This window comes from Phyllostomus discolor, chromosome 6 (genome assembly GCF_004126475.2).
Source record: "Phyllostomus discolor isolate MPI-MPIP mPhyDis1 chromosome 6, mPhyDis1.pri.v3, whole genome shotgun sequence".
In the NCBI taxonomy this organism is placed as follows: domain Eukaryota; kingdom Metazoa; phylum Chordata; class Mammalia; order Chiroptera; family Phyllostomidae; genus Phyllostomus; species Phyllostomus discolor.
Window position 1 is genome coordinate 109965126 of NC_040908.2, and position 282439 is coordinate 110247564.

Here is a 282439-nt window from a genome sequence, read left to right on the forward strand (position 1 = left end):
AATGACAGAAGGGAGGAAGGGAGAAAAGGAGGGAGAAAAGGAGAGACATAGGACCTTTTCTTACCCCAGAGCCAAGTTCCAACCCATTTGAAATAACCGGATCTGGTTTCAGGTAATACTGGATATTTCTAAAGTAGACCTTTGGGATATTTTTGACAAATGTTGTGGTTAAATTATTCATATGGGGTAAAAGTATTATTTAACAAGAATGTGCAAAAATTAATGCTTCTTTAGTGTCTTCATTTCATGATTTACCTCAAAAATTTTTGAAGTACCATTGAATTTCAGAAAATGTAATGAACATTGCTTGGAGGTCTAGGAACTAGGTAAAAGGGAAAGAAATCTGATGATGGTATCCTGACATCTTTAAAACTGAGTAAAACTAATATGTGACAACAGCTATTCCCTTATTCTTCCATTTTAAAGAATTGCTGTTATTCATTCTCCTTGCCTAGCTCCTTATTAATTATAATTTTAAGGCTATGTGCATGACTCAAATTCTATTACATATCAAATGACTTCCCACACATCTAAGTTTGGAATCTGTCTCTTTTAATAGACAGAAATTACTCTCCCACAGAAAAGTGATACAGTAACAATGTTCAGACAGTCAAAATGAATGTCACTGTCCTTCTTCCTTATTGAAGAATAACTTTTGATACTTCCAGTTCCAGGTACAGCTAGGAATGAAAATGATAATGCATAACTGGCAATAGGTTTCCTGGGGCAGGGGATGAGAGGATGGATTGAGTATCCATCTACCTTAGGGATCTGTTAGTATATGTACAAGACAAGTACTTGATGTGATTTCTAAGGAAAAGTCTGATAGATCTTTCCTGACTTAGGATGCTCCATATATAGACTATTTAGAGACTATATTAATGTCTCTAAATATTCTGTAAGAGTCTGATATCCACTGTACTCTGAAGTCATTTTTGTAAAGAAGGCCTAAATGAAATAAATGGCTGTGGCAATGACTTTGGGAGGGTCTGAACCAGCTCTGATGTAATGTATCTTCCAGGAAAATCCAAGGACTTTTAGGGGTGCTTGCTTCTGGTTCCAATGCAAATCTTGACAGTTTTGGGTAGACTTAATACAAGTGGGCATGATTATGCAGTGCTATTCCACATCATTAGTGGGAGTAAATGCCTCTGCCTGAATTCTGCCAACACTGTTTCTAGCCAGACATCCATTAGTAAACATCGCAGTCTTAAAACATTGGTTGGCTTCTGTGGCTGGCTTGTCTGCATAATGGAAACGAGGTCCAGATTTTTAGAAGTATCGACATGGGCAAGCATTGAAATGCTGTTCTCTAAGAGATGAAGTTAGAAATTTGGGGTATCCAGAATAGAATTTTGGATAAAAGTCTGTTTAATTTCTTTTTAAAATTTTAAAATGTTCTTAACTGAAAATGTAAAAATACTTTTTGCTTTTGTGATAATTTCAATTAAGGAGGTAACACCCCAGTTTTAACTTTGCCTTGCTCAGTTGTCACTTGACTTCTTCATAGAGATCGGCATAAACTGAAACATCTTTCTTCAACCTGAGCAGTTGATTATTCCAAGTGGGTATTTTTAACAAGTTGAGAAGGTTTAGTTAAAATGCACATTACAAATAATTGTAATATCTTATATATTTAGCATATGCTTTGCAGTTTAAAAACATGCTCCCCCCGCCACCCCCGTGCTCTCTTTTTTGATCCTTGACAGCCCTGTAAGGTACAAGGGAAAGCCAAATATCTACCTTTTACAAATGAGAAAATAGCTCAGAGAGATTAAAAACTTGGCCAAAGCCACAAGTAAATTAGTCTGCTTTCAAGATCAACCTGAAGGTCAAGAAAGTTATTTCTTAGTATCCCTTGCTGAGGAAGAGAAACTGCTAGTTAGGTGGAAGGGTTCCAACTCTGTAACCTGCACTCAAGTCCTTTGACCTTATCTGGCTCTGGCTCTGGCTCTGGCTCCCCAGGCTTGCTAGAACCTTGTGATAATTTATCTAGACTGAAGAGTGTTTAGTTAGCCTTAAAAGATTTACTTTCCACAAACGGGTCATAAGAAATCACAAAATTTTATCAGAAAACCAATGTGATAAGAAGTTTTTGAGGCTATTTCATAAACAGGTAGTACCTGATATGGTTACAAAAATAAAGTACATTGCCCCCTTAAATGAGGCACAACAAATAAACAAGGTGGATTAATTGCAGAGATCAGCTTGGAAGCATTGGCACACATGGTAGGCATTCGTAAATAATCAGATGCTGAACTTGCTGAGTCTCCTTCCCTGGAAGAACCCTGTGAACCTCCACATGTCATCACAATAGCACTCCTGCTCCACCCAGAGCTGTCTGCACAGGAATTATCATATCATGTTACCTGTGGAAAAGAGGGTTTAGAGACCAACGGACTGACCCAAGGTCACTTAGTGAGTCATCAGGAGAGACTATCCCCAGGGATAATTTCCCCTCAATGATTTGATTGTCACAAGTAAATGACTTGCCTGAGGCGATCAAAGGAAAATATTTGGAAAATGAGAAAATATTTGGAAACATTGATGGCATGCTTATCAAATATGCAGGTAACTAGGTCCACATGCTCATCCTCGCTCTGTCTCTAACTAATTAGGAGATTTTGACAAGTTTCTTAACTGGACTGGGCCTCAATATCCTTGGAGAAATGAAAGTTGAACTAGATCAGATGTTTTCAAATGTTCCTCTTCTTTTCTAAGAAAGGTCTTAATATTTTAAACATTTATTCAAAGTACATTGTAATGCTACAAATTTAATTGATAAAAGGTGAGCTGCCTAAAATCCCAACCTTCTTCTTGGCTCTTCCCACCTCCTACTGGATTGGGAAGAGTCAAAACCCATAGTATTGGGTAATACAAAAGCTGAATCATGTTCTAAAATTCAATGTTTTTATGATTGGAAGCAACTTGATTTTTAATCTGCTACCTGTTTACATCCCCTACAACACTTAATAAAAGAGTCTGGGGAACTGGGTGTGGACCTGGCTCCACTAACCAATTATCTGTCACTTTAATCAAGTTGCATTACCTCTCTAAGTCTCTGTTTCCTCATCCGTAAAATGAAGACAGTAGCCCTTCCCAAGTACCAGTACTTTGTAAACTGTGAAAGACTGAATAATGTACAGTGTTATTAGTATTACTTCTGTGCAAAACAACCTTCCATGGGGAGGTGGCTTTGTCCTCACAATGACATCGAGTACCAACACGGGTTAAGCTGCTCTTTGGCAAGCCTGCCTAAGAGTAGAGGTGGTACCTATCATATTTGGGCTCATCTTTCCTGTGAGCTGAAAGCCCAAATCAGTAGCAAAGGGGTGTGCTATCAATACAGCAAATAATTAAATCAAGGAGGCACCATTGTTAAGCTTAATGGGAAAAATTATCCCCATAATCTGACCTAGACAGTAATGACCCCACTATATTCCCTCTCCACACAAAGCTATGCCCCAATAGTTGCTACCATTAACTGAATGTTCACTATAGGGTAGACACTGTTTTTACATGAGTTACCTCATTCAGTCTTCACAAGAATCCTTTGCAATGGTGTTATCCCTATTCTATAGTGAAAAAAAAAAAAAAAAACCCTGTCAAATAGAGAATCATTCCTATTTTGTAGCTTAGAAAGGCTAAGTAATGTGCCCAGGTTCGCACTGTAGGCAAGTGACAGAACCTGAACTCAGAACTGGAAACTCTGAACTGCTCCATTCTGCATCTCCCAGTTGGAAGAAAAGTTTTGCCTCACTCAGCACGAGGACCACGGACCTCCATTCCTCTTTATCTTTGCAGTGTCTTAGTCAGCTCCATCTCTCCATTTTTATTTCTTCCTCCATTCAAAGGTGCTTCATTTATCTTCATAAAACTCAGAGGTGGAAAGCTTGTCCTCTATAGCATGTTTTCTGTGTGGGCGTTAGGGAATGGAGTCACATCTCTTCCCTCGGGGAGTTAGTCCTGTAACTAATTCATCTCTGTCAGGAAGATTTTCCTCTTACACTTATCCTCCTCTTCAGTTTTGCATTTTACCCACTTTTCTCCGTGGGCTGCACACTTCAGCTTTTCAGAATACATTGCCTAACCCTGCCCAAGCTCTCAGCAGTGGTGCTGCTGAGCTGCCTCTTCCCCTCATGCAATGGCCAGAGTAGCTTTCTTATTAGCACCTGGCAGATGCTTTCCCCCAAGGTCAGAGGCAGAGGTGAGCTGCAGGGGAATGCTTGAAAAGAAAGTGAGGAGGAGGTTCAATGAACACCAGATTTGAAACCTGCTTAGTCAGAAACCTTGGACCCAGCTGGACTTGGACACCACATAGGCAGCCCCTCCACTGGAAACTGAAGCATTTATTGTCCATCTAGGCATAATTCCATTAGGAAGCTACGCTGGGCCCTAAACTTGGTGCCAAGAATCACAGAAATAAATGGAGTGTACCATCACAAGGAAGACCATGTGGTGCAATGGACAGCATGTCAGCTTTGGGATTTGAAAAATCTAGTTTAAGTCAGTGCTCTACTTTTTACATAGTTATGTGGCATTGGAAAATCATTTAGCCCCCTGATCTTCAGCTTACTCCTTTGTTAAATGTGAAACAATACCTGTGTAAGTTCCTTCTATGAGGATTATAGACAGTGGCCTGGAACATGGTAAGCACTTAATCAATGAGAGCTCTTATTTTTCAAAGCCCCAATTCTAGACCACTTGCCCTAACCACTTCCTTATAAATTTGTATCTTACTTGGAGTCTCTAGGCAACTGTTCTTTCCTCTTATTCTTCCATTTTCACTGTGCTGCAACCCAGCCTAGAGCATTCTGATATTCTGGATTCACCTCCAACATCAGCAGTTCCACACAATTTACCACTGCTTACACAGCAGAACTCAGATATTAGCTGCCAGAACCAAATCAACATTGTTTGCTTTTCAATTTTCACTTTGATCTGAACCTCACCATTGGCATGCTGAAATGAATATACATACTATTTGCCAAATTTGTCATCAGTTCTGTATGTTGACAATTCCTCAGTTGTACTGTGTGCACAAGTATTAGCAACAGTATCTTAATATGCAAACAGGACCCAACTTGAAAAAAAATATTTCATTAAAATACTCTTTCCAAATGAATGCATGCAACCATTCTCAGCTAAAAGGAGACTACTCTCTTAGGCAAGTGAAATCTACTCATTAGCAAATATTTATTGAGAGTCACATGTACATAATACCTTGCATGTGCTGGGATATACTGGTTGCCATGGCAGACCTGAGGTCAGTGAAACAAATTCCCCCTCTCATGGATCTTATGTTGTAGTGGGAAACACGCAATAAACAAATAAATGTATAAATAAAAATTAATTTGAGAAAATGACACTTGCAATGAATAAAACAGTGATATAATAGTAACTAGGCTATTCTATTTATTCATGTACACTTATTTTACCTTAATTTAAAAAATCAAAGTAATAGATGCACATAATTTTAAAAAATCAAATTCCAAAATAAATTTAATGAATAGAAAAAGGAGTGGTGGGAAGGCTTCTCTGAGGAGCTAATAACTGACCTAATTACTGAGGAGGTAGCAATAAGAAGGCTTGGGTAAAATCATATCAGACAGAGGGAACAGTAACCCAAAAACATTGAGTACAAAGGAGCTTGGTGTACAGGTTCATAGAACAGACTATGTTTGGGGTGAATTGAACAAAAGGCTGAGAAGTAAAGGTTGAGACTGTAGAGGCAGGCAGAGGCCAGATCATGTAGGATTTTATAAGGTGTGTTAAGACTATTGAATGTGCTCTAATTATAGGGGAAGGCCATAGATGGGGTTGAAACAAGAAGGAAGAGATATGGACCGATTTGTGTTTTTAAAGGATGATCCCATCTTTTGGGTAGAGGATGGAGTATAGAAGAGCAAGAGTGAAAGCAGTTAGGAGGCTTTTATAGCAGTCCAGATGAGTGACGATGGTGGCTTTGGAGTACGATGGTGAGAGTAATGATGGTGAAATTCAGGATTTATTTCAGAAGAATTTTTTCAGAATTTCCAAAATTTGTTGATAAATTGGATTTTGAGAGTGAGGTAAAGTGGAACCTTGAATGAGTCCTATGTTTGGACTTGAACTCCTGTGCATATGGTGGCACCATTTACTGAGATAGGCAAGACTGAAGGTATAGTATGTTTTGGGGAATTGGTTTTCATTTGGTTATTTTCTGTATGATAGACCTATGAGGTAGTCAGATGGAGATGTCTAAAAGGCCAACTTGTTTGGCTATTAGAAGATGCTTCCATTCTTCCTCTCATATTACACAACCAACTGGTTGGCTAGGTTACAGATCTACAAGAAAAAGGGGCACACACCCGTGCCAGTCCCAGATGCGTTTGTAATCATTTGCAATTTTTCCTAAGAGTCGATTCAGGACCTCAGGGGAGATTGGTGGGGATTCCTTGGGCACCTATACTACATTCTAAGACACATCTGAATAGCTGTGGTTGGTGGAGGAAGTAGTTTTCCAGAACAGAGTTCTATTTGGCCAAAAGAAACTTTTTCCAACTATATTTTCCACTTAGCATGTAGATAGACTATGGCATGGCATGAAGACAGAGTACAATCCAGTTGGAATATGTTTCTTAGGTAGGGACATGTCAAAGAGAAAATGTTTTATTTTCCTTCCCCTTCAGATGTCTGGTTAACGGATTCATAGCTTTTAGAATTGGGGGGACCCCAGAGAACAAATGAGTTTATCCTCTGATCTTGGGCATCAAGGCAGTGAACACCTGGAGGAATCACATCACTTTCCCTAACAGAGTTCTCAGTCTTCGAGAACCGGGCCTTTTCTTCAACATTCTTAACTTTAAAAATTCAGGTCTTCACACCTGTTTTCAGTTAAAATATTAGGTGTAAATGAAAAAGTTCAATATACAAAAAACAATCTCTAATCAATAGGATGCTTCCTTATATGCAAATTGTGTTTTGACAGTGAAAACTACCCTATTTCCTCCCATGTTTAAATACCCCCCTGTAATATTATTTTGCCTTTCTAACACAAAGTTCTTAGATTAATTTCTAGCTTATTATATCTACATAAGAAGGATTGGAATTAACATTTTTTTTTGGCTGCTTTATAGCCTGGTCCTTTCAGCCTATCAGACTCCTTTACAATGACCTTCTCATTATACAGACTCATTCCCTTGACTGTCCTCCTACTGGTTCTATTGCCTCTGTGGAAGCTCCTCAGAGCTAAATTTATTACCAAACTGTGGTCTCTCCTAAGGTGTAAATTCCACCCCTACCTCCATTCCCACACTAGTCTATTTCCAAGACCACCTCTCCTAACTGCAAAGCAAAAATATTATGACACATTGATACAAATAAACCAAGGAAGTAGGATATTTTGAAAGCCAAGGAAGCAGCCACATCCCATAACAAACTGAAAAATAATCACCATTGTCTACATTCAGACCAAACACAAATTAAAAGTGAAGGGGCATAACTTTCAACAGCAACTTGCTGAACCATGAGGTCTGTTCAGAAGCTATCCAGTCATGTAAAATGAAAAATAGAGACATTTATTGAAGAAGATATAAGATACATTGCATGCAGGACAATGATGCCTCAGTCCCCTTCAAAGTAGGCACCTTGGGACCTCACACAGTTCTTCCAATTGCCATCAGCTGCCCCATCTTATTTTCCTGAATCTCATCAACTGTGAAATCTCTTCCCTTTCAAAGGTGATTTTTGTTTTGGGAAAAGCCAGAAGTTCCAGGGTGACAAATCTGGGCTTTAGGGGGACTAAGTCACCTGGGTGATTTGATGTTTTGGAAAAAAATTCTGCATGAGATGAAATGCACAAGCAGGTGCGCTGTCATGATGAAGCTGCCAATCACCAGTTGCCCATAGCTGTGGCCTTCTGAATCATCCTAATAGTTTCCATGGCGGAATGTTCAAGCTTAATGTAAAATTTGATGCAGATTTGTTGCTCTACTTGCTCAGTCATTTTGAATGTGATGGCCACACAGTACACATGCTCACTCAACAGTGTCTACCGCTTCCACTGACTAGTACAGTGAAATCATCATTGTTCACACATGCACATTCCAATCCACTTTCCTTGGTTGCCAGGTTACATAGAAGTCACACAAACTGTTCTCCTTATATTAACAATGGCTGGACTTTTTCTGGACAGACCTCGTATTCCACCCTTTCCTGTCATAGTCTATCTTTTCCATTTCTGCATCAAAGGACTGAGGGTTCTGTTTGCTGGATCTTTCAAAGTAACAGTAGAGCTTGTGTTCTGCATAGAAACTAGTTCAATTCAGCTTGCATTCTCCGAAAAAGTTCAGCCGAGGTCAATTATTTCTTGCATTTGTACAAGACAAATTGATTCTTACAACTAGGCTTGCTTATCAAGAGACTTTGAAGAATCTCCCTTCTCCAAATCATTAAGGCAGAAGAAGTGTTGGCGGTACAGACTGTGCATTTCTTTTGTCTTAGTTCTTTCAGTCAAAATTGAGAGCTGCACCCACCAGAACAGAATGCTCCCCTTATAGTTTAAATTGTCAACTTCAGAGCAATAATACACTAGATCTCTTCAAGCATCATGGTTTATTTACTCTTTCTCCTACCTCCTCAACCAAAAGGGTCTCTACATTTCCTAACAAAGTAACATCTACCACAACACTAATACAGAAATCCACTATGATCTTCAATCTATCTTATGACTATCTGTTCCCTTTGGTCTCCCCCTGGAACTTCTACTTGATCCTTTTCTTATTAAAAATTTTACATTTCTAAACTTTTATTTATTTATTTTTGAGAGAGACATCAATTTGTTGTTCCACTTGCACTTTTATTGGTTGGTTCTTGTATATGCCCTGACCAGGTATCAAACCCACAACCTGAACATATTGGGATGTCACTCTAACCAACTGAGCTATCTGACCAGGGCAACAATTTTACATTTTCACTGAAAAATTTAAAGATAGATTTCACTTTTTAACTTACTATGTATAAATATCAATAATTGCTTAAAAAGCTGAAGTGCACTTACTAAAATTCTTTTTCCTTCCTTTCCTCCTCTCTCTCTTTCTGTTCTTTTCTGACATGCAAGATTTGGCAATGTGTAGAAAAAAATTGAGACTGATTGGCATGGCCTTTGGAGACAGGTAGACCTGCTTTTGTGGGATTGGGCTTGTTATTCAGCCTTTCAGAGTTTGATTCCTTGAATGGTAACACACTCTCTCTCTGTCTTTTGGAATGTTGTAAAGACCAAAAGAGGCATGGGAAGCCTTGAGCCCAGTGCCTGACAGATTGATTATACAGGTAAAGTTTGTATGTTCCAAGTTCCCATGGGGTATAGGAGTTAGATACTATTCACAGAAACTACTATTTTCTGGATTTCCCGATAGTAAGAATTTTTCATGGCATTGGCTGAAATTATAATATTCCTGGTCTCATCGCAGGCCTGATGAATCAAAAATTCCAAGGCTTGGGAACAAAGAAACTGTATTTTTAATAAACATTCCTTATAATTTGTATCATCAGAAAACTTAGAGGAACACTGGTATACACTATCAATATCTATTATATTCTGTAATTATAAGCAAGATTGAAAATAAAAGGACATTGTTTTAATAATTCATTTTTTAATGTGTGGAGCTTTATTAGGCTCTAGTTAATTTATACAGTTGAGTATTTTAACTAAAATTTACATTAAATATTTCAACTTTTAGTTTATATTTTTTCTGTACATTCCACAAAACAGCCGATCTTTGTTCTCATTACTGAATAAAAATGATATCATTTTTGGCTTTAACTGATCTAGTATCAGCACAATAAGAGCCAAGAACACTGTAAAGCACTTTGGTAATGTACAGCATCACAAAAATGTTTATTATAATAATTATTAACTATTACTGTTATAATAATGGTCTACACCTACAAGACTTGACTTGTGAGTTAACCAGCTAGCTTCATTTTAATATGCTCTTAGCAAATTTCTCTATGCATCATATAGACAAAGCTTGAAATATTATTATACATAAAACAATACAAACATTCCTTTTTGCTTAAACCCAAATTACTTTTTCCTCCCTTCCTCCCTTCCTTCCTTCCTTCCTCCCTTCCTTCCTTCCTTCCTTCCTTCCTTCCTTCCTTCCTTCCTTCCTTCCTTTCTTTCTCTCTCTCTCTCTCTCTCTCTCTCTCTCTCCTTCTTTCTTTCCTTCTTTCTTTCTTTCTTTCTTTCTTTCTTTCTTTCTTTCTTTCTTTCTTTCTTTCTTTCTTTCTTTCTTTCTTTCTTTCTTTCTTTCTTTCTTTCTTTCTTTCTTTCTTATTTCTGTCAGCCTCTCTAGCAAAATTCACACTTTAGGTTATGTTTTGCAGTGTGTTTTGATACCTTTGTATTTTTAAGTATTTGCCATCCAGATATATCTTTAACTTTTCATTCTAACATGACACCATGGATGGTGATTATTCTCTCCTTGTGTTGTATGTGGCAGAGACCCAGAGGAGTGTGAAAATGAGGAAAGGAAAGGATGGGAGAATTGTTGGATAGATCAGTGTAACAACAGCAGCAATTCCTTCTGTATGAATGACTATCCAACAAGGAACATTTACTGAGCTCCTACTAGAAGCCAGCTACCATTCTAACTCCTGAACATAGCTAATAACTGCTCTGTTGGCTCACTGGTCTCAGTCTTGTCTGAGTCTTGTGATCAGCTAGAGACATGGCAATTGGTGGTGACTGGTAGATATTTCTCTGTTAAAAAGAACAAGGCTGTTCTTGGTTGCCCAGGGCCACAGTTACCACATAGTGATGCTCTATTATCGGAACTGCCTATGAGTCTTCCATTTTATGTCTATGTATATCTTGTATCAAGGCAACAATAATAACAACAAAAAATGCTGATGGTTTATTTTGCTCTCATCATTTATGCTTATAGTTAGTGTGAGATGAACATGCTTTAAGACTATTAAGCTACAGGCATTGGACACTATCTAGATTCTAGATTATATTATCATGTGCTTCTTTATAAGTTGCTTTCATATGATTCTTTAGTTGTTTCCTATTAAAATTATCTTTTTAAAAATTTAGCCAGTACCCTTCTACAGTTTTTTCTTAACATAGTGCCTAAAATAAAACTGCACATATGGAAAGTACTCACATGTTGGTTGGAATGAATAACTGTAAAAAAACACATTACTTCATTAACTGCAATATAGGATCTTGCTGGTGACCATTTCTCTTCATTTGAACTCAGTGATATTAATAGAACATTTCCAAAAGTTTTCAGAAAGTTGGAAACTACCAAATATAGGAAAGTCTAAACATGATCACTAGTAATGGTTAATTATACTATCAATGAATTGGATTGGGTATTTTTTTCTCATTCTAGAAATTAGAAAAACAGAAAGTGAGAGTTTGCAATAAAGAATTTTGCTTTTATGTTACTTTTACTTTATAGTATAATTATTCTATATAACTGTAATGCATGTGTTTATATGTTTCTTGAAATTATTTTTTTGTTTTTCATTATTTTAAAAAAGATTTAATTTATTTTTTAGAGAGAGGGGAAGGAAGGGAGAAAAAAGAGGGAGAGAAACATCGATCGGTTGCCTCTCATACACACCCCAACTAGGGACTGAACCCAAAACTGAGGCATGTGTCCTGACCAGGAACCAAACCAGGGAACTTTTGCTTCACATTACAATGCCCAACCAACTGAGACACACCTGTCAAGGCTCTTTTTCATTATCTACATCTTGGTATGTAGTCTTCTCAGCTTGCTTCTATGCATCTGTACATCTCTTCCATAAAAAGGACTGTAAATTTATATTGTGTTGTGATTGACTAAAAGCATAATATCTCTTTTTATAAAGATACTCATTTTTCAATGAATGATTGGATTGTTAGGGCAAGAGGTGGAAATGGGGGGCATTATCTGCAGAGAGATAACATATGATCAGGGACTGGGGATCATTCTTCAGTTTCATAAGTAATAGGTCTATTTTTCATTTTGATTTAAATTTATTCCAGGGTATAAATCATATCCTTTACATCAGTACTTCTCAGAATTTAGAATACTTCATAATTTATCTGAGAAGTTTGTTTAAAAAATGTAGAAAATCTTCAGCCCAACCCTCAGAGATTCTGATTTGATAGGTAACTAGGCATTTGTCAGTTTGTACTAACCAGCACTTCCCTTTTCTTCCCATTTTCATCCTAATTTCTCTTTAGAAGAATCTACCTTTGTGTCCAGTGTTAGAAAGAGTCACCTTGACCAGGGCCTTAGGCCCCATCATTTGGAGGCTATTTTTCAGAAGTTTCCATCTAGAGCAAAGATGCAAAGACCAGGTTAGAATTGGGGATAGTTATAATATCATTCCTGTACCATGATTGCTTTTGTGGTTCCTCTAAAGCTTTCTTGGTTCTAATCTCTGGTCAATTCTGTGACTCCTTGATATCCTTTCAGTTGGTTCCTTCTTTGTCTAAGGTAGCCCAAGTTGGTTTCTGTTGCTTGTAACAGGGAATTAAAACCAATGTAGAAAATCTATACTAGTGAGATAGAGGAACATATATTTTTCGCAAGTTCTCCAGATGGTTCTGATGCAGGTGGGCCCTCAAACTACACTTTGAGAAATATTTGATTTAGCACACGGTGTCATAGTATTCATTTAGAAGACACTCAATAAATGCTTACTAGATAAATGGATGGATAGATGATGGATTCCTTATAAAGTAGCCTGGCCTCAGATCTACTAATTTTAGACTTTGTCAAATAAATGTAGGGATACTAATGTTGTTCCCTAAAGTTTTCTTGTTAGGTATATGTGCTGTTTTTACTTCACTGTAATTTAAAACCATACATTTTAAATCACTTTAGAAAAGTCACAAATAGGCAGGGATGATAAGAAAGAATTCATGTTAGAATCTAAAAAAATATTTTACTGATTATGCTATTACAGTTGTTCTACTTTCCCCCCATTACCTTTCACTTGGTACCCCCCATTTCCTCTAGAAATCCCCCCTTAGTTCATGTCCATGGGTCATGCATATAAATTCTTTGGCTACTCCATTTCCTATACTGTTCTTAACTCTATTCTTTGTCCTTGTCTATTCTATGCCTACCAATTTGTGCTTTTAAATCCCTGTACCTTTCTCCCCATTCTCCCTTTTGTCTCTTCCAAGTGATAACTCTCCAAATGATCTCCATAGCTATGATTCTGTTTCTGCTCTGTTTCCTTAGTTTGTTTTTTAGATTCAATTGTTGATAGTTGTGAATTTATTGTCATTTTAATGTTCATGGTTTTGGTCTTCTTTTTCTTAAATAAGTCCTTTTAACATTTCATATAATAATGGCTTGTGATGATGAATGCACTTGTCTTTACTTCTCTGGGAAGCACTTTATCTGCCCTTCAATTCTAAGTGATAACTGCTGGATAGAGTAATCTCAGATGTAAGGTCTTGCTTTTTATCACTTGGAATACTTCTTGCTGGTCACATCTAGCCTGCAAATTTCTTTTGAGAAATCAGCTGACAGTTTTATGGGAACTCCTTTGCAGGTAACTATCTGCTTTTCTCTTGCTGCTTTTAAGATTCTCTCGTCATCTTTAACCTTTGGCATTTTAATTATGATGTGTCTTGCTGTGATCCTCCTTGGGTCCATCTTCTTTGGGACTCCCTGTGCTTCCTGGGCTTGTATGTCTATTTCCTTCACCAAATTAGGGAAGTTTTCTTTCATTAATTTTTCAAATGAATTTTCAATTTCTCATTCCTTCTCTTCTCTTTCCAGCACCTCTGTGATTTAAATGTTGGTATGTTTAATGTTGTCCCAGAGACTCCTTAGCCTATCCTTGTTTTTGGGGGGGGAGGAGATTCTTTTTTCTTCTTGTTGTTCTGCTTGAATGTTTTTTCTTCCTTATGTTTCAAATCATTGATTTGATTCTTGGCTTCGTCACTCCACTGTTGATTTTCTGTAAACTTTTCTTTATTTCACTTAGTGTAATCTTCATTTCTGTCTGGGTCTTTATGCTGTTGAAATACTCACTGAGTTCCTTAAGCATCTTAATAACCAGTGTTTTGAACTCAGGGCCTGATAGATTGCTTATCTCCATTTTATTTAGCTCTTTTTCTGGAGTTTTGTTTTGTTCTTTCACTTGGGCCATATTTCTTTGTCTCCTTATTTTGGCAGCCCTGTGTTTGTTTCTGTGTATTAGGTAGAGCTGCTTTGATTCCCTGTCTTAGTAGTGTGTCCTATTGTAGAAAAGTGTCCTAGTGAGTTGGATAGGACAGAGCCTTACGTAATCACCAGGGTGGGGCAACCCATGTGGACCAGGTTGATAGAGTCTCTGAGATGGTGTCATTTCTTTGTTGCAATGCAATGCTGCTGCCTGGATTCTGGAGTTTTTTCTGGGAAGAAGCTCTCCTCTGGCACTTGCCCTGATGCCAGGTAATTCAATTTCTCCCCATATGCCACTGGTGCCCTTCCAGCTTCTGTCTCAGTGCTAAAGCCAAGGGGGAGTGAGTCTGTAAGTCCTAAGAGGAGACTCCTAAGAATCCCACAGTTTCTTCCACCACCCCAACCTCCACTGGCTTCTACAGCTAGAAGTTATGGGAACTTCTCCTCCTGGCAGTGGAACCCTGGGCTGGGTGGTCTGGTATGGGGCTTGTATCCCTCACTCCTGAAGTATCTCTCACAATTTTTATCTACCACACATGGGTGTGGGACTGCCCGTTCCACATCTCTGGCTCTCTGTGCTTCTTTATGCATGTTCACATCTCTGGTCCTCCTACCCATATGGATGAATATGACTTCTTTAATTCCTTGGTTGTCAGAGTTCCATACAGCTCAATTTTCTGAAGATTCTGGGTGATATTTGTTTTATAGTCTAGTTGTAATTTTTTGTTGTGGTTGTGCAAGGAGGCGAGCTGTGTTTACCTACACCTCCATCTTGACTAGAAGTGTTTCATTTTTGAATCTTACCAATAATGATGAAATGGAATTTTACAGGTATGGCCATACATTTTAGCTTGGCTTTGGTTTTTGTTTTTCTTTCAGGATGATGGTGTGGATCTTTGAAATCTTGCATATTTTTTCAGTATTTTATATACCAAAGAAAAATAATAAACCCATAAAGATAGCTAATTAAAATCACCTTTTCTTGGTTAAGTAGGTTGAAGTGTGCTAGTAGCTAATGGAATTTTTCCTGACTTTGATCTTGATAGTGACTTCAAAAGTTGGAGCAAAGGCCGTTCTTTGATTAGTTTTCATGATTTCATCAGTCTTCTAAGATGTACTTATAAGTATTAGTAGATATTTATAAGGATATTCTTTCATGTGAGGATACAGACCTCTTTATTACTCATATATTCTCAAGAAATGTGGATAAGTACCTCTGTACCTCAAGGACCTTGGCTTAGTTGACATTAGTATATCTTTAGAGCAGCTTGGCTCCGTACTAGCACTTTCTCAAGCTTTTCAATTTGAGAGGCAGTATGACACTGGTCAAGAACTTGGACACAGAATTTGAGTCCTGGTTCTGCAACAAGCAATCTACAATTGTGAATTTGTCTGTTTTCTCCCACTACTTGGATAGGGATCATGTTTATTTGCCTCTTTATCCTTACCACCTGGCACATACTTAGTACTCAGCTAATGTTTACTTAATGAAGTTTGAATGAATTCCTAACCTTGAGCAATTCACAGTCTTTCTGGATTTCGGATTTGTCACTTGTAAAATAGACTGGTTATTTTCTAACACTATTTCCAGATCTGACAAGTCTGTGATTATATGATCTGTGTACCCCGAAACCAACTTCCCTAAAAATCTCTCTTGTTTGGGGCATTGAGAAATAACATTGCATTACTTGCTTTGTTGTAAGTGGCTTCCTCATTTCTGAGTCATTCTTACCGAAAACAGTTTCAAAGAGCTTGCAGTATTGCTGTACATTTCATGGAGAACAACTTGGAGAATTGCCCATTCAATATTTACTTTCATAGTTTGGGGCAGAGTTCTCTGCTCCATGAAAACTGCTGAGATATTTCCCATAGTTTCTTAAAGACATATTTCATCTCAAGAAGTTTGGTACTTATCTTGTTAGATCAACTTGACTACCTTTCAGCAGATTTGTTGGTCAGCTAACAAGAATTCAGATGCCAGAGTATCTATCCATCTAACATGCTACAGTTTTTCTTTACCTCTTTATAGTAGAGACAGTTTTACTTGAAGAATCATAGAAACATAAGGGTTGGAATCAAAACACCAACATTATAGAAGGTTAGAGTGGGAAGGATCTGATGTTTGTTGTGACTGCCTAAGTGGGGTTTGGGGGGTCTAATTAGGCAAGTCTCTGAGTTGTGCTCATTCATTCCAGCTTCAACCATCTCAAGAGCAAACCTGCTTTTGTCAATTTTACATGATGATCTTCATCTTCCAATTAAGTTTATTTAAATTTTTTTTCTGCTGTTACATAAAATTTTGACTTATCAATTTAGTCCAACTTGTCTTTACAGATAAAGACGCTCAGAGGATAATGGATTTGCTCTTAAGGGGTCACTGAAAGATCTAGACTGGCTCCTAATTTTCAAAAACATTGTCACAAGTAGATCGGAAGGTATAGGTGGAAAACCCAGCAGTTAGGAGAAAGCTTAACTTTGTAATTTGCAAAGCACTAATACATGTGTATCATTTGATCTTCACAACAGACTCATAAAGCAAGCAGAACATGTATTATCAATCTCAATTTCCAGATGAGGTAACTGACGCTGGGCAAGGTCAAATGGCATGCACAAGGCCAAAAATGTTAGAACCTAGTCTAGGGCTCAAGTCTTCAGACTTTGAACACAGTGCTTTTTTGCATTACACCACATTGCAGACTAGAGAAAAACACACAACAAATAAATGTGTCAACATATCTTAGAGACAGGAGTCGGTAGTGGGTAGAGGACTAGCACACGGTCTGGTGCCTGAGGATATGATTTGGCAGCTGTGTGCATTTCCCCAATGTCATCCTATGCTGCTATTGCTCACAGTCTGAATCATCCACATTGTTTCCATTTGGAGAACATTTGAGCATACTTTTCCGTGTGCTATCTTAGCAATATCAATTTGCTAATTATGAAGATAAAATTACCTTATTAGATCATAAGGAAACCTTCCTCTTGGTATTGTCAGGTTTTTGTTGCTTCTGGCTAAAAAAATCTTTTGGTATTCCTTAGAAGAAGAATTTACTCAGTCAAAATACTTAACGTAAACTTAGGTATGCTTTCCTATACATTAAAGTCTATCTTTTTCTTTCATTTTTTTTCTCCTCCTATTCTCTACTCTCATCTACCTCACTAATAAGTACTCACTATTGAAAATGTGAAATGTCTTTCCAAGGGCAAAAAGAAAATTTGAAAAAAATGAATTTATAATCTTGTAACATAGGACTCAATACATAATAGATTGAAACATTTTAGAGATTAAATAGTGAAAATGAGGGAGTATTTGAAAAGAAAAACTAGGCTTTCTGGGAAAACAACTGTGTAGCACTTTTAAATGTAATGTATAAACCAGTTTGAAGTTTGAGGATAAGTCACATTTGATGAGTTTATCTTTCTCAGTACTTTAGGAAAGGTTTCTAGGGCCCTCAAAGTCATAAAAATTAATGAGCTGTGTGAAATGCAGGGAAATAATTTAAACCAATTTCATTGTACAGAAAACCCAGAATATTTAGTCCATCTTGGAGGAACATAGTATATTTTTGAAAAATTGCTGCTGTATTCATAAGCTAGGGTTAATTGACAAGTTTCTTCTTCTTGAAGAAGTTGTTTAGGTATCCTTGGTTGTGATGGGTAGGATAAAAATAGGATCATATTTGGGGGAAGAGGAATAGAAAAAGACAATGATCATGGAGCTAAGACTAACTCCTTCTCTTTACTTTGCCCAAGAGAGAACAATATATGAATACTATATTATTTTTAAAGATATTTTACTTATTTATTTTTAGAGATAAGGGAAGGAAGGGAGAAAGAGAAAGAAAGAGATTGATGTTCAAGAGATACATCAATTGATTGCCTCTCGCATGCCCCAAACTGGGGACCTGGCCCGCAACCCAAGTATGTGCACTAGAGGAATCAAACCAGCAATCTTTTGGTTTGCAGGTGGCACTCAATCCACTGAGCCATACCAGCCAGGGCTGAGAACTTTCAATAGGTCCTTATGTGTCTTTGGCATTTGGTACAGATGAGAAAGATGGAAAGGTGCCAAAAACAGTGGCTAAAATATAACAAATTAATTTCTGTTTTATGTAAATGGAGTCTGAAAGTAAATAGTCCAAGGTTGGTAAGGCAGATCTATAATCATCAAGGACACAGACTCTTCTTTACTATGTTGCTCCACCACCCTGTGCATGTGTCTTCTACTCAGTAGCCCAGGATTGTGGCTGGAGCTTCAGCCACTAAGTTTTATTTTCAGCCCAAATGAAGGAGATAGAGATAAAGAAGTTTGCATGATCCCTAATGAATCTTACAGGAAATTCCAAAGGACAATTCTGCTAACATTTCATTGATTAGAATTAGTCACATAGATTTATCTAATTGCAAAGGAAGCATTTTCCCCCCTCTCTTTTGTAGTGGCTATAACCCCAACTAAAATCAAGGCTCCATCACCAAGCAAGGATGGGGAAGTGGATATTTGGGATTGTGATTGACATCTCTTTTTCCACCACCATTGTGGTTGGCAGTTGCCAACCACTTGGGCTTATGCTGCAAGAGTTTGCTTAAATTCTCTTTATTTCCCCAATCTGGACTAAAGTGAAAGTAAACAGCTGCTGCTTCTGGTCCAGTAGAAGAGAGGTAAACCTGAAGGGGTTAATTTTTTTTCCCCTACAACTTGCTAGGTAATATATCTTAAGATGTTCAGTATTAGATGAGGTTGCTCCTTGTGGAACTCCAAAAAAAGTGAAACTGAATAAAATTCTATGGTATCATTACTGTATCCCTAAATAAACAAATCTAAATTTGTTTAGAATGGCATATGGGTCAAATAACCATATTCCAAGCTGGCATAGACCTGTGTACCATGAGATTTTTCCTGAGGAAAAGAAAAAAGTTCCATGCAGTTCAAAACTGAACAAGGCAAAAGTCTTCAAACATCCTGTAATTTGTTTTTTTAGCAAGGATCTTGGGAATAGTAGTGAAAGCCAGAAATAATTTGAATAAACTTATTTTTAATACTTATTTAAACTTATTTTTAAACTTAATATTTTGACTAAACTTAAATTTCAATCTTCATTTCAAAAAGATTCATGGGAGTATCAAGGTCCATATGCCATCGTTAAAAATGCCAAAGCAAGAGCTAAAGGTATAGAGATGACTAAACTTAAAATATTGGTAATCATATAAAATTGGTTACATGAAGTAGAGAGAGGGAGAGCTGTAATTGTCTTAATAAATCTATTTGATACTGTCAATTCACAAAATATTATGTTCTTAATTTTCCTAACCTGTTGATGGCTTCAGATCATTCATCACATTTACTGCATGTTTATTGTGTTCCAGACATTGCGCTAAGAGCCGGATAAAACAATGTCTACCCTCAAGGAGCTTGAAGCTTGGTGATGACAGTTACTTATACATTTCATTCTCATAAATAACAGTACCACTATAATTTGTGATCTCAGAACTAAGAATTTAGGGTTGAGAAACATGGACTGGTTAACCAAAAAGAGAGTAAAAGGAATATAGGCATAGAACTCAGAAAACCTTCAGAGGACGTTCAGCCCTGTCAATTACTACCTGCGCCCTTAAGCAGATTACTGAATCGTTCTCAACTTCAGTTTCTTTCAGGGAGATCACATGAGCTGTATACTATATTTTAAGACAAACAAAATGCCATCCCTCTGTCCCCTTCCTCTCCCATAATAGTGCTATAAAGCTTCCTACAGTTATCCAGCCCTTTTTCTCTTTTAATCAACAAGGGAACTGTTACTTATGTGTCTATGGGTGTGTGTGTGTATGTGTGTGAATGTCATTAAATAGCACTTTTTTCTTCTACCTGACTTTGGAATCAGCTGAGAGACAGATACGGGTGTTAGATAATTGGAGATTAGAGTAGCAGCTTTATTACTTGTAAAAAGCGAAATTGAAAGAGATGGCTTTGATATGTGGTCAAATATCACCCTCAAATTTGATCGACTTACTCATCTAGCCACAGGTCCATTGGGCACTCTCAGTCCTCCCTAAACAGATGCAGGCCTCATACTATTTAGTAGAGAGCAGACCAAATATGGGTCTCTGCAGATCCAACAAGGAGAAGATCATGTACAGGACTAGAGCTAGGGTGCAGTGAATGAGGCACCTAGGGTGCAAAATTCAAGGAGACCCTCACTCTCAGGCTCATGATCACGTCTGCCTCTTGACCTTGAGAGTGAGGGGATGCTTAAGTTTTGTGTGCCAGATGCCTCACTAGTCCTGGCCCTGGTGGACCATGTCCATTTCTTTTTCCTGAACTCATCAATCAGGTAAATCCCTCTTCCTCCTCTAGGGAGGATGAGTATGGAGGCAAAGAAAGGCCAGGTGCATTACTCTAGTGAATATCTTTGCACATGGAAAGAGGCTGGGGAAAGGACCTTCCCCCTAAAAGGGGTCATGGAAGTGAAGTTTTTAGCCAAGGCTATGTAACCAGTGGAGGCTAGACCCTAGGACTCCTGATTCCTGCTCATAAAAAAGACGATATCATGCACCTTTGAGTAATTAAACCCATTCACTTGAGCACTCAATTACCAGGCCTTTTTTTATTACTATAATCATATTATTATTATTTGCCTTCATGATTCTTCTAGATGACTTAAGCAGATTACATACTAAATTATTTATAAGCTCATATAGCATGTAGTAAGATTCAAATGATATGTCCATATTCTGGAACCTGGGAATGCAACCTTATTTGGAAAACAGGTCTTTGCAGGTGTAATTAAGGATCTGAAAAAAATAATTAAGGATCTGGACATGAGCTCATCCTTGATTGTCTGGGTAGCCTCTGAGTCCAAGATAAGTTTCTTTATAATAGACACACAAAAAACTAATAAATGGAAAAGAGAAGATCATGTGAAAATAGAGGCAGAGAAATAGGTTATGCAACCAAGGAACACCTGGAGCTACCAGAAGCTAAAAGAGGCAAGGAAGGATTCTTCCCAGAGCCTTCAGAGCGAGTACAGACCTGCCAACACCTTGATTTTAGTTTTTCTTTGTTTTTTCCAGCACCTTGATTTTGGTTTTTGTTTGTTTGTTTGTTTATTTTCTGACACCCTGATTTTGGACTTCTGGCTTCCAGAACTGTGAGAGATTAAATTTCTGTTTCTTAAGCCACAAAAGTTGTGGTAATTTGTTACAGCAGCCCTAGGAAATGAATACATTATAAATATATATTGGCCTGTATTGTTATCTATTATTATAAAACTAAGTGGCTTGAAACAACATCTCACACAGTTTCTGTGGATCAGGAATTTGGGAACAGTTTAGTTAGATCGTTCTGGCTTTGGCCTTTCCTGAAGTTGCAATCAAGCTATTGGTCAGGACTTCTGATGACTTGGCTGTGGTGCCTGAGGACCTGCTTCCAAGATGGCCCACTTACAAGGCTGGCAAGTTAATGCAGGCAGATGGCAGGAGGCCTGAGTTCTTTGCCACGTGGACCTCTTCATGTTCTCAGAACATAGTGACTGACTTCTGCCAGAGTGAGTGAGCCAAGAGAGAACAAAGCGAAAGCTGCAATATTTTTTTGACAGGATGAAGAACCATACACCATCATTTCCTCAACATTTTGTTGGCCAAATTCATACAGGGGCATGAATACTGGTAGGTGAGGATCACTGATGTCCACCCTGGAGGCTGGCTAGCATAGGTCTCACAGTTTTCAAGGTAGGTATGGAGCCAGAATATTTTCCAGCCAGTCACCTGCACCGTTATATTTGGAGCCACAGTGCTAAACTATATAAAATATTCTTTGGGTTTGTGAACTTGAGTTATTACAAGTTATTCAAATATTCAGTTTACTTTCATATTTTAGGCTGAACCACATGAAATTTGCTATTTTTTGTGGGTAAATAATTATCCAAATACCAGCAATTTCATGTTTTCAACCTGCTACTTAGCTTACAGTCTAAGCCACCTCAGGCTGATTTTTGATGTTATACATATAAAACCACTTTTCTTCAAACCATTAGTTAATCATACTTTTAAATGAAGAATAAGCTATTTTTCAAGCACTCTAGTTATTTGAAATATTACTATGACTTCGAGGTTCCAAGGTATCAGGTGACTTTATGGAAGTAAATGAACACCCCGGGACCAATTTTCCTCATCCATAAATAGGGAATTGGACTAGATGACATCTAAGCAGACTTTCCGTGCAAAAATTTTTTAACATGTATGAGCCACTACCAGTTCCTTTCTTAAACTTATGGTAAGAAGTATGCATATTTGAGTTGTAATGAAATGTCTTCAACTAAACATGATTATTCATTAACATGTAGTATTAATAGTTAAACTCAAGGTTCCTAATGTTTTTCAGAGAGTCCAGAGAGTCTTCCTTCCTCCTTTGTTCTCTAGAAAGCATAGACTGTCCTTCAGTAAATCAATTTTCTTAATTTGACTTTCCGTATTTGACAACATATTTTGGGTTCACATATTTTATCATGTGCCAAGTACTGCATTTTTCACTTCCCACAGAATCAGGACAAAGTGTACATCCCCTGCTGTGTCCAGGGCAGATCTGGCTTAATGTCAACTATGTTAATTGGTATATAGAAAACAGCAGCCCTATTTTTATCTAATTGAAAATTCCCACAAACATTCTCCTCTAAAGTAAAGCTATTCAGTACAAAGTGATTTTATTATAATAAAAAGTTTGGCAGAGGTGTTTCCACTGCCTCCATCTCACGGTGGCATGCAGAAACGCTGCTGCTTCCTGGCATCTTGCAGTATCAAAAATCTTAATCTCACTTTTGGAGGTTTAGAATTTGCTACTCAAAACTTTCTGTGGCCTGCCAATTGGAATAAAATATCTTCACTTTAAAGTGATATTTTTGAACAAAAGATTTACAGAACTATCTATAGGGCCTTATTTAAAAGGTAGTTTGAAATATTTTATTCTACTTTTAAAAAAGTCTCCATGTTAAAAATTGCCCCAGGATGAGTGGATTATGTAACATAATTGCTTTAGTTAATTGGGATGTGGGAGGTGCGGGTGTAAAGGAATAAAAGGTAATGAACTTTGATAAATTTATATGCACAATAACAAGGTACCAGGGAAAACTTAATTTTATCAGAGAGTGAATATATCTTTAGTGCTCCTTCAAAATTATATGCTGCCTCTTTAAGGTTAGAATTCCCCAGGACTCTGTCTCACTCCTGGGAGCTCACTCCCAGGTTAACTTCATATACTCCAAGATTTTACCAACTACTTGAACACTAATATTGTTTGGCCCTATAGCTCCAGCTTACTGAGAGCCACATGAATGTCCTATGGTATACCTGGCAGCTCCATCTGGGTGTCTTTCGAACACCTCAAAATCAGTATGTCCAGTCTTCCCATTTTTGATCTACATATAAGGAACTTAGAAGTTCTATATATGTAGAACTACTATATATGTTACTACTCTGTTGTTACAACAAGTAAAAAAGCTGAATAAACTGAAAAACCAACTCTTCTTAGATCTGTCAGAGAAGTAAGGTCACAGGGTTTGCAAACAACTGCTCCCAGAATTGAAGACATACAGGTGAACACAGAGAATCACAACTTATTGGAGCAGAAACCCCCTAGCAGAAACCTCCACAGGAACCAGTGTGAGGATAGAAAAACCTAAAATGTAATTAATAAACTGCTGGAAACACAAGCCTGAGAGTTAAAAATTCTAGAGAAACTCAGGCATAGCTTCCCCCACCTCCACTTTTGTGAGCTTTACCTCCAGGAGCTCTACCAGGCCCTCACAATGAATACCACAGAAAATTCTCCTGGTGCTTCCATCAGAAGAGGAAAAAGGGACCATTTTCAAATATGCCTGAGTATTCTCTTTTTAAAAAGATCTACCTACAGGAGAAATTACTTGTATTTTACCAGAGTCTAATCTGCTGTGGTTTTACTAGAGCCTAACCTACATGGGGGAAAGGAAATACACAAGTCCAGCCCCCTCTGGTCATCCGGTCCCAGCTAAGGGGTGGGGTGGAAAACTGAGTAGCATGGGTAGAATTCACAATGCTTGTGCACAGGCTCATCAAAAGCCTGAGACACAACCATACGACTATACAACACTTCTTCTCTGATACCTTACCACCACACCATGAAAGGCCTATTTACTGGAGTTCCTTTTACCCAGTGCATTGTCGCTGGGTTTCAACAAAAATGTATAAGAAATATTAAAAAGCAAAAACACAGTTTGAAGAGAATGAGCAAGCATCAGATCAGAATCAGATAAGGCAGGGATGCTGAAATTATCAGACTGGGAATTTAAGACAACTATAATTGGTATGATAAGGGTTCTAATGAAAAAGTAGAAAACATACAGAAACAGATGGATAATATAAGCAGAGAGATGTAAATTCTGAGAAAAAATAAATACCAGAGATCAAAAACACTGTAACAGAAATGAATAATGCCTTTCATGGGCTTATCAATATACTGGACATGGCTGAGGAAAATCCATGACTAGACTCTGAGCTTGAGAATATGACAACAGGAACATCCCAGACTGCAAAGCAAAGAGGAAAAAGACTAAAGGAACAAAACAGAATATCTAAAAACTATGGAACAACTTCAAAAGGTGTATGTGTATGTGTAATGAGAACACCAGAAGGAAAAAGAAGGAAGAGAGAGAGAGAAAGAGAGAGAGAGAGGGAGAGAGAGAGAAAGAGAGAGAGAAAGAGAAAAAGAGGGAGGGAAGGGGGGGGGGGGGGAGGGAGGGAGGGGGGGAGGGAGGGAGGGAGGAAGGAAGGAAGGAAGGAAGGAAGGAAGGAAGGGGAAGACAGGAAAGAGGAAGAAAGAAAGAAAGATCAAAAGAAAGGAACAGAAGCAATGTTTGAAGTAATAATAACTGAGAATTTTCCCAAATTAATGTCAGACACCAAACTACAGATGCGGGAAGCTCAGGACACCAAGCAGGATATATGCCATAAAAAATTACACCAAGGCATATCATATTCAAATTTTGGAAAATCAAATGTAAATAAAAAGTCTTGAAACAAACCAGTGGGTGGAGAAATACCTCACCTATCAAGAACTAAAGATAAGAATTACATCTGACTTCTTAGAAACTATGCAAGCAAGAAGAGAGTGAAGTAAAAACCACTAACCTAGATAGTGAAATAAGGCAAGAAATGCTATTTTTCTTCATAGACACTGTGTCATCTACAGAGACAGTGTTATTTTTTTTCCTGGGAAGCAATAAACAGTGGAATTTGAAATAAAAAATGTATCATTTACATTAGTATACAAAAAGTAAACTACTCAGGTAGTTAATAAATCCAATAAAATATGTATAAGATCTATATGAGGAACACTATAACATTCTGGTGAAGGATATTGAAAAAACCTAAATAAATGGAAAGATAGTCCATGTTCATGGATAGGAAGACCCAATATTGTCAACATTTCAGTTCTTCCTAACTGACCTATAGATTGAACACGGTTGCAGCCCAAATCCCAGCAAGTTATACTATGGCTACCAACAAACTGATTCTAAAGTTTATGTAGAGAGGCAAATGCTCAGAAGAGCCAACTCAATATTGAAGGAGGAGAACAAAGTTAAAAGACTGCCATTGCCCAACTCCAAGACTTGCTATATAGCTATAGTAATCAAATTGGTGTGCTATTGGCAAAAAAACAGGCATATCAATGGAACAGAATTGAGACAAAAGACAGAGCCACATAAAAACAAATCGTCTGATTTTTGACAGAGAAGCAAAGGACAAAGACAGTCTTCTATACAAATGGTGCAGAAAAAGTGGACACCCACATGCAAAAATAAACAAACAAAAAAAACATAGACTCAGACCTTATACCCTTCACAAAGATTAACTGAAAATGGATCTTAGACCTAAATGTAAAAGGCAAAACTACAAAATTCATAGTGGATAAGATAAAAAAAAAACCTAGGAGAAAACCTAGATAGATAGCTTTTAGGTATGGAAATGATTTTTTAAGTACAACACCAAAGATATGCACTAAGAAAAAAATTGATAAGCTGGGCTTAGTGAAAATAATAATAATAATAGTAGTAGTAGTAGTAGTAGTAATAGTAATAAAAACTTCTCTGGGAAAGACAATGTCAAGAGAAAGAAAAGAGAAACTACAGACTGGGAGAAAATATTTGCACAAGATCCATCTGATAAAGGACTTACCCACAATACACAAAGAACTCTTAAAATTTAACAATAAGAAAACAAACAAACTAATTTTAAAAATGGGAAAAAGACCTGAATAGACACTTCATCAGACAAGATATATAGATGGTAAGTAGGCATATGAAACTATGTTCATATGTTCATATCATATGTTATTAGGGAATCCAGAACGCTGAAAACACCAAAAGGTGGTGAGGATGCGGGATAACAGGCATTCTCATTCCCTGCTGGTAGGAATGTAAAATGGTACATCTGCTTTGGAAGATAGTTTGCCAGTGTCTTACAAAACTAAACATACTCTTACTGTACAATCTAGCAATCTTGCTCCTTGGTATTACCCAAATAAATTGAAAAGTTAGGTCTACATTAAAACCTGCACATAAATGTTTACAGCAGCTTTACTCATAATTGCCACAACTTGGAAGCAACGAAAATGTCCTTCAGTAGGTGAATGGATAAATACATGATGGCACATCCAGAAAATGGGATATTATTCAGTCCTAAAATGGAATGAGCTATCAAGCCACAAAAGACATGGAGGAAACTTCAACACATACTACTAAATGAAAAAAGCCGATCTGAAAAGGCTGTATAATTACAACTATATGACATTCTGGAAAAGATGAAGTATGGAGATGATAAAATATCAAAGGACATGAAGGTTGAGGGGGAAGGATGAACAAATAGGCAAAGCACAGAGGATCGTTAGGGCAGTGAAACTATTTTGTATTATACTCCAATGGTGGATGTACATTATTATACCTTTGTCAAAACGCACAGAATGTGCAACACCTAGAGTGAACCCTTATGTAAACTATGCACTTTGGGTGACAATAGTATGTCAACATAGGCTCATTGATTGGGACAAATATACCATTGTGGTTGTTAATAGCGAGGAAGGTTGTACATGTGTGGGGACAGGGAATAGGGAACTTTCTGTACTTTTCAGTTAATTTTTCAGTGAACTTAAAACTGCTATTAAAATATAAATTTTATTAGTTTAAAGAAATCAGTGCGTCTAAACTGCAGACATCATTCTTTCCCTGACACCCTCCCAATTTCTTCTGCCCCCAGTATCCTCCTTTCCAGGGAATAGAATCATGATATATTCAGATAACCCCAGTCAAAAACCTAGGAATCAACCTAGATATTGTATTCTCTCTTATCTGTTTCATGCAACCTCTTTATCAAGTCCTAAGCATTTTACTTTCTATCTCTAGAATCTAGACCCTTCTTTGCCTTTCTGATGCCACTGACACAGTGCCCTCAATCCACCAGCCAGTTTTCCCTTGATCTGTCCTTGGGCTAAGTGTTAGGAACAAGAGCAACTTTTCATGAACTTTTCGTTTTCTAATATTCTATCAGACAACTGTAAACCAGGCCTAATGCAGACCATAAAATGTAAAACTTAGCTATTCAGAACTTGATAACTTATAACAAGGCTTAATTAAATTAAAAACAAAGCACTATACAGGTAGAGGAATGAGGAAAGAAAATAATGGTTTAGGGCTCTGGGACATCTTTTAATACATATATTACTTTAATTTAGAAAATGAAAGGGACCACTAAGATCAGTTAGTCCTTTATGACATTCCTGTACTTAGAGCCTTTTCAATGCACTCCCATTGTCTTTAGGACAATATCCAGACTTGGTAACATGGCAGACTAGGTTCTTTACAACCTAGCCACTTTCTCCCAACTTCAGCTGCCCCTATTCTGCATTCACCCAGTTGTTCAGGCCAAAATCCTAGGAGTCTTCCCTGTATAATCTCTTTCCCATGAGCCACTGTCCCAAAATTCTACTCCCTACTATTCAATCCACCAGCACATTCTATCGATACCACATTAAAATATACATCTATATCTATCTGCTGTTTTTCATTGTCATGCCTTCAACTCTAATCCAAGTCAGTATCACTGTCTGCTCTTCTGGTCTAAAGCAATTCTTCATACAACAATGTACATAAAAATATATATTTTCTGATATCATGCCATTCCTCTGTTTAAAACATCTGATGACTCTTCATTTCACTCAGAATAAAATCCAAATGCCTGTCAAAGCTCACTGCATTAGTTTCTATTGCTGCTGTAACAAAATTGTCACAAAGTGATTTACTCAACAGAAATTTGTTCTCTTACCTTATTTTAGTCTTGAAAGCTCCAAAAGGGAAGGGGCCTTTACAGTGAATGTTAGTAGTCTGGACATGGATTGATTAGAATTTGTATACTAAGAGAATTACTAGAACACTTGAGTCTGCAGAATTACAGTTAAGTTAGTTAATTTGTGGTCTTATCTTGTACCATATGGGTCTAAATAAACTGTGTTATGACAATAAGAGCTTAAATAGTTTGTGGCCCTTATCATGGGATGGTGCAGTTGATCATTTTAGTTTTTGCTTCATTTAATTTTGCAAATCATTACAGTTTTTGCTTCATTTCTCAGTTCCCCCTTCTTTTGGTCAATATTTAGCCTAAGCTGGAAGAAAGACCATTATTTTTCTGGGGAAATGATCAATACAGATCTGCATTGCTATTTGATAAATTGGAATCATGTATTTTGTTTTTCATGGTAGACATACTGATCTCTGTAAGTCTTAGGCCTTCTTGTTCTTTTTGGTGGGTGATCATTTATAAGTCATAGAGTAGTGGCTGTGCAGCATCATCTAAGACTCTGAAGATCATATATCTGGTAACTGCAATGCAGACACTAAGAAAACACTTATTAGAGTTTGAAAGGCATTTCAAAGCTGTTTCCCTAAATTTAAAAAACTGGGTAAAGAAAGCATGTGACATAATCTATTTGGATCTCCCTTATTTAACCAAAAATTTTCCCCTTTAATTTGAGTAGGGTTTGTTTAGTCTTACCAGTATATGAAGAATTTGTCCTATATCTGGTCATTGTCAAGGATATATATCTTGGGAATACTGTGAGTAAAAGACAAGGATGTCCATTAACAACCTAGAATCTTAATCCAGACGAGGGGGAAGAAAATAGCCGAGAGGATAAAGAAGCAAATCCAGGGAAATACCCATACAAAAAAGAATATGGCACTCTGTGGAGTCTTGGTGGGAGATAGCCTACTTCATGCAGTCATCAGCTTGTTCCAAGGATCTAGAGCTAGTGGTCTATTTACATGGGGCACCCAACTATGGATATTATCTAGACTCCTCAACGTACCTTAAAGCCATATCTCTGAGATCATCTCCAAAGTCTCTTTGTCTTCTTTATTCATTTTTTTTTTTGCCACACTGGCCTTGGTGTTTTGCAAATAGACTAACCTTGTTCCTTCCTGAGAGACATTCTACTTATCATTTCCTTTATGCAAAATGATTTTCTTCTCATATTTGCATTGCCGATTCCTACAATCCACTCAAGACACATGACCTCTTTAGAATGGCTTTCCTTTGTCATCCATTTTAAAGTTCTCTTCCCCTGTCATTCTTGATTTCTTTCACCATGTTTAATTTTTCTTCATAGCACTCATCACTTCCTGCATTTGTTTCATATTTATTTATTTTTTTGTCTGATATGCCCTGCTTGAATAGAGGCCCCATTCAAGAAGGCAGAATACTTATCCATTTTGTTCACTGATAGTTTTTGGGACCTAGAATACCATCTAGCATACATAAGTGCTCATTAACTACTTGCTGATTGAAAGAATAAATGAAAACCTCGCACAGACTGTGTGAGCCATGTAAAACTATCTGCAGTTCTCAAATGACTTCTTTTGCATGTGTGGTTTTCCTCTGCCTGGAATAACTTCTCCCTAATTTCCCCACAATTCCTAATCATCCTTCAAGATTCAGTTTATGTGTCACTACCTCTGAGAAACTTTTATTAATTCCTCTAAGAAGAAGGAGGTGTCTTTTTTTCTCTATTCTTATAGCACTCTATGCATACCTTAATCACATTACTTAATACATTGTGTTAATATTTTGTCTAACTAATCTCTGTATCCTGAGAATCTAACAGAAGGCTTTACCCACAGTAATTCTGAGTGAATGATTGTTGACTGATTTTATTTATTGACAATTGTGTGCAAAGCATTATACTAGTTTCTCATGTATATTATTTTAATGCTGACAATAAATCTGTAAGAAATTATCCTGTTTTATATGTGAAGAATCTGAATAACTTTCATAGAATTTTGAACCTAAGTGTATCTGGTTCCAGATCTGGTACTTTTCCCATCACTTCAAATGAATTTATGAGTCTCCTTTATATAACTAATACTTATTGGTCAAAATTCAATATCCCAATTTTAACATTAACATTTTTGGGGGGGAAACTCCCAAAGTCTAAATTCAGGATTGATTACAAAGAACTGACATGTAGCCTCATTCAAATTCATAAGGACTTTAATAGGAGAAACTTACATATCTGGGCAAAGCAGCTGCTTTCTCCCAGGTCCACCAGGAAGCAATCCACACTCTCCCAGGAATGGGTCTCTTTTTTATATGTGGTTAATAGTAAAACCATATGGTTGGCATATAGACCGCCAGAAAGAACAGTGCATTTCTAAGTTAGCAGATAACATCAGGCAGTTATCCACACTCTATACACTCATTATTCTCCTTGCTGGGGGCATGACATTTGTCTTTGGGCAGCATTCTGGCTTTCTGGGTAGTCAGCCAAGCCTGAGGCTACAGAAAGTTAAACAGTCACAGAAGGTTAAACAGAGAGGTCAACATTTCCCAGCTGTCTTTACTGCTGGAGCCATATTGCATCTCAGACTTTCCCAACATCATTAAAATTCTGATCTTATTTTAGTTCACTGTTGCATGTTTTAATACTTAATTGACTCAGCCTCTATAGGTTACAGAGAAGAATGGACCTCAGATACCTTAATGGCTCAGGTATCCTACTTTTTTAAAAAAATTATATTTTATTGATAATGCTATTATAGTCGTCCTGATTTTTCCCCATTTGCTCCCTTCCACCCAGCACCACCTACTCCCTCAGGCAATCCTCCACCCTCATTCATGTCCATGGGCCACGTGTGTGAGTTCTTCTGCTACTTTTTCCTATACAGTACTTTATATCCCCGTGGCTATTCTGTAACCACCTATTGTTACTTCTTAATCCCACCTATTCTCTCACTCCCTCCTCTAATCTCTTTATCTTTAAACTTTGGCATTTTAATTATTATGTATCTTGGGGTGGGCCTCTTTGCATCCATCTTGTTTGAGGCTCTCTGTGCTTCCTGGACTTGCATGTCTATTTCCTTTACCAAATTAGGGAACTTTACTTTCATTATTTTTTCCAACAGATTTCCAATTTCTTGTTCTTTCTCTTCTCCTTCTGGCACCCCTATGATGCAAATGTTGGATTGCTTAAAGCTGTCCCAGAGGCTGCTTATGCTATCCTCATTTTTTTTGGATTCTCTTTTCTTCTTATTATGATTTTTTTTCTTCCTTATGTTCCAAATCATTGTTTTGATTCTTGGCTTCATCCAGTCTACTGTTGTTTCCCTGTAAATTGTTCTTTATTTCAATTAGTGTATCCTTCAATTCTGACTGGACATTTTATGCTGTTAAGATCCTCACTAAGTTCTTTGAGCATCCTCATAACCAGTGTTTTGAACTCTGCATCTGATAGATTGCTTACCTCCATTTCATTTAGCTCTTTTTCTGGAGTTTTGATCTGTCCTTTTATTTAGGCCATGTTTCTATGTCTCCTTATTTTAGCAGCCTTCCTGTGTTTGTTTCTGGTAGTGCTGCTTTGACTTTGTGTCTTGTTAGTATGGCCTAATATAGTAGGTGTCCTGTAGGGTCCGGTGGCATAGCCTCCCCTATCACCCAAGTGTGCTGTACCCTTTGTGTGGGCTGTGTACATCCTCTTGTAGTTGAGCCTTAGTTGCTGTTGGCAGATCAATGGGAGGGATTTACCCATGCCAGTCAACCGTAAGGATTGGCTGTGACCATTTACCACCAACCTCCTCCCTCTGTGGAGGATCAGCTATGCAGTGGTGGGTAGTGGTGCTCCAACATGGTCTGTAGCTGTTCTGTGGATATGTTGGTCCTGGGGGTTCCCAAGTGGTACAGGCTAAGATCAGCCCCACCTGTTTTGTCCAGGGTCACCCTGCCTGAGTTATAAAGCAATCTGAGATGGCTGCTACTCATGCTGAGCTTAGAGATTTCTATGAATCTAGGCTGCTAGTTCCAGGCCTAGGGCTCACTGAGCCAAACTGCTTCTTGTTTGAGAGGGCTTAGAAAGTTGTGAAACATGAGCCAAGGTCAGCCATTCATATGAAAAAGCAGCTTGGGTGAGCCAAGTTGGGTGGGTCAGAGTCTCTAGGGATCTCCAAGGTGAGTCAAACAGTGTTAGCCAGGTTTATGGAATCTCAGATCAGTTTGGATGGATATGGTTTCTTTAATTTTGTAGTTATCAGATTTCCATTCAACTCGATTTCTGTCAGTTCTGGGTGATGGTTGTTCTATATTTTAGTTGTAATTTTATGGCAGTTGTGTGAAGAGGAGAGCCATGTCTGCCTATGCTGCCATCTTGACCAGAAGTGGTGTCCTACTTTTATTCTACTTCATAATTAGAGTTTTCAATGATGATTCAGGGTTAAGATTTGATTAATCTTCCCTTTTAAGGCATGGATTATATTTAACAGCTAGGCTACATATCATCTCTAAATAAGTATAAAAGGTCCAAACACACATTGCAATTATAAAATCAAAAATTGCAAAATTCCTAAAAGAAAGGAAAGTGTGGTGAGAGTGTGTTAAGGATAGTAAGAGAGCCAAATATATGTGAGAGAACTTGGAGGTTACCCTGATTATTTCTTTTCAGCATGCTAGGTGGAGCAGTGTGTATTAAAGGCCATACAGAAGCTTATGACAAGGTAAAAGTACATGAACTAGTGTCATGAGACACTTAAGCCATGAGAGCCTAGGCTCTAAAGTCAGACAGATCTGGGATCTAATTCTAGCTTCCCCACCTAATAGCTAAGCAATTTTAAGCAAGGCACTGTACATTTCTTAAGCTTCAATGTCTTCATCAGTAAAGTGGAGAGAAAAGAAGTGTATTAAGCATGGTAGCTAATTTAAGAGGTATAATTTCATTTAAAAAAGTCAAATCCAACACAGGTTTTTCTGGTCATGCAGTTCTGGGCAGCATTCCTCCAAAGATTTATTTAGGTCCCCAGGGTTCTTCCATTTTGTGGTTTTAATCTCCTCTGAATTCTTTGAAGTCTTCATTCAGCGGGTAGATGGGGGGAAAAGAGAATGTTCACCACGTGTAAGAGTTTTTACAGGTTCTGTGGGCCAAGCTTTAAATGGCTTTCACCATTTCTGTCCACATTCTATTGGATAGAAATCATTCACATGATCCCAATTTATTACAAAGGAGGCTGGGAAGTGTAGTGTGTGCTCAGGAGAAAAGGAAAGAGAGTTTGGTGAACACAGAGCTAGCTGTCTCTGCCACATAAGGTCTTGAAGTAGTTTTAGGGTTTAACTGAGATAGTGCATGTAATGTGCTAAGCACAAGGTGAGTTATTACTCACCTTCAGGGGAACCTGAATAAGGACTCCACAGTTGGAAGTGGAGTACTTACTTTGAGGTTCTAGCAATAGAGCTCAGCTAACATTCAAAGAAATGTCCTTACCTTTTGGTAAGGTTATGTAAGATTATGATCTTTAACTGATTTGGCAGCACCAGGAAATATAAACATAGAAAGTTGAGGGAGGAAGGTTTTGCCATGTGTTCATATTAACTTAGCTAACAGAATGTCAAAACATTATTATTTCGATGACCCTAATATCTAAGAAGAGTGGGATAGGGAGCTGTGGGCTCATTGGAATTGGGAAAGGGTGAAGAGTGAAGTAATAAGGAATAAAAATTTTGGTCAATCTTCTATATTCTTTTTGTTGCTCAGTTTCTTTCAAGCATAGACATTATAAAGGTTTGTCAGGTGTGCAGCATATTTTCTTCTTATCTGCTGAGAATTAAAATATTGTAAGAACTTTGAGAACAGAGACCATATCTGTCTCACACATTATTATATTTTAGCACCTAGCAATGCCTAGTATTTGAGTTTGCAGGCAAGAAATATTTGTTAGATGAATTTAACCTATATTGGTGGTTGCTACAGGTCTTGCCTAAAGGGTCTAGGTAAAGTATCGGAAAGAAATGAAATTTTAAATCTTGTTTCTGCCACTTTAATATCTGTGGGATTCTGGACTTCTAAGACTTAACTTCTAAGACTTACCTTTTTCCTCATATTAAATAGGCATAATACTTTTAGAGTTATAGCAATGGGAAAATTAAAGGAAAAACTTTATGAATGTAGTATTTCTAACACATAGAAGGCATTCAAAAAACTATTATCCCCCCGCCAGCCATTTTAATTTGGGAATCATACTTTTTAATTAGGAGAACCTAGGAAATATTATGTGCTTTCACGTTTTTCCTTCTGTTTTTGGTTCTGTTCATTTATAATGAAAACAAATAAGCTTCAAGATAGTGATCAAAGTTCAGAGCTGATTAGAGCCCTGGGTGGGAACCTCAGTTGGCTAAAGCATCCTCCTGATACACCAAGGTTGCGGGTTTGATACCTCATCAGGGCACCTACAAGAATCAACCAATGAATGCATAAATAAGTGGAACAAATTGATGTTTCTCTCCATCTCTCTCTCTCTCTCCCCCCAGTCCTCTTTCTCTAAAATCAGTAAATAAAATTAAAAAAAAGAACTAATTCCCAAAGTGTTGATGGCTTCACCATTAGAACAGTATTCAGCACCTAGAGTAGTGCAGTGCATATGTACTGCATAGTAGGTGTGCAGTACATATTTTTGAAATACAGTGAAGGAATTAATAAAGTACTGAAATAAGGATATGATACTCCAGACAATTATGGGATGGACATGATGTAAGTGTGAAAAAGTGGGCAGATTTTATCAAATGAGAGGTTTGGTGTTTCCAAATGGGTGAATTTAAAATGTTTTCATTCATTCATTCAACCAGCACTTTCCCTAAGAATGAAATATTTAGCTATTGATAGTTAAACACCATGCTTATGATGACCTCATCAGAGGGTTTACCAGTGAGAGGCTCAGTCCAATTGTAACTTATTCAGTGGGATCCATAGAAAAGTAGCAAGGATGTCTAACATGTCTTGACAATTAGATAATTCCACTGCTAGATAGAAACAGGGCAGCAAACTGGACACCAAACCACAGATGGACTGCAGATGCACTGAAGGAAGTCATTACAGTTTTGTGAAATTTGGGGCTGGCTTGACTAAGATGAAGCCTGCTGGTTTAAGAACTGTATGTTCTTGGCAAAAGCATGGTGTTGCAGAATTTCACTAGCCATAGTGGAAAAAAAGGGGAGGGGCAAGAGAATGGGAGGATACCACAAAATTCATGATATGATACATAAAATGTTAACTATTAGCTTTGCCTCTTTTGAGAATCACCAGATTGAAGCACCATATCTAGATATGGATGGCAGATGGTATACACAGACTTTCTGAGTATGTTAGCATTTCATTTGAAACTAGCAGGATTACATAGGACTGTTGTGGTAATTTAACATTCATATAGAGTTTAAAACATCCCAAAACCTGGGTTAAATGTGGCCCTAATAACAAACCTGCCCTAAAACCTGCCCTAATAACATTTTAAAACTCTTTGTGAAATAGATCTGTATCTCATAGAAGATTCATAGGATGTCACGATTCCTCTGAAATGTCTCCAGGGTCGTGTCAATGTCTTCTTTCCCTAAAAAATCTGGTTTACACAAGAGAAAAGGGGAGAAAGATTAAATAAACCAGGGGAGATGGCAGATAGTGATGTCTGTTTTTGAATGGGACTTCTCACTTCCTTCTGTGGTCTGGATCTTTAATCACCGCCATCAGTTAACCTTACAGGGTTAAAGCTAATCTGTGGTTGACATCATCCTACTTCTTCCTTTTCCAAATTCCAGTGAAACTATGTGTTTCCTGTCCTGTTTGACGCCCTAGAGAAAGAATAGTGGCTGGTTAGTATTCTAAATTTAGACAGGCAGCAACGTGTCGAGTTTTCAGAGACAAACAAAAACAGGTGACATTTCCAAGCCGCCCAAGTAAAGGGGAAGAAAACCCAACCCTCCTGGAGTTGTTAGTAAGCTGGGAGCGCTTCTATAGGGAGAGGCCTGGGGCAGGCTCAGAAAATGGGTCCACTGCAGTCCATTTCCTTTTCCTTAGGCAGGAGGATGGCCTGGAGGTGGGGGTGCATTCCTTAACACATTCCTGATTATGCTAGGGAAGCCTGGGAAACCAGAAGTCTAACATCTCCTTCCTTCCGAGGTGCTATGAAGGCAGCTGCACCTCCTCTTTGTCAAGATACTGGTTTCAACCATAGCCACTAGGACAACCTTGCAGTGGAGTAGGAAAGGGGAGTGGCCGACCCCCAGAGCAGCGAACTCCACGCCCCTCCCCCCGCCCTGCCCCGCCCCCTCTCTGTGACCCCAGCGGACTCATCCTCCGGCGACTTGTTGGCAAAGAGTATCACGTGACGCGGCCGGCCCCGCACTCCCCGCCCCCCGCCTCGGGCGGCCCTCTTGTTGCGCCCGCGGGGCGGGTTCCAGCACGTTACAAGCGGGCACCGCCCCGCTCTTCCCTCGCTGAGCGAGGGAGGGCGGGCGTCTAAAAGGAAAGAGAAGGAAAAGGGGCGGGAGAAGGAGGAGGGGCGGGACTCGAGTCACGTGACGCGGGGCAGCCCGGAAAGCTCCGAGGTGGAGCCTGGCGCCGCCATTTTCCTGCAGCTGCCTGTCCCTCTTACTCTGCCGGGCTCCAGCTGACCAGGGGAGGGGTGGGCTGAAGTGAGGCGGGGGCTGGGGAGCACCCGGCACCGTGCCTGACCCCGCGGGTGACACGAACCGGTTCTTTCCGGCCTGGGTGGCAGCGCGCGGCCTTGAGCCCCGCCCCAGGCCGGCGGGCGGAGAAGGAGCCGGTGAGGGTAGGGGGTGCGGTGGGGGGTGGGGGTCCTCCGGCGCTTGGGGGTCCCAGTCCCCGCCGGCTGCGGAACGGGAAGGGTGGCGGAAAAGCCGCAGAGATGTCCGGCCAGAGCTTGACGGACCGTATCACCGCTGCCCAGCACAGTGTCACAGGCTCTGCCGTATCCAAGACAGTATGCAAGGCCACGACCCACGAGATCATGGGGCCCAAGAAAAAGCACCTGGACTGTGAGTGAAGCCGACGGCGGCGCCGCGACTCGTGTCTTTCTCTCCATCTCATTTCTTACCCCTGTTTTAGCTGCCTTTCCCCTCCCTGCGTCTTGTCTGGCACGGCGGGTCCTGAGCTTATTGGAGCTGTATTTTCCTTCCATTACACCTGCCTTCAAGGTTTCCGTTCCCTGTCTAAAAATCCCTGACAAGCCACTCCCCTCCGGGTTCCTAGGGGACCCTAGCTTCTCTGACCGTGCGCCACGGTGCCCCAACGTGCCTCGCCACCTGGCCTCTCACCTCCTTGCTTACTCCGTGTACTGCAGGCTTCCCTTTCATCCCACCCTAGTTGCCCTTTCCTGAGCGTCTCCCCGCTTGCTCCCGGTCTCACCGTCCCATTGTTTCCCATTAGCCTTCTTCGGGTTTCCGTAAACGCCTGCTGGCTTGAACCCGTATCCCTTTTTCTTCTCAACCCTGAGGGCTGCCTCCCTTCAAGGGATTCCCACTTCGTTTGGTCCAGTAGCCTCTTCTGTCCCTTCCTGGGTTGCTCTCCCACCTTTGCAACCCACACTTGTGTTACTTTGCCTCTGTAGTTTCAGTTAAATTTCTCCGTCTCCTTTATTTTAAATATCATGCTCAATACCCGACTTTAATACCAGGTTACTTTCTTCGTTGAGGTGGAAATAAAGGGATTCCGTTTGGTTTAGGGAAAGCTTTGTGGAAAGTTGGGATTTTTAATTGCCTCTGGTGGAATTTAATCATTGTATTTTCCTTTTTTTGGATTGGAGTAAGTTGTGAATGTCAGGCAACCCCCTCCCCCCGTCCCCCCCCCCCCCCCCCGCCTGTGTGTGTGTGTGTGTGTGTGTGTGTTTCTGTGTGTGTTTCTGTGTGTGTGTGCGCGCGCGCTAATGGGGATATGGGAAAAGGTTTGCTAATACCGGTATCGATTCCTGGAACTGTTAAACCTGGCAGCTTGAATTTAGGGGCTTGAGTATGAAGCAGACTTTTGGAATTCAAAATGGATTAATAGTCAAACCTACAAATAACATACATGTCTTTAAAAACTGATAAAAATATTTGATGATATTTGAGCTTGGACTTCATTTTAATTTTATACTAGGTATCTTTTGGGGGACTAGCCTTCCTTACGCGGCGTAATATATCTCCATTCACTAACTTACGTACAACCACTAGACCTAACTCCTCCCAACTTTTTCCAAACCTGGAAGCTACCTGTAATATCCTCCTTTTTCTTTCCACTCCTTTACGTCATGGTACAAAGCTCAGTGGATTACTCAAGCTTTGACTCAGTGGAGTTTTGACCTGAAACTTTTGGGGGCAAAATAGGGAAATAGGTGCTATGAGAAGTTCCTTTTTTACTACCCTGACTGACTTAATCCTGCATGAAAGTTACTTTGCTTTACTGATTGAAGCAAGAGTGTGCATGTCCTTAAAGGAAATTTACTGACAGGAGTACCGTTTTGATTTCTTATTTGGACTTTGGCTGTAAGGCTTGAACTTAAAAAAAAATGTACAAAATGTGAATTCTTCCAAGAATACTTTGCTCATGAAGTACTGCTAAAACAAGTTATTGCTACAGACAAACCCATTATTCATTGTAACTGGTTCCTTTGCTGGAAAAGTAAAAAAATACATGTATCATTACAGCTTGGTTCTTTTCTGTGGTGCACAAGTCATGCAAGCTGCTTTTTAACTATCAGTCCTTGCCTGTGTAGAGAATGCAGACTATATTTAAATGGTGACATTGTAATACACAATTTAATTAAAAAGCAGTGAAACTGTAAGTGATTTCTTTTTATTATCTGATATTTGGAGTAGACATTTGTACTGTTTGTATCTCTTAAAATGACTACTTGGCTTGCTCTACCCAACCTTACGGTATGCTGTAACACTGTGTTAATTCTTTTATTGTTTTTTATTTTTCTTTTTAGTGATGGGGATGTGAAGAAATTACTTGTAACTGTGAACTATGTATTGTCCTCTTCCCTTCAAAATAATAAATTATAACAGGAATAGATAAAGCTTTTAAAGGTTCTTATAAAGGTTTTTTGTCATTTCAAATTTAGCAGTTCCTTTAAATATATTGCTAAGAAGGTTAGAAAAATAGACTAGGTAAGGTTAGGATGGTGATACTTACTTGGGGATTTATGAATGTTAACCTTTCCTCTTGTAATAGAAGCTATTGCAGATGCTAGTTGGGATTAAGTTTGTAGGGTACTCTCATGTTTGTAGTTCTTTTTCTCTACCACTTGTGTTTATAAACTCCCACTTATTTGGAACTTGAGTATTACTGGTAATGTTTGATTTTTTCAAAAAAATTTCATATAAATAAGGATCCCCTACTGTTATTTCTTCTCAGTGAGGTTTTTAAAATATAGTGATAATATTTTTCCTACGTTGTTTAAAATGCATTTCTAGCCAGTTTTCACTAATGAAATAACTTTTAGTCAACCAGTGAGTGGTTTTTCTAAACACCTTTCATATACACTTTAATGTACTTTGAGAAAATTGAAAAGGCTATCACAGTTCTGGGTCTTGACACCATGCATTTTAGGTTTTAATGTCGGGATGATTTTTCCTCTTACAGGAAGTTTTCTTTCTTGTGAAAGCTGAGTTTTGTTGCATCTTTCAATGTCTGCCCAAACTATTGCCTACTTCCTTGAACCTAATGAAAACTATTTCATTATTTATTTATTTTAATAGTGTCATTTTTTAGATGTTTTTAACAAAAAGATGCTTAGGACTTTTCCCCTCTTAGACTTTAGAGTGTGGGTGTAGTTCTATGTTCTTCCCTAAGATCTTTCATATTGGGAAGTGATTATTATAATTGATGAATTAAGGGCTTAATTGATGCTGTATTTTACAAGGTCTGTCTGGGAAGCATACAGCAATGTATTATGCAAAAGAGAGACATTTATTGAAGAAGATAAAAGAGAAAAGAAACACTGCGCATAGGACAATGATGTCTCAGTCTCCTTCAAAGTAGGCGCCTTGGGATCTCACACAGTTCTCCCACTTGCCATCAGTGGCCCCGTTGTATTTTCCTGAGTCTCATTAAGGGTCTGAAATCTCTTCCCTTTCAAAGGTGATTTTAGATTTGGGAAAAGCCAGAAGTCGAAGGGTGCCAAATCTGGGCTGTAGAGTGGCTGAGTTACCTGGGTGATTTGATGTTTTGCTAAAAAACTGCACCAGATATAGTGTTGGCATGATAAAGCTGCCTGCCAATCACCAGTTGCCCATAGTTGTGGCCTTTTGAATCATCTGAGTAGTTTCTGTGGAGGAATGCTCAAGCTTAATGCAAAATTTGATGCAGATTCATTGCTCTACTTGCTTGGTCATTTTGAATGTGGTGGCCACACAGTACATATGCTCACTCACCAGCGTCCTCAGCTCCCGCTGACTAGTACAGTGAAGTTGTAATGGTTCACACATGAGCATTCCAGCCCATTCTCTTTGGCTGCCAGGTTACATTGATGTCACACAAACTGTTCTCGTTTTATTAACAATGGTCATATACTTGCTTAAGAAAGATCGTTTGCTTTGCTTATAGGTGTCAATAGATAGTAGTGTTACTTAGTGTGACTCTAGTATGAATAGAGTTGTCAGACTTGAAACATACTTGTAAAAATGAGCATGATTGAACATGATTTACATTTAAGTCCAGGGCTCTTGTGGCCATGATCAAAGTAGAAGACTAGCAGCCCACAAGAGTTCAAACATAAATTTTAAGGACTTCAATTTGCCAGGAACTTATTAACCATTATCTAATTTAACCTTGTCAATTGTGGGAGAGGCAAACTGTGTGTATAGAAAGTAGTCTCTAACTCCATTTAAAGAAGGCATAGAATGCTTAAAACATCCATAATGATCGAAGTATAGACAAGCACAATTTTTAAATTTATAAATTCTTAGTTAAAAAATTTTTATTTAACAACCTTTAGTCTTATTTTTTATATGAATAATCTTCTTTATATTTAATTTACTGTCCTTGGGCACTTACATTGTGACATGTTTCACTGGAATGTAACATTTACGTTAATGACTATAATGGCTTCACTTTTTTAACCATATATTTCCCAATTAATATTCAGGAATGTCATTCATGCTACCATCTACCTTATATTCTCTATGACAAAATCATATTCTTATTAAACATCTGTTATAAAGGTGGCAAACACAAGGCCGGTGGGCCAAATCCAGCCCTCCACCTTGTATTATTCAGCCCATCACCTTGTTTCTACCCAGTGGCAGCACTCAGCTCCTTGCCCCTAGTTAAGGAGTAGTTACATTTATACAGTCCTAAAATTACTTTTGGCCCTTTGAAAGCAGCCACATGGCTGATGTGGCCCCCAGTGAAAATAGTTTGACAACCCTGATTTATTATAATCATATCTCTGTGGTAGATACAGAATAGGTATGTGTGTGGATCTAGCCCTACCTAATTTTAATTGTGGAATTTTTTTTTTCAAAAGTAAGTGTTTGTGGTCTTTTGAATATATGCAAGATGAATTGTATTTAAATTAGTGGCTTGCGTAACCATTGAAGATACATAGAAAAAAATACAATAAAATTAGAAAACAAAAAAAATTATTTTTTACAAGTATTTATTTTTCACAAGTATTTATTTAAAAAAGGAAAATATAAGATATTGAAATGTACATGGACTTCCGGCAAGAAGGAGGAATAGGTGGATGCACCGTACCTCCTCGCACAACCAAGATTAGAACAACAGTAATTTACAAACAGAATAACACCCAGAACTGACAGAGGATTTATCAGAATGGAAGTCGGACAGCCAAGAAGTTGAAGTAGACCCATACATCCAGACTGGTAGGAGAATACGAGCCGGGTGGGTGCGCGGCTGGCGTGGGTCGGTGGCGCCCGGAGGTTGGGGAAAATTTGGCGTGACAGCCATCCGGGGCGCAAGAACGCAGCGGTGATCCCTGAGTATGCAAGCTGCGGCTGGCGGACCCAGTGAGGCGGCAGTTGTGGACCAGGGCAGAGCTCGCAGCCCAGGATCCCAGAGAAGGGTCTGAGCCCAGGAGAATGGAACTATTGCCATTGTTCCCTCCCGTCCCCGCTCCCGCCTCCACATATAACGTCACAATCTAGCGACTGGGGTGCCCAGCCCTGGTGAACACCTAAGGCTCTGCCCCCCACCGTAACAAGAGCAACTAGACCGGAAAAAAAAAAGAGAGACAGGGGAAAAATATGTTTTCAACAGAGCAGATGAGTCCCCCAGGACTCATCCTTTTGAGAGACCAAGAAATAGCCAATCTATCAGATGCACAGTTCAAAACACTGGTGATCAGAAAGCTTATGGAATTGGTTGATTTTGGGCGCAAATTAGATGAAAAGATGCAGGTTACCATAAAAGAGATGCAGGAAGATATACGGAGGAGAGCCAATAGTAAAGGAAGGAAACTGAGTCTCAAAACAATACAGTGGACCAGAAGGAAGATAGAATCAACCAAGCAGGAAAGCATAATGAAATAAGAATTCAAAAAAACGAGAAGAAGCTTAAGAGCATCCAGGACACCTTTAAATGTTCCAACATCCGAATTATAGGGGTACCAGAAGGGGAAGGGGAAAAGCAACAAAATGAGCATGTATTTGAACAAATAATAAAGGAGAACTTCCCCAATCTGGCAAAAGAAATAGTCTTCCAAGAAATCCAAGAAGCTCAGAGAACCCCAAAGAAGTTGGACCCAAGAAGAAACACACCAAGGCACATCATAATTACATTAGTCAAGGTAAAAACGAAGGAGAGAATCCTAGAAGCAGCAAGAGATAAGGGGACAGTCACCTACAAAGGAGTTCCCATCAGACTGTCAGCTGATTTCTCCAAAGAGACCTTACAGGCAAGAAGGGGCTGGAAAGAAATATTCCAAGTTATGAAAGACAAGGACCTATATCCAGCAAAGCTCTCATTTAGAATGGAAGGGCAGATAAAGTGCTTTTCACATAAGGTCAAGTTAAAGGAGTTCATTACCAAGCCCTTGTTTTATGAAATGCTAAAGGGACTTATCTAAGAAAAGAAGATAAAGAAAAAACATGTATAGTAAAAGGACAGCAAACTCACAATTATTAGCAGCCACACCTAAAGCAAAACCAAAAGAAACTAAGTAAACAACTAGAACAGGAACAGAACCACAGAAATGGAGGTCACATGGAGGGTTAGCAACAGGGAGGTGGGAGGAGGAGAGAGGGTGAAAAAGTATAGAGATTAAGTAGCATAGAATGTAGGTTGAAAATAGATAGGGGGAGGGCAAGAATAGTACGGGAAATGTAGAAGCTAAAAAACTCATGACACATGGACATGAACTAAAGGGGGGGAATGTGGGTGGGAGAGGGGGTACAGGGGGGAGGGGAGAGAAGGGGGAAATGGGACAACTGTAATAGCATAATCAATAAAATATATTAAAAAGAAGAAATATACTTGAAGTAATTACCTTTTTAAGCAGATGCCTTGATTTCTAATGTCTTAAGGATATCCAGTGGTTGCTTTGTGTGCATATTGTCAAGAAAGTATTCGGTAACCAGGACTTGATTTGCAAGAAGATGCATTTGAGGAAGATATTTATTATCATTATTTGACCTATTCTGTCATTTAGTTTTTAATAGTTCTGAAATACAGAAAATGGTGATGGAGTCAATGAAGGTGCTAAGGTCACTCCAGTGAAGGTGGAGTCAATGATAAGATTTGATTACATCAAATGACATATGTCATTTGCCTGAGATATGTAGAACTCCATAAATGTAAAGTGTTTTTCTCCTTGATATATCTAATTATATTTCTGAATAATTACTTTAAAAGAGAAACTCTGAAGAGAACCTGACGTAGCCATTTTGGTACCTGTCTAATTTATAGTTAGCAAATTCTAAAATATATCTTTGTGAAGTAATTAGGCTTCACTGGTGGACTTGTGTTAAGAAATACTATCAGATTAAGAGGGTTCCAGCCAAGATGGAGGTATAGGTAGATAAGCTTGGCCTCCTTGCACAACCAAAAGAAGGGAACAACCAATTTAAAAACAGAAAACAACCAGAACTGCCAGAAAATCGACTTGTATGTAAGTCAAACAAGCAAGCAGTTAAATAAGAAACATTCATCCAGACTGGTAGGAGGGGCAGAAATGGGCAGCTGGGGCAGAGAAGATGCATGGTGAGGCAGCGGCTGGTGGTCTGGGTGATCCCACATTGCAAGAAGATGAACTGGGAAGAACAACTTAGGAATGAGACAGACTGCACAAACCAGGGTTCCAGCACTGGCTAAAGCCTCAGAACGTCCAGCTGTAAAAATCTGTAGGGGTTGTGACAACAGGAGAAACTGCAGTCTCTTGAAAGCAGGGTGAGAGCTGCGCAAGCAGCGTTGTTCCCTCTCTGACCTCCCCCACATGCAGAACCACCACCTAGAGAAGTGAGTCGTCCGCCCTGACGAATACCCAAGGCTCTGCCCCTTACAATGTGACAGACGCACTGACACAAAGAAATATGGTCCAAATGACAAAACAGATCAAAACTCCAGAAAAAGAACTAAGTGGCGAGGAGATAGCAAACCTATCAGATGCAGAGTTCAAAACACTGGTAATAAGGATGCTCACAGAAATGATTGAGTATCGACGAAAATAGGGGAAGAAGTGAAGGCTATGCAGTGAAATAAAGAAAAATATACAGGGAACCAACAGTGAAAGGAAGGAAAATGGGACTCAAATCGGTGATTTGGAACAAAAGTAAGAAATAAACATTCAACTGGAACAATAAAGAAACAAGAATTCAAAAAAAAATGAGGAGAGGTTGAGGAACATGTGGGACAACTTTAAACTTTCTAACATCCAAGTCATAGGCGTGCCAGAAGGAGAGGAGGAATAGCAAGAAATTGAAAACTTACTTGAAAAAGTAAAGAAAACTTCCCCAATGAGACAAAGGAAATAGGCATACAAGTCCAGGATGCTCAGAGAGTCACAAACAACTTGGACCCAAACAAGAACACACCAAGACACATCATAATTAAATTGTCAAAGATTGAAGATGAGAAGAGAACCTTAAAAGGAGGAAGAGAAAAGAACACACCAAGGCACATCAACCTTAAATTACCCAAGATGAAAGACAAAGAGAAAATCCTAAGAGCAGCAAGAGATAAGGAGACAGTTAACCTACAAAGGAGTTCCCGTAAGACTGTCAGCTGATTTCTCAAAAGAAACCTTACCGGCAAGAAGGGGCTAGAAAGGAGTATTCAAAGTCATGAAAAGCAAGAACCTACACCTGGGTTACTCTATCCAGCAAAGCTATCATTTAGAATGGAAGGGCAGGTAAAGTGCTTCCCAGATAAAATCAAGTTAAAGGAGTTTATCATCACCAAGCCCTTATTATATGAAATGTTAAAGGGACTTACCTAAAAAATAGAAGATCAAAAACAATGAACAATAAAATGACAACAAACGCACAACTATCAACAGCAGATCCTAAAATAACAAAATCTGAGCAAACAACTAGAATAGGAATAGAATCATGGAAATGGAGATCACATGGATGGTTATCAGCGGGGAGGGGGGAAAAGGTACAGGGAATAAGAAGCATAAAGGGAAGGTACAAAATAGACATGGGGAGGTTAAGAATAGTATGGGAAATGGAGAAGCTAAAGAACTAATATGTACAACCCATGGACATGAACTAAGGGTAGGAGGATGTTTATGGGATGGGGGATATCAGAGGAAGAGGAATAAAGGGAAGAAAAAAATAGGACAACTGTAATAGCATAATTGATAAAATATACTTAAATACTATTAGACTTCACATTTTTTATTTTTGTAGCAATGCTTTTTATGTTTACTATATGTTTTATATATCTGAATCTCTGAATCATTTTTTAAGGTGTCTTTGAGTTTAATTTACAAGTACTGGGTGAAAAAATGAAACTTAACATGACTCGACTTTTTTGTTTTCATTTGATTTGTGAATCATTTGTATAAAATACTAGATATTTTAAAAGTATATTGTTAAAAATCCATTTTAATTGTCGGAATTGCTTTAAATTGTTTATTTTGAACCTGATTATCTTTTTGATATTTTATGTGAAATTTCACCATAACGCAGAGAAAGTCACTTCTGTTTTCTTTTCTTGTCTTCCAAAGTGCTTAATTCCATGATTTCTCCCTTAAGATCAAAGAAGAAAAATAAACTTAAGGGCTTCTTGGCAAGGTGTTAGAGCCCTACTGAGAAGAAGTAGGGTTACATTTTCGACTAAAGGCTTTTAGTATTTGCTGTTCCTTTTCTTTTTTGTGGCTGAAGTGGCATTTCCGTTACTTTGTGTTCTGTTTCAGTATGTTCCCAGTTAAGCTGCTTTATATATACATTTCTCTAGAGATTTGAAATTTTTGGATTTGACTTTTTAAAAATCTTGTATGTTTATTGTGCATATGGTTCTTTTCAAGGAGAAGAGTTTCTGGGCGATTAGATTTTACTAATGATATTCCTTTAAAAGGAAATTTTGATGAACCTAAATTTTTGTATGAAATATTTCAGAGTTGTAGTTTTCAGATTACCACGATAGTAAGGATTTCTTATTATATTGGAATGTAGTAGAAATACAGCTAGACTTTGTTCTTTATGCGTATACCTAGATTGATTTTATGTTTATTTAACAAATGTTTATTTGTGCTTATTTTGTGTGGGGTATTCAACCATACTGATCACTTTACATTTATTAACTAGCTTATTTCTTTCAGTAACTTTGTGTGAGAGATTTTATTATCACCATTTTACTAATTTGCCATGGTCACACAGCCAGAAAGAGGAGAATTGGGATTTCAACCTAGGTAGTCTAGCATCAGGTCTGTGCTTTCATTTTAGTATGACTTCTTATTTAGTACTTTTCTATTCCAAGAAATGAATAAACCATTTTCATTTATTCATGGCAGTGCCTTAAAGTGTGGTCCTAGGACTCCTGGGAGTCTCCAAAGCTTTTTCACTATATTTTGAGTTAAAAACTAAGTATATTTATATACTGAGATATTATTTGCCTTTTCTATTTTCATTCTTTCATGAGTGTACAGTAGTGTTTTCCAGAGGCTGTGTGGTATGATATTGCAACAGATTGGATGCAGTAGCAGATAATGAAAATCAAACTGTTTCCCATTAAGCCAGATAATAAAGAGATTTGCAAATGTTCTAAATGACCTTATTCTGAATTTTTATTTTGGAAAATACAGTTATTTTCATGGGAAATATTAACATAGAGCTTTTAAAAATGAATTAATAAGTATTTTAAATTTTCTTAATCTCTAGTGGTAAATATCAATAGAGGAAAACCACATAACAAAAAATTTGGGGGGTCCTCAATTTTTAACATTGTGAAAGTCCCAAGACTAAAAAATGCAACTAAGGAAGAGCGTGTATTAGAGGGGAGAAGAGGATTCTTTGAGAGGAACTAGTTTTAAGATGTCCTTTAAATTCTCAGTAATTTTGGATTTGATTTGGTGATTTACAGTGACCCAACCATTGGAGGACTTTAAGCAGGAGATGTGGCATAATCCGTTGATTATGTCATACATTAAGTATATTGGAAAGAATGTGCTGTGTGACTTGGAAAGGGGACTACTGGAGGCAAAAAGAGTCTAACTTGAATGTCTTTTTTTTCCCCCTAAAAGGCTTCAATAAAACTTACCATTATTTGGGACTCTTGATTCATTTTTCCTTTCTCACTTTTTTTTTTTAACATCTTCAGTTACTTCTTTTCAGCCAAGCATGTTAGGTGTCTGTCAGTTGTCTCAATAAGTGCTTGATCCCTGAACTATTAGACTTTGCATGTACCATTTTTTTCAGCCTCAAAATTTCTATTTTGCATGTACCATTATTTATCCTCAAATATCTTCATCTCTCTCTGTCAGAACAGATCCATCCTTCCTTTAAATTAACTTGCTTTTGTTGACATTCATATTTATAGTAACCTCTTTCATTACTGAATAACTCCCACTGGTCTTATCATTCAAACATTATTGTCACTATTTAAAGTTTATAATTTTGTTTAACTGTAGTTAATATCATACTTTTATACATATTTTGGGTTCATGTATGCTTTTTCTGGAATAGGAACTATTCTCTTTGTACTGTTTTATATTCCTTCCCACGATACCTAATCAGTAATCCTGTGGGTGCTCAGTAAATATTGAATGATTACTTGTAATCTCCTTTCACAGCTCAGACTTTTCTATGAATAACTTACAGACCTTGCATAGAGATCTATTCTGACATTTAGTATTTTTATGGTGATTATCTTAGTTGTAATTACATGGCTACAAATATATATATGAAGTCAATTGGTAGCACTGATAAAAACATAAGTTGCTATGTCATTCATGAAACACATGTGGTATTAAGAGGTCTGGTTTTGCATAGCTTATTATGTAGTGTGTTCTAAAACATTGTTATAGCAAAAAAAGAAAAAATTGTTGGGGGGGGGTTGCAGATGTTCAGTTTGAAAACTATATTAAAATGAATGTTTTGAGGATATGTTCTAGAAAGTATTATAGAAATTAATTTTAAGAATTAAAAAAGGGTCCAGAAATAGATTTGAAATTTTTATCAGGGCTGCGTGCTTTTACAGCTTCAGGAGGTGCTTATCACATTGTAGTCTATGTGTATTGTGCCTCCAGAGAATAGATGTATGGCAGACTTAACTTTAGAGGTAAGGAGGGATAAAGTACATTTAATAGATAGTCAAAAGTAAAAGGGAAGAAGTGATCCTTAGAATGAAGCCTTACAAGTTTGAAGCAAGGGCTGGAGTGATAGTAGTGATAGTTGTGATAGTTGAAACACTAAACCTAGACCATTAGTTGATGCCAGGGGCTAGTGGGAATAGCCAAAAGTTTTCTCTGAACATTTGGAATTGCAGGTGATTTCTGAAAACATTCTGGTGTTTATAGTCATAAACTTACTACTTGGAACCAACCAAAGTATTGTAATTTTGCTCAGGGGACACATCTTCCAAGTAGTGGTTGAGGACCCTAGAAGTGCTTTCCAAACTTGTTTCACTAAAGGTTGCAGATATACTTTACATGTGACTTCATAGGGTGTACTCGGTTGCTATGTTTTAATGTACCTGTTTCTACTGATTAATTACATAATTAATAAGTATATTAATAATCAGGTAGTCTCATGTGACTATAAGCTCTAAGAACAAGGGTCTTGGTTTGTATCTTTTTTTTTTTTTTTAAAGGTTTTATTTATTTATTTTTGGAGAGGGAAGGGAGGGAGATAGAGAGAGAGACATCAGTGTGCGGTTGCTGGGCGTTATGGCCTGCAACCCAGGAATGTACCCTGGCTGGGAATCGAACCTGTGACACTTTGGTTCGCAGCCCACGCTCAATCCACTGAGCTACGCCAGCCAGGGCTGGTTTGTATCTTTAAAAAGTTCATGTGCTGGCAGTAGAGGTAGTTATCTTATGAATACTTAACAAATAGAAATGTAGCTTTTAAATACATTTAATATGCAAAAAAATCTTACTGTAATTCAAGTATATAGCAAAAAGTAAATAGGAGGTGGTATTCATACTGGAGAGGATTGGCAGACCTTTATGATGTACCTGAAACAGTTGTTTGAAATTTCAAAAATTTACATGGAACTATAAACAACCCTGAATAGCTGCAGCAATTTTGAGAAAGAAGAACAAAGTAGGAGGGATCACAATACCTGATATTAAACTGTATTACAAGGCCACTGTAATCAAAACAGCCTGGTACTGGCATAAGAACAGACACATAGGCCAATGGAACAGAATAGAGAGCCCAGAAATAAACCCAAGTCTCTATGGTCAATTCATATTTGACAGAAGGGGCAGAAGCATAAAATGGAGTAAAAATAGCCTCTTCAACAAATGGTGTTGGGAGACCTGGACAGCTACATGTAAAAAAAAATGAAACTCGATCACCAACTTACACCATACACAAAAATTATTTAAAGGTAGACAAAAGACTTAAATGTAAGTCATAACACCATTAAAGTCCTAGAGGAAAACATAGGCAGGAAAATCTTAGATTTTCCACACAGCAGTATTTTAACCTATATGTCCCCTAGAGCAAGGGACATAAAGGAAAGAATAAACAAATGGGACCTCATCAAAATAAAAAGCTTCTGCACAGCTAAAGAAAACAGCATTGAAATGAAAAGAGAACCAACTGTATGGGAAAACATATTTGCCAGTGATACCACAGACAAGGGTTTGATCTCCAAAATATATAAAGAACTCACATGAGTCCACTCCAGGAAGACAAACAACCCAATAAAAAAAATGGGCAAAAGACCTGAACAGACACTTCTCCCAGGAAGACATACAGAGGGCCCAGAGACATATGAAAAAATGCTTAGCATTACTAGTTATCAAAGAGATGCATAAGGATATTTTTGTTTTTCCTGTTCCTTTGAGGTTGACATGGACTACAACTCTATAATCTCTGTGTAATTCGGAAATAGAGACTAGTGAGGGAGAAAAAGTTTTCCTGATGGCAGTCTGTAGTACTTCCTATTGTTCATTGACTGATAAATGGAAATGCTTGAGTCAAACATTCTTTCATCTAAATGGACCACTTAATCTAATCCAAAGAACTTTTTTTTTAGATTATCAATATAGTCTTTTAAATGTGTGAAGAGATAATGCGTGGTTGCATGAGTATCAACAAATAGTTATTTTTGTTCACAGAATAGTGTGCATGTTTCCATATCTTACATACTTCCTCATAATACTTTTCATATGTTGTTATTTATAGCTTCTATAATTACTTATAGAGTGCTCTTGTGTGTTTACTATGTTAAATACAACATATAGCAAGTATATAATAAAAAGATGCTGAACAAATGAAGGAGGATGAAATTTTCATGGGTGGTTTCTAATGTATTACCACACAGTCTTTTAGTATTTTTTTATATAAAGCAAGAGAAAGATTACTTTTGGAGTAATAGTCTTTGCTGTGAGTAGTGGTTGTTTGAACTTGTGTTTTCATGATGAATTAAATTTTTATTGGTTGAAAACGTGAGGAATTATGGAAGTTGGGAAATAAGCTTCCAGAATTAGATTATGTAAAATTAAGGCAGTTTGACACCCTAAAATGTTTTTTGTTTTCATGACATACTTATTATTGGTATATTTGACTGAAAACAAGTAAGTTTAGCTAGTCAAATCTTGGGTTTTCTGCTTTTCTTTCTTTCTCTTATTATTATGGTTATTATTTGCTTGTCAGTGGTTAAATGTGAATTCCAGGGAGTCCTGAATTATAGACTGTGTTATCTACATCTGATAGCAGAATGATAAGGCCTTGCTTGCTAAGTACTTGTATGTTTTGTTATATGACATTGACAAAACATTTAAAGTTCAAATATAGTCAGAAATTAAGTACGTGACTATAATATGCTGTATTGAAGGAGCTGGGCATTGATCTTGGGTGGCTTCTTCCTACTACCCACTTTAGCTATTTATGCTCTTTCTATCCTGGTCTTAGGACTCTGGTGAATTGCCTCTGCAAATTGAAATTAATTTTCTTTAGAAAACTAAATAGAGATAAATCTTAATTCATTTGTGTACCTAAAGACCCAAGAGTTTATCACTTTGTGTGACTATTTTTCTTGGAGAAGGCCTGAGTGGAAAAAGAATTGTAAGACCAAATCATTTGTTATTTCATGTTATTTTAGTAAAATTCTCTAGGAAACTGTATTAAAATAATTTTCTTGTTCTGTGAACAAGAATAATGGGGGGAAGTTTCTGAGATTGACTTTTGTTTAACATGGAGCAGTACCGGCAAAAATGGTCAGAAGCAGAAAGTGGAGTGGTAAGGGAGAATGATGAAAGACAAGAATGTAAAGATGAATGACACTTGATTCTTACCTTAAAAGGAACTTGAGACCTACTAATGAGAATGTTCTAACAAATAACTGGAATATGTTGAAATAAATGTATAATGCTTTTTTACGTAAAGTATCAAAGCATTACGGGCTGGAGTAATTAATTTTGAAGTAGGTTATTGATGGCTTCATAGAGGAGGTAACAGGAATTTTAAGGATGAATAGTGCTTTGCCAGATGGACAAAAGAGTTCCTCTTAAATTAGCACATGCTATGACATGGAGGCAAGAAGAAGCATTATGATTTGTTTGGGAAACACTTTACATAGTGCTGTATGGTGGAATACAACGTATTAATGGGAGTAAGGACTGATGAGGCTGGAGAGGAATCCTATAAGTGTCTTGTAGGGACAAGGGTCAATAGACTGGCCTCTTTAACCCTGTTTCTCAAATGTTCATTTTAGAATCCTCTTTCCTCCCATTCATTAGCTGCTTTACTAGCTTTAGGTGCCTATGTTTTGTACTCTTTCATTTTCCCAGGTAATTCGTGGTAGGGTTACTGAAAGGTATAGGAAGGAGAGATGCATAGTTCTGTTACCATTTGTGTGGGGCACTAGATAAGCTTTAGCACCTGAAATTCAGCTTCTGAATATTGATATACATGGTAGTTTTGGGTCACCGAACAAATAAAATCAGGTACTATGATCTTCTGGCTTTTGTGAGCTGCTCTGGAAATCAATTTTTTTTGAGTTTCAAATTTATTAATGAACTTAAACTTTAAACTATCTTATCTGATCATCAGTATGACTAGAAAAAGTTTGGTAAACTAGTTGAAATCAATAAAATTCTTGGGGGTATGTTTGATTTTTATGATTTAACTATTGACATTATTTATCTGCAAAGGATACATTAATTATTAATTATTCTTAGCTGTTTAAAGATGGATCTCTACCAAACAGGTATTAGTCTTGGGGAAATTAATGTACTCATTAACAATTACATATTGAGTGTTTATGATAACAGAGTTACTGTTTTGGGAAAGATTAAGAAATCCAAAAGTGAAATCACTGGTCACATCCTCAGTCTAGTAGGGAGGATGACATATACAGATAGCTATATTTCCAGGCAAATGTGAGATATATTCACTGAAAATCAGAGGGGAGAGATACTGCTTTTGATAAGGGGGAGAACTGGGGCTTAAATGATAATCAGTGAGAAGTAGGCTTTTTAGATGGAGGAAAGGGTATGGGCAAACATTTGTAGGTAGGAAGGCTGGAACTCTGGGGAACAAAGGAGTTTGTGTTTAACTGTAGAGGATAAATAGGGTGCTTTGTGGCCAGGGGAAGGATAGGTTGTGTTTAAGTAGTAATAGTAATACAATTGGGGAATTGTCTGAGGGCTAGATTGTGGACAGAATATGGATTTTAATCATATGACCTTTAGATGTATCTCACTCATATCCAGGTAGCTTTTGGCTATTATAGGTGAAGTTGGACCATATAGTTAGAGCTGATTTTCAGAATTGTGCTATATGTTTATTTTCTGCTGCCAGTGTTAAAATAGGGAAGGCAAGGAGTTTTGTTGATCTTGAAGCTGAAAATTAAACTTTGCTGCTTTAAGTTTTTTATATTGATTATTATAGACTGCATTAATACTGGCAATATATAAGGTTTGGAAATTTCTCAGTCTATAGATTGCACAGGAATTTTATAAAGTCTGAACAGAAATAATACATATCTCATTTTGACCTGAAGATAGATTTTCTTTAAATGTTAAAGGAAACTTTTCAGTCCTTAGTGTTGTTTAACACAATCGGCATGATGGGAATAATAGCTAAGATTTAAGGAACCCTTTCTGCTTTGAGCTCTTGACATGTGTTAACACAGTTAATCCTTACAAAAATTTACTGAGTAGGTAGTCTTATTAACTCTGTTATACAGATCCATAAACTGAGATACTACTAGTAAAAGCAAATAGAGAATAACTTTAGCATTTAAATGTCGATTAAGGACCTCGAGTGGAAGTCCGTCAGTTTGGAGACTCCTAGTTCACAGAGAACCTTTAGGCAATGGGATGTAGTTAGGAGAAAATGTTTCTTTGAGTAATAAAATTTCCGTAAATGTGTAAGATTACATTTGGAAATGGCAACTTCTTGTACTTAAGTCGTTAACATGATTTCAGAGGAATAAGCCCTCAACTGGACTATGGGGTGCTGGCCCCAGCCCCATATGAGTTTAGGAAAAAATCCCTTACTCATTTAAATTGCTTATTTTGTTAATTGCCTCTCTGCTCTTTTGTGATGCTATATTTGTGCCCTTTTAACTTTTTGTTCTTGGCTTGGTGCTTTGGAAAATAAGATTAGGAACAGTTTCTCTGTGAGCTGTTGCTTCATTCTCTATTAGACTATTCCATTGACCAGTATATCATCATTATTTGAAAAACAATTTGAACTTACATATATTACTGCCATTGGGAGTAAGGAGCAGCATTGTTTTTTGTGATTTTGTTTTAAGAGGAAATGGCCAACAAAATGAGTTTTGTTCTGTCTTCATTGGAGATAATGTGAATGATATAAAATGTAAAAGTAACTGATAGTAAAAGACTTGATGTTATCCTTTTTGGTGTATGGGACGATGCTCCAACCAGCTGAGCCACCCAGCCAGAACTTACATTATTAGCCTTTTTAACCATGTTCCAAATGTTTGCTTTTCTGAATATTTCACTTCAAGTCAGCCAGGTTGACAAAAGGATATTTATCTTCCTTTCAGGTTTGTCTCCTTTGGGCATGTATGTTTGTGTCAGATGCCCTTGTTTGGTGAGGGACGACAGGACCCATTGCTCCATCTCTTGCCCCCCTTAATGAGCCATCACTGGCAAGCCATGGGTAGCATTGGTAATCAAATTGCTCCCCTATCACTTTGCAGAGGTGTTTTCTTTTTTCTTTTCTCTTTTGTACTCTCTTACAGGTGGGGGGACCCAGAAAACCCTGGAATTTATTTAAAAAATTGTGTATTCCATGTTTAAACTTCAGTCACTTTCAAAGTACTCTCCATTTGATGCAGTACACATATCCACTGCCCAAAACAGTTTTTGAGCTCATTGATTTTGATGCCTTTAAGTGCTTTTGCCTTTTTTTTTGTTTGTTTGTTTCACCTCTTTCCACATCAGCAAAATGTTTTCCCTTTGAGGACTTTTTCATCGGGGAAACAACCAACCAACCAAAAAATAAAAATCGCTGTGGGTGAGATCAGGTGAATAGGGAGGGTGGGGCATGAGGGTCATGCTCATTTTGGAAAAAAGCTGCAGAACACTCAGCCAGGTGTGGGCAGATGTGCTTGTAAATCACCCATCATGAAATGGGCAAATGTGTTGAAAGAGTTTTCAAAAAAAATTTTACTGAAGCTGAATGCAGCTTCCTACACCACCATCAGCTGGCACATTGAAACAGATGGGTTCCTAGATCACTCATCTAGTGGGTGAAACCTGTACCACAAGGGAACCACCCATCATAAGATAATTCTGGTTTTGGGGGGTTTCCTCCTTTTGTATCATCTTGTGCATGTGTCTTTTGAAAACAGGGACTCTGCTTTATTCACCTTGGTATCGCTGTTACCCAGAAAATAATCACTGGTGCATAATAGTTTCTTAGTAAATATTTAGTAAATCTTTGATGAAGATAATGGACTTTATATATTGGGCTGGTGAACTATTTGGTTAACAGTTTTTTGTTGTATTTTTTAAGTGTGAAGTTCTTGAATAGAATTTATCTCTAGTTTGAAATATTCACGTGATCTTGGTCTTTAGTTAGTTGGTTCACTTGATAAGTTTATGTGTTCATGCCAGGATTATGAATTTGATTCTTGAAAAAGAATGATGGTGGTGGTCCCTTAACTGTTATCACAGATTAAGCGACTTAGACTGGCTAATTGTCTTGCATTTGTTGGCAGTTGGTCATAATGGGAGATCAGTTGAAGTTATATAATGGAGCATCACTAATCCATCACCATATGCTCATTTGCACAGTAACATCATCTTAAAATTATTTGGTTAAGTGATGAATTTATGAATTATTGCCTCAAATCTCATTTTATCCCTTATTTTAATTTCATAGAATCATAGAAATCAAAGCATTATTATTGTTTGCTTGTTAGAAGGACTGTGTTTCTTTGCACAGGGCCATACTAATCTTCCCTTTATTGTTCCAGTTTTAGTGTATGTGCTGCCAAAGCAAGCTCTAGAAGGACTGTGTCTCTTGAAGTATATGTATACATTGACTGGATGGATAGTCATGCATATATCTACTTGTTAATGCTAGCACTATGTCATAGGCCAAGGCTCTGTCAGTTCTGATTGTAACTGCTTACTCATTTTTGGCCTGTAACCTTTTGTTTACCCATGCAGTTATTAAGAGCAAAAAACAAAGTTTGCTTTTACTTGCAGTATATGTACATGTAGCAAGCTTTGAGTTGACTTGCCACATACAGTGTGAGCTGTCTTTCTCTTTGGTCTTTTTACCTTTTGTGAAATTGAATAAGCAACTTACTGGTGTAGTTTAGAATAATCTTTAGTCATACTCAATATGTAATTTTACCTAGGAAAGTTATTTTATAAGTTGTTGATACCTTTTTTTAACTGCTAAGTTTGTCTGTGGTTTGTTTTTTTTTTTTATGTTTTTCAGAGAGAGGGGAAGGGAGGGAGAAAGAGAGGGAGAGAAACATTAATGTGTGGTTGCCCCTTGCACACCCCCTACTGGGAACCTGACCAGCAACCCAGGCATGTGCCCTGACTGGGAATTGAACCCGTGACCTTTTGGTTCACAGTCCAACACTCACAGTCCACTGAGCCACAACAGCCAGGGCTATTTTTAGATAGCATTTTTGGAAAGAGAGGGACAGGATTTTGGAAAGGTATAGCATTTATATTAGGCAAGCAGAAAATAAAACTGATTTTATAATTGTAGTTCCTAGCTTAATTTCAGGTGAGCTGTCTTGGGGGAATTGGTTTAGTTTTGATAGATAAGGCCATTGTAAATGATTGTTGGTAAATGGATTGCTCTGCAATAAATTCGTATTTAAAAACTGCATGTTCAAGAGGATTATAGGATAGCTGCATTTGATTGTTTGATATGAAACTAAAGGAGAGATCTATTTGTTCTTCACATTATCACTTTGTCTTCTGTTTTTAAATTGGGAAGAAACAACCACATTATCCTTATTCCCAGTTGTACATTTCCTTTTAGAAGTAAAGCCAGCTGTGTAATGACCGAGAAGTTACAGTTTAGCTGGCAGTATTTCCTTCTTTGTTTTTTCTTTTCTCAACATTAGCTTTTGTAACTTTTCTTTACAGAAATAATGTTAATTGTGTAGTTACCAGGTTTGGAATTTGTGTTACATTTTAATTCGTGTAAGATTTTAGATTTGGTACAGTGTAAACACTCATTTATTTTTGTTCTTCATATTCTTGCAACATATTGTTTTGAAATGGTGACAGACTTTACCAAGGCATTGGTAATTTTACTTTCAGGTGATATCTATAACACATGCCAGAAACACTGCACAGCACATCTGAATATTGGTAAAGAACAACCTGCTGACTTAAAATTTAGTTACAGAGTTTGTAACTGGCAGCTAAATTAGAAGCTATTTATAAAGTAGCTTAGGAGGCTGAGACACTCTTGTCTAACTGCGGGAGAAAGTAATTTCTTCCTATGGGGAAAAAAACCTTTTAAGAGAGAATCTTAAGCTGCTTTCTATTTTGGAGCCTGTATACTTACCCTAGAAGTGCTTTTTCTTTGACTTTGTTATCAGAGTTTTGTTCTCTTAGCCAGTGACCAATCCAGAAGGTAGTCTAGCTTTTTGAGGTCTTTTTAAACATAGTTTACCTATTTTGCTGTTACTTAGGATGATTACTTCTTTGGGACAGATGACTGGAAAACTACTTTTTGTATTTCTGTCATGTAAAATCATATAGTCACCTAAAATCTGGTGAGTTGACTTAATTTGTTTTTTATAACATTCTTGCCTTTTTTAAACTTTGCTATATAAATTAAATCTTGTGATTTCTGAGGTTCTTGGAGATGAAGATGCCCAAAACTCCTGAAACCTGTTCCTTGTGAACTTGGATTGCATAATATGCCTTCCTACATCTAGTCAACTTTAGTTTATTGTAGCCAGAATCAAGGTGATGCTAATGAGCAGAATATACTGTACCAGACATGAGATGATTACTGTCTGTTCTAGGAATTAGATTTGTGAGGGCTAAAAAGGGACAATGTGTGAATTTTAGAATAATTGATGCCAAGACTCAGACCACTTGGAATGAAGAGATAGAGAATTGAGAGAAAATATGTATACCTTGTATGTCATTAGGCATCTCTCTAGTGGAAAGATTATTGTTTTAAAGTATCTAGTTCCAGCACAGCTACTCTTTTGCATTTAAGTTTTTACCTTGGAGATAACAGACCACTCCTTGCTTGTCACAGGCTATTGAAATAATCAGATGACTAAGGATTAAAAGAATTTTGCAAAATGTTTAAAAATTTGTATGTATAAAGATTTTGCCACACTTTTCAGATCAAGTGCAAGTAACTATGGTAACACTTCCCAGTTGAAGAAATTGGAGTTTATGAACCTTCTAAAGAAGATTTTGCAGAAGTCAGTGAGTTTGAAGTGGTTTCATAAAGTTTGAAGTGGTACTGGAAAGTGATGGAGGAATAGTCTGCTAAAATGAGGGATAAACTTACCAATAAAATATGGTCCTAAGTAAAACTAATAATTTCTATTATTGGTAATTGTGCTTTAAAGCTTACAATATATGTGTTTTACTATAGATTGTTGTAACAATGATTAATATTCCTATTTTTAAAATGGAGAAATTGAAACTGAGGGGCTAATTAACATGCCTGAAGTCATAATGGTGCATATCAAATCTGGAATTTGATTTATATCCTTTGCTCATTCTGATGTCACTATCTAGTTATAGTTCAGTCCTAGCACATGGAAATAGATGGGGCCATATGGAAGTGATGATAGGAGAGCCTGGAGCATAACTTTTGTGCTGGTAAAATTAGCATCATCATTATTACTATTTGAAGCAGATTGGAGATGAATAGCACTTAGACAGACTATCAAATAAGTATGCATAAGAGAAGAGTTTTAGGGAGAAATGAACTTGAAAGGAATAGAAAGAACTGCCAATCCCAGTTCTTTTGGAAGGTATCCAGTATTGCAGTGAAAGCAAAAGCTGATGTTCTCCAGTATTTGTCAGGTTTAGGGAGGGATCGTACCTGAAAAGTAGTAGCATTTAATTGTGTAGAAGGCTTATTGAGGAGCCTTCGTACAACAGCAAAAACATAAACTGGTGACAGCTTGGTATTGTAGAATGGAAGGAGAAAGGTGGTTTTCCTTGTTACTAGTCTAGACATTTTAAAATTTATATTGCATTTTTATAAACAACAGAAACATAAATTCTCTAAAAAATTCGAGGGATTCTTCGGATACCTATCTCAAGACAGAATGTGGATTTTGGAAATATATATGCTATTACCTACATACCTAAACTAAGATAATTGCATGAAAGAATCACCTGTTTTATTCTTAGTCTTACTGTAGTTGGTATAGAGAAGCAGAAGTACTAAATAAAAAAAACCACTGTAAATATTACATACTATATGTGTTAGGTGTTAAATTCCTTGTTTCTAAATTCTCTAGTAGCAGAGGTCTGGTTATCATAGTGCATAATACTGAGAAATAGTTAAAGTCTGTATTGAGGGGAAATAAATTAACTGTACAGTGTATAAAGTAAGTTGTGATTATGTCAACTTTAGAAGAGAATCTTTCAAAATATTAAGTGCTTTATAATATACTTAAGGTTGATGGCTTTTAAATAGTGAATCAAATGAAAACTTTATTTTGGAATTTAAATAAAATATGCCAAATATTCTATCATTGTGAACAGTTTTGAAAGGATTTTTTTTCCTTCTCAGATTAACATTTTTTGATGGCCAAAGTTTGGATTTTTACATTTAAACTAGTGGGTTGCCCCTCCCCCCCAACACACATTTTGCTAACATTATTGAGGTATAATTTACATGGAATTTTTAGTTAAAAAGCTAACGTCTTTACTTTAATTCTAACAGCTTAATAAAGCATATTTTTTAAAAAATCTCGATATTATGCCTTTTATGAAAGGCATTTGTCAGGATGAAATTAGGGTTTTTTTTTTGTTGTTGTTGTTTTTTTGAATGCCAAGAAATAGGCAAACATGGGTCATAAGGAATTTTTAAAGATAGTTGTGTTGTAATGAAATGTGTGAGGATAGAGTTTTTTTGTTATTGTTGAAATACTCATAGTGATTATTCTTCTTTGTGGAAACTTAAAAGCTTATGTTTAAACTAATTAGGAAAAATACTTTTGGCTTTATTTCATGGTGATTTATTAATAATGTATTGCTCAAAATTTAAAGCTATGTAGATAGGTTATTATTTGGTGCTTCCTTTTTTGGCTATATGTGTTATTACTGTTTATAGCAGTTTGAAAAAAGATTTTTCAGAAATGACTTTCCACATGTTACCCAGTGCCTAAGAGGGCTGTCTTGATGCCTACTTGCTACATGTGTGGCACTTAATGAACTGTAGTGTAACTGGCTGGTATCATTTTGACTTACTTAAGGTGAACAGATTGCTTTGACTTAATTATGAAGAGTAGAATTAATAACTTAGATAACCATGGTCCCTACTGTCTACATAAAACTAGAGACTTTACAGAATCACTAAGAGAAGATTTCTTTTCTGTGTGACTTTGATTTGGCAAGGGTGAAGCAGACGTATGTGAAATAGAATGAGTGTGATGCCTTCAAACTTCCCCACTATGTGGAGATGGTAGTTGATCATAGTGGTCAATTGCATAGGCCTCCAGGCCACTGGTGATAGATACACTACCATTGTTACTATAATTTTTAAAAGTTTCTTTTATCCCAGACTCCTGATTATCAGGTATAAATAGCACCCTCCTCCAAACATATGCCCATTTCACACTTAACACCATCTGACATGTTCATTTGTTTACAGGTAGTCTCTCCCTACTAGTATATAAGCTTCATGGCGGCAGGAACTTTGTCCACTATTTTGTGTGTGTGTCCGTGTATTTCTATCGTATTTTGCCATATATAATGCGTACTTTTATGTCCAAATTTCTGAAGGAAAAAAATAAAGGTGTGCATTGTACATGGGCAGTACCAGAAATACCTTGTATCTGTTCTTGTGTTTTATAATTTGTAAACATAGAATTTCTTATATGTTCAAAAACAAATGCAAAATTCCTTTATAATACAAAAAACAAGTATCTAAATATAAATAAATAATCAAATTAAATTAAAATGAAAGATTTTTTTTCCGTGAAAGTTTGGGCTAAAAACTGCGCTTTATACACTAGGGCACATTGTACACAACAAAATACTGTGTGTGTGTGTGTATTAATCTTCACCTGAGGACATGATTATTGATTTTAGATAGTATGTAGGGCAGTGGGGGAGAGAGGCAGAGAAAGAAACATCAATTGGCTGCATGCACCCTGGCTAGGACCAAGCCCATAACCCAAGCATGTGTCCTGACTGGGGATTGAACCCGTGACCTTTTGGTTTATGGGATGATGCTCCAACCAGCTCAGCTACACCAGCCAGGGCCACTATCGTATATTTCTAACTCCTAAGACAATTTGGCATATTATAGTATGCATTGAATATTGTTGAATGAGAAGGATTTCTGTTTGTACTGAGGTTTGGAAAGATGTCGGAAGATAGAATATAGAGAATCTGATGTTCTAATTGCTTTGGAGATGTAAAACTTGTTTTTTTGAGTGTGGTAGACTCTGGCAGAGAGACTAACTGCAATCCGCTGTTCAGAGAAACCATGAAAATTGTTTTGGATTCCTAATTTTTAGACTTGAGCTTGGCTGTTACATAATAACATTAACCTAGCTATGGGGAGGACTTTTTTGCCTGTTATTTTCTCTTTTCTCCCCAAACCTTATGAGTGGATAAATGGGCTTTTATTTCACCTATACATCTACAAATATTTATACCATCATATCAACACATGTACAAGGTACCATGCCACACACTGTGGAAGCTAAAAGAAGACAGACTATTCCTTGATTTTTTTGAACAGAATAAAGAATGAATCTGGATTGCTTAAAACAAGAAATGGAATGTTCATGTCACAGCCGAGATTATGTTCCTAGTTTTTAAGCATGAGATATTTTTGGACAAAGAGGTGAAAATTTCTAGTATCTCCAACTCTTCAGAAGACCTTAGATTGACTTTCAGAGAAGAAAGTTGAAAATCATTTGTATAGAGGATTTGTTGAAGTTTAGTAGATTAGATGATTTTCTCAGGATTAAATGCATGTTTAGAAAGTGCTGTATTCTGGAAAAGAACCAAAATATAGTGCTCATAGAAGGAAAAATGCAAATACACCAGGAGTAGATGATGGTAGTATATTAATTCCTTTGTTACATGTAGACTTTTATTAGGTCACTTATAACTAGGGTGGCATGTAATTTACTCCAAACTGGGTCACTTTTGAGAGTGAAGGGATGAACTATCTGAATGGGACAACAGGTGTAAAAGGACTATTTCAGGAAAACTAGGACACTTGATCACCCCCTATTAATAACATACTTTTCTCCAGACTTAGTTCTAATTCCTTGAACCTCTCACAGAGCCTGTCAAGCTTTAATTCCTGTATCCTGGTCTTGTTGGAATGAAAGAATTTTACCATTTTTTTTCTGTGTACCACCTCCCCCCCCCTCCCATTTCTGGTTTATAGTATGTGGAGGTAACTACAGTACTCATAATGTATTGTTAGTGGGGGACACACACACATACAGTCTGTCCAAAAAAAGTCCAGCTATTGTTAATAAAATGAGAACATCGATGTAACCTGGCAACCAAGGAGAGTAGACTATAATGCTCCTGCATGAATAATGGCAGTAGCCACCATGGAGTGAGCATGTGTACTGTGTGGCCATCACATGCAAAATGACTGAGTGAATAGAGCAATGAATCTGCATGAAATTTTGCCTTAAGTTTGAACATTCCTCCACAGAAACCATTAGGATGATTCAGAAGGCCACAACTATGGGCAACAGGTGATTGGCAACTTCATCACTACAACGCACCTGCTCATGCATCATGTCTCTTGCAGAGCTTTTGGCAAAACATCAAATCACCCAGGTGACTCAGCCTCCATACAGCCCAGATTTGGCACCCTGTGACTTCTGGCTTTTCTCAAAACTAAAACCACTTTTGAAAGGGAAGAGATTTCAGATTGTCAATGAGATTCAAGAAAATATGACAGGGCAGCCAATGGTGATTGGGAGAACTATGTGAGGTCCCAAGGTGCCTACTTTAAAAGGGACTAAGATGCCATTGTTCGTCCTATGTGCAGTGTTTCTTGTATCTTCTTCAATAAATGTCACTATTTTTCATAGTACATGTCTGGATATTTTGTGGAAATCAGGTTTTGTATGTTTCTGATCCAGTATTAGGTTGTTTTTTGCGAAACCTGGTTGTGTCTCCTTAACTGGGTTCATAAACTATTAGTAAGTTCTTAGAATGTAATATTTAAAAAGGAGAATTTGTAATTTTGACATTTACTTTTTTAATTGACTTTTTTAGAAAGAGAGGAAGAGTGAGAGAAACAGCAATTTATTGTTCCACTTATTTATGCATTCATAGGTTGTTGCATGTATGTGTCCTGACTGGGGATTGAATCTTCAACCTTGGCATGTTGGGGTGATGCTATAACCAACTGAGCTACCTGGCCAGAGCCTTGGCATTTATTCTTAAACTACTTGGTATTTAATATGTTCTCTTTTCTACAGAAAGGAGTGTAATTTAGATCTTGAAGGAGAATACCTTGTGTTTATACCGTGGATGTTATTTATTTAGTCTTTTTTTTTTTTATGTTGGAGCACTGTACTGCTTTCATTTTGCTTTTCTAATCAGTTTAAATTAAAAGTTTTTTTTTAATCCTCACCTGGAGGGAGGGAAGTATGGAGACAGGGAGAGGGGATGAGAGAGAAAGAGAGGGAGGGAGAGGGAGAGGGAGAGAAACAGCGATGTAAAGGAGAAACATTGATTGGTTGTCTTCCATAGCGCCTACCAAGAATTGAACCTGCAGCCTTTTGATGTATGGAATGATGCTCCAATTAACTGAGCTACCTGGCCAGGGCAAATAAAATTTATAGTTCTTATGTTAAGTGATTCATTTATATTAACACAAATAATAGTTACTGTTGAGGCAGTGTTTACCAAAATACAGGTTTTCATCTCTAATACCCTTATTTAGAATATGGGATGAGACTAGGTTATCTAGATTTGGAAATCACCACTCTGCAGTACTAGAATGAAATCCTAAACAATCTCAAAATTAAGGTATTTGTTTATAGATGAGTCTGAACCTGTTGTTTTGTTCTTGTCAGAGTTCTATTGTTTCTCTGTATAGTCTTCCATCTAGTGGTAGGAATGCTGAATACACCAGAAAACCAAGGAGAAGCTCTAGTTTTTCAGACTTTTTAAATATTAATAATGCTTATGGAATACTAAAATCTTTTGTGATTGGGGGAAAATGACCCTTTCATTTGAAAAATAAGTCTGTGGCGGTGAATTCTGAGAGTATTCCAAGAGTACTGTATATGTAAGTTTTTTTTAATAGAGCATTTTAATGTTTTAAACTTTATTCTTTTTGTGGGGGTAATAACATTTTGTGTATAAAAGATTTGTGGGTGAAGGAGTAAATGCATAAATAATGATAGAAAGTTTTCAGAGGCAGTTGGTTGGGCTAATTTGAAAAGGATGCTTTGTATTGGGTTGGCCAAAAAGTTTGGTGTTTTTCCTGAAGGTGGTTCTTAGTTGTCTTTAACTTCATTCAAAACAATTTCGTTAGATTGTGTTGTGACAGCTGTCATACCAGCATGCATTTCAAAGAAACTTAACAAAATTGGTGAATTTTTGTGCATCCATTTTAATATTGAAGATGGAAGAAAACATGCGACATTTTTGGCATATTAGACTTTATTATTTCAAGGAAGGTAAAAACGCAGCTGAAACACAAAAGAAGATTTCTGCAGTGTATGGGAGTTGTTGCTGTGACTGACTGAACCTATGAAGAGTGGTTTGTGAAGTTCAATGCTAGAGATTTCCTGGGTGACGCTCCATGGTTGGGTAGACCATATGAAGTTGATAGCGATCAAATCAAGACATTAATTGAGCACAGTCAATGTTATACCACATGGGAGACAGCCAACATACTCAAAATAGCCTAATCAATAACAAAATTATTGGTAGAAATGAAAAATGTGTCTTTTATTTTATGGGAAAAAAAATAAATGGGCTTTTTGGCCAGTCCAATATATGATTAAAATTTTAGGACAACTACATGATCATTCCAATAAATAAAACATTTTATTTTTCACTTTTGAAATCAAAGTATGGACAATGTAGCAAACTTGGCTTGTGTTCAGCAATGACTTGAGAGGCTAAATTTTAGCCAGACATTAATGTAGGGTATCTTTGGGTTGGCTTTGTTTACCTGGCTCCGTCTGAATTCTTTCTTAGGCATTCCTTCTTTAGTTCCACTTCTTTCTTCTGCTAGAGAAATAAAAGAGGTCAGTCATCTCTCCTTTGATGTTTTTTAAAGTTTCTGAAGACACACCACACTTGACAGTTGTGTGGTACATCCCCAGGAATGCTTTCTAAGTCTGTTATATTTTTTATTCTTCTTTAAAAAAATGGATTTATTTAGGTGGCCTCCATAAGCATCTTAAATTAGCATTGATGGGGGTCTTCTTAGGTTAATATATCTTCAAAAATTTTTTGTTTAAACAGAGATCCAGATAATGAGAGAATTTGTGAAGATTTATCAGCTCTTCTGTTGAATAGTTTAAAAGGGGGGAACTCTCATTTACAATGTGATTTTTCAAAAAGTCATTTAAAAGGAAAGAAAAATGTAATAACCAGTTTAAATATAACATATACTATTACTAAAGTGTAGAGTTAATTTATGTTTCTTAGTTTTTATATGTATGAATCTTTAGTCCATTCATTTTGCAGAGAACACATTAACAGTAATAGCATAGCTAGTTATGCTAACAAATTGATTTTCCTATAGCTGCAACTTTTTTTTTAGTAAGATGGGCCTTGGCCTTATTTTTTTATTTTTTTATTTTTTGTGGGTTCTGGAGATTCCTCATCATCTATCATGGTGAGAGGCTGGATTTCTGTTCAAAATTTTGGCCTACCTCTGTAATAGTGGCAACAAAATCTCCACCTGTCATACAGCGCAACTTGTGTGCTTATGCCATCCCTTCTCCACATCCTTGAAGAAATAAAGGAAAATATCATGGCTGTCTTTTCTGCTGTTGATCACGATATACTCCAGAGGGTCTAGGATGAATACTGTACAGGGTTTGGTATGTGTTGTATGACCTGAGAGGTGCTTACTGAGCTTTGTCAAATTATGGAAATAATGGTGGTACAGTTCCTTTGCTTATTGGTTGACTACCTGTTATCATATGTAATTTAGTTACTGAATAATTTTGGAAGTGTTTTGTACTTTTTAGGAAAATGTAGTATATGTCATAAAATATACATCTAACAATTTAAAAAATGGAACCATACTCTTGTTTTTAAACATGGTTTTGACTTAACATACTGTGAACATTTTCTGTTCGCTTCTTTTTTTTGGCCATATATTAGTTGGCCTCATAGTATTTCATTGTCAGACTGCTGTCATTTAATGAACTACCCCACTGTTGGTGGACATGTCCACTTATGCTATGATTTAGGTTCCTTAGCTTTGTAGTACTTTTATCAAAGCCACTTGGATATCTTTGTCATTTCTTTTTAATTCTTTGCATGCCTCCATCTCTCCTTTTTTCAGATTAACTCAGTCCTTTTACTTGTATTGAACATTCTATATCCTGTCTTTTCCCAGTTATCTTAACATCCAGTTAACATTTTGGTTAGATTTAATTTCTTAAGGTCTAAATTAGTCCTTGATGTTAGTTTTTGTTAATTTTAATGGAAAAAAGTTTTAACATGGTATATTTTTCACAAAGGATGCCATAGACTTTAAAGATAAAATTATAACAATTACATCTTAATTTGGACCATACTTTGTGACCCCTTATACAAAAAAATTGAATGGAGTAAGATATGAGTTCATTGTGTTTCCCAGACAGTTGAGGTTATGACAGGGCAGATGTGCCTCTGTGTGTGTAATTTCTTTTGGCTTCAGTCTGATTTCAATTAGCATGTTTTCTAAATACTTTAAAATTTTTGTTAAATGAAAACAGTATTGCTGATTCTTTATATCAAAAATTCAGAAACTATTTTCTTACCCTCTAGTTACTGTTTCTTGATGAATATTTGTTCCTTTTATTAGTGCTCCTGCCTAGGAAAAATTTCAAAGATCTGATCAGTGAAGTGCAACATTTGATGAACCACTTAAAATGTCTTCCAGATTGATTGTATCTTCAATTTTCTAAATGACTGAAGAAATCAGCCTTACATTACCAAAATTGGTTCTGAAGGTAGTTATAAAGAGTATCATTCAAAGTGACCCTTTTGAAAGAATTTGACCACATGATTGTTATGGCTATATTGTTGTAATGAAAAAAATTAATATTATTTTTAGCCAACCTCCTTTATCAGAAAATCTATTTGGGTATCAGCATAGTTTTGATATTGTCTAGTGACTCTCTGTTTAGATGGGAACTTGAGGCCTCAGCATTTTGTTAATGATTCATGCCACTGGCTGGGTTGCCTGAGTTTCTGTGGAAGTGAACCATAAGTACCCTAAGTTTCTGAGGTCAGTAAACTCTGCCCAGGAAGGTCTGTGTAGGCTTGTGGCCCGCACTAGGAATATGGCTCTAAGGTTATTGAAACCACTAGTAACTGATCATTTCTGAATTTTTTGTACTTTGCTAAACATCTTTTCCTAAATACAGAAATAGTTTTATATTTCATTACTCTTTATGTTTTTATTTTAAATTAGTCAGAATTTTAAGATTTGCATTAAATTGGCTGAATATTCAATTTGTACATATGTTCCTAAGCATCCTTTTACAAAAATGTAATTTAATTAATAAATCTGTCACTTAGTAGTGAGGTCCTGTGACCTTACCTGTGGGCAGGTGCCTTCCATATGTTAATACAATTAACATACTTACTTTACCCCAGACATTGTTATGGGGCAAATTAAATCGAAGTGACTTCCAGTCAAGATGGCAGAGTAGGTAACCACAGCTTGTCTCCTCACACAATCACATCAAAATTACAACTAAAATATAGAACAACCATCACTTAGAACCATCAGAAATTGAGTTGAATGGAAGTTTGACAACTCTGGAATTTAAAAAAAAAAACACACATCCATCCAGACTGGTAGGGTGGAGACATGGAACAGGCTGGTACCATATTCACATGTGGTGGATACAACTTGGGGAGGGATATGTCAAGGCTAAGTAGTCCCAACCCCACACTAGGCCCCCCAGCTTAGGGTTCCAGGGCCAGGAAGATAAGTCCCTATAACTTTTGGTGGTAAAAAGCAGTAGGGATTGAATCAGTGGAAGAAACCACTGGACCAAGCATTTCTTCTTAAAGAACCCACACATGGATATAGACTCACTTCCTCTAAGCTTCAGCACTGGAGTAGCAGCTTGAAAGGCACCAGTAGCATCCAGGGAGGACCTGAAGTATCTGTCATTAAGGCAGGAGCTGGTGGACAGCTTTCTCTAAGACTGAAAGACAGGCAGAGGCCATTTTCCCTTTTGTGAACCCTCTCCCAACAGAGCCACAGAGCTGGCAGGCTGGTGCTATATCTGAGACTCCAGCCCTGCCAACTTAAGGGCCCACTGAAACTGTTACCTGTGACTTTTCCATATGAATGACTGGTCTTGGTTTATGCTTCACAGCTTCCTAATTCCTATCAAGCCAGCCTCAGTAAGCCCCTAGCTTCTGTACTTCTTGCTAAGTGGCCCCAGGCCTAGCACTAGCAGCAGCCAGCCCAGATTCACAGCTTGGCTTTGCCTGGGAATCTCCAAGTCCATCCAGCGCAAGTAGGAGACATCTCAGATTGCTTTATAGCTAATGTAAGGTAGCCCTGGGCAGAACACAAGGTGGGGGCTAACCTCAGCCTGGACCACCCATGAAACCCTAGAGCCTGCATACCCAGTGAATAGTTGCATACCATGTCAGAGTACCATGACCCTGCGCATGCACTGCTGATCCTCCACACAGGGAGGAGGTTGGTGGTCAGTGGTCATAGCAAGTCCTTGCAGCTGACTGGCCTGAGTAAATTCCTCCCACTGACCTGCCAGCAGCAATCAAGGCTCAACTACAAGAGGATGGTACACTGGTACACATCAAGGACCCAGCTTAGGTGACAGGGGAGGCTGTGCCACTGAACTCTATAGGGCACCTGTTATATTAACCATGCTACCAAGACACGGAGTCACAGCAGCTCTGCCTAATACATGGAAACAAACACAGAGAGGATGCCAGAAGTGAGGAGCCAAAGAAATATGACCTAACTGAAAGAACAGATCTAAAGTCCAGAAAAAGAACTAAACAAAATGGAAATAAGCAATCTGTCAGATACGGAGTTCAAAACACGGATTATAAGGGTGCTCAAGGAACTTAGTGAGGACTCAGCAGCATAAAAATGATCTAGTCAGAAATGAACAATACACCAATGGAAGTAAAGAACAATTTACAGGGAAACAACAGGTGAGTACATAAAGCTGATAATCAAATCAATGATTCGAAACAAAAGGAAGCAAAAAACAACTGCCCAGAATAAGAAGAAAGAATCCAAAACAACAAGCATAGTGTAAGCAGCCTCTGGGACAACTTCAAGCATTCCAACATTCTCATCATAGGGGTGCAAGAAGGAGAGAAAGAGCAAGAAATTGGAAATCTATTGGAAAAAATAATGAAAGTAAAGTTCCCTGATTTGGTGAAGGAAATAGGTATGCAAGTTCAGGAAGCACAGAGAGTCCCAAACAAGATGGATGCAAAGAGGCCCACTCCAAAACACATCATAATTAAAATGCAAAAGGTTAAATGTGAAGACAGAATCTTAAAGGCAACAAGAGAAAAGCAGTTATTTATCTACAGGGGAGTTCTCATAAGACTGTCAGCCGATTTCTCAAAAGAAACTTTGCAGGCTAGAAGGAATTGACAAGAAATATTCAAAGTCATGAAAAGCAAGGACCTAGAGCCAAGATTGCCCTACCCAAGATTGAAATCAAGATATCAATTTGAATCAAAGGACAGATTAACTTCTAGGCAAGAAAAACATAAAAGAGTTCATCATTACCAAAGCATTATTATATGAAATGTTAAAGGGAATTATTTAAGAATAAGAAGATCAAAACTATGAACAACAAAAATGGCAATAAATACATATTTGTCAGCAGTCAAATCTAAAAAGCAAATTAAGCAAACAAGAACAGAGACAGAATCATGGATAACGAGAGCATTTTGATGGTTGCCAGATGGGAGGAGGGTGTGGAGAAATGGGGGAATAAGGGAGGTGATTAAGAATGCAAATAGGTAGTTACAGAATAGCCCTGGGGATGTAAAGTACAGTATAGGAAATGGAGTAGCCAAAGAATTATATGTATGACCCATGGACATGAACAATGGTGGGGAGATTGCCTGAGGGAGTGAGTGGTGCTGGTGGAGGGGGACAAAGGGAGAAAAACTGGGAAAAGTGTAAGAGCAAATCAATAAAATATAATTACCAAACCAAAGCAAGAACATTTTGTATAGTAGGGATTGGTTTCTTCTGTATCCTCTGGAAAAATGCTTTTTATTTTCATGTTAGGCCTAGTTTTTCCTACCCTTAAGTACTAGAAATTCTCATGAATTTTCATCTTTACCTAAATAAAGCAAAGAGCCTATACATCATGTAGTAGTTAATTTGTTTCGAGTGTGGGGTTTAGGAATCGTTAATAATGTAATATTCAAGAAAGTGTTTCAGTTTTTATATTTTTAAGGTAAATAGCTAACAGAAAATGTGAGATGTGTATCTTCCTTGGAATCCTTTTGATTCCTAAGGAAAATTTAATGTCAAATTTTTGCTTTTTAAGAAATGAAATCTCCTAGATTGAGAATGGAAAAAGCAGTGGCTATGAAAATTCCTAGGATATGTTCAGCTTTTCTTTGGAACAGTTTGCTTTTGGTTAGTTAGAGGAGGGGAAAACATTTCCTTCCTGAGCTGTTGGAGCTCAGCTTGGGAGCATTTTGAAGTTACTACTATAGTAGAAACATTGTGCAGAATAAAAATTACTGCATGGAGAAAATGACCCGCTTGAGTTAAAAAATTTTGGGGAAGTATGTGCTGCAGAGTTTGTGTAACTATTCAGTTTCTTCTTCTCTCCATAATATTTGTATAACTTTGGTTTTGTATTTGGTCTACTGTGCATTTATCATTTCATCATGAACTCTTATTTCATTTTCCCTATTACTTGTGAAGTGTTATATTTTAGGTTCTGAAGTTACTCTTTAGTTCTTATGTGGCCATTTCTAAAACATTGTTTTCATAAGCATTACAGTAAAAACCTTTATTTGTTAGACCTTTTTGAACTTGAAATTTGAAAATTTTCACATGTAATGGCCTCAGCTTTGTTTGTCAACCTTTTGGGAATAGCAGGTGCAAACAGTTGTAATTGTTGGTTTAATCTATGTAAAAATTAACATTTGGATGCTTTTTTTTTTAAAAGTTAGGACTGCCTATATACATACTAAAATGAATGTATTTATTCAAAAAGTAAGAGTGACCATTGTATATGAGGCACTATTCTAGACCTTTGGGGATACAGCAGAGAAAAAAAACAGCCCTGCCCACATGACATTTATAATTTAATTGGGAAGAACACACTTTTAACAAATGCCCAAGGCTTTGTTATTTTTTGGCAAATATTCAGAATCACTCACCTGATAAGATGATATTTGAGCAAAGATCTTTTGGAATAAAGCAAGGGGCCAAGAAGTATAGATATTTGAGGGAAGAGTATTCTAGACAGAAGGAACAGCAAGTGCTGGGCACCTGAGGGAAGAGTACTTGGCTTCTGGGAGGCATTACACGGGAGATGTCTTTGTCACTCAAGTGAAGTGATGCTGGGGGAGAACTGATCACAAAGAAAATATAAGAGATAGATTACGTGTACTCTAATACATAAAACACTGTAGTTAAAACTGAAATTACATCTTTGGCTTCATTTAAAATCAGACTGTCTGACTAATACGACAGTTTACTTAGCTCTATGATGAATAATACAGAAATTGCTAACAAAAACGTTAGCACGCTCCTTTTAAGTTTTCTGATTCTAGTAGAGGAGGATGATTTGGAAGTAAATAATTGTAGTGTAGAGTAATTCTGTAGTATGGAATTATGTGCCTGTTTTAACACCTTGTGGAGGCCCTAGTGAAAGGGGAAGACTTCACAGAGGAGATAGCTTCATTCATTTTGAAGAATGAGGAATAATGGAATGATTTGGGTATGAAACAGCAAGGTACATTAGAGAAAACTATAAGTGGGTTTGTGTTGGAAACAGATTCAAGGAGGGTATTGACAAGGATGAAATGTATGCCACCCTTTAAGCAGTACAGACATCATTGAGGTTAAGCAGTGACAGTCAGTATTGTGTTGTAGGTCATTCCGTGACCAGTTTAGAGAGTATTTGGTGGTGTGGCCAGGGTGAGTCCCCCAGTCAGGTGTTGTTAAAAGTGAAGAGGTCAATCAGTCCAGTATTTCTCAGTGTGGGCACTCTGGGGTAGGACAACTTTTAATTGTGGAGTTCTGATTATACATGGCAGGACAGTCTTCTTCATCCTTGATATTAAATGCCATTAAAACACCTCAGAGAGCCTGATAATCTCCCTTCCCAATTTTTTATTCCTCCTAGAAGTGGTACCACTTCTTAAGAAATAAATGTGATTTGAACTCTGACTTGGCAGTGATGGTGGGATAGAGAGGAAAAACTGGAATTGCTGAACATTTAGGAGACTTGTTTACTGATTGGCTTTAGGGAATGTATATAAACACACACAGAGGTAGGAATACTCAGAGGTAGGAATGCCCCAAAGTTATGGGGCAGTATTGTGGCGAGAAATTTTGTGACAGATTGTTTTGAAAACTAATAAAATAAGGTTATGAAGAGTAAAATGACTATTGGTGTGATAATGAGGAAGTAACATATTTAAGAACTGAGTAGCTTATCAAGACAGTTTCTGGAAGGATATAGAAAATTAGAAATATAGGAAAAAAGCTAGGAATATAACTTCTTATAATTAGGTTTAGAACTTGACCATTGTGCTTAAAGTTCTAAAGAATTCACAATAAGCAAGAAGGCCCTTCTATTTTGAGAGGCAAAGAATGCTTAGTTTTGGAAAATAAGGCAAGTACAATAAATTTTTTCAGTGCCATAGGACAGGTATAAAAGTAAAAAGATTCAGAGAAAGTAGAAATCAAATTCTGCTTTTTACTGTCAGGAGCTGAACCATACATGGTAAATGGAATGTACTATTTATTCTAGTTGCATGTAGTCTGAAAGCCTTGTGTCATTCTTCTGTTCCATGGATATTCTGTTTGACAGTTGTGCTTTGTTCTTTAAGAATTGTTGGTCAGGTTAACTGCTTATCTAAATGGATTCGCTTATCAAATGTTACTTTGGGTAATAATTGGACCTATTAGAACAAGCTTTTTTGAAAGACAAACAGATAATTAGTCATAGTTACATTGATGTTTCTTGCTAGCAATCAAGGCCAAGTTAGGTCACTTGAATTTGTATTTAATCATTATACACTGAGGATTAAAAGTGGACAAAACTGCTAATGAATCATGAATGACTTTAATATTTTTCCCTTTATGGTAGTTACAATTGAGATACTTATACATACTTTAAAACAAATCATTTCTTGGTCTTCCTTTCTGTTAATTCTCTAAGTTGGATCATATTTTGTATTTTATTATCTGTTAACTTTGCCAATAATCTCTTACGCAGAGTGGAGGTCTGTTAATAGCTTTTTTTTAGTTTTAGTGCTAAAACAATTGTATATTAGACTATTTCATAGTAATGCTTTCAGCTTGAAAAGTAAAATTGGAAGTTATATTGTTTTAACTTTTTCAGAGTAATAATTGAGTAGAATTCCTGGATCATTTCTTATTAGAAAATTTATTGCAATAAGGAACTTAAGTCCATTTTTCAGTTTTGTCAGTGTTGCTGTCAACTGCTATCTGAGATAACTCAGTAGAATGGAAGGGAGAAAAGAATGAGAATTATTTTATATAAACAAACTGAGATCCTATCCTCTGTGAGACCACATATCTGTTATCTTCCTAACAGTGCACACACAGTATTCTAGGGAGGATATTAGTAAAGGTAGTTTGACCTTTAGCTTATTCATGCTTCCACATGTATGACTTTTTAAAAAGTTTTTTTTAAGGTAAAGTTAAATATAGTAACTCTGAAGGTTTATGAGTAGTAAGAGAATTGTGAAAGTTTCTCAAGGCCTTGAAACAATTCCCTTTGAGATAAGTAAAATACTTGAGGGTGAATTACTCTTTGAGGGAGTTTGATTTATCTTCTGGTGTTACTGATCATTTATGTGATCCTAATCTATACCCTGTTCACTTCTTGGGTAGATTATAGTGATTGGTGTCAGTTGTTCTTCTGAGATCTATAACAATTTTTCCAAACTACCTATTGTTGCTCCACTCTGTTAGATCTTTCACCTGTTAGAAAATCTGGTATTAGCAATAAATTAAAGCTAGAGAATAAATTATTTTTTCTTTTATTGCAGACTTAATTCAGTGCACAAATGAGATGAATGTGAATATCCCGCAGTTGGCAGACAGTTTATTTGAAAGAACTACTAACAGTAGTTGGGTGGTGGTCTTCAAATCTCTCATTACAACTCATCATTTGATGGTGTATGGAAATGAGGTAAGAAGAATTTTTGGTTAACGAGCATACTGGTGCATTGACTGATTATTGAGCTTGCTTCTTCCCCTGAAACTTAAGGAATGGTTTTAGCAACTGAATAATATAGGTGAATAGGGCAAGGTGCCTACAAAGAAATATAATTGTAGAACGTACAATTTGGGAAAAAATGGCTTCTAAGCCAGAATGTAGAAAGTGGGTCAGAGCATCAAGGGCTTCAGTAATGAGATCAAGAAGCAAAGATCAATGCCTGGAGGTAGATTCTATAAACAGTACTAGTCTTCACAGGCCTTAAGTATAGACTGTATGTTTATTTATATCCAGTTGCTTTTTCACTATAGGCCAATCAGATTTGTCTGATCTGATAAAGTTGTCTGTTGGAGGTACTTAGCCTGATTCAAGAGTGTGATAGCCTTTTGGTAGAATGACTGATTTTAAAGAAAGCCACCTTCAGCAGAGATGAGACATGTGTCTAAAGTTTTCTTTACCCAGATGGGGAACAAATAAGATGTACAAGCTTTTGCAGTTTAATGTTTGGAGAGAGTCATCTTTTTTTAAATGCCAGTCTACTAGCTCATTTTTTAGTTCTTACCTTAAATGATTTTCTCAGCCCAGTATACTTTACCTGTAAAAATGTGTTAACAAGACAATTTAAAATCAAGTTTAAAAAAATTAAAAAAATTGTGTTAAAAGAACATTTGAGTGGAACTAGACGAATCTACATTGGTATGTGCCTTAGCAAAATGCAGCCCATGGGTTCCTGGGAGATAGCTTCCATAGAAATGGGGAGGGACATTAGTTATTGTCATTAGACTTCTGAGCATAGTGACTTTCAAACATCCATCACTTTACTGATTATTTTGAGCTTTTCAGTCATGAGACTGTTCTGTCATCTTTGATATATGCCAATAGAGCATCATTAAAATTCAGAAGTAAGAGAGGAATTTGTTCATGACTTTATCATTGAAACAAAGCTGTTTGCACATTTTGATGTTTCTTTTTGGTCCTTCTCCAAAAGTATTTTTATAGCTATATTTAGATAAAATATTTGGTTTTTAATATATTATAAGCATCTCCATGTTCTATATTCTTTGTATTTATCATCTTTAGTTATTACATAGTTAATAATGTCCTGCATGATTTTTAAAAAAGTATATTTATTGCTTTGAGGAGGTGGAGAGAGAAAAAGATACTGATTTGTTACTCTGCCTCTCTATGCATTCATTGGTTGATTATTATATATGCCCTGACCAGGGATTAAACCTGCAACCTTGGTGCATTGGGACAATGTTCTTCTAATCAAGTGAGCTACCCAGCCAGGGCTTCATGGTTTTCTTAACTGTTCCCCTTGCTGGAAGTTTAGTTTTCTTATTATTCACTATTATAGCACCACATTGAATAATTTTATTTGTAGTTTTTAATAAAAAATTACTTCCAGAAGTGTTACCTGAAACATGATTACTGGTCAGTAGGCGTGATCATTTTTAGGACACACATTGGCATATATTAGTCAGTTGCTTTTTTTTTTTTAGATCTTATTTAATCTTAGAGAGAAGGGAAGGGAGGGAGAGAAACATCAGTGTGAAGGGGTAACATCAATCAGTTGGCTCTCCCACACTCCCAGCTGGGGAGCTGGCCTGTAACCCAGGCATGTGCCCTGACTGGGAATTGAACCAGTGAACTTTTGGTTTGCAGGCCAGCGTTCAGTCCACTGAGCCACACCAGCCAGGGCTCAGTTGCTTTCTAATTCACTGTAACCAGTATACAGAATCAGTAGAAATGCTTGGATATACTAATTTCAGTGTAACTTGAAACATTTTGATCTCAAGTAGGATAATTACTTTTATCAGTAATGTATTTACTTAAGATCATGATCATTTAGTCCAAAGAGTATTAGGCTTATATGTATTTTTCACTTTAAAAAAATGTACACTTGACTCTTGAACACATGGGCTTGTATTTCATGGGTCTACGTATATGTGGATTGTTTTCAATACTGTAAAGGCATTTTCTCTTCCCTAAAATTTTTAATAGCATTTTATTTTCTCTAGCTTACTTTATTGTAAGAATACAATATATAATACCTATTAACAGTCAACAGTAGGGTAATAGTAGTTAAGATTTTGGTGAATCAAAAGTTATATGTGGGTTTTTGACTACTCTGGGTGTTGACACCTTCAACCCCCACATTGTTCAAGGGTCAGCTGTAGTTTATTCTTTAAAAAGAAAAAGCCACAAATATAACCAACTGCAATGCCAGATAAACAGGCTGTAAATAAGATGATAATATTAGAAGCAAAAATTTTGATAAAAGCTAAGAAGCAGAAAGTTGATTGCCATTCTTTACAATTGACTGAAGAGAGGAGAAAGATAGTATTTCAATGTGATTTTTAGATAAACTCATGTTTAGTTTCCCTTAAGCAGCTACAAGAAATGCAGTGCTCTGCTTATTTTTTTGTGCTAGTTTATTATGCAACCCTTGGGTTTCACAATGGCAGTTGTTATTAGTCTGTGAGAGAGCATTCATAGGATCTTATGCTGTGGTGTTGGGGATACCGTGAACAGTGGTTCTCAAATAAGGCAGGGGAGGAGAGTGATTTCCCCACCCAGGTACATTTGTCCCAACTGGAGGGAATGCTACTGGCACCTAGTGGGTTGAGGGCAGGGATGCTTTTAAACATAATGCACAGGATAGGCCCTCAAAACAAAGACTTATCAAAGCTTACAAAAATCAGAGTCTAATACTGCTATTTTGAATCATTTGTTTTAGGGTAAGTGATGAAAGGTAAGTCTTTTATTTACAGATTGTTTTTTAAAATCCTGGTTGGTTTGTTAAAGATGATCTCAGAGCAACAAAATTAAATTGGGAGTGATGGTATGCATCCAAATTGATGGTAACCTTCTGCATACTTTTAAAAAAAAGGAATCCTTAGAAGTGAAACTGCGAGGAGGTTCTTTAGCTTCCTTTTATTAAGGTTGTGTGTAACAGGAAGTTAAGATAGTGTTCTATGGTAAGCACTCTGGGGAGAGCATTTTGAGAAGGTGAACTTTTAAATACATGTTGACCCAACAATTCAATCCCAAGTATATATCTATCGTGAGAAATTCTTGTATGCTTGTATATGGACATCAAGTACAAAGCTGTCAATTAAACATTGTTAATAATAGTGAAATTGGCAGAACTTTATCCATAAAGAAATGAGTATATAATATTATAGTAGTTCATTGAAATGTCAGAACATCGTTTAAAATGAATGAGCCCTGGCTGGTGTGGCTTAGTGGATTCAGCAATGGTCCGAAGGGCTGCCAGTTTTATTCCTGGTTGGGGCACATAACTCAGTTGTAGGCCAGGTCTTCTACTGGGGGCATGTGAGAAGCAACCGATCAATGTATCTCGTGCACGTCCCTGTGTCTCTCCTCTTTCTCCTTCACTCCCCCCTCTCTCTAAAAGTAATAAGTAAAAATCTTTTTTTAAAAAAAGAAATTAAAATATCACAAATGTTTAAAAAAATAAAATGAATGAACTAGGTCTACATAAATGAGTAATTCTTGGAGAAAAGTTGTTACAAAGTGCATTAGAAAAGAAGTACAGTATGATATTTCTGTAAATTCAAAATAGGAAACAAAATTATGTACAGTTTATAGATATATATGTAGTAAAATTATAAAGACCCATGGGAATGATGTATACCTACTCAGAAAAGTGATTACCTCTGAAGAGGGTGAGAGAGAATGGAATTAAAAGTGTGTATTCAATAGAGTCGATAATGTTTTGATTCTATAAGGAACTGTAAAGTAGTATTGTAAGGTGTTTAATCTAGGCAGTGGGTAAGAGGATGTCTATAATATTGTTCTCTTGTACTCATACAACTATAAGTATTTTGTGTTTTTAAAAAGTCAAGATGCTACCTAAGCATGATTAGCTGTAGTCCAAATATGCTGCAGAAAAGGGCAAAATAGTTACTGAGTTTAATGTGCCCATTTTTATTTTGACCTAAATAGCTGTGGGCATTGCATTAGGCTTTAATAAATTCTTGTATGCTAATGGAAAATATGTGTTTTTAGGTTTGGTAACTAGCTAACCAAAGAAAGACTATGGATGAGAAATTTAAACTAGATAAGCTTAATGGAATATGTTAACCACTTTTCTCCCTAATTCTCAAATTAGAGTTTGTTAGATGGCAGTATCTTAATTTGACACAATTGTTTTTTGTTTTCCAGCGTTTATTCAGTATTTGGCTTCAAGAAACACGTTGTTTAACTTAAGCAATTTTTGGATAAAAGTGGATTGCAAGGTAAAGACAATTTATTATAGAATATCAGAGTGACCCCATGTAATGATTCCTGCAGAGTTGAATTTTGTCTTTTAGAACATGTGGTGTAGAGGAACCTCTTATTTTAGTAATTGCAGGGGAGAAAAAACTATTTTAGTGTGAAGAATAAGATTGACTTAACTACTTGACAGCTAAAGCTCTGAGAAACAGTATAGGATTGTGTTTTGAGAGGCTGGATTTTGGAATTAGATTGCCTAGGTTTGAATTCCATCTCTACCACTTACTAGCATGAACTTGAACAAGTTACTTCACCGCTCTGTGCCCATAAAATCAGTAATAATGATAGCACCTACTCTGTAAGTTTTTGCATGAGGCTTAACCTAGTTTTAATCAATGTAAAGTGCTTAAAATAATTACTGGCACACAAGAAACACTATGTAAGTATCTTCTTTCATTGTGATTGTTAATATTTTATGCTTGATTCCAAGGAAGGTAGTTAGGAATATTTAGTAGCAAAGGTAAGCAGTGTTCTGTTCAGATGAATTGCTCATTGATACTCACACCTGTTTTTTTATCGTATTTTACTTTTAATTTATTTAACTTGAAATTTCTGTAATTTGGTGTTGTAGCCCTCCATGCATAAGTCTGTCTTAATGGGATCTGTTGTATAATACTTACCCCAGAACTAGATCGTTAGCATTATAGAATGTCAACTCTAGGAAGAACCTCAAAGGATATACTAGATGACTTGGGAATACCAAACAGTAAGGCTCAATCTGGGAAATATGTTCAGGAAAGGTGAGATTTTTATACTGGGTGTTGAAAGATGGACAGGAACATGAGTTGGCTTAAGCAAAGGTACACAGGTAAACATGGATGTGAAAGAACATGGGCTATTTGAGATTTATAGAGCAAATGAGTGTGAACAGGATGTGTAGATGATGTATTGGAGAATGTGTAGTGGCAGATAGCCTTCAAGAAGCTCTTTGGGACCACAAGCAAGCAAGGAAGAATTTGATAAAGTTGTGATTTGTAATGCAGTGAGAAACTATTAAGAGTTTTTTGAGTTGAGGGAGAAGTGGGGAGGAAATATGCATAGTAAAGCAAGCATCATAGCTCAGTGCAGGTTGGATTAGAGTGAATAAAAACTTGAAGACATTAAGACTGTTCTCATGATCCTTTCCGTCATTCAGTGGAGAGTTAATGAGAACCTGAATTGTGGCTCTTGTGGAGATAAAACCAGTAGAATTTAGTGGCTAGTTGTGTTTGGGTTAAGAACTGTCCATGACTGTCCAGTTTCAGTACTTGTTTACTTTTGGCAGATGGAAGTGTTCGAATGAATGAATTGAATACCTGTCTTTTAGAGATTGTGGAAGACCAGTAATCTGTACATAGGACCAAGTGTTACAAGATTGATTTTACTTTAATGAAGAATGTAATGCTCTAAAGTAGTTAAGGAAAAAAATTAAGCAGGAAATCTGTTTTTCAAATTAAAAAATCTTAAATAGAAGCTAGATATATATACTGCAGATAAAACTGGAACTGCTTTGTTTTGAGGGACATGAAAGAAACTGCTGGTTCATCTTTTTATTTCTGCCTCTCCCCTTTGTTTATATGAACTAAGAGTCTGTGGAAAATAATGTGCAAACTGCTACTCTAGAGCAGATTATGTGCATATATCCAAGTGAGGTTTTTGGTGCTTATTAGCTACTTTCTTAAATGCAAGTTAAGCAATTCTGATGATAAAGTTTTCAGACTTTTATTTTTTTCATGTAGAGAACAGTTTTTAGCCCTTCTATTCGAAGCTGGTATTCTAAAGAGGTTATAAAAATAAGACAAATAGTAATTAAAATCATGTAATTAATTGGTGCTTTAGAAAAGGAATTTTGATTGATTATGTATTTTGTTGGGTAGAGTTGTAGATTTTATTAAATATGTACTAGGTGTTATACCAGGCGTATGTAAATATAAATAAGTTTCTTATATAGTGAGTGAGATACTGTGTGTATATAATAGCTGTAAGCTGTATTTGAAGTAAGAAAAATGTGGGAGCCCAGAGAATTCAGGGAAGGTTTCACAGATTGAGCCTTGAAGGATAACAGGTATTTCCCTCAGTAGAGAGGATAAGAGTCAATTAGAGGGAACAGTGTGAACTGAAGAGTTTGAGGAATATGAATGTGTAACACCTTATTGAATACACTAGTGGCTATGAGAAATTATGAGTGCAGTAATTTTTTTGGTTCACTAATTTTTCTTCAAGTTGCGCTTAATAAACGTTGAAGAAATATTTGCTGAATAAAAGAAGTGGTGATTATGTTAAATCCATTCGGTTCACGTTTTCTTTTTTGATTGTTCTGTCTTTTTGAAGTAGCAGAGGTCATTATTAGTAGAGTTAAATTTGTTAAATGAAGATGAACCAAAATAAAATGTACCTGTTTTTCAATGAGGAGGAAAAATTTATAGACTTCCTTGAGCAAGGTGATAACTAAATGCCAGTTTTTTTCCTTTTATAACATTGATTAGATTTTATGTTGCTGAAATTTTCAGATCCATGATTGTACTGAAACAAAACCTTAGGGTGATTTAGGTATTCATTAGAAAGTTTTATTGAAATTGTAATTGTTTTTTGCTATGCCTTAACTTACATACTGACATTTCTTTCATTGTACTATGAAATTATTTTCTGTACTTTTAATAAGGTTGGCAAACATGGTTATGGTTGTTCTAAATAATATACAAATAATAATTTCTTAGATATGAGAATTATATAACTGCTTATGATTTGAGGAGTAGGGTTGTGGTTCCACAGGATGTTAAATTTGAGTTACGAGGTTAACAGGTAGTGTAAGACAACATCTTTTTCTAACTCCTAATAAGTAAAAGATAGGTATGATGATCAGGAGCTGAGCAGAATTATTATTTTAGTGAAATTCTAAGGGGGAAGGTTTTCAAAGCAACATATGACATATCTGACTTACAAATGTGAAGTCTTAGAGATTTTAATCTGGTATTATTCATTAGTCATTTAATTTACACCACAAAATTGAGTTTGAGTATCAAAACATTATGGTCATTGGACAAAAATGAATTGGTTTTCTAAGCAAATTGAAATTTTAATAATTTATGAATACAATTTATATTGTATATTACTGTCTATTTTTTTACAGGATATGACATGTCTACATTTATTAGGCGGTATAGTAGATATCTAAATGAAAAAGCAGTTTCATACAGACAAGTTGCATTTGATTTCACAAAAGTGAAAAGAGGGTGAGTTAATCTTTATTTCTTCTCTTTTTTCTTGACATCTAATGGATTTGCATATTTAAAATGTAAACCATAAAAATGATTGGATTATGAATTTTATGGAATTTTGAGATCAATTTTAAAGGTTAAACTTCAGTTTTTCTTGAAGATATACATTGGATACTATTTGTACTAGGATTTTTTAAATTGTGTAGTAATTTTATTGAGATAGAGTCCACCTAACATAAAATTTACCCTTTTAACATTTACAATTCAGTAGTTTTCAGTATATTACAAGTTTACAACATCACTACTATCAAATACCAAAGCATAAACATTAAAAAAATAGTTTTCATTATTCAGTTACATTTGACATACAATATTATTAGTTTCAGGTGTACAACCCAACTATTTTATGTGTACTGATAAAACTAGTACACATCAGACACCATACAAAGTTTATTCAGTATTATTGGTTAAGTTCTCTGTGGTATACTTGTACATCACCATGACTCTTCTGTACCAGTTTGTACTTATAAATAAATCCCTTCATCTTTTTCACCCATGTCCCAACACCCCTCCCATCTGGCAATCAATACAATGTTCTCTGTTTCCGTGAGTCTGTTCTGTTCCGCTTATTCATTTATTTTGGTTTTTAGATTGTACATGCTAAGTGAAATCGTCTGGCAGTTGTCTTCTCTGACTTACTTCATTCAGCACAATACCCTCTAGGTATATCTGTGTTTCAGAATGGCAAAATTTCATTCTTTTCAGGGGGAGGGTGCAAGTCATTCTCTTGTATATATGCACTTCTTTATCCATTAATCTATTGATGGACAGTTAATTTGCTTCCATATTTGGGTATTGTAAATAATGCTTCAATGAACACATGGATGCGTATGTCTTAGATTTAGAGTTCGGGGGTTTTCTTCAGAAAAATACCCAGAAATGGAATTCCTGGGTCGTCCTTAACTCTTTTGTTACAGCCATTGTTTTAAAGTCTGTTTTGTCTGATATAAGAATTGCTGTCCCGAATTGCTGTCCCGGCTTTTTTGTTTCTTTATTTCCATTTTATGAACTGTTCTTTTCCATCCCTTGACTTTTAGTCTGTATGTCTTTCTATCTGAAGTGAATCTCTTGTAGACATCATATAAAGGTCTTGTTTTCTTTTCCATTCAGTCACCCTATGTCTTTTGATTGGAGCATTTAATCTCATTGCATTTAAAGTAATTGTAGCCCTGGCCTGGTGTGGCTTGGTTAGAGCATTGTCTCATAAACCAAAGGGGTCACTAGTTTGATTCCTGGTCAGAGTGTACAGAACACAACAAGGGGGGCCTGGGATGATATACTATTATTGAAAGAAGGCCCCTGGGTCCGTTATGTCTGCCACCAGAGGAAAGACGTCTCTTAATGCCAGAGATTTTTGAAAAGGAAAGGAAACGTTATTTAATGCTATACAAACTTAAAGTAGTGACCCTAATGTCTTTACCAAAATCCCAAAGTCCCTGAAAACACCCACAAACAGACACAGTCCTTCTTCCTTCCCCTTTGCCCAGTCTAGAGTACCGTATCTCAAGAAAGGAAATAGAAGTCCATGGCTTAGGCAAGTCCTCTGGTTCTTCCCAGTTAGTACTCCATCTCGACTGGGAGACCTCCCTGGGTTCCCGGCACCCTCAGCTGAGTCGCCGGGATCTCTGCTAAAACCAGGTGGCGGTTCCCCCTTTCTAAGCTGAGGGGGTCCCCACTCTGCCAGGCTGCGTGGTCTTCTCCTCAGGTCTTCCGCGTGGTTCCCTTCTCAGGGCTGCAGGAGTCTACACTCCGTCAAGTCCGTGTGCTTCTCCCAGGGCTGCACATGGTTTCACCTTCCTAAAGCAGCATGTTCTCCCCCTCTCTAAAGCAGCATGGTTCACTTCCAATGGCTGCACATTGGCCTCCTCCCTTCTCAGGGCTGGTGCATGGGCTCAGGCTCCTCTCCTTCTCCTCCTCAATGGCCCGCGCAATCTGGGTTTTAAATATCCCTGCCAGCAATTTTCCCTCTGCAGCCTTCATTTCCGACTCCTCCCACACTTGGCTTCATCACATGCCAGAACTCGTGTCCTTCAGCTTAACTGGGCTGCCATCATGAGTCTGGCAGGCATGCCTAGCCCCACTGTCCTGGAGCCAATCCTCTCTGAGCTCCACGCAGGCGCGCTGTAAACTCAGGGGACCCGCCCCCCCAGTACTTCCTGGGAGGGGGAAGTTAATTCTGTTCCCCTGTCTTAGAGCTGATCACAGCTACTTAACATATCTATGCAACCAGCCAAAGGCTATAGATATGTTAAATGAACAACCCAGAGGTTAGCTGCAAGGCTGTTGCTATGCAAAACAGCTCTCAATGGCCCTGCTTCATTTGTCCCTTCCCCCAACCAACACCCTGGGGTGGGGAATGGAGACATCTTAAAATCTCCTGGACACCTTAAGTTCTGGACCCCATTTCAAATGCCTATTTGGGGCCCCCCTCTTGGATGCACCCTGTAACAAGAGCACATACATGGGTTGGAAGGCAGCTATGCTAACCACTATACCACCAACGCTGCGGCTCCTGGGTTGCAAGTTTGATTACCCCTCTACCCCCCATTGGGGCAGTTATGAAAGGGTAACAAGTCGATGTTTCTCTCTCACAATGATGTTTCACTCACATTTTCTCTCTCTACCTCTCCCTTCTCCCTGGAAGCAAAGAAAAGAATGTTCTCCCATGAGGGTAACATTCTCCATGAGGGTAAAGTATTATAGATACATATGTATCTATACATTATATAATATATGTATAAAAACATATAAATAATAACATATTATTATTTATGTTTTTGATCTTTTTCATCTTAAAGAAGTCCCGTTAACAATTTCCTATAATCCTGGTTTGGTGGTGATGAACTCCTTTAGCTTTTTCTTGTCTGGGAAGCTGTTTATTCTGACCTTTGATTTTAAATGGTAGTCATGCTGGATGGAGTAATCTTGGTTGTAAGGTCCTTGCTTTTCATGCCAGGTCCATTTGTTCATGCCAATTAGGTCCATTTTGTTCATGCCAATCCCTCTGGCCTGCAAAGTTTCTGTTTTGAAAGTCAACTGACAATCTTATGGGAATTCCTTTGTAGGTAACTGTTCTTCCTTTTCTCTTGTTGCTTTTAAGATTCTCTCTCTTTGTCATTGATTTATGGAGTTTTAAATAGATTCATCTATGTTTGGGATGGTCCGAGGCTTCGTGGAACGTGTGTGTCTTTTTTCTTTACCAGGTTAGGGAAGTTTTCAGTCATTATTTCATCATACAGAGACTCAATCCATTGCCTTTTCTCTTCTCTTTCTGGTATCCCTGTGATGCGACTATTGCTACATTTGTTATTGTCCTAGAGGTCCTTAAGTCTTCTCACATTTTAAAAATTCCCCTTTTTTCCCCTCTGCTCTGATTGGGTGTTTTCTGCTACCTGTTCTTCTAAATTACTCATTTGATCCTGTGCTTCATCTAATCTTGTATTGCTTCCTTCTAGTGTATTTTTCATTTCAGTTATTGTATTCATTTTTGACTGGTTCTGTTTTATGGTTCCTATGTTGTTGTTGTTGTTGCTATTGTTGTTTTAAGATTTTATTTATTTTTAAGTATTTTTTATTGATTATGCTATTACAGTTTTCCCGATTTTTCCTTTTTATCCCCCCTCCACCCTGCCCCCCCAACCCTGCAGCATCCCGCCTCCCCCCTTAGTTCATGTCTACAAGTTGTACATATAAGTTCTTTGAGTCCTCTGTTTCCTATACCATTTCTTATCTCTCCCTATCTATTTTATGCCTACTAATTATGCTGCTTCTTCCCTGTACCTTTTCCCCCCAATTCCTCCTTTCCCCCTCCCCACTGAACTCTCTGTGTGATGTCCATTTCTCTGATTCTGTTCCTGTTCTGGTTGTTTGCTTAGTTTTTTTCTTTCTTTTCTTTTTTTAGGTTCATTTGTTAATAGTTGTGAGTTTGTTGTCATTTTATTGTTCATATTTTTTATCTTCTTTTTCTTAGATTAAGTCTCTTTAACATTTCATATAATAAGGACTTGGTGATGATGAACTCCTTTAATTTGACCTTATCTGGGAAGCACTTTATCTGCCCTTCCATTCTAAATGATAGCTTTGCTGGATAGGGTAATCTTGGATGTAGGTCCTTGCCTTTCATGACTTCAAATACTTCTTTCCAGCCCCTTCTTGCCTGTAAGGTTTCTTTTGAGAAATCAGCTGATAGCCTTATGGGAACTCCTTTGTAGGTAACTGTCTCCTTATCTCTTGCTGCTCTTAGGATTTTCTCTTTGTCTTTCATCTTGGGTAATTTAATGTCGATGTGCCTTGGTGTGTTCCTCTTTGCGTCCAACTTCTTTGGGACTCTCTGAGCATCATGGACTTCCTGGAAGTCTATTTCCTTCACTGGATTGGGGAAGTTTTCCTTCATTATTTGTTCAAATAAGTTTTCCACTTGTTGCTCTTATTCTTCTCCTTCTGGAACCCCTATAATTCATATATTGGAACGTTTCAGGTTGTCCCAGAGAATCCTCAGCCTGTCTTCCCTTTTTTTTGGATTCTTGTTTCTTGGTTCTGATCCAGTTGGATGTTTATTTCTTCCTTATGTTCCAAATTGTTGCTTTGAATCTTGGTTTCCTTCTTGTCACTGTTGGTTCCCTGAATATTTTTCTTTATTTCACTTTGGGTATCTTTCATTTTTTCAACCAAGTTCAATCACTTCTATTAGCATTTTGATTACCAGGGCTTTAAATTCTCCATCAGATAGGTTGACAGTCTCCTCATCAGTTAGTTCTGAGGTTGTGCTGTGTTCTTTCATTTGGGCCATACTTCTTTGTCTGGGCCCAGCTGATAAGTTGTAAGGGGTGGGGCCTTAGGTATTTACCTGACCAGGGCAACCCTCTTTGCTGTGCTGTCGTGGGGAGGGGCCAGAGAGGGAGCATGCAGCTCACCTGCTCGTCTCTGTACTTTCCAACAGACCCTTGTGTCAGACTGAAAGTATCTCCCACTGCGGCAACGACCCAGCCTTAGCCCACTGTCAGCTCTGAGTCTCAGTTTTCCCCCTGAGTCAGTCCCTCCGCATAGCTCTGCTAAGCTCAGCCAAGCTCAGCCGTCAGCCCTGCCCCTCATCCCACTGGCCTTGATTTCGTCTTACCAGTCTGGTGGTCCTGGTTGATGTTTTTCTTTAATTTCTTGGTTGTAGGAGTTACATGCAGTTTGATTTTCTGGTGATTTTGGTTGTTTATTAATTTTAGGCTGGTTGTTACTCTCTTTTTGGTTGCACGAGGAAGCAAAGGGTTTCTGCCCACACTCCATCTTGCCCAGAACTCTATTTCTCTATGTTGTTTTTTATGCTCTTGAAGTTCTCATCAAATTCCTTGAGCATCTTTATAACAATTGTTTTGAACTTGGTATCTGGTAGTTTGCTTGCCTCCATTTCATTTTGTTTTTCTGGGGATTTCTCCTGTTCTTTTATTTGGGGCATGTTTCTTTGTCTCCCCGTTTTGTCTACCTCTATGTGTTTGTTTCTGTGTTAGGTAGAGCTGCTGTGTCTTATGTAATAGGTGTCCTGTAGGGCCTAGTTGCACAGCCCCCCCCCAGGTCATCTGAGCCAGGCATTTTAGGCGTGCTCTCATGTGGGCTGTGTGCTCTTTCCTGTTGTAGTTGAGCCTTGATTGCTGTTGGCATCTCAGTGGGTGGAATTGACCCCCAGGTCAATCAACCAGGAGGACCGGTCACTACTACAGCAGAGGAGTTGCTGTTTAGGGGCTGACTCCACAGAGTAGAACTTGCTTTAGTGGGTCTCCAGTGCCTGCTCAGACTTCCCCTTGAGTGTGTCATTCGTAGAGGTGGTTGGATGGTGCTCTGGTGTGGTCTGAAGCTGCCACTGGATGTGTTGGCTCTGGGTCCTCCTGGGAGGTGCAGGCCAAAGTTAGATACTGAGTGTACCCTGCCCCAGGGACACCTGGCATGAACTACATACAAAGCAGTCTTCAGATGGCTGCTACCTGTTCTGGGCTTGGAGGTGCCCAGGTGAGGCCAAGCTGTGAACTCAATCTACCTTCTGCCTTGGTTCACTTACTAGAGTTATGGAGTGCACCGGGACTAGGGTGCTGCTTGTTTGGGGTTTATGAACCTTTGAGAGAATTTAGGAAAGTCCTTAGCATTAGCCAAGGCAGACAGACCATTTGTATGGAAAAACCACCAGAGGTGGTTCAGATGGGCTCAAGAGTTGGGTGAGACAGGGTCTCTGGCAGTTAGCAAGGCAGGTTGAACAGGATTAGTCAGGTTGATGGGGACTCAGATATGGCACTACCTGTGTCTGCAGGGGGTGGGGTCAGCAAAGGAACAATGGCTTCTGCTAACACTTCTGTCTGGGGAAGACAGCTGCCCCTTCAGCCCTTGGCCCAAAGCAGCACAGTTCACTTCCTTTCCTGTATGTCCCTGGCATGTTTTAAGTTGCTGACCTGGGGCTGGAACTCAGTGAGTAAGTTTGAGTAGGTCGTTTGTGGGCCATTTAAGGGCCATTTAAAAGGAATACTTGGGTCTCCAGAAGCCCTCCATTTCGCTTAGCTGCAGTCCCTCTGGTTTTTACAGCCAGAAGTTACTGGGATTTTTCTTCTCCCTCTGGAACCATGGGCTGGGGAGCCGGGTTGGAGGCTGGGTCATCTTGTTCCTGGGAGACTTGTGCAGCTGAGATATACCTTATTATACCAAGATATACCTGAGATATATAAGGTACCTTATACCTTATTTTTAACTGCTTGTTTGGTGTGGGAACTGTAAGTCTACTTTCTGGCTCTGTGGATTTGCCTATTCAGATGTTTCATGTAAATGGAATTGTACAGTATGTGGTCTTTTGGGTCTGGCTTCTTTTACTTAGCATAATGTATTCAAGTTGTAGCATCCTGGTTGTAGCATAGATCAGTACCTTGTTTCTTTTTATGGCTTTGTAATATTCTCTTGTATGGATTATACTACATTTTGTTAGTTGATCAGCTGGTGGACATTTGAATGGTTTCTACTTTTTGGCTATTAGGAATAATGCTGCTAGGAGCATTGGTGAATAAGCTTTTGTGTGAATCTTTTCAGTTCTCTTGCGTATGTACCTAGGAGTGGAATTGCTGAGTCATATGTGAACTTTTATGTTTAGCTTCTCGAGGAACTGCCAAACTTAAAGAACAGTTAAACTGTTTTACGTGCCCACTAGCAATGTATGTGAGTTTGATTTCTACACATTATTGTCAATACTTGTTATTATCTGTTTTTTTTTTATTATAGCCATCCTAGTGGGTATAAAGTGGTATATCATTACGATTTTTTTTTGTTTGCATTTCCCTGATGACTAATGTTAAGTGTCTTTTTATATACCCTTACTGGCCATTTGTATATTTTCTTTGGAAAAATTTCTGTTTGAGTGTTTTGCTTGTATTTTAATTGGGATTTGTCTATTTATTGTTGAGTTACAATAACTTTTAATATAGTCTGAACACCAGTACCTTATTATATATTGATTTGCAAATATTTTCTCCATTACTGTGGCTTATCTTTTTTACTTTCTTGATAGTATCTTTTGATTGGTTCACAGTCCAGCACTCAGTCCACTGAGCCACACCAGCCAGGGCTTCTTGATGGTATCTTTTGAAAAACAAAGTTTTTTAATTTTAATGGAGTCCAGTTTATGTATTTTCTTTTATTGTACTTTCTGGAATCATGTCTAAAAAAACATTGGTTATTCCGTGGTCACATAGATTTACTTCTACTTTATTTTTTCTTAAGTGTTTTGTAGTTTTAGCTCTTACATTTAGGTTTTGATCCATTTTGAATTAATTTTTGTATATGTTGTGGGGTATGGCTTCCAGTTCATTCTTTTATATGTGGATAATCCAATTGTCCTAGCATCATTTGTTGAAAAGACTTTTTTCCCAATTGAAGGGTCTTAGCACCTTTGTTGAAAATAAATTGGTCATAAATGTGAAGATTTATTTTTGGACTTGGGATTCTGTTTTGTCGATCTGTGTCTATCCTCATGCCAGGTCCATGTTCTCTTTATTACTATTGCTTTTAATAAGTTTTGAAATTGAGAAGTGTGAGTTTTCCAGCTCTGTTCTTAGTTTTCAGTAAGAATGAAAGAATAGTTGTTTTAGCTATTCTCGGTCCCTTTCATTTATTTACATATGAACTTTAGGGTGAGCGTATCAATTTCTGCAGAAAAGGCAACTGGGATTTTGATGGGGATCACACTGAATCTGTAGAGCAGTTTGGGGAGTATTGTGATCTTATCACATTATTTCTAATCCATGAACATGACATGTTTTACTGATTTTTCTTTATTTTCTTTCACTGCTGTTTTGTATTTAAGGTTCTTTTTAATCTTGGATGCAGAAGATGAATTTATTTTTGCTGTGCCCTAAATAATAGTTTTCTTGGCCCATGAACTAATCACATGAGTGATATAATCAGTGCTTCTATACCTCATAGTGCTTATTAGGATATTCTTAGGATATATGACGAGACCTCAGGAAAAAGCTACTGAAGATGTCCTTAGCCAGTATTGATGACCCTTATAGCTATGAAGGCCTGCCCTGAGGGGAATCTGGCTTCTGCAGAAATATTCTGGTGAATACTGTTTTAAGTTTCCCTTCTGCTCAGAGATCTTGATATGTTAAATTACCAGGCTGAAATTTAAAATTCAGTATAAATATAGATGTAGCCTCTTAGTTATTCAGGAATTTTAAAGTTGAACATATGATCACTACTCTAAATTAGTCAAGAAGTAATTAGCTTGGAATTTAACCAAAAATTAAAATCCACAGATTTTGTTTTATATATTAAGGTACTTTCTAAAAAAGCATAGCCCTGGCTCATGTGGCTCTGGATTGAGTGCCGACCTGCAAACCAAAAGGTCACTGGTTCAGTTCCCAGTCAGGGCACATGCCTGGGTTGCTGGCCAGGTCCCCAGTAGGGGGTGCACAAGAGGCAACCACACATTGATGTTTCTCATTCCTGTTTTCCTCCTTCCCTTCCCCTCTCTCTAAAATAAATAAAATCTTAAAAAAAATAGGGCACCTGCTTTGAAAAAAAATATAGTAGAGGAGCTCATCATAGTAGAGAAGTCTGATTCTTAATCCCAATATTGTGTTAAACCATTTTATATAAATACTTCACTGTTAAGTATGTTTAGTAAAAATGATCTTCAGGATATGCTGTAGATTTCAAAATAATAGACTTTAAAAATAGTAACTTTTTTCCCTCTAATCTAAAGGGTGAGTCTTGAGATTGAGGAGAGTTGCTACATTTTTGTATTTAATAGAGGAAACTTTTATTATTTGTATGTGTACAGCTCTTGGTCATGCACAATATTGATTTGAAGGAAAATACTCTTATTTAATGCTAAGGAAAAGAAAAGTGAATCAGCAGGAGCCATAACTGAGTGGAAGTTAACCACGAAGCACAAAATTGACATATAAACACAGATAGGTATACCTCCACACACACACACATTAAATTGTATAAATAAGAAAGAAAAAAATACAGGACATAGGGTATAAATTGAGGGCATGACAGCAGTTAACATTTATTATATCATGGCAAAAATCCTCAATAAACAGTTTCAACTGTAGAAAGGACTTACATAGCAAATACTAAAGTATTATTTTTAGGGTAGTTAATTTTATATTGAATTTATTGGGTTGACATTCATTAATAAAATCATAAAGATTTCAGATGTACAGTTCTATAATTTATCATTTGTATATTGTATTGTGTGTTTACTACTCAAAGAGAAATCGCCCTCTGTTATCATTTATATTCCCTTTACCCTCTTCTACTTCTCCCCAACCCCCTTTCTCTCTGGTAGGGTAGTTAGTTTTTATGTCTACAAAAGTAATAACTTTTAAAAAATGTAGGCAACATGAAGCAATCTAACTGGTTAGGAAATGTTAACATTTCAGTGTATCTAACCTGCTTTCTGTAAATAGAAATAAATGTGTATGAAAGCATTAGAAGCTTACATATATTATAATTTATTATTTAATGTTATATAGGGAATTATAATATTTAGACATTATTTGAAGACTACTTTTTCTCCTCTGCTGTATAATTTAGATGCTTTCAATATCTGTGCACTTAATCTATCTCATTCTTTTGAGTCGCTCTAGAATTATATTCTAGAGGTACATGTGGTTTATTCTTATTTTTTATCTTATAAAAGCAATACATTGGCTATCCTTTTGCATATGGTTGCATTCTTAAGTGAAGTTTTCTGAAGAGTAACTTCTTAGCATTGATAGGTGAAAGGTTATAAATACATTTAACATTTAAGTGGAAAACACCGAATTGCTTTTTATAAAAGTTTTGTCAGATTATTGATTTAGAGAAAGGTAAAAATGTCTTTCACTGCATTTCTTCCATCCTCATGAAAGTGTATCTTGCTACGTGTTTATTTTATATCAGTTGATTGAATAATTCAATAAATGTGATAATTCAGTCTCTTTTTTAAAGTGCCGCTTGAGCTTTGTTAATTGTCCTTCAGTATTTGCCCAGTTCACTGTTGGTTTTAATTATTTTCTATTGTGTTGGATAGCGTTAAGAGTGCACAGGCTGTTTAGTTGGATGAATCTGGGTTTGACTTTTAGCTTTACTCCAGTTAGATGAGGGACTTCAGGAAGGTATTTCAGGCAGCTTGCTGACTTTTTAAAAATAACTATATTTTGAAGTAATTTCACTGTTAGAAATGCTGCAAGAATAATATAGATAACTCCTATACATTTTACTCAGATTCACCAGTTTTGTTTTGTTTTTTTAATCCTTACCCCAGGATACATTTATTGATAGAAAGACAGACATTGATCAGTTATGCACCCTAACTGGGGATTGAACCTGCAACCTTTTGGTGTGTGGGATGATGCTCCAACCAGCCAAGCCACCTGTCAGGGCCAGATTCACCAGTTTTTAACACTTTGTTACATTTGCTTAATACTCTCTGTATGTGTGTATACTTTTTTTGTTTCCCTGGACCATTTGAGAAGGGATTACATACCTCAGGCCTTCTTATAATTTATATCCCTAATACTTTCATGCATGTTTCATAATAACTAGGCTCTTTTGTTACATATCTATCAACTTGCTAACTTTTCTTCACATTGTGGCACACAAACTGATACTGTTTGTGTAGGACACAATGGGTTGAGGCTAAATGATTAGGGATGAAGTTCTATAACCCATTTGTAGAATATATAGTAGTATGCTGCACCACAGTTGGGAAACCTTGAATAGCATTTATCTATTAGGATTGTTGTGAGAATCAAATGAAATATTGATTTAATGCTCATTGGTAGATGGGAAACACTCTAACAAATAAGCTTTTTGTGTATTGGAAGTAAATTATGGGTTACAGATACTTTTTCCCTGTTATATTAAACATTAAAAGTTTAAGATCTGTTGTAATCAAAATTGTTACCTTTGTTTTTGTAGCTTTTGTCCTTTTTTAAAATATATTTTATTGATAATGCTATTACAGTTGTTCCAACTTTGCACTCTTTTTTTAAAAATTCAAATTATTTATTGTTCAATGACATTGTCTGTATTTTCTCCCCACCCCTCCAAACCCATCTCCCTCCCTTGCGTCCACCCTCCCGGGGGAGGGTTGGTTTTGTCCATGTGCCCTTTATAGTAGTTCTTGAAAACCCTTTTCCCCACAATCTCCTGCCCCCTCCCCTCTGGCTATTGTTAGGTTGTTCTTTATCAATGTCTGTGGTTATATTTTGTTTGCTTTTTTTCTTTGTTGATTATGTTCCAGTTAAAGGTGAGATCATATGGTAGTTGTGCCTCACTGCCTGGCTTATTTCACTTAGCTTAATGCTCTCCAGTTCCATCCATGCTGTTGCAAAGGGCAGGAGCTCCTTCTTTCTTTCTGCTGCATAGAATTCCATTGTGTAAACGTACCATAGTTTTTTGATCCACTTACTTGCTGATAAGCACTTAGGTTGCTTCCAGCACTTGGCTATTGTAATTTGTGCTGTTATGAACATTGGGGTGCATAGGTTCTTTTGGATTGGTGTTTTGGGGCTCTTAGGGTATAATCCCAGCAGTGGAATTGCTGGGTCAAAAGGCAGTTCCATTTTTAGTTTTCTGAGGAAATGCCATACTGTTTTTCCACAGTGGCTGCACCAGTCTGCAGTCCCACCTAGTGCACTAGGGTTCCCTTTTCTCTGCATCCTCTCCAACACTTGTTTGTTGATTTGTTTATGATGGCTATTCTCACCAGTGTAAAGTGCTCTCTCATTGTGGTTTTAATTTGTGTCTCTCTGATAACTAGTGATGCTGAGTATCTTTTCATATGTCTCTGGGCCCTCTGTATGTCTTCCTGGGAGAAAGTCTGTTCAGGTCTTTTGCCCATTTTTTTTATTGGGTTGTTTGTCTTCCTGGAGTGGATTCATGTGAGTTCTTCATATATTTTGGAGATCAAACCCTTGTCTGAGGTATCACTGGCAAATGTTTTCCCATATAGTTGGTTCTCTTTTCATTTCAATGCTGTTTTCTTTAGCTGTGCAGAAGCTTTTAATTTGATGAGATCCCATTTGTTTGTTCTTTCCTTTATGTCCCTTGCTCTAGGGGACATATAGGTTAAAATACTGCTGTGTGGAAAATCTAAGATTTTCATGCCTATGTTTTCCTCTAGGACTTTTATGGTGTTGTGACTTACATTAAGTCTTTTGTCCACCTTTAAATTATTTTGTGTATGGTGTAAGTTGGTGATCGCGTTCAGTTTTTAACATGTAGCTGTCCAAGTCTCCCAACACCATTTGTTGAAGAGGCTATTTTTACTCCATTTTATGCTTCTGCCCCTTCTGTCAATATTAATTGACCATAGAGACTTGGGTTTACTTCTGGCTCTCTATTCTGTTCCATTGGCCTATGTGTCTGTTTTATGCCAGTACCAGGCTGTTTTGATTACAGTGGCCTTGTAATAACAGTTTGATATCAGGTATTGTGATCCCTCCTAGTTTATTCTTCTTTCTCAGAATTGCAGCAGCTATTCGGGATCACTTATGGTTCCATATAATTTCTGAAATATTTGTTCTATCTCTTGAAATATGTCATGGGTACTTTAATAGGGACTGCAATTGAATCTATAAATTGCTTTGGGTAGCATAGCCATTTTGATGATTTAATTCTTCCATACATGAGCATGGTACATACTTCCATTTGTTTGTGTCTTCCGTAATTCTTTCTTCGTGTTGTATAGTTTTCTGGGTACAGGTCTTTTACCTCCTTAGTTAGGTTTATTCCTAGGTAATTTTTCTTTTTGTTGCTATATCAATGGGATTTTTTTTCCTGATTTCTGTTTCTGATGTTTCATTGGCGGTGTACAAAAATGCCTTTGATTTCTGAGTATTGACTTTGTGTCCGCCTTTTTGCCAAATTCATCTATTAGGTTGAGTAGTTTTTTGGTGGCCTCTATAGATTTTCTGTGTATATTATCATGTCATCTGCAAATAGTGACAGTTTTGTTTCTTCCTTCCAATTTGGATGCCTTTTATTTCTTTTTCTTATCTGATTGCTGTGGCTGGAACTTCCAGCACTATGTTGAATAGGAGTGGTGAAAGTGGGCATCCTTGTCTTCTTCCTGATCTTAGTGGGAAAGTTCTAAGTTTTTGCCCATTTTGAGTATGATGTTGGCAGTAGGTCTCTCATCTGTAGCCTTTATTATGTTGAGGAATGCTCCCTGTTTTCCCAATTTGCTGAGTGTTTTTATCATAAATGGGTGCTGTACCTTATCAAATGTTTTTTCCGCATCTATTGATATGATCGTGTGCTTTTTGTCTTCTGTTATGTGATGTATTATGTTTATTGATTTGTGAATATTGTACCATCTTTGCATCCCTGGATGAATCCCACTTGGTCATGGTGTATGATGTTTTTAATGTATTGTTGGATTGCGGTTTGCCAATATTTTGTTGAGGATTTTAGCATCTATGTTCATCAGTGATATTGGCCTGAAGTTTTCTTTCTTTGTTGTATCTTATTTGGTTTGGGATTAGGATAATGTTGGCTGCATAAAAAGAGTTTGGGAGTCTTCCATCTTTTTGAGTTTTTTGAAATAATCTGTGGAGAATGGGGGTTAGCTCTCCCTTAAATGCTTTGTAAAATTCTCCTGTGAAACTGTCTGGTCCAGGGCTTTTGTGCGTTGGAAGCTTTTTAATTACTGTTTCAATTTCATCAGGTGTTACTGGTCTGTTCAGGGCTTTCTGTTGCTTTTTATTGAGTGAGAAAATCTGTAGATTATATTTTTCTAGAAATTTATCCATTTCACCTAGGTTTTCAAATTTCATGGCATATAGTTCTTCGTAGTAATTTCTTACAATCCTTTGTATTTCTGTGGTATCAGTTGTGATCTCTCCTCTCTCATTTCTGATTGTGTTTATTTGGGTCCTCTCTCTCTCTCCCTCTCTCTCTTTTTTTTTTTTGATAAGCCTACTTAAAGTCTTTCCAATTTTGTTTATCTTTTCAAAGAACCAGCTCCTGGATTCATTGATCCTTAGAATTGTGCTTTTAGTCTCTGTGTCATTTAATTCTACTGATTTTGGTTATTTTCTTCCTTCTACTTGCTCTGGGTGTCTTTGTTGTTGTTCCTCGAGTTCTTGTAGGTACAAAGGTTAGGTTGTGTATTTGAAATGTTTCTATCTTTTTTAGATAGAACTTCCCTCTCAGGACTGCCTTCACTGTGCCCATAAGTTTTGGATCATTGTGAGTTTGTTTTCATTTGTTTCCAGAAACTTCTTGATTTCTTCCCTAATCTCATTCTAGACCCATTCATTGTTTAATAGTATACTATTCAATCTCCATGATTTTGGGTGTTTGGGGTTTTTTCCTTGAGGTTGGTTTCTAGTTTAGTCCCTCGTGGTTGGAGAAAATATTGGTATGATTTTAATTTTTTTGAATTTGTTGAGGCTTGTTTTCTGTCCAGTCGTGTGGTCTGTCTTTGAAAATGTTTCATGTGCATTTGAAAAGAATGTGTATTTTTGCTTCTTTGGGATGAAGGGCTCCAAATATATCATGTTAGGTCCATTTCATCTAGGGCATTGTTCAGTGCCACAATATCTTGTTGATATTTTGTTTGGAAGATCTGTCCATTCCAACTTTTCACTCTTTGCCACTCTCTGCCTGGTACCCTTATCCCCTCCAGCATCCCCCAGCACCACCCTTAGTTCATTACGTCCATGGGTCATGCATATAGTTTTTTGGCTACTCCATTTCCTATACTGTTCTTAACATCCCCCTCTATTTTGTACTGACAATCTGTACTTCTTAACCTCTGTATATTTCTCCTATTCCTGCCTTCCTCTTCCCAGCTGATAACCCTCCGAATGATCTCCATATCTGAGATTCTGTTCCTGTTCTGGTTGTTTGCTTAGTTAGTGTTTTAGATTCAATTGTTGAATGTTGTGAATTTATTGCTATTTTAATATTGATAGCTTTGATATTCTTCTTTTTCTTAAATAAGTCTCTTTAACATTTCATATAATAATGGCTTGTGATGATGAACTCCTTAATTTTACCTGTCTGGGAAGCACTTTATCTGTCCTTCAGTTCTAAATGATAGCTTTGCTAGATAGAGTACTCGAGATTGTAGGTCCCTGCTTTTTATTACTGGGAATACTTTTTGCCAGTCCCATCTAGCCTGCAAAGTTTCTTTGAGAAATCAGCTGACAGTCTATGGGAACTTTTTGTAGGTAACTATCTGCTTCTCTCTTGCTGCTTTTAAGATTCCCTCTTTATCTTTAACTTTTGACATTTTAATTATGGTCGGTCTTAGTGTGGTCTTCTTTGGTCCAACTTGTTTGGGACTCTGGGCTTGTATGTCTGTTTCCTTTGCCAGATTAGGGACGTTTTCTTTCATTATTTTTTCAAATAAGTTTTCAAGTTCTTGCTCTTCTTCTTCTGGAACCCTTGTGATTCAACTGTTGGTACATTCAGTGTTGTCCCAGAGGCTTCTTAGTCTAATCTCATTTTTTGAATTCTTTTTTTCGTGCTGTTCTGATTGAATGCCTTTTTCTTCCTTATGTTCCAGGTCGTTGATTTGATTCTCAGCTTCATCCCCTCCACTGTTGGTTCCCTGTAGATTTTTCTTTATTTCACTTAATGTAACCTTCATTTCTGCTGGGGTCTTTTTATGCTGTTGAAGTACCCAATGATTTCTTTGAGCATCCCAATAACCAGTGTTTTGAGCTCGGCATCTGATAGATTGGTTATCTCCATTTTGTTTAGTTCTTTTTCTGCAGTTTCGTTCTGTTCTTTCATTTGAGCCATATTTCTTTATCTCCTCATTTTGGCAGCATTGCTATGTGTTTCTATGTATAGATAGAGCTTCTATGACTCCCTGTCTTAGTAGCATGTCCTATTGTAGAAAAGTGTACCTGTAAGTTGTTCAGTGTGGAGCCTTGGGTAATTGTCAGGGTTGTGGAACCCATGTGACTGCTTTCTGGCTCTATAGTTGGTGAGGCTTGGAGAGGGGACAGTGCTGCTGTCTCACCTCTGGAGTTGTACCCAGTAGGAAGTTTTCTCTTGGCACTTGCCCTGTTGTCAGTCACTTCACTTTCTCTCCCTATGCTACTGGTGCCCTTCCATCTGTTGCCTTGGTGCTGGATCCCAGGGCTGGTGGGTCTGTGTTAGTCATTTGTCTGTTGCTTTCCCTTTAAGAAGAGTCTCCTGAGAAGCCTGCAGTTTCTTCTGCAGTCCCAACCCCCACTGGTTTTTCAGTCTGAAGTTATGAGGACTTATATTTCTAGCACTGGAACCATGGGATGGGTGGTGTGGTCTGGGGCTAGGGTCCCTCACTCCTGACGTATCCCTCCCAATTTTTATCTACCACTTGTTGATGTGGGACTACCCATTCTGTGTCTTTATGCCTCTCCATTTCTCCACACCTTTCTTCATGTCTCTGCCCCTCCTACCTGTCTGGATAAATGTGGCTTCTTGAAATCCTTGTTTGTCAGACTTACATACAGTTCAATTTCTGACAGATTTGGGTGGTACTTGTTTTTTAGTTGTTGTAAGTTTTGCTCTAATTGTCTGAGGAAGCAAAGTATATTTACCTACACCTCCATCTTGACCAGAAGTCTGGCTTTTGTCCTTTAAGCAAACTCTTCTACAGAGTGCACTTTTCTACACTAAAATGATCCATTATTTATGTTTTTATTGGATGTATTACAGACTTAATAATTTATATTTCAGATTTTGATTCATAATGGAATATATCTTGATATTAGAAAAATGAGGTGGAGACCCACTCTAGTTTTTAATAGAAATATAGTATACTCAGAAATCAAAATGAATTATTACCAGTAATAGTTAAATGACTTTTTACTTATTATTCAGTCGTCCCTTGTACAACATGAATTTGAACGTGCAGGTACACTTTTACAGAGGTTTTTAACAATAAATGTTCCCTTGACCCTTTATATTCCTGCTTTCAAATCCACAGATGTATATGGTCCACTGTACATATTGTTCAGTGACATTTTATAGAAGGGATGTTAGCATCTCTGGGTTTTGGTATCCACAGAGGGCGTAGAACCAATCACCTGCCGATAGCAAGGGACAAATTAAGTTTTTGGGTGTGTTATATGCAGATTTCAACTGTGTGTTTTTGGTGTCCCTAACTCCCCTGTATTGTTCAAGGGTCAGCTGTACTACTTTTATAAAGCCCCTTTTTAGTATTCTGGCAAATTCCTAGTAATTTTTCATGAATACACTGATATGATTTCTTTGAGGAAGACTTATTTCTCTGTTAGGTTTTATGACACTCTTACATATAGTCTTACCATATTCATATCTTCAGGACTTTCCAGTGTCTAAACATCGTGAATGTGTGTTTTTGAAAAAGATGACTAGATGAGTTTGTAAACAGTACGTTAAATGGTTTGATGAAAATGGATCCAATGAATTGCCTGTAGATTTGTCTTATTAGTTGGTTAAACGTTGGTCTCTTCATTTTCTTTTCTTTAACATTCGGTATTTTGGTGGTAGTAACTTACATTGAATTATCTTGAATTCTAAATTGGTATAGTTCAAAGTAATAAGACAGTGTTATATAATAAGCAGAAAAGACTAATCCAAGTATTTTATGTGAATAAGGACATGGATAGTTAGACTTGAACCAGTTCCTGTTATATTTGGGAAGCAAAACCTGGATTTAATTGTAATCTAAGAAGTCATAAAAACCTGTGTTTTTCATGGAGCATGAATTGTCATGCATTTGGTTTGAATCACGTTCTAGTATTTGGGTTTGTGAATTAGAGTTTTTTGAAGTCTGATATAAGCATGTGATAACTGTTAAGATTTTTCTTAATTATGAAATTTAAACTTCTCTAGGAAGAAATGATGTGGAGGCTAGTGAGAGAGGGAGGAGTGAGAAGTATCCCCACAGTTTCTGGCATAAGTCACTGGGGATATGTCACTGTTTATTGGGAAGATTTTTTGGCAGTAGGGTAAGGTAGGGTGTAGTGCTAAAAAGTAAGGATTTAGTTTTGAGATACCTGTAATTTGTACAAGTTGAGATATCAAGTAAGCAATTTAATATACTAATTTGGAATTTGGAGAGTTGTAGTCTAGGAATATAAATTGTTGATGGCAATATGCTGATTCTGCCTTGGGAATAACAGATCACCAGGGCCTTAAGTATACAATGAAAGGACAGGGCCCAGAAACACTTTGAGATACTCAGCATCTATTTTAGAGGATGGAGAAAGGAGAGGAGCCAACAAGAGAAACTGAAAAAGTGATATTGATGTAGGAAGAAAGCAAGAGGGGGCGGGTATAGGGGATGCTAAGACTACTAGAGTATTGAAGAAAACTTGTGAATGACACTGATAAGTCTATTCAGATAATGTTAGATAAGAACTCACTGGAGAAGTAACATGGAATTTTTCTGACCCTAAACTAAAGTAGTTTAACTTGTGTAGTGGGAGTGGGTCTCATAATAGAATGAATTGAATAATGAACAAAAAATGGGAAGTGGCAACTCTTTTGAGAATATGCTTGGCTCTACTAGGGAATATGAGATCGGTGGTGGTGGTAGTATATATGTATTTGTGTGTTTAAAGAATGGTGAGTCTAATGACTCGGCTTGCATGTTTATGAGAATAACCTAGTATAAAAGGAAAGATTAATAAGTTGCATTGTTCAATATGGTAGCTGCTTGCCACAGGTGGCTATTTAAATTTAAATTGATTAAAGTCAGATAGAATTTAAAAATCATTTCCCCGATTGCATCAGCCAGCCTCATTTCAGATGCTTAGTTAGCCACATGTGGCTAGTGGCTACCATAGTGAATGGTGCAGTTATAGAACATTTTCCTTTTTCTTTTGGATTTTTTCCATTACTATTTACCCCCACTGTACCTTATTCTACCTCCACCCACCTCCCTCCCCTCTGCTAGAACATTTTTGTCATTGCTGATAGTTCTCTTGGACAGTCCTGTGTTAGAGAAAAAGAAGACTACCAAAGGATTATGACAGAGTGGGACCCAGAGGACCTGTGTGGTGGTATTTACATTTGCTAGAAAGAAATAGACATACTCCACTATAATAAGAACAGAACAAATAGTTGTAGTTTTGGTGGCAAGATGACCAGATAGTCTTTTTGTTATTTTCTATTCTGAATGAAATATTTGGGAGTTAAGTGCTAAGAGTTTGTGTGTTGGGTGTGGGGAGGCAGGGAAAGGAGTGGTAGGAGATTTGAAAGTATACTAGGAGAGGAATTCATTAGAGAAGGCTAAGAGAATTGCTGGCAATGCTGAGTCCTCATTTGAAGTTGATGAATATTAATTTATTACAGGTTTTTTTTTACCAGTTTGTTCAGTTTTCTGTTTTTCTTTACCAGTACTCAGCTGCATGTTACAGTCATGGAGGAGGCTTGCTCACCCAGGATTGTGAATTTGTCAGGTGAACTGCAAAGGAAGAAGAGAGTACAAAGGAGTTAAGGGGTGTTTTCAAGGGAATGATTATAATAATAATAATCTTTGGAATTCTAAACTAGATGAAGGAAGTAAAAATGAGAAGGGATCAGTGTGGGTAGTGGGGGTTTGGTGCATTGAAATTTATGATGAAGTGGAATAGTTTTTGCCATGGAGATAATTGACAAAGGCTGCTGGAAGGTTAGGAAGTTATTGTCATAGGTTAAGGTGTCTGAATTTTGTCTTTTTTCACGGTGGTGGTATGGAGTATTTGATGTGACTTTGGGGACAGGAAAGTCAGGGTCTCGACTGTGGGAATGGGATATGACGGACTTTGAAATCAAGATGTTGGATTGGTTATCCATGTAGATGTTGATGTAACAAAAAAAAAAAACCTGAGGAAGAATTCAAGTTTTTCGTAATGTAGGAAAAGTGACCCATAGGTAGAAAGTGACCTCAGCAAGGATAGAACTAAAAGGGAACTAAATGATAACTCATAAAATGAATGTGTGAGATGTGTATGAGAATAACGAAAGGATTGCAAGGAGGGAATAGTGTCCTTACCCCAAACCCCAGCAGCCAGTACTAGTCAATGTAGTTTAATATTTGAGAGGTTAACTTGTCTCATTGGGAGAGTGTTGGACTAAAGCTGGTCAGTAGCTGCCCACCCAAGGCAGTCCAGTGTTATTAAATTTTGTTATGTGTCACAAAGCAGTATTGTTGCTTTTAATAACTTAATTTTTTTCCTGGCTTCTGGATTGTGATGGAAGGGGTGTAACTCAGGGTGGAGCAGCTGGTTATAAAAGTATGGTCTATTTGTAAATTAGGGAAAGCCTGCACACTTTTTAAAGTATCTTGTTACTTTGCCAAAGGGTTCTGAAAAAACACCATTTTGAAGTCGCATGTGGCATTCTCATTTATATAATGACCCTGCCACTGATTAGTTCTCTGAATGTAGACAGTCAGTCATATAACCTTATAACCTAAACTTTTATCACCAATAGAATGGGGTTTTTGTGAGGACTTGAAAAAACATACATCAAGTCCTTAATGTGGAGCCTGGTACATAATAAGCACTTAGGTTTATTTGTGTACTTTAGCCCCAGTACGTTTTACCTAGTGTTTTTGGATACTAGTTTTGTAAAATTCTAGTTTATTTGGCACTGCTACTATTTCTCTATCTTTAGAAATATCTAAAGAAATGTTTAAAGGATCTTTTCTGGAATTAACAATATTTTATTTAAAACTTTCTTTTAGTATTCACTTATTTAATGGTCAATTGGAATGTCTTTGTAAAATTGTCTTATTTTATAGTAATTTAACTATAATTTCCTGTATAAACAGCCATTGGTATTTGAGTAATCAATAAAATGCCTCAATAAAGCAGTGCTCACCAAGACTTTGAATTTACTGCTGCTCCATCAAGTCCTAAAGTCCTAACAGTTTAGTAATTTGAGACAAATAATTATATTTGTAATTTAAAAAATAGTAAACTGCCTTTACATACATGAGTGGTGTACGGATTAGCCGATTTCCTTATGTGAAAAGTGCACTATAAACCTGGCTGTATAATATAAGCTTTGATTTTATTCTCTTGTTTAGATCAGTTTTTTTAAGTTTTAAATTTCACACCTTGATGGACATAAATATTTCCTGTTCTTGTTTATTCTATATGATTTATGTGTGTGGTTTCAGGTTCAGTAATGACTTAAAAATATGTGACGTTTCATAGCAACTTGTTTCTGTTTAGAGAAGCAGATGAGAGTTTGAAATGTAGATTTAGTAGTAAACTTAATTGTTTCTTTTCTTAAAAAACAGGGCTGATGGAGTTATGAGGACGATGAACACAGAAAAACTCCTAAAAACTGTACCAATTATTCAAAATCAAATGGATGCCCTTCTTGATTTTAATGTAAGTTGTTTGCACAAGTCTTTTATAATTTAAGGTTTTAAAAAGTTATCCTTATAGTTAGTTGTTCAGGTTTTTATTTTTAAATTTTCATTGACTTTAACTTTTCATACTAATATCCTTTTTGTCTAAGTATTTTCTCTAAATGTGGACCAAAATCAGATTACTTTCTATCTTTATAGTTCTATAGAGTTACTCAGATTTGTTGGGTGGTGCTTCTCTAGCTCTAGAATTATAGGGTATATAGTCATCCCTCTACACCCACAGGATTTGCTCTAGGACTGTCTGTGGATACCAAAATTCATGGATTCTCAAGTCCCTTATATTCGTATAACCTACAGACCACTCCCAACTACAGGGTCTGCCCAGAAAGTATCTAGCCATGTAATACGAAAAATGCAGACATTTATTGAAGAAGATGCAAAATACAAGGAACATTGTACATAGCCAGAAGTCTGCCAAATCTGGGCATGGGGGCGCTGAGTCACTTCAGTGATTTGATGTTTTACCAAAATCCTGCATGAGATGTGAGGTTCAGTTCCATATCGGAACACATACCTAGGTTGCATGTTTGGTCCTACCTCTGGACACCTACAGTTCCTTTGTCTGGGTGCGAATGGGAGGCAACCAATTGATGTTTCTCTCTCTTCTTTCTTCTCTCTCTAAAAGCAATGAAAAAAATGTCCTTGGGTGAGGATTAAAAAAAAGTTTGGCAATTTTATTTAGGAATAGCCCATTTAATATTTTACTTATCTGCTTTGTAGGAGTCAAAGCGTGATAATTACAAAGAAATAAAAAGGAAGTTCAAATGCACTTGTGATGCAGTTTTGTAGCTATTGCCCAAGGGCATTGTGTTCCTTAGAATTTTTGTTTTAATGACTATCACTTGAACCAAGTTGCCAGCTTTGTCCTTTGTTTTTAATATGCTAGATATTATTATTTCCAAGTCTTTGGGGGGGCATCTATTTTGATAGCTTATTTTAGAGCTTATAAGTACAACTTAGTGAATGGAGCTGTGACAATTTCATGCTGAAATTGATTTTTCCTTTAACTCATCAATAACAAAAGTATTCTGACAGGTGAAAATTATATGCAATTTAAATTCAGTGTTTGCAATAATATTAGAGCACAGCCAGGCTCATTGATTTACATATTGTCTGTGGCTGTTATTGTGATGTAATAAAGTAAATGACAAGCAATTTGTTGAATAGTTGTGACAGAGACCTTATAGCCCACAAAGTCTAAAATATAACCAGGTCTTTTACAAAAAATGTTTGCTGACCCCTCGTCTAGAAGACATAGGAGACTGATGTAACTACTAAGGGATATTTTGTTTTTTATAGAGAAGAGGGTACACCCAGGAAATTTGTTTTCACTTTATATAATTACTTTCTTCAATGTCTGTATTGTACTCTTTTCAGTGTCTATAGTGTACTTAATTGTATGTAGTGATTTACCTGATACACCTATTGATCAGAGTTTTTCTTTTTTTTTTTTTTTAAGATTTTTTATTTATTCACTTTTAGAGAGGGAAGAGAGGGAGACAGAGAGAGAAACATCAATGTGCGGTTGCTGGAGGTTATGGCCTGCAACCCAAACATGTACCCTGGCTGGGAATCGAACCTGCGACACTTTGGTTCATAGCCTGCACTCGATCCACTGAGCTACGCCAGCCAGAGCAGTTTTACTGTTTTGTTTTTTTTTTCATCCAGAAGATAAATGGGAAAAGAACAGAGAAGGGAGGGACACTAAATTATGTGTGTGTTAGGTAATAGATAATATGTGCATCTATACCTTTATCAACCTTTCTCTGTAGATTAATGCTTAAAATGAGAATTGGTGGCTCAAAGGACACAAACATTAAAATTTTTAAAATACTGCCTGTTTACACTCCAAAAGTGTTGAGCCAGTCAGTTCTCAACAGATGCCCATTTTTAATTTTTTTTTCATTTTTATTGGTACTGAATACTACTTGGTTTTGATTATTTTGATGCCTACTGCTCTGGCTCTCAAGAAAGTATAATTCATTAATTTAATTTGATTATTATATCTTAATTTACATGATAAGTAAAGTTGAACTTCTTTTCACATATTAGTCATATGTATTTTTCACTTTGTGAATTGTTTGTCATTTGCTTTATTACTAAGATTCTGTCTTTATAGTAGAAATTAGCCATGTTAGATATTCTGCAAATATTTGCCAATTTGTTACTTAATATTTAACTTTGTGCTTATGCTTTGGTATACCTAACAAGTTAATTTTCATGTGCTAAATATTCTCATAATCTAAAAAGGAACTTAAAGTTAATTTGGCTTATTCTTTTGATTCATTTCTTGAGTAATAAAATTATTCCTAGTATTCTGGATAAGATAAATATGTCCTTTTTTTGTTACAGTATAGTTCAGTAATAATAAATACTGATTCATGTGTAAGTTACTGCACCAGGCTCTTGACCTTCAGTATATCATTTAATTCTCCCAGTAACCAAATGAGGGAGAAATATTATTATTGTAATCATTTTGAAGGTCAGTTCATTTGTAATATTGGAAAAGGTATATATATTTTTAAACGTATCTTCTATCAAACTTAGCAAAGTGCCTTGGTAATTGCAGTAGCCATTTAATAAATACTTCTGGTGTAAAAATATTCAGTAAATCCATCATGACTCAGAGTAAACGTCGACCTAGAAATGGGCTTTTTTGCAATTAGAAGTATTTCATGTTGAAATGAACTTTTTAAAAAGACTTGAGATATAGTCTAGGAATTTCAAAAGTTAAAGAGTAATTTTTGTTTTTAACTACTAATTTTAAAGCTAAATTGAATATTGTTGGATGTTTGTTTGCTTGTGGCTTCTACATAAATCTGAACTCTTAAGATTTTTGCACTGTTTGGCTGTAACTCTGATTGCAAGACATAAATGTCTTTTTCTTTAATATATCTAAATATATGAGTTAACTATATTTTTAATTTGAAGGAAGTCATCATGTTTAAAACATAAGAGTAGCTAATTTTTTTTCTAATTTTTCCCCAGGTTAATAGTAACGAACTTACAAATGGGGTAATAAATGCTGCCTTCATGCTCTTGTTCAAAGATGCCATTAGACTGTTTGCAGCATACAATGAAGGAATTATTAACCTGTTGGGTAAATATTGTTGTAGCTTAATGGCATTTTATTTCTTATCTTGTGTCATATGGGTAAATAAAATTGTCTGAGTTGTTACTTAAACTTGCCTAAAATTTTACTGTAACAATTAATTTGGAGCAAAACATTTTATACCTGTTATATATGCTAAGTGATTAAATACTTTTACAACTGGGACATTTAGCTAAATGAACTTTATATTTTTATACATCTGTGTTTTCTTCTGTTAGTTTTAATAATTTTTAGAAAAATTAAAATCCCTTTAAAATTAAGTTGGAAGTTTTCTGGAAAAACCTTGCTTCTTCATAATTTACTCTATAACGAACTTTAGCTGTAAAAATGATAACTTTAATTAAACATTGATAATTATTTTAAACTCATTAAACATTTATTTTGAAGGTTGAGGTGTTGAGGGGCATTTTAGGACTGTATGGTGCTTTATTGTGTATTCGGTGTGCAGTTGATCCTTGAAAGATAAGCCTAGTTAAAGGTGTACTTTTTTTTTTCAACAAATACAGTACATTTTTTAAATGATTTTCCTAACATTTTCTCTTTTTTCTACCTTACTTTATTGCAACAGTACAGTATATAACACATATAATCTACAAAATATGTGTTAATTGACTGTTATCCCTAAGGCCCACAGTCAAAAGTAGGCTATTTAGTAGTTAAGTTCTTGGGAAGTCAAAATTTATACACATTTTTTCAACTGCGTGGGAATTGATAACCCTTGTGTTGTATACGGAATGCAGTTAATTTTGCCTAGGGCTGCTCTTTTGTGTTTTTTGTTTGTTTGTTTGTTTTTCAGTAGGATTGGGATAGAGTATGCGAGTAATGGTCTTCAAGTAGTGCCAAGGCACAAATTCTAGATATCAAATGTGTTTACTCCAGTGTGCTTGTTCTCCCCCCACTCTTCTTAATTTTTTTAAAGAATTTATTTACATTTGTTTTTCATAGGCTTGGGTAACAGGAACTTCGGGATGCTTTAATCCATGAGAAACAAAATTGGGCTTTTTTTTTTTTTTTCACAAGTGAAAAATGGAGAGTTTTTCTTCAAAGTTTTGGAAGGCATACATAGTCTTCCATTCCATGATTACTACAAGTTAAGCTCCTTACAGCTGTTCATATATTAAGTGTGAATGAGCTTTTCCAGTGACATTTGGATATGAAGTAGCCATATTTGTTAATATATCATCAGTAAGAATATTTGGAAATAAAAGTTGGTACTGTTTTAAATGAAGTGAAGGGTGATATGTATTAACATGCAAAACATGTTTTGGGAATTGCTAGGGAAGAAATACTGTAGAACAAACTGGTGATGTTAGTAATGTCAAGTAGTTTTTCTGTTTTTAATATGGTAGTGTCTATATTTTCACTTGCTTTAAATATATAAGCTAATTTAATGCTATTTTTTCTGTAGGGTGAGTGTGTTCTTGACACCTGTATGATCTCTTTGGAGCTCTTAGTACTTTTTTCTTTTTGAGTGTTATATTTGATGTAAAAGTATTTTTACATCTACTTTTGGCAGAAAAATATTTTGACATGAAAAAGAACCAGTGCAAAGAGGGTCTTGACATCTATAAGAAGTTCCTGACCAGGATGACAAGAATCTCAGAATTTCTCAAAGTTGCAGAGGTAAACTGTCTTTATTTTTTAACTTGTTTTTTTTTGTTTGTAAGTGTGAGTTTTGAAGAAATCAATCATTATTCAAGCAAAAGAAACATTTTAAATGTAGTGTGTATATATTCAGTTATGTCAGTAGGTTATATTCTTTTGTTGTGTTGTATGTATGATACAGTATTGCATAAAATATATCCTGTATATTTAATTCAGTATTGACCATTGAAAGGTAATCTATTTTAAAATTATTGATCTATAAATTAGATAGGTGACACAGTGGTGGCAGCAATTTTTATGTTTGGAATTATTCATGCATTTTATATTGGGCATAATTCAGGGCTGTTCTCATCTAATGTTAGTGCAAAAACCTTTTCTCCACTGACATCTGGAGCCATGTTGTTCAAAATGTTTTGTTCCCCTGCAGCAGTGAATTTAGTATATTTATTGTTTATCAGTGGTTATAAAATCCATGGATGTAGGTTATAGGATAATCTAATTTTGCAAATCTGTTTAAGAAATAATTTTCTGAAATTGTCACAGAATGCAAGTGTGGTAATGCTTGCAGGCATTATCTTGCTTGTATAGAGGCAGCTCTTAAAGTGTTTTTTTTTTTCTCTACCCTCTACCTGTCATCACCAGAGATTCCTTGCTAGGATAATTCTGGGAGATGACTAGGTTATAATTGATCAGTCATGTCAATGAAGTTAATCAGGAACTAGCAAGTTGGTGAGTTTAGCTTTATTACCATAGTGATATTTTATTCTACAGCAGATGAATACAACAAGATGATGAGACTTTTGAAGAAAATAGCTTTGTGTTGTTAATCAGCTATTTTATAAAGTCTACTGCGATTTATTTTGAATTTAAAATCTCTTTCAAGGGGAAGTTAATGTTTTTTTCCCACTTTAGGGTCAGTCATATATTAAAAGCAGAAGATAGAAGTTTAGGCTATGATTTAGTAAATTCTTTAAATTAGTTTTAATTTGTTGACTTTTCCCTTTAGTCTCTAGTGTCTTTTGCATTTGTTAGTTATAGTTATTGACTTAAGTCTTTATTTACCTCCAGATCTGCTGGTGTTAGTTTGAAATGGAATAGACCACCTATATTCCATGTGATCTGAGAAATGAGAATACTCTCCTGCCCTAAAATAGTTTTTCATGAGGCTGTGTTTAGGGTTGTAATTTCATTATGAGATCTTTCTCACATGTAACCTTTTCAAATGTCTTTGAAGGGAACAAATGTATCAGTTATTAATTAGCTATTAAGGTCTCAATTTGAATTATTTTATCAAATTTTCTACTGATGTGTTTCTGGGACTGGTCTTGGAGAGGCTGGGAAAAGGAAGAGAGAATAATTAGAACACAGGTGGCAAACACATGGCCCATGGGCTGAATCAGACTCTCCACCTTGTTTTATCCACCCTGGCAGCAGCACTGAGCTCCTTGCCCCTAGTTAAGGAGTAGTTACATTTATACAGTCCTAAAATTACATTCAGCCCTTTGAAGGTAACGGGGAGGCTGATGTGACCCTTGGTGAAAATGAGTTTGACACTGCTGAATTAGAAAATGAAACATAGCCACAAGGGAGGGATACAGTTTTTCAGTTGGGTTACTAGTATGATAAATAGGAAAGGTTTTTATCTGTCTCTCCTTTTTTTTTTTTTTTTTGCTGGAAATTACCTAGTGCCTGAACATCATAAAGTGTATTTGAGATTGTAGAAAGTTATATCCTGGTTAGATATCACTTGGCATCTGTATAAAACCTGGCCTACTTGAGTGAACATAGGTTTTAAAAATTGTTATCTATGGTGATTGCTTAGAAAAGCATATTTTACGGAGAAAGGCAGTCATTGTCATCAGGGTGGTTCTTTAATTTCTTTTTTATGCCCAAGGGAACTTGTTCGTGGTCAGCCTTTCTCATTCTCGCCATAGTGTTTTTCAGATTGTGACAAGGTATAGGGGCTTAGAACTTATGGAGATGGTAACTTAATAGTCTTCATGAATTTCCAACTCTAGTTCCCCACCTGTTGCAACTTTTATAGCCATCAGATAACATCTAAGCCCTTGGAAATACTGAGTGATATATTTGGAGATTAAATATTCTTGATTTTAAAGAAGCCTATCTAAAATTGTTTACAGTATTAGTCAAATTGTCATTTTCTAGGTTTTACTTATAAAACATCTTTATTATAATTGTATCTATTAAATACAATACTTCTTCTTACAGCAAGTTGGAATTGACAGAGGCGATATACCAGACCTTTCACAGGTAAGTGTATTGTTATAATATCAATTCACTGTCTGCTATGTATTGCTAGGTGTGAAAGGCACAAGATGAATAATATGCAGCCCATGCTGTCGAGATCAGTGTAATTTTTCTTGACAAATTTTAACATTTTGGTGTGTTGCTGATGATTGTTCATATAGAATGATCTACTCACCTCTTATATTGGTGGAGCTAGGCACTGCTATACCATTCCTTTAGTTTATTCCTTTTAATCTATCTTTCCTGTCGCCATCATTGTCAAAAGGAAGAATTGAACTTAGAGAATGGTATTTTAAAAACAAAATGTGCACTGTACTATTGATAGAGAATTTTTTCAATTTGTTTCCTCTGACAGGATATACAACAAACACCCAGTTTACATGAGTTTTAAAAGGATATTTTCTTTGCCCCACTTGAAGATAGAGAATTATTGTATACAGGATTTGTGTTTCCTGTTTTAAACCTTCAGCTTTGGCTATTTGACTCAGGTAGGAGTGTTATATAGAGATAAACCTCAAAAGATGAAATTGGAAGAAGTGAGCAGGCTTGTTCATCTGTTTGAGTCCTGGCTGTGCCACTAGCTTGCCCTGTGATTTGGGGAAGTTACTCTCTGTGGTTCAGTTTTACCATTTCTAAAAATGGAGAATTTACAGTTCCTTCTTCAGAAGGAGTTGGGGTGTTTAAATGAGTTAACACCTAAAACATAGCAGTAAGCACTCAGTGTTAGCTTTTATATTGTTTTTATCATTATCACTTTAAAAAAACCTAGGAAAGAAACTTTGCTGCTGATGATTGTTCATATAGAATGATCTACTCACCTCTTATATTGGTGTTCATATAGAATGATCTACTCACCTCTTATATTTAAATCTGCGTTTTTTCTGGCTTCATTTTAATCATTATCTAAGGCTTTTTTGTTTTTTATATTTTTAAAGTTCAATCATTTTTTTTCTTTACCATTTAGGCCCCTTATACTCCCCTGTTCCCAAGTGGCTTTTTTGTTTTGTTTTGTTTTTAATGAGTGTTAAGAATCAAAGTACCTGGCATAAACTATCGTTGTGACATTTGTATCACTTCTTTCCTTAATAGACTTTTACCTTATTTTAAGTTGTTCTAGGACATCTTTTAAATAAGGGTTTCTGTTGTATCTCTTTGTACTTGTTCTGATTCATCATCCCTTTTGATCTGCAGACCAAGAGTACACAATGGATCTAGCTATGGCTTATATGTAAATAAAACACTCTACAATTGAGTTAAATTGACCCCATTAAGATTAAGTACATTATTGTGGGCTAAATGTGAGAAGAGTCCTTGCTGGAACCAAATGTAGTATAAACTGCAGTTTCTTGGTACTATTGACATGTTGGTGAAATAATTCTTTGCTGTGGGGCTGTTGTATGCATTGGAAGATGTGTAGCAGCATCCCTGGCCTCTACTCATTAGGAGCCAATAGTGGGAAATAGCCAACATTTTCAGAATATTCAAATCAGTAAAATTATTGGTGAAAATGAAAAATATGTCCTTTATTTTACAGAAAAAAACCTAAATGGACTTTTTGGCCAACCCAGTATTTAGGAGGGTTTTGAAAATAGTTTGTTATTACTTATCCTGACTTGTAGTTTAATATTTGTAAGCCTTGATTTAAACCTTCCAGAAAAATATGAACTGTAGTTTAAATGACCACCTAGTTTAAGTTTTAATTTCAGATTTTGTAGCATAGTAGTTAATATCCAGGCTTACAGATCAGATACACCTTAGACTCTATATTGGCTCCTGGATAAGTAACTTAATTTTCGCAGTCGCAGCTTGTTTATTTGTAAATAGGATGTACTAGTCGTGTCTTTCTCATAGTGATTTTATACAAAGTAGCTAGCACAGTGCCTCTTGTATTATAAAAACTTTTTAAATGTTAACTGCTCTCTCAATATTCTCATTATCCCTGACAGTAGTTCTTGGCACAGTGCTTTATCTGGTGTTTGCATTTTGTTGGGGGTGGGTGAATTGCACGTTTGTTCTCAGTGCAAACATAGAAATCAGTGTTACAATCTAATATTTTTGGTTTTAATTTATTTTTTTACCGTATTTGCTTTGTGCTAATATGTAGATATCTATCTATCTGTCTATCTCTTATCATACGCGTGTGTGTATTCAAGGAAATTATTCAAATTGTATTGTTAGAGAAATTAGCTAGTATTGCTTCTTCCAACTATTTTTAGATCTCTGTATTTCAGGAACTCTGTATCTCCATAGTTGGGGTAATTAAATGCCACTGATGCATTTGCTTCACTTAAAATTAGTTACAGTTTCTTCTCAGATTATTGAGAAGGTGTCCTTTTGAAAGTAATTAACTCTTTATATTAAGTTGAAATTTGACCTATAGCCTGAGAGTTTAAAAGCTATTCTTTTTTAAATTTGAGGTAAATAGCTATTTCAGTGAGGTTTGATAACTATAAACATTTGTGTAATCAACACACAATTCAAGATATAAATCAGTTCTATCACCCCAATTCTTGCATGCCCTTCCAGTCACTCCCTAGTTTTCTGCATGCAAACCACTATTTTGACTTCTAATAATTCTGTCAGATCTTGAATTTAATATAAATGGAATCATGCAAGTAATTTATTCTTGTTTTGGGCTTCTTTTGCTCATCATAATGTTTTGAGATCTGTTCATGTTGTTGAATGTACCATTAATTCACTTGTTTTTATTGCCACATAGTAATTTATTACGTGAATTTACCACAGTTTTGTTTATCTATTTTCCAAATGATGGACTTTTGGATTGTTTGCTACTTAAAACATTCTTTTCTTAACTTTATCATTTACACTATTATAGACGCCCTAATTTTTCCCCCTTCGCCCACCTCCACCCAGCTTTCACCTCCCCCTCTTCCCTCAAGCCATCACTACGCTGTTTTCTGTGTCTGTGGGTTATGCATATATCCCTACTTATAACATTCTTGCATATTTGTTTTCTTTTGAAGACACACTTTTATGTCTCTTGGGTGAATAATTAGGGATGGAATTAGGTAAATAAAGTACGTAAAAATCCAGATCCTTTTTCAAGGATATACTCCCACTAGCATTGTGTAAGAGTTGTAGTTGTTCCTTATCTTCACTACCATTTGATATTGCTAGTCTGTTTGACATTAGCTGTTTTCTAATTGGTAAGAAGTTGTATCTCATTGTGACTTTAAATTTTATTTCCTCGATGTTAGTGTATAGTTTCATTTATCAATAATTATTCATCTCTGACCGTGTGACTCAGTTGGTCACCCTGCAAAGTGAAAGGTCGCTGATTCAAACTAGCACATGCCTGGGTTGTGGGTTCAGTCCTTGGTCAGGGAGTGGGGAGTATATATGAGGCAACCTGTCAGTGTTCTCTCTCACATCAATGTTTCTTTCCCTCTCTTTCTCCCTTCCTTCCCCCCTCTCTCTAGAAAAATAAATAAATAAACTTTAAAAAATAATTATTCAAAAGTTACTCAGAAGGTACTTATTAAGTACCAGGAACATGTTCAACAATCTGTCTAACTTTTAAGATTATGGTTCTATTTAAAATTCAAGTAAGTGGAATGTTAAATACTTGCAGGATCCTCTTAAAGGTTTCATGTTTACATAGTCTTGGTTTTCATGTTTTTTATTATGTTTATTAATCTCTTACTAGGCCATGCTTATATAATAAAAACAATAGTGTCATTCGAGGGCAGATAAAACTCCAATGTTAATTAGTTCATGGGGAATATAACTATTTTGTTTTTCTCGTATGTCAGATGCTAGTTGATTTATTTTGACCAGTGGCCTGATTATCATGAAAGTTTTAATATTTGTGTAATTTCAGGCCCCCAGCAGTCTTCTTGATGCTTTAGAACAACATTTAGCTTCCTTGGAAGGAAAGAAGATCAAAGATTCTACAGCTGCAAGCAGGTAGACTATTCTTTATAGGGCAAGAGCTGGAGTGATGTGTCTGAGAGAGTAGATGAATCCATCTCAAGTTCCAAGTTAGTTAATGTCCCTTTATCTTGATTTAATCACTTGGGTTTAGTAGCAGTATCAGCCTGGTAGAGTTGATTAAATGGGATTAATACATTTAATCCTATCAAGGGTTAATCCTTGATAGGATTAAATGGGTTAATACGTGTAAATTCTTGGAATGGTTACTGATCTTCAGTATATGTTAGCATCTGTGAAGGTGATAACAGTGTCTAGAATTGTGTTCATAGTGTGAACATTTCTCTTGAGGTGATAATACATTGATTTGTATGATGTTTTATAATTATTAAGTTGTCTTTTTACAAATTTGATTAACCCTCACTATAGTCCTGTGAAGTATATAAGTAGTAACTCTGGGCCTCAGACTTAAGATGTCTGACATCAAATTTTACCATCTCTCTCTAATGCCAGTTCATGGGGTTAGACATACAATATTTTAATCAGTCTCTCGGGTTTTGACCTGATTGCCAAGATGGAGACCAATTTACATGGCAAATTGAAATATACACCACCTCAACTTTGTAATATGATTTTTGTGTTGGGTAGTGACTTAATTATCATGTTTTCTTACGAAGATTTCCCTTAAACAGTATAAAGCTAAAAGTTTGTATGAAATATAACAAGAACCTTCTTTTTAGACTTTATTAGACAAAACTTTTTTTTAGCAGCAAAATTTAAGAAATTTGTAAAGGAAAATATTGCTAATGATTTAATAGTTTTTAATTCCAAACATGCTGCTTCAAATTTCTAGTAGATTTTTAGAAGCTCAGAGATTTGAGAAAGTAATGAAAAATATAGCCAAGGAATTCAGGTAGACTGATTTACCTCTAATATTTTTTACCATAGAATTTGTGGGGGTTTTTGTTGTTTGGGGGGGGTTTTTTTGCATTTTTGTCATAACAGTATCACTCTTTCCTTGTCTTCTGAATTGTATCTTTATATTGCCTCATTTGTAAAATTGATTTTACATAAAATTTAAAGAGTTTTGCCACTTGTGTGCTTAGAGTAGAAATTAATGAAGCTTTGGCATATGATAAAAAGAAAATGATGGAGGATTAGCAACAGGGGAGTGGGAGGAGGAGGGGGGAAGTATGGAGAATAAGTAATGCAACTTATTCTGGTAGATGGCAGGTAGAAAATAGACAGGGGGAGGGCAAAAATAGTATGGGAAAGTTAGAAGCTAAAGAACTTATGATACATGGACATAAACTAAAGGGGGGGAATGTGGGTGGGAGAGGATGTGCAGGGTGGAGGGGAATGAAGGGGCGGTAATGGGACAACTCTAATAGCATAATCAATAAAATAAGAAAAAAATGAGTAAGGTTGGTCACTGAGGAGTAGTTCTTCACATGGGTTTATTTTACCTATAATTGACATTTGGAAATTTAATTTTGGAGCTTACAGTATTGGTATGATTTTGATACAAGGGAACGGAAACAGCTTACTATGAATCTGCCAGTGAGAGATGATGCATTGTGGTTGTGTAATATATTTGAAAAGGAAATTCTAACATGGCAAAAGGGTAGCAGATAGAAAGGAGGTGCCAGATGGACCAGTGACTGGGATGAAATTGGTCTATCTACTTTTGAAGGAACCTCTGGGTCCTCTTTGAGTGTTAAAAGGGAAGCATACCTAGACACATTATTTATTTCTGGTACTCATGTTTTAGCGTTCCTGTAGTAGTACTGTCAAATCCCAGACTAAATTAGCAGAGTCATTTTCTGTGAAAAGCTCAGTATTTTTTACCCATCAGGGTTTTCTTGGGGAGTATGTTGCTCTTTCCTTGTTATATAGGTTCCATTCTTTGGGACTTAGAGGCAGTTTCTCTCACCTTTATTGAGAACCCTTTCCAAAATCTAACACTTAACTTCAAAAAGAGTAAATGTGTGTGTATATATAAATCATCTAATTGCTAATAATTCTCTAGGTTACTGGGTGGACTATTTCAAATGATGTACTGATTTTGACTTCATAAGTTAAGTTTGTAATTATAGTGCCTGTCCATGCCAAGGTTGCCAGATCATTACATAACCAGGTTGTCATGTGAAATGTTTGACAAAAAGTAAAATTACCTTTGTCCAATTATTCTAGGGCAACAACACTTTCCAATGCAGTCTCCTCCCTGGCAAGTACTGGCCTGTCTCTTACCAAAGTGGATGAAAGGGAAAAGCAAGCAGCATTAGAGGAAGAACAGGCTCGTTTAAAAGCTTTAAAGGTAGGTGTATGCATTCTTTTTATTTGGAAAAACAAGTACAGGTGTTCATAAAATAATTAGAACTCCTGTAAAAGCTAACAGTCTTTAGTGTGTAGTTATTTAAATAGGGCAAAACTCAGTACATAGTCTAATTTTTCATCGTGAAGTTGGATGACGACGGATAAAGTGTCAGAATACCTTTCTTCTATCACAACAAAATTAGAAAATGCTTTTGTTTAGAGGGCATTGCAAACATCTGGTTTCTGGATTCCTTATGGTAGTTACCTTTTTCAACAGGAACAGCGCCTAAAAGAACTTGCAAAGAAACCTCATACCTCTTTAACAACTGCAGCCTCTCCTGTGTCCACCTCAGCTGGGGGTATTATGACTGCACCAGCCATTGACATGTTTTCTACCCTTAGTTCTTCAAACAGGTGGGTGGAGAGGTTAAAGATTTCCTTTGAATATTTAGGTTTGAAGACTTTAAATAGAAATTTTGCAGGACTTACCAGATATAGTTTGCTGTATCATTTGTCATCATAAATCACAAAGGAGGTGGTGATAAAAGGAGGTAGAGCTATAATAAACTGAATGCAAAAGTGATAAGAGTTTGTATGTTGACTGTTTAGGAAATAGAAGATGGCTGGCCCAAATTTATTTTACTGTATTGTGTAATGTGCTCCCGTGTAGAATGTGCACCCATGTTTTTGACCCAAACTTAGAGAAAAAAAATCTTTTGTTTTAATTTTTCTAATTCAACTATTTATTTATTTATATTGAGAAGCTTGTTTTTTGTTTGTTTTAGAAAGGCATTTTAGCATTTACTTTTGAACATACAGATTTTGTTACTTCTTTCTAGAGTAACACTTTTAATACATAAGCATAAATAAAAGAATCAAAAACATTTATATAGGTAATGAATTAGTAGTACCCATGTATAATGTGCATCCTTATTTTTCCCTCAGTAATTTGGACAAAAAGCACACATTATACATGTCAAAATATGGTAATTGGAATGTAGTGAGTTATCTCTTGGCAAACATTTCATTATATAAAAATTAATAACTCTTGGAAATGTATATGGATAATGGGTATGGTATGTATTTCAAAATATCCGTAGATTACATATTAAATGTCTTTCATGTCTATTCCATGGTGTTAAACTCAGTAATCTGGAACACAGTAAGGGTTTAGTTGTCAGATTTCTGTGGTATTGAAGCCCACCGGACCAATGTCACTAATCTTGTTGCTTAATTTAAGCGGCTTTTTAACAGTGGAAATATAATATTTCCAGGCAAATTAGAATAATTGGCTTTTTCAAATTTTCCCTGTCTTTTATCTCACAGTGGTTTAAAGTAGAAATGTGGTTGCCAGGTTGTGGTTCAAATCCTGGTTCTGTTATTTCTTAATTTTTTTTTTTTAATCTCAGTTTCCAAATAAGATAATGTATGGTGTAGATCAGGGCTTCCCAATCTTTAACAATCATCAGAATCATCTGGAGGGTGATTTCTGAGGACCAAGAATTTTCATTTCCAACAGGCTCCAGATAGGATTTAGCACAGTATTTGGCACATGGTAAATGCACCATAGAGAGTGATGAGGGTTTTTTTGTTGGCTTATCTTTGATTTTTATTGTTGTTACTGTTTATTTTATTAGCTCATCCTCAACAGGCCTTCTCTCCTACCTACTGACTTCTGTCACAGCTTAATGTAACTTTCATTAACTCAACTGCTCCCTGCTCCCTAAAGTCTTATTAGATTTTTGGTGAATTTAGTTACATGTTTTTCTTTCAGCTTTATTTTTTCATTTTGTTTTTTGTATGTTGCTTTTCTTAATCCCAAGAAATGACATTGAGTGTCAAATTTTCCACTTGGGGAGGGGAGATGAATGGCAAAGAATGTCAAATAAGGATGAAACAAGTGTTAGATGAGACACTTTTTAATAGTAATTGAAGGCAAATCTTACAGCCTGTTACAGAATACTTATTACATATTCTAAATGTATTTATATATTTACTGATCTAATGATAAAACTATTTTTTTTTAATATCTAGAAGACAGGTGTTTGAAACAGTTTTTAGTGTAACTTAAAAGTGATCTATGCTGTGCTATACATAATGCTTCAATTCATGGCAACTCTAGGTTTCTGGTGTTTTTTTGTTTGTTTGTTTTTAAGTTATTCCTTAATTGCAGAAAAGTCTTGTGGTAAGAGGTGTATCATATAAGCAGTCCCCCTGGAATTGTGTAATGGGTGGCTCTGTTATAATTTTATGTCATGTATGCACATGTGACTTTTTTCCTAAATTATTGATATGTTGTTTGGATTATGAAGCACTAGAGATGAGATTTACTTTGTAGGGGTATTGGTATTGCAAATGCAGTTGAAGTTCTTAAAAAATTAAAAGTGAGGAAGCAAATTTTCTTAAATAATTTTAAAATTGCCATGATGTTTCATATTTCTGAATCATGTTATTTGGGTTCATTTCAATAAGGAAATCGGTAGTTTAGTGGGGAAGTTAATTGATCCTTCCCTGAAGGATTATTATTATTTGAATCATATGTAAACAGAAGATATGGTATTTGAATATTTTTCTAGGCCTCCTTAGAAATACGCTGTTGTATGAGGGATATGACATTGTTACCTTGTTGAAACTTGTCCTCCTATTGAGATTTACATTATTGGGGTTTTCTCTTAGTTTTGTTTTTAATGTTCTTACTTATTGGGGTGGGAGAAGGGAGTGGCTAATGTAGCAAAGCTTATCATATAATTAAATCATCTTTTCAAAATATCTTTATAGCACATCGAAGCTACCAAATGATTTGCTTGATTTGCAACAGCCAACTTTTCACCCATCTGTACTTCCGATGTCAACTGCTTCTCAGGTAGCGAGTACATGGGGAGGTAAGCATTAATGAATTCTGCTTTGTATGTTATATTGGCATCTGCCCTCCTTATTCTGTGGTATTTTACTTACCTATGTAGTTTTGATTATGCCTGGTACACGAGAACTTAGAAAATATTAAAATGGTAGTGAATCAGTTTGCCCTTTTGAAGACATTTTCATTTATTTATAAATGTAATTTTAGAATTTGTCTTCATTTAAATTGTGAAATGGGGTTTAATGAAGGTGAAATGAAAGACCAAATGTATAAGCATAAAATTATTCTTTCAGTGTTGAATTTCTACTCTGTAATCAGAAAATTGAGTAATAGTCAATTTTACTCTTGGTATAGAAAAAACATTTACTTGGAGGGGGGAAAACTCATTTGATGTAAGTATATGATAAAGCTATAATAAAACTCATGGGGTATTACCAGGCAGTGAATGAACTATGTTCTGATCAGGAATGTCATGACAGACTTTATAGTACTTGTATTTAAAATGATGATTTAATTCAGATCTATAAGATTTTGGTATTCACAGGTTTTCCCCTAGTATTAACAGGAATGTTCGCTGCCCTTCAGTAGTTGCTTGATCTGGAGGTGACCATGTCATGATCATGATCTTGGCATCTTTGAAGGAGTAAGCCTGCTTCGTCCATGTTGATTTTTAAGCAGTCTTGCTTAGATAGTCTTGCCTGTTTTCAGATAATTTCCTTTGGTTGGTTTTGGTGCTTCTATTTGTTTATATATACGAAAGTAGTATTCTATAAACACTCAAAAATTATTTTGGAAGGTAAGGAGATTCTGAGAAAGGACTCTGTCTAGAGAACTGTAGCGAATGAATGGCAAGCTACCTTAAAATTTATATGTGACTCATATGTAAAATCTGAATTGTGATTGGCTTACCTCATAACAAAGATGAATTTTTGTTTTTGTTTTTTTTTTTATAGTTACTTCTTAAGGCTCTGTTTTATATAGTAGAACATAATCTCTGTGAAGGCAGAAATTTTTAAATATTTTACTCAGTACTATACCCCCAAAGTCTGATTTATAATAGGTAGTTGGAAATATTTGTTGAATGAATGGGCATTTTCTTTTTTTTTAGACAGGTTATTTCTGGTTCATAATTTAGGTCAGGAAATAGGAATAGTAAAACACTAAAATAATAGATGTTTAGAATAATTTTGTGAGCCATAACTTAATTAAAAACTAGTGGTCTCTGAAGGCAAGTTTAATTTAGCTAAAGCTTAAGATCTGGGAGCAGTAGTTTCTAGAAATTATAAGCTAGTTTAAAGTCAAATGTTTTAGAATTATTTATTTGAATGGAGTACAGAGAGCTATTTCAGGTTAGGAATGGAGTTTCTTAATGTTCTAATAAGAAGTCCTAGTTTTAGTATTTTTCATTTGCCACAACTTGCTTATTTTTTGCTTATTGTAAATTGCTTTAGAAAAGGGCAGTAGAAGTAGCACAGTCATTTAAGCAGTTTCACCTTGCTTCCTTTTAAAAGAGTAGTCTTTCTAAATTAAGTTTGAAAAGTTGTTTTTCTTACGATGAAAAATTTTACAGAAGGCTAATGACAATTAATATAGCATTAAAAAACAACACTGAAATTTTGTCTGGACACCATATAAAATTAATTTTTGTAACAAGTTAAAGAATTTAACTATTTGGAATATTAACTGTTTGCAGTTATTTTAAGTTCATATAGGAAGGCAAGTATACTGTTAACCATACTAGAATAATTTTAAGTAATTTCAGCCTCTAAGAATTGTTCTGTGTCCTATTATGAGAAATATTCCATAGCAGTGTATGTGTGGATACAATATGTTGGAATACATTTAATTATGTTTTATTTTTCTTTTTTTGCCTTGTGTACAATTTTTATCAAAAATTTCCCCATATTTTAACATTAGGCTTGCTGTGTACAAGTGAGACTGTTAAAAGTGTTAAAAATATAAATCAGGTACAGTGGGAGCAAGTACAGAGGCAGAAAAGCTTATTATAAATGAGGAAAGGACAGTGATCTTTACTATGAACTCCTCAATTTAAGAAGAATTAAATGTTTTTAATGAACATTTTTTGATTGATTGATTTTCAAGAGAGAAGAAGGGAAAGAGAGAGAAACATTGATATTTTTTTTGTTCTAGTTATTTATACATTAATTCGTTGATTCTTGTATATGCCCTGGCAGGGGAATCAAACCCACAACCTTGAGGTATTAGGACGACAACACTTTAACCAACTAAGTTACCCTTCTAGGTGAAAAATTAAATCTTGCCTTGACTTGCACATAAAGATATTTGGCTTCTGAGTTGGTGATAATTTCAGAGTTTTGGGTTTTGCATATTGGATAGTTGAAGAGAATTTTAAGCAAAAATTTTTAATGCTTTTTTAATGTAGTGGATTGTTCATTTCCATGCAATTCAAATTAAGATTTTTTTTACTTCATTGTTAAGATTAAAGTTAGACTGAGATAAATAAATCTTACATGTAAAATGCTTTGATTATAATGATACATTTTTAAAGATTTTGAAATTAACCATTTACCTGAACATTTGAAATACGTAACATTTTACCTCGTGCTGCTTTTATAGTGCCAAAACAGAGATATTTATTTTTGATGATTATATTATTCTGTGCTTCTCTTGCTTTTCATTTGCTAAAAATGGATGTTAACAGATTAGAAATTTAATTTAGTTCTTACCATAAGCACCACAGAGATGATGTATATTCCCAGTCACAGATAGGTTAGTGATACAGAGTTAAAGGGAAGTAAGGTTTGTATGTTTATGTGAAAGGCATTTAAGATTCTGTCGAAAAGAGAAAACACAAGCCTTCCTGTTCCTCTCATTATGTTATTAATGAGCCTGTGATTTTTCAAGAAATGGTCTGGAGCCTAAACAAGCACTTGGTATTGAATACAAATATCTGAGACAATTTAAGTTTTCATTGCTTTGAAAACATTGAAAACAGATCTAAAAATATACAGTATTATCAACTTAGTACACTGTTGTATATTTTAAGCAGGATTTTAAAATTTAATTCAAGCCAAAAAGAATTTTCCATTCTGAAGTTTAATTTGCTTTACTCTCAGCTGGCATGAAATGTAATGTTTTTTGAAAAAAACTCAATTTTCTGTGTGTAAAGACTAGACTATGACTGGACTGGTTCTATTTTAATCTCTTTTTTTACTTTTTGAATTATTTTTCTATGCCTCTAGTGTAACAAAATTAAACTTCCAAATTAATAATGATAAAAATAATGGAAAATGTAATTTTTAAAAGTTTAAGGAATTTAGAATAAAGTTGCTTGTCTAGTGCGTGAAGTTTAAGTTGGAATAGCTGGGACATGATATTTTTGTTTTAATGAATGTTTATATTATTTATAGTACATTGTCCATTCCTACATTAACATTATCTAGAGTACCTGTAGTATTCTGTCAAGTAGTTTAAAAGCTGGTTTTTCTTGTAGTCTCACTGACTTCAATATATATGCACTTGCATATTCTTCTCTAGGATGTTTTGAATAATAAAAATGATTGATATTATTATGCATATGGGTAAAACACTATCAATCAGTAGAACAGCAGATAACTAGTGACCTTTCCCAAACACACATTTTCTCATAAACCAGTGGATCTGTTGGAGAAAAGTATGTCTTTTTTTTTCTTTTTTTTTTTAATGACTTCTCATGTGGCTTTTATTGCATGGAAAACTGAAGAGGTGTTCTCTGTTGCTCATGGTCCAACACAATGTAATGTACTTTAAAACTCCATGCCACTATTGCATATTTAAAAATAGGACTTTGATCCAAACTGATCAACTCTAAACTTAATGCAGTTCTTCTGCAAGAGAGAGAGTGGTCATCATTACAATTTTATTTAATATGGAAAACCTAACATACCTATTTTCAACTTTTTATTTCTGAATTATTTTTTTCTGATTCTTTTTCCTCACTGTTCCATTTATTGAAGAGTGGAGGGGGAAAGGTATTAAAACATGATTCATTTGAGTTTGAATAGTACACGCAAGAGTTTTGATACCTTTGTAGGACTTTACTTTTGGCTGTCAATTGATGTTCCATATTAATGCTTAATTCCTAGAAAGTGCCTTACATGATAAAAATATTAATGTTTTTTAAGATTTTTATTAATGTTTTAAAAAGATTTTTAAAAGATTATATTTAAGCCAGTCACCTCAATATTCCCTTTATATTTTTCTTTTGTAAACATATGTGGGATTTGTGTACACATGCCTTGAATTTATTGACTTTAAAGAAAGTATGCCTATGTCATAGCGAATGACTGGTCTTAGGCCATTGCTGCCTTCTTATTGTTCCATCACACAGTTTTAGAGTAAAATATAGTGCTTGATACTGTGAAGGTACCACGGTATTCAGTAAGGTCACAAATTAGAGTAGACAACGGGTTGTTGTCTTTTCACTTTTTATTGTGTTTACAAGAGAAAAAATTCTGACACTATATTTTTGCTACTCTGTATTTTCCTCTCTCCTTGTATGTAAGGTAGAATGAATGGTTTTCAATCATTAGAATGACAATTATCTTGAATGAGATATAGGTGCATTAAATACTGGATTCTAAAACAATTTTATGTGTAGAATTTGGTAATCATGTGTATATATGCTAACATTCTATTAGGGAATAATACTTTTGTTATTTCTTCAACAAAATTTTAAAGCTGAGTCTTTAAAACTCTTAGCTCGGCCTTTAAAGCTGTTCAGTCTACCAAATGGCCTTTGTTCTTAATTTTCTAAAATCCTTTTCCCTATCATTAGATCTTTTCTTCATCTTTATTTTCTTATTTCCTACCTCTGAACCTATACAAGAGTTACCAGCTTTTTGAGTAAACATAGCTGTGCCACCAAAGCCAATATATTCCCATCTAGGGCTGGAAAATAGGTTGAAGTGGATGGCTGTTTTACAGAAGCATTTTGTTTATTACTCTTTTTTAACTACCTGATGCTATGGCTTCTTAATGCGGGAAAGCAGATCTGTCCTTAGTGTGCTACTATTAATGTTTTTTTTTCCTGAGAATTCACTTTAAAATATGTTAAATGCAGTTCTCCTTCTTGTTGATTAGATATTTTTGCATTTAAGATTAATAAACAATAATATAGCTACTACTTTTCACTTTGCATCTTTTGACTAATTACAATACTAATTAATTTACTTCCTTTCTTCATTTTGCTGTAATGCACTGGACTACACAGATCCTTTCTCTGCTACTGTAGATGCTGTTGATGATGCCATTCCAAGCTTAAATCCTTTCCTCACAAAAAGTAGTGGTGATGTTCACCTTCCCATTTCTTCAGATGTATCTACTTTTACTACTAGGACACCTACTCATGAAATGTTTGTTGGTAATGTACCATTTAACCTTTCTTTCCAATTAATGTTTATACTGCCTAAGGATTTTTTTTAACGTATCCATTCATTATTTTTTAAAGCACTGAAATAATTACTTTGGATTTTAATATCAAGTTTTAAAATAACTGGATAGCAATAATGTAGTGAAGGTTTTTTAATTGACACTAATATTCCTAATTTCATTTAATGCAAGTTTTTAGGAAAGGAAATTTCCTTTGAAGTTGGACTTTTTAGTGTTTTGTTATCTATCATATTATATTGCATTACTCAAGCTGTCTAGCATCACATACTGCATCCTGTTTATTAGTTACAAGAGCTGGTTATTAGGAGAGTTGGGTGAAGAGTAACATTCCTTAAACTTACACATTTATGTGTGCTTATATTTTTCCTTTGTATTTGTGGGAGAGAGTGCTTATAATAGTAGCTTTCAGGGTGGTTATATTAGTAGCTGTCATAATTTTTTCCCCTTTTTGACTGAATAACCTTTAATTGCAGTATATTTCACACCATGATTACTTAAGAAGAGTAAATTTTTAAGTATATATGAAACAAATGTTTTTTGAATCCTGCTAAAATGATGCTAAACCTCCCTTAAAAGATGGTGAAACTGCTTTTATAAAAATCAACATAATTGCTTAAGGTGACACAAATTTAAGTCTTTGATTAAAGCATCATGCAGAAAGTCATCTATGTAACCCTGGATATAGAGCATGTGGCCACACTCTGATTATTCTGTTAGATATATCTGAGAAGGAGGAAGGGAGGTGACTAAGAAGGCAATAGTTGGAGATTTGAGAACATTCAAAGGCAGGTACTCTAGTTGTATATAACTAGTCTGATAGCTCCAAAGTGTAATTATGGATTACGATAATTCCTTTGTGTCATTGTAATACATTAAGAATTGTATAAAAAGTGGTTGAAACTAAATTTCACATTTTGTTATTTTTTAGAAAATTTGTCAAATAGAGTCCTTTATTTGCTTGATAGTGAGAGGTTACTAGAGTTATCCTTGGAGGTTTTTTTAAAATTTCTTACAAGTTTATATTTTCTTTTTATTTACTATGTATGAACTAGTATATGTTTAGTGAATATGGCTGCTCATGGCTTTTTAGTCAGTTTTCTTAATTTGGAGATAGAAACAGATGTCTTCACTTTGGGCCATATATTATTTCCTGTTTTAGGTTAGAACAGTGCATGGGCTTCAGGCTGTCACATCTGTATGTACTGAAGAGGGACAGAATGGAAGGCAGCAACTTTAAGCTAAAGGTCCTGGCTATTTCACATTCAAACAGAAGCAGAATAAAAAAATAAAAGCCATTATATGAGAGTGATAGAATTATTTTGGCTCTTCAAGGAAGGTCTGTAACCAGAGGAATATATACTAGAAATGTCATTTTCCTAATGTTTCTTAAGTTAAAGGGCTATGGGTTGAGACGAAGAAGACCAAAAAGCAAAGCAGATTAGTAAAATTGATGGCCTTTTATAGCCAAGGTGAGCAGGTGCATTTGAAAATCAAAATAATAAAACTGGTGATTCAGTTTTCAAAGACCTCCAGCTCAACACTCATGCTGGTAAGAGAGTATTACTACCATTTTATGATGAATCACCTGAGTCCCAGAAAAGTTAAATCAACTGAGATAGCCCGGTTCTTGGGAGCAAAGCCTGAAGCAGCAGACTTGCAACTTTGCCCTGTAAAGTTCTTTTCACTTAAGAAAGTACAGGCTTCCATTTAAGTCTTTATATTCTCTTTCTGAGAGCAAATAGCACAAATGAAAGTATACTAGAAAAACCTACATATGCTGATTTTTGTCAATAGAGAAAAAAACTTGTTAAATACTCATTTTTTAATGAAAATGAGTACAAAAAGAGAAATTAAAAATCAAACATGTCAGCCATTAAGCATTAGTCTAGAATAGGGGTCAGCAAACTCATTCCTAAAAGGCCAGATTGTAAATATTTTTGGCTTGTGAGCCACGTAGTCTCTGTTGCAACTACTCAACTTTGACATTATAGCCTTGAAAGCAGCCACAGAAAATACATAAACATAAGAACATGGCTGTGTTCCAAAACTTTATTTACAAAGACATGCAGCTGTAGTTTGCTGATGCCTCTCTAGATGAGACTTTTTAAATAAGAAGCCTTACAACCCAAGTTAAGTTTCTAAGAAGTTGAGTAATAAAAATTCCAGTAGTTTCTTACTCAGTAGTAAAAGCATGAAAGGACCACCCAAGGTGTGCCATTCCTAGAGCTGCATCACCTGTTTAGCCACTGCCCACATACTATCATTTAAAACAACTAAATGTTAAATGAAATTAAAACTTGACTTCCTCAGTTGTACTAGCCACATTTTTCATTGCTCAGTGGCACATGTGACTAGCCACTACCATATTGTACACAAGAGATTTATAGAACATTTCTATTATTAGAAAGTTCTACTGGCTGGTTGTGCTCTGGAACAGCAGTCAGCACACTTCATGTGTAAAGACCCAGATAGTAAATACTTGCATGTTTACAGGATACATAAAATCTTGATTGTACATTTTTCGTGTCTCTCATTTTGTTTTCTTTCCTTTCTTTCATTTTAACAACCCTTTTAAAATGTAAAAACTTTTTATCTCACAGGGTCTTACAAAAATAGGCCAAGCCTATAGTGTGCCAACCACTGCTTTGTAGGATTAAGAACAACCCATAAAATCAGAGGTTATGTAGCCTCCACAAGCCCTGTTAGAGGAGGGCATTGATCTCATGATGCGATGCTGAGTGTACTGGGTAGCTTGTCCTCATTAAAGTTATAAGAGCTCTGAATTATATGTAAGTCAGGGGGAATGGGTGGTAGCTCTGGCTATGCCATGCCTGTAACCTTGCCTAGACCTGCTTCCTCATATGTAAAATAAGACATTAGACAACAGATTAATATTAGCTAAAAAGCCAACTGCTTCATTTTTTTTTAAATCTAAGCAGATACAGTTTTGGTTATTTTGAAAAATTTGTTATGAATATAATATGTATTTTAAATATAGTACTCATAATGAAGACTTAAGTGCTCTTTTTAGTAAGTTTTCATTTGAAAATGCCAAGTACCTGGATTCCCCTGGGTTTTTGTTTGTTTTCAATTACTCCATTTTACTTTTAACTGTGCTCCACCGCCACCCCCACCCACACGCACACCTATATACCTTGTTGGAATCTTTTTTTTTTTTTTAAGAATTATTCTCATTTTATTTCTGGAGAAGTTTGATCAGATGCAGTAACACTGATTCCAGGTGAGGGAGGACAGAGGCATGGCAGCTAGCATCCTGTGGCCCAGAATACCCCACCCTCACTCCTAGACCTGGGCTCCCTTCAGTTTCAGTTAAATAAAGAGAAGAAGATGTGCACAGTGAGTCCTGGGAGGATCTACCTCCTGCACCCGCCCCCTCCAGGCAGAGGAGTCTGAGCACAAACTATTAACAGTATTCACGCCCACTATACTCCACCAAACCAAGGCACCTTGTCAGATTGTTTTTCTGATACTCAGGCTTATTCTAATACTATCCTTATGTGTCGTGGCCCTTCTACTATAGCTGCTTTATTTGAGAGTATGTAATGGTATCTCTAAAATTTATCCATTAATGCAAGAGGAATTTCCTTTTATTGTTTTTCTTAAAATGAATTTTTAAAATATTTGTAAGGAAAAATACTTGATTTTAAGGAACAGATCAATAGTTGCTGAATTTTGTTTCCTTGATTAAACTCATTATTGTGTTGTGAAATAATGTGGATACCTGTCATCTTTCAGTTAACTTTCATTTATACTCAAAACTTTAAAATTCTCAGAAAAGTTTATAACATTTTAATGTTACAGACTTAATGGAATCTAAAGCTGTTTGGATAGGTGTAATGATAGAACAGTAGGTAACTTTGACTTAAGTTGTTGTACAGCTGTTATGGAGATTCTGCTGGACAGAAACATGCTTTTTCAGCACTATGCAAAGGGCATAGAAATGGCATGCAGTTCCCAGAGAGGTGTGGCCAATTTGATATTATCTCTGTCTTTCTGAATATATTTAAGGCCAATGCAGTAGCATTAAAACATTGAAATCCAGCTGGTTTTTTTGTGTGTGTTTGTACAGAGGAGTTGATTACCTAGTTACTATTAAAAAGTAAGTTTGACATAACTGAAGAACTGAGATTTTTGTTGACTGGCAGTAAGAATTGGATGTGGTTAAAAGTACTTAAAATTGAATATATGAGAGCATTAGATGGAAAGAATTTGTTTGGAATGAAGTAAATTTGGTTTGGATTCCAGTTCTACTCCCTAACCTGTGTGGCTTAACCCAAGCTTTTAACCTTTCTAAACCTGCGAAAATTGGGATAGTAACATCTTGTAGGATTGCTTTGAGGTTTATCTATCTGGCTCTATAACATCCAGCACTATCCCTGGCACATAGGATTATCATTAAAACTATTCTTAAAAACTATCTTGTGTATGCAGATTATTTTGTATTGGGAATATACTTTTTACCTAAATTATTATTTAATCATCAGGTACAGTTTTGAGCACTGATTGTTTTTGCATTGCTTTTAAATTTTAAAATTGCCAGGGGTTGTTTACTTTTTTGGCCAACATTTTCTGTGAAAAGCTCAAGAAGTTCCTAAAACTTGAATAGTCCTGATGAATAGATATGATTAATTTCTGTAGCTAAGATAATAATTAATTTTTTACCTACTGGTTTATATAAGATGAATTACTTAGGATAAACTGAAAACCCCTAATAGATTCTATAATCAAACAAATTGGGGCTTAAGCCTTTTTTTAAAGATTTTATATATTTATTTTTAGAAAGAGAGGGGAATGGAGAGAGAAAGAGAGGGAGAGAGACATCAACGTGTGGTTGCCTCTTACGCACCCCACACCAGGGACCTGGCCCACAACCCAGGCATGTAACCTGACTGGGAATGGAACCAACGACCCTTTGGTTAGCAGGCCACTGCTCAATCCACTGAGCCACACCAGCCAGGGCAGGGTGTAATTCTTGATTCCTTGGGTAAATTTTATAATCTCTTAGTTCCCTAATCTGTAAAATAAGAATAATAACTATCTTAGAGTTATTATGAGGTTTAATACCATGTCTGTAAAGCCTTTGCATAGTGTTTAATAGAAATTAATAAATAGTAGCAGTTCCTTTCAGAAAAATGTACAAGTTGTCATTTATCAGGGAACTACCACCAAAATCCATTAACAATCCAGCTAATTTTTCTTAAAGGTGTTTGAAATATCTTAGTGTCCCCAAAGCTTGTTCAACTTGTACCTTTCCGTTAATATATTATCATCCTCTTGCGATTTGCCCTGAAGGGCAGTGGTTTCTAAATGTTCATCTATGAAGTAGTGTTGGTTAGTGACAGTTTTCACTAGGCCTTAGTGAAGTGGAAGTGTAGGCAGTTCAACGTAGTGATTATTTCTTAAAGTGGACATTAACTCAAAGAGTCTGTTCACCTTTTTAGCGGGGGTCTCCAAAATTTCCTTTTGTAATGGTAATATTAATTTTGTAACTTTTAAAAATTGAAGGTTGACAACCCTTGACAGTCTTCCAAAAAATGATCCAGGGACAAAGGGCCAGTAAGTTGATAATGGGCATTGAAATTATAATGCAGAACCCTTACCTTTAAGGTGTGTGTGTTATCAGCATTTATTAATTACTTAAAAACCTGTTACTTTGAAAGTACGTTGCTTGCTTCCATGGTAGTGAATCAGCTATTATGGTTTATTTAAAATTTCATGTTTACGTGTTTTCTCTGTCTATGCAGAGGCTTTTTAAGTTTGAGCTACTAGCTTTGAATTACTTGTATACTTCCAAACCTTTTATACTTTTAGGTGATAATGTAATTTCACAGATTGGTCCTCCTGGGAACCTCAGAAGATGGCTCCTCTCTTTACAGAAAGTAATAAAGTTTTTTTTGTGTTATTGTAAAAGATAGGCTTATGTCTAATTATCAACCAAATTCTAGAAAGTCAGGACAGAATAGCGGAAGAAAAATAGGAATTTGATATACTTACTGTCCTAGTTATAAATTATTGTTCCATGTGTCTTCTAATGCTCAGTGACATTGTAGCCAATATTGTTTCCAGAATGATTTAAAGAACAATTTATATGCTTCTCACACTGTAATGATAGCGTGAACACATAATTTAGCATGATAGATTTTTTGTCTTTCTTGAGTAGATACATTGATTGTTTTTGTAAGGAAAAGAACCAGTAAACCAATGGTGTAATTTTTAAACAGCTTGTGCTGTTTAAAATGCTGCTAAATTGTCAAGTCTGTATAATTTTAGGAACCTTTTGACTAATGGTCAGATTTATGTATTATTTTGTATTTTGATAGTATTTGTGCTGTCATTGGATGACTGATGTCTTTGAGTTAAGAGTATTTTAAGGGTTAAGTACATAAGGAAATAAGATCTTATTTGTACATTCTTTTTAAAATTTGTGCCATTCAGAATATTCACGCTATAATATGAAATGCTACTTTTAAAGTAGTGTTACTGATGTGTACTAGATTGTGTGAGTCATTGTTAATAATAAGTCATTGCTTTCTGGCCCCTGTCTCTGAGGACTTTTTTGGACTTTTCACAAAATCTTGTCCTACTTTTTATTGTTTTGCTTTTTTAAGACCAATTTTTTGTTACAACATTATATTATACTTCTTTATATCTTGGTGTGGTATACATTAAGAATTCAAAGTGAGATTCTGATAGATTGAAAGCCCTTCAGCAGTTGGAAGAGGAAGAAAGAGAGCCTATATTAACTTCTCCTTACTGATACAGTTGCTAGTCTAATATCAGATTTTCTTTCTTTCCTTTCTCTCTCTATCTCTCTCTCCCTCTCTCCCTCCCTCCCTCCCTCCCTCCCTTCCTCCCTTCTTCCTTTTTTGCATTCTGGGTTCATAGAATTTAGAGATGGAAGAAAACTTAGGAGCCATTTATTACAGCCTTTATTAACAAAGTGAAAGAATTCCTTCTTTGTGTTCTTTGTGATCTTTGCTAGACTATTCTCTATTTGGGCATATACTCAGTGATTTGAAAGCTCCCCAAGCCATGTGAGAATCCTAATAATTTTAGACTTAAAATTTAGATTTTTTAATTCTTCTTAGCTCCTGGAAATTCAGAACCTCATCTCACAAAAATACAACCTTACACGATTGAAAACCTTATATTTGTTACCTCAGTGTAGTCTGGTTTCATGAGCTGGGTGTTTGTTGACTTCATACCACTAGCATCAGTATTAAACAGACAAGAAAGAATAAGGGTTGCTATTTATTTTGTTCTGATATTTTAGACTAGAGTTAAGTAAATTAGCACGTTTGATTGTATATTTGTCAGCCCCAATGCTGGAAATAATAGGTTGAAGTTGGAGTTCAAAATGGTCTGGTTTGTTGGGGTGGGGGGTGGGCTTTGATATTCCACAGGCACCATGATACAAGGAGAACGTAAGGATTAGTGGGCTGTAACTTTCAGAATCCTGTCACATCTGAAATGAATGTAACCATATAACTTTTTATTAATCATTGAAGGAAGGAAAGAGAGAAATATGGAAGATGAATTGGTAGAAGGAAAGAGACTTAGAGGTATTAAATGGATTCATCTATTTTTAAAGCAACATAGACTACTTATGTCATTCCCCAAAAAAACCTCACACTGTGTATATTTTAGATGTGTTCATTTTTTTTTAAAGATCACCAATATACAACATTAAGGTAAAAAAAATAAGAATTGCTTTTTCCTGTAACGAAAGATACTACTTAGTTCAACCTCAGTTGGTCTTCTGTTTTTGTTTTCTTTGTCAGTGGAATTTTTGTTATGGGTCATGTAATTACCACAAAAAGGTGGTGGTATAGGAAACGTTTTGAGGGTTGGCTTTGTTTTTGTTGTTGGGAATATATTGCTTTTTCCATTCTATTATCATTATTAAAGAGATATATATGTAGACTTATTAAAGAATTGAGCTCTTTGCATTTTGTTTTTTCTTAGGATTTACTCCTTCTCCAGTTGCACAGCCCCATCCTTCAGCTGGCCTTAATGTTGACTTTGAATCTGTGTTTGGAAATAAATCTACCAACGTTATTATAGATTCTGGGGGTAAGAAAAAATTGTTTTATTAACATTACTATACTGTTCTAATTTAGGTTCTGTGTAAGGATAGATGATGCTCCTTTTAGCATATATAAATAGATTAAATTTCACTAACCAAAGAAGTTATGCCTCCTCTCCCAAACACTAGATGAGAACATCAAGGGGCTATTAAAATTAACTGTTTCTCTTTCTTTGTGGCATTTTTGACTCTGGAAAGATTTTGTTTTCTCCCAGAGCTGAATGAGAGGGGTGAGGAAGAGATTTTGCTCAGATTGGAGAACTAAATTGATAGTGGCTGCGTGTAGATTGTTAGGCCTTTTATTCATTACAATTTTTACCTTTACTGAAAGGAAATTGGCTTTTTGAAAACTAGGAAAGTAAAATTTGTCATACTTTGACTTGTATAGTCCATTTATAAACAGCTAGAATGTATTAAATATCAGAACTGTGGGTATAGGGGCTTTGTATTGTTTTGAGGATGATTCTCAGTATAGTGTACTTATTCATTTGTCTTCCAAGAACTTTAAATCATAGAGCCAGGTTTCTACTTATTTCCATTTAACATCTTGTTTTTTGGAAGTTTATAAAAATTAAGCATTTCTATTAAATTGACAGTTCTCTTCTTCCCATGGGATGGCCTTTGATTTTGGTTACTACTTAAAGTCAAGCCATTTAAGGAAATATATTGAGATATTCTTAATTTTATAATATACAATTAGTTGTCATTAAAAAATAAAGCGAGCTGATACAGACTATGTGTGAACTAAGCATTTTCTTTTTCTGTACACTAGTAGGCTTATAATTATGGTTTTTTGATGCACTTGATTTTTTCCTTTTGAGTTAATTTTGCTGGGAAAGGGGATAAAGAAAATATAGACCAATTGTTTATATTTTGTAAACCACCATTTTTAATGACTTTTTCAAATTCTCTCGCATCCCTAGAATTATGCTCTTCGGTCCTTCAGGGGTTTGTTTGATTGGATTATCTCACCTTCTGTCTTCCCTTTGGTAGAGAACCATAAGGGATTTTATTCTTTTTTAATTTCTAAGCAGTGTCCCATTTTACTACATGGTTTTATGGAATTGGGACATTATTTAGCAATTTCTAATGTATAATTTAGTTTAGCTGATTTTAAACAGAACCAAAGAGATTATCTGATAGTTCATTTTGACTTGCTTTAATATACTATTTTATATATACTTTACATTCACTTTGAAGAGTATGAAAAGGTCAAAATATTATTTTTTTTCTTTTTAAAATGTTCTTTTTTTAAAGATTTTATTTATTTATTTTTTTTAGAGAGAGGAGAAGGGAAGGAGAAAGAGAGGGAGAGAAACATCAGTGTGTGGTTGCCTCTCACGCATCCCCCATTTGGGATCTGGCCTGCAACCCAGGCATGTGCCCTGACTGGGAATCGAACTAGCGATCCTTTGGTTCGTAGCCCATGCTTAATCCACTGAGATAACACCAGCCAGGCAAAATATTACTTAATAGAAACTTTCCTCAAAGTTTCCAGAGATGTATTTTTCACCTGTATTGCTTCAGGTATATGTGAGTCTTAAGAAAATATTGTTGGGTGTCACGGGTAGAATTGCATTTTATTCCTTTCTCTTTTACAACTTTGGAATAAGAATAGTTTACCTGAGTGCTTCTTTTTCATCCCCTTTAACCTTAATGTAATTTTATCATAAGGCAACTTACTTTGTCAAAGCAAATATATACAGCCTTCTCAATCAGTTCACTTCAGTGGTGAATTTCTTCTTTTTCAACTTAAGAGTATATTTACTACCAAATTTTGGAGGACTTCTCCAGTAAATTACCAAGCAAGGAGAAAAGGCAGAGACCTCCTTTAGAAAGCTGTAGCACCATAAAGTTCCTTACAAGTCCTATTTCATCTGTTTGTAACTTTAAGGCTTTGATGAACTAGGTGGACTCCTCAAACCAACAGTGGCCTCTCAGAACCAGAGTCTTCCTGCTGCCAAACTTCCACCTAACAAATTAGTATCTGATGACCTGGATTCATCCTTAGCCAACCTTGTAGGCAGTAAGTACTCTTTGGATTCTCTATTCTTCTTCAAAATAAGTTGTTTTATTTAAAAAAAAAATCTAGTTTTTAACTGCTTTATTTTCTTCCTGCCCTAGATCTTGGCATTGGAAATGGAACCACTAAGAAGTGAGTTTTTATTTGTATTTCTTCCCATGTGCTGCTTAGAGGTGGATTTGGCTTTCTTCTAGAAAGTGTGTGTAGAGATGTTGTCTGCATCTTAACTTCTCTGTTTTCAGTCTAAATAATATAGTAAAGAAACTTCATAATAACAGACATTTACTATGCTTACTTATATTTATTTAAAGTGATGTAAATTGGAGCCAGCCAGGTGAAAAGAAGCTAACTGGAGGATCTAACTGGCAACCAAAAGTTGCACCAACAACTGCTTGGAATGCTGCAACAATGGTGAGTCAAAAGAGCTTATGATATACTAACATGAATAATCTAGGTAAATGTGTAACATAAAAATGTTTTTAAAGCAATAGGCATAACTGAAAAGATTGTCATTATTGAGTTTTAGAAATGTAAATAATCTGTAGTTCTTTTAAGGAGGCTTAATTCACTATATTTTTAGGTACATTTTAGTAGCTACAATTAGTTTAAAGGTTACTTGTGTCAGGCATATTTTAATAAATAATATGGTTTTATTTTATATAATCTTCAAATTAGCCTTAAATGGTAGCAAATATTATTGTTCCCATTTTACAGATGAGGAAATGGAGACACAAATTTAGGTATTTATGTCCAGGATTACAGAATTTTTAAGAGATATGGTAGATTTTTAGACACTGGGTAGTCATATATTCTTAATCACTACTCTTCTTTGCCACTGGTTTCAGATGTGTTATTCATTTATCTAGGAAATAACATATTTAATTTTTTTCTGATTTCACCATTGGTAAAGAAACTATAGCTGCTTGGCTTTTATTAATATTGTCATATAATTTGTACAGTTGATTCTCTTCATTTGCTACACTTACATTCTTCAAGTCACCGAACACTGAACCATTGCTAGGTTCACACACACACACATTTCCCCAACAGTGGTTCAGTGCTTGCTTATTCGGTGTTAGTGTGAATTGAAGAACATAACTGCAGCAAATCAACTGTGTGTGGGTATAAACGTGTGTAAACACATGTGTTACCTAGGTTATAATCATAACTTTTTTAAAAACTTCTGGTAAATTATGTATTTTTTATTTTACAAAAGAGAAAACGAGGTTTAGAGGTGTTAAAGTGACTTGTCTGAGGCCACCCCAGTAATAGGTACCAGAGTTGAGATTCTGGTTCTGTCCAATGGCCACAGAGCCAAAGCTTCTTGCTTCTTACTACTGCTCCCTTCCCCATCCTTTGGTCATCTTCCAGTTACAGTTGAAAAAAAGGCAGACGCTCACTTTATTCAGCCTAAGCTGGGAACAAATGCATAGGGAGACAAATTGTTCATCACTCCGCATATGTCCATAAATAACCTCAAAAGCATTATAAGCATGGATTTTCTGATTACAAATAAATTTTAGTGTGTAGGTGAATTTGCAAATACAGAATCTATGAAGAATGGGGATTAATTATATATGCTAAATAATTAGCATTGTACTGAAGTTCTATTAACGGTTTTTAATTACACAGAGTTGTAATTATTCCAGTGTTCCTTCGTGGTTGTACTCCTCTAATCTTGGCCAGCTGCTGTTTTACCATCCCAATGTCTTCCTGGGTCAGAGAAGACCATGTCCTTCTTATGGAAAAATTTGAAACATACTTTCTTGTAACAGTGTGCTAATAACAGTGTTTTAACAACACAAGCTACACACTGCAGCCTTCTTGTTGTTATTAGAGATCCCCATTATCCTTGTAACAGTTGCTCATTGCTAAATACCTTCCAGGGCATTGCCCTGTTTTCCTTAGGTTAATCATAAAATAGTGTGCTGTTAAAATTTTGTGGGACATTATCTAAAAAGTCCTGGTAGCTTCAGTCTCCATAAATAGAACATAATATTGATTTAGCCACCTTTTTAAGCAGTAATTTTTCACTAATAGTGGTTGGTACCATCACTCATAATAACACCTTGCAATTAGTTTACTTTTTATACACACCCAGGCACTATCTCTAGTCTGTAAATGGTACACTCTTGAAGGTGTTTGAGTAGGTATCATCCCAGTTATAAGGATGAAGTTTCTTGATTTTTTTTCTAGGTGCCAAGCAACCAGAAAGCAGATTCAAATTGAAATAACATTCCTCTGATTCTGAATCTAGTGTTCCCCCACTGTAACACACCTCACTGATTAGGGAATGGTAGGAGGGTTAGGTAGTGGGTTTTATAGCCTGAGGTGTGAATTATACATTGATAACATATAAGAAAGATACAATGAATTTTTTCTTATTTTGTATTGAATTAGTATTAATGTGTATGAAATATTAGGAATTTGTAGCTAGCATTTTACCTAAGATTGACTACTGGAATGTAATAGGCACCTAACCACCTAAAATTTGTATGTAAGTTGATGAGAGCGATATTTATGATGCTGTGTTATATATGATGATGTGTATCATCTCTTAAACTTTTGTTAAAATATTTCTGTGCATTTTATAGAATTTCTTTTTAATGACTAACATTTAGGGCTGGTGATATGATTCACTACTTAGGTAAACTGCTGCTTATGACATTTCTTTACATTTCTAACCTTTTTATTAATCTTTAAACACTGTCAAGGTTTTTAAATACTTTTTAATTTAAAACAAATTCTTTGGTATTTTAAAATGTATAATGATGTTATACTACAAATTCTTTTAATTATGTTTGCTTTTTTTTTCCTTTAGTAGATGTTACATGATGCAGCCTTGTTGATGGGATGCACTGAATTTTGTACTGTTGACACTACTAATAGATTTTATCTTTTTTTGACACTTGTAATCAATGAACTATTATGTATGCAAGGGGATAATGTCAAAGACTAAGTTTCCCTTGTCAACCTTGATAGTGTTTTAGTGTAGATGTTCTTCCTCTAGATACTGGAAATACAAGAGATTTTAGGTAGTTAGTGAATGTACATGTGAACTAAAATGCTCTCTGTGTATTTTCTGTTGTGTAAGTACTTGTTCTAATCCAGTGTTATTGCATTATGTAATTGTTCTCCCTGGGAAAAACAGAATGGCATGCATTTTCCACAATACGTAAGTGACCAAAAACTAGCCTTTTTTGCAATAAATTGGCATGCTATTAACCACTGCTATAGCAGAATCTCATAACCTTTCAGCTATTACTTGTTTTCACATTCAAATTTTCAATGTGCCAAAATTCTCCCAAGCATCTACTGATTTCATGGGTGTGTTGCAGAATTAATTCTGATGATGGCATGGAAAATAAAATTTTTTTTTCTTGCTTAATATTCTGCCATTTGCTGCCAGATGGCTGGGTGTCTGTGTGTGTATCTGTGCTGCCACTGTGCACTTGATGACTTCTGAATGAAGGGAAATGTTGATTGTGGTAATGTAGAAAATAACAACTGCATGAAATCTTACAGGCTTCTGCTGTACTTGGCAGTGTGTCTGCTGCTCTTGCAGCTCTCAGTTTTTAAGTAGGTAGAGACCAATAAGTCCTACGTGCTCATCCAAATACTAAACTTTTAACTATTCACTTTAGTTGCGCTTCATTTACCTTCTTCATGCATTTGTTCAAATTGCCATATATTTTCAAGGGTTTTTTTGTTTGTTTGTTTGGTTTTTTGTTTGTTTGGTTTTGTTTTTGGTTTATTTGTTTTTTGGTCTTTTTAAAAATGTTTCAGCAGTGTTATTGGTCTTCCACAACCTGTGTTCAGTTTTAGTTTTTATTATAAAGTAACATAGACAGGGAATGTTGTTAAGACAGCAAATACATCTAAAATATGTATTTATAGAGTATGAGTTAAAGTAGCAGGAGGAGGGAAACTTAAACACATCTTAGTGGTAGGTGACTCCTTTAAGCATTTTAAAGCATAAGCAGATGTAAAAATTCATTACTCTTCCGGTTTGCTGCTTTGTAGAAGATAGTTTAAATCATTTATGGAATAAATAAGAAGGAGTGCTAATATACATACTTTCTGTAAGAACGTGTGCATTATAGAAATAATCATACTTAGTAGTGGTTTGAAATCTTTGAGGTCCTTTGAAAAAAGTGAATGAGGTCCTTGGAAACTAATTTTTTTGGAAGATCAAATTATTAATTGATTTGGGATTTTGAAATTTTTTTCTTTGCTTAAAAGCTGAAGTGTCTAGGAAAACATTCAGTAATATCACTTTCTGGGTAACCATTTTTTTGTGATAGTCAATAGACTTTAAAATTTAGAACTATGGATATTGCTTAAAATCTGAAGATTTTTAAGGCTATGAAATCCCATTGAAATCTTAGATCACTGTTGAAGTAAGTTAAAGGGTGTTTTTTCTTTCTAATCACTCTACTTTTCTGCTAATTGCAGGGCACCTTTTTCCATTGAGCATTGACACATTTTTTTAAAAATTATAGCTGACAAATTGACACAGTTATTAATGATCACAAGTATCACATTTAATCATGGCTGTCTTAGCAATTTTTTTAGTAGAACTACAGCTATTAATTCCTTGAACTCAGTTGACATACAGGAGTTATACTCCCTTGTTTACTTTTTCTTTCACTATTTCAGGCACCCCCTGTAATGGCCTATCCTGCTACTACACCAACAGGCATGATAGGATATGGAATTGTAAGTATTTGAAAATAGGTTGATTCATATTTCATGTGCTTTGTAATAAGTTATTACACACTTAACTGCAAAAAGAACTTATTGCCACTCATATCCTTAGTGCCTAACATAGAATCTTGTATGTGCCAAAGCATTCATTGGTTTCCTAAGTATTTCTAGAATAGTCATTATACAACAGATATCATTATTAATGTTCACAGTATTACTTGACTTATTTTTCTGTCATAACTTTGCTAGGCATTTAATACTTCATTACAAACTCAGATATTATTAACTTCAAATATTTGTTGCTGTGGCCTTATATTAATGCCAGTGAGGTCTTAAATAACCTTAATACTTGTAGGGGAAGGGTTAGGAATGAACAGTTTTTGAATTATATAAAGGTCAATTTAGTCTAGTAAAGGCAGAGAAATTTTCCTATGACAGTGGTTGGTACAGAACAAACTGCTTAATAACCTTGAAGCTGGCTTCAGCCCACATTCTAAACAGCCTTACACTCAACTCTCTTCATATATAGACCCACTTAGATAGAAATGGAGGTAGTGGCTTCAACCTCTTGTACGTGTTTGAGGAACTCTTGCTGATGGGAGACAGCACCACATCCCTTTGTATTGCTAAAGTGGCTTCTGTGTTACTTGTTCACTTACATCTTGTGGAAGTAGCTCTTTTCCTATACATGAAGAAGTTTCACAGCTTTTGGTTGGTGGTCATTACATAAGAAAGGAATCTACACAAATAACTCAAGCAATAAAGTGACTATCAACAAATAAGAGTCTACTTGAAAGGTTAAATAGAACACATAGAAAGATAAGATTTTATATTGCATTTTAACCAAAATAATATAGTAGTCTATGTATGCTAAATTTTGTCAGTGATTGTGTTACTTTTTACCATGGAGTAGTGGTTTTTAAATCAAGACATGGTCAATTGAGATTCTGTTTTCAGTTAGTAAAGAATGAACTTACCTCTTTGTGTATAAATTTAAGCCTCTTCTTCCTCTTCCTCCTCCTCCCCCTCTTCTTCTTCTTCTTCTGATTATTTATTTATTTATTTATTTATTTATTTATTGAGAGATGGGAAGGGAGGGAGAATTTTATTTTTAGAGAGATAGGAAGGGAGGGAGAAAGAGAGGGAGAGAAACATGTTATGTGCAAGTTATATATTGACCTGTTGCCTCTCTCACACCCCCAACTAGGGTGGGGATTTGGCCTGCAGCCCAGGCATGTGCCCTGACAGGGAATCAAGCCAGCAACTTTTCCCTTTGCAGGCTGGTATGCAATCCACTGAGCCACTCCTGCCAGGGCAAATTTAAGCCTCTTCTTGATTCTCCCTAAAAATGTCTGAAATAAAGAACTATAGAGAGTAAACCTCTTCAAAGAATCGGTTATGTTCACTTGTTACCCCTTGCATGATGGCATAGAACTTGATTTGATATCAAGTGCTTGATTTGACTTTGAAATATCTTAGTCACTTTACAGTTTTAAGTTTCCCCATGTCTAAAGTGGGCAAAGTTGAAATTTTTTGGTCTAAATTATTTTGTCTGCTGTGCTGTAGTAAGCAGTTATACAGACATTAAAAATGGGCACATTAAAGACTTTCCATACCAAGTCAGTACTCTTAAAAGTTTTAGGCTGTCAGTCTTATTTTCATTTACAGGACTTTTCTCTTTGAGTTAGAGCAAAAGTAGTAGTACTTTTCCTCCCTATCATCCTTCTTGTTTACTTATTTATAATAAGGGAGTTATCAGTCGATATTTTTAACTTGATGTTTTTCTATTTTTTAGCCGCCTCAAATGGGAAGTGTACCTGTAATGACACAGCCAACCTTAATATACAGCCAACCTGTCATGAGACCACCAAATCCCTTTGGCCCTGTATCAGGAGCACAGGTATCAGTTAATGCACTACATGTAACTGTTTTAATGTGCTTGGTGTGGAAGGAATACAATGCTAAAACATCCTTTTATAAAACTTGAGAAACAAGTTATTAGCATTATTCTCCTACATGGTGGATGTTATTTGCTTTATATCTTTCTCATCTAAGGGCTTTTAGGAATATTGATTATTTGGAAGGAAAGGACAGCAGATTACAAATATTAAAGATGGAACATTCTTGATAACTTACAGTTGGTGAATCCAGAGGACGGTTTGTCTGAGGTTAAGGAACCTACTTTCTGTTCATGATTCTGGCATGATCTCCTTTGTGAACCCTAGAAACCCTGAACTCAGAGCTTCAGTGCCTTGGCATTTGGAGTGCCAGTGCAATTGGTAATGGCCTTGTTATTCTTTTTCCGCTTGAATGCATGTAGTATTGTATTTGCCAGTGCATATAGTGTTACATTGCCAAAATTAGTTTGTGTTGATCCAGTTTGAATCTAGTCTCTATCTTTCATAGACTAGCGAAGCACAGGAGATTCTTTCATTTTTCAGCTTTTCTGAGTACTGAACTAATTTTAATAAATTGGCATCTTGGGGAGTACCAGTAACTGGGAGTAGATTTGAATTTACTTCTTAATAAGAGGTAAAATCCATGTTCTTTGCAATTCATGTATTTGCCCAGTTGCCACTTTTTTTTTTATGTTACAGTGACCTTTTCTTCCTGTTCCTTAATCAGTTAAGTATTTTACAGTGAAGATAACTGGATGTTGGGGTAATGGATGCAGTTATTACTCTTTTATAAAAGTCAGTTTATTTTTATTCATTTGATTTTATAAAATGGGTAATGGGTGTGTAAAGTTTTTTTTTTCTGTCATTTACCAGCAGTACTTTTAAATACTGATTTAACTTGCTAAACAAAATAAACTAGATTTTTATTATCTTTTAAGATGTTGATTTCCCTAAGTATTGTAGATGTTTTTTTGAGATTATATGCTTCCTCCAGGCCCTTTACTTTTTTCTTTTAACTTCAGATATATATCATTTATTTTTTTAAAATTAATTTCTTTGCTGTAAGAGACTAAGTGATAAGAACTTCAGTGTATTTAAAGAGAAAAAGCTATAGTCCAGAGCTACAAATTTATCAGGAATTGCTGACTACAGAAATTTTTCCCTGATGTATGGTTAAATAAACCCTCAACCCCATCTGGGTGTTCTCTTTCAAGCTCCTATTTCAGAAACAGAGTATATTGTTACCTTAAGCTTGAATTCTAGCTGGCCGTTTCCAAGCACTTCCACATACATTATCTGACCTTATTCTCAAAATAACCTGTAAGGTAGATGGGCCTAGTATCACCATCTTGTTTTATAGATATGGAGAGCTAAGACTTATAAAGGTTCTTCAGCTAAATAACTTAGTGAAATGCAACTGGTCCCTGATCCTGATCCAGTGCTCATTGGTAAACACTACCTCTCCACTAATAGGACTGAGTTTATGTGGCTACTGCAATAGCACTGTCTTCCCTTTGTGAGAACTACTCTGCAGAGACCTTGGGTTTCCTGCTAGATTATAAACTGCATTTACACATTCAGGATATAACTATTATAAGTTGTCAAGAACATTCTCTGCAGTTGTGGATAATACTGTCAACCTTGAAATATATTCGTTTTCATTTTCGTCTTTTTAATATGGTTTAAAAAAGAAATCTGAGTAAAACTCTACCTTTAAAAAATTGCTGATCCTCTAGCATCAGCTGTTGACCCAACTTTTATATTCTGTTGCCTCTAAAATCCACATAACTCTTCAACTGAAATACCAAAAAAGTTCAAGAATTCCCATGTGCATGAAAAGAAACCATGACAGAAATGCCGTTTCCTAATTACTTTATCCCAGAATTGAAGAGTAAGAATATTAGAGTAATAAGTTTTTAGTTGAGAAGTCAAATTTGAAAAGTATGTAGTGGTAAATATTACTGATTAAAAAGAGCACATGAAGGAATCAAATTGATAACTAGAAAAAAAAAGGAAATATAGTGACTTAAAGAGGCTTTGGTTTCCTTGCACAGTCATTTGAATCATTTAAAAGTTAGAATCTTAAATCTTTTAATGTTACTTTCAATTTTTTTATCCCCTTCATTTTTCGTGTATCTCATCACTTAGTCCCACTGTCTTTCGGCTATCATTAGATCCACTTTTCTTGCATTCTACAACTTTCACCTGGATTTGAACCTCTTTATCCCATATTTATTTTACAGATCTTCCTGTGTTCCTTGCTACTCTAATTTAATCCACTATGTAGATACTTGAATGACCTTCTATATGCAGTATTTGTATTCAAATCCCTGTATACAAAAAATCGAAGGAAGTGAATCTAAATATAACTGAATGTATAAGACATCCCCTCAGCTTTCCTTATGTCTTGAAACTACTTCACAAAGCCTCTTGTAAGAGTAATAATGAAACAGAATATTCAGGTTCTTTGATTCCCATGCCTTTACAATTCTCTATAAGTATTCAGTGTTCTGCAGCTACTGTCTTTGCCAGAAGTCCCTGTCATAAAAATGGATTTACTCTTTACTCATTCTTTATTCATATCTCACTCTTTTCCAGACTTTCTGAGATCTGAAGGTCTTTTCCTTAGTCTGCATTTTTTTTCATTATAGAACTTATCACTACTTGATACTGCCTATCTGTCCATCTGCTCATGCACCCATCTGTCCACTCTAGCAAGAGACTCCTATACTAGGTTGTAAGCTTTATAGAGACAGGCTTTTATGTAACTTGTTTAGTTCTCTGTCCCTGATTCTTAGAACAGTACCAGACTCATAAGAGTTTTTGAACGTTACTTATCAAACAAGTAAATCTGATTGAAAAACTTAACTTTTCTAGCATATAACTCTATTCCACATTGATCTCTCCTTTCACTTACCTGTGACCATTGAAAATATAGCAGTGTTCAGAATTGCTTTAATTTGTTGGCTAATAGTTACTATAAGCTAAAATATTTATTAGGTAACGGTCACCTTAAGGAATGAAAATGACTTATGATTAAATATTTTTAATGATTTTAAAATTGAACTATTTATATTTAAAGTAGATGAGATTTTCTCATGCCTTATTTTTTAATGATTCTTAGCCAGTTCCCTGGATTAATTTTGTCCATTCAGTCCTAGCTGTAACCAGCATAATTTTTCTTAATGAATTGCCTTTTAATTGTTCTCTCTTTTTTCAATTGGATTCAAAATTTCTTGAGGGCAGAGGACATCTCTTTGTACATTATAAAGTAAACAGTAGTTTAAATGTAAAATGAAATCCCATTAAAGTAAAATCTTTAAATCAAAATCCAGTTCTATAGCTGTTGCCAAAAGTCTTTCCCTGAACTTTGAAGTGTTTTTGGAAGCCATCACTCACCTAGGGCATAACTTACAGCTCCTGTTCTTTTTTGCTTTACTTACTCTTAGAATCAAATTAGTATTTTTGAGAGTACCTCAGCCTTCCTAGATATTTTTATCTTCTTGCTATTTAGTGAGGCATTCCAAACCATGTGTTTTGTTCTACATTATTATCCAGGTTACTTTAAGTGCTACATTAGAGCTTGGAAGTGAGAAAGTTTATTGTGGTTTTTAGGAAATTGTGTTCATTATAACTTTAATAAACAACACTGTAGTATTGAAATTATGCCTTTTTATACACTCAACCCTTTTCTGTTCCCTTTTTTTGTGCTGGCTTATGTAACTGCTGGTTACTTAAAGATGGGTTTTAAGTTCTATTTCATGCCTAACATTGTGATTTAAAAAAAAATATGTTGTACATTAGTGATCTTCTTAGATGTTTGACTGCATGGAAAATAGTAGATCTCTGTGGTGGTTTTTTCTCTTCTGTACTTAATAGTTTTGTTCACTTTTTAAAATTATATTTTATTTATTATGCTAATACTATTACAGTTGTCCCAATTTTTCCCTGTGTGACCCCCTCCAACCATCACCCCCAACTCCCTCAGGCAGTACCCACACCATTGTTCATGTCCATAAGTCATGTGTAGGTTCTCTGGCTACTCCATTTTCTATACTGTACTTTACTTCCTCAGGCTATTCTGTAACTACCTATTTGTACCTCTTAATCCCCTTACCTCTTCACCCATTCCCCCACACTCTGCTCCCCTCTGACAGCCATTGAAATGCTCTCCATATCCATGATTCTGTCTCTGTTCTTCTTAGTTTGTTTTTTAGATTCAGTTGTTGATAGATAATGTATTTATTGCCATTTTTATTGTTCATAGTTTTGATCTTCTTTTTCTTAGACAAGCCCCTTTAACATTTTATATAATAATGGTTTAGTGATGATAAACTCCTTTAGGGTTTTTTTTTGTTCGGGAGGCTCTTTATCTGCCCTTTGATTCTAAATGATATCTTTGCTGGGTAGAACATCTTGGCTGTAGGTCCCTGCTTTTCATGACTTTGAATATTTCTTGCCAGTCCCTTCTTGCCTACAAAGTTTCTTTTGAGAAATCAACTGACAGTCCTATTGGAACTCCTCTATAGGTAACTAACTTCTTTTCTCTTGCTGCTTTTAAGGTTCTCTTTTTATTTTTAACCTTTGGCATTTTAATTATGTGTCTTCCAGTTGGCCTCTTTGCCTCCATGTTTTTTGGGACTCTCTGTGCTTCCTAGACTTGGATGTCTATTTCCTTCAACAAAGTAAAGGAGTTTACTTCCATTATTTTTTCCAATGTATTTCCAATTTCTTAGTCTTTCTCTTCTCCTTCAGGCACCCTGTGATTCGAATGCTGGTATGCTTGAAGTTATCCCGAAGGCTGCTTACACTGTTCTATTCATTTTTCTGGATTCTTTTTTCTTCTTATTCTGATTGGTTTTATTCTTACTTGTGTTCCAAATCATTGATTTGATTCTTGGTTTTGCCCAATTGTTTCCCTGTAAATTATTCATTTCCTTCATTTCTGGCCAGATCTTTTTGTGCTTTTGGGGTTGTCACTGAGTTCCTTGAGCATTCTTATAAACAGTGTTTTGGACTCTGCATCTGATAGATTGACTATCTCTGTTTTGTTCAGTTCTTTTTTGGAGATTTGTTCTGTTCTTTCATTTGGGCTGTGTTTTTTTGTCTCCTCATTTTGGCAGCCTCCTATGTTGTTTTCTATGTATTAGGTAGAGTTGCTATGACTCTCTGTCTTGGTAGCGTGTCCTAATGTAGTAGGACATTAGCACAGCCTCCCCTATTATCCAAGCTGGGTACTCGAGGTGTGCCCTTCGTGTGGGCTGAGTACATCCTCTTGTAGTTGAGTCTTGGTTGCTGTTGGCAGATCAGTGGGAGGGATTTACCCAGGCCAGTCATTTGCAAGGACTAGCTGTGACCACTGACCACCAATCTCTGCCCTCCATGGAGAATCAGATGTCTAGGGTCAGGGTCATGGTACTCTGACGTTGTCTGTAGCTGTCCATTGGGTGCATAGGCTCTGGGATTTCCTGGGTGGTGCAGGCCAATATCAGCCCCAACCTGTGTTTTGCCTGGGGCCACCCTGCCTGAGCTATAAAGCAGTCTAAGGTGGCTGCTACTTGTGTTGGGGTTGGACATTCCCAGGCAAAGACAAGTTGTGAATCTAGGCTAGTTGCTATAGTGATGTGCATGGGGCCACTTAGGAAGAGGTATGGGGTCTGGGGATTCACTGAGTGTGGCTGTTGCTTATTTAAGAAGATTTGGGAAGTTTTGAAGCATTAACAAGACCAGCCATTAATACATAAAAGCAGCTTTGGTGGGCCTGTAAGTTGGGTAAGATGGAGTCTCAGAGGATTTCCAGGGTAGGACAAACAGTATCAGCCAGGTTGATGGAGTCTCAGGTATGGCACCAGCCTGCAAGCTCTGTGGGGGTAGGATTCAGAAAAGGGACAATGGCCTCTGCCTGCCCTTCTCTCTGGGAGAAAGTTGTCCTCTGGCTCTCTCCTTGATGCCCAATACTTCATTTCCTCCGTATGTGCCACTGGTGCCTTTCAAGCTGCTACCCCAGTGCTGGAACTCAGTGGGAGTGCCTGAGTAAGTTCACGTGTGGGTTCTTTAAGAGGAACTACTTGGGTCTCCAGAAGTTTCTTCCACTGACCCAATCCCAGCTTGTTTTTGCAGCCAGACATGTGGGGACTTCCTGATACTGGAACCCTTGGCTACAGGGCCTGTTGTGGGGCTGGGACTCCTTGCTCCCGAGATATCTCTCCCAAATTAATTAATAATTATTTACTTATTTTTAGAGAGAGGGGAAGGAAGGGAGAAAGAGAAGGGGAGAAACATCAGTGTGTGGTTGCCTCTCATGTGGCCCCTACTGGGGACCTGGTCCGCAACCTAGGTATGTGCCCTAACTGGGAATCAAACTGGCAACCATTTGGTTCGCAGCTGTTGCTCAATCCACTGAGCTACATCAGCCAGGGCCCTCCCAAATTTTTATCCACCATACTTGAGTGTGGGACCAGTCTGTTCTGTCTCTGCCCTCCTACCAGTTGGATGGTTGTGTTTTCATTAATTCTGTAGTTGTCAGACTTCCATCAGCTCAAATTTCTTATGGTTCTTAGTGATGGTTCTATTTATTAGTTGTAATTTTGATGTGGTGGTTCAAGGAGAAGTGCCATGTTTGCCTATGCTGCCATCTTGACTAGAAGTATTTGCTCACTTTTTGGTTGGTTGTTGTAGGTTACTAATGTGTCTGTTTATTAACTTGGAAAGAATGGGGACTCTTACACCTTTTCTTCCTTGTGCTCTGTGTAAATACTACTGGTGTATAAATTGAAATGTCCACTGCTAACCAATAGTTCGTAGACTCTGTATTGCAATATCCAACTCCTATGTTACTGAGCATGAAGACAGTTAACCTAGTTAGTTTCCATTTTCTTTTGAAAGTCACTTTGATGTGAAGTATCATTTTTTTTAAAGGAATGTTTGTACGGCATGTATAGATGATGAAGATCATGGCAGGGGAGGGTTGTTCTCATTATGTTCATATCACTTGTATGAGAAACTCACAGTGATTCCTTACTAATCTATTTTGCCCAAAGCAATATGAAAACCATAGAACGTTGCATTTGGGCATTTAAGTTTTAAAATAAGCATAGTAAAAGTTTTGTGTGTATCTTGATTGGTATTGGATATTATTTTATGGAGGATTTCTAGTTTTGTTTATGGAGGATAAAGCTGGAGATGCAAAACAGCAGCTTTGGTTTTGTTTGTAATGGCCAATTTTAAGTAAGTCTGACATCAGTTAAGTGTCTGAAAGGAAACAATGGTTTGTTGTGAGTACGTTTTACCCTTCTAAATAGGGATACTGTTAGCTTTAGATATTGGAATAATTCAAGTCTTCCACAAAATGGCCTTTTTAATGACTTTCTTGTGTGTAAGAAGCAATGGCTCTCTTTGCTTTTAAGCTAGTTATGTGGGGGCTTTTTTACTTCTTCATGTGTGAATTGTGGGTGTTGGCAGTGCTGCTTCTGTCAGCTGATCTGTGCAGCTGAATTTCTGTGAAGGCCTTTTGCTCTGTCAGCAGTGTACTATGCCCATTCATCCTTGCCTAGTAGAAGACACCATGAGGGAATTTACTTGAGGAGTTGGGATTTTTGTACCATAGCTGAGAATGTTTCCGGGGTCCCCCGCATACACTAGACTCAGTCAAAACAAAAATTTGAGGAGGCCTGTTTGGTGATCACTATTGTTAATGACAACCTGTAGAATAAGACCATTTTAACAGTTTTATTGCTGAGGATATTTTTTCTAAAAAGTAAAAATCTAATTTTTTGCCTTAAAACCAGATATTTCTAAAATCTTGGGTGACTGTGAAGTTCTCCAAAACCTTCATGCTGAATATGAGTGACTATGTAGAGCACTATGTGTACAGAAAGCACAGGGGTTGTTGATTGTGTAATGTTTAGCAGAGAAGTCTCTTTTTTAAAAGTTTGTCTACTCTCACTTTAACTTTTTCCTGTATGTTAAAGACAGCCATAAATTCTAGCTGAGTTGAAATTAATTAGGATTTCAGATTTTTGAGAGGAAACAAATCACCAACCTTGAAGTCAGTAAAACTGCATTTGGGTTTGTTCTTAGAGTCCTAGGGCTGCTATAACAAAATGTATCACAAACTTGACAGCTTAAAACAACAGAAATGTATTCTTTCACAGTTCTGTGAGATTAGTTTTCACAGGGCTATCTCCTTTCAAATCCTCTAGAGGAGGATCCTCTCTTGCCTCTTCCAACTTTTGGTAGTCCTAGTTGTTCCTTGGTTTGCATCTGCAACATTTTAATCTCTCCCTCTGTCACATGACAGTCTTCAGGCATTTCCCTCTTTTATAAATTATGACACCAGTTACTGGATTAGGGCCCACCCTAATGACCTCATCATAACTTGATTACATCTACAAAGACCCTATTTCCAAATAGGGTCACATTCATAGGTACCTGGGGGTTAGGACTTCAGCATTCGCCTTTTGGGCGTAGTATATAATTCAATATTCTGAACCCAACTGTTCACTAACTTGGTATTTCAGGGAAAGTTGCCTGTGTAACTTTCATGAGAATCAGTTTCTTCATCTATAAAATGGTGACTTTTAACTTGTATACTTTAAAGAATTGCTATAAAGATTAAGTGAAAATATTTATAATAGACTTAAGTACATGGAGCTTTGTTGTATTTTTTATATGCTATTTATCATAAGAAGTTTTCTAAGTTCCTGTGAAGGCCTGTTAAGAGGAACTGCCTGGGACTGTGGAAGCCCTCGTCACTCAACCTCAATCCTGCTGGATTTTATAGCCAGAAGCTATGGGGATTTCTCTTTCTTGCACTGGAACCCTGGGCTGGGGATGGGAACCCCTGAGGAGCAGATATCCCTCCTGATTTTTATCTGACACATGGCTGTGGGACCAGCACTGTTCCTCTCCTATGAGTCTTCTTTGATTACCTAGTTGTAGGACTTCCATTCAGCCAGATTTCAGGCACTTCTGAATGATGATTCTTCTGTAGTTTACCTGTGGTTTTTTAAAGATTTTATTTTTAGAGGGGGGAAGGGAGGGAAAAGGAAAGAGAGGGAGAGTGGTTGCCTCTCACACACCCTCACCTGGAGACCTGGCCTGCAACCCAGGCATGTGCCCTGGCTGGGACTTGAACCAGTGACCTTCAGGTTCACAGGCCAGCACTCAGTGCACTGAGCCACACTTGCCAGGGCTGTAGTTTTGATGTGGTTGTGGAAGTAGGTGAGTAGCATTTACCATATTTTGCCACGTATAATGCTCTCCACATATAACGTGCACCCACAGCTTAGCACCACCTATGTATAATGTGCATTCTTAGTATGATGCAGATATAATGTGCTGACTCAGACACTGGCACACAGTGTCTTTGGCATTATGGATGAGACAAAATAAATTCACACGGACTACCAAGTCCTGTGGAGGAAAAGGGACAGCACGACTTCTCTCTCAAGGGGAGAGCAAGCCCAGGAGCACCTTGGCCACCCTCTCAAGAGGAGAGCGCCCCAATCCTTGCCTCGAGAGGCTTTTATTGGATTCAGTTTGTATAGGAATACAGGGTATATATGTAAAGCTTATTAATCATTGTCAGGCAGAAATGATCAAACAACAGATAATATTCAGAGAACTCTGAGGGCCTATTTTGAGTCAGGGTCAGATAGCTAAATGGCCATAAAACTTTGGGGAGCAAACTTACTTCGTGCTTGGACCCTTATCATTTAATTGAGAGCATTTTAAACAAAGTAGGTTTCACAGGACTTTATGCATTCTTTCTTAGGCCTGATCACCCTAGGGAACCCGCCCTTTCCAGCACAGGGCTGCACCCACCACTGGCATTGTTTCAGGCTTAAGTCAGACAAGGGAAGTAAGACAGTCAAAAGATTAGGAGACTTCTTGAAGACAGATTGAGGACTCAGGCTTTGTTAAAGCTGAGGGGTGAGGGTCTATCACCCCCTTTTTCTGTAGCCCCCAAGTCCTTCCCTGGGGCTCCCATTATCGTTCCTGTCTTAGGTCATCCCTCCCTTGAGGAATCTTACCCATCATTGGCTAACCTATCAGGCATTGGGGGCCAGGCAGGGTGAAGTAAAAGGAGCAGAGGCAGTGCCCCTGCTAGGGAGATAAGCTTTGTCTCCTTAGTGGCTTATGGTCCCAAGGTCACTTCACTCAGCCTTAGCCATGGGGGTGGTTAAGCTCCTGAAACCAGTCAGGGCAGTTCCCAACAATGCACACCCTTATTTTTCCCTCAAAAATTTGGGCAAAACGCATGTTACACACAGCAAAATATGGTACCTACAGGACTATCTTGCCTGGAAGTCCTCGGATTTTTTTTCTTTCTTAAAAAATTCCCTATTCTCTAATACTTAGCAGCCTTACTCTTCTTTTAATTTATTTACAAGACTAATAAGTGAAGGAGAGTGGGCCTTGGTAGTTTCAGCAGTTTCTCAGACTTTTTAAATCCTGCTGCTGCTTTCCCACTGTGAGCCTGTTGACTCTTTGTGCTCTTTTGTTCTTCCTGCTCTCCTTGAGCACTGATGAGGCTATTGCAGCAGATTTCCTTTCCTCCTCTTTTTTCCTTTACTCTGTGAGCTGACAGCTTTCTAATTATTGCATGGTGTGCCTATGCTTTGGCACAGGTGTCAGGAACCAGTGGCACCAGATGGTCAAAAGCTGCTGTGTGGCCTTGTCCTTGAAACACTATACAATCAGCCAAATCAGTCTGGGCCACAGTCTCATCTGCTTGAGAAGGATATTGATGATATGAAACTTACTACAGGAGTATTGTCTTGTGTTTCCATGTTTCAGTTTAACTACATATTTATAAGTGTGGGACACATGTACGTGTAAATATTAATTATGAGAATACTAGGAATATAGTTAGAAATTAGCACTTTTTCTCCTAAGGAAAATCATCATCTTCAGCATTATTTGTAAACCTCTAGGAGCATGCTCATATATTGAGACGAGTAGAAGTTCATTTTTTTCAAAAGTGCCAAAAGTTCCCTTTGATCATATGGGTCAGGGGCATTTTCCTCTGGGACTATCAGGTCTTCAGACTGCTGCTCTCATGAAAAGATGTGATTTAAGAAGACATGTTAGTATGTGGCTCTCATAGGAGACTTGTGATTTTGAAAGCTATCTAATTGCAATAAGCAAGGTTCATTGTTGTTCTTATTTTAACTTCAAGTGGAAGACAAAATTTGTTTTGGGGAGAAATCCAGTAAATCTTAGACCCCCTCCAGCTCAGTGACTGACGGTCACTTCACTCAAAATCATTCTGCCTCTGAATGGTTATCCATGGTTGGTCTGAAGAAAGAGGAAGAGACATCTTGCCAATTAAATTGTACCTCGGTCTCTATGTGTGAATGATACTTGAATCTTCAAAGCCAGACATGGTGTCCTGTCCTCCCATCTGTAGCTGCTGTGTAATCCTATCATCTTTCCTTCTGTCTTTGAATATTTATTTCTGAGAACAAGGTATGGATTAGAAAAATGACTAAACCACTGGTATAACTGAAGATGATTTCTAAATCTATGAATTGATCTTGGCATTCAAAACAGCAAATTGCATATACTTTTGATGTAGTATTTACAGGAACTCATTGACCATTCATTCTCTGTAATGTTTTTCTTTTTTAAAAAATAAAAGTCAATAAGAAATGTTTAACAAATTAAAAGGTGAAATGAGATCACTTTGAACCAACAAAGACAGATTTGGAGGAGTTAAAAATTTTTATATGATTTGAGAGTATGAATTGAAACTGTTTTCAGTTAGTCGACGTCAATATAATACTCAGTTGAACACCCATTAAAAGGACAGTTCATGTTTTATAGCTGTGTGCTTAACATGACTCCGCGATCTTATGCAGGGGGAGGGAAAAGTAGTGTAAGTTTGTTTCGAAATAAAATGGCTCATGTTGGGTTTGAACTCTCTAAAAAGTAGGTTCAGTGAAGGAGTTACATACGTGAAAATGAACATCTTGGTTCTTCAGGAATTGTCTTTCTTTTAGGGAATAATTAAGATTGAGTTCAACAGACATTCTACTTGCCTTACCATATGTTAAACCGTATCAGAAAATTCTAAGAATCAAGTGAACATTCAAGCAGGAAGCAGAATAAAAAAATCTTTAATTTAATTCCCTGTATTCTGGGCAGTATGTGGGCAATTAGACTAGATGACCTGTAAGGTCACTTTCCCCTCCCAGAGGATACATATCAGCTCACCATGCCTAGGTAACAGACAGAAGCCACCTTGATTTACAAATAGTGTGAGCACTGAAGGTAGGATTTCCACATCCAATGAAGAAGGAAGGAAAGAATATTGCAGCTAGATGTGTTGGGTCTAGACTGAGGTCAGAGTTTGTACAACTGTTGACACGTAGCCAGGACTGAGGAAGCCATCTTCCCTCAGTTGAAAAAACACCACCATTATGTGCTTCTTCCCCTCTCCCATGCACACATAGAATAAAAGTCTTAACCGTGGGTCAGCTTATATCAGCCTTTTTGGGTAGAAGCCTTTATTCCTTTGGAATTTCAGAAACAATTTGTTTTCTGAAAAACACATGCCATTGGACACCCTTTAGCTTGACATGTGACTGAAATTTTTGTTTTAATTCCTTTTTCTACAAAGGCTGCCTTTATATTTATTAAGGATGACAAAACAAAAACCACTTCTTCTTTCATTACATTTTCTGCTTTCATGTTCTGTCATTCTGAGCTCTTTTTTTCTTTCCCTCTCTCTGTCTCTTTCTCCCAGCTGTCGGCAGCATCCAGCCCCTCCAGTCACAGTCCTCACAGAGCCTCAGGAAAGGACCCTTTTGCAGAGCTCTCTTTGGAGGATTTCTTATAAGTCACTTTAGGTATTGCCGCTTGTTGGGGGAGATGGGGACTTACCTAAATACTTTTTAAAAGATTTATCAAACAGTTAAGCACCATTCATTCTTCTCCTTAGTTCCTTTAAAGGGCTCTAGGTTCCCTCTCTTCCTCCTCCTGCTCTATTCTTTAGGTGGCGAGTAGAACTAGATCAAGATAGGCTATAAGGACAAATAACTTTGGAAAATATCTTTAATAAGAAGGTGTGAAGTTAAAAAACCATCTTCATGCTTTACATATAAGCTTCCACAGCTCACAGCAGATGGTTGAGATCAGATACTGCTCTTAAAAACTGGGTGTTTAGTTAGTTTTAAAAGAACTATAGGGAACAACACAGTTTTATACATTTGCTTGGAGTATGATTAGGAACATCTTTAGTTTTAACATAATGGCAAGGATGAGTGTGAAGAATTCATTTGAACAATTATTAGTAGTAGTATTAGTATTGTTGTTGTTATTATTTTAATTAAGGGCAAGTGAATCCTTGGGGCCTTTTCAATAGAAGGATTCTGCATTTGATCCACACTGCTAGCTTTTGCTAGAAGACAGTGTAATTTGTTCTTGGTGCTATCACCCCCAGTGTAGATACACCTTCTAGACCTTGTTTGTACTCTTCTGATTTGACAGTAGTTCGTTAGCACTTCTACTTCAGTACTGTCTTTGGGTGAGAAATTTAATGGATATCATGAGTGAAGTATCTCAGTGAACAGTGATACCCAATTGAAAAAAGTATTCCTTTGTAGATCTTTCAGATTTGTATTTATTTTAGTAAAGAAATGAATTAGTAAGCATAATATTACTATTCCCTTAATTATCTCTAATTTTATAATATCATTTGGATATAATGTTTCAAATTTTGCTTTCCTGGAAGAGATTTCTATGTAGAATGTTTGTGTTCTTGGAGAGATTTTCTGAACTCATCATGGGAAATTGTTCATTTGTCTTCTTTCTTCTACTCCTTGGTTTTTAGTAATCAGATATTTAGAAGGCCCTATAATTGGCTTCAAATATTGAGTTCTGGCATGTGATAATCTGATAATACTGACTGTGTTTATAATCAAGGTTTGTGATAAGCATGCTTTGAACACTTCTGAGCCCATTGATGGGTAAAAATCACAAAGCATTTTTATTTGTGAGAAGACATCCTAGAATACAATGAATTAATTTACACTTTCTTTTTTTCAGATACAGTTTATGTAACTAGATGGAAGAGAATGGAATTATTCCAAAAAGACAAGTGCTCTAGCAGCAAGTACTTCCAGCAAAATCCAAACTGCTGTCTCTAAACTCCCTTCTTCCATTAGAATGCTACAGTAACACAGTGGAGGCCCATGAAGGAGACTGGAACTAGTCTATAGGAGAACGTGTTAATACAGTTTATAAAGCCAAGAATTGCCATGATTTCAGACTAAGATCTGTCTTTTTGGTGACTAACCTTTCAGTTCTTTCAACTTCTATTAATACTCATAATCAATAACCTTACAAGAAAAAGACCTTATTTGGAAAGTGTGAACTTTGTATTTGGAAAAGCTGCCTGGAGAGAAGAGCTGTGTCCTTTACTGTAATGCACCAGGACTCTTTTTGGGGATCAAAATCATAACTCTTAATTATGCAATATCTTTGTTTTCTCCCATCCTCCCAGATACAGAAATAGTAACTAATGTTAACTTTTCTTTTTTTTTAAAAAAATTATATATTCAGTTTGCAGTAGACATTCCCTAAGTATTTGTATTTATTTATGATTATCAATTTACATAACATTAATATTGTATCAAACCTTATGAAAATGAGTATGGGTGTACATGGTGTGTTTGATTTTTATCCACAAGAATGGATCTGATTCAGAATGCTTTTCAGCTGACATACAGAGCACTAAATATTTTAAGGCAAATCCATAGGTCTGAATCGCTTAAGAATTTTCAGTCTCTATGGTATTTAGGAAAGCATTATAAATGCATTAATCCTTATAGTCAATTCTGTGCCTAGGATTTTGCAAGGGAACAGTTCACTGACTAGGAAAAGCACTACATTTTAAATTCAGCATTAGTGCATTGGGAAGGAACTTTACTGCTTTGTGCTTGGCATGTCATTATTTTCCATTTGACATTAGGGCCTTTCCAAAATGAATGTGAGGAATTGCTTTCACTTCAAGACTTTCCTTCTTTTTGTAAAACTCTAGGGGGTGTTATGGGGGAGGGAAGGGGACAAAATCCTTGAACTTTTTATTTGGCTCATGCCATGTTATGATCATGTTACTTTTAAATAAGGGGAAATAATATCTTTAAAGTTAATGTCTAGCCAAGAGTTTAGTTAACAAAATAAACTGCACTGTTGATCGGTGCTTTGTGTAAATACATCTTAACATTTGGGTTGAGAGGGGCCTTAAGAAGGAAAGTTTGTTGTAGGAAAGCAATTCTATACATCAGTTTAAGCATACTTGTTGCATTGTCTCTGCAGATTCTATTTTTGTTTACAATATTAAAATGTATGTTAGCAAAAATGGGTGAATTTTCAAATAAAATGCAGCTTCCACAAAACTCGTGTTGTTTTTCTGGTCTGAGGTGCATTTTCTTTCTTTCTTTCCTTCTTTCTTTCTTTCTTTCTTTCTTTCTTTCTTTCTTTCTTTCTTTCTTTCTTTCTTTCTCTTTTTCCCTTCTTTTTTCCCTTCTTTATCATCAGTATCTTTTTTTGCTAATAAAAGTATATACAGGTGATTATAATTGCTGATTTAATAAAATGTAAAGTTTATTCCTATTTTAACTTAATTTCCAAAAAGACTTATCTTTGTACTTTTAGTTAACCTTCTAGGCTCTTATAAACTGAACTGCTTATTAAAAATGTTCATTTTTTGTGTTTTGATAAGATGCTTTTAGTCAGGTAAGTTTAAGGGAGAAAATGCTTTGAGTCTGACATATTGATGCATGTGATTATGTCTGCCAAAGAAACCTCTGACTGTATCATGTTTCATATGGAATAGTAGGCAGAATGCAGAGTACATAATAGAGGATTAAAAGCCTTGTGCATTGATAAATGTTTGCATAATACTTGCCACCATTGGAAAAAAATTGTCTTTAGTCAATATACTTTGTTAATTTTACCAATTTTTAAGTTTCACAATTATTAAACCATATTCATATTAACTTGGGAAATTGTACTTTTGTAAATTAATTTCCCTAACATTATCACAGGTTTTGATTTTTCTCTGCTGATGTTTGAGTAAATGTATTTGAGGTCTACGCTTGTTCCTTTGACATTGCCTTGTATCTTTAAGTATGTTTCAGTTTGTGAAGATGCTTCGTAAACATTTCCATCTTATTTTTTTGTTCAAACAACTTTTGGATAGGTAGGTATTACCCATTTTACAGATTAAAATTAGGAACTAGAAAAGGAACTTGTTCAGATTGATGAGCTAACAGTCAGGGGAGTCAAGTCTTTGGTTTCATGGTTCATCGTTTGCTCTGACCTGCTGTTTTTAATTCAGATGTGTAAACTGGAAAGGGAACATTTTCCCTCTGCGGTCTAGGCTGATGACCACTCTTTATTCCCAGATGATCTTCCCCTATGGATCACATTTCCTGTGTCCTTTCTGCTACCTAGACATCATTGACAAGGAAAAATATGAAACATTTGATTATATTAACTTTAATCAGTATTTAACTTTAATAACAGGTGAGTTACATCAGCTTTTGAATTCATAACTAAATCAGGTTATAAACCTGTACATGCCCACACCATCTTAACTGTACTACTAGCAAAGTTGGTAGTGGCTACGAGAGAAAAGACTGTTAGCAGACAGCAGCTTCACCCATCTCAAGTCATTGTCAAAATAAATGTTTTGATTTGTCAGAGTATATATGAAGAGGCACACAACCATATGTGTTTACTGTTACTCCCAGAAGAGGTGGCACCCCAACTTCCATCCACACATGTCTCCACCCAGCTTAGATCTTTCTTTGTTCGTCACAGTTGCCTTCTTCCATGAGCCTGACTAGCTTTTTTGGAATTCAGCTGTCTGAATAGGCTCTGAGTGGAAACACTGCAAGATCATCTTCCATGCAATGTCTCAGAAAATCTCAAGCTGATTTCTTGCCATTAAGAAAGAGCGTTCTATTTGGTGTGTCACCAGTCAGAAATGTTTTGTAAGTTGCCAGCTGGTATTTCTAGTCTAGTTTTGGTGTAAGCACTTAGTATGTACGTGTTCCATTTGTTACTGGTATAGCATACAGGTCTTGTTTTTATGCTGTATGAAACTACCCACGTTGTCAAAAGTTGAGTAAAGTTATCTTTATGGTATTTCTTTTGGGGCAAATGTAACTGTCTTATGACAGACAGCTAGAAGGAGAGAATAGCAAGGAGAAAGTTTTATGGAAACAAATATTCAAATCGCTTTTTCTGTATCTGCTACACAAATTAATTTTAAAATAGGTTTTGAGATTAAAAATTGTAATGCGGGGATGATCTAGGGAGCGAAGCACTACCCTGTCTGAGCCTGCTACAGTTAGACACTTCTGTCTCCCTAGAGTCTTGAGTTGGCAGCTGTCCTGTCCTACCAATAAACAAGCATTGTGTTACCTCACCCTTGACTGGGACTGGAGGGAAGGAAATGTCAGAAGCAAGCAGCCCCCACTCCCCTTTATGCACCTGGACTCCAAGCTGATCGCACTCATGTGCAGAACTGAACAATTGATTTCCTTGGCCTTTCAAGAACACTTTACAGGGAAGCATGAAACATACTACCCCAGCTCTGCCAGCTAGTTTAGTAGCTATCTTAAAAGGCACAAAGCAAAATTTTATCTTCTATGTTCATTTTTGTCGTAAAGCAGGTTCCTGGCACAGAGTCCCTAAAACATAATTTCCTAAGTGCTCAGAACACCAGGAGCACCTGTTGTTCTAGTACTTGGTCTTTGACCCCAGTTTCTAGCATAGAGCTGAATCCCTTGGAATTTCCTGGGTGGTAGTAGTGTCCTTTGTTCTAATGAGGTGCCTTTTCCTGGGCTATGAATGGCTTTAGGATGGGGGCTGTTCACCATGAAGACCTAGCCATGATTAAAAGCTTGGAACTTTTCAGTCCCAGCTCCATCCTTCCAGGAAGGGGAGAGGGACTGGAGCTGGAGTTAATGATTAATCGTGCCTGTGCAATGAAGCTGCCATGAAAGTGCCGTTATTAAGGAGTTTTGAGAGCTTCCACATTGGTGAACATTCTCACATGCCAGGAGGGTGTGCACCTCAACTCCGGAACAGAAGCTCCTGCACTGGGGACTTCTCCAGACTTTACCGTATGTGTCTCTTCATGTGGCTGTTCACCTGTATCCTTTATTATATAATAAACTGGTAAATCTTAAGTGTTCCCCTGAATTCTGTGAGCCATTCTAGCAAATTATTGAACCCAAGAAGGGGGTCAAAGTAACCCTGATTTATAGCTGGTCAGTCAGAAGTACAGGTGACAGACAACCTGGACTGGGAAATGACATCCAAAGTGGGGGTGGGGAGCAACCTGGGACCCAGCCCTTAACATACGAGGTGGCTTCCTTGGTAACTCTAGTTAGTGTAAGAATCATAGCACCCCCATCTGGTGTTCATAACTGTCTGATGTGGAAAACCTACACATGTGTCAGAAGTATTAAGAACAAGATGGACTTTCGACACAGTTTTACTAGCACCATAGTCTATTTGGAGAAGAGGGGCAGAATTCCCTCCACCATAAATTCCAAATGGGTTAAAGAGTATACGTGCAGGGAATTAAAAGGATGAAGAAAATATAGGTGATCATCTCAGTCAAATAGGAAAAGGGAAAGGATGTGATTTTCAAAAGTTCCCCAAAGAAGAAAGACTAATGACTAGTGATAAAAGATTCATCTTTAGTAGTAACTAGGAAATTCAAATGAAAACAACCATGCTCTCCAAGTGTAATGCTGTTCTTAGTGCATATATATACATATATATACACACACACAAGTCTGTGAAAGAGACATCTTTGTTAAACCTATTTAATAAATGAGGAAACACGCCTAGAGAGATTAAGTCACCTACTGTGTGATCTTTATCACCTAAGTGGCTGAGCTGTGATCCTATTAAGTCCCTGGGTTTGCCTATAGTCACTGAACAGTACGCTGGTGTAGATGACGTTTTTTGCCTGTCTGATGGCATTTGCATGTAAAAACGCTGGCAAGAGCGAACAGTTTGTCAATCTAATTTTGAAGTATTAAGCCAGTCTAGTTTTTTGAGGGGGAGAGGAATGGAAATTAGCCATAGTTGTCAGGAATCTTGAGAGTTCCTACCCTTAATCCAAAAATTAACACCTTTAGGAACTTTTGGCTAGGGGACTTGAATTGTTGCATAGCATAAGTTTAAAAATAGGAATTGTTCATATCAATGAGTAGGAGGTCAGAGTAACTGAAAGCATTGCCCCCTGAAGTCACTCCTTGAGACCACTGTAACATGAAACATCCTCCATCTCACGGTCAGTTCACAGCAGTAGAGTAGACACTTGGTGCGGTGACATTTCACTGCTATCATCCTAGATTAGAGGCCAGTCTACACTACCAGGCTCTGCCACTCCCCAGGCCCACCAAAAATAGATGGTTTTGTTACCAACACCTCTGGGTCAGAGATGCAAACCAAGGTCCTGTCCAGGGCTGTTCACACCAATAGAGCAGACTGCGACCAGTAACGCAGAGCGAAGCTTTATTACTTGATTTGGAGAAGGGCAAACGAATGGGCTAATGACATCCCCCTACTCTGTCAGGAACCTTCTGTGTTTATAGTCTGTGGCATGGAATGATTAAATTCTTTTATACAAGCCTAGTTACCCTGTTTCACCTGGTCCCTTTGCACATGAGGCCCCACCACTGTCTTGGTTTTTGCACTCGGCATCTAAGTCTGCACGTGGGAATCCTTTCCAGTTCCTGTAAGCAAGTATAGCTCGTGATGTACTTTGGGTATTGAGAAACATTAGGGTCTTTTGGATGATAGCCTGGTGACATTTTCTCCCTTGGGAGGGTTGGTCTGCTGGAAATGAAGTGGAAGGAGAGAGGACCGGGGGGAATTCTGATTTCTGGTGCTTGTAAGAACAAGATTCTGCACCAGTCACCCAATGAGTGAGTTTTACTTTCGTGAGATTTAGGAAGTAGGTACAACTCTGTCCAGATCTCTTGTCCTGGGTTATGGGAAACCAGAGGACCCACAAGGCATTTTTAGTTTCACATTCAGGCATGGTTTCCTGATTGCAAGCCTTAGCATGCATGTTTCACGAAGTTTCCACACTTGATAGTTTCCCACCAAATGTAGCTTCCTGAGAAGAGTGGGGGGGGGGTGATCTTTCCCACGGGGGATTCACCTGCGTGGTTGGCTGCAGCCCCTGCCCTTCAATCCTGAGCTGTAACCACTGGAACCCTTCTGTGTGCCTGTGGCTCACTGCCCGCCAAGTGTTCGAGGCCTGCAACAGTCCCACCCTTTCTCACCTCCGCTGTGAAATTTCTGCTCAGGCTCTTTCCCTTCATTGTCTCCTATTAGAGCTCAAGCTCTCTGCCACTTTGCATCTGTATTTTTTATCTATTTGGTCTATTCAATTCTTAACACCTGGGAGTTCCTAGCAACTCGGATCATTTTAGAGACATTGTGAATTGGACATCCCTTTCAGAAAGTCATAAAAATGTTTGCATTCTTTGCCCTGTTACCCCACATCTGGAAATCTAAAAGAAATCCCAACTAACAGAAAATACTTTATGCAGAAGAATACCCATCACCATAATTCAGGTTACCAAAACAACTGTGGAGTAAGAAAAAGGTCAACGTTGAGTCCTGGAGAATATCGCCAGTATTAAAGGACAGTAAAGGATTAACAGAAACCAGGAGAGAACAGAGCTGGAGAAAATGAAAGATGTCAGGGACATGGTTGAAGAAGTAGGGAATGGTCAACACAAATGAAATATGGGAAACTGCCCAGCAGTTAGGAACTTAAACTTTACACCTAGCTATACCCAGGCATTGGCAGGTTACATGGAATTGAGGATGGGAAGAGCTGTGGAGGTATCAAGCTCGGCTATGAACTAAGAGGTAGACAATAAGCAAAGGGCATACAGTCCAAGGAAGAGTTTAAGATGAAAGTAAGTTCACTTTCTTGTTCATCCACTCAACACATTGAACGCCTTCTATGAGCCAAGAGTTTTAGATGCAAAAGTCAATAAACAAGACAGAATTTTGCTTTCATGGACCTTATATTCTTGTGAGAATAGGCAATGAACAAATATGACAAGTGATGAGTTCTACAAAAAAAAGGGCAAAGGGGTAGAGGGATGTAACTGGAATGGGGTGCTCTTGTTTCAGGTATCAAGGAAGGACCTCATGATGTGACTTTTTAAAAAATATATTGATTATGCTGTCACAATTGTCCCATTTTTTTCTCCCCTTTATTCCCCTCTTCTCTGCACCCACCCCCCACCAGCATTCCCCCACCTTAGTTCACATCCATTGGTTGCACATCTAAGTTCTTTGGCTTCTCCATTTCCTATATTATTCTTAACCTCCTCCTGTCTATTTTGTACCTACCATTTATGCTACTTATTCCTTGTACCTTTCCCCCCTCTCCTCCACCTCCCCACTAATAACCCTCCATGTGATCTCTATTTCTGTGAATCTGTTCTTGTTCTAGTTGTTTGCTTAGTTTGGTTTTTTGTTTGTTTTTGTTTTTGTTTTCCTTTTTTAGATTCAGTTGTCGATAGTTTTGAGCTTGTTCTTATTTTACTGGTCATAGTTTTTGATCTTCAATTTCTTAGATAAGTCCCTTTAACGTTTCTTATAATAAGGGCTTGGTGATGATGAACTCCTTCAACTTGACCTTATCTGGGAAGCACTTTATCTGCCCTTCCATTCTAAATAATAGCTTTGCTGGATGAGTAATCTTGGATGTATGTCCTTGCCTTTCATGACTTGGAATACTTCTTTCCATCCTCTTCTTGCCTGCAAGATTTCTTTTGAGAAGTCATCTGAGAGTCTTATGGGAACTCCTTTGTAGGTAACTGTCTCCTTTTCTCTTGCTGCTGTTAAGATTCTCTCCTCTTTAATCATGGGTAATGTAATTATGATATGCCTTGGTGTGTGCTTCCTTGGGTCCAACTTCTTTGGGACTCTGAGCTTCCTGGACTTCCCGGAAGTCTATTTCCTTTGACATATTGGGAAAGTTATTCTCCATTATTTTTTTCAAATAAGTTTCAATGTCTTGCTCTTCCTCTTCCCCCAGCACTCCTATGATTTGGATGTTGGAACATTTAAAGATGTTCTGGAGGTTCCTAAGCCTCTCCTCATTTTTTTGGGTTCTTGTTTCTTCATTCTTTTCTGGTTGAATATTTTATTCCTTCTGCTCCAAATTGTTGATTTTAGTCCTGGTTTCCTTCCCTTCACTGTTGGTTCCCTGTGTATTTTCCTTTATTTCACTTTGCATAGCCCTCACTTTTTCCTCTATTTTGTGACCATACTCAACCATTTCTGTGAGCATCCTGATTACCAGTGTTTTGAATACTGCATCTGATTGGCTATCTTTTCATCACTTAGTTGTATTTTTTCTGGAGCTTTGATCTGTTCTTTCATTTGGACCATATTTTTTTTTGTTTTAGTGTGCTTATTACATTGTAAGGGGCGGAACCTGTGGTGTTTACCAGGGCAGGGGAGCCCACTTAGCTGCATGTGGCATTTTATGTGAGGGAGGGGTCAGAGAGGGAACAATGCCACTTTCTTGGCTCTTGGCCTACTTTCAGTCACTCCCCTACTACCCACAAGCAAATTGGGTCCTTCTGGTGCTAATTTCAAAGTGGGTGGTTTTGTGTACATTCTAGGACCCTGTGGGTCCCTGTAATGACCTCTTCTGTGAGGATGAGAGTTTCTCCCACAACTGCAACCACCAGTTTTTTGCAGCCAGAATTTTGGGGGCTTTATTTCTCTGCACTGGAACCTTGGGTTGTGTGGTCTGTCTCGCTCCCCAGTTGTTCCTGCTGGTTTATCTCCATGCAAATGTGGGACCACCTGGTCCATCAGCCACTGCCTCACCCACCTGGCTCTCCATTTGCCACCTTGCAGCACATCCTCTCCATCCTGACTGCCTGTCTCCTTCTCTACCAATCTGGATGAATGTTTCTTCTTTAACTTCTTGGTTGTCGGACTTCCATACAGTTCTATTTTCTGGCAATTCTGGTTATTTTTGGTTTTTAAATTTGTTGTTGTCCTTCCTTGGTTGTGCAAAGAGACAAAGTATATCTATCTACCTACACCTTCATCTTGGCTGGAAGTCCTGATGAAGTGACTTTTGAACAGAGACTTGAATGAAGTGAGGAAGCAAGGTGGTAAGATGTGGTGCCTAGCTCCCCTTCAAACATATACAAGCAGAGGAAAGACCAAAGATCCTAAAGGCATCTGCTTGGTTTCTTGGAGGAGCAGTGATGATACTAGGGACGCCTGAGCAGAGTGGTTGAGAGGGAGCTTGGTAGCTGTGCTTGGAGGGGTAGCAGTGGGCCAAGGCTTTCCAGGTCCTGCTGAGGTTTGGATTTCATCCTGAGCTGGGACACCACTGTACATGTTGAGCAGAGAACTCTTTAAGAACTTTCACTGGGAGAAAGATCACTGTGACTGCTATATTGAGAATAGACTATAGGAAGACAAAAGAAGCTTGCAAACCAGTCAGGAGACTACTGTTATAGTCCTTCAGCATAGACAAAATTTAGCTGCAGGGGCTGGCCAAATATAAGAGACAATCAGTAGAAAGAGATTGTCCAAAATGGTGGCACAGGAAGCTCCTGAACTCCCCTCCTCCCACAAACACTGAATATACAACTACAGACTGACCAGTTAACCTTCAATAGAAATCAGAAACTAGCTGAGGAACTCCCACATATCAAAACAGGTAGGAAAGGCTGAGACACACTCTGGCCATAAATCTTGCCTTCAGCACAGCACCATACAATCAGGAGGGAGCTCGCAATTCCAGCTTTGCTCTGAGGAGTGAGGGGTTGGGCCGTCACATTTAACAACTCAACCTTTAAGACTCCCATCCAAGGGACAGACCCCTATGAAAGCCAACGAGGCATTTATGAGACCCTCAAGACTATAGCAAACAAAGGAGTAGTTGTTAAGGATCTAATGTATAATGTAATTATAGTTGATAACACTACTGTATTTTCAATCTGCATATATAGAGGGCTGACTTAACTTATACATGAATTTTCAACTGTGTGAGGCCCTAATCCTTGCATTGTGCAAGGGTCGACTGTATTGCAGAGCTGCAATTTCCTGAGAGTAGAACTTAAATGTTCCCCCTTAAAGGTAAATGCACGGGTGTTGGATGTGTTGTTGGATGGGAGGAATTCTTTCACAAGTATACTGGAGCAAATCACGTTGTAAATGGTAAATATCTTAAAATTTTACTTGTCAATTATTTTTCGATAAAGCTTTCTAAAAGGAAAGAATGTATCAATGGTGTTAGAGTAGGATAAAAAAAGATGCCAGAAGCACTGGCTGGGTGGGTCAGTTGGTTGGAGCATCATCCCATGCACCGAAAGAGTCCAGGTTGGTTCCCAGGCAGAGCAGGGCACATATCTAGGTTGCTGGTTCTATTCCCTGTCCAGGCACATTCGGGAGGCGACTGATCAATGTCTGTCTGTCTGTCTGTCTGTCTCTCTTTTCTCTCCCCACCAACCCCCTCTTCCTCTCTAAAATCAATAAACATATCCTGAGGTGAGGCTGCTTTTAAAAAAAGATGCAATGGGATGGGCTGCAAAATCAGTGGGAGGAAGGAAGCGCTGAGTGGGTAGGACTGGAGTGGAGACGGAGGGGAAAAAGGAAGAGAGGCAAAGGACAGCCTGGAGCCTGGGCATACACAGAGGGAAATCTGCAGGAAATTCTTTCCTTGAAGAGCATTCCTTCCCTTCTGAGAACATCTCCATCGTTGAGGAAGTCATGTGCCTCTTGAGATGGTGCGGTGCAATGGTGATGGTGTGGGTTCTGCAGCCATGCTGTGGGCTTAAACACTCACTTGGGCAAGTTAGTTACTCTCCCGCTGCCTCAGTTGCTTTGTGTGTAAAATGGAATAATAATGCCTACCTCATGGGGCTGCCAAATTTACTAAATTAGTAAATGGAAGAAGCATTTAGAACAACTTGGCACAGGATAAAGGTTCAGTACATTAATTACTATTATTTTTATTCGGATGCAGACTGGCTTGTGGTTGAGAGCCTAGGTTCTGGAGGCAAAACTCTTGTGTTCAGATCCTGACACAGCCCCTTAACCAGCTAAGAATATTTTGATAAGCTATTCAATTTTCCTTTGCATAAATCTCCCTCCACCAGTAAAATGAGAATAATTATAGACCTTACCTAATAGGATTATAAGAAGGATTAACTAGGTTAATATATGTAAGTGCATATAATAAGCACATTGAAGTACATGCTTATTGCTATTACTTAAGAGTCTTTTAAAATATCAGTTTTGGGAACTGTCCACTTTGCTGTGTTTGCATAGTTGACATCAGCCAAGTGCTAGTGAAGATCCCATGCTCTGCTTCCAAAGATGAACACTGAACCCTGAACCCCTGACTCCACATGTCCTCACACAAGCAGGAGTCCTTGGCGCGGAGGCAGCTTCAGTAATGCTGCAGTTTGATGACAGAACACTGCTTTAGAGATGGCCAGCCCCCCACATCTAAGTATACTTAGGTCAGCAGTTTTAGATGCCTGCATATAAAAACATAGAATAATTTATAATGTAGTTTAAGTCCCCCTCCCCGATATTTTTAACAGAATAAATACTCCCCCAGGCCTTATTTAACGTCTTACAGACTATATGTTACTCTTGAAAACATGGACTTCTCATGCAGTCCTTTTGGTCTCTATGTTGGGGTCAGATTTGGCGGTATATACCAGAAAACTCACCCTAGCAGTGATTCAAACAAGACAAGTTTATTTCCTCACATCAAAGTCTGAGCTGGCACAGCAGCTTTGCCTACGAGACTGTAGGTGTTTGCTTTCAGAAGCTAGGTGTGTCCTGCTGTTCCATGTGTCGAAAGGTGTTCCTCTCCTCTCACAACCAACTGTGGCTGAGTGGCACAAGCACGTCCCAAGCATCAGGCGGAGGCAGGGAGAAGAGGGGAGGGGAGGGGAAGCCTGAAGCTGTGCACAACTTCTGCTCACAACCCGATGGCCAGAACTGTGCCGCGTGGCTGTGAGGGAGGCCTGCACGTTGAGTCTCTAAGCTGGGTGGCCAGGTATTCAGCTAAAATGCCTACATGAATGCATTATTATAGAAGGGGGGGGGTGAGATTTGAAGAAAAACTGGTAGCCTCTGTTATAGTCATACAATTTTTATTAAAAGAATTGTTACTTTTTTGAACTCTTTTTCTGATCAAAGACTTCAATACCCTACCATGTCACATATTGTAAGTTGAGACCTAAAATATCCTAAAAAATACATTTGAGTTTTAAATGGAAATATTTAAAAAAAAAACAAATAGTAAAAAGTGTCAGCAACTTTAAAAATGAACATAGACAAGTCCAAACAGCTGGTACTCAGTAAATGTTACAAGACTTGTTGAAAGTAGGTCCCTTCTCACCAGACTTCAAGCCCAACAATATCCCACACTGGCCTTTTCACATAAATGGCACAAAAGTCACTGAAGACACTTTTTAAGTGGCTAGGAGAAAATGACTGAGGCCAATGAAATGGAACAAAGAACATCAAAGGTCTGAGGTTAATTGCACCCTTGCCCCAGAACCTCCATTGAGGCCAGAGTCTGATTTGGTGCCTGAGGGCTTTAAGGTACAAATGCCTCAGCAGCCTGGTTAGTCACCGAGAGGGGAATCCAGCATAGTTTATTTCCCGTCCTCCTAGGAGGGAAATGTGGCAAGGCCCAGCATATTTTTATAGCTGAGACTGTACAAAAAGATGGCCCTAACCCAAGAAGGCCAGAGGTCAGCGAGTTGAGCGCGGGGCTTGAGGAGGGAAATGCTGACAAAACCTTTTACTAAGAATCAGTGAGCATATCTGAATATGCCGTTCAAAAGCATTTTATCTCCTGGAAATCTGAAAACATTTCTGTGTGAAGACTCATTAAAACTACCTTTTTAGCACTTACTCAGATCATAAGAACAGAATGACCTAAAACATAACCAGCCGAAAGCGTCATGACCAAAAGAAAGCAGGCTTTCTGGGAATTTAAGCCTCACAAAGTCACAGGAATGGAAAATGGAAATTCTTAATCGAGTTAAAGTCACTAACATTTAGAAAGCCTCCACTGCTGGAGGGCACATTTCCTTGAGTCTAGGGCAAAAGCCAGTTTTATTCCAAGAAAAATACAGAGAACCGTTGTGTTGAGATCTAGTAAAACAAGAGAGGGTAAAGCAGGCCTTTAACAAACAGCTTTTTATTGCCACAAAATTCCCCAGGCGTCCCTCTTCCCTGAATGTCTCTAGTATCTGACTATAGGACTCAAAAAGAAACAAAAATGTTACCACTGACCCACAGTGCCAGGGCCCTCTCTCCCCCACCCTCTTAAGAATTTTTGGAACTGGGGTTACCACTTGTCCCTACAGCCTGACCTAGATCAGCAGACACAGGGTCTGGCCTCGTGGAGCCCTCACTCAAGGCGGTGGCTGAGTCGCTCTCCCCAGCCACCCCAGGATGGAGCCAGCTCCCCAGTGCAAGTGTGCAGGGCCCTGCTCTCCTCAGAGGCCAGGCGATGATGCCTCACAGCACGTGACAGATGGGACACAAGGCGCTCTCTGTGAGCCGTCACATGAATACACTGCCAAGGCAACCACACGCCTTGGGCCTTACTGTTAAATGTCAGGCATCGTGTCAACTGCCAAATAGTACATGTCTACTATGGGCTGGTTACAGACACTTTTTCTAATCCCTAAAATAATCCTGCAATATGGGAATTCGGTCCATGTTATACAGATGAGGAAACCAGGCTTGAAAGAGGCTAAATGACTGAACAAGATTTGAAGCAGCCAACCTGGGGTGTTTTCCTATACTCTACCCTGTCCCTTCACACCTCCTTAGTTTCTTCAAACCCATCTAATTCCTGGGCCAAAATAAGCAATTTCCCAGCCTGAGGACAAAGCTGCCCACACCCAATCCCTACCCCCAAATCTTGAACAACACCATCTAAAACTCAGGCGCGTGGTTACTCTGAGGACTGAAACCCACATAAAATCCCCCTAAACTTTTCTTAAATGTCTTTTCCAAACCTATTACTAAAGGTCCTAATATTGCGAATTAGACGTGACCATCAACCCCACCTGGAATATCTCACTCATCCTACCTTCTCCCATTTTCCTTCCTTCTCTGCAGTTGGTATTGATGGAAAGCAGGTTTCATCAGCCCTGAGAAGCTTCCCTGACCCATCGGACTCTCTAACTGGACTGTGAGCATCTAAAGGAAAGGAGCAATCTTTTTTTTTTTTTTTTTTTTTGCCTCTGTGATGCCTTAACACAGTGCTGGGCTGGAAGGACGCATTGGTAAACACTTCGTGGAATTGGGGACACCGATAGGAAGTTCACAGTGGCACTGCCTTTTATTGAGACTCACCTTGTAATGTACTTGTCTAACAAAGCAACCACTCTGTGCTTTTTAGAATCTGCTTGTTAAAAAAAAATCCTGCATACTTGTTTTAGAGATACTGTCCTCTGCAAATCCTAAACACAAGAAATTATATTAATAGAGGGAAGGAACATTCTTCCCCTTCTTTTTTCAAAGGATGCTTTTCAACTCTGACATCTTCTTGGCAGCAAACAAGACTTTCAGTCATTTGATATTTTCTTCTGATTCAAGTTCATATTGTGAAGGAGAAACTGCCACAACTAACAAATTAATGCTGGAATCGTACCATGTTATGCCTGGCTTGTTTTAATAATCCCATGGTCTGAACTTTCTGAGGGTGAGAGAAAAATAATGTCCATTTCTGCTGACCTACTGAAGCCAGTGGCCTGTCTCACAGCCTTTATTTGTTGGTTACTGGAAGCTCTGTGATTTGTCCCAGTGAAAAATCAGTAAGTTTTTCCCCCTATCTCTTAAAAGTAAAGATAAATCATGTTTATAAAAAGTTTACATTTCCTCCTTAAAATGAAAATTGGCAAAACCACTCCATAGTGTTATTAGCTTTTCCAAGGACATTTCTGTTTCTGCTGACCTTTGAAAAACTGCCCCAGCAAAGAATTCCGCCTTGCTATCAGGAAACACTTTCTTCCGTTCACATGACAAGACGTAAACACAGCCTTTTAACTTTATGAAATAGATTAGGATGTGGTGTTTAGGGGGCCATTTTTGGGAAAAACAGTTTTGAAGTATCAACTACATCAGTCAAATACACAAATCTTAAGTCTCCTGCTTGATAAATGTTTACAGAATGAACTCATCCATGTTAACTGACATTCATACCATATAATCCTTGAGAAGGATTGTATCTGCTAAGAAGGGTTCCTCGTGGACACAAAGCTCCTCATAGGCACAAATTTACAACTAGAGTATAGCAACCACTGCCAGCAGAGGCCTTCACACAGTGCATTTCAGATGTTAGCCTCCTTCACTGTGTTCCTGCTGCCTGAGTCAACCCTTATAAGGGAGCTCCTGGTATTACCTTTTGACTAATGGGACTGAGACCTAACCTGTCCATCCTCATTTACATCTATATTACTAATTGGAGTGACTCCAGAACTTACTAAAAAAGCCAACCAATTGGGCAGTGCTATTTGGACCAATCAGACTGCAGATTTGGATTCCTTATTTGCATAAAATGGGTCAATCAGGAACCAGGGTGTGAACTGTCTCTATAAAGGGCTGCCTACCCTTTGCCTCCTCAGAGTGCACTTTTGCAGGCTCCGTTTCCCCAGTTTAAAAACCTAAATAAAGGTTCTCCTTTAACTGCACCCTGGATTGGGGATTTCTGTTGGCATGAGATTGGTGGCAGAGATATTTTGTTCAAAGATTACCAAAAACTCCTTTGTGTACTGTCTTAGTCATTCTCTACCACAAAAGTACTAATTGTGCTGATTTCTATCCACAAGATTAGTGTGCTTGTCCTGTTTTTGAGTGCATGTGATTGGAATCATATGCTCTTTTACATCTTTTTTCATTCAATATTACACCCACGAGATTGATTTATATAGGTACATTTAACAGTAGTTTATTCTTTTCTATTGCTGTATAGTATTCCATTGTGTGAATATAGCAAAACTTATTTACCTAGTCATTGGGTAGTTTCAAGTTTTGGGCTATTATCAGTAAAGTTGTTAGGAACATTCTTATCCGTGTGTTCTGATAAACAGAAGCACTCATTTCTATCCTATATTAAGTTGAATGGAATTTCTGATAATTATTTATATGTGTGTGTGTGTGTGTGTATGTATAGCTTTAATATTGCATGTATATTCTATTCCAAACTGTATGTGCCAATTTATGCTCCCACCAGTATAAGAGTTCAAGTTGCTCTGTATCCTTGTCAATATTTACTAGTTTCAACTTTTTAATTTTAGCCATTATATTGGGTGTATACTTGTATCACATGATTTTAATTTGATTTTCCCTAGTGAGCAATAATGTTGATCTCCTTTTTGTATTAGCCATTTGTCTTTTTTCCTACTGACTTGTAAAAGTTCTTTATATGATTTTTTGTTAGATACTTGGAGAGTTAAAATAGTTTCCCAGTACGAGGCTTGCCTTTTGACTCCCTTAATGGTGTCTTTAAATGAAAAGAGCTCTTAATAAAATCCAATCTATCAGTCTTTTTACAGTTAGTGATTTTATGGCATTTTTTTTTCCCAGGGAGGTGAGTGATGTAGGGAGCAGCAGGCTTGGGGAGCTGTGCAGAACACCACCAAATTCACATTTGCCCACTTACCAGACGTAGTTTTTGACTTCAAGCATAGGCTTTGAAGGCCTCCTGGGTGTTCAAAAGGGGACATAAAGATATTCTCTTGTACTTGATACTATAAGGCTTATTGTTTTACCTTGCATATTTAGGTCTCTGATTTAGTTTGAATTGATTATGTGTGGTCTGATGTAGGCATCAATGTTCATTTTTTTCCCCATGCCGATATACTATCACTTCAGCATCATATATTTTAAATATTAAAAAGATTATCCCCTCCCCCAAGTCCAATGAATTGTAGTGGTGTCTTTTTCAGAAACAATGACAAATATGCGTGGGTTTGTTTCTGAACTCTATTTCATTTCATTGAACTTTTTCTTTATCCTTGGGTCAATACCACATTATCTTAATTGCTGAAATGTTTCATTTAGTCTTAAAATTTGTTAGTGTGAAGCCCTCCAATATTGTTATTTTTCTTCAAGGTTGTCTTGGTTATCATAGGGTGTTTTTTTTTTTTTGCCTAGGATATAAATTTTCATAATAGTGTTTGAAATAGCTTGTTAATTTTTTACCAAAAAAAAAAAAAAACCCTGCTGGAATTTGATTGCACTGAGTGTATAGATCAGTTTGCAAAGGACTGGCATCGTAAGTATTTCGAATCTTCTAATGCATGATGATAGTGTATCTGTTCATTCCATTTCATATTTGTCTTCTTTAATTTCTCTCAACAATGTTTTGATATCTTCAGCATAAAAGACTTGCTCATATTTCATTTGATACATTCCTTGTTTTTCATGTTTTTCAAATATATTTTACTGATTATGCTATTACAGTTGTCCCATTTTCCCCCTCACACCCCTCTACCCTGCACACCCTCTCCCACCCACATTACCCCTCGTTAGTTCATTCCATGGGCCGTACATATAAGTTCTTTGGCTTCTACATTTCCTATACTATTCTTACCCTCCCCCTGTCTATTTTCTACCTACCCTCTATGTACCTTCTTATTCTCTGTACCTTCTCTCTCCTCTCCCCCTCCCATTCCCCTGTTGATAACCCTCCATGTGATCTCCATTTCTGTGATTCTGTTCCTGTTTTAGTTGTTTGCTTAGTTTGCTTCTGTTTTTGTTTTAGGTGTGGTTGTTAATGATTGTGAGTTTGCTGTCATTTTACTGTTCATATTTTTTATCTCCTTTTTCTTAGATAAATCCCTTTAACATTTCATGTAATAAGGGCTTGGTGATGATGAACTCCTTCAACTTGACCTTATCTGAGAAGCACTTTATCTGCCCTGCCATTCTAAATGAAAACTTTGCTGGATAGAGCAATCTTGGATGTAGGTCCTTGCCTTTCATGACTTTGAATAATTCTTCCCAGCCCCTTCTTGCCTATAAGGTCTCTTTTGAGAAATCAGCAGGTAGTTTTATGGGAACCCCTTTGTAGGTAACTGTCTCCTTTTCTCTTGCTGCTTCTAGGATTATCTCATTAATTTTAATCTTGGCTAGTGTAATTATGATGTACCTGGGGTGTTCCTTCTTGGGTCCAACTTCTTTGGGACTGAGTTCCATGGACTTTCTAGAAGTCTATTTCCTTTGCCAGATTGGGGAAGTTCTCCTTTATTATTTGTTCAAATAAGTTTTCCACTTGTTGTTCTTCCTTTTCTCCTTCTGGTACCCCTATAATTTGGATGTTGGAACATTTAAAGATGTCCTAGAGGTTCCTAAGCCTCTCCTCATTTTTTTGAATTCTTGTTTCTTCATTCTTTTCTGTTTGGTTGTTTCTTTCTTCCTTCTGGTCCACACCGTTGATTTGAAACCCAGTTTCCTTTCCATCACTATTGGTTCCCTGTACATTTTCCTTTATTTCACTTAGTGTAGCCTTCATTATTTCATCTAATTTGTAACCAAATTCAACCAGTTCTGTGAGCATCCTGATTACCAGTGTTTTGAACTGTGCATCTGATAGGTTGGCTATCTTCATCACTTAGTTGTATTTTTTCTGGAGTTTTGATCTGTTCTTTTGTTTAAGCCATTTTTTGGGGGGTCTTGACGACACCTATTATGTAGTGAGGGCCGGGGCTTTAGGTGTTCAACAGGGCAGGGTAACCCATGTTGCTGTGTTGTGACGCTGTATGTGTGACGCTGTATGAGAGGGAACAATGGCGCTTGCTCCACTCTCTGCCAGATTTCAGTCACTTCCCCCATTTCCCATAAGCAAATTGGGCCCTTCTGGTGCTGATTTCCAGGTGGCTGGGTTTGTGCACATTCTAGGACCCTGTGGGTCTCTCCAATGAACTCTCCTGTGAGGCTGGGAGTTTCTCCCACTGCCTCAACCCCCACAGGTGTTTTCAATCAGTGTTTTGAAGCTTTATTTCTCGGTGCTGGGACCCTGGGTTTCGAGGTCAGTCTTGTCCCCCAAGGTGTTTCTCCCAGTTTATCTGCACATGAATGTGGGACCACCTGCTCCACCAGCTGCTGCCTTGCTGCAAGTCCTCTCTTCCCAGCTGCCTGTCTCCACCCCTACTGCTGTGTTCTGGACGAATGTGTCTTCTTTAACTACTTGGTTGTTGGACTTCCATACAGTTTGATTTTCTGTCAGTTCTGGTTGTTTTTTGTTTTTAAATTGTTGTTGTCCTTCCTTTGGTTGTGCAAGGAGGCACGGTGTGTCTACCTATACCTCCATCTTGGCTGGAAGTCTGTTTTTGATAATATTGTAAGTATTATTGTAATGTTCCCCAATTGTTTGGTGCTATCATAAAGATAAAGAATCTTTATTGCCCTCGTACCCTATGACTTTACTAAGTTCACTTATAAATTCTTTATATTTATTTTTATTTTTATTTTATTTTTCCTGGAGTTGGCAGCACTTGGACTGAGCTCTGGGAGCCCAGGATGCCCCTTGTTTCTTTTTCTTTTCTTTCTTTTTTTAAAGTATTTTATTGATTATGCTATTATAGTTCCCCAATTTTCCCCCTTTATCCCCTCTCCTCCTTGCACCCCCAACCCTCCAGCATTCTCCACCCCCTTAGTTCATGTCCATGGGTTATACATATAAGTTCTTTGAATTCTCTGTTTCCTATACTATTTTTGACCTCTCCCTGTCTATTTTATGCCTATCAGTTATGCTTCTTCTTCCCTGTACCTTCCCCCCATTCCTCCCTTCCCCCTCCCCACTGATAACCCTCCATGTGATGTCCATTTCTCTGCTTCTATTCCTGTTCTAGTTGTTTGCTTAGTTTTTGTTTTTGTTTTCCTTTTTTAGATTCAGTTGTTGATAGTTGTGAGTTTGTTGTCATTTTACTGTTCATAGTTTTTGGTCTTCTTCAATTTCCTAGATAAGTCCTTTTAACATTTCATATAATAAGGGCTTGGTGATAATGAACTCTTCTAACTTGACTTTTTCTGGGAAGCACTTAATCTGCCCTGCCATTCTAAATGATAACTTTGCTGGATAGAGTAATTTTGGATGTAGGTCCTTGCCTTTCATGACTTAGAATACCTCCCTCTAGTGCCTTCTTGCCTGTAAGGTTTCTTTTGAGAAGTCAGCTGATAGTCTTCTGGGAACTCCTTTGTAGGTAACTGTCTCTTTTCCTCTTGCTGCTGGTAAGATTTATCTTTATCCCTTTATCCCCTTATCTTTAATCTTGGGTAACTTAATGATGATGTGCCTTGGTGTGTTCTTCTTTGGATCCAACTCCTTTGGGATTCTCTGGGCATCCTGGACTTCCTGGAAGTCTATTTCCTCCACCAGATTGGGGAAGTTTTCCTTCATTATTTGTTCAAATAAGTTTTCAATTTCTTGCTCCTGTTCTTCTCCTTCTGGCACCCCTATAATTCAGATATTGGAATGTTTCAGGTTGTCCCAGAGAATCTTCAGTTTCTATTCATTTTTTTGGATTCTTGTTTCTTCATTCTGTTCCAGTTGAATGTTTATTTCTCCTTTGTTCCAAATCGTTGCTTTGAATCCTGGTTTCTTCCCTGCCACTGTTGGTTCCCTGAATATTTTTCTTTATTTCACTTTGGGTATCTTTCATTTATTCTTTCATTTTTCAACTAAGCTCAATTAGTTCTGTGAGCATTTTGATTACCAGGGCTTTAAACTCTCCATCAGAGAGGTTGGCTATCTCCTCATCAGAGGAGCTCTCTTTCTGAATTTTTGCTTTGTTCTTTCATTTTGGCTCTATTTCTTTGTTTCAATGCACCTGTTATGTTGTAAGGCAGTGGGGCCTTAGGTATTCACATGGGGAAGGGCAACCCTTGTTGCTGCGTTGATGCACTGCCTGTGGAGGAGGGGCCAGAGAGGAAACAATGCAGCTCACCTGCTCCATTCTAGCTCCATTTTCCAATGAACTCTTGTGTGAGACTGGGAGTTTCTCCCACCAAGGCAACCCCCACTCTAGTCCACAGTCAGCTCTGAGTCTCAGTTTCCCATTCAGTCAGCCCCGCCCACACGGTCTGCCGCCTTGCTGCGGGTTCTCTCCTTCTGCCCATCTTACTGGTCTGGTTGGTTTGGTTGACTGTTTCTTTAATTCCTTGGTTGTCAGAGTTCCATGCAGTTTGATGTTCTGGCACTTCTGGTTGTTTATTGACTTTAGATTGGTTGCTATCCTCCTTTTGGTTGTGCGAGGAAATGAAGGGTTTCTACCTATACCTCTATCTTGGCTGGAACTCCTCCACTTATAAATTCTAGTAGTCTGTAGATTACTTTGAGTTATCTATGTATAGAATCTTGGCATCTATAAGTAAGACAATTTGCTTATTCCTTTCTAATCTCTATTCTTTTCATTTCTCTTTCTTGCTTTTATTGAACTGACTAGAATACTTCCAGGTCTATTCAACATTGTTGAATAGAAGTGTGATAGTGAACATATATATGTGTCTTGTTCCTAACCTCAGTGGGAAAATGTTTAATATTTCACTATTAAGTTCAATGTTGGCTATAGAGTTTAAAAAATATTCCTTGTTTGCTAAGAGCTTTATCATACTTACTGTTATGAATATCACATTATTGAATTTATCACATGCTGCATCTATTTGGAATGATCACTTGAGTTACCTCCTATGCTCTGTTCATTATACCCTTGATTTTAAAAAAAATTTGATACAATTCTAGATTCATATGCAGTTGTACAAAATAATAGACACATTGTATTATTTAACCACTTTCCCTGAATAATATCATTTTTTTTAATTATAGAAAAATATCACAACCAGGATATTAACATTGATACAATCATCTTGTTAATGTTTTCCACTTTGATTTTTGAATATTATACCAATATTGCATTCTTTATTCATGAAGTTATATATTAATTTCTGCCCAGAATGTATTGAGCCATGTAATATGAAAAATAGAGACATTTATTGAAAAAGATACAAAATACAAGAAACATTGTACATAGGACAATGATGCCTCAGTCCCCTTCAAAATAGGCACCTTGGGACCTCACACAGTTCTCCCAATCACCATTAGCTGCCCCATCTCATATTTTCCTGAATCTCATTGATGATATGAAAATCCTGTCCTTCAAAGGTGATTTTAGTTTTGGGGAAATCCAGAAGTTGCGGGGCACCAAATCTGGGCTTTAGGGAGGCTGAGTCACCTAAGTGATTTGATGCCAATAACTGTGAGATGTGATGCCTGAGCAGGCACCTTGTCATGATGAAGCTGTCAATCACCAGTTGCCCATAGCTGTAACCTTGTGAATTATTTTAATAGTTTCCGTGGAGGAATGTTCAAGCTTAGTGCAAAATTTGATGCAGATTCATTATTTTACTGGCTCAGTCATTTTGAATGTGACAGCCACCCAGTACACATCCTCACTCAACAGTGTCTACCACCCCCACTGACTAGTACAGTGAAATCACCATTCCAGTCCACTTTCCTTGGCTGCCACTTACATCAATGTCATGCAAACTATTCTCATTGCATTAACAATGGCTGGACATTTCTGTACAGACCTTGTATATTTGCTGGATTTAATAATCTTAATATTTTGTGAAGGATTTCATGTCTATATTTATGAGAGGTCCTGGCATGTAATTTTTTTCAGCTTTAAATTTAATTTTTTTAACTATATAATTTTTTATTCTTCAATTACAGTTGACATTATACAATATTATATTAGTTTCAGGTATACAACCCAGTGACCAGACATTATATTACTTACTAAGTGATCATCCTGATAAATTTCACACCCATCTGACACCAAATATAGTTATTATAACATTATTGACAATACTTCCTATGCTGTACTTTAGATCCAATGATAATTCTGTAACTGCCAATTTGTACTTCTTAATCCCTTCACCATTCTCAGTCATCCTACCAGCCCCCTTCCCATCTGTCAACCATTGATCCATTCTCTGCACCTATAAGTCTGTTTTGGTTCTGTTTGTTCATTTATTTTGTTTTTAAGATTCAGTAGTTAATAGACATGTACCGTATTTATTGCCATTTCATTGTTCATATCTTTTATCTTTTTTTTTCTCCTTCTTAATAAAGACCCTTTAACATTATCATATAATACTGGTTAGCTTTTTCTTGTTTGGGAAGTTCTTTATATGTCCTCTGATTCTAAAAGATAGCTTTTCTGGATAGGGTAATCTTCATTGTAGTTCACTACTTTGCTTTTCACTACTTTGATTATTTCTTGCCAATCCCTTCTGGTCTGCAAAGTTTCTGTTGAGAAATCAACTGACAGTCTTATGGGAGCTCCCTGGTAGGTAGGTAACTAACTGCTTTTCCCTTGCTGTTTTTAAGATTCTCTGCTTGTCTTCAACCTTTGAAATTTTAATTTTTTTCAGTCCCTCAGTTCCTTTTATTCTTTTTGTTGTTGTTCATTTTTTATTGTATATTTCCATTGCCACCTATCCCCCCTATATCCTCTTCCACATCTAGTTCCCCTTCTTCCCCCACACTATCACCACACTGTTTGTCCATGTCCATAAGTTCTTTTTCTTTTCTGCTCAGTCCTTCCACACAACCTTTGAAATTTTAATTATGTCTTGGTGTGTGTGTCTTGGTGTGTGCCTCTTTGGGTTCATCTTGTTTGGAGCTCTCTGCACTTGCTGGATTTCTATGCCTATTTCCTTCATCAGGTTAGGGAAGTTTCCTGTCAATATTTTTCACTTAGGTTTTCAATTCTCTTCTCCTTTTGATACCTCTATGATGCAAATATTAGTGCTCTTGAAGTTGTCCCAGAGGATCCTTACACTATCTTTATGTTTTTAGATTTTATTTTATTTTTTATTTATTTATTTTTGCTGTTCTGATTGGGTGTTTTCTGCTTCCTTATCTTCTAAATCTCTGATTTTATCCTTTACTTCATCTGCTCCACTGTTGATTCCCTATAACGTATTCTTCATTTCCATTCATGTATTTTTCATTTCTGACTGGTTGTTTTTTGTTTTATAGTTCCATTTTTGTGTTTCCTATCTTTGTTAAAGTTCTAAGTTCATCTACTCTTCCATTAAGTTCCTTGAGCATCCTTATAACCAGCGTTTTGAACTCACATCTGGTTGATTTCATGTCTCCTTTTTATTTAGTTCTTTTTCTGGAGTTTTGTTCTGTTCTTTCATTTGGGACTTACTTGTCTCCTCATTTTGGCAGCCTCCCTGTGTTTGTTCTTTTCTATTAGGTAGAACTGCTACATCTCCCAGGCTTGGTAGAGTGGCTTTATGTAGTAGGTGTCCTGTGGGTTCCAGTGGCACAGACTCTTCATTCACTTCTCATTCAGACTCCTGGGCACTCCAATGCACCCTCTCCACTGGGCTGTGTACACTTTTCTGTTGTAGTTGAGCTTGATTACTGTTGGCACATCAAGGGGAGAGATTTGCTCCCAGACCAATCAGCTGCAAGGACTGGGTGTTACCGTGGTGGAGGATCAGCTGTGCAGGGGCCCACCACATGGAGCAAGGGCTCCAGTGCCTTTTGAGCCCACCTCTTGAGTGTGTTGGTTGTGGAGATGGCTGGGTGGTGCTTCATTGTGGTCTGAAGGTGTCTAGTAGGTGTGCTGGCACTGGGATCTCCCAGGAGGTGCAGGCCAAGGTCAGCTGCTGTGTATGTTCTGCCTGGGGCCACCTGGCATGAGCCACGAAGTGACCTGTAGATGACTGCTATTTGCTATGGGCTTGGAATTGCCCCAAGAGAGGCCATGCTGCAAACCAAGGCACCTGCCACTGGTGCTGGGCTTGGAACCAGTTAGCAAGAGCTATGGGGTATACTAAAGCCAGATGCTGATTGTTTGAGAGATGTCTGACAATTCAGTTCCTCCCCATATGTCCCTGGTGCCTTTTGAGCTGCTGCCATAGTGCTGTAGCTCAGAGCAAGTGAATCTGATTAAGCCCATGCAGGCCCTTTAAAAAAAATGCCTGGATTCCAGAAACCTCCATATCACTCAGCCACAGTCTCCATTGGTTGTTACAGCAAGAAGTTATGGGGACTTCTCTTCCTGAGAATAGAACCTGGTCTGGGGGTTGGAGTGCCTGGTAAGTGGCTGTGACCCCTCGCTTTTCAGGAAGGACCCCTACCAATCTCGATGTGGCTTCTTCTTTATATCCTCAGTTGTAAGTCTTCTGTTCAACTAGATTTCATTCAGTTCTGAATAATGGTTGTTCTATAGTTTAACTGAAATTTTGATGTGGTTGTAGAAGGATGCAAGTAATGCATTTACCTACACCACCGTCTTGGCCAAGCTTGTCCTGTAATTTTTCCTTGTAATGACTCCCTAGGTTTTTGTATTAGAATTTTATTGACTTCATAGACCAATTAGGGAGTGTTTCTTTTTTCTTTGTTTAAAGATCTTAGGAATGTTTGACATGATGTCTTTTTTATTATTTATTTATTTTTTTAAAGATTTTATTTATTTATTTTTAGAGAGGGAAGGGAGGGAGAAAGAGAGAGAGAGAGAAACATCAATGTGTGGTTGCTGGGGGTCATGGCCTGCAACCCAGGCATGTACCCTGACTTGGAATCAAACCTGTGACACTTTGGCTCACAGCCCGCACTCAGTCCACTGAGCTATGCCAGCCAGGGCTATATCTTTTTTATTTTTTAAATACATTTTATTGATTATGCTGTTGCAGTTGTCCAGATTTCTCCCTGTTCGACCCCCTCCACCCAGTACCCCCGTTCCCTCCAGCAATACTCTCCTTAGTTCATGTCCATGTGTCGTGCATATGAGTTTTTTGGCTTCACATTTCCTATACTATTTCTTTGTACCTACCAATTTATGCTTCTTAATCCTTGCACCTTTTCTACCATACTCCCCCTTCCAGCTGATAACCCTCTAAATGATCTCCATATCTATGATTCTGTTCCTGTTCTGGTTGTTTGCTTGGTTTGTTCTTTTAGATTCAGTTGTTAATAGTTGTGAATTTGTTGCCATTTTAATGTTCATAGTCTTGATCTTATTTTTCTTAAATAAGTCCCTTTAACATTTCATGTAATAAGGGCTGGGTCATGATGAACTCCTTTCACTTGACCTTACCTGGGAAGCACTTTATCTGCCCTTCCATTCTAAATGAAAGCTTTGCTGGATAGAGTAATCTAGGTTGTAGGTCCTTGCTTTTCATCACTTCATCACTGCCATCTCCTGGCAGATGCCCTGTTTCTGGTAACTTCATTTTCTCCTTATATGCCACTGGTGCTCTTCCAGCTGTTGCCCTGGTGCTGAATCCCAGAGTTGATGGGTCCATGTAAGTCCTAAGTCTGTGTGGGCCCTTTAATAGGAATGTCCTGATAATATGGTAGTGTATTCCACTGCCCCAACACAAATGGTTTTTACAACCAGAAATTATGTGGATTTATCTTGGTGCTGGAACCCTGGGCTGCTGGGTAGTCTGGTTTAGTGTTTGGCTCCCTCATTCCCCAGGTATCCCTCTTGATTTTTATCCACCACATGTGAATGTGGGACTTCCCATTCTGCTGCTGCTACAAGCCACTCCCTGGGATCCACACCCCTCAGCCCCTCCACCTCTCTTCACGTCTCCACTCCTCCTACCCATCTAGATGAATGTGGCTTCTTTAAATCCTTGGTGACTTCCATAGAGCTCGATTTTTCTGACAGTTCTGGGTGATAATTTGTTTTGTAATCTAGTTGTAATTTTTTCTGTAGTTGTGTGAGGCATTGAAGCATGTTTACCTACACCTCCATCTTGACCAGAAGTCTCCAGAAGTATTATATCTTTTTTAAATGCTTGGAAAAATTCACCAGTGAAGCAAGCCATCTGGGTTTGTAATTTTTTCATTGTGGGAAAATTTTAAATACATATTTGATTTTTAAAACAAATCTAGGACTATTTAGAACTTTTATCTTTGTTTTTCAGAAATTTTATTGAAGAAATGTTTCCATTTCATTTAAGTTGCCAAATTTATTGGGACAGCTTTTTTTTCCAATAATTTCCTCTTATTATCTTTTTAATGGTTTCTATAATAATTGTACTGATGTTTTCCATTTTGGTTAGTCTTCTATGGGTTAACAATTTTAATTAACCCTTCAAGAAACCACCTTCTGGCTTTGTTGATTTTCTCTTTCATAGGTCAACTTTCTATTTAACTGATTTCCTTCCTTATTTCCTTTATTATACTTCCTTTAAGTTTACTTTTGTTGTTTTTCTAGATTTTTTTAAATAGACCTTTAGATTGAGTTTTCAACCTTTCTTCCTTTTAATACATGAACTTAGTTATTTTTTTCTTTAAATACCACTTTAGCGGGATCTCACAAGTTTATTATTTATTTTTTGAGAGAGAGAAAGGGAGAGAGCAAGAGAGAGACGGGGAGAAAAAGAAATGTGGATTTGTTGTTCCACTTATTAATGTATTCATTGGTTGATCCTTGTATGTGCTCTAACCAGGAATCTAACCTGCAACTTTGGCATGTCAGGACAATGCTCTAACCAACTGAGCTACCTAGGCAGCTCAGGATCCTACAAGTTTTGACTTGCCATTCTTTCACCCATGTTTTTTTTTGTTTTGTTTTGTGCTGCCCAGACTGTATTGTGGCAGACATAAGTTACAGATGCAGATAGTGTAAGTTACACAGAAGGGCACCTCTGGACCTATGGATTTTTTTAGAAATATCTTGCTTACTTTCAAAAAAATTTTTTATACTCTGGTCAGAGAACTGCATCCTATGCATTTCAGTTTTTAAATATTTGTTGTGGTTTGCTTTATGACCAAGATATGGTCTATTTTTATAAATTTTTCATGTGCACTTGAAAAAAATGTGTAGTCCACAGCTCTTCAACTTTTTATATCCTTAATGATTTTTAAATCTGATAGATCTGTTACTGAGAGAGATGTGGTAAGATCTTCAAGTCTGATTGTGAATTTCTCTCTTTTTTCTTTTTTTATTGTAATAAAATATACATAAGGCTTGCCATAGTGCATTTTAGTTTGGTAAATTTTGGTTTATGTGTTTTGAGATCATGTTTATTAGATACATATAAATTTAGGGTTATTTTATCATCATCCTGATGGATTGATGTATTTATTATTAGGAAATGTTTCTCCTCATTTTGTCTTTATTTTTCTTAACAATTCTTACCTTAAAGTCTACTTTGTCTGATAGTTAATCACACTATCTTCTTTTTTGTTAATGTTGGTATGGTGTTTTACTTGTAGTCCATCTGTGGCCTTATATTTAAAGATGTTTTTTGTAGAAAGCTTTATAAGTAGATCTTGCCTTTAAATGAAATGCTGATGTCAAATTCAGGCCCAGTCATAGTTGCCTTGGTTTGTGGTATCCATAAGAGGGAAATGGTAATGGCCTTACATACGATCAGCTGTTTAGATTCTATATAGCTGATGGAAGAGGGATCTCTCTATTGGTGGAATATGTTGATACAATAAATTACCACCCTCAAATTTATCTGTTTGTAAAATGCTTTGTATTCATTATAAATAGTAGAAGGTTAAAGAAGAGCAGGCTTGAACTGTGGAACAGCCAGCTACCATTTAGTGTCCTCAGAGGAAAGATGTGTAGGAGGTGCTATGCAAACCTCTAAATGTTTGTTAGAAAAATTTCTAATCAAACTATTTCATATTGGAATCATAGATTAATCTATGAATTTTTAAGTGATGAGGCTCAGAGACCATTTTGGGCCCACTGTCATACTTTGATTACTTGAATATAGTAATATAAATTGTACTTTCATTTTTGTCACTCATGCCATGCAAGTAAATGGATAGCTGAATACTTGGAATTTTGATTTTAAATGTAATTATGGCCTTTAGAAATAACAACTTATTTAATAATGAACCAAAGTATAAATCAAATGGACAGCTGATATATTTCAGATCCCAAAGAAAATTTATAAGGAAAAGTTGTTGTTTTCACTTTGCATCTTTATTTCTTAGAAAAAAGACTTCATCATTTTATATGTGATGAGGCTTTCTGGGCTCCTGACATCTTCACTGAATTTGACTGCAACTTCCTTCTCTTGAAAGTGAATTGGCATCTTCTTGCTCTCCACACGCATGAGCTTCACTTTCAGGGGGCCCAAGTTTGCATAACTCTATGGTGAACAGATACAGAAGAGAGTAGGAGAGATTATTCAGCAAATAATTATTCAGCAAATACCCTATGAATAAGGTTTCCTTTAACTGATATTTCATTTCCCTCCTAACTGCCTGAATGTTGTATAACATGTGACATAGGAGAACTACTAAAAATAAAAAACCACTCAATAAACCTATATACCCACTGGGACATAGCAGGCAAGATCTCCCAAAGGGCAGGCAGAACATCTGGCAGGTTTGTCTTTCAGGGGGCCGGGTGGAGGGGCACCAGCTAGATAGACTGGGGAGCTACAGGCTCTGTAAGCTCTTCAATTGCTAAATGAAACTGTTGGCTATAGATAGAATATAACCATAGCAGAGTTTTCTATATTATTCAAGAACAAAGGGAAATATCTGCAAACATCACCTTGACTATTAATATTCTAACTTGAACAAATTCTTTTTTTTTTAAAGATTTCACTCATTTTTGTTTTTAGAGAGGGAAGGGAAGGAGAGAGAGAGAGAGAAACATCAATATGCGGTTGCTGGGGGTCATGGCCTGCAACCCAGGCATGTACCCTGACTGGGAATCAAACCTGCGACATTTTGGTTCACAGCCCACGCTCAATCCACTGAACTATGCCAGCCAGGGCTAAATTCTTATGAATTTTGTACTTTTCAAGGGCCTCTAGCTACTATATAAATAAAACTTATAATATTCTGCCAAACTAACTGTAGTTTGATATCAACAAAAGGAATTAAAAAGTCTACATGAAATCCCACAGACACCCTCAAACTAGGCTGAAACAGCTCAGGCCTTCCTTGATGTTCCTTCCTCTTGGGAGCCTTCCCAAGTCATAACGTTTTCTTTTGAATTCCTTCAGTGCTTCAACAAACCTTTCCTGAGTTCTGACTATGTGCCAAGCTATGTGTCAAACGCTGGGGTGCAATGAGAAGCTCACAGACTGGTCAGAGAGACAGTAGAGATGGTACATTCCTCTTGCACAGTAATTAATAATATTCTTATGTCTTCTATTAGCATGTAAGTGATTTTAGGGCAGGGCCTGCCATATAGGCATCTTTGAGACTTCATTTCTTCCTGTTCACCCCATTAAGTCCCCAAGCATCTAACAAGTACCTGGAATGTCATGGGGTCCTCAATAAACATGTATTAGAATTTTTGAATATCAAAAAATGAAAGAAGTCAATGTTTTATCACCCAATTATGCATACAACTGTATTTAGTTTTTTAATATATAATTATAGAACTATCATAAGTGAAAGAGGAGAAAAGCAAATTAATAGACATCTACCACATATTTCAGAACCATAACACACTGTGTTAGTCTGCTCAGACTGCCATAACAAAACACACAGACTAAGTGGCTTAAACAACAGAAATTCATTTCTCACAGTTTTGGAGGGTGGAGAGTTCAAGACCAGTGTGCTAGCATTATTGGGTTCTGGAGAGAGCTCTCTTTCTGGCTTGCAGATGGGCTCCTTCTTACTATGTCCTCATAAGGTAGAGCCTAATGTTATAAGGACACAGCCCTATCAGATTAGGGCCTCATCTTTATGACCTCATCTAACCTTAATTATCTCCTAAGGAACCCATCTCCAGACATAGCCACATGGGGTGTAAGGGCTTCAACATATGAAGGTGGGGGCAGAGGCAGAAAGACATAAATTCAGTCCATCACATACACAATGCCATTTTCATCACATCAAAAATTTACATAATTGGCAAGAAAGTCTTTCATTCAACCAAATAGTTTCCAATTTTGGAACTTTGTAGACAATTGTCCACTAGCCTGAGGTCATTATAACATACTTGGTGTCATGATTCCAAGATACTCATGGGGGTGTTTGAATGCCATAGGGACTAGAACTTCAGTCTTTAACTGTGTCACTTGATGGTAGCAGGACTGAGTTTTAGTTAGTTAAAGTTTTTGTGGATTTATCCAGTTTCTTCTGCTTTCTTATATCACTCTTTCTCCTATAAGACTTTAGGTTATAGGAGAACTTTTTAAGATATTCGTAGTACTGAGAAGGATAATAGCAAAGGGTTGATGTGAGAGTAATTGGAATGTACCAAAAGGTTTTATTTTTTAAACAATTTCTAAAATTATGTTTTATTGATTATGCTCTTACAGTTGTCCCAATGTTTCCCCGTGTCCCCTTCCACCCAGCACTCCCCATTCCCTCAGGCAACCCCCCCGCCATTGTTCATGTCCATGGGTCATGTGTATAAGTTCTTTGGCTACTCCATTTCCTATACGGTACTGTACATCCACATGGCTATTCTGTAACTACCTATTTGTACTTCTTAATCCTCTCACCTCTTCACCCATTCTCTCATACCTCCCTCATACCTGCTCTCCAAAATGCTCTCCAAGTCCATGATTCTCTGTTCTTCTTGGTTGCTTAGTTTGTTTTTTAGATTCAATTGTTGATTGATGTGTTTATTGCCATTTTATTGTTGATAGTTTTTATCTTTTTCATAAATAAGTCCCTTTAACATATCATATAATAATGGTTTGGTGATTATGAACTCCTTAAGTTTTTCTTGTCTGGGAAGTTCTTTATCTGCCCTTTGATTCTACATGATAGCTTTGCTGAGTAGAGCAATCTTGGCTGTAAGTACCTGCTTTTCATGACTTTGAATATTTTTTGTCAATCACTTCTAGCCTGCAAAGCTTCTTTTGAGAAATCAGCTGAAAGTCTTATGGGAACTCCCCTGTAGATAACTAACTTCTTTTCTCTTGATGCTTTTAAGATTCTCTCTTCATATTTAACCTTTGCCATTCTAATTATGACGTGTCTTGGAATGGGCCTCTTTGCATCCATTCCTTGTTCAGGACTCTCTGTGCTTCCTGGACTTACATATCTATTTCCTTTGCCAAAGTAGTGAAGTTTTTTTCATTATTTTTCCAAATAGATTTCCAATTCTTTGCTCTTTCTCTTCTTCTGGTGCCCCTATGATGTGAATGTTGGAATGCCTGAAGTTGTCCCACTGGCTGCTTATGCTATCCTTGTCTTTTTGGGCTCTTTTTCCTACTTGTTGTTTTGATTATTTTTGTTTGTTTGTTTGTTTGTTTTTGCTTCCTTATGTTCCAAATCATCTCTTTGATTCTCACCTTCATTTCTTCTACTGTTCTTTCCATGTATTGTTATTTATTTCAATTAGTGTATCCTTCATTTCTGACTGGATCTTTTTTATGCTGCTGAGGTCCTCACTAAGTTCCATGAGCATCCTTATAAACAGTGTTTAGAACTCTCCATCTGATAGATTGCTCATCCCCATTTCCTTTAGCTCTTTTCTGGAGTTTTGATCTGTTCTTTCATTTGGCTCATGTTTCTTTGCCCCCCTTATTTGGGCAGCCTCCCTGTGTTTGTTTCTATGTATTAGGTATAGTTGCTGTGACTCCATCTTGGTAGCGTGTCCTAATGTAGTAGTTGTCCTGTGGGGCCCAGTGGCACAGATTCCCCTATTACCCAAACTATGTACTTGAGGTGTACCCTTTGTGTGGGTGGCTGAGTACCCTGTTTTTGTAGTTGAGGTTTGGTTGCTGTTGGCAGATCAATGGGAGGAATTTACCTAGGCCAGTCAGCTGCAAGGACTGGCTGTGACCATTGACCACCAACCTTTGCTCTCTGTGAAGATCACCTGTGCAGCGGCAGGATGTTGGTGCTCTGACATGGTCTGTAGCTGTCCACTGGGCATACAGGCTCTGGGGTTTCCTGGGTGGTGCAAGCCAATGTCAGTCCCCACCTGTATTCTATCCAGGGCCACCCTGCTTGAGCTACAAAGCATCTGAGATGCTACTTATTCTGGGCTTGGAGATTCCCAGGCAAAGCCAAGCTGTGAATCTGAGTTGGCTGCTGTGAGTGCTGTGGCTGGAGCCACTTAGCAAGAGACACAAGGAGTCTGGACTCACTGAGTCTGACTGTTGCTTGTTTGAGAGGATTTAGGAGGTTGTGAAGCATGAGCCAAAAACAGCCTTTCATATGGAAAAGCCACTGTCAATAGCTGTAATTCGGGTGGGACAGAGCCTCAGGGCATCTCCAGGGTGGAACAAACAGTGTTATACAGGTTGATGGAATCTCAGATACGGCAACTGCCTGCCAGCTCTGTGTGTGGGGAGTATTAAGAAAAGGGATAATATGGCCTCTGCCTCCCTATCTGTCTGGGAGGATGCTGTCCCCTAGCTCTCACTTTGATGCCAGACACTTCAGTTCTTCTCTGTATGCTACTGGTGCCTTTCTTTCTGCTACCCCAGTGCTAAAACTCAGAGAGAGTGAGTCTGAGTAAGTCCGTGTATGAATTGTTTAAGAGGAACTGATGGGTCTCCAGAAGTTTCTTTCACTGACTAAGTCCCTGATAGTTTTTGCAGCCAGAAGTTATGGGGACTTTTCTTCTTTGCACTGGAACTCTGGATTGGGGTGCCTGGTATGGTGCTGGGACCTCTTGCACCCAAGATATCCCTCCTGAATTTTTACCCACCATACATGAATGTGGGATCAGCTTGTTCCACATTTCTGCTCCTCTTACTAGTCTGGATGGATGTGGTTTCCTTAATTCCGTAGCTGTCAGACTTCCATTCAACTCAATTTCTGATGGTTCTGAGTAATGGTCATTCTATAATTTAGTTGTAATTTTAATGTGGTTGTGCAAGGAGGCAAGCTGCGTTTCTCTATGCTGCCATTTTGACTGGAAGTCAAAATTTAACAATTTTGCTACAAACTTTTTAGGCTAAAACTCCTTGTTTTGTATTCAAAATTTATGCTTCCTTTGCTCAAGTTTCAAATTACTTGCAATCTTGTCACTGGACCTCAACACAACCTCCAGGGAGAGCTGGCTCCCTTAGTTCTCCAACATCACATGCAGGCCCTCCGAGCTGAGCTTAGGCATTCCCACTCCTGAGAGAATTCAGTGGTCACATCCTGGAATGACAGCCATCCCTGAGAAAGAGCTATTGCTGAACCCTCTTTCTTTTCTCTTCCTCCTCTTCTGGGCTTCTCCTTAGGCAGCAAGAGCCTTTAGAAGTCAATCTGAAAGGTGTGGTCATGTGGACTCAAGGCTGAGAAGCTGAGGGTAGGGAGCAGTCTCAGAGTCATTTTAAACTCCAAGGGAAGTGCCTAAGAGTCTCTCAGCACAACCTGAACTTAGATCAGGGAGGGATGGCTGAGGGGATGTCAAGGCCCATGATGACTGCCAGACCTTGTATGAAGAAGGGGGCTGTGAAATGGACAAACTAAAAAGACAGAATCTCATGCCCCACAGGGTGAACTTCGCTCATGGCCCTCAACTTCCTCATCCGTAGGAAATGGTGTTTGGAGGGAGAAGGCAGAATATACCAAAAGTTTAAAAAATATAAATGCTTGAATACTCTGGGTTTTATATAATGGTATATATGGCAGTTTGTGCTTTCCAGAGATGGCCACACTAATATATATCCTAGCCCATATGGTTTTCTGACAATGTGATGCCAACCTTCTTCTTTCAAGATGTACAAGCTACATTTCCTCCACTTGGGTGGAACTTTATAACTACATCAACCAATAGATTATGAGGGAAGGCATGGTGTATGATTTCCAAGGCTAAGTCATGCAAAACATTGCAGCTTTTACATTAGCCTTTAGGATTGGTTGCTCTTGGAGAAGCCAGACACCACAACATAGGGACAAGAAGAGTGCCTTGTAATGAGGCCCCTGTGAAAAGGAACTGAGGCCCCTAGCTAGCCAGCATCAACCTGAAAGCCTTGTGAGTGAGTCCCCTTGGAAATGGGTCCTCCTGCCCCCACCAAGCCTTCATGTGACTGCAGCTGCCTAAGAGTCCAAGTGATGAGTGTGCAGTGGGGCCCTTCCCAATGTTCTAACCAACACAAGCCCTGCAAGAAAATAAGCAATTATTGTTATAAGCCACTAAGTCTGGGTGTAATTTGTTATGTGGCATTACAAACTTACATGGTATACTAATAATAGAGGTCTATAAGTGAATGTAGGTAGCAAATTGGGCAAGGTAGGGATAAAAATAGTATCCAATGAGAGATGTGAATGGTGGACAAATTTTACTAATAACTGCAAATAGAATGTTTCAATATCCATATTTTAGGTTAGTTTTCTCCATTAACAAAACAGCATTATCTTAGTAGTCAAAATTATTTACTCCTGAATCTTACCTTGAAATCCTGCTCGTCCTCATATAGTAAGTATTTCAAATCAGAGGCTCCAAACTCTGGACATGAGCTAACTTCATCTGTTTCCAGATGCTGGTCAGATCTGACGCTATCCTCATGACTCAGCTGTAAGGCACTGATCTGAACTGATGAGCTCATCATGTCTCTGCTTTCTACTTCTGTGGGCTCCAATTCGGAGTCCTCTGGGATGAATGAAAATAAATTAATTATGTATATATTTTGGACAGATAAAAATAAACATACAATACATACTTTGTCACATGTGTAATTTGAAAAACCTTTGAGAATCTCCTATGGGAGATGAATTTGAGAATAAGAAACGTAGAATCTATGTATTAATGTTAGAGTGAATCCCATTATCTGAAATGCTATCTAGGTTGTATTTCCTTCTGTTGGTGAATAAGTTACAGTGGTCATGGGAAACTTTGTGGGTGTTGGTATTTTGGTTGGTTGGCTAGATTGGAAACCACACCAGTGTAGAAAATGCAGCATCCTTTTCCAACAGTATCTATGTAATTCCCTGTGAAACATGGTGACTTCAATGTGAAAATAGGACAGGAGAAAGGAGACAGGTTAGGACAAGTGCTACAAGAAGAGAAGGAATATGGAGAAGGTAGTGTCTATCTATTCCCTGAACAGTTCTTGCATATGAAGTGTCTGTTCATAATAGATGCTCAATAAGTGTTTAAAAAAGTAACCATTACAATAAAATAATACCTATATATATTTCTGGCAACTCCAAAGGCATTTCTTCAGGTGGTACTTCCTGTCCAGCTGCTTGGGTAAGATATAGTTGCCTAAAAGAATAAATAAGAAAAGCAGTCTGTCAGTCAACAAACACCATGCTACTGGCTCACTGGTGTCTATCCCTCTTCTAGGTGCTAGAGACACATAAGTGAAGATGAGACACAGTTTCTACCCTTGAGGTGTATAAGACCCAGTGGGGTGGCAGGCGGTCTTACAGTATTTTAGGGTAATGGTTTGTGCCATGATGGGTCTTGGGGTGAAGGAAGGCCATTCCATGACAAGGGAATAATACACCATAAAGTCCCAGAAATGAGAGTGAGCATGACACTGGTTAGGTTGCTGTTGTAGTAATCCAGGTGAGTAATGTGAGTGGCCTCGATGGGATGGTTTTAAAATAAAGAGAAAAAGAGAAACAGCAAGCCATAGGAATCCAAGATGACATCTAGCTTCTGGCTTTCACTGAGTGGCGTGTTTCAGCTACAAGGCTGGTGAGCTCCACCCGCAGATGCAACTCTCTGCTGCTCTTTTCAGAGCCCCACTGAATTTTCAATCAGGAAATAGAATGCCTTGAAAGCTCTGTATGGCCTTTCCATGAGGTTTGCATGAGCAATGGGGCCCCTGAAGGTATGTAAACAACCCCTCCTGTTTACCAGCTCAGCACCAAAGGACCTGGTTTACACCTGTCAGTTATTTATAGGACATGAATAAAGTGTTATTCAAAATGCTGAAAGCTCCAGAAAATAATGTAACTATTACATAAAATATTTATACCTGTAAACCTTCTTCAGACTTAACTCGGTGAAGGTTAATTTCATATGTAGCTCTGGTCTGCAGGTATACATGGCTCAGGCCATAGAATTCTTTTTTTATTTTTTTAATTAGTTATGCTATTGCAGCTTTCCCAATTTCCCCCCTTCATCCTCCCTCCACACTGCATCCCCCAACCCTCCAGCATTCCCCCCAGCCTTAGTTCACGTCCATGGGTTGTACATATAAGTTTTGTGGGTCCTCTGTTTCCTACATCATTTTTTATCTCTCCCCATCTATTTTATGCCTACTAATTATGCTTCTTCTTCCCTGTATCTTTTCCCCCCTATTCCTCCCTTCCCCCTCCCCAATGAACTCCCTCTGTGTGATGTCCATTTCTCTGATTCTGTTCCTGTTCGGGTTGTTTGCTTAGTTTTTGTTTTCATTCTTTTAGGTTCATTTGTTGATAGTTGTGAGTTTGTTGTCATTTTACTGTTCATATTTTTTATCTTCTTTTTCTTAGATAAGTTCCTTTAACATTTCATATACTAAGGGCTTGGTGATGATGAACTCCTTCAGTTTGACCTTACCTGGAAAGCACTTTATCTGTCCTTCCATTCTAAATGATAGCTTTGCTGGATAGGGTAATCTTGGGTGTAGGTTCTTGCCTTTCATGACTTCAGATACTTCTTTCCAGCCCCTTCTTGCCTGTGAGGTTTCCTTTGAGAAATCAGCTGATAGCCTTATGGGAACTCCTTTTTCTCCTTATCTCTGTCTCCTTATCTCTTGCTGCTCTTAGGACTTCTCTTTGTCTTTAATCTTGGGTAACTTAATGATGGTATGCCTTGGTGTGTTCCTCTTTGGTCTAACTTCTTTGGGACTCTCTGGGCTTCCTGGACTTCCTGGAAGTCTATTTCCTTTGTCAGATTGGGGAACTTTTCCTTCATTATTTGTTCAATTAAGTTTTCAATTTCTTGCTCTTGTTCTCCTTCAATTTCTTGCTCTTGTTCTTCTCCTTATAATTTGGATATTGAAATGTTTCAGATCGTCCCAGAGAACCCTCAGCCTCTCTTCATTTTTTTTTTGGATTCTTGTTTCTTCGTTCTAATCCAGTTGGATGTTTGTTTCTTCCTTATGTTCCAAATTGTTGCTTTGAATCCTGTTTCTTTCTTGTCACTGTTGGTTCCCTGAATATTTTGCTTTATTTCATTTTGTGTATCTTTCATTTGTTCTTTCATTTTTCGACCAAGCTCAATCAGTTCTGTGAGCATTTTGATTACCAGGGCTTTAAATTCTTCATCAGATAGGTTGGCAATTTCCTCATCGTTTAGTTCTCTTTCTGAGATTTTGCTGTGTTCCTTCATTTGGGCCATATTTCTTTGTCTTGGTGCAGCTGGTAAGTTGTAAGGGGGCAGGGCCTTAGGTATTCACCCGGGCAGGGCAACCCTCTTTGCTGAGCTGCTGGTCTGGTTGTTCTGATTGATTTTTTCTTTAATTCCTTGGTTGTTGGAGTTCCATGCAGTTTGATGTTCTGGCAATTTTGGTTGTTTACTGATTTTAGGTTGGTTGTTATCCTCCTTTTGGTTGTGTGAGGAAGCAAAGGGTTTCTACATACACCTCCATCTTGGCCATAGAATTCTCTTCTGGTTTTACCATTTTGAATAATTAAGATCTTACTAAGTGCCATAACTGTTGTAAATCTGTTTCTCTTAATCATTAGTTTATTGTCACTTACATATGACCATAGGGCAGCAATGCTTGATATTTAACAATATAGAAAATATTTTAAGGCATGTTATTATATGAAGTTAGTGTTAGAAAGATTTGTAGGTATTAGTCCACTTAGCCTCAACTCTGTGACAGCTGAGTTCCTGGGCAGTTACCTCTGGTCGCATTCACCTCATCTAATGAAGCAAACAAATGCTCACACATTCTGTGTGAGTTGTGAAGGGAAAATGTTGGGGGAACTCTGGATGGCAAATGGAGTAATCACTCTATTACCTAGAAAACCCCATTCTTCATCCAAATAAGAAAATAGAACTTTTTATATGTCCACCGAGGACAGTTATGCCTATTTCTCAGCACACTACTAGTATTATACAGGACTCAGTTCTCAACAAAAGAGGCAAAAGAGCAATTACCATGAAATGTACAATACGTATTACATTTCTTTGACTTAAAAATGGGTACAGTAATAGCTCCTGAATATATATAAAGTTTTCCTCTGGATAAAAAGTGTAACCGATAAGTGTCTCCTCTGTTTCTTTCTGGAGATTTTTCTAAAATGTTCTAAAAAGTTGCCTCAGTGAGTTTACAATCTAGCAAGGAAGCAGACATTAAATGAGGAATCACCAGTGGAATGAAATGATGGTTACAAGGGGAGAGTTTGGGGTGCTACCACAGCACGCACTGGGACACCTAACCCAGTTCTTACAAACGTGTCCCATGCTGTTCCTTTTTCTTTGGACAGCTATTGATTTAATTTCTCCCAACTCTGAAGCAAGACTAAGCACTCATGTCTGCCCCTCAAAAAAGCCAAACCACAGAGCATTGATGACAAATGTGGATTTTACTGAAGATTTTTGTGGGGAAGACAGAGGATAGGGTAAAACTGCACATGACACAGCAAACAAGTTAATGAAGATCCCCATTAAAAGTTTCTCATCTCCTTTCCTGTCCTTGACACGTTTTCTTTGGCCAGTGAAAGAATTCCCCTTTGTTATAGTTGGCACTTCACATTCTCATCAGCACCAAATCAGATACACCAGACTGAGCTGACTGAAGCAGGAAGTGGGGCTGGCCTTACAGGGTAGCTCTTTTCTAAGGTTTGGCTGGTTCAGAAAAGAAGGCAGTGGAAAGCAGCAGGTGGAGCAGTGGTTAGAAGCCACAACACCAGCAACAGCTGGCAGAGATTAGACATGATTACACAGAAGGGGACAGTTAGGACAGGTAGCAAGGATTAGGGCTAAAGCAGGAGGGTGGTGCTGGAGACCTGATCACAGAGAGGAGGGCAGGCAAGAGAGAGCATTGCCTTTTGGGGGACAATGAGGCTCCACCTGCTAGGGGCCCTCAAGGGCATCAGCTTAAGAGTCTGGCAATACAGAAGTCCACCAATCAACCAGTTCAGCTGGACTGCCCGCATCATCTACAATGGTATTTTCCTCCCCAGGGCCTCTTTCTCTATCCTGCCCCACCCAGTTTCTCCCTATGAAGTAAGTGCACTATCTTCCCGTTTCTCCAATCTTGTATCCTGTCCCCTATCCCTTAACCCACCAAACAAAACCCTTACAACTTATCTGCATCCACCCTTCTTGGGACACATTAGGAAGTTCATAAATAATTCTTTATTGTACTCAAATAGTATTTTTCTACACCACACAAGCAACTACTTGGGTGGAAATGTTTTCCTGGCCCTTCCACTGTGTGGAACTTCTTTGCCTTCATTCCTAGATGCAGACATTTCTCTCCCATCTTGCACACATACATCCTACATTTGTGTGATTTCTTCCCCCTCTCTGCCTAAACGTGCTACTATTTAGATTATTTCTTATTTCTGACTACTTGTCCAAATCATAAATGCCACTTTGAGTTTTAGTTCCACCATATTCAGGGCCCTGGTTTTCCATCAAAATTGGTGTATAAAGACTTCTTTGTCAGGTAAGAAAAAACCTACGATACAAAGTCATGTACACATGTGGTTTCTCTTGTGCAGATATAAATGTGACTTTGAATGCCAGGCTATTTTCTCCGCCTAGAAAGTAGTTTGACTCTTCTATTAAGTATCAAAGGAAACAATTCTATCTTCTACAAAGTAACTAGAAACCCAGAACACTTCCAGGAAGCTGCCACAAAACTGATCACTCTCTCGTTTGTGCAAACTTCATATCTCATACACCTTCTGCTGCACTGTTCTGCATTTATTTTGATTCCCATATTCCCTGTTGGCCTGGAGGCTTCTGAAGGTCACCACTTGTGGCATTCATAGTAAGTGTTGGCTATTATGACTGCAGTGTATTGCTAGAAAAAGCAAGTCAAAGTTTGCACTGTACCAGTGGTCGATTGTATTAATAATATACCTTCATCATGCCCATTTTGTGGGTTCCTTTCTTTTCAACTACTGCAATTTGACTGAAGCATGAAAGAATTAAATCATCCTTAAAAACAGCTTTTTACAGTTACAAATATTTACCAAATACTTTCTAGATATGTCAATAAGTTTCACCTGGGTATTTTGAGATCCACAAGTCTACAGTTGAATAGTTGATCAATGAGCACCAAATTTTCTTCTTCAAGTTTATGAATAGCTTTTTCCATTATTTCAACCTCCTTCCTATGATTTGCAACCTGTTCTCAGAAGAAGAGAGTGGATGGTTGGTACTTGTTTAGTTTTATTTAGTCTTCTATGAGCAATTCAACTCCTAAAATTGCTTTTGCCTGAGAGGAAGATCTATGCTGCATTATTTATTACTGGGTTTGCTTTGTTTTTTCTCTCTAGAAAGGAATGGATGTGACTCTTTTCCAGGTCATGTGCACAACTTGTTTGCAGGGTTAGGCAGTTGTTACTGAATGGCAGTAGTTGTCCTTTCCTACTCTCTAAAAACTTTACCTATAGACGAGGCTATAGGCAGAGATAAGAAAATAAGATTAATTATCAGTATGGTATATTAATAGCTAAATGAGGATATATATATATATATATATATATATATATATATAAGGTTAATTATAAACAACACAGAAAACTAATAATACTGGGAAGAAAGTAAGTTATGGTATTTTAAACAAGTATAGGCCTAGAGCCCTTTCTATAAGCCACTGTAATATAATTTTATTTTCTTTTGGTACTGAGGCTGTTCTGAGAAATATCAGGTAGATGAAATATTATTCATTCATTCATTCAATTATATGATATGCCTACTATGTGTCAAAAACTATAGTACACTTTTTAAAAAAGAATCATCAAGATAAAATAGCCTTTCAGTGTCTCTTGGCCTACTGAGAAAGAGAGGGTGATAAAAACAGGAGAGAGTGTGATAAAGCCATAGGAAGCTGTCCAGGTGTGGTGGGAGGAGACACAGGCTCAGCCCATGTCTGCCAGGTGTCAGCGGTGGGGAGTAGTGAGGGAGAATTAACAGGTCTTTTTTTTTTTAAGATTTTATTTTTTAATTTATTTTTAAAGAGAGAAAGGAGGGAGATAGAGAGAGAGAAACATCAATGTGTGGTTGCTGGGGGTCATGGTGTGCAACCCAGGCATGTACCCTGACTGGGAATCGAACCTGTGACACTTTGGTTCGCAGCCTGTGCTCAATACACTGAGCTACGCCAGCCAGGGCTAGAATTAACAGATCTTGAAGGCTATGTAGGGTTTCCCTAGGTAGAAAGGAGACTGTACATTCTAGGCAGAAGGAACTACATATGTAAAGGCACAATTATTTTTGTGTGGCTAAATACAAAGTGGGAATCGGGAGAAGTAGGAGGAGAACTGGACAATGAAGGAAGAGGCAAATAATGTTAAAGAGTCTGGCTTTTGTCTTACAGGTGATGGAAGGTCATTAACAGGCAGTAGTATGGCTAATTCAAATATGAGTAAAATTTGCTGGCTACCTTGATACAGTTCTGATTGGTTCTTAAAAAGTGTATTTTGATAACTTCTGTCTAAAGAAGGCTTGATAGTAGGAAGAATATATAGAAAAATGTTACTAGATAGAATCTGCAACTCACCTCTCTCCCTCCCGAAACGGGAAAAATTAATGTATCTTGAGGAAACATGAGACAAGAAAGCCATGGGCGTTAGATGCAGTATCTCTTGTTAGGAGTTGCCCAGAGTGTAATGAAGATGAGTACTTAGAAAGAGATGAGTAACATCTTTGGTTTGTAATTGAGTTTTAATTATTGTGTTTTAGAATCTGGAAGGATTCAGTATATGACCACATGCATACCTCTGTCACATAAGTCATTTATTAAATGCTTGAATTCTTACTATGACAAGGTTCTGCACTACATGTAGAGGGATACAACAGCGAATTAGGCATGGCTTCTCTCAAGAGAGTCTACAATCCAGGGAACAAATATGCAAATAATTATAATATAAAACAATACCAGTGTCATAGAGATGCTCAAATATTACTGTGGCTTCGAGTTAGAAAGAAGAGAATGTATTATCCACCTGCCTTAAATAATTTAGCAACACCATTAAGTCCATAATAATAGATTACAAAGCTAGGGGTTAGTGCTTTAGGATCACATATGTTGATTACAAGCTTGGTTACAAGCTTGAATGCCTTAAGGAAAAGTTTATAATTTTTAAATGTCAAGGGATGAGAAAAATTATAGAGTTATACACAGAAGGAATTAATAGAACATTTGGAAATGTTTGACCTAAGGGCTTGGCATGCTTGGGAGGCAGCACACACAGTTCTTGGTCTCGTTCCAAACCTGGGAATGAGGGCCGCCCTTTCAGGGAGTTAAATCCAACCTTTCAAACTAAGGATATCCAATGACATCACCTACCCCTTTAGAGTAATAAGTAAGGTACTCATAAGGTGCTGTCTCCTTCCCAGCCTTTTGAATATTAGGAAAATGGAAACTAGTTTCTTTTATAACCAAACAAATACATTTAGATTTTCTGGAGTAAGAAAGTGAAAAGGAGGAAGTAGAAGACCACCTTTCCTTCTTGACCCTGCTCTTCCCCAAATACACAAGAAAGGTACTTAAGAAATTGAGACAGATAATTTACTTAAAACTTAATAGTTAATAATTTAGTCAAGGATCTAGGATCCCGAATAAAATGTATGTTCTTGAAAATTTCCCCTGCAAGATCCAAATTAGCATCATGCCTCCTCACACTTGAAATGCTGATTGCTAACCTGTTTGCATCCTTTCATCTAATTTTTCTGGCTTTCCATTTAAGTCAGTCTAAATCACTTAGATATTTCAGTTTTCTTCATTTTCCTCTTTAGCATGCTAAATAAAACCAGGCAACGAAAGGCATGCACTAGGACATCTCGTGGCCACCCCAGAGGTCTAAGCTTTTGGTTACTGTCCAGAGAGAGTTAAATGAAGAAATATTTTCAGGAGTTCCATTATTAAATATTCTTGTTACTGATTCAAAATCTTCCTCAAAGAGATTAATTTCTTTAATAAATATATAAATTAGAACACATAGACTGTTCTTTATCCAGGAAGTTTTCAATTCTCTTGATAGAACTTATATCTAGAAATGGTTTTAATTAATTTTGTGAGTAAATTTAACAATGCTAAAATGAATATTTATTGAAATAAAGATAATCTATTAATTTCCTTAAAATGATTTGTCTTTTATTACTAAGCTCTTTTTGCTCATTATTCAATTAAACTTGACATTTTTTTCTGTCTTTTATTTCCACCAAATTACAAGAAGTAAAAATATAAAATGAAATTAAATGTCATTTGTGGCTTGAGTAGGAAAGATCAAGGCACAAACAGGCTTACTTATTAGTCAAATATAAATTTTTATGATCATTTTCTCTAAACCTAATATCTAAGACATCTTATAAAATATAAGATTTGAACTATTAAATTATCACTAGGATCATACTGTTGATTTAATAAAAGTACTAAATTCCTTCCTAATATTTTTAAACTATTGAGTCCCCCTTAAGTTTTTTTAATTAATACTTGTTTTTGAAGTTAAAATTGTTTAATAATTTTAGAGCAATCAAAATACAACATAAAAATGGTATTTTGGTTATATAAAGAGCTTACACAACTCCACTCTAAGAAGACAAGCAACCCAATTAAAAAATGGGAAAAGGACTTGAATAGACACTTCTCCAAGGAGGACATACAAAGGATCCAGAGAAACATGAAAAGATGTTCAATATCACTAGCTATCAGAGAGATGCAAATTAAAACCACAATGAGATACCACTTCACACCAGTCAGAATGGCCATCATAAACAAAGCAACAAACAACAGGTGTTGGAGAGGTTGTGGAGAAAAGGGGACCCTAGTGCACTGTTGGTGGGACTGCAGACTGGTACAACCACTATGGAAAACAGTATGGAATTTCCTCAGAAAACTAAAAATGGATCTGCCTTTTGACCCAGCAATTCCACTGCTGGGATTATATCCTAAGAACCTGAAACACCAATCCAAAAGAACCTATGCACCCCAATGTTCATAGCAGCACAATTTACAATAGCCAAGTGCTGGAAGCAACCTAGGTGACCATCAGTAAATGAATGGATAAAAAACTATGGTACATTTACACAATGGAATTCTCTGCAGCAGAAAGAAAGAAGGAGCTCTTTCCCTTTGCAACAGCATGGATGGAGCTGGAAAGCATTATGCTAAGTGAAGTAAGCCAGGCAGTGAAAGACAAATACCATCTGATCTCACCTTTAACAGGAACCTAAAGAACAAAACAAAGAAACAAGCAAAATATAACCAAAGACACTGAAATAGAGAACAGGTTGACAGAGACCAGAGGGGAGAGGGGAGGGAATTTCAGGGGAGAATGGGAAGGGTTTACAGGAACAAATACAAAGGACACATGGACAAAAACTAGGGGGGGAGTGGAAATGGGAGGGAGGTGGGGAGGGAGGGAGGAGTGGGTGGGCTAGGATGGGAGTAAAGAGGGAATGATTAAAATAAAATTGGCAGGAAAAGAAAAGAATGGTATTTTTGTGTCCAAAAGCAATCATTGTATTTTAACCTTTTATGTCATTCATTTTAAGTTAATGGCTAACTTAAAAACTGAGTGTTAATCAAAGCTATTTTCCAACCTTGTCATAATATTGCTTTGAAGAGTCAGACCACTGGTAGTAGCCATTGCTTCTCTCCTTTGCTTTTGCTCTTTCTCACTTGCTAAATTATGGTTTTTGTGAAGCCAGTGTTACATTCATCTTGAGCTTCCAATGACTGCTGATGTTCTTTCTGCTCTTCTCCAAGGCACTTGTTTTGCATCTTATTGGAAAAATCTGGAGGGATGCTAGGATCCCTCTAATTTCTTGAAGTACTTTTGGACACTTTCTATTCTGTTCCTGTTAGGTGTTTCCATATTAGTTCCTGTGACTGAGCTTTTATTTCCTTTTCTATAGCTGCTTTCCTAAATTTGTTGAAGAGCTCATCTGAGGATTTCAGTACATCCGAAGTTTTGACTGGTTTGCCTAAACTTCTCCAAGAGTCTTCATTCTTGATCTTTATATCCTTGTGCACAGGAACCTGACACTCAGATTTTAATACCGCCGTGTCATCAGCAGACCGATGCATCACAGGCCATTCTGGTGTTGTTCAAAATTGCTTGAGGAGGCAGGATTTGCAAAGGTGAAATGCATTTCACACTCTGTAAATGTTTTAATTCTTGATGCTTAAATGCTAGCTGTTAGTGATTTGGTGGTGTTCATCAAACTGATGAACAAGGGCAGTTGAACAAGAGGTTGCATCTTGTATAGAAAATTGTGTCTCTACTTCCTCTCTAAAAGGAGAATCATTCTGTTTAACTCCAGCGAATGTAGGTAAGATTTCTGATTCGAAATCACTGCTACTGCTTTCAGACTCTGATGAGCTGCTGCTGCTGCTGCTGCTGCTGCTTTCACTCAGTCAGGAACACTTCCAACGGCCTTGGATGACAGAGTGTTCTCAGATTTTGTTTTATGTTTTCTGGAATTTAACTGATTATCAACATCCAAGTTTTCCAGCTCCTGTTGTTTTCTGTGAATGAAGCTCTTCTGTGGTCTTCATTATTTTCTTACCATGAGGTTTCAGTGGTCATTTTCTTAGACATGCAGCTACATGTTTTTCTAGTTCTCTCAGTGTTGTTGCCTTCAGTGTTTCAAAGTCCATTTCTCCAACTCATCAGGGTTGGAATTACTCGGTGAAGGCTCTCTTGATTGTATTACATGAACGAGTCTCCCAAGTTTATCTCCAGGGAGTTTGCTTATATCCACATTTAACTGCCTTTTCTCATCATAGTTCATGGGTTTAGCATTATCTTTATCCTCAGATTTCAGAGCGAAGACCTGTTGTTTCCTTCTGAAGACCTTCTTTGGCTGATTGCTCTTGGACTTTTCATTTTACATGCTTAAACTTTCTTTTTGGATTTTCATCTCTGTTATTAACCATTTTTTTCTTTCCCCTTTTAGACGTCTCATTCTTTTTCTTTATCTTATGGAAAGGTACTTGGGACAAAAGTTGTGGTTGTTTGATAAACAGCTTTAAGCTGCTCCTGAAGCTTTTTAAGACCATAAACTCATTCATCTTCAGAATCACCAGATGAGTTACTTTCAGAAGAAGCTTCACTACCGCTTTCTCTACAAAGAGATTCTGTGGTGTCTGTTTGATGTAACATACAGGCATACTCTGGACAGGTTCATCTGTGGTCTTTGCAAAATGCATTTCAAAAACATCCTGGAGCATTCTTGCCAGTCACTACTTCATGATCTGAAGTGTTTGTTGCAATTCATGAACGTTAATCTAATATCTGCAGCAAATTCATCCTTATATTCTTGGTTATCCATTTTTGCCTGACAGTTTCCAGATCCATTGGATTTTTCACAGTATCATAGTGATTGAAGTTATGAAGTCCTACCACATTAACATCAAGGGATTATAAAAGACCCATGAATACAAAAAGTGCTTCTTTGCAAGGATTTCTTTAAGAATCTCACTACAGTGCCTTAATTGTTTTGTTACTCTAACACTTTTCACAGAAACTTTATATTATTGCTGAGAATCTGGTAAAACATTCTTCAGCAGTTCTTTTATAGGAGGTGTTTTTGCTGACTTTTTTTTCTGTACGTGCTAGGGAACATTCACCCCTAGCTTTAACTACTGAAGCTATAGGAGTTGTGTCTGCTTTCCTCTTCACACACCTTGTAACCTGAGCCACTGGGAGGTAAAGTTGGGTAGAGTACCTTGTGCCAGATGTAAAGGAGAAATAGATGTTTTAGGAATTACAAAGGGACTCACTTGCTGCTTAAATACTTTTCCCAATGCTTCAGGGAACTTTTTCTTTAACAGAAGAAACTGCTAACATTCTGCTGAGTGCCTTTCTTTATTCTTTCCTTACCACCCACAACTTGCTCTTCTTATGGCATCCGAAATAATTTCTGACTAAACAACTCTAGTGCTTGTGTCATAAGAAGAATGTCATCTCCAGGCTTGCTGTAGAAATAATTTTAGAACATTGCGTTCTATACATTCTGAAGCCTGCACATAATACTTATGTTCTAAATGCTTCTTAACTGTACGTAGTCCATTGGGTTCTTTAAAATGGTAAATAAATAATCAGGCAACTTTAGTCTCACAGCAGCCACTGGCTGCCAAAAGGCCAGGAAAATCTGTGCTTCCATAAAGCCTTCAATACAACTTTTCGTAGATATTGCAGTTGATTTGTCAATCACCTGTTTGTCTTAGTATTTGTATACTCTGGTGGTGAAGGGTTAACAATGGCTGTGTGTCCACTTAGTAGAGACATTCTTAACTGCTTCAAATCCTGATATTTGAATGTTGTTGTGTTATAAGTACATGTCCGTTTCCTATACAAGTACTAAAAGCTCTTTCATTATGTTTGCCTTAGTTTTGGATGATTTAAGTTATTGCAATCTTTCACTGTATTTCTTTCAGCCTTTCTAAAGCACAAATCAGGGGCTAGAAGGGAAAGCCTATAAATTCCCCTTGTGAAAAGAATCTTGTCTGGCCGTCCCCTTCAGCTGGCGCAAGGTGAAGTGGGGCAGGGAGGGCTTCTCCACTGTCTGACAGGGCCTGCTCTTGCCCTCATGGCAGCTAAAATTAATACATATTTTTAAAGATTGGGGATTCACCTTGATAGTTTTTGGAGGTAGTATGGACCATGACTTTATAAAGGCAATTTAAAAATAATCGTCATATCATAGAAATATATCATAGAAAGCATATTAATTTTTAAATTTCTTGTTTCATAGACTCACTAACTCTATTTAGTCAAATAAGGAGCAAGGAGAAAGGAAGAGGAGAAAGGTGGCAGTGGCATTTTTACCTCAGGTATCTGAGCAGACAGTGCAAAAGGCAATGCAGAAAGAGAAAATTTAAGGAGAAATTTAATGAGTTCTGCTTTAGGTATGTGGAGTTTGAAGTGCCTTTGGGATATCTGACTGGAAATGTTTGGCAGACAAATTAAAATACAGGACCAGGGCTAAGGACACACACAAATTAGTGCCAAAGATGTGCCTTGAGAAACACAAGCTAATAACTTGCTCACAAGAGCTGTGTGTAGTTGAAGTGAATTCTCTCAAAAGATAGTGAGTTTCCTTTCACAGATGGCATCTAAGCTGAAGTTCATTGTCTACTTGGCTGGGTATAAAGGGAATTTCAAAGTACTGCAGTGAGCTTTGCTCAACCTTGCAGCACCCCCGTAACATCTAGACCCAAGATTATGTGCCTGTTTCACTCAGCAACATGCTCTCATATCTTCACCCAAGATGTGAGCCATGTATTTGATTCACCCTTCCAATAAATATATCTATACTTATGGACATTCTTTCATTCAATAACTATTTAATGAGCATAGATTATTCATTAAGTTTCATGGGTATATAGTTGAAAAGGCATGGCCTACTCTATGCCATGAAGAGACAGATGCATAGACAGACAATTTCAACACATTTCATAAAAGTGAGAGTTACAGTGAAACAAGAGCACTGTGAGGAAAGCACTTAAGACTCCCTGCGTGGAGTTATAAAGTGATTCATGAAGAAATTGACAATCAAGTGTTTAAAGAAAGAGCTGAAGTTTTCCAGGCATATGAGGACAAGGAGGTAAGGGCTTAGGGACTAGCACAGGCAATGCAAGGAAAACAGGGAAGCACCCCATAGTAAAGGAGATCTAGAGGCCCCCACATGATCATATCTAACAAGAACAGGGTTTCAGCCCTGGTACAGGGAGACAGGTGGACAGCTGGGTGCACGAGTTCCCGCCTGCTCTCCAGGAGAAGGTGTGGAGGGAGCCTGAGCACCAGGCTGAAGCGGGATGTAGAGACTGCAGTGGGCAGGGATATCTTGACCACTGGCAAATGGCTGTAACCCTGGGTTTGGTGCTGGCTGCAACACAGTGTTCACAAGGCCAGAGCAGTCCATTTAGAAGTCACCAGGGCAGGGAGTAGCTGAAAGTACTCCCTGCACAGCAGAAGGGCAGAGGGAGGGAGGATCTAGAGGAAACCCCCTAGACCTGAGCTCTTTTTACCAACACTCCCCACAAGAGGGCATGTAAACCCCACCTCCCCACACAGCCAGGGTCCGTCTTAGAGGAGTGCAGGGAGGGGAGAAAATCTAAAAGACTGAACATTTATCTGAAGGAGATCATGTTATCCCAAAGAGGCAATTCACAGCAACAGGCAATAAAGGTAGAGTGACCCTTTATCCTTGCTGCCGTCCCTCAGAAGGAATCAGGTCCTGAGGAAGACCAGGTCGATTTTAGGGCATTCAGAAGCTTTGTATATTTGAGTATATTTCGTGAATCGTGACACCAAAAGTGATTTCCGGTTATTACTGAAATTATTTATGGTATTCGTTGAGTAGCAGTTTGTACTAAGACCCCACTTGGGTTTTAGTTTACCTAAGTTGGTGATAGTTCCATGCTTTCCCCATGACTGCAGCTGACAGAGAAAAGTCATCTCCAGTTCAAAAAAATGAGAAAAAATAAACTGTTTTTTAAAATTCCACTTACCTCTTTTTTCAGCCAGTCATTCTCCCAGATATGTCGGTAGTTACCCTTGTCAATGAACTTCACAGCATTCTAAAAGAAAGTTTTTCTATTAAGGAGGAATTGCCACAAAGTGATTCACAATTTTAGCAATGATGATACACAACCAACTTATCTGATTGTTCATTTTAAGTTATGTTTTGCAAATACTTTGGAAACATATCTAAGAACTCATGGTTCAGCTGTTCTTTCTTCACTAACCTACTGGATTGTTTTTACCAATTTACTCTGCCCACAAAGGTGCTTCAGAGAACTGGACAACGGCTGCCCAGGCAATTTAGTCTCTATTGTGACGGAGTCCAACTGCTGTGGTGAAATCAAATCAGTAAGTGATCTGATCCACAATTAAGATGGTTAAACGGTAGTGATCAAACATTCTTCAAATTTATGGTCAGAGACATAACCCAACATATAGCAAAAGCATAAAAAATTACATTACCACCTTTCTAATTGGAAAGATTTCTGCATGCCAGTAATAACAATATTTACAAAGTTAACAGCAGATAGTTTCAGGGTGGCAAGCTATAGCTAGACAGCCTCCTGTAGAAAAGGCATTTTAGATGAAGAAAAGAGAAAAAGCCTTAGTCTCTAGGTTCATAAAATGTAAATTCATTTTTTAATTCCTTGGATATTCACAGTTTCACCCAAAGGAACTTTATGGTGGATGACAGATCATGTTTATCTGTAAGGTGCTTCTGCATGGATACCATGTTACAACTTCAATGTTCAGCAACCAAAGGGAATAACCAAAAGAAGAGAAGTTAGGAGAAATCTTCTAGTTCATAAACATAGACAAGGATAATTAAAAAAATATGTTAAGGGTAAATGTATCTTTTAGAGTTGGAAGATTTGCAATGAAATTTTTTTTTCTTTAAACCATGCTAGTTAAACTAAGAGTGGCTTTCATTCCCTAGGAACCAGAAACTCTTACATTCCAGCTACAACGGACACTTATAAAGCTCCCTCAGACATATAATTTCATTTGGACAAAGTAGGAAGACACTAATAACTGAAATTATTTGGCTGATGGCTTAATTCACTACCAATGAAGTAGTGGTTTTCAACTTTGACCACACAAGAAAATGTACGGTGTATTGAGCAAGAGCGATGTTCTCAAGGGGACATCTTGGATTGCATCTTGATTCTGCCACTTGCTCTCAGCAAGTCACAAAATTTTTCTGTGCCTCTGTCTCCTCATTAGCAAGTCCCTCCTTTATAGAATTGTCGAGAGATTTAAATGTAAAATGCTAGGAACAGCAAAACAGTCCTCATTATATATTGAGTATGTATACTTAAAGCATATTTGATCCACATATACATTTGAATCATCTCAACTTCAGTCAGACCAATTAATTGTTGGTTTCACCATTTTGTCATATTTAGTCACAAAGTGGTCCCACTCAGTTGGGCCACTTTGTGACTAAATATGACAAAAATATGACCCACAAACCCAAAGGTCAGTTTTTCATAACCTTCTGTATTTGTATAAATCAGTAAAGATCATACAATAGAATAATAACAGTAAAAGAACAATTGAACCAACAGGGAAGCAACAAACAGTTGCAACTGAAATTCAATGAAAAACTCTAGAAAAGACCAGATATTTCTGATTCTGAAGAAGGAATGTTCCAGATGAAAAGACAGTCCCAATGGGGACCTCACTGATTTTGGAGATATTTTAGAGGCAGGGGAAGGACAGTGAAAAAAAACCAGATTTTTGCCAAACAAAGAAATTAAAAAACATACGATTAGAAATAATCTTAAATATTTTTTATATCCTAAATTTTTTAAGCTCTAGCAATGTAAAGTATACTCTCTTAGGTTTGGATATTGAAGAAAGTACTTTTTAGACAAATTATATTTCATTCTATAATTCATCCACAACTGCATTTAATGATTTTTATAGCCATTATTATTATACTTAAAAACAAATGAGTAGCCCTGGCTGGCGTAGCTCAGTGGATTGAGCGCGGGCTGCAAACCAAGGTGTCGCAGGTTTGATTCCCAGTCAGGGTACATGCCTGGGTTGCTGGCCATGACCCCCAGCAACCACACATTGATGTCTCTCTCTCTCTCTCTCTCCCCCTTCCCTCTCTAAAAGTAAATAAATAAAATCTTTAAAAAAATTATTAAAAAAACACACAAAAAAACAAATGAGTAATAATTTACTGAGCTCATGTTCCTGATGAAGCACTGTGCTACATAAGTCATCACATTCAATCCTCATTATTCTTTAAAGGTAAATATTATTATTTAAAAACCAAAGCCCTGAAAAGTCAAGTAACAAATTTAGTTTATAAGTGGTAAAACTGTAATTTAAATTAGAACCCCTAACTTAAGATCCCAAGTTTTTAACTATTAAAATATACCACAAGAAAAAATAAGGGGAAAATTTTTTTAAATAAGAAAATTGAAATATACCTCTGTGGCCCATTCCTTCTTTTGGTCCAGTTGCAACAAAGTTTCTCTGATTATTTTCTTTCTAGCATCTTCCAGAGTGATTTTATACTGTTCTTTAAAAAGAAAATTAGAAGCTGTAACAACACTGATCCTAGGTAAAACTATGATGTCAGTAAATTTTATCTTCCATGCTCTTTGCCTCTCCTTTCGTACACATTTTTGCCCTGAATTTTCAGGGTACGCTTTTACTAAAGCATCTAGTACCTTCAACTAGCAGAAATGCCCCAATCACTTTCTCACACCTTAACATGAATCAATTTAAGATGACATCTCTCCCAAGAATATCTGTACTTTGAAAGGACTGTCTCTCCAAAGGCAGAGTTTTCAGTCTGCCATTCATATCACACGTCTGATTCCACAACAGACACATAAAGAAGTTTTAATTACATGCTTGAGTAGCATCCTGTACCTCTGACTTCATCTAACTAAATTCCCACTATTCTTGGCATGCGTTTCCTGAGGCAGGAAGGACATCATGAGGAGAGAGAACGACGGAAGAGCTATTTCTGAAAGGCTGTAGACTTGGCTCTGAGGCTCAGAGGAAGAAAGAGGACAGAGATGAAGAAGGGCAGATTCTCTATCCTCACTGGGCTTCCTTCGGTTACAGATGTTAGAATTGAGAGAGCAAAGGATAAAATTTTAAACCTTGAAAGTTGCTTAGAGATCATGCAATCAACGCCCCTGTGTAGGGAAAGTGAGGTGCGGTGACATTAAGGCTGCTTTACAGAGTGAGAGAAGTGAAGCTGGAAAAATCAGTCCAGCTTGCTCATTGTTTCATACAATGAATCATCACCAAGCTGTTTTGATGTATGGGGCACTATCTAAGGCACTGATACTATTGGCAGAGAAGAGACAAATCTCTGCCTTTCTGACATGTACGTTCTAGTGGGAAGCCAGACCATAAATAGATGAACAAGCAAATCAATGTTTCAGGTGGAGATGTGTGTGATGAAGAAAAACTAACATTCTCTACTTTAGATAGGGAATGCTTTTTGGAGGAGGTAACATTTGAGCAAACATTGAATTAAGTGAGCAAGTCAACCATGTGCAACAGGAAGGAACTGGACTACTCCAAATCCAAGAACAATCAAAGTTAGTTTTGTTTTATGATAACATCTATGTTATATTTATAATGCCTGAAGGATACGTATTTGGAAGTTAGAAAGTATTTTTCCATACAAATGATGTTAACAAATACAGTTGCTGGATTTCTGGACTGGTCCACAGAGACCCATTTAGTTTATTCTGTATCCAAACAATAGTATTGTACAATGCCAATAGTGGTGTGGAACCCAGCTGCCATTTAGGACATTGTTTTAAAGGGAAAATTTTCTCCATAGATAAGTCAGCCAAAGCAGAACTCAGGGGTCTACAACTACAGTGGAGGAGATCTGCAGGTCGGGTCTTTCAATAGCTTGAAGCCAAACTAACACTCTGGAGAGACAGCCAGGGAGCTAGGCACAAGTTATTCAGCCCTCATCTGTACTTTGTACTGGCATAACTGCTTCTCCTAATAGGTGAAAACTCAGAAAGCAGAGTGTAAAATCTTCTCTTCCATATCTTTCTTTTTTTTATTGTATTTTTTCCATTACCTTTTATCCCCCTTATACTCCCTCCCCTCTGCAATCACCACACTGTTGTCCACCTCATGAGTCCTTTTCCTTTTTGCTCAATCCCTCCATCCCTTTACCTTCCCTCCAAGAGCTGTTGGCATGTTCTCCATCTATGCATCTCTCTGTTTTCCTTGTAAGTTCAGTTTGTTCATTAGATTCCACATATGAATGAAATCATATGATATTTGTCTTTCTCTGACTGGTTTAATTCACTTAGTATAATGTTCTCCAGGTCCATCCATACTGTCACAAAGGGTACAATTTTCTTCTTTTTTATAGCTGGTACATGTTGTGTAAATGTCCCATAGTTGTTTTATGTACTCATCTACTGATGGACCCTTGGGCTGCTTCCATAGCTTGATGATTTTAAATAAAGCTGCAATGAACATAGGGGTGCTTATGCTGTTTCAAATTAGTGTTTCAGGTTTCTTCAGATAAATTGCCAGAAGTGGAGTTGCTGGGTCATAAAGCAGTTCCATTTTTAACTTTTTGAGGTAACTCCATACTGCTTTCCACAGTGGCTGTACCAGCTGTATTCTCACCAACAGTGCAAAAGGTTCCCCTTTCTCCACATCTTCACCAGCACTTGTTCTTTGTTGATTTATTGATGATGGCCATTCTGACAGGTGTGAGCTGCTAATGTGGTTTTAGTTTGCATTTCTCTGATGATTAGTGACATTGAACATCTTTTCATATGACTATTGGCTATCATATGTCTTCTTTGGAGAAGTGTCTATTCATGTCCTTTGCCTGCTTTTTAAATTGGATTGTATGGGGGTTTTTTTGGTGTTGAGTTTTATAAGTTCTTTATAGATTTTGAATATTTACCCCTTATCAGATATATCGGTGAACACGTTCTTCCATTCAGTGGGTTGTCTTTTTATTTTGTTGAAAGTTTCCTTTGCCAAACAAAAGCTTTTTAGTTTGAAATAGTCCATTTTATTTTATTTTATTTTTGTTTTGTTTTGTTTTCCTTGCCTGAGGGGATATAGCAAATAAAATATCGCTATGAGCAATGTCCAAGGTTTTACTGCCTATGTTTTCTTCTAGAAATTTTATGGTTTCAGGCCTGACATTTAAGTCTTTAATCAATTTTGAATTTATTCTTGTGTGTGGTATAAGAAGGGGTCTAGTTTCACTTTTCTGCACATATCTGTCCAATTTTCCCAATACCATTTATTGAATAAACTATCTTTAGCCCATTGTATGTGCTTGCTTCCTCTGTTAAATACTGATTGGCTATGAAGGTGTGGGTTTATTACTGGGCTCTCTATTCTGTTCCATTGATCTATGTGTCTGTTTTTATGCCAGTCCCATGCTGTTTTGATTACTATGGCTTTATAGTATAGTTGGACATTGGATAGTGTGATTTCTCCAACTTTGTTCTTTTCCAAGATTGTTGTTGCTATTTGGGGACTTTTGTGGTTCCATATAAATCTTTGAAAGATTTGTTTTAGTTCTGCGAAATACATCATTGGTGTCTTGATAGGAATTGTACTGAATTCATAGATTGCTTTGGGTAGTGTGGACATTTTAATGATGTTAATTCTTCCTGTCCATGAACACAGTATGCGATTCCATATCTTTCTATTACTGCAGTCCTTGGGATAGAACAGATATTAAAAATGCTTTGAAGAAAATTAAATTTGGCAAATTGCAAGTCTTTGTCAAGCAGTGATCTGAGGCTTCAGCACAGGGCAGCTGCAGCCAATGATAGCAACTTTCAGTGGCAACTTTGGTGAGGATGAGGAGGAGGAGTAAAAAGGGAGAAGGGGAGAGCTTCCCAGGTTGTGGAGTGGCCAGAAAGGGGTCGGGATGCTCAGTTTCTGCCTCTAGTGGAGTTAAAACAAGAGTGTCTAACTGAGGCAGTGATTTATAAACAAGAGAGTTCATGAGGTCTTGGGAACTAGTCTAACTTGACATCTGGAGAATAAGAAAACAGACTTCTTCATTATTCCAGCCTGCATATGCCCATTTCCATAACCTGTATTATTCTTACTCATTCGAAGTCATTGCTTGAATATATCAATCATTCCAATCTCATTTCTGATAGAGTTTCTTTTTCAATTCAGGGTGTAGCCCACTAGACTAATGCTGGGTATTATTTGAAACTTCTACCCCAAAAAACACAAAAATCAGTCTAAAAGTTGCAATGTATCAGGAGGTTAGATGTAATAAATTTTACATTCTTAGCATCTAAAAGAAACCATAAAACCTGGAGCTCGATAGCATGAAATATTGATTCTTGCTGTAAATCATAAAAAATAGATGACCAAATATGCTCTGACTAAAGTTGTAGCTCTCTCACTTGCCATTTTCATACTGAAAAAGCAATAGTAACATACAACTCTGTTTCAAATTCCATAAAAAATTGTATGGACTGTTTTTCTTCTGAAAAGCAGAGCAACCAGCACAAGAGAGGATGTGAAGATCTCATTGTTATCCTTTGTGATTCAGATGATGTTTCAGGTAACAACTATGAACTATTCATTTGTGAATACAGCCAGAGAAACTGAGAGTATATAAAAGCCCCCTTCTCATAAAAGTTTGAGCAAACTCCTGTGCAAGTGGGAGCTTGGGGGATTATGACCTTGTGCCTTTAGACTCTTGGCTGCTCAGATGCCCAGTTTAATGTGGTACTTCTCAGAAGCTGACCAAAAAACCACCCTGGCTGAGGCTTGCTTTCCATTGTTCCACTTTCTTTGATGTATCTAGCTGTGCTTTGGTTTACTCCTCCACAGCTTTTTGGGAGTTTGCTGTCTACTCTTCACATACTTCTGGTGTCATAGTGTCATGCAGCTTTATTGTGCTGATTCTCTCCTGTGGCGGTGGCCTCCCTTCAGCCCCATCTGGAGAAAACTGAGCAAGGGCAGGTGGCAATAGTTGCCATGCAGCAATTTCTCAGGCGCAGTGTATATTACAGAGCCATCCCTACCTCACCAAATCACGGAGCTGGGAGGACTATTGAAGCTTATTGGTTTGGTGTTACACATGGGTTCAAATTGCATTTCCACTACTTACTAAGCTTGTGAGTTTGGTCAAGGCAATTAGCTTCTCTGGGCATCTCGTTTCCCCATATTTAAATGAACAGTGATAGCTAATTCAAAGGGACTTGTAAGGGTTAGGTGAGGTGTAGAAAACAGGTGCTGGAAACGTGAGTTCTCTTGGAGATCACCAAGGGACTCATTTTACAGAAGAGGAAACTGTGGCTTCAAGAAGTAGTATTATTTTTTTGTAAGTGGACCTGAACCCAAGTCTTTTAACTCACTGCCAGTGCACAAAGAACTTCTATGGGTCCCTGTCCTGTGCACCTGGTGAAGGACAAAACGTAAAAGTGATCTGTGACTCTAATATCTAATGACTTGTAATAATCCCACCCTTTTTCGATTCCTGTGCCTAATCTAAGGTTTCCTTTCCCTTTGTTAAGAGAATGAATGTGTCCTGAATGATCAGTGACCAGTTTCCTATATCCAATATCCTAACATCGCCTTCTGGCTAAAGTGTGGAAAGGGACAAAAAGCTCTCACTTGTCTGACACTATCCCAAGCAAATGTTTCCCTTTCTGGTCCTCACTGGCGTTTAAGGTTGATTCCTCCTCTTGTGGGGCATTGCTGTCATTTCTCAGAGGACCACCTTCCCCATTGCTAGTTATATTTGACCTGCATTCCTTCCTGCAGGGGATGTATTGTCCTTGGAGGTTGACTAACGATTTCTCTTTTGGCCTTTAGCTGTTAATCTCCTCCTCCCTCCCACACATACAGGCTTATAGAAGCCCAGAGAGCTTCCCTGCTCCTTCCACCTTGAGGACTGAGTGTAAAGCTGGCCACCTATGAATCAGGAAGCGGGTTCTCTCACCAGACACTGAATCTGCTGGCACCTTGACCTGAACTTCTCAGCCTCCAGGTCTGTGAGAGATAAATTTCTGTTTTTTATAAGCCACCTAGTCTACAGTACTTTGTTATAGCAGCCCACATGGACTAAGACACAGGCCTAGGCCAGGGCAGCAGCCACCTCTTCTTAGCTCTGCTGTCAGAACTACTAGCTAGTCAGCCACACACCCCATGGATTTCCCAGGAATGAGTCATAAAATAGATCTGAATGTCCCCTATACTGGAGGGGACACATATTGAACAATATGAGGAAATTCCTTGAAAACTTCCCATCTTTTTAAAAAATATATATTTTATTTCATTTTTTTTAGAGAGAGGGGGAGGGAGGGAGAAAGAGAGGGAGAGAAACATCAATGTGTGGTTGCCTCTTGAGTGCCTCCAATTGGAGACCTGGCGTACAACCCAGGCATGTGCCCTGGCTGGGAATTGAAATGGCAGTACTTTTTGGTTCACAGGCCCAGCACTCAATCCACTGAGCCACACCAACCAAGGCAAAACTTTCTATCTTGATTTGAGGTGAAGGAAGGATTACCCTTCACCTGTCCCTTTGGGGGACAGTGTAGAACATACAGCATACCATAAGCTCTTTGAAAAAACTATCCCCTAATTTCTGATAATCTTTTCTTGGCCTCTCCAACTTCTTTTATAGACTGGAATTCAGTGGTTGGAAGTGTGGAACCATTTTTCTGTCTCATCATATTGCAGGTTTGCACAGTAGTATCTCACTTTACTTTGAAATGTGGTATCCATTATATAGCCACCCCAGTTTAAAGTGAGACTGAAGAAGTTTCATTTTAACATTCTGTTTCACTTTCAACAAACCCTATTTTTTCTAAAATACTCGATCATCACAAGTGAAACAATTTAACTAACATGAACCCCATAGTTATGGGTTTGGGAAGAGATTTCCAGAGAAATCATGGAAGAATGGGGGGAGTGGCAGAAGAAGAGGGGAGGCTGGTACTAAGGCTGCACACAAAATAATTTAGGAGTCCTCCTCGTAATCACTGTGTCCAATGTGGCCCCCGAAGTGCTTTAACACTTTGGGGAAGAGTTGCTGCTGCAGAAGTGGGAGAAATGAATGGCAGAAAAGGAAGTCCATCACATCCATTTTCCCATGATACCAAAGTGGGGGTATAAACTGAGGCACAACCAATAAGTACAATAGTTCAATATATAAATGTTACTACCACCACCCCAAAGTTGGACACAACAGCATGAAAATTTTTAGCTGAAACAAATCATCCAAATGTCTGATCTAGATAATGGGGTTGATGGTGGGGCTGGGTGGAGGTGGGGAAAGTGGGAGAAAATAGGGACACCTGCAACAGTGTCAATAATAAAAATAAAGTTAAAAAAAGATAATGAGTTGAGTTTACTTGAGGAGATCACTCTGTCTACTTTAAAAATGTAAAATAAAGAAACTGGGCCCTGGCTGGTGTGGCCCAGTGGACTAAGTGCTGGCCTGTGAACCACAGGGTGGCTGGTTTGATTCCTAGTCAGGGCACATGCCTGGGTTGTGGGCCAGGTCCCCAGCAGGGGGTGTGCAAGAGGCAACCACACATTGGTGTTTCTCTCCCTTTCTTTCTCCCTCCCTTCCCCTCTCTCTAAAAATAAATAAAATCTTAAAAAAAAAAACCTGGGTAAAATTTTAAAATATTTTAAACACTCCAGAACAATAACTATTTAAAAGTATGGTACTGGTGCACAAATACATAGATCAATTGAACAGAATAGAAAATACTTAAAGATATCCAAATACAAATAGGAAATTAAAGTAGATAAAGTCAGCACCTCAGATCAGTAGGGTAGAAATGGTGCTGAGACAATGGAAAACCATCTGGCAAAAAATAAAATTGGTTTCCTACCTCAAAAACCCCCCACAAATTTAAATATAAGACTACAAAATTTTCTCATACATACACCCCACAAATGAAAGACTAATGACAAGTGGGAAAGACATTTGTAGCTTCTATCACTGTTAAAGAACAAATTTCCTGAAAATGTGAAGCGCTCGACAACACAGCAGAAAAGTGGGCAAAGTGTGTAAAACAGCTGGTTCACATGAAGGAAAATTCGCATGGTTCTTGAACTTAGGAGAAGGTACTCACAGGTGCTTATAAGAGAAATGTAAATCAAAGCTACAGCGGGATACAGTTTTCTACTTTCAAGACTAACAAAGAACAAAGAGTTGGGTAATATCCCCTGTCACTGAAGATGTGGGGAAAAAGCATCCCTAGGCACACCACGAATAAACAATACAACCTGTATAGAGGGCCAGGCCTATCAAAATAAAAATAAATGGACTGCTTGGGCCAGCCATTTCTCCTCAGAGATACACATAAATGAAACTGCATGAATATAAGGGTAGTCATCACTGTAAAATGAAACATGTATAAGGGTACTCACTGTAGCATTATTTATAATAGTCAAAGACAGTGAATGGCCTAAATGCCTATGAGTAGGGGACTGGTTAAGAAAATTATAGTACAGCACAACACAGTGGCCATTGGAAGAATGAGGGAAGTACTAATACAACGTGCTGTCCATATTATGCGAAAAATCACATTTTGTGGCATGCTGTTTGTTTACGCATGTGTAATCTTTCTGAAAGGCTACACAAGAAACTGGTAATCGTGGTTTTATCTAGAGAGAGGACTGAGTGGCTGGGGAACAGACAGGAGTAGGAAGGTATCACATTCTCACTCTGCACTTTTCTTTTGGGGATAAGAACACATTTTTGAAAAAGTGTAATTCCAAGCCCAGTCTAATTTGGGGCCAAATTTATACTACTGTTATGGTGCAGAGACCCCTAGCTGAGAAACTCACATAAACATTGGTCTAGAAGTGGAGTGCCCGGACAGGCTCTCAGCCTGGGACGATGGGAACAACCTCGCAGGACCCCCCTGCAGTGCGGGGCACCATCACCCACTGGGCTCAGCACTGCCATCCACCCACAGTGTCCTTTCAGGCCAGATTGCTTCCGTTTGCTCTATCCTATGATTTTCCTGTCTCTGGGTCTCCGGTGTTCCTTTAAGCCACTATGCTAGTCACAGTCACAGACAGGGGACCTCATGGTTCCCAGAACCAGTCCTGGTAAGCTTCATCACGCCTAATGTTATCTGCTCCATACCCTCTTTACTTCCCCTCTTGTATTCATTCTCCAGTCTTTTCTGATTAGAACTTAGCATTCACCTGAGGTTGCTTTAGCTTGCTTCAGGTAAATTTCCTAACATCACACAGGCTCAGGACCCTCCAGCCTCAGCGAACTTACCTCAGACCCAGGTGTGGGAGCACACAGACACCACCCACTGAATGAAACTTCTTCCTAGATGACAGTTTCTCCACCCCGCCTCCCTTCCCTTTACTTCCCCTTCCTGGTTTTGTAGGTGGTCCTGGGACAGTTTCTCAGAGTCCTCCCTCCACCTCTGCCCTTGGGCTCAAACTGTTTGAGCTGACCCAGCAGAGAGGAGCAAATGATTCAGAGAGTACCACTCTTTTTTATCTTCCATCAAATGTCCACCTTCTAAAGGGTGTTGTACTGAACTTGAGCTAGCTTTGTTGCAACTGACCTGACATTTTCTCTGCATTCTCTTTAACTTTATTGATGTCATTTTGTAAGGAGATGATGAGTTTAGCATGTTGTTTACTCCCTACATTCTTGTACTCTTCCCAGTATTCCTTCTCACTGAGTTTCTCAAGAAATAGTTTCTCAGCATTACTTATTTGCAAGCGCATATCTGTTGAAAGAAAATCAAAACACCATGTCATTCCTACTGTCCTTGTAACCATCATATGTTGCAGTCTGATTTTGTGAAGTTAGGCTCTGATGTTAAAAAGCTGTTATCTCATAAATCCAATTTTATATCTACAATTGAAGGAAATCTAAACTATTCAAACTACTGTTTAACTATCCCCCATGATTCAAACTCTGAGTAAAATTAAAATTCTAATTCTAAAGTAGATGTGTGGTTTTGGGCTGTGAATGAGAGCTGTAATAGATGATTAAGCTATATGCCTAGGACCCACAAGTTTCCATTGTGACAGCTTGTAAGGGTCCTATCTTGTACAATATATTAGGTCACATATACATTTTATTAGTAAATTGTCATTTTTCTGGCCATTATGCCTCTGGGCAAAGTGATTTCACCTTATATGATTCTGTAGTCCTTGGTGACCCCTTCTATGAATAAGTTGTGTGAGCCTGTCTTCTAAAGTTCATTTGTGTGGAATGACAGTACACGACAGTCATACCAACATGTTTTCCCCACTCTCACTTGTACGACTTCAGGGTGAAAGATAAGTCTCCTAATTAAATATGTACAAATATTGCCGGATCGGAACCACATAAGCTCTCAGTTTTCCCTGAAACACTTGAGAATCATGACATGCTATTCAATCTTTAGGCTGAATATTATGCTGCTGAGTATTTTTGAAAAAGAAGCGTTACAGAGAGCCAGGTGCAATGAATTTAATGGCTATTTGGCTTACTGCCACACACCATCTTATCTGAGAGCGCCGTGACGGTGATGCCACATCTTACCCAGCTCTGTAAATCCAGCACTTAGCAAGAGGCTGGCACTTAGTTGGTCCTAGAAAATGCTTATGGAATGACTGAAGCATTCCAATCAGACCAGAGGGATGTACTTCAGTCTGATGCTCCAAAAGGACACCAGACACGTCTTTTGCCAAAGATGTAAGTAAGATTATATTTTTAAATCTCTTAATAAATGGCACTTGTTATTGTCATTAAACAATTAATGCTCCTATAACCCAGATGGCCAGCCATCCTCTTATTTGAGCAGACTATTGCTGCCTCAGCCCTGTGCCATGGTCAGCTTCGGGGGCTGGGTGGGGGGTGGCATGCTGGTTATTATCACTGAAGATGTTGAAAGAGAGATGGATGTAGTGGCTGTTCTACTTTTCCACAACCCCTCTTCACTTCCAATCTTGTAACATGCTTTTCCTACTCCTTGTCAAATATACAGTGGGGCATAAATAGGTTTATAGTAGTTTGTGTGGAAGATAATACTGTAATTAATAAATAATAACACAAGAATAAACTGTGTTTCACATACTCGAAACTGTGAAACTACTCTTGCCCCACCCTGTATGTGGCCAGTTACAGTGGTCCCTTTCTGTGACCACAGGGACTGGCCCAGGCGTGAGTGTGTGTCCCAAGCTAGGCACATGCTCAGAGTCCTTCCACAGAAATGTTTTTATTGAAACTGGTAGAAAACATGGCTCTTTGATCTCCATTTTGAGGTTATAAGGGTGTAAAGTCAGAGACGTCTATAGTTAGTATTCCAGCCTCATGGGGACAACAGCCTGAGAAAAAGGAGCCAACTTTCAGGGAGAGGACAGAGAGAGGAGAGGGATGAAGGAGGCAGGGAGAATGAGGGAAGGAGAGAGACAGGAGAGAGATGGGGGGCAGGGTTGAAACAAAAAGCTTGGATCTGACAGCATGTGAAGCTCTGGGTCACCCTGTGTTTTTTGCTTGGTTATGTGAAAAAAGTGCCTTCCTCTTTATGCTTATGTTAGTTTGTGTTAGATTTTTATCCTTGTAACTGAAAGAGTCCTAACTGAAGCTGGAAAAAAGAGGTTATATCAGTACCTCTCAAACCTTACTGTGCATAAGAATCCCCTAGGATCTTGTCTGATGCAGATTCTGATTCACCAGGTCTGGGTGGGGCTGAGACTCTGCCTTGAAACGAGCTGCCACATGATGGGAGGGCTGCTCTCCACAAACCAGGGCCAGTTGCAAGTGACTACCTGGTACATAACATAACTGCCTGAGGAATCCTTTTCAGACACATCTGTTCTTTCCCTTCCCCTCTCTTCCTTGGCATCTGTGGGCTGCTTTCTTCCTTGGACCACACACATGCCCAGGCCTGCTTTGCTGTGCTCAGTCATCCGGCTGGGCCCCAGTCTGGTGTGACATACGCACCTTGAACCGAGTCCAAACCATAAACAGGCACACCTCACTGGCCCGCTCCGATTTGAAGGCAGTTCAGTGAGCACATCTGAGTAGTATCTGTTTTGGTCTCACTCCTATCTCAAGGGATTTATTAAAGTATTCCTCCCAAACATAAGCAAAACTTTCCTGGAGTGGAACCCAAACAATACAGCATCTACCATCTGATTACATCACTCTTGCCCATAAAGGGACCTGGGTAGGTGGAGGTTTATGGGAACAATTTTGGAAACCCTGAAAAATGAAGTTTGCTGAGTAATGTTTGGTGTTGGTAACTATTTCAGTCAAAACAACAGGTTATCTATGAATGGAATGCCTGCTCTGTGCAAAGTGCTTGGATATGTAGGCTCTCTGAAATATTGGAGAAATTCAGGAAAATCTTGTCCCTTGTTTTGCCTCCCAGCTTCTAGTACTACTTCCTGATAGCACTCAAGTCTCTTTGCCACGTTTTCCAGCTTCCTAGCAGATATGGTATTTATAGGGGTTCTGGCAAAAGTGGTTTTAGAAATCTTGGCAGGATGTTTGAGATAAAGGAATAGGAATTAAAAAAAATGTAAGTGTCAAAACTGTGTGTGTGACTTACCCCCAGGATCGTGGTATTTCCTAAGCCCTGTGGCAAGGGTACGTTCTGGGTCCTTCATATTCTGCACCTCGCATCATTTCTCTCCATGTCCTCCAAACTGCCTTTTCCCCAACTCTAATCCCTCTTTCCCCATCTAAATGGGTGTGGGAGAAGGAGCCTAGCTCCATATGGAGATATAGGGCTGGGGGAGCTTCATGGTTATACTCACTTAATCATTCCCAAGTCTGAACTGACACTGAAGCCAGCGAAGCCACCAAACAAGAGAATTTCCCAAAAGAAAGAACAAATCCCCACCATGAGGAGGTCAGAGTGTCTAACAGGATATTGTCCAGTGTGTGACAATCAGGTGGCTTCCAAGTGTCTTTGTTTTTGATCACTGTCCTTACTCCTCCTCCTCACTTGATTTCAGTGTCTCTGCTGCTTTATTTCCGCCTCCTGTTCATTCACCTACATGTGTTTCTGGTTGTGGTGATAATGATGTCGTCTGAAACATGTTCACAGCATTTTTAACATTAGGAAACAGGCACTAATGCATTCGAGAAATAACTTGATTCATCTTTATGATAATTTTCTAAGTTCATAAATCACCTTTTAAGTTTTGTTCCTGATCTCTTTCAAACTGCCACTTCTCCTTCATTGCTGTTTCAACATCCTCTCTTGATACAACTTTTGACTTTTCTGACTTCTCTTCGCTTAGTTCCTTGAGTAGGTTCCGGATGTGCCAAATCTGTTCATCTTTTAAGCGTCGATTCTGTCATGAAAATCAACAGCAGTTAACTATGTCCGCTCAAGTGTTTACGCTGACTTTCCTCAAAACACAGTCACATGTTGAGGCTTGCAAAGTGAGAAAAAATATTTAATGAAATGAGTTATATAATAGTACCTCTGAAAGTTTATGGAACATGGAATACAAAACAAAATTAAACCCGTCAATATGGTAACTATTGGACAGCAAGTTACATTTAAAAAATTGTGTTACTTATCTACCAGTCTCTTACCCCATAATAGAACCAATGAACATTAAAATCAGCCCTTGGAGTTCCCTTTCTCTGCTTAGCACCACCGTTCTTCAGCACTCACCGGTCATTCAGTCAGCATCTGTGGGGCTAAGCGGTTGTCTGTACACTAGGGATAGACATGTGAAGAAAGTAGACAAAAAGGGTTGGTTTTGTGGCATTTACATTATTCTTTGTTTTTTTCACAAGTGGTCCTGCTTCTCTTATTTTAGGGTGATGGCTACTCACCACTCCAATACTTCATACTTAAAATATGGACTGGGTTTCCTCTGTGGCTATTTCATCTATGTTTCCAAGCTTCTTATATTTCATCAACTTTGAGCCTACTCTTGCCTTTACTATCTTATTATGTATATGCAGAGATATTTTAGTGTGTGTGAACTCAGTACATTTTCCTTGTAATTTTTCTAGGGTCTCTTAAAGTTCTAATACTTCCCTGGTGTCTCTCCTTCAATTTTTTAATACATAATAAAATGTATATACTTAAATATTTCAATACTTTTTTTTAAATTTTATTTTAATCATTGTTCAAGTACAGTTTTCTCCCCCCTACTCCCATTCCAGTTCACCCACCCAACCCTCCCCCCTTCCCCCCCATTACCCCCCACCCCTAGTTTTTGTCCATGTGTCCTCCAAATTTGTTCCTGTAAACCCTACCCATTCCCCCCTGAAATTCCCTCCCCTCTCCCCTCTGGTCACTGTCAGACTATTCCCTATTTCAGTGTCTTTGGTTATATTTTGCTAGTTTTTTTGTTTTGTTGTTTAGATTCCTGTTAAAGGTGATATCATGTGGTATTTGTCTTTCACTGCCTGGCTTGTTTCGCTTAGCATAATGCTTTCCAGCTCCATCCATGCTGTTGCAAAGGGTAGGAGCTCCTTCTTTCTTTCTGCTGCAGAGAATTCCATTGTGTAAATGTACCATAGTTTTCTGAGCCATTCATTTACTGATGGGCATCTAGGTTGCTTCCAGCACTTGGCTATTGTAAATTGTGCTGCTATGAACATCGGGGTGCAAATGTTCTTTTGTATTGGTGTTTCAGTGTTCTTAGGATATAGTCCCAGCAGTGGAATTGCCGGGTCAAAAGGCAGATCCATTTTTAGTTTTCTGAGGAAGTTCCATACTGCTTTCCATAGTGGTTGTACCAGTCTGCAGTCCCACCAACAGTGCACTAGGGACCCCCTTTCTCCACAGCCTCTCCAACACTTGTTGTTTGTTGCTTTGTTTATGATGGCCATTCTGACTGGTGTGAAGTGGTATCTCATTGTGGTTTTAATCTGCATCTCTCTGATGGCTAGTGATACTGAGCATCGTTTCATGTGTCTTTGGATTTTCTGTATGTCCTCCTTGGAGAAGTGTCTGTTCAAGTCCTTTGCCCATTTTTTAATTGGGTTACTTGTCTTCTTAGAGTGGAGTTGTGTAAGTTTTTTATATATTTTGGAGATTAAATCCTTGTCTGAGGTATCATTGGCAAATATGTTTTCCCATACAGTTCGTTCTCTTTTTATTTTGATACTATTTTCTTTAGCTGTGCAGAAGCTTTTAATTTTGATGAGGTCCCATTTGTTTATTCTTTCCTTTATGTCCCTTGCTCTAGGAGACAAGTCAGTAAAAAAGTTTCTGTGTGAAATATCTGAGATTTTCCTACCTACGTTCTCTTCTAGGACTTTAATGGTGTCACGTTTTATATTTAAGTCTTTTATCCACCTTGAATCTATTTTTGTATAAGGTGTAAGTTGGTGCTCGAGTTTCATTTTTTTTGCACGTAGCTATCCAGTTCTCCCAACACCATTTGCTGAAGAGGCTATTTTTATTCCATTTTATGTTGCTGCTTCCTTTGTCAAATATTAATTGACCGTAGAGGCTTGGGTTTATTTCTGGGCTCTCTGTTCTGTTCCATTGGTCCATGTGCCTGTTTTTATGCCAATACCAGGCAGTTTTGATTACAGTGGCCTTGTAGTATAGTTTAGTGTCAGGTATTGTGATCCCTCCTACTTTACTCTTCTTTCTCAAAATTGCAGCAGCTATTTGGGGTCATTTATGGTTCCATATAAATTGTTGAAGTGTTTGTTCTATGTCTGTGAAATATGCCATTGGTACTTTAATAGGTATTGCATTGAATGTGTAAATTGCTTTTGGTAGTATGGACATTTTGATGATATTAATTCTTCCAATCCATGAACACGGTATATGTTTCCATTTGTTTGTGTCTTCCTTGATTTCTCTCCTCAGTGTTATGTAGTTTTCTGAATACAGGTCTTTTACCTCTTTGGTTAGGTTTATTCCTAGGTATTTTATTTTTCTTTTTGCTATTTCAAATGGGATTTTTTTCTTGATTTCTGCTTCTGCTGTTTCATTGTTCGTGTACAGAAATGCCTTTGATTTCTGGATATTGACTTTGTATCCTGCTGTTTTGCCAAATTCATTTATTAGGTCAAGCAGTTTTTTTGTGGAGTCTATAGGATTTTCTATGTACACTATCATGTCATCTGCAAAGAGTGACAGTTTTGTTTCCTCCTTTCTGATTTGGATTCCTTTTATTTCTTTTTCTTGTCTGATTGCTGTGGCTAGAACTTCCAGTACTATATTGAATAGAAGTGGTGAAAGTGGACATCCTTGTCTTGTTCCTGTTCTTAGTGGAAAAGATTTTAATTTTTGCCCATTGGGTATAATGTTGGCTGTAGGTTTCTTATATATGGCCTTTATTATGTTGAGGAATGCTCCCTCTATTCCCACTTTACTGAGTGTTTTTATCATAAATGGGTGCTGTACCTTATCAAATGCTTTTTCTGCATCTATTGATATGATCATGTGGTTTTTGTCTTTGCTTTTGTTTATGTGATGTATTACATTTCCTGATTTGCGAATATTGTACCATCCTTGCATGCCTGGAATGAATCCCACTTGGTCATGGTGTATGATCTTCTTAATGTACTGTTGGATGCGGTTTGCCAGTATCTTGTTGAGGATTTTAGCGTCAATGTTCATCAGCGATATTGGCCTGTAGTTTTCTTTCTTTGTTGTGTCTTTATCTGCTTTTGGAATTAAGATGATGTTGGCCTCATAAAAAGAGTTTGGGAGTCTTCCATCTTTTTGGATTTTTTGAAATAGTCTGTGAAGGATAGGTGTTAGTTCTTCCTTAAATGCTTTGTAGAATTCTCCTGTGAAACCATCTGGTCAGGGCTTTTGTGTGTTGGGAGTTTTTTGATTACTGCTTCAATTTCTTTTGCTGTTATTGGTTTGTTCAGGCTTTCTGCTTCCATTTTATTGAGTTTTGGAAGATTATATTTTTCTAGAAATTTGTCCATTTCACCTAGGTTTTCAAATTTCTTGGCATACAGCTCTTTGTAGTAATTTCTTACAATCCTTTTAAAAAATTACTTATTTGCCTATAACTTAACATGATTTTTACTATAACTTTTCAACATTATATTTTATTTCTGATATTCATGTCTTTTATCCTCTTAACTTAGATACTTTAAGAGTATTTTGTTCTCCCAAAATTGATTCTTTAGGCCAGTGCTTCTCAAGCTTTACTGTGTATACCAGGCCCTAGGGGATCTTGCTAACATGCAGATTCTGGTTCAGTAAATGTGGCACATTTCTGACAAGTTCCAGGTGATGCCAAGCCTGCTGGCTGACCAACCACACTTTGGATAGAACGGTTCTTTCAGGTAACATAATGAATTTATGATTTATTGATAGTATTAGAGTCTACTAAAACTCCATTCTTTATTACATAATCCAACAAACTTTAAACTTGAGGAATGAAAAACTTGATTTCTTAAACTTGTTTGGCAAAATAAGCATTAGTTTAATAAACTAGGATTTAATGTTACTTTAATCCTTTTTATTTCATAGGATGTGTAATCTGATTGTCATTTCAGTGCATTAGAATTTTAACTTAATACTTTGACAAACTGAACAAAAGCAATAGGCAATAAAATTTACGATGCTCAGTATTGATAAAAAGAGACCCCCCAAAAAAAGGATTGGGATGGATAGGCTTTTAGTAATTTCAAAAATTGGGAACAAAGATTAAAAGGTATGATATTCAAAATTTAGTGGTTTAACTTCTCTGATATTTTGTTTACAATATTCTAAACATCGTAATTAATTGTCTTTGAATAATTTTTAATATTAAGGGATTCATAATATGCTAAATTTGAAAACTGAATCTCTTTCCTTCTAAACTACTCTTTTAAATCATATTGGGAGTGACATAAGCAGAAATATTTGAATAAAAACCTCCAAAAATCCTCTTCTCCATAAAAGCAATTAGAAAACTGGCAAAATTGTGAAAATCAACTTTTCAAAACTCTGGAAATTAAAGGTTTGTGATAACTTCCAGAGAATATTTATTCAAGAAAAACAGTTGAATGTGGGTAAGGACAGTGAGCTTTGTGGCATCTCACCTTGCTCTGAAAACCAAGAGCCTTATAGTCATGGGGAAAACCAGCAGCCTAGCAGCCTGGGTTACAGGTCAGGGAGAAAAGTGGTGGGGAGCAGAACTCTTCCAAAGCACAACCCCCAAATTACCATCATTATTTAATATATCTGGTAGTTCCCTGGAAAATCTCACCAGCAAACATTGTCTTTGACCTAACTCAGCACTTGTGTGAATAGCCGTTTCCCAGATTGAAGTTGGTCAAAAACAATCAGAGGCAATTGTTAAACATTATAGCTCCCTGCGGTGGTATAACAGCTGGGAAAAACAACAAACTGATAGAAAAAAAACTTTAAAGGAAAGCTGGAGAGATGTCCATAGGGAGTTTTGACATAGTCTCAGGAATTTAAAAGGTCACATGCACGTATAAAGCTGTGAGCATACTGAGAGCTGTGCAGGTGCTTAGGAAAGACCTAAGAAGGCCCTAAGCACTCACCTCTGGCTAACCTTGAGGTCTTGCAGAAGCAAGAAGCTAAGGTGAAGGTGAAGTTGTAAGTTTACTGGCTGAGTGTAGAAGTCATGGCCCAGCAAGCACATAGATGCCTGCAGCAAAGGCTGGGAAATTTATTGTTCAGAGACATTAAAAAAAAATTCTGTCCAATCATTAACTGACCACAAAGCTAAGTGAACAAAGACATTAGTGGCCACACACAACAAAAAACATAGGTTTCACAGAATTGGTTCAGAAAAGTCACTAAGTAAACAAACAACAATGGCAATAAGTAGCAACAACAACAAACTCTGGGAGAGAAGAGAATCTAATCTTCAGAGCTGTCACATTATAGTAATAAAAATCTCTGACTTTCAACAACAAAAAAATTATGAGGAATGCAAAAAAACCCCAAGTAAGATCCATGCATATTCTTATTGGGAATTTTACTACACAGGGGAAAAAAGGCAGTCAATAGAAACTGTGGACAAAGACTTTAAATCAGCTATCTAAAATACATTCAAAGAGTTAAAGAAAACCATACCTAAAGAACTACAGGAAAGTATGAAAATAATTTCTCTCTAAATAGACAATAGCAATAAAGAGAAATTATGATTATTTAAAAAAAATTTTACGTGCAGAAATCTTTTTTTAAAATATATTTTTAGAGAGGAAAGGGAGGGAGAAAGAGAGAGAGAAACATCAATGTATGGTTGCTGGGGGCCATGGCCTGCAACCCAGGCATGTGCCCTGACTGGGAATTGAACCTGCAATGCTTTGGTTCGCAGCCCACACTCAATCCACTGAGCTATGCCAGCCAGGGCCAGAAAGAAATTATTTGAAAAAAAAAACAAATAGAAATTCTTGATCTAAAAAGTACAATAATTGAAATGAAAACTTTAGTAGAAGGGCTTAACACGGATTCATGCAGGCAGAATATTGTTCAGCCCTAAAAAGGAATGAAGTACTGTGCTAGAGATTGAAGTTTATATCTGCCCTGGAAATTTATGTGTTGAAGCCTTCATCCCCAATGTGATGATATTTGGCAGTGGGGCCTTTGGGAAGGAATTAGGTTTAGATGAGGTCATCAGGATAGAGCCCAATGATGAGATTATTGCCTTTATAAGACGAGGAAGTTTAGAGCCTTCTGCCATTTCACCACTCTAGGGTGGAGGTCGGGGAGAGGAAGGGAAATGACCTTGATCTAAGTCTTATAATTTGTACAAAAATTAACTCAAATGGACCATGAGTTAAGTGGAAAAGGTAAAACTATAAACATTTTAGGATGAAACACAAAATAAAATCTTTGGAATGTAGGACTAGTCAAAGAATTATTATTTATTTATTTGCTTATCTTGATGGCCATTCTGACAGATGTGAAGTGGTAACTCGTGGTTTTATTTTTATTTTTCTAATATATATAATTTTATTACAAAATTCATTGTGCTTTTAATTTGCATTTCTCTGATGATTAGTAATGTTGAACATCTTTTCATATGACTATTGGCCATCACATATCCTCTTTGGAGAAGTGTCTTTCAGGTCTTTGCCCATTTTTTAATTGGATGTTTGTTTTTTTGGTGTTGAGTTTTGTAAGTTTTTATAAACTTTGTGTATTAATCCCTTATCAGATGTATCAGTGAATATGTTTTCCCATTTTGTAGGTTGTCTTTTTATTTTGTTGAAGGTTTCCTTTGCTGGACAAAAAATTTTTAGTTTGATGTAGTTCCATTTGTTTACTTTTTCTATTGCTTCCCTTGCCTGGGGACATATGTGAGATAAAATATTGTTATGAGCAATGTCTGAGATTTTACTACCCATATTTTCTTCCAGGGTTTTTGTGGTTTTAGGTCTAATATCTGTCTTTAATCCATTTTGAATTTATTCTTGTGTGTGACATAAAAAGGTGGTCTAGTTTCATTTTTTTGCAAGTTATTTGTCCTATTTTCCCAACAACATTTATTGAATAACTATCTTTAGCCCACTATATGTGCTTGCTTCTGCTGTCGAATATTAATTGGCTATAAAGGTGTGGGTATATCCCTGTGCTCTCTATTCTGTTCCATTGATCTATGTGTCTGTTTTTATGCCAGTCACATGCTGTTTTGATTACTATAGCTTTATAATCTAGTTTGATATTAGGTAGCATGATTCCTCCAACTTTGTTCTTCTTTCTCAGGATCGCTGTTGCTATATGGGGACTTTTGTGGTTCCATATAAATCTTTGAAATATTTTTTATAGTCCTGTGAAATACATCATTGGTATCTTGATAGGAATTGTTTGATTCTATAGATTGCTTTGGATAGTATGGACATTTTAACGATGTTAATTCGTCCTATCCATGTACACAGTATGGGCTTCCAATTATTTGTATCTTCTTCAATTTCTTTCCTCAGTGTCTTATAGTTTTCTAAATACAGATCTTTTACATCCTTGGTTAGATTTATTCCTAGGTATTTTATTTCTTTTGAAGCAATTGTGAATGAGATTGTTTTCTTAATTTCCCTTCGTTAGTTCTTTATTGTCATATAAAAATGTAGCTGATTTCTGGATATTAATTTTGTATCCTGATACTTTGCTGAATTCATTTATATTAGTTCTAGTATTTTCTTGGTGGAATCTTTGGGATTCTCTATGTACAGTATCATATCATCTGCAAATAATAATAGTTTTACTTCTTCCTTTACAATTTGGATGACTTTTATGTCTTCTTGTCTGATTGCTGTGGCTAGGATTTCTAGTACTATGTTGAACAAGAGAGGTGAAAGTGAACATCCCTGTCTTATTCTTGATCTTATGAGAAATGCTTGTAGTTTTCATCTGTTGAGTATGATGTTGGCAGTGTATTTGTCATAAATGGCATTTATTATGTTTAGGTATATTCCTTCTATTCCCACTCTGCTGAGTTTTTATCATAAATGGGTGCTGGATTTTATCAAATGTTTTTTCTGCATGTATTGATATGATCGTGTGATCATTATCCTTCATCTTGTTTATATTGTGTATCACATTTATTGACTTGTGAATATTGTACCAACCTTGTATTCCTGGAATAAATCCCACTTGATCATAGTGTAAAATCTTTTTAATGTATTTCTGAATCCAGTTTGCTAATATTGTTTTGAGGATTTCAGCATCTATGTTCATCAGAGATAGTGGCCTATAATTTTCCTTCTTTGTAGTGTCTTTGTGTGGTTTTGGAATGAAAATAATGCTGGCCTCACAAAATGAGCTTGGGAGTATAACCTCTTCCTGAATTTTTTGAAAAAAGTTTGAGAAAGATAGGTATTAATTCTTCTTTGAATATTTGGTGAAATTCACTTGTAAAGCCACCTGGTTCAGGACTTCTGTTTGTTGGAAGTTTTTTGATTACTGCTTCAATTTTACTGGTTGTAATCTATCAATATTAGCAGCCGAAAAATAAACCATTTGTTACTCTTCCAGTAATTCTCAAATATTCCATTTTCTCTCATGAAATAGATTCATGTTTGTTTTCTTACAAATAAATTGGATTACTTTGGCTTTACATAAGTTATTTTAAAATGAAATATTTGTAGAAACTTGAATCATAGCAATGAAAATATTCCTTGCTAAACTACTGTACTGCTAATCCTTTTACCAAATGTGGGCTTTTCTACTTATTTTTGTACAAGTGGAAAATTATGTTATCAAGTATGTTCTCAATAATAAATAAATCATATCTAATTTTAGTTATGTTAGTTAATTTTAGTAAGGCAACAACAACCTCTAAATTAAATGTCAGATCAAAAATATTTACCATGATATATAGACAAAACATTTACAAAGATATTGATAATATAAAAATCACTACATACAATTCATAGAGAAATATATAATAGATAAAGAAAACTTTCTTTCCTCACAGAACACAATACTTCGCAAAGGGAATGCAATTGTTACATTAAATTAACACAATAACTATTCTTTTCAAATGTGGTATTTTTATTTGTAAATTAAAACATCATCACATGTCCTAAAAATGTAATCATATGTTGTAGAAACATTATTATATCCTATTTGCCACTATATATAAATTTAGCATCTATATTAAACTTCCCAAATTCCATACAAGTTTCAAATGGAAGGGAAATATTTGTGACATGTTACAAAATTCATTATGTCTGAAAAATTATTTTGAGCTACAAACTGAAATAAAATTTAGATCTACTAATGTGCTAAAAATGTGTTTATATTATAAAGTGATGTTGATTGTTTTTTGAGGTAAAAATAATTATTACATTATAAAACAGAAGAAAGGAGTTTCAGTAAATAAGCTTCAAAAAAGGGATTCGTTTTGTTTTGTTATAAGGCGTTTTATGAGCGTTTACCCTTTTAACTATATGACTCATAAGAACAAGAACAGAATTTGCCAGAATAGTACATAGATTTCCTATCTATTCACCCAGCTTTCCTCAATGATAATATTTAATATAGTACATTGTCAAAACCAGGAAATTGACATTGGTACTGTGTTTTTAACTAAACTAGGGATGCTATTTTCACCAGTTTTTATATGCATTAATTTTTGTGTGTAGAATTATGAAATTTCATCACATGTACACATGAGAATGATCACCACAGAGATAGTGTTTGAAGCTGTGGTGTTCAATAAGGTGGCCCAGAGAGAGGTTAGGCTGAGAGAGAAGGTTTGGGATCAGAACACAGGTAAACACCCTACTTAAAGGGATAGGTCCAGGAAGAAAACATAAATAAAATATATGAAGAATTGATCAGAGAATTGGGAGGAAAATTAAGGGAGAGTGATGTGCTGGAACCCAAAGGACAGAGAGCTTCAAGGTGACCGGTGTGATGGCTGAAGGGATGCGGGGTAAAGTCAAAACTACCTAAAGTGTCCATTGGACCTGGCTAACTGGTTGTTAGTAACTGTTGCTAGAGCAGCAGTGGTGGAACTGTAGGAATAAAGAATGAATCGGGAGGTAAGGAAGTGGACACAGTGAACTATGAAACATCAAATGAGGTAAGTGGAACAATGAATGCAAACAGTGAAAGATTATAAACAAGGTGTTAGTCTGAACACACATAAGAAGGGATGATGGGTAGGAAGAAGGGGAACATTCTAATTTTGACCTACTGAAGAGAAAAATGTGTCTTGCTAGTGAGTCATGTTCAATTTAGCAATTTGAATACATGTAACTTCAACATTGCAGCTAGATTGGGGGAACTAAAGGATCTAGCCAAGAGAAGAGAATTCCGGGAAGAGAAAATAGCCTCTATATTGTAAAGATACAAAAACAAGAGACTGATTGGGTTTTCCAAGGTTTAAAAGAAGCAGTGGTAAGCAAAGGGCGGGGTGGCTGGAGACAAGGAGGGAGAGGTGTGCAGAAGTCAGATTTTGCAGGGCTTTGAAGACTTTAGTAAGGACTATGGATTTTATTTTTGTGCAATAGGAAGCTACTGCAAGGCTTTAAGCACTGAAAGGTTTACAGTATTGAAAGGGCAATCTGGTTGCACTGTGGAAAATGTTCTGGATAGAGGAAGGATGGGTAAGAGATGATGGTGGCTTAACCTGGGTCAGTAACAGCCTAAGTGGGAAAAAACAGATATATATAGTTGGAGCCAGGCTTGACCACTCCATGCACTGCACTGCTGGGTCCACTAATCGCCCCGAGAGCAGAGTTAGGCCTCTCTTATTCCTGCATTAATCCTCATAGAAACAAGAACTTAGTTTCTGGCTCCAACTGATGGGCTGTGGGAAGGTGAGTCTTTAGTCCTGATCTGTTGTCCTTTCCACAACCAAATGGAAGTTGCAAAGCTGACCTAGGAGTGCCAGTGCTGACCATGGGAGGTTGTCCGTTGGCCCCTTGCTAGCAGCTCACTCCAAGTAGCTTGGCCAAATTTCCCTTTCCACATTCATCCATAGACCTGAGTTTGTTTTTGTCCCTATTACAAGTGACTGTTCTTTGAGAATTCAGACCATGTCAGGGTCACAGTTATATCACCACCAGGGCCTGTCTTGACCGATAAATATCTGCTGAATGAACAAATTGGCCCTATGAAGATGACTAGGAATCCCCATTCTATAAGAGGGAATTAAGGCTTACACCAGTTTTGGCCAAACTAACATCAGCAGTAAATTGTGCAGTCAGGATGCAGACTCAGGTCTCTGACCCGAGATTTCATTAAGATTTGTTGATAGTCTTTTTAGACAACACACTCCTCCCCAAATAACATTTAACATGGAAGTTTCAAGGTCCTATAAAGTGAATGTTTTAATAGGGGACACCCTCAGTATTTCCTCATTCATGAGATGCTTTAGGGGGTAAGTTTAATTATCATTTACTGCTTTCAAACTTTATTTCTGTTGGTCTTCAGTCCTGATAGTCATATACAGCACTCCTTGGATATTCATTTTAGTCTAATTTTGTAAGAACAATATATGATCTTGCCCTGGCCAGTGTAGCTCAGTTGGTTGGAGTGTCATCTATAAACCAAAAGGTCAGGGGTTTGCTTCCTGGTCAGGGCAAGTGCCTAGGTTGCTGGTTTGATCCCCAGTTGGGACGTGTACAAAAGGCAACTGATCAATGTCTCTCTCTCACATTGGTGTTTCTCTCCTTCTCTGTCTTCCTCCCTTCTCTCTTTAATATCAATAAGCATGTCTTCTGTCCGATGAGCATTAAAAAATACACGTTATTTTAAACATTAGTCATTTTAGCAACTACGATTGTACTTTTCAAACAATTTACATGTTCACACTCTGAAAATCTAAAAGAAAACAGATAACAGAAATTAAAAATAAAGAAACAATGTGGTATCATTTGGTTAAATAAGAAATTAAAAGATTAATGTGGTTTCAGAGCTTTAAAACTTTGAACATCCTCATGACCTAAATAACATAATTCAAACTGACTTCCTTTGACATTGTAATTAAAATAATAGGAACAGCAGCACCTTCTTGCCTCACTTGTACACAAAACTAAATAGCACATAAATTCATCAGTTACAAGCACTAAGATAATTTCCTAGGGCATATTTCATCATAATTCACAGTTTTTAAAGGATTTGTGTAATGACTAGATCTGGGCTTTAAAACCTGCTACTCACCCTTTCATGGTACTTCTGGTTCTTTTCTCGAAGCTTCTTTATTTGAGCCATCAGTCGTTCCACTGCATTTTCCTTTATTTGACAGCTGATAATGAAAAAAGATAATATTAGTTACAATTCCTTAAGAAAAATTAGTGATACAGAATTTTAAAATTAAACTAAATTATTGGAGCTGTCATACAGTACTAAATATATTATAAAAACCCATTTAGGGATAAAAATCTTTCTTTAAATATGTATTAGATAAGTTCAGTTTTTTAAATCAATCACCATTTGTATTTCATAGCAGTAATATTGATGCTTTCCAATTGTCTATTAATAATTCAGCATTAAAGAACCTAGAAAAGGGCGCACTGAAAACATGCCTTCTAGAATTCTAAAAATGTTCAGACAAAAATGACAAAACAAAGACTTTATGAGGGCATGCTTATCTCCTTGAAATAGTAAGGTAAACTAGGCATACCTATTGGTTCATTAATATATCAGTTCTCCTATAAATAATAAAAGCTTCTTTCCTGACACCCATACATTTTTTTCAACACCCACAAATCTTATTGAGCATCTGCTAGGTATGAGAGAGAGAAGCGCAGAAAGGCTTTGGTATAGGCCATTTGATGGCTATTTCAAATGTCAAGTATATCTTTATATCTCTCTTACCTAGTAAATCTTAAAACTTTAAATCTGAGACCAAAATAAGGCCACAGAAATAGCTCTATATAAACCCCATATTTCAATTAAAAAAACACAAAAATATAGCAGTTCTGTGGGGTAGTGAACAGCAGAGTAGGGGTCACTGAATGAGGAACTTCAGTTTGCTGTCTTGCCCTGCTTCTTCTTACCTATCTTACCTCAGGCAAGTCAGTTCTCTGAGACTCAATTTCCAAGCTGTCAATGGAGATAACAATAGCCATCCCTACATGATTTATTAGGATTAAAATAAGAAGTCATATCTGAATGTTTCTAACATAAAGTAAGTACTTAATACATTTCAGTTGAATTTGAATCTTACTTTTTCGGCCCTTCCTCCTAATGATCATTTATACTTGTGACATTTTATATTTAGTAGACAGAAAATAAGGCCCCCTCTTTCCCAATCATGAGAAAAATGGGACATGAAAGCAAAACAAGCAAATCCTTTAGTGGCAGAAAAAAAAAAAGCTCTGTTTGGATAATATGAAACTTGGCTTTTAGGCTTGGTTCTCCACTAAACTGCCTCTTAACCTCTTTAGGCCTCTACTTGTTCTTCTATAAATAAGAGAATTAAAGGAGATGAGCTCCATCTTTCATTTGCAGTTCCAAAATTCTACAGTTAAATTTGTCAGTGTTCCCTTCTGTGCAGTGGTCCATACAACACAGGTAATGAGCAGCCTCCACGTGCCCAATATCGTTTGGGCTATACAGAGATAGTGACGGACAGTATCTTTATGGTCTCTGCCCTCAGAGAGCTTACATTTTACTAGACACTAAAGAAGTAAACACACAGACATGTTATTTACACATTGGGATACATGCTGTGGGGGAAATAACAGGATATGAGAACAGTAGTAAATGGAAAAACTACTATAGTTAGGCTGGCCTCCACACAATAGTTACAAATAAAGATAGAGATAAGTATAAACCATCTTTTACTTCTTACCTAAAGCTTAGATATACACAAATTTTGAAAGAGTGCACTTTCTACCTCCTTTTTTAAAAAAATTATTACTCAAGGATATGTTTATTGAGAGAGAAACATTGATGTGGATGAGAAACATTGATTGTCTTCTTCCCACACTCGCCCTGACCAGGTTTGAACCTGCATCCTAGGTTTGTGCCCTGACTGGGAATTGAACCCACAACATTTTTTTCTTTTTTTTTTTTGGTGTACTGGAGGATGCTCCAACCAACTGAGCCTCTGGGCCTGGACTCTACCTCCCTTTTTTAAAAAAATATATTTTATTGATTGTGCTATTACAGTTGTCCTATTTCCCCCCTTCACTCCCCTCCACCCTGTACACCCTCTCCCACCCACATTCCCCTCCATTAGTTCATGTCCATGTGCCATAAGTTCTTCAGCTTCTACATTTCCCATACTATTCTTAACCTCCCCCTGTCTATTTTCTACCTACCATCTATGATACTTATTCTCTATACCTTTTCCCCCTCTCTCCTCTTCCCACTCCCCTGTTGCTAACCTTCCATGTGATCTCCATTTCTGTGGGTCATTCCTGTTCTAGTTGTTTGCTTAGTTTCCTTTGGTTTTGTTTTAGGTGTGGTTGTTAATAATTGTGAGTTTGCTGTCATTTTACTATACATTTTTTTATCTTCTTTTTCTTAGATAAGTCCCTTTAACATTTCATAAAATAAGGGCTTGGTGATGATGAACTCCTTGAACTTGACCTTATCTGAAAAGTACTTTATCTGTCCTTCCATTCTAAATGAAAGCTTTGCTGGATAGAGCAATCTGGGATGTAGGTGCTTGCCTTTCATGACTTGGAATACTTCTTTCCAGCTCCTTCTTGCCTGTAAGGTCTCTTTTGAGAAATCAGCTGACAGTCTGATGGGAACTCCTTTGTAGGTTACTGTCTCCTTATCTCTTGCTGCTTCTAGGATTCTCTCCTTCATTTTTACCTTGGCTAATGTAATTTTGATGTGCCTTGGTGTGTTCCTTCTTGGGTCCAACTTCTTTGGGACTCTCTGAGCTTCCTGGACTTCCTGGAAGTCTATTTCTTTTGCCAGAATGAGGAAGTTCTCCTTTATTATTTGTTCAAAGAACTTTTCCATTTGTTGCTCCTCCTCATCTCCTTCTGGTACCCCTATAATTCGGATGTTGGAACTTTTAAAGATGTCCTGGAGGTTCCTAGGCTTCTCCTCATTTTTCTGAATTCTTATTTTTCCATTCTTTTCTGTTTGGCTGTTTCTCTCCTCCTTCTGGTCTACTCTATTGTTTTTTGTTTTTTTTTTAGAATTCTTCTGTTCTTTTTTTAAAATATTTTATTTATTTATTTTTAGGGGGGGAAGGGGGAGGAGAGAGAGAGAGAGAGACAGACAGACAGACAGACAGAGACAGAGACACCAATGTGCAGTTGCTGGGGGTTATGGCCTGCAACCCAGGCATGTACCCTGGCTGGGAATGGAACCTGGGACACTTTGGTTCCCAGCCTGCGCTCAATCCACTGAGCTACGCCAGCCAGGGCTTACTCTATTGTTTTGAGTCCCAGTTTCCTTCCCATCACTACTGGTTCCCTGTGCATTTGCCTTCATTTCTCTTATTGTAGCCTGCATTTGTTCATCTAATTTGTGACCAAAATCAACCAATTCTGTGAGCTTCCTGATCACCAGTGTTTTGAACTGTGCATCTGATAGGTTGGCTATCTCTCAGTCATTTAAAATGATGGGTTCTGGGGCTTTGATTTGTTCTTCTGTTTGAGCCATCTCTCTCTCTCTCTCTCTCTTTTTGGTCTGGTCTCTCCTGTTACAGTAAGGGGTGGAGCCTTAGGTGTTCACCAGGGCAGAGCACCCCAGTCGCTGAGTTGTGACATTGTATGTGGGGGTGGGGTTGAGAGGGAACAAGGGCGCTTGCTCCATTCTTTGTGGGACCTCAGTCCCTTCTGCTGCTTCCCCTGAACAAACTGGGCCCCTCTGGTGCCAATTCCTGTGTGGGTGGGCTTGTGCATGCCGTGGCACCCTCCAAGGACCTCTCCTGTGAGGTGTGTCTTCGTGTGTCTCAACTCCCACAGGTGACCTCAATCAGTGTCCCAAGGCTCTATTTCCCAGCGCTGGGATCCTGGGTTGTGTGCACTGCCTTGCTTTACAATCGCCGCCTCACTGGGTCTGCCAGTTGGCATCCCTTGGCTGGGGTCTGCCAGCTGCTGCTTGCGCACTCAGGGTCCACCCACTGTGGTCTTTCACACCCCGGCCACCTTACGTACCCAGTCCCAACTCTCTCTGCTCTCTGAGCCGTGATCCACACCTGGCTGCCCGACTCCACCCTTCCTACCCATCTAGATGAACATATCTATTTCAACTTCTTGGTTGTCCGACTTCCATTCAGATCAATTTTCTCTCAGTTCTGAATGTTATTCTGTTTCTAAATGATTGTTGTCTCTATGTTGGTTGTGCGTGGAGGCATGGTGTGTCCACCTATGCCTCCGTCTTGGCCGGAAGCCTCCTACCTCCCATTTTTAAGGAGAAAATTAAAAAGATTATAAATGAAAATGACTTGAAAAGAGCCTATGCTAATTACTCACATAATTTCTAAAATTATAATATGGTAATCCTAATTCTCTGCAAGGATAGAGCAGGCAAATGAATCGCAAGTATGTGGTCTCCACTGATTTGGACTGAGAGCCTGCCTGGATGATAATTGAGCACGCAGAGATCAAACTGGAGATTATGTTTGGTCCGACCCCCAGGTATTGCATGGAACACACTTGTACTAAAAAAAATGCTTATTGTAAATTCAAATTAAACTGGTCATCTGTATTCTTATTTGCTATATATGCCCACCCTGCACTTAAGTGTACGTGTTCCCTCCCCTCAGAGCAGTGAGGGACAAACAGCCCGGGGCTTTGTCTTCTGTTCCTTCTGTAGTTCAGAAAGATCTGAGTGACCTCAGGGGGGGATTTCTTTAAAGAATTTTATTTATTTTACTTTTAGAGAGAGGGGAAGGGAAGAAGAGAGAGAGGAAGAGAAACATCAATGTGTAAGACATACATCAATTGGTTGCTTCTCGCACACCCCCAACTGGGCCTTGGCCCACAACCAGGCATGTGCACTGAATGGGAATCAAACCAGCAACCTTTCACATCTCAGGCTGGCGCTCAGTCCACTGAACCATACCAGCCAGAGCAACTGAGGGCATTTCTGAGATACCCTAACCTTTAGTAAAGTTTTTGGCAGCTCCATCATCTTCCCCCCTGCCCCCCAGGTCTGGAGCTGATGTTAGTTGTAGGTCTAACTTACCCTAGACTCTCCTTGGGATTAACTTCCATTTCCTCAGGCCTTATGGAGAGATGAATTTACTAAGAAGCAGATGAAGCTGAACTTCAGAACTCCACACTATTAGCCAGTGCAGGAATTCAAGATTCACCATTCTCTATACTTTTTCCTTTTCATATCTCCCTCATCTCTGCAATGCCCAGTAACCCATATGTCACAGTAAATGATAAAGCAAGTAGCATAATAAACCAGTGAGGTAATCTGTCAACTTCTCCCTCAATGCAATTTCACTGAGAATTCTAAGAAGGAAAATACATTTGGATTCCAAAAAATTCTATACTTTTACCTTTTTAAAAGACTATAACCATACCCACATTGATTTCTATATCTATATCCACACTCCTTGCAGAAAACTTGGGGGGTACAGATACAAGGAGAAAATAAGAACTGTCATCACTCAGAGATGATCAGCTTATAGGTTTACAGTCAGCCATCTCAGCTCTTCCCAAACAACAATGGAATTTCATGATCTTATTTTCTTGGGATATATTTTTTTAAAAGTTCAGTTGTTCAAGAAATCATTGATTAACTACCATGTGCTCTCAGTTCTTTGTTAGGAGCTGCTATTAGATGCTGCCAGGAGACCCTTAAAGAATCCTTCCTCAGACAATGAGGTGTGTCTTGCTGATTTATCATGTGACAAAGTTCTGTCACCTGGCAACACATGGAGTGAGTAAAGTGTCCCTAGCAGCAAGGTTGTGGCTGTTTCAGTCCATGAGATTATTTATTCAGTTTTTTTTTTTTTTTGCAAAGGAAAGAGAACAAAAGCATGGGATGTTTAATTTATACCTTGTGCTAGATCATGAGAATTTTTAAATGTTTACCTTTTTGTAAACCTCAGTTAAATAGGGGGAAGACTGGCCTCTGTTTGACCCAGAAGAGAGAGAAACAGCTGTAATTGGATGGTATCACTGTAAACTGTGGGAACAAATTAGAGACCAGGTTGTATTTGCAAAGTCTGATGTTTTGTCTGTCTCTCCTAAGATGAGATGAGGAACTTTTCAGTTAGACCAAAAAATGAGTGCAGGCAGTATCTGGTTATTACTTAAAGTCATCTCAAGTAGAAAATAAGAGGGAACTTTGTTAAAAGTCCCTTTCCATGGATGTTTCTTTGTGTTCTAACCTTCTCACTTACTGCCTTCTTAAAAGAACATATGAATAGTCTCTCAAGAAGGAGATGAATTTCCCTGAATGTTAAAAATAATTGTCTTAGCTCTGACTGGTGTGGCTCAGTGGATTGAGTGCTAGACTACATACCAAAGGGTCGCTGGTTCAATTCCCAGTCAGGGCACATGCCTGGGTTTTGGGTCAGGTCACCAGTAGGGGATGCATGAGAGACAACCACACATTGATGTTTCTCTCCCTCTCTTTCTCACTCCTTTTTCCTCTCTCTAAAAATAAATAAATAAAATATTTTAAAAAATAATTGTCTTAAACATAGACCTAGTCACCACTATCATGGATTCCCCACTTTCCACCTTGTCTCCTTCAATAAATGACTTACCATTCCTGAATTGCAAGTGTTCCACAGGGCTCAGCTTAACTGGCCCCAGCTGAAGCCATCCGAGTCTGGGCATGCCCTCTCACCCTCCCTCTTCCTTCTCTCATTTCCTGGACTGTAGCAAGCATTTCCTTGTCCCAGTGTCTTTTCCATAAGCCTTTCTCTCTACAACTGTATGTCTTCATAACACCCACTCCTCTTCCAGAGATCAGCTGAAGGATTTCTTCCTAAAATAAGCTTTTCCTGACCCTGCTATGGCACCCTGCACTTTTTTCTTTTTTAGAGAGAGAAGAAATGGCAGAGAGAGAGAGAAAAAAAACCCATCAGTTTATTTTCCACTTATTTATGCATGCACTGATTGCTTCTTCTTGTATGCACCAGGGATCCAGCCTGCAGCTTTGGTGTACTGGGATGATGCTGTAACCAACTGAGCTACCCAGCCAGGGCCCTACACTTTTCTCTCATAGCACCTTAATTGTAGCTATATAATTTTTTTAAAGCTTGAGTTAGTTGCCTAATGTCTGTCTCTCATGCTTACTCAGGGCAGGGACCACGTGGTCCTGTTCACTGCTACCCTCCAGTACCCAGCAATTGCCTTGTTCTTGGTAAACATTCAAGTATTAGTTCAATAATGCATGCATGAAGTGCATTCTTATTTGGAAAAAGACTGACATAGATGTGTAATCATTCATTCCCTAAGAATTACATATTAAAACACTGATCCTATGCCAGAAGTTCAGATTCAAAAGCTCTCAAGGGGCTCACTTTCCATTGGTTGGATAAAACATAGAATAGGTATTACCTCTAGTTTTGCCTCCAGCTTCTTGGAGTGGAAAATTAAGAAATATCATTCTTATTAAAAATAATTCTAAATTATTTGTATTTGATCTGTAGCTATTTGGAGATAATGCAAATTGGAATGTCTGGAAATGAAAAGTTAAATAAAGAAAACTTTCCTCGTTTACTCTTCTGTGAATGTACGCTAACTATTCTATGTTGCATTTTAAAGTGTGGCCAGCAAGCTGTTGTGTGTATATATGTGGGACAGTGACCAGCAACACAATGAGGGGAGGGAGGGGGCTGAAACCACAGTAATGAATGCTGTTTCATAGCTACCCCTTGGACTATATTACAATTAAAGTTTCAAAAACTTTTAAAAATATACACTTAGCACAGGAGTGCCATTATGCCTTCAATCTACCTTCAATCCAGCCCCACTGACAGATTTAAAATTATTTTATTTTATTCTTAATTGAAGTTATTGGGGTGACAATGATTTTCAAAGCCATACAGGTTTCAGGTGCACCGCCCTTGACAGCTTTTGAGCACATCATTTGTGTTTGGAGTGGGACGAGTGTTTACAACGGTCGCCTTTTACACGTGGAAACCTTTGGATTCAAGAGACTGTTAACAATCTAAGCTTACTGATAGTCTAGAAATGCTTCACTGGTAGGCAATTTCACTTCTTTCGGCAGCCCATCTTGAATATCCTTTTTATTTGCTTTCGCTGTATTTTCCATTGTGTTGCTTAGCTAGTAAGAAACCTGTTTTGAAAGATATAAGAAAAGCAAATAAACTCTTGGTTTTAACCCCTCTACTTGTATTTACTCAAGCTAAGCCACTACTGAAACTTAATTTGAAACGAGCTTTTCAGCCCAGGCTGTCTCCCACCTAACACCCACCACCAGTCCGTAAATCACTGGGTCCCTGAGTTCGGGGAATTCTGCCTTTAGCCCAGGTACAGTGTTGCCCCGCCCAAAAGCGTGGGCGATCTGTCCTCTTATATTATCCATATACAGCTGTTGCCCCTGTCAAGCTTTTTCAAGAGCAAGGACTGAACTTTTTCGATCACTTTATTTCTCCACAGTGCTTGCCAGCATGCACTGCATATAGCAGCTGCTCAGTAAATGTTAATTTGGAAAAAGTAAGATGATGCAAAAGCACAATTTTCTATGAGCACCAAGAAACTTGGATCTAAAGGAATTAGGCTTGGTCATAGTTGTTATAAAGAGCTAATAAAAGCACACATTAAAGTGTTTTTAAGTGGTTAAGAGGTTTATAAATACAATGTAATAATAATAACAACGTATTATTATTAACAGTAATTGTTCACCAAATAAAAAATTTACAAAAATAGTATTTTAAAAAGGGTAAATCAGGCCCACTGTTCAGATATTTTTATAGTAAACAGGAATACTTCATAGATTTGATATGGGTACTAAAGTACATCTTTTCAGGTGATAGTCTTTTTAAACAGATTTTTTAAATCTTTCAATTTCCATCAACCTCTAAAAAATAACTGCCTAACTTTTAGTCAATGTAATAGTAGCTGGATATGGGAGAAGGAACATAACCATTGTGATTTTTTAAATAGCTAGAAGCTCCACGAAACTGATAATGATGTGATTCTGGTGCATCACTCTGCTTCCTGCCCTAACACAACAAATGCTCGTCGGAGGAAGAAATAAATAAGACAGGTGAATAATACAGGCAGACGTGTTTAATCCTGGATCCACCGCCTAGTATCTATGTAACCTTGAGTAGGTCACTTAATGTTTTTGAGCTTCAGTTTCACTATCTGTAAAGTGAGAACCAAAATCTTATTCTGAAAGCTGTCATAGGGTTAAGTAAGCTAATATTTATAAGGCACCCAGCATAGTGTCTGACATATAAAGAGAATTTAATAAATAAATATTATGCCCCCTATGGTTACAGTTCCAGACTGTGCTTCTTCAAAGGGAAAGCAGAGCTGCCCGCCTGCGGCCAAGCATGACGATATGTGGGAAGGCTGCTGTGTGCAGTCTGCTATTGTCAATATTCATCATCAATCTGGACCACTGGATTGGCAGTCCACATGATTATTCACATCCACAGTGGAAAAACTCTCTGAAATGAAAACACACTTTTTGTTTTCCTGTAGACATGCTGCTCACACACCCAGGCCTCTAGCAAGGCTCTCTCTTTGTGTCTGAGATTTTCTAGCTAAGTGTGTTCACCTCTGCACTCTGATTCGAGTTTTTGTGAATGCAAATGTACTACAATACCTTCCAACTGAACATCACATAGGTGGCACAACAAAACGATGTAACACATTAAGACAAGGCAATATATGAACTGCTATCTTCTCAGATATGAAAGCATTGAAAATAATTCCATAAGCTATGAACCAAAATGTGTCTTTACACCATCGCCATTCACAGAAATTTGTCAGCAAAGGGAAAAATTGCTTTCTTTTGTTTCAGATGCAGAGTTGAACTTTTATCTTATTTTCTATATTTTAGAATTAGAATTTTTGACAGTTAGTTGCACAAAAAGGTAGCATGCTGACAAGTGTGCCCTTTTATAATAACTTACTATTTAACAATGATTTCTACTATAGAATATTTCATTTAAAAATTAAAACAAATGTCAACATTCATCTCTAATTTTCTTCCTGAGTCATATGGAACAGATCGAAGCCGTATGGTTCCCACCTGCAGCACCCATCTGGTGCTGGAGGGGAAAATGACCTCATCTGCAAAATTACCTCAGTTACCTGGCTCTGATGTTTTCAACTATGTGACTAATGTATAATTAGTTACCTAACTGCAGCTGATGGCAAAGGATTTTAATAAAATATGAGTGGAAATGTGGATCCATTAAGCACAAATGACTTATGCATAAAGTAAATTAAGATTCATTTTTCACACACTTTCCAGAAAATTAGTAAGCCATTTGGATTGCCTGCTTAATAGTTGCATCATTGTAAATAACTAATGACATCACTTCAACATGCACTTTTGCATTTGATAATGTTCTACAAACAATGAGGGTTTTTATAAATATTTACAAGGTTTTACAGTTCCTGACTACTCAGATGATTTCTATATCGGTAAAGGCTGAGAATTCTATAAAACCTTCACAAAGTAATGTAATTATCTTCTAGGAAAGCTTCACTTAGACTATTTCCTGACAATGGACACCTAATCTGTTTGTCAGTAACCACAGACACTTACTCAGTGCCTGCTCTGTGTTTGGCACTTTATCTAGCCTTTGGTTATAGAATACAGAAGAGGCAAGCACTTGACTCAGACTGACAGGGAAAAAGAAGCATGCCCCAGCAGAACTTTTAAAAAATAGTCAACATCTTTAACAGACTTCAGCCAAATTGTGCATGATATGGAGGTCTTTAGTCGCTGTGTGACCCTTCGGGCCATCTGTGATCCCTCTGCCTGGGCATTCCATAATATGCCGTGGGGTGCGGGCCGGTGAGGAGGCTGGGCTGAGAGACTCAGGTCTCCAGCCTTCCCAGAGTCTACTTCATAATCACTTTCTGTCAGAAATTTTTTAAAAAATATTCCCCAAATGCTTCTCAGTGAAAAGAAGCCTGTTTTGTAAAAGTGGACATATGATAATCATTTCTTCAATGTAGTTATTCCATAATGCTTTACTTGACTCTGCAAAATGACCCCAGAAAGAAAGAGTATGTCCTCTCCTGTGTAGTCTCAGGATCCTGGCTCAGTATCTAGAAAGTTCCTAAAGACTGTTTTTCATGATTTTGTGGAGCCATGAATATCCAGAAGGCTCCTTAATGACCGTGTCATAATTTTGCAGAGGCTGGGAGATGGGAGGGCTGCCCCTTCCTGGGGGCAGCTAAAAATAGTTTGAAATTCTATTCCATTTGGAATATATCCTGACGTCTGTTAGCTAATATTTCATATAAATGCAGATTAAAAGGAAAGATATTTACTTAGTAGCATTAGTAATGACAACAGTTCTGGGTAAGATTCCAATAGCGGTTGAGAGCATGATGTACTTAAAAGGTCTGTACATGGCGTTGGAAATCTTGAAGTCTAATCCTGGCATTGCCATTAACTAGCTACAAACTTGTGTAATCTAATACTACTGCTTTCACCACCACCGCCACCACCACCACCACCACCACCACTAATGTGGTACTTCCAAAGGCTTTTGTTAAAGAATAATCTCACTTTAAAGACATGTGTCTCGTACAGTGTTAATTGTACTATATATCTGAAAATATTCATGGCACTCATCTTTGACAAAATATAGCTCTTTCAACATTGAATAGCAACTTGCTATTTCAACAAACCCTTATCTTCCCGAATTCAAAATAGATAGTGGCACATTGGCCCAACCAGCTGCCTAATAAATGTCTGATTTGAAGGAGTGACTTGTACATAATGCATACTCGCTTTTTTATAAACCTCACCCAGGGACATTTTCTTCATTGCATTTTAGAGCAAGAGGAAGGGAGAGAGAAAGACAGAGAGGAAGGGAGAGAGAAAGAGAGAGAGAAATATCTATGTGCCCGGACCGGGAATCAAACTCGCAACTCAGGTATGTACCCCAGCAGGGAATGAAACCCACCACATTGCAGTTACAGAATGACACTGGGGCCAACTGAGCCACACCCACCGTAGCTACCAGTGGTCCTGCTTATGTGCTTCTGATGCTGTCTGTACCCTAACTTTGGAAATCAAAGCAAAATCATTTGTAAACTCAAATTCTCACTTCCGCTAGGACACATTTTAAATACAACTATTTTTTTTAAGATTATTTATTTATTTATTTATTTTTAGGGAGGGAAGGGGGAGAGGGAGAGGGAGAGGGAGAGGGAGGGAGAGGGAGAGAGAGAGAGAGAAACAGAGAGAGAAACATCAATGTGCGGTTGCTGGGGGTTATGGCCTGCAACCCAGGAATGTACCCTGACTGGGAATCGAACCTGGGACACTTTGGTTCCCAGTCCGTGCTCAATCCACTGAGCTATGCCAGCCAGGGCTAAATACAACTTTTAAATGTTTTACAAATGCTCTCCAGCATATGTTAAAAAAAAAAACCCCTGAATGCTTTTAATTTAAAGTCATTTAGTAGTGATAACACTGCTAAAAGTCAGCTTAAAAAACTTCAGACCTCCTTCGTACAGATTATGTACCTGTAGCCCAAAACGAAACAGCTTTAAATTGTAGAATACAGCCAGCTTAACAATATGTTAAACAACCATATAGTCAAACCAAGGCATTTAAAATTATTTGGCCAAGGACCATTTTCAGCTTTCACTCACGTGATTGTGATGTGCATTACCGTAGCGTTTATTTCCCTCACCAACACAAGTCCTTTGGTCAGTGGCACATTTTTGAACTGCAGTTCCCAAATTATACTGGATTCTTAGCTTAAAAATTGATCTGCCTTTTGATCCCAAATAGCTAAAAATAGTTTGAAATTCGGTATGTTATACTAACTTTTCTAGCAACCAGAACTACCTCCCCCCCCCCGCCACCCCGCTCTCCTTCAGTTTTAGTAAAAGTCAAGAAAGACAAGAAACATAACCGTGAAGAGATTACTGTGAGGATAATGGAAACACAAGCAGTACTCTTATACTCTGACAGAGTGGGAGAACAAAAAGGTCTCTATCTTCAAACGGCAGTGGTGAACGTAAGAAGGATCTACTAACTTTGGGTCTTGGGGTGGCAGACAGGAAATCCGTGAGCAATTAGCACACACACTAAATATCCAGTCATTATTGACCTCTGCCTTCACAGAATTTTTTCCCCCCTCTTAGATGAGGTATCTTTTCCCACTTCTGAACCATTTCAACTCTTTGCCAGCAGAGAATCATGGGGAAACAAGTCAGTTTCTACAAATCTAACAAATTAATAATAATAAAAGAAAGAAAAATCTATGGATCAGGAGTGAGGATGAAAGAACACACCTACGGTGGGAGGGCTCGGGTGAGGTCCGCTCGCAGAAGGCGCGCAGCCGCCTGGCGGTTCGGGGAGAAAAGCACTAGGAAAAGCGAGGCATCCGGCTCCCTGGCTCGTCCACCCGTGAACAAGTCTCTAAGCCTCTCTGACCCTCCGTCTCTCTTCCATCTTTCCTAAGTCCACCCAGAGTTCTTGATGAAGCTCGAACGCTTTGGGAAAACTGTCAAGTGCTACAGCCCCATACAAATAGAAGGCATTGTTGCTTTACTGAGCATCTGCCTTGTGCTGGGACTGCGAGGCATCGTGAAAGTTACAAACCTGATGCGAATTCAGATCCCGCCCTCTGGGAGAGGACGGTCTACAATGGCACTCAGGCAACGTACTGCAAGGCAGAAAGACAGGTGGGTTAATATTCGGGCCAGATAGAAAGATCTCCCTCGCCCTGTTTCCCGGGTGTCGAGGCGGGGTGTGGCCGTCAGGACCCCGCCCGGGGCCCTCAAAGACGCAGGAACAGCTCCCGCGGGAGGACACCCGGAGGGCCCGGCACCAGGCCCACTTCAGCGCCGAGCGAGCTGGGACCGGTCAGAACCGGTGGGCACGGGGCCAAGACGCCCGTTAACAGTCAGCCTAGAAGGAGGCTGGGACCCAGTGAGTCTTTCCACCTGCCTTCACGGCTTCCAAGTGCGGGTACCCCGCAGTGGACCAGCAGGCAGCACTCTCGTGGGGCCTTCGGACTAGACCCACCTACTCGGTCGCCGCTGCCAACGCCCGCAACACGCCCTCCGTTTCCACGGCGACCGGCGGGGCGTGGCCTCCAGGATCCACAACCAGGGACAGCCGCGAGCCGTGGGCCGGGCGCGCCACCTGGTGGCCACATCGGGGAGAGTCCGGGCCAAGGGTCCGTACTGCTGTCTTCGCTGCAGCGGTGCATCTTCCCGCGGTCCTCAAGGCGGGATTTTCACAGCAGCAGATCACCCAGCTGATTCCGCAAAACTCTCACGCCCCTCCGTGCTTCCCTCTAGTGGCAAAACGGGAAGTGGTGAGCTGTGTACAGTCGTGACCTCCGGCCCCTGTGCTGTGCCTGTGAGCCGGTGGCTTTTGTCTCTGTTCGTTTGTAACACGAGACCTCGGGACTTACTGGTGGGTGGATGGGGAAAGGGGTGCGTGCGCCCGCCTCTGCCCCACTCAGCCCCTTCCACCACTGCAGCTCTTCTTCCATCTGCTTTTGTTTTGCGTTAAGAGTTCTTTTGGGTTTAGCTCCAAATAGAATTGCCAACCCCTGGACTAAGTGCTTACTTACATGGTAATTTCCAGCTCTAAAAGTCCTTGACTCTATTTTCCTTCTTGCTTTACTTTTTTTGCTCCTAAACTTCAAGAAAACCAATATTGATACCATCTTTCCCTGTTTCCACCTTTTGTAGCTTAAAATTCCCCCTTTCTTAGCCTGCATTTTCTCATTCTTTGCTTCAAGAGTTTCTTTTTTAAAAAATTTTATTTTAATTGTTGTTCAAGTACAGTTTTCTGTCTTTTACTCCCAGCCCAGCCCACCCACCCATCCCCCCACCTCCCTCCCATTTCCACACCCTCCCCAGTGTTGGTCCATGTGTCCTTTATATTTGTTCCTATAAACCCTTCCCCTTTTCCCCTGAAATTCCCTCGCCTCTCCCCTCTGATCACTTTCAGCCTGTTCTCTATTCAGGACAATTTCTCACATACTGGGAGTACCTACTTCACTAGTTACACTGCAATTCTTTTTCTATCCTTTTGTCCTGGGAAGACAGAAGTGGGGTGTTCCATTGGGCTTCCACTCTCTTCATAAGTCACCTGTTTGGTAGTCTTGAATTTGATTTTTAAAAATAGGTTATCGTGTGTTTTATGATTAATGTTGTGTTATATTAGTAACATAGTAAGAACTTCTTAAAGGAGGGGAACTGAAGGAGTGAATGAAAATGCGAATTATATTTTAGTTAAGGGCATTTATGTCATCAGTAGAAAGCCATCCAAAATTAACCAGTTTGATATAATTAATGTGTTCCATCTCTTTATTTTATCAGTGTTCCATATTTACGTGCCAATAATTTGCTATGCTCTATGTATTTGAGAAGGGCTTTTGTATTTATCTTCCCTAGAATAACAACAGGTGGCAAAATTATTCAATAGAATACAAACGCAGGAGAAAAAGAAGCTATCACGCAAAATTTTTAGAGCATGGAGATTTTTTTTGATTGTTTGTTAAATGGGAAAACGATTTTGTGATTCTTCAGCACTTTGAATTCATTCCCAAGTATTTCCTATAAATCATGGGCCTGCTTCTTTTACAAGAGCTTGGGCCTATAGTCAAAAATGTACTTGTACCCTATCATTTATCTCCTGTGCAGTTTTTCTTATGGTGTTTGCCAGTTGGTGGTCAAACAGTGAAGCCAGATTAAAAAACATTTGCCAAGTTTCCTCATTTGACCTCGATTTTCTGTTAGCCCTTATGTTGGATGAGGAAAAGGAGATAGGAGACTTTCTGTGGTAGAAAAAGCCACATTTGTTGTCTGGTTTGAACAGAAACACAAAGAGCCTATTTGGTATGCACAGTTGCTAAATATTTTATACTTTAAAAATGTTTTTATTTGTTTTCATTGAGGGTCACTACCTCTGCAAACAGACCCTAAGGCAATCATCTAAATGGGTTCATAGTAAATCTCTAATAATTTTAGAGACCTGAGCTAGTGATTAACCTATCAACTTTGCCAATCAGTTCAAACTTCTAGTAAACAAAAAATTTTACTAACAACAAAGTTACTTTTGAGAAATGGAAAAGCCCTGCTATAACTTCTTATCCAAAACCTTTTTCCTGACAAATTTGAAACAATTAAATTGGTGTTTTGCAAACAGGAAATCATGAAGTAAAATATTCTCTTGAGAGGAAAAGTTTATGCTCCCTTTAAGCAGGCAGGATAACAAACTCATGTAGGGGTCTGTTTGACCCAACATCCATTGGCATGTTGCAATAGGGTAAAACAGGATTGTTTTCCACATTATTTTTATGTCACAGTATTTTCCTTCAGGCCAGAGGCAGAGCCCTGCCATCCATCCTCTTCTCTTCAGCTCTTTAAACCAAGTTTAAATATGGATGACCAGAACACTGGCAAAAAGAGACCACGTCTCTTTTCCTCCACCTATCCCCTCTGCCTAACTAATTTTTGAAATTACTTTTATGAGCTCTTTGTTGTCTCTGAAGGAGAAGAGCCCAGAATGGAAAGCGAGAGCCAGAGTCACATCTCAGAAGCTGAGCCGGGTGATGAGGACCGTGCCCGAGGGTTTTGGGTGTGATCTCATGAGAGCAGTCCAGCTACAGTGAGTTGCTGCCTGCTTCCAGCAGTTTTAAAATATGACCACATAGAATATATGTACAAATCAGGAGAGTGTGATCCCAAAATCCAGAAACAGACAAATACAGGTACATAGATATTTATACTAAGTTGCTTCAGACAAAAGTGCCAAGGTAATTAAATGAAGCAAGGATAGTATTGTCGACAAATGCTAGTATAACTATTGCATATCTGCTGTCTGTCTGGTAAAAAGAAGAGTCTTGACTGACCATACACTATACAAAAAATTAACTCAAAATGAATCATAGATCCAAACATAAAAACTAGAGAGGCCAAGTGTAGGCTCTGTGGTCAGCTGTTCTAGCTGAGCCCACAAAGTGCCAGATGTATCAGTGAAGCCGTCGTGGACCCTCCCAGCTAGTCCGTCCAGCAGCTGAATGTTGCTGAGTTAACCCCTCGGTCAGTGCCACAAGAGATCGCCAATGACCCACCTACAGAATCTGAGATATGGTGGTGGTTTTAAGCCACTATGTGTCGATAGTGTATCAGTTACCTACTGCTATATAACAAATTACCCAAAGTTTAGTGATTCAAGACAACAGTAATCACTTACTACCTCACAGTTTCTATGGACCAGGAATTCGGGAGCAAGTTGATCGGGCAGTTCTGACTTGGGTATCTCAGGAGGTCAGAGGTTAGACTCTATCTGTGCCTGAAGGCACTTTCAGTCTAGGGGGAGGGAGGGACAGACAAGTTAATAGGCAATTGCAACACAGTTGGATAACCCCTGGAATAGGGGTAAATGCAGAGTGCTCAGGGCAAACCTAACCCAGTCCTGAGGGTCAGGGAAAAGTTCCTAGGGGAAGTGAGATCTCATTTGAGACTTGACAATGAGAAGAAATTAGACAGTTTGGAGGGCTTGGCATGAGAGGGGCCGGGACAGAGGGATGGGCATGTACAATGGCCTAGAGGTAAAAACAAAAAATGTAAGTTTCTCATGGTACTGAAAGAAATTTAGTAAGGTCTTGGAGAGAGGAGGGGTGAATCAGGGGGCTGGAGAAGCAAGCAGGGACAGATCCCGATGGGCCGTCTAAACCACGCTCTTTGATGATGACAAAAAATCAGTCTGGCTGGAGTGCGGATGAGGGCAGGAGGGGTCAAGATGGGGACAGTTTCAGGATGAACTCCACTGACCACAGTTGCAATCTTTCTTCTGCCTCAGGGCTTCTCACTTCAGTCTCGTTTCTCGTCCAAGAAACTTGTCTCATGCTCTGCCTTTTGTAAGACTGCAATGATTAGCAAAAAGAATGACCTCATCTCCCTGGCTAAAGTTATCAGCTTGCCCCATCTCTGGACCTTTCTGTGACTCAGATAAGATGCTCACTCCCACACCAGGAAGTAGTTAGTTAGTCTATGAAACTCTGCTTCCAACAAACATATTAAAAGAATTAGAACGTATGGAGAAACATTACTTCACATCTGGAGAATGAGGCAATATAAACTCTAACTCCCATGTTTTAAGAACTGTATTGTTTTCCAGTTGCCTCCCCCCCCCTTTTTTTTTTACTATGGTAAGAACACTACATGAGATCTACCATCTTAACAACATTTTAAGTGCACATTATGATACAGCTAACTATAGGCACCATATTTACAACAGATCTCTAAAATTTATACACCTAGTGTAATGGAAACTTTCTATCTGTTGAACAGCACCTTCCCGTTTCCCCTACCCTGAACCCTGGCCCTCACCATTCTCCTCTGCTTCAGTGTGTTTGACTGTTTCAATGCTTTGTGTGAGTGGAATCAGGCAGTACTGGCCCTTCTGTGGCTGGCTTTACTTCCCTTAGCATGATGCCCTCCAGGCTTATCCACGTTGTCACAAATGGCAGGATTTCCTCTTTATTTTTTTAAGGCTAAACAATATTCCAGGGTATGAATATACCATGTTTTCTTCCTTTGTTCATCCCTTAATGGACAGTGAGGTTGTTTCTGTATTTTGGTTACTCTGAATAATGCTGTGATGAACATGGGAGTGTAAATGTCTTTGATTTCAGTTCTGTTGAATAATGGGGTTACTGGATCATTTGGTAGTTCTATTTTTAATTTTTTGAAAAACCTCCATACTGTTTTCCAAAATTGCTATACACAATGCAATAGCTTTCTTGTTAGTCAGAAACAGTGGTTTAGAACAGACTATGGGAAAATGTGCCATATAAAAATACCACAAACAGAATAAAGAGGTTAACTACAATACTAATAGTATATATTCAAAACTTAAGTAATAATTTGTAAAAAGTTCTCAAAAGAGAACTGGGTTGGAAAAGAAATACTACATACCTGAACAGAAAATACATGACATTGAATAATGCCAATGCCAATTCTTTCCAAATGCATGCATAATGTGAATCTACAAAATGGTATTTGTTTGCAGAAAGGAACATAATTGGGACATTCTCAGGAATATATATCAATACCAACAAATCCAAGGTAGTGTGCTATAAAGTAGAAAGAAATAATGGGGTCTTGGGTTGTTCCCTGTACTTCATATGGTGTTGAGAAAATATGAAGTATTTTACCTCTTATGCAGTGCACTAGCTAAGAAAACTGTTGCAAAAAACCACATTATGTGATTCCACTTAAACGATATGTCCAGAAAAAGCAAATGTACAATGACAGAAATTGAGAGACTTCAGTCAGGGCTCTGCACACCAGGGTCACCAGCAGGGGCATTTGGAGAGAGAGCTGTTCAGATGAGAGAGAGCAGCTGAACGGGGTGGGGCTCATTTCTGGACCCTGAAATCAGAAGATCCTTCTAGTGCATGCCCCCGACTTTGGGAATTGCTCATTGTGAACTCTGGTGAGACTGAGAGACATAGGGCACTGAACCACACTTTGTTGATGCTTACTTTGTGTAAGAACATGAAATTTGGAGAAATTTGGAGTCCAGCCTTTTTCTGAAGCTGCTTACCAGTGTTGAGACCTTGGATAAGTTACTTCACCTTTCTGCACCTCAATTTCCTTATCTGTAACAGGAGATAATATTGCATACTTCTCAGGGATGACCTAAAGATGAAGTAAACCCCTGGTGCAATTCCTGGCACATAGTAGGTTTTCAATGAATATTAGTTCTTCCTGTACTCCTTCTAAAATATTATTACAAAGAGAAAATGCCAGAAAGTAGGAAACTGTGGAGCTCTTCTGGGCCCCATTTCTTCTGGACCACACCAATGCTTTGTGACTGAGTTTTACCAAGTAACATGCTAGCTGAATTTGAAGACTTGCCTAGTAAAAATAAATATGGTAAAAGATGACTTGGAAAAAAAATTAAGAATGGCCTATAATGAAATCATTAAGGTGAGGCTTAGATGCAATAGGATGCCTTTGCAAGAAGAGACACCGTCAAGGTCAGATGAACTCTCTCTCTCTCAGAGAGCACACAGTGACATGGCAGTTGCCCACAAACAAGGAAGAGAGACTTCACCAGAAATCAGCAATGCTAGCTCCCTGATCTCAGCCGTCCAGCTTCCAGAGCTGTGAGAAAATGTCTGTTGTTTAAGCCACCCAGTCTAGGGCACTTTATTATGGCAGCCCAGGCTAAGTCAGCGTACAGCCCCTTCAAAGTGATCCCAGCCAGAGGGTGAGGAAGCTGCCTGGTTAGTTCTGCATTCTAATTTCGTTGAGGACTACTCCTTGGGGCACTGATTTCCTGGCAGTCATGGCCTGCACCATGCAGGGGCTGAGCATGCTTCTGTTCTCTGTGGGCCAGAGAAGTTCTCACTCTGCTGGAGAGTCTCCTGCAGGAAGAAGCCGATGGCTTTCCTGCTGAGTGCTGAAGGGATGTAGGCAGGGCAATCTGGTCCACCACAGCTGCCAGGATGCACTTTTACCTTGTGCATCCCTTGTAATGGCTCACCAAGATAATCAGTTAGCTCTGTAAGGGTGTAGGCAGGATCTCTCCGCTTCACTGATGTATCACCAGTGCCCAGCAGAGAGCCCAGCACATTGTTGGGGGAGAGCCCCAAAAGTCTAAATTCAGAGTTGATTCCAAAGAACTGACATGTAGCCTTATTCAAATTCATGACAACTTTAGCAGGAGAAACTTCCTATACAGGCAAAGCAGCTGCTGCTTCTAGTGGTGGCCAGCTGGGAAGAATCCACACCCTCCCAAGACAGGGTCCCTTTTATATGGGGTTAGTAGTAAAACCCTATGGTGAGTAGGCAGTGAGACAACCAGAAAGAACAGTGCATTCCTAAGTTAGCAGATAACATTGGGCAGTTATCACACTCTATACACTCTTTAACCTCCTTCCTGGAGGCATGCCATTTGTCTTTGGGCAGCATTCCTGATTTTCTGGGTAGTCAGCCAAGCCTGAGACTGTTGAGAGTTAAGAGTCCAACATTTCCCAGATGCCTTTGCTGCCGGAGCCATATTGCATGTCAGTGAGTTCCTCTCCACATGTGACAGATGCTCGATACATATCTAGTGAATGTTTGGATAAATGAATAAATGGTGATCCCTTTCAGAAAGTAACCCAGGCATGTTATGCTGTGTGTTTGACAAGCAAATTACAGGTGCAGCATGAAACCTCTAAGTTATTGTGACATCTGAATTCCCACACCCAAAAATCACTGATATTTCTCAACTAACCAGTTAAGGGCCTTACTAGGCTTTCTATGTAAAGCTTAAGAGGTAAATTTTTATCCCTTTGCAACAAATGCAGTCTTAACACCTTTTTTCTACAGCCAGGCCACTCACACATTGTGCTGGGATCAAGAAAGATGAGACATACGCAGCCCACCCTGCACAACTGCCACCAGGCTCAGGTGCATGACTCTCTCGGAGTGGCTCCCAGCTGCCCAGAGGCATGAACACAGACAGGTGGAGCACCTGGGGGTGGAGGTGGCGTTGCAGAGCTCCAACTTTATTCTGTGAGCACTGGAAGTGGTGGAAGGTTTCCCAGCATGCCAAAAGCAAGAGTTCAGAAGGAGTAATGGAACAGTGATTTTTAGGCAGAAAGGGAATGGGGAGAGACTGGAGGCTGGGGGACCAGAGGGGAGGGAAGAGACCTGAGCCAGCATGGGTTGACAGAGACTTTGGGGCCATGAGCCACTGTCCATAGCGAGTCACTAGATCTACTTCCAGAAAGATGGTACTTCCAAATACTGCCAGGTATATGCCCCCCAGGCAGGAGACAGGAGGCTTCTTCACCAAAGAGAAAAACTCTCCACATACTGACATTGGAAGGATGCAGCATAAGAAAGCAGTGAAGAAAACTCCAGTATGACTGCGGTGCAGTTGGCCTAGAAAGTAATCTGGCCCAGTGGAGCAGGAGAACTGAGAGTTACTTGTAAGACTGAGATTGCCAGCAAAAGAGTGGAGCAGAAAGATTACCAGATGTACTTTCGTATTTGGAAAATAATAATAATAATAATAATAATAATAATAATAATAATAGGTGTTTGACAAGTCCAATCAAACATTTGAACAGATTCATGGGAAACTGCAACTGTAAATAACAAGGCAATTGTTGACTCCTGGAAAAATAAAAAGTTCAAGAAAAGAAACATAATCATTGGAACTATCTGCCTCAATAGTGTGTAATATTTGCATGCTTTTTCTTTATATGAATAGAGACTACTGACTTAACCAAAAATTGGACAGAGAAGGAAGCGGGCAAGTGAGGCCATAAGTTGTAAGAGAACTAAAATGTCATCCACTATAACAAGAAACTAGTTTATGTTAAAATTAGTATTTTGAATTATTGAGAAAGAAGGGTCTAAGAAAGTGTTAGAATTTCCAAATAAAATCCATTAAAAATAACATTAGACTCCTATCTTAATATAAAATCCAGATTTAAATGAATTAATAAGCATTAAAATGAGGGCTTTAAAAATAAACTTGGCATGGAAAAAGCTTGCCTAAGCAAGACACAAACTGCAAAAGCCATAAAGGTAAATTATGGACAGATTGTTACAAAATTATATTTATTGGAGTGATATTGGTTAATAAAGTTATATAGATTCCAAGTGTACAATTCTACAACACATCATTTGGATGTTGCATTGTATGTTTGCCACCCAAAGTTGATGGTCAGGTTTGGCCTTGAAAGAGCAAGAAATTCAGGAGTGACAGGAACTACCATAAATCAAGTTAAAACAAAGCAACAAACCTGAAAGAAAATATGCACAACACATTTAAGATAAAAGGATTAATACTCTATTTACATATGTAATTTTTAGTAGTTTTGCCCTGTTCTTTTTCAAATATATCTGATCAATTTTAAAATATCTTGTCCCTTAGTCATACTTTTCATAGTCTTATTTCATTAAACACATTAAACTTATTTTATATTCTGAATCTGATATTCTAATAATTGCAGTCTTTGTAGTTCTGAGTCTGTGTTTTACTGTTTTGGCTAATGCTTCCTCATGTGAGCTTGTTTCCTGTTTTTTTGATTGTGAGTTCATGTTTGTTGAAACCTTGTATGTGAGAATTTTTTAAAACTTGGCTTAAAGGTTTTTCTGCAGGAAGTTTGCTTTCACTAACCAAATGCCTGAGACCATAACCATCTCAGAACCGCTCTGAACCATATTTATGTGTGAGGGCTTCTTGTGCTACATAAGCGTGTGGATTCTGGTTCCAGACCGGCCTGAGGGTTCAGCTTGTAGTTTCCAATTCTCAAGGAACACTTCCCCCCCTTCCCTATCCCCTACTATGTAAGTGACTTTCCCATAATCAGTCTTGCAAATCTGATCATGTCACTTCCCCTACTTGAAAACTATAGGCCCACTTATTTGTCAGGTCTCAGCTTAAACGTTATTCCTCATTAACACCTCCTCTAGCTGCCTTCCCTGAAACTAGATCAGGTCCCCAAATGCATGCTCTTGTTGTACCTTGTGCTTCTCCTGACAGCATTCATAACAACAAAAATCAATTATTTGTGTAACCACATTTCAGTGAAATGGTGTCTTCACCAGCAGCTGGCTGTAAACTTGATGATGCTGGAGCCCTGTCAGTTACCTTCACTGCTGTGTCTCTAACACCCAACTTGGTGCCTGGTGTATACTGGTTGAATAAATAAAAAATGAATAAAGGACAGTTTTGAATCTAGTTACCAGCTCTGTCATGTTCTAGCTACATGACTGTCTCTAAGTCATTGAATGTCTCAAAGTCTCAGTTGTTCACTTGTGAAATAGCATTAATAATACATACCTCATAGGATTGTTGCAAGGGTTACATGTGGCATAGCTAAAGAACGACAAATTGGATCTTGGCAATGGTAGATACTCAATAACTTGTAGTTTTGATAATAATTTGCCAGAGAGGCCTCATAAGTTCTAAGCAATTGTGCCTGCCAGTTATTTTGAGCATACTCACATAGCCACCTCAAATAGGGAGTAATGTAAAGAGCTTTTAGCCCATAATGAATCACATGCAAATATGATAATTAACAGATTATTCCTGAAATTAGACATTAGAATGATATATACTTAAAGCTCAATAATATAGCTTTTAAAAATAAGCCAGTACTATGGTTTCATGGGTACACACCTACATCAAAATTTATTAAGTTGTGCACTTTAAATCTGTGCAGTCTATTGTATGTCAATTATCCCCCAGTAAAACTTTTTTTTTTAAAAAATAAAGACAAAAGTTAATCCATGAACAAAGAGTAGAATGAAATCCATGACATATCTCTGTTATTTAGGATGAAGTTTGATTTATTTTATTTTTTTCCATCACTATTTATCCCCCTACACCCTCCTCCATCTCTACCCTCCCCTCCGCAGCCCTGCAGTCACCACACTGTCAGTGTGTCCATGAGTTTTTTCTTTTTTGTTCAGTCCCTCTACCCCTGGCCCCCTCCAAGCTGTTAGCCTGCTTTCTGTCTATGAGTCTGTTTCTCTTTTTCTTCTTTTTTTTTTTAAATATATTTTATTGATTATGCTATTACAGTTGTCCCATTTCCCCCCTTCTCTCCTCTCCACCCTGTACCCCCCTCCCGCCCACATTTCCCCCTTTAGTTCATGTCCATGTGTCATACTTATGAGTTCTTTAGTTTCTACATTTCCTGTACTATTCTTGCCCTCCCCCTATCTATTTTCAACCTACATTCTATGCTACTTATTCTCTATACCTTTTCCCCCTCTCTCCTCCTCCCACCCCCCTGCTGCTAACCCTCCATTTCTGTGGTTCTGTTCCTGTTCTAATTGTTTACTTAGTTTCTTTTGGTTTTGCTTTAGGTGTGGTTGTTAATATTTGTGAGTTTGCTGTCCTTTTACTATACATGTCTTTTCTTTATCTTCTTTTCTTAGATAAGTCCCTTTAGCATTTCATAAAATAAGGGCTTGGTGATGATGAACTCCTTTAACTTGACCTTATCTGAGAAGCACTTTATCTGCCCTTCCATTCTAAATGAGAGCTTTGCTGGATAGAGCAATCTGGGATGTAGGTCCTTGTCTTTCATGACTTGGAATATTTCTTTCCAGCCCCTTCTTGCCTGTAAGGTCTCTTTGGAGAAATCAGCTGACAGTCTGATGGGAACTCCTTTGTAGGTGACTGTCCCCTTACCTCTTGCTGCTTCTAGGATTCTCTCCTTCGTTTTTACCTTGGCTAATGTAATTATGATGTGCCTTGGTGTGTTTCTTCTTGGGTCCAACTTCTTTGGGGCTCTCTGAGCTTCTTGGATTTCTTGGAAGACTGTTCCCTTTGCCAGATTGGGGAAGTTCTCCTTTATTATTTGTTCAAATACGTGCTCAATCTGTTGCTTTTCCCCTTCCGATTCTGGTACCCCTATAATTCGGATATTGGAACGTTTAAAGGTGTCTTGGATGCTCTTAATCTTTTCCTCAATTTTTTGAATTCTTATTTCATCATGCTTTCCTGCTTGGTTGATTCTATCTTCCTTCTGGTCCACTGTATTGTTTTGAGACTCATATTCCTTCCTTTCACTATTGGCTCTCCTCCGCGTGTCTTCCTGCATCTGTTTTATGGTAATCTGCATTCTTTCATCTAAATTTCGTCCAAAATCCACCAGTTCCGTGAGCTTTCTGATCACCAGTGTTTTGAACTGCGCATCTGATAGATTGGCTAGTTCTTGGTCGCTCAAAAGGATGAGTCCTGGGGGACTGATCTGCTCTGTTGAAAACATAGTTTGTTTGTTTGTTTGTTTTTCCCCCTGTCTCTCCTTTTTTTTTTTCCGGTCTGGTTGCTCTTGTTACGGTGGGGGGCGGAGCCTTAGGTGCTCACCAGGGCTGGGCACCCCGGTCACTAGATTGTGACGTTATATGTGGCGGTGGGAGCGGGGGGCGGGAGCGGGGTGGGAGAAAACAATGGCGGTAGTTCCGTTCCCCTGGACTCAGGCCCTCGTCTGGGCTTCTGGGCCGTGAGTTCTGCCCTGGTCCACAATCGCTACCCCTCTGGGTCTGCCAGCCGCAGCTTGCGTACTCAGGGATCACCGCTGCCTTCTTGCGCCCCAGATGGCTTTTGCACCGATTTCGCGCCAAACCTTCCCCCGACCTCTGCCTGCAGCCGACCCGCGCCAACCCCGCGCCTGCCGGGCTGGTCTTCTCCTACCAGTCCGGATGAATGCGTCTACTTCAACTTCTTGGCTGCCCGACTTCCATTCAGATAAATCCTCTGCCGGATCTGGGTGTTATTCTGATAGTAAATTATTGTTGTAAATTATTGGTTTTCTAATCTTGGTTGTACGAGGAGGCACGGTGCGTCCACCTATTCCTCCATCTTGCCTCTCTTTTTCTTCTTAGTTCAGTTTGTTCATTAGATTCCACATATGAAGCAGATTGTACAGTACTTGTCTTTCTCTGACTGACTTATTTCACTTGGCAGAATGTTCTCCAGGTCCATTCATACTGTCACAAAGGGTAAAATTTTCTTCTTTTTTACCCCCAAGTAATATTTCATTGTATAAATATACCATAGCTGTTTTATCCGCTTATCTGCTGATGGACACTTGGGCTGTTTCCAAATCTTGGCTATTGTAAGTAACACTGCAATGAATGTAGGTATGCATATATTCTTTCAAGTTAATGTTTTGGGTTTCTTTTGATAAGTTCCTAGAAGCAAAATTGCTGGGTCAAAAGGGAGATCCATTTTTAATTTGTTGAGGAAACTCCACACTGCTTTCCACAGTGGTTGCACCAGTCTGCATTCCCACCAAGAGTGCACAGGTGGCCCTTTTCTCCACATCCTCACCAACACTTCTTTGTTGATTTACAAGTATTGATGATGACCATTCTGACAGGTGTGAGGTAATATCTCATTATGGTTTTAATTTGCATTTCTCTGATGATTAGTGATATTGAGCATCTTTTCATGTCTGTTGGCCACATGTATGTCATCTTTAAAGAAGTGTCTATTTAGGTCCTTTGCCCATTTTTAAATTGGATTGTTTGTGTTTTTTGGTGTTGAGTTTTTAAGTTCTTTATAAATTTTAGAATTAGCACCTTACCAGTTGTGAGTTCTCCCACAAAGTGGGTTGTCTTTTAATTTTGTTGATGGTTTCCTTTGTTGTGCAAAAACTTCTTAGTTTGATATAGTCCTGCCTGTTTATTTTTTCTTTTGTTTCTTTTGCATGAGGAGATATATCAGAAAAAAACATTGCTATGAGCAATGTCCAAGATTTTACTGCCCATTTTCTTCTGGAGTTTTTATACTTTTGAGTCTAACATTTAAGTCATTAATCCATTTTGAGTTTATTCTTGTATGTGGTGTAAGAAGGAGATCTAGTTTTATTTTTTTACACAGATCTGTCCAATTTCCCAATACCATTTATTTAATAGACTATCTGTACTGCATTGTATTTTTTGCCTCTTTTGTCTAATATTAATTGCCTATAAAGGTGTGAGTTTATTTCTGAGCTCTCTATTCTGTTCCATTTATCTATGTGTTTGTTTTTATGCCAGTACCATGCTGTTTTGATTACTATGCCCTTATAGTATAGTTTGATATTAAGTAGCATAATTTTTCCAGCTTTGTTCTTCTCTGTCAAGATTTCTGTGGCTATTTGGGGGCTTTTGTGGTTCCATATAAATTTTTGGATTATTTGTTCTTGTTCTGTGAAATTATTTAATCATTTTGTTAACCAAAAGGATCTGTCTTTATTATTTTACTTCAATTTGAGGGCAATTTGTTTGTTATAGTTTTTTTTCATTGCAGTTTGAACTGCAGTTTGACAATGTTGATGCCATCATTGCTGAAACTCCACTCCTCAAATGTAAATATTTGCTGAAGGTTAATCTTGCTTCAACAGTACAAAAGGAAACAGCTCTATTTCAGAACTGACAGATGCTTTTTATGGTGATACCCTGAAAAATATGCATAATGCCAGGTTTCTTTTCAAGGTACACCCTTCACAGATGAACTTTGGCCTCTTTCAGAAGAGTGACCACTTGAGTATACAATTCAGAAATCATGGGTATCTGCATGTGATTCAACCGCCTGTATTTCTGCTACTGTAAACACAGCAGCAATCAGCTGTACCATTTATTCACTCACGCCCATAGAGTGCACCCTCACTTGGGTTGACCAGCCCAAAGACCTGTGAATAAACCCCAGGGCGCGGAACTGAAAGGTGAGCAAGTGCTGGGAGGTGATGCTTCTGTGAACCTGGTGAAGAACTTTGAGACAGTGTCATAGTGTGTGTTCCCCAAAAGCAGACCCTGAGAAAAGAACTTGGGACCCAGGTAGTTTATTTAGGAAATGACCTCGGGAAGCACAAAAGAGGGAGTGGAAGTGGACAGGAAAGGGAGGAATGCCAAGAAAGAATGCATTACAGGTGAGTTACTGCTGCGGGAAATGGGCACAGTCTCACTTGGGACACTCTGAGGGGACATTTGAAAAAGCTTCAAACTTGTCCTGCTGAGGGACAGGGATGCCAGAGTATTTATCCACAGATTCATGTCCTCTTTGTTTAAAGAGTACCCTGGAAAGTGGGGGCATTAATTACACACACACACACACACACACACACACACCCGACTTGTGGGCTGAGCAAGCTCTTGTTGGTTAAAGACTGGCCTCAGACAGAGACACCAAAAAATCATGAGCTGGCAGTGTGCATGGAAGCAGCAGGCGCAATACACTCAGAGGCTGGATGAGACGACATGGGTGGAGACATCATTGTCATCTGCTACACGAGGGTTTAGGGCCTTTGATGTGATTGAATATCAGTGCCAGGCGTTGAGGCACATGTAGTGGCATGGCTAAAGCAATGGGTTTATAAATTCTGAAGGAGGAATTTCCCTTTATCATTTTCTCAGGATGAAATAAAATTGACAATGCCCAATTAGTTGGTCAATTCAGTTAACGTTTCTGTTGTTTTGTATCCTGCAGACAAGTGGTTCAGCAGCCTCAGCATCACCTGACAATTTCTCAGGCCCCGCTCCGGCCCTATTGAATCAAAACCTTAGGAGGTGGGGCCCAGACGTCTGTGACAAGCGCTGCAGGTGGTCCTGCTACACACTGACGTTTGGGAACTGTGGATATAGGGAAAGCACTGCACTGAGAGACTTGCCTTTCATCCCAGTCACAAGTTAGTGGATGGGATAGAGACGTGTCTGGTTTCTAGTCTTAGTTGGATGTGAACTCGGGCAATTTGGGGATCTTTGTGGGCCTTTTCCAGTCTGTAAAATGAGAAGTTTGAACTAGTGCACTGGAGTTTCAAACTTATTTTTTAAGCAGTAGAATACTTCTGAAGAAATTTTACTAGAAACACCAGCATATGAGACATAAAAACAGAGCTCCTGGGTTGAAGTATAGCCCAGTACCCATCTTCTCACCTACCCTGCAATGGCTTCTCAAGCACCACTGTGGTGTCTTAGGGTTCTGAGAATGTGGTTTGAGAATCACTGCACTAGAAGACCCACAAGGTGCTTCTGCAATATGATCTGAGATGTCAGGCCAGCCCAACCATACTTTCCCTGATGACGATAACTCTGAGATAGACCTGGGATCACAAACCTTGGATTCCAGGTCTGGATGAACACCCCCACCCCACCCCCACAGCAGGGCGACTATGAGCGAGTCATGTAGCTTCCAGGGCCTCTGCATCCCACTTAGGATAACTGTCATTCTTGTTCCACCTGCCTTACAGGGCTGTGGGGAAGATCAAATGAAATCATATATGTGAACACACTTTATAAATGGCTAAGTCCTGTGTAATTGGAAGAGATTATGGTGGGAGAAATCTTCCTTTCAGGTAGTTTTGCTTTGTAACTGGTGCCAAAGATAAGTAGAAATAGAGAACATAGATAGTTAAATAGTTTGTAGTTTCTCCTTTATCTTCAAGGGATGCAAATATAATTTTCCTTTTAATTAAAAACCTGTTTACCAGGAAGTGTCCCTTTAAAGAAAATGATGCTTAAACAGATACATGAGTTAACCTGATGAGTCATTCTACAAAGCTTATAAAAGTAATGTTTGGAGTAATACTATCTAAAGAGATAATCAGTTTTTCTTAACAATTTGCTGCCCACATACTAATAAGGAGAAACAGTTTTGTAATATGTTGATTTAGCATTTGTATGTAGCTGTAGTACACTCAGAAAAATTTCAGTGTGACATTAATTCATATTTATTTAGCTTTTTTTCTCTGTCAGATGGGTGTTCTTGAAGAAATTCATTCATCTACTACAGAGATGCCTGCAAAATACTAAACACTATGTTCTATAGCTTTTTTTGTTACTAGGGAAGTCAGGAATAATTTCTTGTGGAACTTTTGGAAAACTGTCTACTAGGAACGTCAAACATGGTTGGTTACTGGTGTTACAAGAGAGTCAGGTCGAAGACCCTCAGGGTGGCAGAAGGTCAGGATGATGTTTGAAAACTGTGCTCATGAGAAACAGGTATCTGCCAGTGACTGTGGTCCCTTTGAACGCAGCTATGACATGGACCTACCCACGTTTCCTAAGTGTGTCTCACTTTGCGTTTCCTGAACACATTTGCCCGTTGCCTGGATCTTCACCCTCTCACTGTTGCACACTGGTCAGAATTACCTGAAAGGGAATCGGCACAGACTGGATAAGAAGCTGCTCACGGTCACCCCAGATCTGAGTGGGAAGGCTGTCAGCATTCTTGAACCTCAGAGTCATTGAATCTGACTCTGATTCAATGGCTGTGGGAGCCATGGGGCAAGGCTCCTTTCCGAGTGCTCGTCCACTCATTCAAAAGGAGATACACAGCACTTAGTATTGGCCAAGCACTGTGCTGGGATGGTGACACCAACAGACAGGCCTCTGCTGAGACATAGGTTACAGAGGAGGCAGGCAGGCAGGAGTGGGGTGGGAAGACAAGAAGGTTTGTGGGGGAGCAGGGAGTTTTTCAAATAGAAAGCGTAGCACTTGGAAAGACCTGGAGGAGGAGGCATAGCATGTTCCGAAAACTGAAAACAGTCCATGTGGCCAAAGTTTAAGGAGTCGCGTGGGGAGTGAGGTGAGTCAGCGCCAGGGCATGGAAGACCCTGTCAGCACGGGTCCCCTTCCCCTCATTTATATAGTGGTAGGGCTGCACCGAGCAGTCAGACTGGCCCACGGAACCCAGGAGGTTCCACCTGAGGCCTCCGAGGGCACCGGGGCCTACGGGGTAGAAAAGAATGCCTTGGGGCTCCACCTTCTGCTTCAGTACGAACAGCTTTGCTAATACCCATGTCAAGTGTTGGGGATCTGAGTAAGATAGTGTTGGAAGACAGGGCTCCATGCATTAAAAAAAAATGATTGATGACACCCAGGTCCCTCCAGCTCCAACATCCTCAGATAATAGGATTCTGCACCGTGCCTCCTGAGACAATGCTGTCTGAGTCACTGGGGGACCGGCTTGTCCTGGGGGCAGCCCGCTGGTCTCTGACCACACACAAGGTCATGGTATAAGCAAAGGGTCCTGCAGCTTTCTGTTCTTCTTTTCACAGAACTTTGAAAAGTCATCCCTGAAATTTTCACTTTTCTACCTCAGCAGTTATCTCTTTTTGTCAGCAGGACAGAGGAACCTTCCAGCAAGCTTCATATCTGCCTTCAGGAGGAGCAAGTACATTGTAATGGTGAGTTCCCCTCCGACTACAGACACATAGTCCTCAAGACACATCCACTTGCATGCCGAAGGGGTGAGACATAGAACAAGGAGCACCGCTCTGAAAATGAGAACTCGCCCTCTGTCCTATCCATAAGCAGCTCCATAAGGACTGGTAGAATTGCCTGCTTTCTGTTTCTCCCAGCCTTTTCATCTCTAGACCAGCATAGCCTCTTTTAGTTTCTCTCACCTGAATTCTATGGGCTTGACTTCTTGCCTCCTTGACCTCTGGACATTGCCTTCGAACCCAGGCTTTGACTCTGAAGCTCAGCCTTTGCTCACACATCCATACGATTTGCCGACTGTGCCTGCCCAGCCAGATGCGGTTCTGCTTCCTCCGACGCAGAGCAGCCTGGCCACCTGCCTAAGCCCCAGCATACAGCGGTCACAGTTTAAGGAATCAGTTTGGACACTACCTGACAGCTCCTGCCTTCCCCAGCCCCTCCCAGCTGGAGCTGTGAGATACCATCCTCAAGGAGACTCAGGCCTCCTCATCCTTCCAGTCAGTTTTGAGTAAGCAGTGCTTCTTACAGCTTAATGTGCAAAACAAACCCCTGGGAGGCCAGGCCAAAATGGCTATTCTGATTTATTAGGTCTGGGTGGGATCAGACATCCATGTTTCTAAGAAGTTCCCGAGTGATGTCAGTGGTTCATGAACTTCACTCTGAGGAGTAAGAATGAGAATGTATGGACTAGCAGCCTCAGCCTCACTTGGGCATAGGTCTGGAGTAGATGATGATGGTGATAATGATTTTTTAAAAAGATTTTATTTATTTTTAGAGAAAGGAGAAGAGAGGGAGAGAAACATCAATGTGTGGTTGCCTCTCATGTGCCCCCTACTGGGGACCTGGCCCACAACCCAGGCATGTGCCCTGACCAAGAATCAAACCAGTGACCCTTTGGTTCACAGGCTGGGACTCAATCCACTGAACCACACCAGCCAGGGCTGATGATGGCAATTAAACATCTTTCTCTGTGGCCATTGCTGTACTGCTAAGGTCATTCTCTGCTTTCAAGGAACTTACAAACTAGTAGAATAAAAGTGTTTGTTTTGGCCCTAATAGTTTATATAGCCCAATTCTCACAGCATCTGTATGAGATTATTATTATCCATGGTTTATACATGAGAAAACAGAGCCTTAGAGAAGTTAAAGGCACTTGTCAAAAGTTAACCAATGGGAGATAACAACCTGAATTCCAGTTCTTATCTCTCTGGCTCTGAGCCTTCATGCTTTCTAGGATATTTCAGGCACCTTTTCCTTAGTCTTCTTGTGTTGCCCAAGTCTATACAGTTGGACAACTCTTTGAACCCTGCTCCAAATTCCAGACAATTTGGCTTGAAAGTATGAACCCAGCTTTCTCCTCCTCACCCACCCACCCACCAGACTAGTTATAGATAATCTAATTACCTAGAAACACAAAGCATTGCTCCATATTGCAAAATAGCTTCTAGGAACTAGTCACGGGAATATTCCCTTTCCTCTACAATTCACTCTCGTGGTTCTTTGGCATTTCACACTTGGCATCAAGCACTTCAGAAAGTAAATGAGCAATGTAATAGGCATTGTGAAGAAAGAAGAAAGTGGCACTAATTTATACAAACTTCATTCTCTGACCTCTTCACTCAGGACAGTATACCTAATGGTCCAACCATCCTTTCCCTGGGGATGTATGGAGCGGCTAGTAGGGCTCACGATGTGCCTTGTCCCAAATCTCAGCTCTGCCAGTCTCTGCCAAGGCTCTGGGAGAGCAGACACAGTGGAACAGCATCTGGGGCAGTCGTCTGCACATAGTGCACAGGGGCCCTGGCCTGCGGTCATGGCTTTGCCTTCTCGAGTCCTCCCCGCGCCCTCCTTACCTGGCCCTTCTTAGCAGGGCATACTTCTCTAGTAAGCAAGGAATTGACTTCCTACTGGCTCATTTGTTCCCATTTTACCACCCAGCAAAGGGTAGGGGGAATATTTGCTACAGCCTCATCTACTTTATCTCAGAACGTCCCCATTCAGCAAGAGTTAGGGACTGAAATGTATCATTTCCAGTTCTCCCTGACAGTTGTAATGTTTTCTCTGTTTACTACTGAATGCAATCTGTTCCACTCAACACATTAGTTAGAAATCTTTAGCAAAATTTTGTAAATTGTTCCCTGTACTCAGACTGACACTTTTGATGATCATAGAGCAGACTTTGGGCAATCTTCTCTAGACCCTAGTCACTCTGAGTGACACCTGGTACTTGTTTAAGGTTCCCCCCTTCCCCTCACATACCCAACAGATGGTAATACCTGTACAATCCAAGCCCAAGTTTGCCTTGGACCTTCTGAGCCTCCAGCTGCTTATAGCTGGATCCTCTGACCACGTTTCCCTCTTCCTCTTCCCCCGTACACTCTAGGTGGCTTTGACCGCACCAGGGGCAGCAGCTCTGCAAGTCACTCACACCCCATCAGACAGAATGTAAACATGTTTATGGTCAGTAGTTTGCTGTCTTGTGGTTTCCTTTAATTCAAAGTTAAAGCCCCCTCAGGGTTTGCCATGGTTTCTTTGTGAGTCCCAGAATAGTTATTTACCCTGAACATGAGGGTGGCTGATGGAGCTTCAACCAGATGGACCACAGCATCCTGTAGTCAACATACAGAGAATTTGGGGCTTGTGTGGGCTATAAGTGCATCTTGAGAACTTCTGAGTGTTATTTGATCTAGTGCCCTCAGAAGCAATCAACAGTAACATATCAAAGCTTTGCATGAATATTTTCCTTCTGGGAGTCCACTGAATTCTAGAAAATTTTATAGTCAAACTCTGTAATTTTTTTATCTACAATGTTGACTATATAATTTTTACAATTTTCAGTCATTCTTTGTTGCAAATTCTTTTGAAACCAGTGGCAAATGCTTAGTGTTATAGATAATATTGACCACAAATTAGATTTGAAATTTTAAAAAAAGGAAAAATAAATTATTTCATTTTAGGTGTTCTAAAACCTGACTAATTAAAATATATTTTTACCTTTTCTCAAGTCCATATGCTATTTTTTGTCTTAGAAAAATTTAAATGATCTTAATGTGGAAAGTATCTAGTAGCTGCTAGCCTACTCAAATCTCTAGTTGGTAAGTGTCAGCAGGCAACACGTAAGGTTATTGTCGCAACTGAAAAGATATTTTAGACCTCAACACATTTGCAAACATTCATTAATGAATGAATTAATGAAATTCAACAAATATATAGCTACTCTGTACCAGAAATTGTTCTGGGTTTTAGGCCTTAAAATGATGAAGAAGATACAGTGTTTCTGTTTGCATGGAGTTTATAATCTAGTGGAGGCTGAAATGGTTATTAATTGAATAAGTGAATGAATGAAGTAGAGAGAGGAAGAAGGCCAGGATTGGGCTGGATTGTGGTCAGAGTAAGCAACAATTTCTGACAATGCCCGAGGGCTTAGAGAAAGCCAGAGGAAGTCAGTCCCAGGTGTCCGAACCAGTTTAGCGACCTCACCCATTCTCCCTACACGTGTTGGCCCTACCAGATGCTCTGTCTCCACATTCCAGTGCTTGGGAAGCCATTGCTGTTTTCACCCTCATCCTCCCTTTTGCTCTTACCCGCTCCATAATGTTGGCTCCAGATGCAGTGTTCTCTTTGCTGGCTCTTTTGTGCCAGGCTCCTTTGGATTAGTACTTCTTTGGCCTGGTTGTTGGTACTCCTCCTTGCCTCCATCCCTAGATTCTCTCCTTGCGATCTCTTCTTATATTCTCTAGTTGTTGACAAGTCCTGCCTTAATCTGAGCCCACATCTAGTTTTTAAGTTGGAGCCTTAGCACCCTGACCCCATAGAGGAAGTAGATGTCAGGGACTGGGGCTTAGCAAGCAGGGGTTTATTTGGGAGGACTATGATAAGGAGGAGGAGATAGTCAGGAGAAGATGAAGGTGTCAGGGATTCAGGGTTGCCTTTCTGTCTGGCAGAATAACTAAAGTGCAAAATAAAATTTAAGGTAAGATCCAGTCTTGTGAAAGGCAAGTATGATGGGCGAGGGCCAAGGCTGACATTTGGTGGTCACGTGGGTGTACACCATACCCAGGCTGTGTTAGTATTAATTCCAGATGCCATAACTGGAAGTCTGAAGCCATTGATCTGACAGTCTGGCTAGAGCTGAGACTCACACAGAGTACTGGTTAAAAGTGCAGGCTTTGAGAGGGGTCAGGAGAGGGTGTGAATCCCAATTCTGCTACTTACTAGCTCTGTGACCTTGCGTAAAATTGCTTCACCTTCCTGATCCTTAGCCTTCTTACCTGTAAAATGGTAATGGTGGCACCTACCTTACATGGGTGTGGGGAGGGTTGAATGAATGCATTTGGGATGACTATGAGACCTCTTCAAAAAGAAAGGCTGATAAGTCTTTGAGCACCTAGGGCTCACCATGAGGCTGAGGTGGGGAAGGGATGGTTGTCAGCAGGGCTGGCAGGACTGACTCCGGTTTCAACAGTAGTTTAGTGAAGTCATTTAGGTCAGGCTGCTGGAGAGCAATAGCATTCAGTGGGTGTGTTCTCCCACTGGGTCTGCAGGAGAGGTTGGGTGGCAGTACTCTTGTATTTGCCGAGGCTCTGCTGTGAGCTCATAACCTTGAGAACTGAAGCGATGTGTCTCCTTCCTTTAAGCTCAGACAGTGGTGTCCAAAAATGGAAAACAGACATGCATATCTGGTCCCTATTGCTGAGTTCATTCCATACACCAAAGTGAGACTTAACTTTTTATTCTTCTGCTCAGAAATCTTCAGTTGCTCCTCATTTTTAACTGCATCATTTACTCTGCTTTCTAGGCCTTTATAACCCGATTTCAAGTTATCAGTCAGTCAGCTGCCTTTGCTTCCTGACACCCCCTCCTCTGTCCCACCAAGATCTGTGTCTCTAAATCACAGTTTCCCCTTATCCCTCGGGTGCTTCACCTCCAGTTGACCCTGTCCTTCCTCTCTTTAAATCCTACTCTTTCTTCAACCTGGTTCAAGTCTCACCTTGTCCTTGAAGGCCTTTTTGACTCATGGAATGCTTATAGATCTACATATCCCGGAACTTCTATAATACTTAATAGTTCAGAATTTATCACATTTCACAAAATCTAAGATGCCATCAACTGAAGATGCACCATTATTGTATGTACCATTAGAAGAACGCTTATAATTGAACTGGCAACCATAGAATGGAAGACACATCCTTATTTCAGAAATGTTAAACTGTTAAAGGGTACATCTTAGAATCAATGAAATATGGTAATTGTTTAGTGGTACATATTATTCATAATTATAATGACATAATTATTATTTCCTAATTGTTTATTTTCTGACTCTCTGCTGGAATGTATATTCATGAGGATAAATTTCATGCCAGGCTCATTCACTAATGTTCTAGCACACTGTCTAGGACTCAACAAATGACAGAATAAAGAGACTTCTAAACTGAATGGAAAGTTCCTTAAGGTCAGTGATTATGTATTGCTCTTATGTATTATACTTATTTTTTGAAGTGACATATAACATGCATACAGTAAGGTGCACTAATCTTAAGGGTAGGGCCTAAGGTCTTTTTATATATGTATACATCTGTATTATAATCACTCAGATTAAGAAATAGAACATTTTCCTACAGTGCTTTTCTCAGTGTTGAGGAAATAGGAGATATTTATCTGTGCTGTAGACCTCAGATTTGACTCACTACTGTTTCCACCAGCTCAGTGGCTCCGGGCTCCAGTGTGCATTAGCCTTTCCTGTAAGGCTCGTGGAAACACAGGTTGCTGGGCACTGCCTGCAGAGTTTCTGATTTACAAGGTTTGTGGCAGAGCCTGAGAATTTGCTTTTGTAATAAGGCAATACTGATGCTACTCCATTTGGGGCTGGGTGGGAAGTCTTCCCAGCACACTTAAATGTCTCCCAAGTCAGGAGCTCATTCTAGTCAGGAGTTCTTCAACTTTTCTTCGCCATGGACAGCCTAGGCAGTGTGGTGAACCCATGTACTTCTCAGAAAAGTATTTCTAAATGGAATAAAATAAAACTCCTAGGACTGTGAAGAAAGTCAACTATGTTAAGATGGATTGTTCAGGTTGCTTTAAAATTATTATTAAAATCATAATAATTGCAATATTTGCAATAAGCCAACTGTAATGGATACAAAATATTTGGGGTTTCTATTGGGGATAAACTCACACACCTCCTAATTAATACTACTGTGCTTGGTGCTACATTTATAATTGAAGGAAATGATAAATTTCAGATAGAGATTAGTAAAAATAAAGAACCTCAGTTAGAAGTCTTTGCCCTGGCACAATCTGAAATGAGATGTTCTAGCCTTTACATTTAGTGAAGTTCCAAAGGCTTCAGTTCAGTGGAGTTCAATGTTATTATCTCCTGTGTAGAGACACTGTAATAAATGCTCGACATTCAGAGAGGTCCTTATTCAAGAACCTCTTGCTTTGGTGAGGGAAGACCAAAACATAAATTGATGATTGAAGTGGAATGAGACATATGCAGAAACAGAAGTAAACCCAGGCACAGAGCAAAAAATGGAGTGGTTTATGCAGAAGCATGAGAGAAGAGGCTACTATCTCAGTTAACTAGAACTCGGTTGAAGGGAAACTGTGGTGGTAGACTATAAAATTGGAGGTTCCCCTAGAAAACATGCCTCTAGATATTTGGGCTTCCCCAAGTTGACTCAGAATTTGACCACAAAAATGGCCTCGGCAGAGAACCTTAGCAAGCATGACACAAATACTTGCACATCAGGGTTTGTCTCTTGTAATGCTCAGGCTTCTTCAGCTGCTGTGGGAGAAGCTGGGGGCTTAGACTGCTCAACGGAGAGAAGCTGTGTGGAAACTGGCCCTGCAGGATGAGTGGGTGTCTTCGATGTTCCAGCCTCAGAGGAACTCTCTGCTGAATGTAGCAGTGTAAGAAACCCCAGGTGAGGAGTGAACAGTGTAGGAACAGACCAAACAACAGAATCATGAGAAATACTAAATCATTGTTTTAACCACTGTTTTTAAATTATATTTTATTGATTATGCTATTAGAGTTGTCCCAATTTTTCTCCCTTTGCCTCCCTCCACCCAGCACCCTATCTCCCTCAGGCCATACCCACACCATTATTGTTCATGCCCGGGTGTCATGCATAGGTTCTTTAGCTACTCCATTTCCTATACAGTACTTTACATCCCTGTGGCTGTTCTGTAACTACCTATTTGTACTTCTTAATCCCCTTACCTCTTTACCCATTCCCCCATTCCCCTTTTCTCACCTGGCAACCATCAAAACACTCTCCATGTCCATGATGCTGTCTCTGTTCTTGTTTGCTTAGTTTGTTTTTTAAATTCAATTGTTGATAGATATGTATTTATTGCCATTTTATTGTTCATAGTTTTGATCCTTTTTCTTAAATAAGTCCCTTTAATATTTCATATAATAATGGCTTGGCGATGCTGGACTGCTTTCGTTTTTTCTTGTCTGGGAAGCTCTTTATCTGCCCTTCGATTCTAAGTGATAGTTTTGCTGGGTAGAGCAATCTTGGATGGAGGTCCATGCTTTTCATGACTTTGAATATTTCTTGCCAATCCCTTCTAGCCTACAAAGTTTCTTTCAAGAAAACAGCAAAATTTTGTGGGAATTCCCCTATAGGTAACTAACTTCTTTCCTCTTGCCACTTTTAAGATTCTCTCTTTAGAGTTAACCTTTAGCACTGTAATTCTGATTGTCTTGGAGTAGGCTTATTTGCATCCATCTTGTTTGGGATTCTCTGTGATTCCTGGACTTGCATGTCTATTTCTTTCATGAAATTAGAGAAGTTTTCTTTCATTATGTTTTCAAATAACTTTCTAATTCTTTGCTCTTTCTCTTGTCCTTCTGGCACCCCTATGGTGCAAATGTTGGAATGCTTGAAGTTGTCTCAGAAGCTGCTCACACTATCCTCATTTTTTTGGATTCTTTTTTCTTCTTGATCTGATTGGTTGTTTTTCACTTCTTTATCTTCCAAATCATTGATTTGATTCTGTTTTTTCCATTCTACTGTTGTTTCTCTGTAAATTGTTCTTTATTTCCATTAGTGTATCCTTCATTTCTGATTGGATCTTTTTCATGCTATTGAGGGCCTCACTAAGTCCTTGAGCATCTTTAAAACCAGTGTTTAGAACTCTGCATCTGATAGATTGATTATTTCTTTTTTAATTCTTTTTCTGAAGTTTTTATCTGTTCTTTCATTTGGGCCATGTTTCTTTGTCTCCTCATTTTATCTCCTCCTGTGCTTGTTTCTATGTATTAGGTACAGCTGCTTTGACTTCATGTCTTGGTGGTGTGGCCTAACGTAGTAGGTAAGACACCTAGTACACCACTGTAGGGTCTAGTGGCACAGTCCCCTCTGTCACCCAAGCTGGGTACTCAAAGTGCACCCTTTGTGTGGGCTGAGAACACCTTCCTGTTGTAGTTGAGCGTTGATTGCTGTTGGCAGGAGGGATTCACTCAGGCCAGTCAGCTACAAGGACTGGCTGTGACCACAAACCACCCACCTCTGCACTCCATAGAGGATCAGCTGTGCAGAGGCAGGGTGGTGGTGCTCCCATGTGGTCTGTAGCTATCCACTGGGTACACAGGCTCTGGGGTTTCCTGGATGATGCAGGCCAAGATGAGCCCTACCCATGTTTTGCCCAGGGCCACCCTGCCTGAGCTATAAAGCAATCTGAGATGCTTTTTACTTTTTCTGGGCTTGGGGATTCCCAGGTGAAGCCAAGCTGTGAATCTGGGCTGGCTGCTGCTAGTGCTATGCATAGGGTGACTTAGCAAGAAGTACAAGGGCTGGGGGCTTACTGAGTCTGACCGTTGCTTGTTTGAGAGGATTTAGGAAGTTGTGAAGCATGAGCCAAGACCAGCCATTCATATGAAAAAGCAGCTTTGGTGGGCCCACAAAGAGGGTGGGACAGAGTCTCTGAGGATTGCCAGGGCAGCGGGAACAGTGTTAGCCAGGTTGATGGAGTCTCAGATATGGCACCTGCCTGCCAGCTCTGTGGTTCTATGGGGGAGGGCTCCAAAAATGGACAGTCAGTGGCTTCTGCCTGACTTTCTGTCTGGTAACCCCCAGCTCTCTCCTTGATGCCTGATACTTCAGTTCCTCCTTGTGTACCACTGGTGCCTTTCAAACTGCTACCCTGGTGCTGGAGCTCAGAGGGCGTCAGTCTGATTAAGTCCGTGTGTGGGTTCTTTAAGAGGGACTGTTTGGGACTCTAGAAGTTTCTTCCACTGAGTCAGTCCCTGCTGGATTTTATGGCCAGAAGTTGTTGGGGCTTATCTCCCTGGAACTGGAACCCTGGGCTGGGGGTCTTGGTATGGGGCTAGGACTCCTTGCTCCGGAGATAGCCCTCCACATGCGGATGTGGAGCCAGCAGGTTCTCTGATTCCACCCTCCTACCAGTCTGGATGGATTGGATTCTTTAATTCTGTAGTTGTCAAACTTCCATTCAACTCAATTTCTGATGGTTCTGAGTGATGGTGGTTCTATATTTTAGCTGTAATTTTGATGTGGTTGTACAAGGAGGTGAGCCATGTGTACCTATGCCTCCATCTTGACTGGAAGTAACCACTATATTTGGAGCTATGTTTGTAGCACCACTATACTGGTGCTACACACCAATAGCTAGCTGAAATAGTTACAAAAGACAAAACATTGTAAAATAAGTGGATATAGAGATTTTTCTGCAAACAAGTAAGAACAACTTCTAGGGAAACTCATGTATTTCATACACTTAAACCCTGTAAGATCTATGGCTAAAGAATTGCCCTGATAATTATGACTCTGGTAAACTTAAATGCTGATATTCAGAAAATGATTACTTTAAAATCATACTCTTAAAACCTGGGATTTTGAGCTGGAAAATATTTGGAATGTGTGCAACCTAACCTTCACTTTAGAGATAAGGGCACTGAGACATGAGAGGTTAAAAATCATACAATATGTTGTTTGTAGGGTCTAGAAGGGAAGCCAAATCTCCTGGTTTCTAATGCAGTGTCTTATAATAAGTAAAAAATAGTAAGTGTAGATTATCATTTCCACTATCTTATTTTATTTTCACAGTAGACAAAATGAATATTTTTATTCTTTCCAATTTTATAGATGGAAAACCTGAGAAATCGATTTGAAGAGACCTGCTCATTTCACATCACTCATAAAACCAGGACTAGATTTTATGACTCTGGTTTAGGGCTTTTTTGTGATATCATGTTGCCTGTGATGTTCAGTAGAAAAAGCAAGGACATAAGCTAACATATTTTTGAAAGAGAATCAGTAGCAGACACTAATCTGGTTCATCTTTTAATTCCTTATGGCGATATTTTATGCACATAATGGTCACTCAATAAATACTTGTAAAATGAAGTGAATACATGAGTGAATGAATGAGTAACTGAACAAACAAGGGATGAAACAAGACTGTTTCCTTTTTTCCAGGCATTACATTCTTGATGTGTATGGTTGGTCAAGATTCCCCTGTACTTGAAAAAGGCTAGGGAATAAAAATGCCAGTCAGTAGTAATGACAACATTTTGTAATTATTGTGCTGTGAATTCAAAATCAGAGTAGTGAATACAGAGGTATGTCACATATTTCAATATGTCTTTCCTGTGCTGTATGTAATAACTCAAAAGGCCTTCTACGACATGTCACAATGGGAGAAATTAGGTGAAGGGAGACCTTCCAACTGAGTCATCAGGAAACAAAGGTTACTCCTCTACTCCCAAGGGGGAAAACTGAGGTAGAGCAAGTGACTCAGATAGCTGTGAGCAGCCTTGTCCAAATATAATGAGAGCCATATACTTAATTAAAAAATTTCTAGTAGCTACACACAAAAAAGTAAAAAGAGACAGATGAAAGTAATTTTGATATTATATTTTATTTAATTCTTTATGTCCAAAATATTATCTTTTCAACATGTAATCAATACAAAATCATTAATAAGATATCTTCCTTTTTTTTTCTGTGGGTGTTTTACACTTACAGTATATCTCTGTCCAGACTAGTCACATTTCTAGTGCTCAATAGCCACATGTGGTGAGTGGATATCATCTTGGTCAGCACAGGCCTAGTCACATAGGACACAATGATTCTGTTAAGAGAAGGTGGCAGTAATTTCAGCAGACAGGAAGCGGTGTCCTAAGGAATACTTGAGGAAATTACCCTGCTTTAGTCCAAATGCATAACCTGGACCACTGACTGGAGCTTCAGGGGAGATTCTACTACCCCCCTGGGGAAGTTAGGCCCAGAGTTTCTGAGTGAGTAACTTAACTTTCACATAACTCAGTTTCTCATCTGTTATACCACTCAGTTGCACAGACGATTACATGAAATAATAGGTAAAAACATTTACTCAACACCAGGCAGGTAGGAAGCACTCAATTAATAGTAGCTATAGTAACCTACTAGTTACTATACTAACCTAAACCCAATTTTGGATTTTTAATAAAAGATTAGTAGAGCTCCCTACAGATCACTATCTTCTTTTCTACGGCAAATACAAAGGCCTCTTCGGTAAGGTGAATTAAAAAAAGAAAAACAAACAAAATCCCAAAAGCTAGCCTTCTACCAAAGGGAATCTCATATTAGAAAAACCAAAGTGGTGTTTTTTTAGCACCACTTATACATAACACACATATACATAGCATAAAATTTACCATTCAAACCATTTTAAAATGTGTGGTTCTGTGGCATTTATTACACTCACGTTGTTCTGCAACCATCGCCATCATTCCTCTCCAGAGCTTTTCCAAACCCCCATGAGGAAAGCCCGCCCCGACAGCCCCCCAAACCCGAGTTTCCAGCCCCCAGTGAGCACTGTTCTACTTTCTGTCTCTTTGTAGCTGACTATTCTAAGTTTCCCTAGAACATTTGGGGTTTTTTCGAAGTAACATTTGTTCTTTCTATAGACATTATAATAAGAAAATTTGTTCTAAAACACTGATAGAATAAACCCAGAGATTTTTAAAACAAAATAATTAATGTTGGAATGCATGATGATAATGCCCAGGTGAGAGGCACTGAAGTGACAGGTTGTGGGGACTATACATCCCTATGTGAGGACCTGATCCACACAGAGGGTTTTCCTCACTTTGTGAAAGGAACTCTGTATGAAAACATATGCACATATAGGCATAAAGGTTATGCATAGTGATGTTGAGATCTTCATGAATATCAACAATCTCCCTGGTATAGCAGATACTTGGGTTCCAAACTTGACTTTGTCACTAGTGTGCCATTTGGGCCAGGCTTGGGGCCTGATCCTTTCAAGTTCCTCCTGTCTTCATCTGTAAAATGCAGATACAAATGGCTGTCCTTCCTACCTCCTGGGGTTGATGTGAAGATCAAACAAGATAATCAAAGTGAAAGAGCTTTGTAACAAAGCCCTGTAGAAATGCAAGGCATTATTAAAGACTGTGGAGAGATTGTGAACACAGTTTGATTCAAGGCCAAAATCCTGTACTTCCAAAATTTAAAAAGATACTCAGTATCTGCAAATTATGTAGAAAACCAGACTCCTGCTTTGGTGACTCAGTACCATGACTGAACTGTGTTCTGAGTGCCGTACATTTGATACCTACTGCTATAAGTCATCTAACCACATTGCCGCACTAGATGTAATTGTACAGCATGTCAGCAGTATCTTCAGTTTTTGGTGGGTAAGAAGCTATAAATCCACAAAGCTTCAGGACAAAGTGATGTCTTCATAAGGCAGTTTTATATTTCTTTTCATTATTACTTTTTTCCAGTGGCAAGAGAGCTGCTCTTTATAACACATCTACTATGAGAGACGTGTCTGCCAATGCAATTTAATAAGCACTTACTGAGTGCCTATGAAAGTATAAGTCATTTAGGGTAGAGAGAGCAGTCATTCTCGACCCTGCAAATGGCACTCCTTTTCATTTCCAGTCCATAGAGTTGCAAGAATTTTATTTTTGTTCAGACAGGGGTTCCAAATTTAAATAACCCATTTCCACCTGGAAAAAGCCTGCAGACCCATATGCCACCTGCGTGTTTCTGAGCTCACTTCTCCCTTTTCGCTCAGTTTCCACAGATCCAGTGCGGGTCTTCACATTTAGGTTTAGTGTGCCTCCCCCACTCCCAGGATTTCACTTTCTCCTTCCAATGCATTACTTCTAGATTACTCTTCTCTTTCCAAAAAGTGTAAGACCTCCCTTGTAACCATTAATGTACCATTATTTATTGAGATCTTCCCTTGGTCAGGCAATGTGCTATGTGTATTACAGCATTTCCCTTACATAGGGCAGGTAATGTTACTATTGAATTTCTATTTTTTAAAAGAAAATTTATTTATTTATTTTTAGAGAAAAGGGAAGGGAGGGAGAAAGAGAGGGAGAGAAGCACTGATGTGAGAGAGAAGCATCGATTGGTTGCTTCTCATATGCGTACCTTGTGCATCTAAGACTGGGGATTGAACTCAACCAGGCATGTGCCCTGACCAAGACTTGAACCAGAGACCTTTCACTTTGGGGGATGATGCCCAACCCACTGAGTCACACTGGTTCGGGCACTATTTCTCTGTTTTATGGGAGAAGTACAGAGGCTTAAAGAGGTTAAGTGACTTGCGCAAAGTCATGGTATAGTTGACTGGTGGAGTTGGGACAGGCACTGTAGCCTGTACATTTTTAACTGCCCTGCACTATCCCTACCCCCTTGCCTTTTGTTTTGATATCAACCAAGAATTCTGTGAAATTTAGGTGTCATTTATACGCAAACCGTTTTGAAGAGTGGCAGTCTACTATAGGTAAAGAGGAACAAGACACTGCTGACCTGATATAATGTTAACTAAGATTTGTTCAGTACTCATATGTGTAAGGCTCTCTGCTAAACACATGCACTTTCTCATTAGAACTTTCACAGTAGACGTAGAGGGCAGCATTTGAATCCCTTTAACAATTAAGCAAACGGTGCAGCACAGAGGAGTAACTGTAAGGTCCTGGTAGAAAGTGGTGGGGCCGGTATTTGAAACGTGGCCATTTGACGTCAGAGCTCGGGCTTTTAACCTCTGAGCCACACAACCTCTTTGGATGAGTTGAGGGCCCCCAGCAAGATCCTATCTCAAAATTTCTCTCCCACTGGCCTGCCTCAGAGCTTGAAGTGAGAATTCTGAGTCCCTCCCTAGCAGGTAGGGGTGGTCATTTGTTTCCTGGGGAGGAGTGACACTGGGAGTAGCAGGCACTGAGCTTCTTCAAAGCCCTGTACAAGGTACAAGGCAGGTGAGCCAGACCCAGAACCTGCCCTGGAGGCTGGAGAGGTAGAGGAGGAGATAATCAAGGAAGAGACATCAACACTGAAAGGATGCACCATAACAAATGAGGTCATGCCACTTCTTTGCTTAAAATCTTTTACCAGCAGCCATCACCAACAGGATACAGCAGCTCCCCTCAGCAAGGCAGGCATGCTACCCCTCCTGTATCTAACTCCTTAGCTTCATTTCTGCCTGCCTGTCACACACCTTGTACACCAGCCACTACATATGACAGGCATGTCCACGTCTTCCTTGTCTCTACACCATTTTCTCCTGCTTCCATCTGACCTAATTTATAACCCTCCCTCAAAACTAACCTTGGTAATTTCCTCAAAAAACTAAAAATGGAACTGCCTTTTGGTCCAGCAATTCCACTGCTGGGATTATATCCTAAAAATCCTGTAACACCAATTCAAAAGAACCTATGCACCCCAATGTTCATAGCAGCACAATTTATAATAGCCAAGTGCTGGAAACAGCCTAAGTGCCCATCAGTAAATGAGTGGATCGAAAAACTGTAGTACATTTACATGATGGAATACTATGCAGCAGAAGAAGGAGCTCCAACCTTTCAAGAGAGTATAGATGGAACTGGAGAACATTATGCTAAGTAAAGTAAGTCAGGTGGTGAAAGACAAATACCATATGATCTCACCTATAAGTGGAACCTAATCCACAAAACAAACAAGCAAGCAAAATAGAACCAGAGACAAACTGGAAATAAAGAACAAACTGACAAGGATCAGAGGGGAGAGGGGAGGAGGGTAATGTGGGAAAGAAGGGGAAGGGTCGTCAAGGAACATGTATAAAGGACCCGTGAACAAAGCCAAAGGGGGGTAGGATTGAGGGCAAGAGGTGGGTTTGGGTGGGGCAGGGGAGAGTGGTCGGGAGAAAATAGGGACAACTGTAGTGGAACAACAATTTAAAAAATGAAATAAAAAAAAGACTTACCTTGGTCACACTTTATTTAAGCTTTTATTGCCCTCCTTTCCCAATGTGTGCACCTAGTGTAGCAGTTATTACCCTAAATTGAAATTATTTACAAATTTGTCTCTTCAAAGGCAAGGAGAGTGGCTTAATCCTTTCTTATATGCTGAGTGCTCACCTAGAACAGGGGCAGAGTAGACCCCAGAAGTTTGGGTGAAAGCTAGGGCAGGCACATGAACACAGTGAAAGGATTCCTCAGCCAGGTGAGCGGTCCTGCACCTGGCACTGAATGATGCCTTTGGGATTGGTAAGTTTGGGAGGAGGAAGACCTTTGGAAGAACCCAGGGCAGGCCGACCTGGGCTGCCTTCATTTACATGGACAACACTAACTGGGGAGACAAAGGAGAAGGTCTCAAGATTCACCAACTTGGGAAGTTTGCCTGGGCTGGCCCAATCATCAGTAA

The 282439-nt window shown here is 38.0% G+C and overlaps 2 protein-coding genes, 2 non-coding genes and 1 pseudogene across 6 annotated transcripts; 1 reads left to right on the forward strand and 4 right to left on the reverse strand.

Annotated features, from left to right (window-relative positions):
• The first annotated feature begins 37066 nt into the window (after positions 1–37066).
• Positions 37067–158450, forward strand: PICALM (phosphatidylinositol binding clathrin assembly protein). The gene is given in 22 exon segments (XM_028516644.2): positions 37067–37541; positions 75245–75403; positions 79606–79656; positions 79659–79679; positions 82826–82928; positions 104713–104806; positions 107836–107947; positions 109476–109582; positions 111794–111835; positions 115674–115759; positions 117917–118040; positions 118317–118453; positions 120818–120921; positions 126154–126282; positions 134298–134405; positions 136313–136444; positions 136543–136573; positions 136753–136852; positions 141101–141160; positions 142944–143048; positions 155798–155900; positions 157099–158450. Coding segments are annotated over 21 exon segments (2028 nt in total). The 5' UTR covers positions 37067–37411; the 3' UTR covers positions 155891–155900; positions 157099–158450.
• On the reverse strand, positions 56502–56603 carry LOC114501119. The gene has a single exon (XR_003684886.1). It is a non-coding gene; the product is annotated as a U6 spliceosomal RNA (small nuclear RNA).
• Positions 112170–112283, reverse strand: LOC114501192. The gene has a single exon (XR_003684947.1). It is a non-coding gene; the product is annotated as a small nucleolar RNA SNORA27 (small nucleolar RNA).
• A 26905-nt stretch (positions 158451–185355) lies between the features above and the next one.
• CCDC83 (coiled-coil domain containing 83) lies at positions 185356–249116 on the reverse strand. 3 transcript variants are annotated; one of them, XM_036028712.1, is made up of 12 exons: positions 249018–249105; positions 248670–248737; positions 243077–243195; positions 235171–235255; positions 222784–222946; positions 219211–219378; positions 210097–210188; positions 207640–207708; positions 198179–198300; positions 193180–193259; positions 192445–192644; positions 185356–186279 (listed from the first exon to the last, which is right to left on the reverse strand). In XM_036028712.1, exons 3-12 carry the CDS (start codon positions 243169–243171, stop codon positions 186118–186120), a joined length of 1236 nt encoding a protein of 411 aa, XP_035884605.1. In that variant the 5' UTR covers positions 243172–243195; positions 248670–248737; positions 249018–249105; the 3' UTR covers positions 185356–186117. The 3 variants fall into 3 exon arrangements, with proteins under 3 accessions (XP_035884605.1, XP_035884604.1, XP_035884606.1); XM_036028711.1 differs by having other exon boundaries at positions 248674–249116; XM_036028713.1 differs by lacking the exon at positions 219211–219378 and having other exon boundaries at positions 248670–249116.
• Positions 202700–205432, reverse strand: LOC114500175 (annotated as a pseudogene).
• Positions 249117–282439: the final 33323 nt, after the last annotated feature.

What these genes read in the sequence shown, in the direction of transcription:
- CCDC83 (XM_036028711.1), bottom strand. Translation starts at nt 243,171, where the DNA reads ATGGAAAATACAGCGAAAGCAAATAAAAAGGATATTCAAGATGGGCTG. An exon ending in ATGACTGGCTGAAAAAAGAG is followed by an intron (nt 198,301 to 207,639) that starts GTAAGTGGAATT and finishes TTCTGAGAACAG; the next exon opens with GTTGCAAATCATAGGAAGGA. An exon ending in AGGACGAGCAGGATTTCAAG is followed by an intron (nt 186,280 to 192,444) that starts GTAAGATTCAGG and finishes TGTTCACCATAG; the next exon opens with AGTTATGCAAACTTGGGCCC.